Below are 288,358 nucleotides of genomic sequence, written 5' to 3'. Positions count from 1 at the left end.
GAAGAAGGAAAAGTGCAAAATAGGTCTTCATGAAATCAAATACTTGCGACATGCGCTAACAAGTGAGGGGCTGAAGCCGGATCAGAGTAAAATCGAAACAGTCGTGAACATGCCACCCCCAGTATGTTAGAAAGGCTTGGAGAAGTTTTTGGGAATTGTGACCTATCTTGGGAAATTCACTCTGAACATGTCAGACCTGACAGCATCTCTCAGAGAACTTCTACAAAATGATGTGGAATGGCACTGGGAACAAAGTCACCAGGAAGCTTTGAAGTATTACGATGTCAGTCAGCTGGTCAAGATCTCAGTGGCCTGGGAGCTGTCCTCTTGCAAAATAAGGCACCAGTAGCATACGCTTCAAAGGCTTTGACTAAAATACAGCAGCGGTATGTCCAAATAGAGAAAGAAAAGCTAGCAATTGTGTGAATGTTTCCATCAGTTTGTCTATGGGCAAAGATATAGAGGTAGAGTCTGATCATAAGTCTTTGGAAGCTATACTTAAAAAGCCCCTGAACTGTGCACCACCAAGAATCCAAAGATTACTAATGCATCTGCAGAAGTACCAGGTCAGAGTTAAATACAAACCGGGCAAGGAAATATACATTGCAGACACTCTGTCACATGTATAACTACCCATCACAAAGAAGAGGATAATGAAACGGAAGCACAGGTTCACATGCTGACAAAGAACTTACTAGTGGCTATAACCAAACTGGATGAGATCAGGGAAGTGACCAAGAACGACACCACCCTGAGAAAACTGCAGCAGATTGTGCAAACTGACTGGCCCACACATCGGACCGGAGCCCCTTTTGCTGTACAAAAGCACTGGAACTTTCATAAGGCGAAAGTATGTAGCAGAAGGAATACTTTTCAAGGGAGAAAAGATCATAATTCCTGTAACACTGAGGAAAGAAATGCTGCTGCGCATACATGAAAGTCACCTCAGCATAGAAACATGCAGGAGAAGAGCTCAAGATGTAACACATTGGCCTGGAATGGGTACACAAAGCGGGGAAATGGTGAATGCCTGTGCAGTGTGCCAAAAGTACAGTAAATCACAACAAAAAGAACCACTTCAACCACGCAGTGTTCCAGAGGGGCCCTGGCAGAAAATTGGAGTTGACTTGTTCACATTTGACAACAGTGAGTACCTATTCGCAGTAGATTATTACTCAAAGTTTTTTGAGTTTGTACTGCTGAGAAATGACAGTAAGAGCATCATTGTAATAAATTATTTAAAATCAATTTTTGCTCACCACAGCATTCCCAAAGTGCTCATCTCAGATAATGGCCCACAATTCTCAGGCAGTGAGTTTTGCAAATTTGCACAGGACTGGGAGTTTTGCCACACTACATCAAATCCCAAATATCCACAATCCAACAGAATGGTGGAATGTACCGTGCAGACCTGAAAACACCTGTTGAAGAAGGCAAAGGCGGACGGAAGGGACCCCTACCTGGCTCTGCTGGATTTCAGGAGTACTCCATTAGATGGCATTGGATCATCTCCAGCACAGCTCCTGATGGGGAGAAGACTAAGAACTAAGCTTCCAACTGTACCCCAACTGTTATTCCCGCAGCCAGTGAGCTACAGCAGGATCTGCTCAAACTGAGACAGCAGAAGCAGAAACAGTATTTTGATCGAGGTGCCCGACCTCTGCCTGACCTGGACATGGGAGAGACAGTGAGGATTCAGCATGAAGGGATCTGGAATCCTGCTGTTGTCACAGGAATCACAGGAGAACCAAGGTCTTACATAGTGCAGACTCCAGACGGACAACAGTACAGGAGAAACCAGAAATGCTTATGGAAAACAAATGAAATGCAACCCTGCTCTGAACCAGAAAGAGTAGCTGAAGATCAAAAACCAGAATGCACCAGTGAAGCAACAGATAACCAGACAAAGCCTGAGAGCCCTGAAAACTATCTAAGGGGTGATCGTGACACAGAGCTGGAGAAGGCTCCTTGTCCTTCAAAATCACCTCTGTCACCATTCAGAACATCCAGTGGAAGAATTGTGAAAAACCACAGAGATACAGAGATGAGTAAAAAACAAAACAGATTGATCAAAACAGAGTGAGAAAGAATAGATAAGAGACTTTGTGTACTTGAGTTGTATAAAAAAAATTTTTTTAAAGGGAAATGTCATGATAATAGTTGATTGTGTTGGTGGACTCCAGTATTAGATACTATATGGCACCCTGTGGTAGATGGGGGTCACCTGACCTGGGGTTTGATGGTCAGATAGCACATGTTGGAGCCTGTCTAGATAGAATTCATTTACTGCAGATATATGTTCAGTTTAGTAAAATGTTAATAAAAGTTAGCTCAGCTACAATGTCGATGGCCTGTGTGCATCATTGAAACAAAAAACAAGACAAGGAAGACCACAGAAAAACTCCGTTCACTAACACACTGATTTCATCACCCTCCGTGGCCAGTGCCTGAGGCTGAAAGAGGGTGGAGCTTGATGCTCCCCTGGGAGGTGAGTTTGGAGGCGAAAGGGGCGTGTGATTGGTGGATGGGTGCAGGTTGGGGACCCTGTTGCCCCCTTGCCTCCACCAATTAAGTCCAAAGTGGGATGCCTCGAGGACAGCCTTCCTGCCCAGACACTAAGTGAAGCCCTTAAGTGGGAACTTAATACCCGCCTATGGGCCTCATCCCACCATGGCAGATATTCAACAAGGGGTAGGAAGGGGACACACCATGCAAGAGGACCGACAAGCAAACCGGGGCGAGGGGGGTCCCTCGTTCAAAGGCGCTGATCAAACTACTCAGCATCGGGAAGGGGGAGGCCCACTGAAAGCCGACCCCCTGCTCTTTTTTCCAATCCCCCTCCATCCAGAGTATTTACAACTTTGGCGTCCTATTTGACCCTGAGCTGAGTATTCCCTTTTTTTATTCATCCCCAAGATGGTTTACCAACATTAACTCAGTAATATTGCATGCCTCTGTTGTGATATGCCTTTAAGGGATATCAGTACGACATCACTAGAAAGGAAATGTGTCATGTGATCCTGTGTTAGTTTTACTTTTGCTTTGAGCAGAATACACACACACAGCTCTGATGGCTTCAACCTATGTCTAACTGTTCTCATGTGCTTAGTCTTATGAAATGAACCCACAACATGTTTACTCAGTCCCTCATGTGCGATTGGTGCCTTGTGTCTTCTATAGCAAATAAGCTCAAAGACATTATTATAAATGGTGAGACAGATGGCAGCAAGGTTAAGTACAGATATGACATGGTGAACAGCTTTAAATTGTGCTATATGGCATGAGATGATGCTCAAAGTTTTGGTCAGACCACAACAAGGTTGCAGCGTTGGAAAGTGTTGAGGCCGCAGTGTGGTGACTACAAAGAAAAGCCTTGAAGACACAGCGCCGAGCTAGTACTCAAGTTAAGAGCTGGTAAGCACATGGATTCCTCGTGGTGAGATTGCAGCACATCGCTTGTCAGTTCCGGGAGAGGCTCAGCGTGTCGAGAAGACCAGCACCGGGTTAGCCCGGTCAGGATAGACAAGTGATCAGGGTGTGGGTCGGATCAATAGCGAGCGAGGGAGAGTCAAACAAAAGCAAAAAGCCTATCATAACAATCAGGACAGAGAAGGTTGCGATTATAGCAGGCGGCTTTGGGAGTTGCTGAACAATAACGTGAATAAAAAGCAGTGACGCCATTACTCTGTGGTGCGTTCCTACGACAACTCGTCTTCATGGGCGGAGCTTCGGAAAAGCACATGAAAGTGGCTAGAGCGACACTCATCTCAGGTATTACAGAAGATGGAAGTTCAAAGGGATATTGTCAGAAGGTCTGCAAAATTCCCCAGTTTGAATTGGGATGCAGCTGACATACTATTTGAATTCAAAATGTTTAAACAGCATACAGAGCTATGATTTCGTGATTCAGGTGTGTCTGAACCAGACAAGCAAGCCATAAAAATTCACCTAACAATTGGAAATGAAGGTTTACACAGGCTGAACACGTCAGGATTCAAAGAAGAAGAGCTAAAGGATCCCCATAAGATATGGGGCAAATTTTACAGCCCTGTTATGGTGGGGGCAGGGCCATAAAATGTCATTGACTTCAGCAGGACTGTAAAATCCTGCCAGCGTTAAATTCTGTCCATGGGCTACATTGGAAGACTGGTTTCAAATGAGGTTAAACTTCCGTATTCATCTACTAGAGTTCATGCCATTTTAACAACATCCTACAGAATCCATAGACAACTTTGTCAGCAGATGCAGAGGAAAGGGTACGTAATGTGATTTTTCAAATGCAGAGCTAGCAGACAGAATTGTTGAGTTGGTGATCGCGTTCCACTCCCATGGAAATCCAGACAGATCTGCTGGACAAAAGTGCAATATCGAAGAGCTACTCCCGGCTGGATGTGAGTATGAAGCGATTTTCTCTGGTCGACAATGCTTACAGGTCCTAAGTACCACCCGAGTTGTTGAGGAACTCACTAGAACACCCAAACCTAGTATGACATGTGGAAAGTGTGGCCTTCTGCATGCACCTAGGAAATGCCCAGGTTTCCATCAATTCTGCAAGGTGTGTGGCTGAAAGTGCAATTGGCAGCGGTAGTGCACTAGAGCAAAGGCTGAAGCAGTTACAAAGAGCCATGCGCTGATCCAAACAGGCTGCACACAATGGATAACTTCAAACAATAACAATGACCATCTGGTATCTTGTCAAAAACATATACATGAGGTGATTGACAAACCAGTAAGTGATGATGATGTGCACAATGAGACAAAGAGTGGTGAACACATGCTTCACATTGTCAGTCTTATGGAAAATATAGATGCCATCACACCATCTGAAGTGTTTGCCAAGGTTCAAATTATCTGCCCTAAGAAAGTTGGTAACTATTCGTAATTGGTAAAGATTGACACAGGGACAAGTGCCAACATACTACCTCTGCAAATTCTAAAAGACATGTATCCACAGGCATGGAAGGCCATGGCAAAACAGCCTAATATCACAACCTAATATCATAATATCCAGAATATTTTGATAAAATTTGCCATTTCAAGGGAGCTGCAACATTACACTTGTAGGAAAATGCAAGTCCATCAATTGATCCACCATGTAAGTGCAGCATACACATACATGACAAATTGAAGGTCGAACTAGACAAAGGCATTGGAAGAGTACAAAAGCACACCAATTATGACAGCTCAGTCACGTGCCATAAAGAAAGATGCATCATTGAGAGTATGCCCCAGTCCACAACATTTAAATGCAGCTTTGAAACGTTGTCCTTACAAAATACCCATATTAGAGGAGTTAAATCTGAGATTTGCAGGTGCAGAATTCTTCTTGAAGCTTAATGCCAAGATTGGCTACCGGTTTGTGCATCCCATGGAGAAGTCCCAAGAGCTTACTCCATTTCATACCCCATTCAGATGATATTGTTTTCAAAGTCTTCCTTTCAGGGTATATTTTAGCTAGGATCTCCTTAAATGTCACATGGACTGCGTACATGCACTGTGCCATTTGTATTGCTCTTGATATATCTGTTGTGGGAAGAACAAAACAAGTACATGATCAAAATCTTCATTTATTGGTGCCACATAATGAAGGATTGGTATTCAACAGTCTGAAATGCGACATCAACATGCAGCAGATCAACTTCTTCAGTTCTATTTATTACAGTGCTGGCGTATGTCCTGATCCAAGTAAAATAGAGGATATTAAGGCCATGCTAACTCCTCAAGATAAGGACAATCTTCAAAGTTGTCTAGGTCTCTTTAATTTCTTGTCCCCATCCATTCCCCATTTCGCTCAAAAATCTTCATCGCTAAGGGAAATGCTTGGAAAGGTTTTGCCTTTCCTGTGGTATGAAGATCCCCGATACCTCCTCGAAGCATTGAAACAGGCATTACCAGAAGCATCGACATTGCAATTTTACAGTCCAATGGGGAACCTGGAGATAGATGCCTCACAGAAAGGCTTGGGAGCGTGCATACTAAAAAAGGCAAGCCATTTGCATTTGCTTCAAAATCTCTATCGGTAACACGATCCAACTACTCCAACATTGAGTGGGAAACATTAGCTTTAGAGTTTGGAATCATGTGTTTTCATACCTATCTATTTGGCAAAAGATTTATGGCAGAGACCGACCACAAGCCACTGGGGGTGATTTGGTGAAAGACATTAGCCACCAAAATTTCAACATCTCTTGATAAAGGTTCAAGGTTACGACTGTGGGACTAGCTACAAGCCAGATAACTTGATGATTGCGTCGGATACACTTAGCAGATTGCCTAACTCTGTGAAAACATAAGATATATCCATAGATCTACAAGTTGACTTAATTGCCATCGAACTTGAAGATGTTCTTCAAATTGATCTGGTACATTTTCTGCAATGCAAATGCCAGCAACTACAAGAAGAAATGGCAAAAAGATTCTACAGTACAAAAACTGTGAAAAACCATCATTGAAGGATGGCCTGATGCAATTCAGCATGTCCACGAACACATGAGATCATTTTGGCCTTACTGGGACAAGCTAGGCATCTCCCGGGGAGTCATTTCTAAAATCAGGCAGGTCATCATACGGGAATCTATGCGACCTGATATTCCTCAATGATTTCATCACTTACACTTGGGCATAGATCGGACAAGAAGACTCACAAGAGAGACAGTCTATTGCCGGATATGAAAAATGACATTGAAATTGTTGTCAAGGAGTACAAGGCATGTCAAGAGCATATGCTAAGTCAGCACAAAGAACCACTGATTCCATGTAAAATTCCTACCCATCCTTGATCCAAAATCGCATCCAGTCTCTTTCATGTCCATGGCACTGACTTCATTGTCATCATCGACCACTTTACCAAGTACCCCTTTATTCAATAATTGCAGACTACATCAAACACAAATGTTGCACACACTCTAAGTGCTATTTTCAGTTTATTTGGTGTGCCTAGAAAGATCATAACAGATAACGGTCCACAATTTATTGGTAAGCCATTTCAGGATATGTGCGAGAAGTGGAATATCGATCACACTACCTTTTCTCCTCATTACTCTAGATCTAACAGCCTAGCTGAATGAATGATTCACACGGCGAAATCCCTAATTCTCAAACGTAGACAGACCAAGCAAGATCTACACATTGCAATGTGACATCTGAAGGCGACACTTTTAAATGCAACTATTCCATCACCAGCAGAGCTCATGTTCAGCAGACCAGTGCATACATATTTACCTACTCTTACCTATTCTACTCTCTCAGAAACCAGAGAGCAACTTTTAAAACTGCAAGAGAAGATGACCAACATGCACGGTAAAAATGAAGGTACAGAATTTTCACGTTTACAGTTGCAACTAGTCAAGGTGACAAGGATTTGTTCAGAACCAAGGTTCTATAAAGTCATTACACACAAAGGCACAATGATGAGGAGCAACCAAGGGCAAATCAGATCCACTCCAGTTCCCCAACCTCCGTACAGTGGAGATTACCTTTATGCTTTACAGACTCATAGATTCATCAGTTCAATGCAGTTATGTAATGGTAACTAAACATGAACATGTATTGTAAATAGTTATACTTCTTTGGAAGGGGGAAATTATCTTTAAAAAGAAAGGGGGGATGTTAAAATATCCTTTTAAGGGTTATCAGCATGACATCACTAGAAAGGAATGTAGGAGGGTTGATCAGTAAGTTCGTGGATGACACAAAAATTGGTGGGGTGGTAAATAGTGAGGAGGATAGCCTTAGATTACAGGAGGACATAGATGGGCTGGTCAGGTGGGCTGATGAGTGGCAAATGGAATTTAATCCGGATAATTGTGAGGTGATGCATTTGGGCAGGACAAACAAGGCACAGGAATACAAGATGAATGGTAGGACCCTGGGAAGTACCGAGGATCAGAGGGACCTTGGTGTGCATGTCCACCTGTCCCTTAAGGTAGCGGGACAAGTAGATAAGGACAGGTTAAGAAGGCATATAGGATACTCACCTTTATTAGCTGAGGCATAGAGTATAAGAGCAGGGAGGTTATGCTGGAACTGTATAAAATGCTGGTTAGGCCATAGCTAGAGTTCTGGAATCCACATTATAGGAAGGGTGTGATTGCACTAGAGAGAGTGCAGAGGAGATTTACCAGGATGTTGCCTGGGCTGGAGAGTTTTAGTTATGAGGAGAGATTGGATAGACTGGGGTTATTTTCCCTGGAGCAAAGGAGATTGAAGGAGGACATAATTGAGGTGTTTAAAATTATGAGGGAAAATGATGGGGTAGACAGGAAGGAACTTTTACCCTTGGTGGAGGGGTCAATAACCAGAGGGCATAGATTTAAGGTAAGGGGCAGGAGGTTTAGAGGGGATGTGAGGAAGAATTTTTTCACCCAGAGGGTGGTGGGAATCGGGAACTCACTGCCTGAAAGGGTGGTAGAGGCAGAAACCCTCATAACCTTTAAGAAGTATTTGGATGTGCACTTGTGATGCCATGGCATACAAGGCTATGGGCCTAGCGCTGGAAAATGGGATTAGAACAGTTAGGTACTTGTTTGACTGATGCAGACTTGATGGGCCAAAGGACCTTTTCCTGTGCTGTAGACCTCTATGACTCTAGGGAAATGTGTCATGTGGTCCAGTTTTAGTTTCGCTTTTACCTTGAACAGAGCACATACACACAGCTCACAATGCATATAATAAACCTACAATGTATTTACACAGTCTTTTATGAGTGACTGGTGCCTTATGTCTTATACAGCAAATGAGCTCAAGGATTTATATCATTATAATAACACAAAAGTCCCCACCATGTCCTCAGCCTATTTGCTGCTTTTGTTACATCCGGATTCGATTATTCCAATACTCCCTGGCTGGCCTCCAATTCTCCGCCCTCTATAAACTTTAGCACATCCAAAACTCTGCTGTCTGTATCCTGGTTCACACCAAGTCCCACTTAACCGTCACCTCTGTGCTCATAGACCTACATTGGCTCCTGGTCCAGCAACGCCTCAAATTTAAAATTCTCGTCATCGTGTTCAATTTGCTCCATGGCCTCCTCCTTCCCTATCTCTATAACCTCTTCCAGCTCTTCAACCCAGTGGGGACCCTGCATTACACAAATTTTTCCCTCTTGTATCTTCCTAATTTCCTTTGCCTCTTATTGGCAATTATGGCTTCAGTTGTCCCTGCCCTAAACTCCTTAATTCCCTATCTTAAGCTCTCCACCTCCCGACTCTGTGTCCTCCTTTAAGATAATCTTCTAACTCTTTTCAGGCACCCTTTTCTATTCAAAGGAGAACATTCCCAGTTTCTCTAGTGTCAGCACATATCTGAAGATCTTCATCCCAGGAACCATTCGCCTCTCTAAGGCCATGACATCCCTCTGGGGCCTAACCAGCATTTTGTAATGGTTTAGCATACCTTCCTTGCTTTTTTACTCTATGCCTCTATTTATAAAACCAAGAATCTCACATCTTTTATCAGCCTTCTCAAATCGTCCTACCACCTTCAAAGATTTGTGTGTGTACATCTCTAGTTGTCTGTTACTGCACTAACTTTAAAATTGTACCATTTAATTTATATTGTCTGTCTTCATTCTTCCTACCAAAATTAAATCACTTTACAGCTCTCTGCATTAAATTTCATCTGCAATGAATCTGTCCATTTCACCAGTGTGTTCATATCCTCCTGAAGTCTGTTACTATCCTCCTCACTGTTCATTACATTTCTGAGTTTTGCGTCATGTGCAAACTTTGAAATTTTGACCTGTATACTCAGGTCTAGACAATCAATATATATCAAAAAAGCAATGGTCCCTACACCAAGCCCTGGGAAGGATTAAGGATTTGATTATCAAATCAGGGCCAAGAGTCCAACACGCAGATAATGTTCAGGTCCTGACCCCACCCGGCATCTTCAACTGTTAACGCACTAATTGGGCCAGAAAGGAGCTCAGCACCCAATTAGTGTTGCTGAGTTCTGCAAGGAGCGGGGAGATGCCTGTTGGAACAGGGGTGTCAAAGGCAGACAGCAGCCATGATGAAGCCTGTCACTGCTTTGCACAAGAGAGAAAGCAGGAATACAGAGGGCCAGAACCCTTAGTGCTCAGAGGACTGGCCACATGGTGCTGTGCCCAATTTTGCAGTGAAGTCCCTGGTGGTAAAAAGTTTTCCAGTTTCTAAAAAAAACTTTGCAGTTCCCCAAACTACCCTTGACATTAAGGCAGCGTCTGACCAAATGTGGCATCAAGGAGCCCTAGCAAAACTGAAGTCACTGGGAATCTGGGGGAAAACTCTACACTGGTTGTCATACATAGCACAAAGGAAGATGATTGTGGTTGCTGGAGGTCAGTCATCTCAGCCCCAGGTCTTTGCTGCAGGAGTTCCTCAGGGTAGTGTCCTAGGCCCAGCTCTTCAGTTACTTCATCAATGCCCTTCCCTCCGTCATAAGGTCAGACATTCAATGGCATTACCATCACTGAATCCCCCACCATTAACATCCTAGGGTTTACCATTGACCAAAAACTTAACTGGGTCAGCCACTTAATACAGTGGCTAAAAGATTATATCAGAGGCTGGAAATTCTGCGGTGAGTAACTCACCTTCTGACTCCCCAAAGCCTGCTCGCAAGGCACAAGTCAGGAGAATGATGGAATACTCTGCACTTTCCTGGATGAGTACAACACCAACAACATTCAGCAAGCTCAACTCCATCCAGGACAAAGCAGCCTGCTTGTTTGGCAGCCCATCCACCACCTTAAACATTCACTGCCTCCACACCGGTGCACAGTAGCAGCAGTGTGTACCATCTACAAAATGCACCGTAGCAACTCACCAAATCTCCTTTGACAGCACCTAAACCCATGACCTGCAACACCTAAAAGGACAAGATTTTTAATTTTAATTCCTACCTAATTAGCCAACTTTTCTTCCTCTGTCACCTCTCTCTCCTGGAATCTTCCCATTGAAACAGTCAAAGGCTGTTACTCCTTAGTAGAAGAAGGAGTATTAGAATTACTATAAAGCCCAGCATATTCGCTATTTTGTGATTTTTTTGCAGCGCCATTAGTGGCGAGTCTGAGTTGCGTGGGCCTGCTCAAAAATATTCCAACAACAGGGGAACACATGTGAACACAATCATCTGCAAGTTCCCCTCTGAAACACACACCATTCTGACTTGGAACCACATAGCCATTCCTTCAATGTTCCTCGGTCAAAAACCTGGGGCAGAATTTTTCATCCCATGGGAACTCTTGTGGAAAACTCTTGCGATATTTCGCATGGCGGGTACGCACAAGAGGTGGCAGCGCACCCGCTAACAATTAAGAGGGCAATTAAGCCCATTAGTCAATTAATTAAATTGAATTTTTCGCTGCCCATCCAACATTACGGTTGGCAGGCGGACGAATAGGCCAGGCGGCCTTTGCATTTTTTGCGAAACCTCATCTATGGGCGAGATGAGGTTTCCAACAGCGACTGAAAAGAAAAATGTTTAAATTTTAAACTCATTTTTCATATGTCCCTGTTTATGTGACAGAGTCACATGTGGCGACATGTTTTCCTTAATTTTTGAATCTTTATTTTTCATTTTAAAAATCTTCAGCTCCTGAGGCAGCTCTGTGCCTTCAGGGAGCTTTCACTGAGCACACCCCCACGCATGCGCAGACCTCAGTGCTCACGCACCTCCCGCCCCCACCCCAGCAGTGTTGAGGTTCTCAGTGTACGCTTCATGCTGGCTGGCTGTTAATTGGCCGGCCAGCGTGAAATCGCAGTTGGGGCCCGTTTGTGGGTAGCAGGCAGTTTCGCAGCCACTCCCAGGCCCGCCCACCACGCCCACCCGCCTAGGGGAAAATCGTGACTCTGGAATTCTTTTCCTGACATGGACTGCAGTGGTTTAAGAAGGTGGCTCACTACCACTTTCTCAAGAGCAATTAAGGATGCCAACAAATGCTGGCCTTGCCAGCAACACTCACATCTCATAAATGAATTTAAGAAAACTGCAGAATGCCAGACCTCAGTGCTTTAATAATGTTTTGTATATCAACAAGTAGGGATTTTGGGCATATTTGCCTATTAGCAAAGCTGAGGTACAAATGCTAAATATGCTTGTCCTACATTTCTCTGCCTTATTTTAGATAAATGTTAACACACAGAGAAATGCATTTCAAGCAAGTTAAACTTTTACTTGAACTTCAGCAAATAGAAAATTTGTCCCTATACGAACCAAAACACACTGGCACATTTGTTTTCTGATTGTCAATTTCTGTTCAGTGGAGTTGGCAAACTTTGGATAATGCTTGATTATAATGCTGAACTTTGTTTGACTTTAGATAACAGTATGAGGGAATCATGCCCTCAACCTTTTTTGTTTTTGATAATCTGGTCAGCAGTGCAGCACGTTAGTTTGTGCAGCTTTTTAAAAAATGAGATATTCCAGCCATTTGTTCAGATGGATTTGTTCATCGCTGTAAGCATGGCTGTAAGGCAGTGCACACTGTCTCATGCTGCCTATCTGTTGGCTGGTGGAAGTGAATAGTGCTTTGCCAATTTTAAAGTTCTTAAATAATGTACTCTATGTGCTGCAGGAAAGACAGTCCCCAGATGCCATTCACACTCACATGCTACATTCAAACTCTGGCAATGCATGAACGCCTGTACACAATGGATAACATAAAAAAACATTCCATTATATCATGCAGACAGATGCTGGGTCACAGTCTCATGTGAGGATCCTCTGGCTTCCTTTTAATCAAATTACAGTCAGACAAGATCCTCCCTGAATTAAACTAATTGCATAAATTGTTCTACCAGATTTTTTTAACTACTTCATTACTTTATATTTTTTAGACTAGCTGCCCAAATTAAAAGTTTTGGATGTGCTTTAACGGCATATTTGATAACTAATCCATGTTTTATGCGCCTAAATCGTGAGTGTTAGCAAATTAGATAGCAAAAGTTAATACAGTGTAACCTCTCCGGTCTGGAAATCTGAAATCCAGAAACACCTGTTTCTATTTCCATTGTTGTTGGTCTTAGATGAGGTTGCCCTTGATCGAGATTCATGGAGACTGCTGGAGGCAAGGCTGTTGGTAAACTTTACCCTTTAATGAACATTCTACTATGTACAGTACAAAGCTTAGAATGAGGCTTCACATAGAACTATCGCTTAGCATACTCTGCTGTCATGTGATCTTACATCACTGATGATGTGGACTATCTATTTAAGTATTTAACATTAACCTTTTGTACAACATCTCCCCCCAAGTCTCCGACCCAATTAAATACATTATTTAAATTATCCTTTTTTCCCCCCGAAGTCTCTGCCTTCATCCCTGGTTCACAGAGAAAAGCGTTGTGTGGCTTCACCAATCTCCCTGAACTTGTTTTCAGTTCTCTCAGGGGATGTATAGGATTCAAGTTCTCCATGTTTTCCCTTGAACTCGGTAGAGTAGTATGTGAATCCACTGAGACTACTGGCTCTCTGTTCAGGTTGTCTTTCTGATCGCCTGGGTAGTTGGTCCATTCCATTGGTTGTCTTCTTCTTGTCGATACAATTGCGCTTCTATTGCTTCTCACTATTCGATTTTCAGTCCCTACAAGATAAGATCGTGGATGTAGCGTTGTATACAAAACTTGGCCTTCGCAATTGTGGTCACAAATCCATGCTGATTCATTTGTCTGGAGTTCTGATAAATCATGCACTCTATGGCATTGATTGGAATTTCTGGTTTGATACTCATCCTCCTTCTCCTTTACTCTCTCTATATCTGCTGCTTTGAGACATGGTATACGCATGTGTGAAAGAACAGGAAGTTGAGTCTGTAATCATCTTCCCATTAGAAGTTCAGACAGAGTCAACCTTTCTGGAGTAGTGTGGAATTGTAGCTCAACAGTGCCAAGTTGATATTGTAATTTTTCTACAATAAAGCCTTTACTGTCCTTACTCCTATTTCAGCTTCTCAATTAGCTTGTGGGCATTTTAGCAAACTAGTCATGTGGACAAATCCATAGTCTTGTGTGAACTACTTAAAACATTCTTTTGCAAACTGTGGGTCGTTGTCTGAAATGACTCAATCTGGAATGCCATGTGTGACAAAAATTTCTTTCAGTAATTTAATGACTGCTTCCGAGATGGGGCCATGAGGATGTTTAACCTCAATCCACCTGGAGTAATAGTCGATAACTATGAGGAATGTCTTCCCCTTGAGCTCAAAAAGATCCTTTCTGAGACGTTCCCACGATCTGGATGGGAATGAGGGTACCATCAGTAGTTTCCTTTGTACTTGGCGATGGATTGCACAAAATCATTTCCTCTAATGATTTTGAGACCCCTGGCCACTAAACAGAATTTCTCCCTCTATAATGCCCAGTTATCCCTGATGTATTCTCTGAAGGATCTTGAGTCTGAGGACTCCAGGTATGACCAATCCATAAATCAGCAAATCATCCATGACACTTGGATATCTTCATTGCTCGACGTATTGCTTCAGGATGAGATTATTTGGAACATATTCTGTCCATCCATTTATGCAGTATTCCTGAACTTTAGTACATTCTTCATCTACTTTTTGTGCCTTTTAATTTCATCTAGCCTCTGTGTTGTTGCTGGTAGAAAATTTGTGGCCAAAGAAGTATAAGACTCCACATCTTCGACAAAATTTATGTCCTCTAGTTCGGGCCTTTCACCCGGAATGTGTGACTATGCATCTGCTGTTGTTTGTTGTTTATCTTCTTCAAGTTTGTCCATCCGGTTCTTGCTTGATGTAAACTGCCCTTCCTGGTCATGAACTTATGGTTTGTTCACCTGCTGTTTGTGGGAAATCTTCTGCCTGGTTTTCACATGGTTTTGTTAGGCTCTGTTGTTCTCACTTCATAGCCCTTGTTTCAGTCTTCTCAAGACCTCTAACTAAGTTTGGAAATCCTGCCCTGATTTCTTTCGGTTTATCTTGGCTTCCCAACTTGTCTACTTCGCAGGTGAGTTGTAGATCTGTGCAAGCTTTTCAGCTTAACAGTGAACACACATGGTTTTGAATCATTTACAAAGTTTTTGTGATTTCTCTTCCTTTGTACTGAAGTTTAGCAGTCAACCGCCCCTTGACCTTCAGTTGAATGCCTCCGGGCTATGGAGTCGTATGATCAATGTCTGAAAGAAGTCTTTCTTTAGCCACTGTTCTGCAATTGAAAGAACTGAAACTCCTTCTCCAGTGTCTAATTTGAAGTTTGTTTTATGTCCATTGATCATAATGTCTGCGCTCCAATTGTTCCCATTAGATCCTGTAATTTCTCCCAAGAATGGCACTTCGTTGTCTTTTTCATCTTCAATTTGTTGAGTGCTACATACTTTAATTGGTTTCTCCTTAAATTTCTCTGTTAGAAGCTTTTTCCTGTGGTACACAAATTTAAAATGTCCTCTCCTCTTATAGGAATGGTATTCCGCATTTTTTGGCAGGGCATTCTTCATGCTGGTGCAGCCTTTTCTGCCACAATGAGAACACTAAGCCCTCTTTGCTCTTTCCCTGTGTTTGAGTAGGTGCACTGCTACCTCTGTGTCTACTGCGTCAGTCATTTCTCTCCACAAATTCTCCCAGTCACCTTGAATAAATACACAATTTTGCTTCCTCACTCCTGCCTGCCTTTTAACTGCAAAGCCTTTGATAATGTTAAATCCTCCCTCGACTGTAGAAATTCTGATAAACTCTCCTCTAAGACTCCTAAGTCAATGTGATCCTGAATTAATTTGTCTTTCCGAGCTCTATAATCTTAATTCTCAGCTAATCAATATAAATAGTTAATGAACTACCTATGCTCTCTCCTGGTCTTGGGCTATGTCTATTAAACTTTGCACTTTCTATGATTGTGTTTCTTCTAAGGCTGAAATATGTATCAAAGGCTTTTATAACCTCTTCATATGTCGCTGTCACTTCGTTTATGCCCTGTCTGACCATTACATCATCTGCACTACTGCATATGGTGTAGAGAAAGGCACTGACCTGTTCCTTGCTAGGCTTCTCTGCTAGTCCTGAAGCAGTTCTGTACCTGGTAAACCTATGATGCCAATTCTGCCACTTATCAGCTTGATCTGGGCCTTCCATGTGATTGGAGCACTCTGGTAAAGGTAAGATTTTTCCATGGTTTTTCTTCACTCTAACTTTCTTTGAATTCTGTTGGCGTTTTTCCTGTGCTGTCCTTTCCCTGCAGTCATTTCTCTTGCTGCTTTTTCCAGGTGCTGGGCTCTTTATTTGGTGCTTTTTCTGTCATCTTTTCCACTGTCACCATCTGTTATCATTGTTATGGGTCTTAGATGGGGTTATCCTTTGTAAGGATTGATAGAGACTGCTGGAGGCAAGGCTTTACCTTTTGTTGAACATTCTAACTATATAGAGTACAAAGCGTAGCACAAGACTTCATATAGAACTGTCTCTCAGAATATTCTGTTGTCGTGTTCACTAGTAATGTAGACTATTTGCATATTTAACATTAACCCTTTACACTACACTGTTGTTGGAATTTTTTTGAGCAGGAGCACACAACTCACAGCCTCACCACGCACAGCACGGCAAAACATTGCAAAATAGTGAATGTGACAGCCTTCATAGTTATCCTAATGGTCCTGTTTCTACTGAAGATGTTGGCTGTTTCAGTGGAAAGATTCCAGGAGAGAGATGAGACAAGATGGATGATAGAGGAAGAAAAGTTGGCTAATTGAATAGGAATTAGAATTAAAAATCAAAGCTGTACACGCTGGTAGCACTTTGCCAATCTTTATGAGAAAGGAAATTGTTCTCAGTTTTTTAATTTGAATGTTTAATAAGTAATCATTACCCCAATTTGCCCATCCTGGGCCTGTTAGTAGTGTTAATTGTGGGTCACTTGGAATCACTTGGTCCCTTGACGTCAATGCCATTATTTTATTACAATGCAGTACTTTGAAAAGAAGATACGGTATTTAGATAAATAAAACAATTATGCTTTGCCACCTAATGTCTCATACATTTTTATATCTAGTTCACACACTTGTGGTTAAGGCAGTTCTAACATTATTCTGTAATCCAGAAAATTCCAAAATCCAAAAATGCCTTAGCCCCAAGCATCCTGGACTGGAAAGATTACAGTGTATCAGGTCTTCAATACTGGATGCGGACAGATGAGGATAGATTTTGCTCGGAGCATAGAATAATGTTGGAGCAATGGGTGTTCATTAATGTAGAATGTCTTTTGTGACATCAGGAAAAGTCATTTAATTTGATAAAGTTGCATAAGACTGATTTAAAGATACCACCATTCTATAAACATCAGATTCGTATATCAAAAAAGAAGTATTATCAAAATTTTCCCCATATTATGATGAATTATTAGAGAGATAAGATTTGATAGCTTCTGCTCAATTCTGAATCGGTAAAGCTCTATTGGCATAAATTAATGCTTTTTGTAGTTTACTCTCGACTGTATCCTAGCCAACATCCTTACACCAGGAGGAAAGTGAATTCTGAAGTGCCCTGGATAGAAGTGTCATTGGGAACTTCATTGTCTTTATAACAGGTGTATACGCCATTGGAAGACAACTTTGAGATACAAAGAAAATTTCTTTCTCTGTGTTTACCTTTGTGTCATCGTACCTGACCTAGGTTGTGGTGAATGGGTCCGTCACATTTGTTACCATCTCTCCAGACCAGAGTCAACTTAAACTTAGAGAAGTATTTGATCTCTGCACTACTGCAAGAAATGGCGCAGTGTGAGATGTTTCAGTAACAGGACATTTCTGGGATGTCGCACGCACTGTCTGTGTCCGAGAGATTTTTAACAGGGAATTGTCCGGTACTATTGGAATTCCAATCTTGGGGTAAGCAAGATCCATCAAGGTGATAGTCATCTAGAAATTGAAATTACTTGTCTTACGGTAATTAATGAGCATTTAATCAATCCCAACCATCCCATCATAATCCCAAGTTCTTAAGGGAGGCAGATTAAAATTTTGAGGAACAAAATATCGTTGAATTGTAAGGAAATCCTCTATCAGCAGAGTAAAAGCACAGGTCTGTCAGGTGCCAAAGGCGGAATCATGGAGCTGAATTAGAAAAGACATAATGCTGAACAGGAGAAGTAGATCCAAGCACACCTGATTCTTTGGGTGGTTCACAATGATTCCACATCATGTCCTTATAGGAATATGTCTGTGTTCGTGAAGATGTTGTAATTGTGGGAGAAACAGTGGTCCACGAAGTAGTTGGGGATGGTTCCCAATCCCGTTGGTAGGAAGACAATTTTTCTGTGTGCCCCAATCAATGAAGTAACGATGTCCCACTTGCTCAAGCCATTGTTCATGTTTTGTTTTATCACCAGGTTCACCAACTGACATCTGAAGGGCTGGGCTTTTGTTTTGAAGGTTTCTCATGCTGGAATTGAGACTTCTCACTATCTTATTTTCTTTTTGAACAGATGTAATTTAAAACTAATATTGTGGTGTCCAGCTTGTCTTGTGAGGGCTGATAAATAGAGCCGTGTGATAACACATGTGGCTGTGGTTGAGGTATTGAAATAATGCCAAAAGGAAGTGGAGCCTTGGTAAGGGTAAATGTGTCATTATAAGCTGTCGTAGAAACAATTATAGAATTAGTGGTAGAGTTAGCACTGCCATCATAGGAGGGTGGTTGTGAAACAAGTTCTCTGTCTCGAGAGTTTGGATGTATGCGCCATATTTAGCTACAGTCCACAGGGTAGTAATTAATGCTATGAATAGAAGGATAATTATAGATGACGTAAGGCAGCAACAGCTCAGCCTTTCTCTCAGTTGAGAATTAGTCTTGTTATAAGGAGACTTTGGTTTTCTTTTTTTTTTCAAGCCCTGCTCAAGACTTGGGTGATTTGTTCTTTTCCTGGAGATTTTTCCTCTTTTATTGCATGGCCAGTTATTTTTTGCCTGATTCATTCACGGGTTCCTTGTGAAAACCAATTTCTGAGGAAATGCCGAGGGCCATGTTGATTTCCAGGCTGGGTCCTGGAAGACACTGCATCGTAATAAAAGCAAAACACTGTGGATGCTAGAGATCTAAGATAAAAACAGAAAGTGCTGGAAAAAATTCAGTGGGTCTGGCAGTATCCATGGAGAGGGAAACAGAGCTAATGTTTCGAGTCCAGTACGACTCTTCAGAACTGAAGAAGCGCTGGATTTTCTCCAGCACTTACTATTTTTATTATGACTCCACCTTGTACCATTTCTCCATTCGTGTATCCCTCAAGACACCTTTTCAGATTGTTTAAAGAGACAGTTTGAAGAGATTGCTTGCCATTTGGCTGATTATTGAGCATTTATACAATTCTTTCATTAATAACTGAATGTATTTGAACAGTTTATTTCCACTTAGGTTTTAAAGCAAGTCTTTGTTCAAACTTAATTTCCTGAACCCACTTTCCTACAAAGAGTTATGCTTTGTTGGTGAATTGTTTTTTCTTATTTGGTTCCCTCATCCTCTGACCAATCTTATGTATCTCATCTGTTATTTATTGTTTAAGCCTTGTTGGGTCAAATAGTCAGAATGTGTAGAGGCAATGAAAGAACCATGGGTGACATCTCAACCTCATACATGAAATAATCTAGAGGTTTAGGAAATACTTTTCCTGATTCTGATGAGGGCACTTCTGGTATGATGGCAGTCCACTTATTCCCCCTGATTCTCAAAAGTTTGGCCCACAGCTTTTTTGCTTCTTGGTTTTTATGTCCCGCCAGTTCCATCGATTGCTGTGGCATGTTGTGCTTCAACCCAACCCCCGCTTTGTTCACAATAGTCTTTGAAGACCTTGGAGGCAAAGGCTGTGCCCTGATCAGAGTGTATGATCTTGGGTGCACCCGCAATAGTAGTAATGCCAATAATAGCATTGGCAAGTGCTTTTCTGAAACAGTTTTTGTGGGGATAAGCCAGCAGAAGGAAGTGCATCCATCAACGCAAACAAGAACGTGTTTAAATCTCAATGATGGGGGAAGTGATCCAATGAGATCAATAAATAATTTTTGTATTGGTTCATTTGGCTTTACAGGAGCAAATGGTATGGCTCAATAAGTGATGACTTGTTAGTTAAATTGCATGGATAACAATTGGCCAAGTATGTTTTACATGCTTTAAGCATGCCTGGCCACCAACACAAGGAAGTCAATTTGCAGAATGTTGTTATGACACCGCAATGTGCTTGCCCTATACCCTTGTGAGCAAATGAGAGCAAGCTGTTCTCATTTGTGATTGTGAGGGTGGGTACTTCTTGGTTTCTCTTGGGCGACTTAACTAGCACAATGCTAGTAGGGGTCTCTGAGTAAAAGTACTTTAGTCGTTTGGTAGTGCGGAACTTGAGTATTGCTGAAAAAAGAGACATTTTGTGTCGAAGCTTTTTGACATTGGGCAAGGTACAGACCGTACCCAACCAGCCCATGCTTGCAAAACTCAAAACACAGTGTCCAACATTAAATGTGATTCAGCGATTGGACAACATTTGCTAAATAATCCTCAGTGTGCTAAGAATTACGCTGACAACCAATTTAAGATTGTCAGTCAGGCTCACAGTGTGGTACATTTGTGTGTACTGGCAGCTACATATATTAATACACAGGGTCCTGCTCTTTTCAGACAGAAAGAACATGGTGCCGGTTTCAGCTAAACAAAATAAGTGACAACTATTCACTGGTTCATTCCCCAGGGCAATGTCTTGATCAATCAAGTCAAGCTGCCAGGGTTAAATTTCAAACAATGCTGGGCAGTTAACTGTCAGTCACTATTAACCAGTGCATTCTCCATGGCAATGCCTCTACCAGAGTCCACTTGCTAACCAATCAGCACTCTTTTCTCAAAAAGTATAAATATGTTGTTTCCCTGACATTGGTATTTTCTTGCGAATTGTCCTGATGAGTGCAAAACAAAAAGCTTTGACAGAAACGTCTTTTTTCGGCAATATAAAAGTACTTCAATGGATATCCTGGTAGATTATCTTTTGTTAGGTCTAATAGCTGAATCAGTTCTTCATCCAGATTAGCTGCCCTTTCTGCCCTAGTGATAATGCTAATTTTTGCAAGCCCCTCTTGATGGAGTGTCAGGTAAAATGAACATTTTGCCTGTTTGTCTGTAAGACTGTTGACCTTCAAGTGTACTGTACTGACGGTATAGCCGTTTACAGGAATGACCTGACAGTTTTGTTTTGACGTCCTCAAATGGAGAGTCCTCCCACAATGACTTATGTTTTATGGTTTTGCCCTTCTGATTTGTAAACCCTGTTTGTTCCCAGAACACTAGGTCCTGGTTGTATTCTCATTTACAACTATAGCTAATTATACTGATTAATGTGGGCTTAATGTGGTCTTTTACTGATTAATGTGGCCTTAATGTGCCTTTTCTAAAGCATTAGCAGTGCTGTCTTATGGCCGAGGGGTATGGACAGCAATTCTTCTCGATAAAAAGAATAGGAGTCTCGGAAAAGTCCCTAGTACCATCCCCATCCAAGCTGAGGATTGTTGGGATGTCCCATTTTTAGTTGTCATTGACAACCCACCACAGTAAATGACCTGATGATACTCTGCAAGTGGCCTGAGAGACATTTGTTTAATTCCCTACTCTGTATCATCATCCTCCATGATGGGCAGATGTTCTAACTTAAAAATAAGTGTCAGGTCCTTCAAGAATTATGCCAATTTATCATACTGGATCTCAGAGGCTCTTTTTGCATTAGAGACCATCCACAGCACTGATCTTAAGTCAGGTATCTCAGTATAGATTGTAATAGGGTTCTCTCCTTGAAGGGTTCCTGCCCTAATGAGACATTGATTTTTCTTTCTTTATTTTTTCATGGGATGTGGACATCGCTGGCAAGGCCAGCCTTGCTAGGTCATTTCAAAGGGCACTTAAGAATCAACCACATTAATGTGGTCCTGGAGTCACATGTAGGCCAGACCAGGTAAGGACAGCAGATTTCCTTCCCTAAAGGACATTAGTGAACCAGATGGGTTTTTATGACAATCGATGATAGTTTCATGGCTACCATTACTGAGACTAGCTTTATATTCCAGATTTATTAATTGAATTCAATGGCTCTCTGCTGGGCCATGAGGTTACATATTGTGGTTGAGTACAATTCTGCTGCTGCTGATGGCCCATAGTGCCTCATGGTTACCCAGTTTTGCGTTGCTAGATCTATTCAAAATCTATCACCGCTGCTGCTGATTGGGCCACACAACGCGATGGAGGGTACCCTCAACGTCAAGGTGGGACTTCGTCCCCACAACGACTGTGCGGTGGTCACTCCTACCGATACTGTCATGGACAGATGCATCTGTGGCAGGCAGGTTGATGAGGATGAGGTCAAGTCTGTTTTTCCCTCTTAATGGTTCCCTCACCACATGCCACAACCCAGTTTAGCAGCTATGTCCTTTAGGACTTGGCCAGCTTGGTCTGTACTGGTGCTACCGAGCCACATCTGGTGATGGACATTGAAGCCCCCCATCCAGAGTACATTCAGCACCCTTGCTCCCTCAGTGCTTCCTCCAGTGGTGTTCAACATGGAGAAGTACTGATTCTACAGTTCAGGGATGGGGCAGGGGGGAATGGTACGTGGTAATAAGCAGGAGGCTTCCTTGATTTTGAGAACTCTCACGACAATTCCCTCATGACTGTATACTACTGTGCCGCCACCTCTGCTGGGTCTGTCCTGACGGTGGGACAGGATGTACCCAGGGTTGGTGATGGTGGTGTCGGGGACATTTTTTGTAAGGTATGATTCCGTAAGAATGACTATGTCAGGCTGTTTCTTGATTACTCTGTGAGACACCTCTCCCAATTTTGGCACTAGCCCCCAGACGTTAGTAAGGAGGACTTTGCAGGTTTAACAGGGCTAGGTTTGCCGTTGTCGTTTCCGGTTCCTAGGTTGATGCCAGGTGATCCATTCTGTTTCATTCCTTTTTGTAGGCCTTATAGTGGTTTTGATACAACTGAGTGGCTTGCTGAGGGCATTTAAGAGTCAACCACATTGCTGTGAGCCTAGAGTCACATGTAGGCCAGACCAGGTAAGGACGCCAGATTTACTTCCCTAAAGGACTTAAGAGAAACAGGTGCGTTTTTACAACGATGGACAATGGTTTCATGGTCATCATCAGACTTTTAATTCCAGATTTTTATTGAATTCAAATGTCACCATCAAATGAAACTTGGAGAGGTGGTGAATGCTGGAACTCTAAAAACCCTAAAAATGAGTTCAGGACTCCTGAAATCTGCTGGATCTTTTACGCCAAGCTTGGCAGATCTCTCAGCACCCCTATTTTTTAAGGTAGGTGCAGCAGATGATTATTTAAAACTGCAACAATTATGCTGAGAGGTATGGAAAGTCATAGACCTGGAACAAGGAACTCAGATATTTCCCTTAGTATTCTCACCAGGACATCACTTAAAGTGGCAGTTGCTGTTTCTACAAAGAAAAAAGCATTGTGCATGTTCAGTTTCATTCTCACAACTTCTTTAAAGTTGAAAAGAGATGTACAAAAAAAGAAAGGGTCATCACTATGGTAGAGGGAGACGGTGGCGCAGTGGTAATGTCACTGGATTAGTAATCCAGAGGCCTGGGCTAATGTTTCAGCACCATTCGTGACTCCTCAGATACTGAAGCAGTCAGTGTCCATATGCAGCAAGACCTGGACAATATTCAGGCTTGGACTGATAAGTGATAATTAACATTCACACCACACAATTACCAGGCAATGGCCATGTACAACGAGAGAGAATCAAACCATCTTCCCTTGATATTCAATGGTAGCACCATCACCGAATCCCCCACTACCGGCATCCTGTGGGTTACCATTGACCAGAAACTGAACTGGACTAGCCATATAAATAGCAAAACTACAGGAGCAGGCCAGAGCTTGGAAATTCTGTGGTGAATAACTCACCTCCTGATTCCCCAAAGCCTGTCCACCATCTACAAGGCACAATTCAGGCGTATGATGGAATACTCTCCACTTACCTGGATAAGTGCGTCTCTAACAACACTCAAGAAGCTTGACACCATCAGGACAAAGCAGCCCATTTAATCAGCGCCCCATCCACCAAATTAAACAGTCACTCCCTTCACCACTGGTACAGCAATGTGTACTATTTATAAGATGCACTGCAGCAACTCACCAAGGCTCCTTTGACAGCAGCTTCCAAACCCGTGACTCCTACCATGTAGAAGGACAAGGGCAGCAGATGCATGGGAACACCATTATCTGCAAGTTTCCTCCAAGCCACACACCAATCTGGCTTGGAACTATATCACCGTTCTTTTACTGTCGCTGGGGCAAAATCCTGCAACTCCAATGGAATAGCCAATTTCAGCAAAATCTGGGTAATTCCTTGCTTAATCATCCAGAAAATAAAGAAAAATTCCAGTAGATCAAGCTTAGCCTATGACATATTATAGGAAATAATTAATTAAATCATATCAATGTCATCCCCCTCCACCGTCAATAAATCCAATTTCCTTAGTATACAGAACTGGCGAAGATCAGTTCCATCCATTGGGTATCAATCTGTATGGTTTCCTGCAGAGCGCTCCCATTTACTTTGTACTTCTAGGTTTTCTTCCACTTGCCTATAAATTCTAATCTTGCATGGGAATCCCAGTCTTCATACACATAAGGACACCTGTCATTCTTGGGCCAACTCAGATGTTCCACTGTTTCATTAAATATATTTAGATATCTTTCACATTGCAGCAAACATAAAACAACCTCATTTTCTATTTTGACCAGGCTAATTGGTCTCTTCAACTCTTTTTTCTCAATGCTCAGTATCTTTAAATTTTATCCTTAATGCAAAAATTGGTTCTAATTTCCCTAGCAGTACCCCCTTGTTCCAAAGTTGGTTTCCTATCTCCTCTTTGCTATTTTTCCTGATGCAAAATTTTTGTTGCACAGTTCCCTACTTGTGTGTCTTAATATATTTAATTTACTCCCTATACTTACGCTATAGAGTTTTTAATGCCAATTCATTCTTAATGAATTAATGACTCCTCCACTGTTGTTAAATTATCAGACTGCTTATCCAACATCCAGAACGGGATGCACAGAAACTTCCCCCAGTTAAATATTGGGAAAACTCAAGCCATTGTTTTCACTCCCCATTCCAAACACCGTTCCCTAGCTACCATCTCCATCCCTCTCCCTGGCAACAGTCAGTCTGTTTGCAAGCTTGGTGTCACATCTGACCCTGAGATGAGATTCTGACCTCATATTCGCTCTCAGACCGTCTATTCCCACCACCATCACATTGCTTGACTTCACCTCATCTGCTGCTAAAACCCTCATCCAAACCTTCATTTCCTTTACACTCGACAATTCCAATGCACTCCTGGCTCCTCCCTATTATGCTTCTCCCATTTTGACTGCTGTCCTCTCAGGGGCCCATTACCTGGCCACAACTGGAAAAACCTATTGGTTTTGGAAAGCCTCCTTCGAATGCACTTCTTTATTTGCAAGAGATATCCCAATTCATATTTGATATCTTTGGACAGTGAGAGCTCATTGCATGAACTTGGGGAGCAGCATAACCTGTTGGAATGTGAAGTATTGCTGGCAGACAAGATTTACCAATGCAAGCATTTGTATGTGGCACCTGGACAATCACATTGTTAAAGAAAACTCCTGGGCAGCATTTGTCAGAACTGGTGGTCTCCCACATTCTAACCTCTGTAAACTTGAGACAAAACTCTGCTGCCCATGTCTCAATTCGCAACAAGTCCAGTTCACCTACTACCCATGTGCTCACTGACCTACATTGGCTCCAGGTCAAGCAATTCCTTTTAAAATTCCCATCCTTGTTTTCAAATCCCCCCTCCTGATCTCTGTAATCTCCTTCAACCCCACAACCCTCTGAGTTGTTTGCACTCCTCTAATTCTGACCTCTTATGCATTCCCAATTATAATTGTTCCACCATTGGTGGCTGTGCCTTCAGTTGCCTGGGCCCCATGCTCTAGAATTCCCCCACTACACCTCTCCACCTCGCTTTCCTCCTTTAGACATTTCTTCTGACCTACTATCTCCTTATGTGATTCGGTGCCATACATTTGTTTTATAATGCTCCTGTCAAGCACCTTGGGACATTTTATTATGTAAAAGGTGCAAAATAAATATAAATTTTTGCTAATTCCTTCCTCAAATTTTGCATTCCAAAGTTAAAAGTTTTAATGTGTATTCTTTTTCATATTGCAAATTTTATTTTGAACACCCCCCCAAAAAAATCATTCTAGCTAACTTCTCTTTTACTGACTGTATCCTCAATCCAATAACTATTGCATAATGGCAAGTCTATACTACTTCTCCCTCCTTGTAGCTACATCTGCAGTTCACAAATATGTCCAAAAGTAATGGGTTGAACCTTGACTATTAAAACCGGGTGGATTGCGGTTGTCTGAGAAGTTAAATTGTAAAACTCTGAAACAGGAGCCCCTGCCTCAAACCTGTCCATTTCCACCATTAAAGAAGGCAGGACAAGGGATGGGCAACTAATCCACTTGTAGGACGTAGGTTGGTCATTTTCATATTATAACGAAGTCATCTGCCTTCACTTGAACTCATTTTATTTTCAGTTCATTTAGGCTGGGTTCCCAGACCTTGGAAAACCTGACAGGTGCAAGTGAGAAGAGCTGAATCCATACAGTGATGCCTTTGCAGCACTGCTTTTGGGTCATGAGGAGCAATAGTGCTTCCTGGAGGTCCATAAATTGACCCCAGTAAATTTGTGTCCCTGCAGTCCATCTACTGCACCCCACCTACCAACCAACACACTGACCATCATCAGACCACCCCAACCCCTGACCACTATCTGCTCCCCCTGCCACCACCATCTGACCTTTGACAACCATTAAACCCTCCATCAGCCATCGCCTGCTCGACCACCCATCTCCCATCCACCCACTGCCCCACCACCCCCCATGATTCAGATGCACCCCACAATCTCTCTCTCCACTGCTCCCATCTGCTCCAGTACACTGCAGCCTAGTGAAGCAGGCTTTCCATCCAAGAGGCCTCCAGCCTGTCAATCAGCCTGCTTGCAGTAAAAGCTTGACAGTAAAGGATTAAAGGAGCCCTTACCATTAAAAACTGCAGGACATTCATGGAACCTGATTTTCCAAGAATCCTGACCTCTCAACAGCCCCCTGCATGGAACTCACCTCCAGGCTAAAAGCTAGGTCAACAATTCAATTTTTTTATCTCCACTATAACTTTGGCAATTAATCATATTCATGTCCAATGGAAAAAAAAATTGTGCACGGAGCACAATGGGTGGTGGTGCCTTAATGCTTGTTTTGTGCCCTATGTTAGGAAATAGAGACATTTTAAGTAAGTTATATTTGTATTTGTGGGTGCTAGGAATGGGTTTAAGCTTTAAAGGTTGAGTTTGATTGGTATTTCTGTATTTGTGTGTTAAAAAAGGTCAAACTGAGTTGAAGTTTCACATTTAAAAGGTGCCTGCATTTCAAACAAGGTCTGTTATAGCTAAGTTAAACAAACACGAGTAGAAGAATTGGGCTGTTGCCTAACAACAGAGGTCCAGAGAGGCAGGTCCCTCCCACAGACACTCACAGAAAAACTAAAGAAACCGTAGTTTTAAGTTCAATTTGAAGCCAAGACCCCAGAGAGACTGGACACAGAGAGGGAGCTGCAGCTTTCCCAAAAGAACAAAAAGGTCCCAAGGCCAAAGGAGTGAGACAGAAACAGGGGAAAGTCCGAAGTAGACCCTCTAATCAAAGGAAGGACAGGAAGCTGGAAAAGGCCCTGTTATTGAAGTTAAGAGTAAGGGACAGAGAGAAAGGTTCCAAGCTTCAGATTTAAAAAGACAAAAGTTACATAAAGCAGATTTAAAGCGAGAACAATTTGCAAGGGGCAAGAAGGTCCAAAGAGATAGCTGAAGGTCTATAACTCTTTGCTATGGGCATTTGAAGCAGTGGTACTGTTGACAGCTGAGTCAGAGAGTGAGTGTGTGGGGAAGACATCTTGAATGCATGTGGTGACCCAGGGAAGAGGAGCATTGGAAAGAGAGTTCAAAACCCTGGAGGTGGACCCTTGCAGAAGGCATCTGAGAAAAAATGTTGGTTTGGGAGAAGATTCCAAGGCGAGGTCTTGGAGAGTAGAGACTGGAAACCCTCATGTGAAAGACGGAGTGCAGTGAGACCCTCATATGAAAGACGGAGTGCAGTGAGACCAGTTGGCTCACATGTGACAAGTGTCTGGGGGGAGATGAGGAGAGATCCACAGCATCTGGTTGAGGTGGCATCTGTCACTTGGTTTCAGAGTGTGGTGTGTCTGACCACAGGGTGCCTATTGGTACATGGACTGTGTACTTACTGTGGACATTAGAGTATAAGATAGCTTTTGTAACTTGTGTTATCCTTACAAATCTGTATATATCTGAAAAGGTATAGTTGTGGGTGAAGGAGTATTGTAATATAGTTAATCTTTTCTTGTTTAATAAATGTTTTATTCTTTTGTTAAAAGTTCATCAGCTGACTCCGGTGGCTCTGTTCAATAGCCACTCTCCGTGTATTTAAATAAACAAATAAAAGTTAGGATCTGTCAAGCTGGGTTCCACTCTGGGATTAGGCTTGTCCAGGGGTAATCTCTGCCGCGATCATAACACCTGTGAAAGTTGAATTTTGACCCCACTGTATTCTGCATTTCAAGTGTCATTCTTAAGCTACTATAGCCACCATTTTTTGTTCATACAAAGCTTAGATTAATTATATATTCTGGTTTGGTTGGGTCATATGGTAGCTAGCTAGTGACAACAGTCTTCAATATTTAAAAATGATTAATAGCCCATACATTCAGTGCCCCAGAACAATATACTGTCAACATAATTGTAGGTAGCAGCTGCTATCAGGCATTACTCCAGCCACATTATCATATTATCCAACAAATCACAAGCTAATTATGAAATGTAGCATGCCCTGTGCGAATTCTACTCTGGGATTCAGATCAACTGTTAATTAACCATAAGTCTTAACATAAGATGACAACGTACATAATGACTACTGATTGCTCAGTAAAGATGTTTTTTATACCACATTAAACAAACTGAAATGGGATACATTAGTCATTCAGAATAAAATTGCCCAAAGATTGTGAAGTTACTTGGTTTACAACAAAATGCAACCTAGCAAATCACTGATAAATCCATGCTTCACTTGTCTGGAGTGCTGCTTTGGGCTGCATTAGAGTGTTTCAATTAGAGTTTGGTGAGAGAAGGACTTTTAAGGGTTAATTTCGATCTAAAGTCTAATCTTTCTTTAATTTAGCAACTAACTAAAAGTTGCTCTTTGGGTTGGGAGAAGGTGAGTTTTTGTCCAGCTCTGCTTGTAGCGGCAGATAGTAAATTGGTTAACTGGCTTAAGTAGGTTTTCAGAAGCTAGATTCAGGCAGCATAAAAGCAAGCCATCTACAGTGCTGCTTTTGTCTGCACTGGAATGCTGCTTTGGTTTGTATTAGAGTGCTTCATTTGGAGATTGGTGAGAGAGGGAGTTCGCTGAAGAGGGAAGGGAGGTGATGCTTTCATTTTCTACCTTTCCTCAGTAAGAAGAGCAATGGTCTTGGTAAGTGGGACCTGGTAAGTATTTCTTCTGTCCTTAATATTCTCTAAACTAGAAGAAGTAAAAGTAAAGGGAGTAATCTAAGGGTAAGTCATGGCAGGGCAACTCGGCCAAGTGGAATGCTCTTCCTGTGCGATGTGGGAAGTTGGGGACACTTCCAGTGTTTAGGGAAACCATGTGTGTAGGAAGCGTCTCCAGCTGCAGCTACTTGAGATCCATGTTTCATAGCTGGAATTGCACCTGGAGTCACGGTGGAGCATCTGCAAGGATGAGATCTTTGTGGATAGCACGTACAGTGAGGTGGCCACACTGCAGGTAAAGAGTGCACAGGCAGAAATGGAATGGGTGACTGCTAGACAGAGTAAAAGCGCTAGGCAGGTAGTGCCGGAGTCCCCTGGGTCCATCTCCCTCACCAAAAGGTTTTTCATTTTGGATACTGTTGGGGGAGATAGTTTCTCAGGGGAATGCAGCAAGAGCCAAGTCCATGGCACCACAAGTGGCTCAGTTGAATAGAGTTGGTGGGGGAGGGGGTTGGGGGGGGAAGAGTGGGACAGCAATAGTGATAGGGGATTCTATCGTAAGAGGAACAGATAGACATTTCTGTGGCTGCAGACATGACACCAGGATGGTATGTTTCCTCCCTGGTGCCAGGGTCAAGGATGTCACTGAGTGCCTGCAGGACATCCTGAAGGGGGACGGTGAACAGCCAGAGGTTGTGGTCCACATCAGTGCCAACAACATAGATAAAAAGAGGGATGAGGTCCTGAAGGCAGAATATAGGGAGCTAGGAAATAAATTAAAAAGCAGGACCTCAAAGGTAGCAATCTTAGGATTACTCTGAGTGCCATGTGCTAGTGAGATCCGGAATTTGAGAATAGACCAGATGGATGCGTATGGGACCTGCACAAGCTGAACAGGTAGCACCCCAGCAGGACTGGTACCAATACTCTCCCAGGGCTATTCGCTAGTAGTGTAGAGATGTAGAGATATTAATGGCTATGTTATTGGAAATTATTTTTAAATTGGAATCGTAGTAAGGTCTGTGTCTGTGTGTGTGTCTGTATGTTGCTTATTGGATTAAAGCCAGCTAGTCTGGGTGCTTAGATGTATAGTAGTTTGAGATGTTAATTAGATAAATGTAAGGAGGAGAAGGTAAAGGACAATTTGCATTTTTAAATAAACTATCCAAAAGAATGGGTGAAATCTTGTACCTAGCTGGGAGATGCCAAGCAATGTGTTTATATTACTAATAAAACGAGTGGGACAAAAATGTTATTGTTAGAAGGTGCAACGTTAAAAGCCGAGGATACAATGGAAAATTTACATTCAAAGGAAAAGCTCAGTATAAACAGAAAGGAGTTTGTGTGTGTGTAAGGCAGAGGCATGTAAGATCTAACCAGCCTGTAAGCCTACAACTGTGTCTGCAAAGGAACAAAACTGAATGGGACCTCATTTTGAATTCATAAGGTCAAATGTGTTTTGCCTGGTGCTGTTTAAAGTCTATGGGTTACTGTTGCCTTGGTGAAGATGTACCTGGGAGTGATTAATTTTGGAATTTGTTTAAAAATTATCATGGTAGTAATTTGTAGACATGTGTATGTGTTTAATTTGTTGTTAAATTAATAAATGTTCAATTTAGTTTTATATAAAAAAAACCTTTTGAGGCTCGGTAGTCTTATTCCTGAATTCAGAGCTGCATCTCAGACATACCAATTGAAAATATAGGTTATGACAGTTGTTCAAGTTTCACTCTGGGATTTAAACAACTCAGCCTTTACCAACTGCTATGTCATAGCAGGGAGAGTTTAAACTAGATTGACAGTGGGATGGGAACCTGAGCAGGGAGATACAAGAGAGGGAAACAAAGATAGGAATGAAAGACAGAAAAGTAGAAAACAAAAGTGGAAGCTAGAAGAAACAAGGGCCAGCAGCAAATAGGGCCATAGTACAAAAATAGATGGGTAAAAATGTTAAAAAGACAAGCCTAAGGGCACTGTAATAGATGTAAATGGGTACAATATGATTGTGATTATGGAGGCATGGCTGTAGGGTGACCAAAGCTGGGAACTGAATATTCATGGATACTTGATATTTAGGATGGACAGGCAAAAAGGAAAAGGAGGTGGTGTGGCGTTGTTAGTTAAGGATGAAATCAGTGCGATATCGAGGGAGGATATTGGCTCAGAAAATCTAGATGTAGAATCTGTCTGGGTGGAGCTAAGAAGCAACAAAGGGTGGAAAACATTAGAGGGAGCTGCCTATAGGCCTCGAAACAGTAATGGTAAGGTAGAGGTGGCATGTAAGAAGGGTGCTAGAGTAATCATGGATAACTTTATTCTACATATAGACTGGGCAAACCAAATTAGCAATAATACTGTGGCGAATGAATTCCTGGAGTGTGTATGAGAGCGTTTTTTAGACCAGTATGTCAAGAAACTGACTAAGGAACAGGCTATCCTAGATTTAGTATTGTGCAATGAGAAGGGGTTAATTAATAATCTTGTTGGGCAGGGTCCTTTAGGGAACATTGATCATAATATGATAGAATTCTTCATTAGGATGGAAAGTGAAGTAGCCCGATCTGAAACTAGGGTCCTAAATTTTAACAAGGTAACTATAAAGGTACGAGGTGTGAGTTGGCTAAGATAGATTGGGGAACTTCATCAAAAGGCATGACAATGGAGGATAGACAATGGCCAATATTTAAGGAACTAATGTATGCATTGCAACAGTTATACATTCCTTTCTGGTGCAAAAACACAACAGGAAAAGTGGCCCAATCATGGCTAACAAAAGAAATTAAGGATAGCATTAGATCCAAAGAGGAGTCAGATAAACTTGCTAGAAAAAGTAGGAAGCCTGAGGATTGGTAACAGTTTAGAATTCAGTAAAGGAGGACAAAGTGATTGATTAAGAGGGGGAAAATGGAGTATGAGAGCAAACTTGCAAGGAACATAAAAGCAGATTGTAAAAGCTTCTACAAGTGTGTGCAAAGAACAAGATTAGTGAAGGCAAATATAGGTCTCTTACAGTCTAAAATGGGAGAATTTATAATAGAAAACAAGAAAATGACAAAGCAATTAAACAACTACTTTGGTTCTGTCTTCACGGACGAAGACACAAATAGCTTCCCAGAAATAATAGGGAACCAAGGATATAATGAGAAGGAGGAATTGAAGGAAATTAGTATTACTAAAACAACAGTGCTGGAGAAATTAATGGGACTGAAAGCCAATAAATCCCCAGGGCCCGATTATCTACATCCCAGGGTACTAAAGGCGGTGACCATGGAAATAGTGGATGCGTTGGTTGTCATCTTCCAAAATTCTGTAGATTCTGGAACAGTCCCTGCAGATTGAAGGGTGGCAAATGTAACCCCACTATTTAAAAAAGGTGGGAGGGAGAAAACAGCGAATTACAGACCAGTTAGCCTAACCTCAGTAGTAGGGAAAATGCTAAAGTCTATTATAAAGGATGTGATAACAGGACACTTAGAAAATATCAATGGGATTAGACAAAGTCAACATGGATTTGTGAAAAGGGAGTCATATTGGACAAATCTACTGGAGTTCTTTGAGAATGTAACTAAAAGAATGGATAAGGGATAACTAGTGGATGTGGTGTATTTGGATTTTCAGAAAGCTTTTGTTAAAGTCCCACATAAGAGGTTAGTATGTAAAATTAAAGCACATGGGATTGGGGGTAATATATTGGCATGGACTGAAAATTGGTTAGCAGACAGGAAACAGACAGCAAGAATAAATGGGTCTTTTTCGGAGTGGCAGGTGGTGACTGGTGGGGTACTGCATGGATCAGTGCTTGGGCCCCAGCTATTCACAATATATATAGCAATGATTTGGATGAGGGAATCAAATGTAATATTTTCAAGTTTGCTGGTGACACAAAACTTGGTGGGAATGTGAGCAATAAGGAGGGTGTTAAGAGCCTTCAAGGCGATTTAGACAAGTTGAGCCAGTGGGCAAATACATGGCAGTTGCAGTATAACATGGATAAGTGTGAAGTTATTCACAATGGTAGAAAAAACAGAATGGCAGAGTATTATTTAAATGATGATAGATTAGGAAATGTTGATGTATAAAGGGACCTGGGTCTCCTTGTACACCAATCACTGAAAGCAAGCATACAGGTGCAGCAAGAAGGCAAATGATATGTTGGCCTTCATTGTGAGAGGGCTTGAGTATAGGAGGAAGGATGTCTTACTACAGCTGTATAGGGCTTTGGTGAGACCACACCTGGAGTAGTGTGTGCAGTTTTGGTCTCCTTAATTAAGAAAGAATACACTTGCCATAGAGGGAGTACAGCGAAGGTTCACCAGACTGATTCCTGGAATGGCAGGATTGTTGTATGAGGAGAAATTGGGCGAACTAGGCTTGTATTCACTGGAGTTTAGAAGAATGAGGGCAGATCTCATTGAAACATATAACATTCTGACAGGGATGGACAGGCTAGATGCACAGAGGATATTTCCCCTGGCTGGGGGCGTCTAGAACAAGGAGTTACATTCTCAGGATACGGGGTAGACCATTTAGGACTGAGATGAGGAGAAACATCTTCACTCAAGAGGGTGGTGAACCTATGGAATTCTCTGGCACAGAAATCTGTGAAGGCCAAATCACTGATTATATTTAAGAGGGAAATAGATCTCTGCAATCTAAAGGTGTCAAGGGGTATGGGGAGTGTGCAGGAGTATGGCGTTGAGATAGAGGATTAGCCATGATCATATTGAATGGCGGAGCAGGCTCAAAGGGCTGAATGACCTACTCCTTCTCCTATTTTCTATGTTTCTATGCTTCTTTTGCTGCCCTCCAAAACAAACAGGGAACCATGTAAGTGGCTTCTTTGTTCAATATATCGACTATTCAAAACAACGGAGAAAATTCCTTAAATTTTGAGGTAAAAAAGGAATTAAATTGTGGCTTGTTACAAATGTGAGGTTTCTTACACTTTAAATCAGTAGAAAAATATAAATATTAAAGCATAGTTGATGCCGGTTAATGGAAACATGCTTTAAAGTGTCATTAGGTAAAATTGTATTTGTGATATTAACCTCACTTTATTATTTCCACTAACATTCAGGAGGGCTTTTATTCCATTCTCAGTGAGTACTTACCTTCTGATAGTACAACTAACCAAGTACCTAGTTTTCTTGAAGATTTTCATCAAATGTCAATACTCAAGTGAAAATGTTCTTCATCTGCCATACTAATCAGTGGCAGCATTATAATATGAATTACAGGATACACAGGGAGAAATGACTGGATCAGTAGCTAAAATTCAAGACAATTTGCCTTTCTATTGCATAGAGCAAAAATCAGTAATGTTCAACTGCATATTCAAGATATAATAAAATCATGTATGTATATAGCACCCTTCACATTATCAGGATGTTCCCAAGAACTTTACAATCAATGGATCACTTAGAGGTATCACTGTTATTTAAGAAAGGATATACTGGCATTGGAGGCAGGTCAAAAGAGATTCACTAGGCTGATTCCTGGGGCGAAAGGGTTGACTTATCAAGAACAGCTAAACAGGTTAGGTCTTAGAGTTTAGAAGAATGAGGGGTGATCTTATTGAAACATACAATATTTTGAGGGGGCTTGACAGGGTAGATGTTGAGAAGATGTTTCCGCTAGTGGGGGAATCTTGAACTAGGGGACAAAGTTACAGAATAAGGAGACACTTATTTAAAACTGAGATGCGAAGGAATTTCTTCTCTCAAAGGGTAGTGAATGTCTGGAATTCTCTACCCCAGAGAGTTGTGGAGGCTAGATTACTGAAAGTATTTAAAGAGGAGGTAGATAGATTTTTGAAATATCAGGAAGTTGAGGACTATGAGGAGCTGGCATGAAAGAGGAGTTGAGGCCTTGGGCAAATCAGCCATGATCTTATTGAATGGCGGGACAGGCTTGAGGGGCCGAATGGCCTACTACTACTTCTTATGTTCTTATGTTATGTAGGTAAATTTAGAATGTAAGAATTTTACAAAAGCAAAATACTGCAGATCCTGGAAATATGAAATAAAAACAGAAAATACTAGAAATACTCAGTAGATCTGGCACCATATGAGGAGAAAGAAATGGAGCTAATATTTCAGATGTGACCTTTCATCAGAATTGGGGAAAATTAGAAATGTACTAGGTTTTGAACAAGAGAAAGGGGGGAGGATGGGAAGAACAACAAAAGGGAAAGATACAGTGGAGGGCAGGAGAGATCAAATGAGAAAAGTTTCATGGTGCAAAGCCAAAGGGAATGGTAATGGGACAAGAAAAGAAATAAAATATATGTTGAGAGGAGGTACAAATGGCAGGATCTTGAATAGTTTTAGTCCAAAAGCAAAGTAAAGGAAAAGAGAGAGAAACAAAAGAAAAACTGTAGAAATTCTACAACTTCTTTTGGAACAGATGGACTTCAAGCTCAGAATATATTTAGGACGATAAGCATCTTCACTTGATAGGCATAAGATTAGTCTTTAAATAGTGTTAAACACAATTGGCAGAATTTTACAGTTCCACGTCAGCAGATTTGAAGGCAGGAGGACTCATAAAATGGAGCACGTGGCCTGCCCACTGTGACCTGTCTCCCATTTTACAGAGGCGGTGGAGGCATTGGGCCCGCTTGCTTGCCTGCCTTGGGCCTGTTGAGTTCCTTAAGTGGCTAGTTAATGGCCATTAATGCCTCATCCCATGCCTGCTGCTACTTTACCCAAGACAAGGGGAGGCACATGCCAAGAGGGTAGTCCGGCAGCTTTTACTGAGCAAGCTGGTGTCAGGAAAGAGAGGGGGGAAATTTAGTTTGTGCCCAAGATAACACTCCCTCCAAGGTCATACCCACCGTTTAACCCAACTCCCCACCTCTGGCCTTTTAAACCCAGCCCCCTACCCTCATTGGAGCCTGCCAGCTAGGCCCCACTGATAACCCATACTTGCCTGAAATCCGGCCTCCATTAGCCCCTCTTCTTCAGGGACCATCTGTAGTTCTAGCAGTGGCCACCACTCAAATCTGACGCTGCTGGGCCTACAAAGCTTCTGGCCAATTGGATTGGCCGGGAGCCGTCTATGGCTGGCTGTTATGGGACAGCCTTTTGGTGAAGCTGAGTTATTTAAAAATCCCAGAGGGAAACTTTAAACAACTGTCATAACCTATATTTTTAAGTGGTATGTTTGAGATGCAACTCTAAATTCAGGAATCAGACCACCAGGTCTTGAGAGGTTTTATATTAAACCAAATGAAACATTATATTGATTTACACAAGTTAAATATATACACATGGCTGCAAATTACTACTATCATAACTTTTAATAAATTCTCAAACTAATCTCCATTAAGGCAACAGCAAGCCATAGAATTAACCAGACACCAGGCAAAGCATTTTCACTTTACGAATTCAAAATTAGGTTCCTTTCACTTTGGTTCCTGTGGAGACAGTTGTAGGCTTACAGCTACCTTGATCTTATATTGCTTCTGCCCCGCACACACAAAACTGCTATCCTTATACCTAGCACAGCTCATTGAATCTAAATTCTCATTGCATCTCCAGCCTCTTCTAACAATAAAACCCCTTTCATAGTACCAATTTTATTAGTAATATAAACATATTGCTTGGTCTCTGTTAGCTAGGTGCCAGATTTCACTCGCCTTCTTGAATGCTTTATTCAAAAAATGCAAATGCATTCTACCTCTCTTACATCTCAAAACTAGTACACATTAAAGCACCCAGACTAGCTGGTTTTAATCAAATTAAGACACACCCACAAACTAAACCTCTATTTTAAAAGAAAAATATTTCCCAATAATATTATATACATTAATAGCTTCATTCCCCCCCTATCAAAAAATGAACCGTCATAATTCTAAAAGACGGCTTCAATTTAATAACCCATCTCACACTATCTCCTACATTTATTACACTATTTTCCTTTGAGCTTCAAACTCTTGATAATGCATCTGTGAACAGATTTTCTCTTCCAGCAATATGTATAGTCCGTGGATTAAATGGTTGTAATAATAGACTCCATCTGAAAAGCCTTGCACTTTTGTCTTGAAATTTGTCCAAAATCTTCAAAGCGTTATGGTCTGTAGAAACAATTGTTTCTGATGAATTGTTTGCAAAATAAATTCCAAAATGCTACAATGCTAACGCCAAACTCAAAGTCTCTTTTCAATCATTGAATATCTTCTCTGTTGTACATTCAACTTCCACAAAAAATACCCTTTCGGTTTTTCAGTTCCAGTGTCATCTTCTTATAACAGTACAGCCCCAATGCCTATATCGCTTGCATCAATGGCCAACTTGAATTGCTTGGCACGATTGGGTACTGCCAATACTGGTGTCATAGTTAATACTGTTTTCAAACTATCGAATGACTTCTGACACTCCAGTGTCCATTGAAACTTCCTGTTCCTTTTTAATAGTTCAGTCAGTAGAGCAACCACACTGCTAAAATTTGGTACAAATTTCCGGTAAAACCCACTGATGCCCAGAAATCTCAAAACTTCTCGTTTTGCTGTAGGCACTTGGAAATCCACAATAGCCTTGACTTTCGCATCTCTCAAAGCCACACCACCATGTCCAATGTTATGGCCTAGATATGTAACTTGCACTTTTGCAAATTCACTTTTAGCTAAGCTCATCACCAAATTAGCTTCTTGTAGTCGAGTAAATAATTCTTCCAGATGATGTAAATGCTCCTCCAACGTCTGACTGAAAAAGCTTAGATCATCAATATAAACTGCACAATTGCTTAGACCTGTAATTACTTTGTTTGTCAGTCTCTGAAATGTCACAGGTGCATTCTTCATACCAAATGGTATGGCTTAAAACTGATATAGTCCACTTGGCAACACAAAAGCTGATATCTCCATTGCTCTCTCCGACAACGGTACCTGCCAATATCCTTTTAGCAAGTCAAACTTTATGATAAATTTTGATTGTCCCACTTTCTCAATGCAATCTTCCAACTGTGGTATGGGATATGAATCTGCTTTAGTCACCACATTCACCTTTCGATAGTCCACACAGTCTTGGTGTTCCATTCGGTTTTGGTACCAATACAATAGGCAAACTCCAGTTACTGCAATGAGACTCAATGATATAATTTTGAAGCATGAAATCAATTTCTTTTTGTACTTGTGATAACTTTGCCAGATTTAATCTATAAGGTTGTTGCCTTTTTGATGATGATATTTCTATACATACATCATGTATAGCTAAATTTGTCCTTCCCAACTTATTTCAACAAATAGGTTTGTATGATTGCAATAGCTTTTCCAAATCACTTTGACACTTGCTTGGAAGGTAACTCAATATTTCATTTAAATTTTCAAGCACCCCCTCATTATCCAATTTGATTAGAGGAAAATCAATTTCAGAATCCTGCACGCCTACTTCTTTCTCATCATCCATCATCATTAATACCTCTTTTTGTTCCTCTTCTCTGTCAAAGTACTTTTCAAGCATATTTACATGACACGCCCGCTGCTTCTTTCTTCTATCAGGAGTATTTATTAAATAATTTACTTTACTCAATTTATTTTCAATCCTGTAAGGCCCACTAAATCTTGCATTTAATGAATCATCTAGTGCTGGTAACAAAACTAGTACTTTCTCCCCAAAATCAAAACTGTGAATTTTAGTTTTCTTAGCTGCTTTCACTTTCACTTGCTGTGATGCCTTTAAATGTTCCCTAGCCAACTCACATGCTGTGTTCAATCTTTTCTTGAAATTTGATATGCAATCCAGGAGAATAGCTTCTATATTTTGACCCACCAATTTCTCTTGAATCAATTTCAGTGGCCCCCTTACCTCATGACCATAAACTAGCACAAAGTGCTAAAACCAGTCAATGCATTAGGAGCGTCTCTCATAGCAAATAACAAAAATGAAATTCCTGTATCCCAGTCCTGTGCACAATCCTGACAGTATGTTCTTATTATAGTTTTTAAAGTTCGATGCCATCTTTCCAAAGCTCCTTATGACTCCGGATGATAAACTGTTGACTTAAACTGTTATATGCCCAAACTGCTCATTACTTCCTTAAGCAGCTGTGACATGAAATTTGACCCCTGATCTGATTATATTTCGTTAGGTGAACCAGTCTTGTAAAAAATTTGATTAACCCTTCCACAATCTCCTTAGTTGTAATATTTCTTAAAGGTATCGCTTCAGGAAACCTGATAGACACATCCATTATTGTCAATAAATACTGATTTCCACTTTTAGTCTTAGGAAGGGGTCCTACACAATCAATCATGACCCTGGTAAAAGGTTCTTCAAATGCTGTATTAGGATTAAAGGCACGGCTTAATCAGTGCTTGTGGTTTTCCTGTTTTTTGACATGTATAACAGGTTATACAGAATTTGACTACATCCCTGTGCAGTCTTGGCCAAAAAAAAGACCTCTGTATCTTTTCCTGCATTTTCCTGATTCCTAAATGTTCCCCCATTGGAATTTCATGAGCAATCCTCAGAATCTCATTTCTATACCCTAACGAGATAACAATCTGATGCACCTCCCTCCAGCTTTCATTTGCTGAGACATGATCCGACTGCCACTTTCTCATTAAAATGTCTTCCCGAAGATAAAATACTGGAATACATTTTTCTTGTTTCTGAATAAGCTTTCTGATATAACTGTTTTAATTGCAAATCATTTTTCTGTAACTCCACTAACCTCTTTGAGTTAAACACTTCAGCTGAATTTTCCTGTATTCCTTCCTCTTGAACAATGTTATCAATTACTGTGCCAACTAATTGGATTTCGACACCTTCTTCTTGCCTTTGAACTGCCTGCTTATCTTGTATGCCTTGTTCTTCCCTATGAGCCTTTGACCTCGTCATAACACAATCTGGAAACAATCCAAGATGTTCCTTCTGTAACACCTCTGTTGAAAACACTTCTACAGGCTGCTCAACTACCATAGCTTCATGACAGGGCCCTACTCTCCAGATGGGGATAGAAGTCTCACTCTTAGCCAATTAACACCCCGCTCCCTGAACATTAAATGGCTGCAGGGCAGCTGGTTTCAGTGGGGATGCATTTCCCACCAACTCTTCAGGTGGCGGGAAAAGATCCATTCCCATATACTGCTAACCATATACTGCTAAATTGCTACCTTCCACTATTAAATGAAAACAATACTTTTCAAATCAATTCAAGGACACTATATTAGTCATCATAAATCTGAGTGACTAGACAACACTTTCCTTTTCTTCTTCAACACTAACAAACATACAAGACAAGGCCCAAATCTTTCAATTAGCATTGGAACCACTTTATCCGATGCTGATCAGGTAGAAAATTACCCATTTACTTGGATATGATTTTTCTGGCCAAACTTCCAATCCATGATGCAGAAGAACTCCCCCAGTGCAGGAATGCATGGAGAGAGCAGCGAAGAGAATTAGTGCAGAAGCCACACACCCTTTTTACAGCACTAGCTGCTGTATTCTGGTAAGTGCTTAAAGGTCCCAAAGCTTTTCAATGCATTAGTGAGTGAGCGTGTGAGTCAATGGGTGTATGCACATGTGGGTAAGTGGGTGAGGTAAGTGGGCAGGGTGGCAGATGTGTGAGGTGGTGGAGTGGCAGGTGGGTAGGGTGGTGTGGTGACAGGTAGGTAGAGTGACAGGGTGGCAGTGGGTGGGGTGACAGTTGGGTAAAGTGGTAGGGTGGCAGATGGGTAGGTGGGTGAGGAGGTAGGTGAGTTGGGGGGTAGTAGTCAGGTGTTTTGGGCTAGTCAGGTTGAGTCGGGAGTTGAGAGGTATTTGGGGGAGAGGGGGTAAATGTGAGAGATTGGGGGCTCAGCTGTAACCTAGGATTTAGTCCAGGATATTTCTGTCTAACATTCAATGGGTAACTATCCAGGTAAATACCGTGGAATGGTCTGAAATCACCAACTCTAACTCAGGGCTGACCCGACCCAATCTCCGGCAGGCAGGGAGCCGATCCCCGCCGGAGAAGCAGGCCCCGCCGCCATTTTAAGTGGGTGGGCCAATTAAGGCCCGCCAGGCATGATGTCCACAGGGAAGCGCTATGTGTGGGCGGGGGGGATTCCCCAAAAGCGAGAATGCGCTCTCTTGCGCATGCGCACAAAAGAGCGCACATCTCCTTGAGGCTAAGTGCTGCCTCAGGGAGATCGCTGAAAGGTTTTCAAACTCTAAAAATAGAAAAATAAAAAAATCATTAACATGTTCCCCATGTGTGACAATGTCATACGAGATGGGGCATGTTAATAAATTTCACAAAAACTTTAATAGACTTTTTAAAAACATACATGAAACCTCATCCCGCCGGTGGATGAGGTTTCATGTTTTTTCAGAAGGCCGCTGGAGCTCCTGGTCTGCCTGCCAGCCTTAAGGTTGGATGGGCAGGGCCTTTAATTGTTTTAATTATCCTGTCAATGGCCTCAATTGGCCATTGACGGGGGTACAGTGCGATCAGCTGTCCACTTGCCGACCTGTCAATGGCCAATTGAGGCCATTGACAGGTCGGCAAGTGGACAGCTGATCGCACTGTGCCCCCGTCTTCCTGAAGATTTAAATGGGGTGGGATGACGTCGGGGGTTCGGTCATCCCGCGTCGGCAAGCAGGCCTCACCCCCTGCTTGCTGACGGAAAAATTCAGCCCTCAGAGTCAGAGACTTTAGTGGAGGGTACTGGGAGCAGGGGAATTGCCTATCTGAAGTTCACACTTCACTGGCAATTCCCTCAGAGTCAGTGCATTGGGATTTCTGCGGGGTCCCGACGCAAATGTTGGGTCATACATCTGGTCTCCAATAATCCAGAGACAGAAGTTCTGGGCCAAAATATTGTGGATGCTGGAAATCTGAAATAAAGACAGAAAGTGTTGGAAATACTCAGCAGGCCTGGCAGCATCTGTGAAGAGAGAAAAAGAAGTCAACTCTGTCGTCTCTTAAGTCTTTCATCTATTCACTACTGAAACTGCGCAATTTTTTAATACAAAAGCATGACTTTACATCTTATTTTGATGTATTTCTCATAACTTTTCTCATATAATAGTTGACCTATCACTTTAACCCCACCAGTAAAGGTGGCAGCTATGGAAATCTTTGCTGCTTCCAATGCCATTTTGTAACAAACCAGTAGAATTCATCTAGGAAAAGAGTAGAAAATTCAATATTCTAACAAAGTTACAAGAAAGGCAGCCTAAGAAACTGAGTATGGAAACAAACTTTAAGATCATAAGGCATAGGAGCAGAAGTAGGCTATTTGGGCCATCGAATCTGCTCTGCCATTCAATTAGATCATGGCTAATCTGATAATCCTCAACTCCACTTTCCTGCCTTTTCCCCATAACCCCTGATTCCCTTACTGATTAAAAATCTATCTCAGCCTTGAATATATTTAACGACCCAGCCTCTACGGTAAAGTACTCCACAGATTGACTACCCTCTGAGAGAAGAAATTCCTTCTCATCTCGGTTTTAAATGGGCGCCCCCTTACCCTGAGATTATGCCCTCTGGTCCTAGACTCTCCCATAAGGGGAAACAACTTCTCAGCATCTACCCTGTCAAGCCCCCTAAGAATCTTTTATGTTTAAATAAGGTTGCCTCTCATTCTTCTAAACTCCAATGAGTACAGGACCAACCTACTCAACCTCTTCTCATAAGAAAATCCCTCCATTCTCGGGATCAACCTAGTGAACCTTCTCTGGACTGCCTCCGACACTAGTGTATCTTTCCTTAGATAAGGGGACCAAAACTGTTCACAGTATTCAAGGCGTGGACTAACTAGTGCCTTGTATAGTTTTAGCAAGACAAGTGAAAAATACAGCCTTCAGGAAGAAGTATATTTTATAAGTAGAAACACCAAGCTTAAAGAAATGAGCAGATTCCGCAGTTGCCTAAATCAATTCACTTTGAAACTTGTCAATGTAAGATGACATATTAGAACCATAACACAATAAAGGGCTTCAACTGATAATCTTCTGTTTGCTCCTCTTTACATGGGAATCTTATAAAGGGATGTGAAGAATTTTTTAACTTCCATCATTGTCTCAAATGCTGTTTCTAGGGACTTGGTAATGACAACCTATTTTTGGTCCTTCTAGTATCCACCATGTACAGAACAAATAAACCATGTAACACTGGAAAGTCTTTGAAATGCTCCTGAAACCGACAAAATAAGCACACAGGCTTTAAAAATTTCCTTCAAGAAAAACTGCTCTCCTCACAACCTCATGAAAGTATCAAACACAGCCATTCATAGTATCAATGACAAAAGGTTTAGTCCTTTTAACAGTTCATAAACGTGTCCAAATTAACAAATAGGTATCAAAAAACCTCTTCAAACAGAAACTTATTACAATTGCATAAAAGTAACAAACTGAGCACTCCTAATCAAGCTGTGTAAACATTGACTATGCATTCAGACCTGTAGGCAGTCTTGGGAGCTCAGCCAAGCTTCCATAAGAACATAGGAAATAGAAGCAAGGGTAGGCCATTTGGCCCCTTGAGTCTGCACTGCCAGTCAATAAGATGGTCTTAGCTCCACTTTCCTGCCTGCCCCCATTAACCCATGATTCCCTTGTCAATCAAACATCAGCCTTGAATACATTCAATAACTCAGTCTCCATTGCTTGCTTGGGGAGTGAATTCCCAACATTAATGACCCTCAGAAGAAATTTCTCCTCATCTCCATCTTAATGAGGCCATCTAGCTACTTTACCAACAGAAGTGGGGTGAACAGATGGTCTCATTTTGAATGCTTGGCTGAGCTCCAAGACTGACTAATGGACTCAGCCCTGTAGGTAATGTAGGTTTACACAGCTTTGAAGGTGGTGTGTTAGGTTTGTTCAATTAACACATTTATGAGGTTATAATGAGGAGAATTTTCTCCCCATTGGGGGGGGGGGGGGGGGAGTTGGGCAGGAGCGGGTGCACGCGCAACCAATCGCCGCCGCAATTGGCTGCGTGCTGCCATTTTACGTAGGCCGGCCAATTAAGGCTCACCCAGCGTGACATGCACCTGGAAGCGTTGAGCGCTCCCTGTGCGAGTTTTTTGGCTGGGGGGGGTAGGGGCAGGGACTAGGCTGAGTCGGGGCCTGCGCTCTTTCGCACATGTGCGCGAAAAAGTGCAGAAATCTCCGAGGCCCAGAGCTGCCTCAGGGACATCAGCTTGAGTTTCAAAAATTAAAAAAAAATTAGGACATGTCCCCTCATGTGAATGAGCTGGGATATGTCTATGAATTTTAATGAAAATCTTTACTTCACTTATAAATCATTCATGAAACCTCATCCAGCCCGTGGATGAGGTTTCATGGAAAATGCCTGGGCTCTTCGTCTGCCCGCCAACCTTAAGGTTGGACGGGCAGCTATGTTAAGTGCTTTAATTAGTTCATAAATGGCTTTAATAGGTATTTGTTAGTTCAGTGGGCGTGCAGCTGACTGCGTGCCCACCAAACTGAAAATTGGAATGATGTGCAGTGACATTGAGACACATGCCCAACATCACTGCACATCATTTTACTCGTCGGTGAGCGGATCCCGCTCGCCGAGCCAAAGATTCTGGCCAATGTTTTGTCTTTGATCTGGATTTTCAATATCTGTTCATTTATTTGGACATGATTAAGAGATGTTAAGAGGACTAAATGTATTTTCATTGATAATATGAATGGCTGTGTGTGATTGACACTTTGATGAGGTTGTAAGATGAGAAGTTTTTTCCAAAGCCGATTTGATTATTTTGAGTTTCAGGCCCATTTCAAAGACTTCAGTGTTACCATATGGTTCATTTGTTCTGTTCATAGTGGATACCGGAAGAGTGGTTATGGAGGATGCAAGGCAGGGTGGGGAAGGAAGGGGCATGGTGGTGGAGAGGGCATGGGGGATATGAGGAGGCATGAGGGTATAAGGTGGCATGGAGGGTGCATCGGCCAGGTCTTTTATGCGGTACCTAACTCCACAGCAGGCTCACAAATTGACTTACCTGACGGGGTTCCCACAGACTTCAGGAACCCACCTGCCTGGGAAAAAAATGAGAAAGGAAATCTGAATTTCCAGCAGGGATTTAAATTGCGAACCCAATGTCACTTTAACTGCATGTTGGGTCACAACCCACTATGTTTCCCAACCCAGGGAAAATGGGCAGCGAAAATGGCCTGGCAACTTTGAAATTTTGGCCCCACACGCATCACAATTTGGCCTCTCAACACAGGTTTGCTCTGTGTGCAGGGGAAGAGTCCAGCTCTAGAACTCCTTAAGTGGCTTGAAGGAGCATTCCTGCTCCCTTTTGTCCTACACAGTTCAAAAAGAAGCAATGTCCTTGCTTGCCTTGTCCTCTTATGACTAGTCCACTCTTCCTGCCTTGGTTTTGTTGTTGAACTGTACATGGTGTGGGACTCTCTCTGGCTTTAACTTAATATTACATTGTGGCACTGATGGCATCGTTGGGCTATCAGACTTGAATGTCAGGTATTAGCAGGAGCCTGGTTAATAGGCTGATTCATTATTATAAAAATTACAGCCAGCTGGGATATTGTACTTTTCAAATTCCTCTTTAAACTCTTCTAATTCAAACTCCTCTTATGTACCATTCTCACTGTGAGAGTGGAGAGGGGGTGAAAATCCTTTAGGTTTGAGACAATTTTTTTTTCTCACAATTCTGCTACATCTATTCATCCATTTACTATTCCAGGAGACTTTTCATGTAAAGGAGTTTTGTGAAAAATGGGATAACATTATTTCAGCAGTTTAAAAGAGAATGATGTGGTTCTGCTAATAGTTTACTGAGTAATGGAACCATGAGGTGTGTTACTTAGTCATATTAACTAGAAGATCTGATGTTGCGTTAACTAATCTTATTTATTGAAATTGATATGAATATTTTAATCCTAGAAATAAGGAAGATTAGCCTGGGTCCTGCTATCCAGAGGCTTTAAACAAATAAATGTGTCTGGATACTAGATAATAGAGGATTACGCTCAGCTGTGATAGTCCCCTTAGGTGGATAGCATTTCGGCTCACATACAAATGGATCACCACATGGAAAAATGTGCTATAGGACTACAACACAAAAAAGAAATTCTGGGAAAATTATATAATTTGAAATGTAATATCCCAATGATCATCATAGCTCCACAGTAACTTCCCATACTCTAGAACTGTAAAGGAGTCAACATAAAGCACCGTTATTGCATAAATTGTACAGAAAAAATGATCAGATACAAACTATTCTCAAGAGGCAACTGTTGAATCCGAGTTACTATAGAAACAGTGTCCATTCTGCCTCGGAGTATAATTTTACAACTCTAAACCACTGAGCATTTTCTAACACTGTGAACCCCTCGGGCATTAAGGAATACTCATTTTAGGAAACTATATTGATTTGTTCAGGATAGAAATTGGGACTGTGGAAATTGAGGACAGTATATAACTTGTGGTTTGCACAACCTTAATCATATATTCTACGATTTGCATAATATAATTTGCATACAGATACTGATTATGGGTAAGTAAATAATAGCACATGCACTGGTAATATCAAAATGAAAAATCTCACAATTTCCAGATTGAAAGCTCTTAGCATGGAGTAGTGCTCCCCGGGAGCATTAGTTAGGGAAGTGAGATTGCAGCCCTGGTTTGTTAAATGGAGTGTAAAATCAATGTCTTGATAAGTGCACCCTGTCACCAACACCCCTCTCCAGTAGTGTTCAATCATAGAATCTGCTGTTATGTAACTTTCCTGAGAGCAAGGAAAACCCAGTGGACCACCAACTTCCACAGACCACCAAACACTTGCACAGCATATCCACCTTTCTTTTGCAACTGGCTTGAGCACAGGAATTGTTATATAGGCAAACATGGCTGCAACTTAAATACATATAGTAAATAATAATGAGATAAATGATTTGTTGATCTATGTTATACCAGAACTCCCTACTCTTCAAAATAAGATGTGACATTTTTAACATGTACCTGAGCCACACGAAGAGGCAAATGGGGCCTCAGTTTAACGTCTCATCTGAAGGATGACATCTCTTGGAACAAGGTACTCCTTCAGTGATATAATCATTACAAAGCTGATGTGTGTTCAAGACCGAGGGTGGAGTGTGAACAGCAGCAATTGGTTAAGATCTGGAATGCACTGCCTGAGTGTGGGGTGGAGGCAGGTTCAATTAAGGCATTCAAAAGGGAATTAAGACTATTACCTGAAAAGTAGTCATATTAACTAGAAGATCTGAAAAGGAAGAATGTGCAGGGTTATGGGGAGATGGCAGAGGAATGGCACTAGATGATTTGCTCATTCAGAGAGCCAGTGCAGACACAATGAACCATATGGCCTCCTTCTGCACTGTAACAATTCTGCGACTCTGCTTAAAAAATAAACCTGTGAATTTGTAACTGTACATGCTACCTTGACAAAGCAACAAAACACCAATAATGAACTTAACAACTTTTTAGCTGACTATTCAGCGATCTCAGCCCTACTTGTGTCACTAGAAAATGACACTGAACAGGTCAGCAATACCGCAATGAGTTAAAATCATTTATTGCCCTCTGTATTTGAGTTTGGGTTCATATCCGATATTAAACTCCGATGATGGAATAGTCTGTTGTGTCCTTTTATATGTCAAGAGGAATTTTATTGAAAAAGAATTTGCAGTGAATTTCCATTCTCATCAAAATCAGCATCATCAACTTTGGGAGCGAAATTATTTTGCACGTTTCATACCCATTATGAATATCAAACATTTCTAATTATTTGTAATACAAGATATACTCAGTTCAAAAAATACACATGAAAAATTGATACCAGAAAAGTAAGGATGCTTTTTGAGTTGAGGTTTGGGCCCAGCTGTGATGTGTTAGTGTGGTAAGAATTTACTTTATATCTGACCCACGTAGAATAGGAACAGAAAAAAATGATTGATGCAGGAACTAGGAACATCCAAATGTCATTTTCCAATACTGGCATCCTATACCTTAACTACCAGTGTATGTCCCAGTATTTATGACCAAAAGACAGCCCCCTACCAGGAATAATGATAGAAAGACAGCCTGACAATTTCTCTGATATCACAGCACAAAGAAATCATGAACTTGAATTTAAATAGTGGCTTTTGTATCCTCAGTGTGCTCAATGTATTTCTCAGGCAAAGATATTTTTAAAAAGTGCTCATTGCAGTTGTAGGCAAATGGAACAGCTACAGTTATACGTACTATGTCTCCCAGTGTAAGCTTGATACACAGCAGCCACCTGAAGCATTTCACTTGGTACCAAATAGTAAATTGAATGGCATCAACTGGATTCATCTCAATAAAATTCCATTCCACTCAGTGAGAGGTGCCTGATTGTTGCTACAATTGAGGCAAGGGACTGGTTCTCATGGAAAATGATAGCCTACATTAAAACACCATCAGTGCTACTAGAGATGACTTTCCTACAACCCTGGGTGCACCACCACTGAAGGGAAGATCACAAAAAAGATGTTCCCAAATCAAAATAAAAACTTAAAGGCTATGAGCCTAGATTTTCAGCTGGTGTTATGCTGAAGAACCAGTGCAACTCAGGTGGAGTACAGAGGAAGATGATCCTCTTACTTCCTGTCATTTCAGAGATTCATTCTTGGAGGTGGTGGAGTTTAGGGTGTGAAGAATTATGTTTATCCATATGAGGAGATATATCATTGACATATTTCCCATCATTTGTGCCACAGCAACAATGAACACATGATTACTTGTTCATCCCTGATTTTCAGCATTGCTTGAAAATTCAAACAGCCAAAAGCTAATGCATTGTGCATAGATACAACTGTCACTATTCAAGATTTCATTTTTCTCAAAAGCTTTATCCAGCATAAGCTAATAGCCAGCAGAATTCTTAATCTGATCATCGGCAATTCTTCGTGTCTAAGATTATTCTTCCTTGTGGATGGCTGTGTTTAGCAAGATGTTAGTGTTACTTGTGGGTTCATGGTCCAACTCTGTCCCTTCTCTAGCCATCTCCCAGTGGAGGCCAAGAAGCCTGTCTGAAAAATTGAAACCAAGAAAGAAAAGGCCACTCACACAGGCACATTGTAAGGGCATAAAGTCCCATTTTTCTGCATTTTCGTTGGCATTGTAGTCAAGATTCAGAAATAACATCCATTATGACTTTCATCATTGAAGACTTGAGCTTGCATCTCAAGTTGGTGGAAGGTACTGGAATGAAAATCAATAATCTCCATTTATATAGTATAAATGTCTTATATTATTTCTAGTCTGGATATGGTAAATTAGCTCAATCAGAAATCCCATGTATAATGTAATGTTTACTGGAATTTTGATTTTGGCCACCTATGAAATATGGTAACAGTCTTATCCAAGAATGTCTACAATTGAGGCAAATATTTACATTCTACACTTAAGAGTGGATGATAATATCTTGGATTATAATCAGTAATCTGACCATACACACACATTTTATTTTATGTTGACTGCATTTCCTTTTGCAGACATTTTTTAAACTCAGTGCCAACATCTTAGTATTCAAGTAATTTAAAAGTTTTCTATTTTGTATGTACACAGTGGTAATAAATTTGCCTTCACAGTCTGAAGGTTATTTTTATGCACCGAAACAAAGTAAGCAAGTTCCAAAGAACAATCCCTTTAAATCTGCAAAATGGAGAAGAGTTGACTTCCAAGAATCTCAGAACATTTTTGGAACAAGATGAACATTTTCACTGAACAAAATTTAAGGTTTTGCTATACAAAAGGAGAATATTCACTGAGATCAACCAGCGCTGAAAGATTTCAACACAGAAGTGCAAAATATTTGATCATGAGAGTCAATTTTACAGCATTAACAATGAATGGAAGAATTTTAGTTGGACATAGAACACAATTCACCTTTGGTTCAAGTCCATTGGCTTAAGGAGCATATTGCTATGGACCAAATTTTATTTTTAAGGATGTTACTATGCACAATTCAAAGCAGAGGTTTTGAAGACAGTAATTTTAACTCTTGGTAATGGCGTAAAATTAATGGCATCAGATCAGTCATCCAATAATCTTTTCCACTGAAGTCAATGAAAGGAAAATACAAAAATCCAACACACAAACTAAAATATATTTAATGCATAACTATTTCTGGAAAAGCCTTTATTAGCATGTAATAAGACATCACAAGAAATCAGTTTGCATCTTAGGCACCAACAAAATTCTTTCCAAACCAAACTTAAGTAAAGCTACTAAATTTTGAACTAGAGAAATCTGAATGCGCGCACACAGGCAATATCCTGAAAATTTAATCAGAAAGCCTTTCATTCTGTATGTATAGAAATTAACACTAGTGTGACAACTGATGAAAATAATCAAAAAGGCCATCTTTTCACTGACGTTAATTGCAATTTTTAAATTAGCAGAGGTTACAATAAATGGAGTTAGCTGCAAGTCATGTGACAAGGTTGACATTTATGCATAATATTGATGAAAAATTAACTAGGGCATTTCCCCCCATTTTGTAAGAAGCTTAATTATTGTGCGGTACTTCATTTGCTGTTGTTTTGCCAGCAAGATTTGTCATGGTACTGTTGAGTGCTCAACACTTCATTATAATACTTCATTAGTAATAGTGGAGTTAATCTTTCTATATGCATATTGGAAATAAATATAGGTCAAGCCTTTTATTATCTTGTGTATTTCCTTTTAACAAAGGTAACAGCTAAATTATATACAGTGTTATAAAACATAACGGAGAGTAAATATATTAATCTTAATTGAATTCAAGAAAATATTTTCACTTAAAGTGAAAGGTACCAGTCGTAATAGAAGATTAAAATACATGAATATAAAGGGTAAAATCTTGTCACTTGACTTTTAATCCACATAAAATCAAGAAAATGCAATAAAAATAAGGATAATGCCATGATACGAAGCACATGGTTTAACAGTTAAGCCTTAAAATTATTCTGTACACAATAAGCAAATAAAACAGTACAATCATAGGTAACAAGCCAGGTATGCAAATCTGTATATAGACCTCAATAAAATAGCTGCAAGCATCATACGATCAAAACAGTTTTATAAGTTAAAATAGGTGTACATCCTGTTTTGAGACTCAGCTGCTTTTTAAAAAGTTATTTTTCAGGCAACAGTTTTGCAATGACAATACGTTTTTAGGGATTCCCCAAAAGCTATGTCAAAGTAAATGGTGAGAGATCGAGTAATGCAGATATTTTGAATCCTGAATCAATAATCTTAGCTGTTTACTATGATTATTTTCATTCAAATTTAAAGGAGACATAATTAAAAGCAAGTTGCATCTGAACTTCCATACATACTAACCCACACACCCTCAAAAAAAAATTACAAAATAACCCAGGAAAACTATTAGGAAACATTTCAAAAAATGAGTGATCTAAAGATGTTACATTTGCATTGTAAATAGATCAGCTGCTAAACTATTTTAAATTATAGATGGTCTTTTAAACTTATCAAATATTCCAGTCCACCACCATTTGCCAGAAGGTGTGCCCACAGCTCTGTTACTGCTGATATTCATACTGCTTGTTTATACAATGGTGTTCAATAAAAGCTGCATCTGAACTGTTACAGGGATTTATGTAAATATTTGTACTACGTTATATTTTAATGGACTTGAAACAGAAGATGGGCAATTTAGATAATACACTATGCAGCAGAACTGAGCAGTACACAAACTTAGAACTAACAGACTGGAATCCTGCAGCAAATATTGGTACTTTAAGTAGAATTTGACAGCATGCTGAAGATGCAACTCAAATGGAAAAAATAATTGTTATACAACACTAAAACCAATATTCTTAATTCAGTTTCAGTTAAATTGTAACATTTTTTCTTTGTATGAGGGTAGAGCATCACAGCTCATTTCATTATTCAAAAATTAGAATAATTTCAAAATACAATATTGCATTGAATTTCAGAAACACCTTTGCAAAGGATCTGTAAAGCTTTTAAAGAATACTTCAGTATTTTGAAAAACATCCGCCTTCCCACTGATCTCTGGTGCAGAATTTGGCTAATCATTTATCTGCACACCTGAGAAATGAAACCAAATTACAGTGAATGAGCAGATCATCGCCATACACTCTTACTAAAAGAGAGCAAGTCTAAATAGTAGTAATGCTAAGGTTACGCAATAGCCATAAAACGATTTACAGCTTTATCTGGACAGGCCATTCAAGTGTATACACAATATATTAAAATCATATAAATTATAAAACTATACAAAGGGCACACTGTAGCAAAATAGGTTAGAACAATAGGATAACTTTTTTTTAGTTGTAGCTTTTACGAATGGCTCCTCCAAATGCTGAACCCGTAAAACATTAATCATTATCATCCACACACAAGTAACTGTGTCCCACACCAACCTGCTCACCCTCCCAATTCTTCCAAAAATGATGTCAATCATTCAGCAACAGTGGGCATCCAGCTACAGTGGCAGATTATTTTCACAGTATTTCCCAAAAAAGTTTTTTTCTTTTTTGCCCTCCTTCAAGTCTTCATCAGTCAATTGGTCCCTGGAAAATTAGTTTAATGATGCCTTGCTCTCCATTAACTTGTATAGCACAGAAAGGACACGCCGCATGGAATGCATGAGTACCATGTGGTAATGGAATTTGTGACCAGTATTTTGCTGTTTTCTCAGAGCACACATGTCCACATGGGCTAAATGTATGTGTAGAAGGACCTGCATCCACATAAAATCCTGCCTCACAACCTAGCCAAAGAGGCACATATGGGCCAACAGTTCTGCACATAGGACATTCTCGCTCATTGGCTTCTGTGTCACTACGATGTCCCCAATTGTGGTAACCATGGACATGACCACAGCTGAGGTAAGCCCACGGCTGTTTCTCTTCCACAATGTCCTTGCGATTGATGCTGGGAAATGCTAAGGTGTTAAGCCCAACTGGACACTGAGGTCTAGCAGCATTTATCTCCTGTCGAAGCGCCTCAATGTGTTTTTGCGTTGGAGTATGGAACAAGCCATCTGCCGTTCTCCACAGAAGTGTTGCTCCACAAAGATCAACAAGTGAGCCATCCTGAAGAACATTGGTTTCACTGTCCACCTAAGGAAATGATTAAAAATACAACATACGTGTAAAAAAAAAGTTCCTCCCGTAAATATTTCTTACCTTGTAGCACAGCAATGAAATAAATAATACAAATATAAGCCCATGGTCTTGTTTTAATCCCTCCCAATGATAAATGTAATACCAACTGTAGAACTAAACTGCATAGACTAGGAAGGGTCCATGGTTTAATGGCCAATTTGTGCTGAGTTGCACCCTCATGGTAGGTATGGTAACAGGAATATTATAATTGGCTTCAGCATTCTAGTAAAGGGGAGGGAAAATAGACAGTGATGTCACTCCTTGTCACTTCGAGGTGGCATCCTGCCAGAAAATGGACATCAGAAGAGGTCAGAATTTGAGCAAGTCTGAGATGCTCCTATAACAGAAGAGCATGTCAACACTAACTGGGCTCACACTGTTTGTGTTACTTTTTTCTCCACTGTTGTGGCTATAACTACCTGAGCCATGAGCAAACTAGCATTGTGTAAATCAGATTAGAGAGTTAAAAGCATGGTTTAAGGAATGGGGTGGGAGAAATGAGTTTCAACTCGTGGGGCACTGGCACCAGTACTGGGCAAAATGGGAGTTGTCTCTTTGGGACTGTCTTCACCTGAACCATGCTAGAACCAGTATTCTGGTGAGCAGTACAACCAGGGCAGTAGAGAGCACTTTAAACTAAATGGGTGCAATGTGATAAATTAAATAAAGACAAGACAAGGCAACAAAGCAAGGCTGGAATAAGAGAAATGATGATCGGAGCATGGCAGGAAGGGAGAGTGTGCAAACCTAAGAAAGTACCAACAGATAAGCGTACAGGTCACAAAAAATTGTATTAAGACAGAGTTAAAGACTTGTATCTGAATGCATGCAGCATTCGTAACAAAACAGATGAATTGACAGTACAAACAGAAATAAATATGTATGATTTGATAGCTGCAGAGACATGGCTGCAAGATGACAAAGATTGCGACCCGAATATTCAAGGTTACGTAACATTTAGGAAGGACAGGAAGCTAGGAAAAGGTGGAGGGGTAGCTCTGTTAATTAAGGATGACACTGGCGCAATAGAGATGGTCTTAGTTCTGGACAGCAAGATGTAGAATCCATCTGAGTAGAGGTGAGAAATAGTGAAGGTAAGAAGTCACTTGTGGGAGTGGTCTATAAGCCCCCTAACAATAACCACACGTAGTACAGGGTATACAGGAAGAAATAATGTGACAAAGGTACAGCAATAATCATGGGTGATTTTAATCTACATATAGATTGGACGAATCAGATTGGCAAAGGTATCCTGGTTTATGAGTTCATAGTGTGTTTTTGGGACAGTTTCTTAGGACAACACATTCTAGCGCCAACCAGGCAACAGGCTATATTAGATCTGGTAATGTGCAACGAGACAGGGTTAATTGATGACCTCATTGTGAAGGTGCCCCTAGATAGCAATAATCATAATATGATTGAATTTCACATTCAGTTTGAGGGGAGAGAGCAATGGATCTAAAACTAGTGCTTAAACTTAAATAGGGCAATTATGAAGGCATGAAGTGGCTCAAGTGAACTGGGAAATTAGGTTAAGAATAGGTCAGTAGAGATGCAGTGGCAGACATTTAAGAAGATATTTCAGAATACTCAGAAAAGATACATTCCAGTGAGAAAGACTAAGGGAAGGATGTGCCATCTGTGGCTAACTAAGGAAGTTAAAGATCTTATCAAATTGAAAGAAAAAGTGTACAAATCCACAAAGATGGCAGGTCAGAAGATTGGACAGAATATAAAGAGCAAAGAATGACTGAGATTAATAGGGAGGAAGAAATTATTAGAGTATGAGAGAAAGCTACTTAGAAAAAAACAGACAGTAAGACTTTCTACAGGTATTTAAAAAGGAAAATAGTAGGTAAAGTGAGCTTGGGTCCTCTAGAGAGAGGCTGGGGAATTAATAATGAAAAATAAGGAAATGGCAGATGAATTGAACAGATATTTTGCAGAGGTGAAAGAGAGGGAGGAACTTAAAACAACTACAATCACCAAGGAAAGGGTACGAAGGAAATTATTAGAATTAAAAGCTGAAAAGTCCCCAGGTCCTGATGGATTTTATCCTAGAATCTTCGCTGCTGAGACAGTAGATCCATTAGTTTTAATTTTCCAAAATTCCCTAAATTCTGGAAAGGTCCCATCACATTGGAAAATAACAAATATGGTTCCTCTATTCAAGAAAGGAGGGAGACAGAAAGCAGGAAAATACAGACCACTTAGCTTAAAATCTGCCTTAGGGAAATTACTGGAACCTATTATTAAGGAGGTTATAGCAGGCACTTAGAAAGTTCCAATGCAATCAGGCAGAGTCAACATGGATTTATGAAAGGGAAATATGTTTGCCTAATTTATTGGAGTTCTTTGAGGAAGCAACAAGCAACATGGATGAAGGGGAACCTGTGGATGTGCTGTACTTAGATTTGCAGAAGGCATTTGACAAGGTGCCACATCAAAAGGTTACTATGCAAAATAAGAGCTCATGGAGTTGGGGGTAGCAGATTAGCATGGATTGGTTAGCGAAAATGAAGGTATAAATGGGTCATTTTCAGGTTGGCAAGCTGTAACCAGCAGAATGACACAGGGATCAGTGCTGGGGCCTCAACAATTTACAATTTAGACCAATGACTTGAATGAAGAGACCAAATGTACGGTTGCTAAATTTGCTGATAAACACAAATGTAGGTGGGAATGCAAGTTATGGAAAGGATACAAGGGGTGGAATTTTCCATAAATGAGACTAAGTGCAGTGGCGGGCAATTTCGGCAGCGTCCACCCCGTCGACCGGACTGGTGGGCACTCGCACCCAATTTTGCACTTGGGGCTTCATTAATTATGCAAAGGAGCATATCAGTCCGAATCACCTGCAGGTCGAGAGTTAATTCGTGCGGCCACCATCAGCTGGTGGGTTCGCAGGTCTGGGTGCCATTTTCAAAGGCCAGTCCAACACACACACACTCTCCCTCTCTCTAGCCCACCAGAGATGTCTGGCAGCCAGAACAGGAAGGCCAAGAGCCTGAAGAACAAGACAACATCCCGCTTCACGCACCAGGCCCCCGCCACCAGCCTTGATCAGACAGGTGCAGGCACACGGGCAAGTGCTCTATCCCAGGGATGGCTGCAGGAAGCACAGCAGCCTCACCTCACTGGCCTGAGATGCAGTCGCAGAGCAGGTCAGCGCAGCTGGCACCCACGCCCGAAGTGCCACCCAGTGCAGGAAGCGGATGAATGATCTCATCTGCTCTGCCAGAGTAAGTCATCCTTCAACACCCTCCAATATCAAACTCTCATCATGACATCATACACTCAAACGGCTACTCTCTTCATGGGTCACAAGCAACCATTAGCAGGGGACACATATCAACACTCGTTCTATGAACGAGAGTTTCACATCACCACCATCCCATCTGTCATATGCTCACATTCCATCCTCTGACCCTTCCGGGGAGGGCTCACCACACACAGGGAACATGCATCTCAGCCAACCTCTGCTCCATCCCTTCTCATCACATGCCTTTCTTTCTTCTTCATACAGGCCAAGCTGGCGCATAACAGGCACGAGAAAGCGCAGACCAGGGGAGGGATGGCAGACATCATCGTCCTCATTGAGTTTGAGGAGGCTGCAGCCAAGCTGGCTAGGGAGGGCAGGGATCACTCCTGTGAGGAACAGCCTCTCCCACCAACTCAGTACAAATCACAGCTCCAACACTTCATCAAATTCAGATATTCACAGTGAGTCATGTGCAGTCTTATCTAGCTCATACTCATTAGCCGAAACTCTATTTTCTAGGCACCAGCAGATCGAGCCCCAAGTCAGTGCAGCACCACCAGCGCGAGCCCCCAGACTTAATCAGAGGAGGAAGCTCCGGAAGAGCCCTCACGGCACCCACACGTGCCCTCCACCAGTTCAGAGACATACATGTCAGTGAGGCACAGATGTAGATTAGGTTTGGGCTTATGCTCTGGGGAACACTGCACTGACATATCCCCGCAGCAGTTGGAGGCAGGGACAGCCCAGGTCTCTCGGAGGGATGCTGGAGACGAGGGCGCTTCTACCCAAGATGACCCTCATCAGGCCAGGGCCCTCCAGGCCATGGGAAGACATCCGCCAAGGTCGACACAGACATCAGGATGTAAGAGTCAGCAGGCTGCCTCCAGCTCCACGTGTGGCGCTAGAATTAGGAAAGTTAAGAAAAATTGATGTCACTTTTGGGTCATGGGTGCACTAGAGGCATGTAAATAAAATGCACTTTTGTGAATACATTTGATGGTTATGTGAATGTTCCTGTCAACTGAAGGCATTGTGATTTTGTGCTTTGGAATCCTCTTATTTCAAGCTTTGGCCTTCCTCCCACTCAGTGATAGCGTCCCACTGAGAGATTCACGTTCCGATGATGTCAACCTCAGCTGAACTAGTGTCCGCACCCCTTGTGTGATGTCAGGGAGATGTGTTTAAATCTTTATTGGAAGTATGTGATGTAAGCATCTCTAACTCTTCTCTTCCTTAAAGAACGCCATCGAGTGAGGGAAACTCATCAGTATTGATAATCTAGCAGCATTTGTGTCGCCTCAGCGGTAGAAGAAGAAAAGACATGCACGGGAGGAGATCCCTAGGCAGTCCACATCTCAATCGCAACAGTGTTTTGCATCATTAGAAGGTGGCAAGAGGGCTGCCCTCGGCGGCCTGAGAAGCTGGAGGTCACAGACAGAGGGGGCTGTGAGCGGCTGAGAGGAGGCCCCTGGGGTGTCCAACTGATGCTCATCCTCCCTGTGGGTGCCCAAGGGCCCCACCCTGACTCCTACAGGAGATGGTGCACCTGGAGGGAGGTCAAGGTGCCTCATCCCCATGCCACCTGCATCCTGATGGTGTCCACCAGGGTGTGTAGCAATGGAGTGCAGGGCTGAGCACAAATTCAGCAAGACCTGCTGGGACCAAGATCTCTATGGTAGTTGCCAGCCTTCCCATGGTGACCTCGAGGCACTCGCATGTCAAAGCCACAACATCAGGCAGAATGCAGGCAGACTCCATTATTTGTTCTAGTTTGCTGAGTGACTGCTGAATCTCTGCCTGATGCTCTGCAGCCTGTCGTTGCATCTCCAACTGCTGCTTCCAGAGGTTCATCATCTGACTCAGACCGAGCGGGTGACTGGTCTCCAGCAGCCCTCCGAGTGCTGCAGTGCAGGTGCACGGGCAAGTGCTCTTTCTCTTGCATTGCTCCTGTTTCTAAGTGGACTCTCAGTTCCCAGAGTGAGCTCACTCCCAGGGACCCCACAGACCTAAGCAAAGATCATGGCCTGGTGATTCATGACGCAAATGTGAATGTGGGACTCGTTCTCACTGTAAGTGGGTGGACATCCCGAGTTGACAGAACATGGCATTGAGGGCTAGGAGAGACGTGTCCATATTCCCTCACTTGACATTACTCTTCCTGGAACCTGTCGGTGATTAATGCATCATGGGCACGTCTCCCACGCCTTCTTTCCTCCATGGCGTGATCGCGCTCATACTGACCCTCAGCAGCCTCCTGATGTTCTTGGGCCTCCAGATCATCCTCTGGCAAGGGTTCACCTCTTTGCACAGCTAGATAGTGAAGGGCACAACACACTTCGATGATGCGCCAGGAACGTTTGGAGTGAGCCAGCTGTGCGGTCCAAGCATCTGAAACGCATTTTCAGATGCCCTACTGTCTGCCCTATAAAGGAGCGTGTGGACCTGTGAGCAGCATTGTATCTGTCCTTGGAACGACTCTGAGGTTGATGTGCCTGTGACATCAGTCAGCATTTCAGTGGGTACACGGTATCCCCAAGAAGTCTTCCTTGCAGACGTAATGGTCCCTCGAAATTCTCAGGCGCCTGGAAGTGACTCAGGATGTAGGAGTCATGACAATTCCCAGAGTACCAAGCACAAACGTGCAGAATGTGCTTCCGGTGATCACACAACAGTTGTACATTGATGGAATGATAGCTCTTGTGGTTTATAAACATTAGGGCCTGCTGCCATGGAGCCCATGGGTGCAGTCTATTGCACCCTGCACTCTTGGGAAGCCTGAGATGGCGGCAAAGCCAGTGAATCTCGTAGCCTGGCTATCTTCGTCCAGAGCTAAACTGACATAATGATGGGCCTTCCTGTAAAGGGCATCTGTGACCTCCTTTGTGCATCAATGTGTTGCGGACTGAAAGATGCCACACAGGTGCCTGTTGGATCCTTGAAAAGAACCAGAGGCCAAGAAATTGAGTGCAGCAGTCACCTTCAAAGCCACTGGTAGGGGATACCCTCCAACTCCACGTGGCGTCAGGTCTTCACGAAGAATGTGGCATATGTGACGTACCAGATCTCGGGACAAGCGCAGACGTGCACGGCATTGCCTCTCACTCATTTATAAATAGGAGACTCTTGGATGATAAACCCAAGTCACCCCTGTTGTCTGGGTCTCTCCTCCTGATCCTCTTTGTTCATGCTCTGGCCCTGCTTGACCATGTCTCTCCTGCCGGAGCTGCATGTGGAGTTGCCTCTCCTTGTTTTGCCTCCTCCATTGCATTAGAACCCTGAAATAACATAAGTTACCCAAACTGGCTCTCTGCTCCAAGCTCTGATATGGCATATTAATGACCAATCAGTTGCTCACGGTCAATGAGTGGATGCCCTTTGGCCCATTAGGAGTGTCACATCTGATTAACATGACAGGTCTTCATTGATGAAATGCCATAAATGATACAGCTGTGCCTCCTTCACTATTGCCTGCATTCCCAAATTCTACATTCCTATGTCTTACTCTTGTGATATGTAGCTACTGAGTTCTGAGTAGCCCTTTACAGTGCTAATAAAGTCAATGGCTTTAAGTAGTTTTCATCACAAGTAGGTATTCCTCCTTTCTTTCTAAGCAGACTCCTGCTCACTCTTGCAGCAACAAGAGGTTAGAGGGTGACCCCAGAAAGACCCCCATAGTGTTCGCCCTTCCCTCTCACTGCCATTCTACTGCCTTCCTTCTACATTGCCCCCATCGTGTTCGACTTGTGCACGCCACCCTTTTTCAAACAGGCATTCATGATGCGCTAATGAATGCAAATGGTGTTTGCGTCACTATTCGACAGGATAACCAACCCGTCATGAACACCGTCAGGAGAATCGCAGCTTGTTTTTATGACAGCAATTTGCAACTTTTTGCCTGCTGCTGGATTCTCCACTCCCGCCCGCCATGAAACCCACTGCAGGCAGTATGGGAGAATTCCAGCCAAGGAGTCTGCAAAGGGACATAGATAGGTTAAGTGAATGGGAAAATAAATTGGCAGATGGACTATAATGTGGGAAAATGTGAACTTGTCCACTTTGGCAGGAAGGACAGAAATGTAGCATATTATTTAAATTGACAGAGATTGCAGAACTCTGAAGTACTGAAAGATCTGGTACATGAATCACAAAAAGTTAGAATGCAGGTCCAGCCAGTGATTAGGAAGGCAAATGGAAGGTTGTTGTTTATTGCAAGAGGAAAAAAATATAAAAATAGGGATGTTTTGCCACAGTTGAATAGGATGCTGGTGAGACCACATCTGGAATACAGTGTACAGTTTTGGTCTCCTTATTTAAGGAAGGATATAAATGCATTAGTAGTTCAGAGAAGGTTCACTCAATTGATTGCTGGGACGGAGGGGGTGTCTTCTAAGGAAAGGTTGGACAGACTGGGCCTGTATCCATTGGAGTCTTGAAACATATAAGATCCTTAAGGCACTTGACAGGGTGGATGCTGAAAGGATGTTTTCCCTCATGGGAGAGACTAGAACTAGGGGACACACATAAAAATAAGGGGTCTCCCATTTAAGACAGAAATGAGGTGGCTTTTGGAACTCTCTTTTCTGGAGGTGGGGTCGTTGAATATTTTTAAGGCAGAGATGGATAGATTCTTGACTACCAAGGCAGTCAGAGACTATCAGGGGCAGGTGGGGTGAAATGTAGAGTTGAGGCCACAATCAGATCAGCCATGGTATTATTGAATGGTGGAGTAGGCTTAAGGGGCTGAATGGCCTACTCCTGCTCCTAATTCATATGTTCATACGTTTGTATGTACTACATTGTTTGTGGGATCTTGCTGTGCACAAATTTCTTGCATTAAAAAATTGGATATACTTCAAAAGTACTTCATTGGCTGTAAAGCACTTTGTGACATCATAAGAATGTATAAAGTGCTATATAAATGCAAGCTTTTCTTTTTACGTCCCAAGGACTCTTGGGTCAATTAATGTTCAGGCATCACTGGAGGCTACCTAAATAGGGATGAGAGATCCACATTAGAGATGGCCCTTTTTGAGGATCCTTCTCCTGGATAAGTTATTGTGGAAGATTTTTCCATATTTTCAGCAGCCTAACCAACCACCTCTAATGCCACTAACAAATGGTTTGCTTTATCTGTACACACCTTTACGTAAGGCTACAGAATCTGAAGTGCTCGTTCTGCCTTCACAACACTACCATAAACTGCTGCTAGCCAGCAGTAGCCTCCTGTCATTCGCTTGCCTCCCCACAATTAAGGACTTGCCCAAAGGGCGGTCAAAGTAGTTGATGAGGCCCAAGGCCCAACTTTGCACGAGTCACAGACTTCCAGCTTCTGGCACATGTATCCAGCATGCCAACAATCTCAGGTTCAAAATAAGCTTAAATGAATTTTTAGGAGAGCAGCATTGAAAAGATATGCTAGAGCATGGCAGTCTATAGGACTTTACAAAGCAGGGCAACAGCGGAGATATTTACTGAAGGAGGTGTGTTAGAGAAAATTACTTGAGCAGGGAGAAACAGCAATTAGAGCAGAGAGATGTATGGTAATTTTATGTTTTGTCACTTCATTGCTTAAAAACTTAAAAGTTTGTCACCAAAGATTTAGAAATTATACAGTTACTTAGAAGGTAAACACAGAATATTGCAATGCTTTCTAACATCCTTAGTGCGTCCATGAAGAAAATGAAATTTACCAAGGCACGAATAGTAATATGTAATCATTCTGCACTAAACCTGAGCATTTTGTGAATTATTTCCAATCTTGATGAGGTACGTCCTAAAAAACAATATTCCATTATCAAATTAGATGATGCAATTATCCTCAATGTAATTATAATCAACTTATATCATAACTCATGAGACAGAATCAGTTCTTTGGTAAGAATTAGGAGAGGTGCTGTCTTAATTGTCCCTGAAGGCAATGCTGACATCACAAATTGCATTCAATATTGAATGCTAGCTGTAACTTCAGGTTTAATAGAAACTACAAAGGCCATGTTCCAAATCTACTGTGCCTTTGGCACTATCTGGTGCTTTCTTTAACAAGACCCAACAAGACCCCATTCTACTGGATCGAAAAATTGCAATAGCTATAGTGAAATATAAAATGTTCAAAGTGGAGCACCTTTCTGACATTCCTAGGCAAAATATATTAAATGTTTCTGGTTCAAAAGGTTTACCTGCATATTTGATGAAGATTAGAATAATGCTTTCATCCTATGTGTTTTATTCATTGCTTCATTGAACCAAATGTATAATTATACTATGCAAATTGGAAAGGGAACATTTTAAGAATGAAAAAAAACTAAGTAGTTGAGCAGGTGGTGCTCACACGAAGTCAGAGGAGATAACAATGACTTACAGGACTGAATTTTAACTTTCAGACCCGCTAACAGCAGGGGAGCTTGGCAAAAGGAGGAGAAACTGCAAGCTTGCAGGGCAGGATTCCCCGTAGCTCTTTAACTGAGCCACAACATTAGCATTCCCCTTCCGGCTTTCTAGACCAATTAGAGCAGATGAATGTGATCAATGTGTTGTACTGAGTTTAAATTGCCAAAATACGCCATTGGCTGCTGGCCTGTGCTCTAATCTGTGCCCTTCAGACTGTTCCATCAGGCTCTCCCCCTTTGAACTGTGCCCCTCAGATTGTTCCAATTCAAACTCTTCCCCCTCCTGTGCAAAGCAACTGTGAAATGGCTCACAGCCTGTGATCGCCACTCACTTAAGTCACCTAAGGTATGTTTAACCTCGTTCATCAGCAGGAAAATTATCCGTAACAGCTTTCTTAACCATCTCGATTGGCTTCCCTCTGTGTTGAGACAGGTTCGCTGCCTTGCTGCTTTTGGTTTAATGCAGCCGTCATTTCTGCCATTGGAAATCCTTCCAGCCTGCCCCCACCTGATTCTAAGGCTCTACCCATGGTGAAACCCGCTTTGGCGGGTTACATGAAATTCCACCTGTGGGTCAGACAGATATGTGGATCCAGGATACAGTAATGGAAGAGCCTTGGCCCTTGCCTCTGTCCAACAGGTAGGAGGTATTTGCTACCTGTGTGGATGGGCAAACTAACCATAGCAATCATGATGCAGGAGTCCATTCAAGTGGAGGAAGTTAAAATGATCAGACAGTATAGGTTAAGGAATAAATTCAAGGCAATCTGGCAGAGTCAACATGGTTTTGTGAAAGGGAAATCATGTTTAACCAATTTATTGGAGTTCTTTGAAGGTGTCACATGTGCTGTGGGTAAAGAAGAACTGGTGGATTTACTGTACTTGGATTTCCAGAAGGCATTTGATAAAGTGCCACATCAAAGTTTATTGCAGAAAATAAAAGCTCTGGTATAGGGGTAACATATTGGCATGGGTAGAAGATTGGTTAGCTAACAGAAAGCAGAGAATTGACATAAATGGGTCTTTTTCTGGTTGGCAGGATGTGATGAGTGGTGTGCCATAGTGATCAGTACTGGGGCCTCAACTTTTTACAATTTATATAAATGACTTGGATGAAGGGACCGAAGGGATAGTTGCTAAATTTGCTGATAACACAAAGATAGGTAGAGAAGTAAATTGTGAAGAGGACATCAGGAGGCTACAAAGGGACATGGAAAGGTTAAGTCAGTGGGCATGGATCTGACAAATGGGGTATGTCGGCAAATGTGAAGTTACCCATTTTGGCAGGAAGAATAAAAAAGCTCATTATCTAAATGATGAGAGATTGCAGAGCTCTGAGATTCAGAGGGATCTGGGTGTCATAGTCATAGAATCATAGAGGTCTACAGCATAAAAAAAGGCCCATCGACTCTGTGCCGGTCAAACAAGTACCTAACTATTCTAATCCCATTTTCCAGCACTAAGCCCATAGCCTTGTATGCCTTGGCATCACAAGTGCAAATCCAAATATTTCTTAAACGTTATGAGGGTTTCCGCCTCTACCACCCTTTCAGGCAGTGAGTTCCAGATTCTCACCACCCTCTGGGTAAAAAAATTCTTCCTCACATCCCCTCTAAACATCCTGCCCCTTACCTTAAATCTAAGCCCCCTGGTTATTGATCCCTCCACCAAGGGGAAAAGTTCCTTCCTGCCTACCATATCGATGCCCCTCATAATTTAATACACCTCAATCATGTACCCCCTCAATCTCCTCTGCTCCAGGGAAAATAACCCCAGTCTATCCTCAACAAAATCTCTCCAGCCCAGGCAACATCCTGGTAAATCTCCTCTGCACTCTCTCTAGTTTAATCACATCCTTCCTATAATACAGATTACAGAACTGCATGCAATACTCTAGCTGTGGCCTAACCAGCGTTTTATACAGTTCCAGCATATTCTCCATGCTCTAATATTATATGCTTTGGCTAATAAAGGCAAGTATCCCATATGCCTTCTTAACCACCTTATCTATCTGTCCCGCTACCTTAAGGGACCGGTGGACATGCACACCAAGGTCCCTCTGATCCTCAGTACTTCCCAGGGTCCTACCATTCATCATGCATTCCCGTGCCTTGTTTTTTCTGCCCAAGTGCATCACCTCACACTTATCCGGATTAAATTCCATTTCCCACTGATTAGCCTGTCTATATCCTCCTGTAATCTAAGGCTATCCTCCTCACTATTTACCATCCCACCAATTTTCGTATCATCTGCGAACTTACTGATCAACCCTCCTACATTCAAGTCTAAATCGTTTATATGTACACCACAAACAGCAAGGGACCCAACACCGATCCATGTGGAACCCCACTGGACATAGGCATCCAGTCACAAAAACACCCCTTGACCATCACCCTCTGCTCCCGGCCACTCAGCCAATTCTGGATCCAATTTGCCAAATTGCCTTGGATCCCATGGGCTCTTAGCTTCGTTATCAGTCTCCCAAGTGGGACCTTATCAAAGGCCTTGCTGAAGTCCAAGTAGACTACGTCAAATGCATTGCCCTCATCTACACACCTGGTCACCTCTTCGATAAATTCAATTAAATTGGTCAGACATGACCTCCCCTTAACAGAACCATACTGACTGTCCTTGATTAGTCCCTGTCTCTCCAAGTGGAGATTAATTCTGTCCCTCAGAATTGCTTCCAATAGTTCCCCCTTCACGGAGGTTAGACTGACTGGCCTGTAGTTCCCTGGTTTATCCTTCCTCCCTTCTTGAATAATGGTACCACATTGGCTGTCCTCCAGTCCTCTGGCACCTCTCCTGTGGCCAGAGAGGTATTGAAAATTATTGCTAGCGCCCCTATCTCCTCCTTTGCCTCACTCAACAGCCTGGAATACATTTCATTTGGGGCCTGGAGATTTATCTACTTTTAAGCCTGCCAGACCACTTAGAACCCCCTCCCTTTCTATGCTAATTTCTTTAATTATATCACAATCCTTCTGCCTGATTTCCATACCCACACCGTCCCTCACTTGTGAGCATCGACACTAAGTATTCATTTAGAACCCTATCTACGTCTTCTGGCTCCACACACAAATTACCTCTACTGTCCTTAATGGGCCCTACTCTTTCCCTAGTTATCCTCTTACCTTAATGTACTTGTAAAATAACTTTGGATTTTCCTTTATTTTACCTGCCAATATTTTTTCATGCCCCCTTTTTGCTCTCCTAATTTGCTTTTTAAGATTCCCCCCTACACATTCTATACTCCTCTAGGGCTTCCGCTGTTTTGAGCCCTCGGTATCTGCCATAAGCCTCTCTTTTTCTCTTTATCCGATCCTGTATATCCCTCGACATCCAGGGTTCCCTGGATTTCTTGGTCCCACCCTTTGTCTTTACTGGAATATGCTGGCCCTGTACTCTCCCTATTTCCTTCTTGAATGAGTCCCACTGCTCTGACGCAGATTTACCTAAAAGTAGCTGCTCCCAGTCCACTCTGGCCAAATCCTATCTGATCTTATTAAAATTGGCCTTTCCCCAATTTAGAACTCTGATTTCTGGCCCATCCTTGTCCTTTTCCATAACAAACTTGAATCTAACAGAGTTATGATCACTATCTGCAAAATGCTCCCCCACTGATACCTCTACCACTTGCCCAGCTCCCATTCCCTAAAATTAAGCCCAGGACCATCCCCTCTCTTGTAGGACCTTCTACGTACCGGCTTAAAAAGCTCTCCTGGATGCATTTTAAGAATTCCGCTCCCTCTAAACCTATCACACTATGACTAGCCCAGTTAATGATGGGGAAGTTGAAATCCCCCACTATTACTACCTTATTATTTTTACACTTCTCTGAAATTTGCCTACATATTTGCTCTTCTATTTCTCTCTGACTGTTTGGGGGCCTATAGTACACTCCCAGCAATGTGATTGTTCCTTTATTGTTTTTAAGTTCTACCCATTTGGTGTCTTAGTGCATGAATCATAAAAAGCTATTATGCGGTCCAGCAAGTAATTAGGAAAGCTAATAGAGTGTCATCATTTATTGCAAGGGGAATTGATTACAAAAGTAGGGAGATCATTCTTCAGTTGTACAGGGGACTGGTGAGACCACATCCGGAGTATTGTGTATAGTAGTTCAGAGAAGGTTTACTAGACTAATACCAGGAATGGGTAAGTTATCTTATGAGGAAAGCTTGGACAGGTTAGGCTTGTATCCACTGGAGTTTAGAAGAGTAAGAGGCGACTTGATTGAAACTTTTAAGATCCTAAGGGGTCTTGACAGAGTGGATGTGGAGAGGATGCTTCCTCTTCTGGGAGGACATTTAAAAATAAGGGGTTACACATTTAAGACAGAGATGAGGAGAATTTCTCTCTCTGAGGGTCGTGAGTCTTTGGAATTCTCTTCCTCAAAAGGCTGTGGAAGCAGAATTTTGTATATTTTTAAGGCAGAGCTAGATAGGTTCTTAATTAACAAGGGGGTGAAAGGTTATCAGGGGTAAGCAGAAATGTGGGTTCGAGGTTACAATCAGATCAGCCATGACCTTATTTAATGGCAGAGCAGGATCATGGGGTCGAGTGGCCTACTGCTGCTCCTAATTTATATGTTTGAATAAATACTGTTCACTGCTACTGAGACTGGGAGTTCCAAAGGTTCTGCTGTTTACCTGATGCCTAAGTTTGGGTCATCTCCATGCGGCTGGTGAAGAACTTGGAGTGGGAGGCGGAGGATCCAGACATTGTGATCCAAGTAGGAACCAATGACAGAGACAGAAATAAGAATCACATTCTGAGAAGGGAATTTGAAGAGCTGGGTTCTAAATTAATAAGCAGAACCTGAAAGGTACTTAATCTCTGGATTACTATCTCAGCCACAGGCAAAATGACATAGGGTCAAACAGATTAAAGAATTAAAAGTGTGGCTCAAAAAGTGTTGTGGGAATAAGGGATTTTGATTCATGGAGCTTTGGCACCAGTACTGGGGAAAGAGGGAGCTGTTTTGTTGTTGAGATTGCTCAATTTAAACCGGGCTGGGATCAGTGTCTTGGTGAATCGTATAACTAGGCTGTGGATAGAGCTGTAAGCAGGTGAAGGGAAATTTAGAAATCTGAAGAGAAATTTGGGTAAAGGCAAGCAGAGTGAGACAAGAAGTGGCAGAGTGTTTAACGGTAATAACGAATCAGTGAATAAGGCTCATGCAAAAAATAGTGGTAAAAAAATTAAATTAAAGGGTTTTTACTTGGGTGCACCAAGTATTCTTAATTGATAGATGAACAAGCAGCACAAACACCTAGCACAAAGCAGGGTGTTTGCGGCTGATGGAGATCAATCCTCTCAGTTCCAGCACATCATTGCCGGAGTTCCTCAGGATAGTTTCCTAGGCCCAACTATCTTCAGCTGCTTCATTAATGACCTTCCTACCATCCTGAGGTCAGAAGTGGGGATGTTTGCTGAGGATTGAGCAATGTTCAGCACCATTCGCGACTCCTCAGATACTGTAGTAGTTCATGTCCAAACGCAGCAAGGCCTGGACAATATCCATTCGTGGGTTGACAATTGGCAAGTGACATTCGTGCAACACAAGTGCCAGGCAATGACCATCTCCATCAAGAAAGAATCTAATCTTCGCCCCTTGACATTCAATGGCATTACCATCGCTGAATCCCCCATTATCAACAACCTTGGGGTTACCATTGTCCAGAAACTGAACTGGACTAGCCACTTAAATATTACAGCTACAACAGCAAGTCAGAAGCTAGGGATCCTGCGGCGAGGAACTCACCTCCTGACTCCTCAAAGCCTGTCCATCATCTACAAGGCACAAGTCAGGAGTGTGATGGAATACTGTCCACTTGCCTGGATGAATGCAGCTCCAACAACACTCAATAAGCTTGACACCATCCAGGACAAAGCAGCCTGCTTGATTGGCAGCCCATCCACAAACATTCACTTCCTCCACCACCGATGTACAATGGTAGCAGTATGCCCCATCCACAAGATGCACTGCAAGAATTCACCTAGGCTCCTAAGGCAGCACCTTCCAAACCCACGGCTGCTACCATCTAGAAGGACAAGGGCAGCAGACACATGGGAACCACCTATAAGTTCCCCACCAAGCCACTCACCATCCTGACTTGGAAATATATCGTCATTCCTTCACTGTCGCTGGGTCAAATCTGGAACACCCTCCCTAACAGCATTGTGAGTGTACCTACACCACATGGACTACAGCGGTTCAAGAAGGCAGCTCACCACCACCTTTTCAAGGGCAATTAGAGATGGGCGATAAATGTTGGCCTAGCCAGCGACACGCACATCCCATGAAAGAACTAAAAAAATAGAAGATAAATGGTTTAGATCTAATCATCATTGCGGAAACATGGTTACAATTTGAGAAATAAATATTCCAGGGTACACAACATTTCAAAAAAGACAGGAAGAATGTAAAAGGAGTAGCAGTCCTGACAATAAAGGATGACATAATGGCAGTAGTAAGGAGGAATCTTGGCTCAGATGATCAGGAAGTAGAATCAACTTGGGTAGAGATTATGAATAACTAAGGTCAGAAAATGTTGGTGCAAGTAGTTTACAGGATCCTAACATATCAGCTATATCGTTGAACAGAACATCAAGAAATAATTGGAGCTAGTAACAAAGGCAATATAATTACTGTGGCGGCCTTTAATCTTCACAGACTGGACAAATGAAATTGACAAAGGTAGTGTCAAAACAAAAGAAGATGTGTTTGTAGAATGCTCCCCTGGAACAATATGTTGTGGAACCAATTAGGGATCAAGCTGTTTTGGATCAAGTAGTGTGTAATGAAGCAGGATTAGTTAGTGCCCTCATAGTAAAAGATCCTTCAGGGAAAAAGATGTTAAAATAATTGAATTCCATATTAAGTTTGAGAACGACATGTTCAAGTCCAAAAACAAAAATCTTAAAAAACAAAGTCAATTACATAAGTTAGGAGGGGAGTGCTGGCTAAGGTTAATTGGTTAAACAAACTGAAAGGTATGTTAGTAAACAAATGGTGGGAAATATTTAAAGAAATGAATCTGAAAATTCAACAAAAATACTTTCCAATTAAAAACAAAAACTCAGCGAGAGGGTTCCATCAGCAGCTACAGGGAAGTTTAGGAGAGTATTAGATTAAAAGAGGCTTGCAATGTTGTAAAAAATAGTAGTAAGCCTGGGGATTGGGAATGTTTTGAAGACCAACAAAGGGTAACCAAAGGGTTGATAAATAGGGGGAAAAAACAGAAGAAGGTTAAACTAGCCAGCAATATAAAAACAGATTGTAAGAGCTTTTACAAGCATTTAAAAAGGTAAGTAGCTTAAGCAAACATTAGTCCTTAGAGGCATAGGGGAAAGAAATCATGAAAAATGAGGAAATGACAAAGACATTGAACAAATATTTTGCCTCCGTCTTCAGCAGAAGATGCAAATTACATACCAAAGAGGGTGCCAAGAGACTAATAAGAATGAGGGACTTAACGTAATTAATATCAGTAGAGAAACTTAAGGAATTAAAAGCTGACAAATCTCCAGGTCCTGATAGCCTACATCCTAGGGTTCTAAAAGAGGAAGCTACTGAGATAGTGGATGCACTGGTTATGATTTTCCAAAATTCCCTGGGTTCCAGAATGGTCCTAGTGGATTGGAAGTTAGCAAATATAATGCTACAATTCAGGGGGGAGAAAGAAAACAAGGAATGACATGCCAGTTAGCCTGACATCAATTGTTGGGAAAATGCTGGAATCTATTATTAAGGAAGTCTTAATAATGGATGTAGAAAATTATACTATGAATTGACACAGTCATCATGGTTTTATGAAACAGAAATGGTGTTTGACAGATTTTTTAGAGTTTTTTTGAGGATGTAACTATTAACATAGATAAAAGGGAGCCAATAGATGTAGTATACATGGGTTTCCAAAAGACATTCAATAAAATGCCACACAAAAAGGTTAATATGCAAGTTAAGAGCTCATGGAGTTACAGGCAATATACTAGCATGGATAAAGAATTGATTAACAGGCAGGAAGCGGACAGCAGGGGTAAACGGGCCATTTTGAAGTTGGCAGGCCACAAGGATTAGTGCTAGTGCGTCAGCTATTTACAATCTATATTAATAACTTAGACAAAGAGCCTGAAAGTAATGTATCAAAAGTTGCTGATAGCACAAAGTTAGGTTGGAATGCAATGGGTGAAGAGGACACAAAGAAACTGAAACAAGATACAGACAGGTTAGATGAGTGGGCAACAAGGGACAGATGGAGTATAATGTGAAGTGTAAAGTTATTTACTTTGATAATCAGAACAGAAAAAACAATTAAAAAAAAAAGACGTGAAACTTCTAAATGATGGTGCTCAGCGTGACTTCAGTGTACTCGTACAAGGAACACAAAAAGTTAGCATACAGGTAAAGCAAGCAATTAGGAAGGTAAATGTCATGTTGACCTTTATGAAAAGGTGATTGGAGTACAGGAATAAGGAAGTCTTCCTACAATTGTATAGGGCTTTGGTGAGACCATACCTGGAGTACTGGGTGCAGTTTTAGTTCTCTATATTTAAGGAAGGATGTATTTGCATTGGAGGTGTTACAGCAAAGTTTCAGTACATTGGTGTGAGAAGGTTGTCCTACGGTGAGGGGCCAAGCAAATTGGACATATAATCTCTGGAGTTTAGAAGAATGAGAGGCAATCTCATTGAAACATACCAAGATCCTGAAGTGGCTTGACAAGGTAAACAGAGGGATTGTTCCCATCGGTTGGGTATCTAGAATGCAGGCACAGTCTCAGGATAAAGGGGTCCATCATTTAGGACTTAGAAAATTTCTTCACTTAGAGGGTGTGAATCTTTGGACTTCTCTACCCCAGAGGGTTGTGGATTCTCCAGCATTGAATATATTTAAGGCTGAGACTGAAATTTTTTGTCTCTCATTGAATCAAGGGATATAGGGAGCAGGTGAGAAAGAGAAGTTAAGGCAGAAGATTGGCCATGATCATACTGAACGATGGAGCAGGCTCGAAGGGACATATAGTCTACTCCTGCTCCTATTTCTTATGTTCTTATCCACTGCACTTATCCTTCTCGCTTAATTTTTCAAAGATTTTGGTAAGGTTAGTCAAGCACAGCCTAGCTTTTAGAAATCTGATCTAACCCATGTTGATTAATTCATATTTCGCCAAGCACTTGGTGATTATAGAAGCCAGGGACTCAATCGTCCTCAGGAATGGTTTCATTCCTGTAAGTCAGTCAGGCAGGTCTTCCAACCGTCAGGTTGAACCCAGCCTCTTTCCTGCAGCTGGCTTCATTAAACAGGCAGACTAGGTTCCTGGCAGTATGTCTGCTTTAAAGCAATAGTCTCTCACTTCTAGTAGTGTGATCCGCCTAAGGGAAGGTTCTCTGCTCACTTCTCCACGCATTGTGGTCTTGTGCTTTCCTCTTTAGTTGCTTCCCAATTTCAAGTTGTCTAACATCATCACTCTCTTTCCCCATCTTGGTCTATATCCCTCTAATCCTCCTTCAATCGCCTCTTTCAGCAAGTTCTCTTGCCTTAGAATATGGTCAATCCAATCTTGTTGTCTCTTCTTGATGATATTCTCTAGCGATATTTCCTCCTCCACCATCCTGAGATTGTTCTTGTGTTCATTGTTCTCGTGTTCTCCAACTGACCCACTCCATCCTTCTCAAGAATCTCATTTCACAATTTTCTAATCTTTGGATGTCCGCTTTTCTAGAGGTCCTTGCAACAAATCCATTATTTCTTAAGATCACTACTCATTCCTTTGCTGAGCAATTCTTTACGTTTAGAGAATGCATTCTTTACCGTTGAAATTCTAGCTCTGATTTATTTATGGCAATAACCATCTTCATACAAGATGCTTCCCAGGTACTTAAATTGTGTAACCTGTTTCAGCTGTTCACCATTTATCTTGACCTCTGCTTTCCCAACATTATTTCTTCCAATCGTCATAACTTTCATCTTTTTTTACATGAATTTTCATTCCGCCCTATCCATTAGAATTTGTATTTCTTCTGCTATGTTAGGTTCTTGTGCCTGGTTGTCTGTGAATCTCAATACCTTCACCAATTGACCTCCTACTTTGACATTTTTCTGTACTTCATCCCGTGCTTCTTTTACCATGGCTTCCACGTAGACTTTAAAGAACAATAGATAGCCTTGTCTCACCCCATCCCCATTAAAACATATAGCTCAGTTTCATCAAATACCAGTTGCGGTAGTCTGTCCCATGTACAAAACCAAAATCATTCTTTTATCTCTCCAGTCAACTGTGATAGCCCCCAGCATTTTGAACAGCTTTTGACAGTTCACCCAGTCGAAAGCTTTTTCATAATCCACAAATCTACAAACATCTGTCACCGCTGCACAAAAAATTGCAACAGTGCCACAATGGAAATCAAATGCAGCACCAGAACAGGGAGCTGAGATACTTAGTGAGTTTCCGCCTGCTGAATACTGTACAAAAACGTGAAGTTGCTTTGAATGTGTCCTCTGCTAGGATTTCAGCACGAGATGGAAAGAGGGCTAGCGAGAGGGAGGGAGGGAGGCAGGGAGTAAGGGGGCAGCGAGAGGTGGGGGGGTTGGTGGTGGGGGGTTAGTGAGAAATAATGAACATTACCAACAGGGAAATGAATATTGCTGGGGTTGCTGTGGTGCTGGAGTGCTTTGAGACTCCAGCTGATTTACTTCAAGCTGTGCTCCTGAGCAGACTTTACACGGGTTAGGAAAAGCCCTAAGTAAATCTGTGAGAAAAAAAAACAGCGCAAGTATAGCTCAAACAGTTCAAGTCTGCATGGTTATGGCCAACTGATCCCACTGTCGGAGGGAATCATGCAGCAATCCAGGCAGGGTAAAATGGCATTTGGAAGCTTAAGTTCCCACTTAAGTGCTGCACGGATGCAGAATCCTCAGAGTCCCGAGGCGCATCAGCAACTTAAGTGAAGCCATTCATCCCTCCCCATATTGGGAGATTCCAGCCATTACCTTCTGGATAAAACAACTCCAAGGCTCCATCTGAGTGTTCAGTATACATAAAAGATTCCAATGCACTTTTTAGAAAAAGGGTATTAATCCCTAAACCAACAAATTAACTGGTCTTCCACCTCACTGCTGCTTGTGGTACCTTGCTGTGGGCAATTTGGCTGCTGAACTTTCCTATAAAACAACACCGATGACACTTCAAAAAAAATTAATGAGCTATAAAGTACTTTGGGATGTCCAGAGGATAATTACTGTATAAATGTGAGTTCCTCCTTATATAATCTGGGCAGAAAGGTGTACTGCTTTAGCAAGTTATCTTAAACGCTCTTGGTAACAGCCCAGAAGGACATGGAATTTCTGTAAAAGATTAAATTTGGGACTTTTGTGCAATGTGGAGAAATTGCACAATTTTGCCCTCGCCCAAGGACATTGGGCGAATTTTAACTTTTAGACCATTCACAGTGGGGTAAACTGGCAACCGATTTGTCAGCTGTCTTTTAACTCAGCCACTGTATTTGTATCAGACTCATCGGTTTTCCAATCAATTAGATTGGCAGATGGGATAGCCACCTGGGTCAATCTATTTTAGCTCCAATATTTAAAGGAACCCTGCGAAAATCCGAATTGAAGCATTGCAAAAGCATCATGAAAGTGCCAGGCTCGACCTAGAAAGGCAGCACCATGTTGTGGGCTGCAAGGGCCCTCAGGGTGATTGGGCTCCCCACAAATGGGAGGAAGGGGGCAGACTCAGAAGCCAAACAGACATAGTTGGAAATGGCCAAGGAGGATAGCAGCAGGAGTATGGTGCCTCCCTCCTGGATAGAGTGCCAGTAGAGGTTCAAAGACCCGATCAGGACAGGAAAGATGAGTAGCAAGGCACATTCAAATACAAACTCCTTAATTCTGCCTGCCCCAGCCTTCTCCCACACATTATTCCTCATCCAACAAACCTTTCAGAGGGATGCACCCATCCTCTCTTACAAGGCACCTTTTTACATCCCTATCTGACCAACCACCACTCATCCTCATATTACTGCAATGCCACAGACATCCTTGTGATCCTCAGATAATGTTGGCCTTACACCTTCTCAAAATATTCCACAGCTCACATTCAATGAGTCTCATCTTTCTTTTCTTGCAGAGTATAGAACATTAGGGTAAGGCAGAGAGTCAGAAGTGGCTCTCCAGTCATCTCCACCTTGACAGCTGTGGAAAAGGTGCCACCAGATATTAGCTGGATTTCAGCATGCCTAGTGATTGACAATGGAGAGATGGGGGTCTCCCAGCTAAATGGTGACAGAATTAAATATCTCACAGCCACATGGAATACAGCACTCATTCATGTGGGCTTGATGTCAGCAGTCACTGGAATAGGATGATCTGCACAGTGATGACTTAGAAGCCTCTCACCTTGTCAGTTCTAATTCATGTCTTTCATCTTCCTCCCACAAGCCCTACAAGTGTCCCTTAGAGTTTGATGTTGAAACAGGAGAAGATTCCTCAGAAGAGGTGCCATTACGAAACTTATTCCAGTTTCGTGTGCAGGTACACGCTCTCCAGTGGAGTCACCAAGGCAGGTAGCTGGATTACCACTTCATGAAGCACACATCATAAGTAAACAACAGCGGATGTTGACATGGAGACAGCAGTGGAGAGTCCCTACCAAAGGATGCTCCAAGCTCTTCTCAGCTGGACGCAGATGCTGAGTGTCGGGAGTTGTTAACGAAGAGCACTATTCTGGAGCAGCATCAGTACTCTAATGGTTGTCTGTGCTCTCAGCCAAGCATACATAATAAGGCTTAGCTGGTAGCAAAGACAATCATTAGGCTTTGAATCATTGAAACAGCTGCGTCCCAGTGAAATCATTGCTTGACTGACAGCTCAGGCTCTGATCTCTGCTGTCAATTTCACAATTTTTGTTTATACAACCTTAAGTGGTCACAAGTGTTGTAGTTTTTGTTATCGATACTTTAAAGCATCAGGATGATTGACACTTATTATCTTGTAGTGAAATGACAAGGACAGTCAGCATGGTTTTAAGGGGAGCTCATGTCTGACCAATTTGATTGAATTTTTCGAAGAGCTAACCAGGTGTGTAGACAAGGGCAATGCATTTGACGTAGTCTGCTTGGACTGCAGCAAGGCTTTTGATAAGGTCCCGCATGGGAGACTGATAATGAAGGTAAGAGCCCATGGCAAATTGGGTCCAGAATTGGTTGAGTGGCAGGAAGCAAAGGGTGATGGTCGAGGGGTGTTTTTGTGACTGGATACCTGTGTCCAGTGGGGTTCCACAGGGATCAGTGTTGGGTCCCTTGCTGTTTGTGGTATATATGAATGATTTAGACTTGAATGTAGGAGGGTTGATCAGTAAGTTTGCGGGTGACACGGAAATTGGCGGGGTGGTAAATAGTGAGGAGGATAGCCTTAGATTACAGGAGAATATAGACGGGCTGATCAGTGGCAAATGGAATTTAATCCGGATAAGTGTGAGGTGATGCACTGGGGCAGGATAAACAAGGCACGGGAATACATGATGAATGATAGGACCCTGGGAAGTACCGAGGATCAGAGGGACCTTGGTGTGCACGTCCACCGGTCCTTTAAGATACAGGTAGATAAGGCATATGGGATACTTGCCTTTATTAGCCGAGGCATAGAATATAAGAGCAGGGAGGTTATGCTGGAACTGTATAAAATGCTGGTTAGGACACAGCTAGAGTACTGCATGCAGTTTTGGAATTCACATTATAGGAAGGATGTGATTGCGCTAAAGAGAGTGCAGAGGAGATTTACCAGGATGTTGCCTGGGCTGGAGAGTTTTAGTTATGAGGAGAGATTGGATAGACTGGTGTTTCTTTCCCTGGAGCAGAGGAGATTGAGGGGGGACATGATTGAGGTGAATAAAATTATGAGGGGCAATGATGGGGTAGACAGAAAGGAACTTTTCCCCTTGGTGGAGGGATCAATAACCAGGGGGCATAGATTTAGAGTGAGGGGCACGATGTTTAGAGGGGACTTGTGGAAGAATTTTTTTTCACCCAGAGGGAGGTGGGAATCTGGAACTCACTGCCTGAAAGGGTGGTAGAGGCAGAAACCCTTATAACATTTAAGTAGTATTTGGATGTGTACTTGCGATGCCATGGCATACAAGGCTATGAGCCTGGTGCTGGAAAATGGGATTAGAATAGTTAGGTACTTGTTTGACTGGCGCAGACTCAATGGGCCGAAGAGCCTTTTTCCGTGCTGTAGACCTCAATGACTATCTTTTCAACATAGGAGAAAGTTATGAATGAATTACTTTTTTTTTTAAAAAGGCTTTCCTTTTTACACATCCTACATTGGTTCTAGACAGTACATAGTGAATAAATGGGCATGGAAGTGCCATAGCTTGGAGTTGTGGGGTGGGGGGGCTACAGCAGTTAAGGGGGAAGAGCTTGCCATAGGAGCACAAGGGGCCATAGGGGCTGAGTGGAAGGGCAGAGCTTGGCAGAGCGGTAAGAGGGGTGAAAGAGAGTGATTTGCACAAAGCTTTTGCATATGGGGCATGCGGGATCATAGCGGGTGTGAGAAGGACCTTTCGAACTTAACTTTTAAAAGGTCGCCTCGTGCAGACCAGGGTTCATGACTCCTGAGGGGCTGTGAACCACAGCTCTTTAAAAAACTGGCCCGACACCATGAAAATTGCAGAGGAGTAGACCATGCTTATCTTCACAATGGAGCCAGCCAGGTCAGGAGTGTTGGATGTGGGCTTTTGACAGGAACCAGCCCACACCCTTTAAAGGCACTCCCAAAAAGCAAACAGCCTAGGAATGGAGTCCAGAATCCCAGAACTGGGACCCACTGCAATTTTTTAAAGGGGTCCTGAGTCATTCCGGTTTGGCGAAAATCCAGGCCAAATGGGTCGTTAGTCTGTGGACTTTCCTTCCACAGAAAGTACAGGAGGTTGAGTCATTGAATGTATTCAAGGCTGAGTTGGATATATTTTTGATCAACAAGGGAGTCAAGGGTTAGTGGGGGCAGACAGGAAAGTGAAGTTGAGGCCACACATGCAGATCAGCCATAGTATCAAATGGCAGAGCAGGTCTGAGGGACCAAATGGCCTATTCCTACTCCTAATTCCTGCGTTCATCTGTTCTTGATCTATTATGTATGCTGCCATTTTATCTTTCTACATTTCTGCCTGCTTCCGTCATCTTGGTTTTAATAACCAAAGAAACATAGCTCAATTGCTCGTTCTTCAAACTTTACAATTTTTACAAAGGTAATATAGAATAGCTTATTTCTAACGGATTTGGTATAGATTGACAGCTGAATACAAAACCAGTAAACCAACATGTTTGTTACAATTAGGCAAGTATGTATACCTACCAGTTTTCCTCTTTGCTGTGCTGATCTTGTTTCCCTTAGAGTGTACACATCTCCACAAACAGAAATTTCCCGCCATACCCCAGGCTTAGATTCTTCTGTAAAGCCTCCCCTGGGATGCATTACTAACACTCCATTAGTTGTTAACCCATCCATGTGGCCATCAGGATTTTTCCACTTAGCAGCTTTCTCCTATTAAGGTACAAAGAATATAGATTTACAATACGCATTTTAAAAAAAAGCTTTAGTTTAGCAAATAAGGTAAATATACCTGTTATAATGAAAAAAATTAATTTTAAAAGACAAGATCATTTTTGCTCAACTAAAATTATATAGAACAAAAAAATAAGGAAGGTGATTGCGGTTGTTGGAGGCCAATCATCTCAGCCAAAGACATTGCTGCAGGAGTCCCTTAGGGCAGTGTCTTAGGCACAACTTCAGCTTCTTCATCAATGACCTTCTCTTCTTCTGTAATGTCAGACTTGAGGATGTCTGCTGATGATCGCAAAGTGTTTAGTACTATTCCCAACTCCTCAGGTATGGAAGCAGTCAATGCCCGCACGCATCAAAACCCGGACAATGTTCAGGCTTGAGCTTATAAATTGCAATAAACATTTGCAACACACAAGTGTCAGGCAATGATAATCTCCAACATGACAGAATAGGAGCCATAACCTCCATGACCATACTGGAGGATGACAACCTGGAGATCAGCAGGGTGGCAAAACCTTAGGTATCAGTAATGGAAAAAATGGGGGTGACCCAGAAACCTGCTGTCAGCATTTGATGATGCACTGCCACTTGGTACTTAAAGTCAGCATAAATGACTAATTTCACCAGTAACTAAAATGCAACGATATGCACTGTTTGCTGAGTTTGGTCAGTTTCTTAACGTCAGTGCTAACTCACATTAGTCATGACATACAAGATGTGATCTCCCACAGGTCCTTCAAGAACAACTGAGGAGCTAAAGGACCAGGCCAAGGAATCTTCAGAGGAGGGCAGGAATTCTGAAGATGCACAATCACATGACTTTGCACCTCCTCTACCAATGCAGATACACCTACGCCTTGGTGGGTACTCCAGTAGAGATGTCTAGGTTGTCACATGGTGAGAAGCACATCACATGAGAGCAGGAACTGGTGCTGGAGACAGGGACAGCAGTGGAGAGCCCCCATTGAAGGTGCAGGATACTCCAAGCTCTGCTCAGCTGGAAATAGATGCTGAACCTCAGAGGTCATCCACAAAAAGTAACGCTGAGCAGCAACAGGAAACATGTGTACTTCCGATAGCATTTCCAGAAGCAGTACTCATCCCTGGAGAGGGACTGGAGGAGCCCATCTCTAGCATGAGTGTAATGTCATCTCAGCTATTTGCACTGATGTTCACCTCCATGGAGAATCAGAGATGGCAGGCCGCCAACTGCAGCTTTTCCAGAAGAATGCCCTGCACACTCATGCTGCCACTCTACACAGGACAGAGCAAAGCCTTGCCTTGGTGGCTCAGTGCCTTACTGACAAGCAGCCAAGATCTCTCCAAGTCTTGCATAGCAGGAAAATATCGGTGAGCCATGAAAAAAATGGAATAAGGGCATATGGCAATTGGAATTCTTCTCAAGATGCTCTCACTTCACATTGCTTGCCCTGTACAAGTGCAGGTGAGGCAGTCTTTGGCGAGAACCTCACAGGCTCCAAATTCAGAGGATTCCCACACAAAGCACCTCACCTGTCAAAGAAGGAGAATGAGCTGCCTGTCTTTAGCACAGCTAAAGACACAGGGGTTGCAACATGTAGAACTAAAGGGAAGCAGGTAAGAAAGCTTTAATAGAAGAACCAGGGTCAAAGATGTTATGGAATGGCTGCAGGACACTCTAAAGAGGGAGGGTGAACAGCCAGAGGTCGTGGTCCATGCTGGGACCAATGACATAGGAAGAAAGAGAAATGAGGTCCTGCAAGCAGACATTAGGTAGGAAAATGAAAAGCAGGACTTCAAAGGTAGCAATCTCCGGATTACTCCCAGTGCCATACAGTAGTGCGTATAGGAACAGAAGGATAGAGCAGATGAATGTGTGGCTGGAGAGATGGGGCAGGAGGGAGGGCTTTAGATTCCTGGGGCATTGGGACCGTTTCTGGGGGAAGTGGGACCTGTACAAGTTGGACAGGTTACATCTGAACAGGAACGGACCAACATCCTCGCAGGGAGGTTTGCCTTGCTGTTGGGGCGGATTTAAACTAAATTGGCAGAGGGATGGGATCCTGGAAAGTAGTTCAGAGGAGAGAGAAGCTGAGATGGAATTAGAAGTTAAAACGCTAGTAAGTGAGTGAGTCTGGAAGGCAGAGGAAACATTGGCTAGATAAGAAAGAAGTAAGTGGGTTTAGCAAGGCTAAATGGAATATATTTTAATGCAAGGAGCCTGGGGAATAAGACAGACGAGCTGAAGGCACAGATAGGCACATGGGAGTATGATATCATAGCTATAGCCGAGACTTGGCTAAAAGGAGGGCAGGATTGGTAGCTCAACATTCTTGGTTATAGGGTATTCAGACGAGATAGCGAAGGGGATAGAAGAGGAGGGGGGGTTGCAATATTGATCAAGGAATCAATTATAGCAGTGAGGTGGGATGATACCTTGGAAAGACCATCAAATGAAGCCATATGGGTAGAAATAAAAAACACAAAAGTGGCAAGCATGCTGTTGGGTGTGTACTATAGGCCCCAAACAACCAGGGAGAGATAGAGGATCAAATATGTAATCAAATTTCACAGAAGTGTAAGAATAATAGGGCAGTAGTAGTAGGGAATTTTGACTACCCAAATATTAACTGGGATAGTTTTAGTGTGCAAGGTAGGGAGGGAGAAAAATTCTTAAGTTGCATTCAGGAGAACTTTTTTAGCCAGTATGTAGAAAGTCCAGCAAGGGACGGGGCAGCTCTGGACCTAATATTCGGAAATGAGCCCGTGCAGGTGGAAGGCATATCAGTAGGCGAGCATTTTGAGATAGTGACCATAACTCACTTAGATTTAGGATAGTTATGGAAAAGGATAAGCTTGGGCCTTAAAAAGATAAAAGTTCTAAACTCGGGAAAGGCTAATTTTACTAAGATGAGATGCGATTTAGCCCAAGTGGACTGAGAGCAGCTACTTGCAAATTAAACTGTGTCAGAGCAGTGGGAGGCAACCAAGGAGGAAATAGTGAGACTACAGGGCGAATATGTTCCTGTAAAGACAAAGCGGTTGGGGGGGAAACCAAGTCCAGAGAACCCGGGATGTCAAGGGACATAAAGGTTAGGATTAAGAAAAAAGAGAAGCTTATGGCAGATACCAAGGGCTCAATACAGCAGAGTCCTTGGAGGAGTATAAAAAGTGCAGAGGGGAACTTAAAAAGGAAATTAGGAAAGCTAAGAATGCATGAGAAAGCATTGGTGGGTAGAATAAAGGAAAATCCAAAGGGGTTTTTTAAATATATAAAGAGCAAGAGAATAACTAGGGAAAGAGTAGGGCCATAGAGGTCATTTGTGTGTGGACCCAGATGACGTGGGTGCAGCACTCAATGAATACTTTGCGTCAGTCTTCACAATGGAAAAGGACGACACCGAAATAGACATCAGGGTGGGGGACTGTGAAATATTAGAGGAAATTAACACAGGAGGTAGTAGCAGGTTTAGTGGCCTTAAAAGTGGACAAATCTGCAGGCCCAGATGAGATATTGAGGGAGGCAAAGGAAGAGATATCAGGGGCCTTGGCAGTAGCTTTCAAATCCGCCCTGGCCACAGGTGAGATGCCAGAGGACTGGAGGACTGCTAATGTTGTCCCATTATTAAAAAGGGAGGGAGGGGCAGACCAGGAAATTACAGGACAGTCAGTCTAACCTCAGTGGTGGGGAAGTTACTAGAAAGAATTCTGAGGAACAGAATATATCCATACTTAGAGAGACACGGATTAATCAGGGGTAGTCAGCATGTTAAGGGAAGGTTGTGTTTGACAAATTTGATCAAATTTTTTGAGGAGATAACCAGGAGTGTTGATGAGGGTAATGCATTGGTATGGTCTATGTGGACTTTAGCAAGGCTTTTGATAAGCTCCTTCGTGGCAGACTGGTCAAGAAACTAAGAGCCCATGGGATCCAAGGCAAAGTGGCACGTTGGATCCAAAATTGGCTGAGAGTTAGGAAGTAGAGGGTGATGGTAGAGAGGTGCTTCTGTGACTGGAAGTCTGTTTCCAGTGGGGTTCCGCAGGGCTCAGTGCTGGGGACCTTGCTGTTTGTGGTGTATATAAATGATTTAGACTTAAATGTAGGGGGTATGATCAAGAAGTTTGTAAATGACATGAAAATTGGTAGGGTGGTATCTAGTGAGGATAGCCGTAAACTGCGGGAGGATATCAATGGACTCGACAGGTGGGCAGAGCAGTGGCAAATGGAATTCAACCCGGAAAAGTGAGAGGTCATGCACTTGGGGAGGGCTAACAAGGCAAGGGATTACACTATGAATGGTAGGACCCTGGAAAGTACTGAAGATCAGAGGGACCTTGGTGTGCATATCCATAGATCCCTGAAGGTAGCAGGGCAGGTGGTTAAGATTGCATATAGGATACTTGCCTACATTAACCGAGGCATAGAATACAAGATCGGGGAGGTTATGCTGGAACTGTATAAAATGCTGGTTAGGACACAACTGGAATATTGCGTGCAGTTCTGGTCACCACATTATAGGAAGGATGTGATTGCAATGGAGGGAGTGCAGAGGAGATTTACCAGGATGGTGCCTGGGCTGGAGGTTCTGAGCTATGAGGAAAGATTTTACAGGCTGGGGTTGTTTTCCTTGGAGCAATGAAGGTTGAGAGGGGATCTGATAGAGGTGTATAAGATTATGAGGAGCATAGATAGGGTGGATAGGGAGGCACTTTTTCCATTAGTAGAGGGATCAATAACTGGGGGCATAGATTTAAGTTAAGAGCTAGAAGGCTAAGAGGGGAGTTGAGGAGAAATTTTTTCACTCAAGGGGTGGTGAGAGTCTAGAATTCACTGACTGAAAGGGTGGTTGAGTCAGAAACACTCGTAACATTGAAATAGTATTTAGATATTCACTTGTGTCGCCATAGTCTTCAGGGCTATGGACCAAGCTCTGGAAAATGGGATTAGTGTAGTCAGATCTTTGTTGACTGGCATGGACACGATGGGCCGAATAGCCTCCTTCTGTGCTGTAGACGTCTATGAGTCTGTAACTTGGGTGTGTATTGTAATGTTAATAGCACTATGCTGATGTTTATTTCAATTTTCTCAGCCTCTATTTTGCACCCCCCATTTACCCTGGACAATAGCCTTCAGGCGAATTGTATGATCAACATATGAGGAGGAAAGGGAGTGAACTTGATGGTTGGCTGATTGACTGATGAAATGGATGGCGTCTGTGGGGGGACACAAGGCACGGGGGTTTCTGATGGCACTAGCAGGTGACCTCACAAAAAGAGAGATTAAGTAAAGTGTGCCTGGATGAGTCCATCACCAATTTCTCTGGCAGCCATATTTGTGGCTACAGGTACCATGGCCACATCTGGTTCCTCCTCCTCAGAGGAGGGTACCAGTCATTCTGCATCTTTTCTTGCTGCGGCCATTCTTCTCTGCAACATGATATTGTGATAGGCACAGCAGACCATAACAGGCGCATGGCTCCTGTTGAGTCTCTCCTCTGGCTCACTGATGGCGTTCTTGCAGGAGTCATCAACCAGGTATTCAGAGGGTAGCTGTCCTCTCCAAATAGCCAGCTGCTGAGGCTATGTTGAGGAGTGAAAACCTGCAGGAAATGACTGGTACAGAATGAACGAATCATAGCAGCTCCCTGGATACCTGTCACAGATATACATGAGCCACTTTTCAACGGTCACAAAGTAACTGGACATCAAGAGAGTGGAATCCCGTGCGATTAAAGACGACTTCTGGTTCCACCTGCTTAAATCAATGGCTCCCTCCACCTAAGTTGACATGCAGCCAACCACTGCAGCAGAGCCAACAGCCCTCTGTGTTCGATTAGCTTCGCTGGTAAAATGTGGAAGTCTTGGAAAACATGGCAGCAGTAACCTGGATAGTGCATTATTGGGGAGCAGATTGAGAGATCCTCAAGATGTCACCAAGGAGCCAGAGGCAAAAGAATTCATGTTTGGGCTGACCTTGATGGCCACTAGCAAAGCGTGCCCATCTGTCCCCTTTCAGACAGCTACAGGCATTAGCAGTGACTTACCACAAAAACATGAGCCTTCTGCAGCACAGCTACTTTCTCATGTTGAGGAAAGCACTCATATCTGTAAACCTGGTGCTGGGGATATTGCTTCCTTCGAACTGCAGTTCTCTGTTGATCCCTTTTGTCACGTGGAGCAGCATGTGGCTACAGAGTAGACAGTCTTTGTGTTGCTGCTGTTGTAGTCATTGGTGTGCTGTCTGGTGTTACTGCTCCTTATGAGAGTCCCAGGTGACTGCTGCGTAAGTTGCTCCCAAACTGCAATGAAGGCTGACAACAAGGAAGTTGAAGTGAAGGGAAGCGATCACTCCCTGCTGTGCTCTAGTCCAGTTGACCCTGCTGAGTTTCAGGCAGCTAGTCTGGGGATCTGGAGCTCACTGCCTAAAAATAAGGTAGCAGCAGAAACCTCCATAGCAGTTAAAAAGTACTTGGATACTTAAAGTACCATAACCTAGAAGGCTCATGGACCAAGAGCTGGAAAGTGGGATTAGATATTGCTAAGATAAAAACAAAAAACTGAGGATGCTGGAAATCCAAAACAAAAACAGAATTACCTGGAAAAACTCAGCAGGTCTGGCAGCATCAGCGGAGAAGAAAAGAGTTGACGTTTCGAGTCCTCATGACCTTTCAACAGAACCTGTTGAAGGGTCATGAGGACTCGAAACGTCAACTCTTTTCTTCTCCGCCGATGCTGCCAGACCTGCTGAGTTTTTCCAGGTAATTCTGTTTTTGTTTTAGATATTGCTAATATCTGCAGATGTCTGGAAAGGGACAGATGAGCATGCTTTGCCAGTGGCCATCAAGGTCACATAAAAGCTGAGGAACACCTTGTTAGAGTAGGTTTGTGGGCCTTAATAAACATTTTTTTTTATGTATGCAAAATAAAACAGAAAAAGTTCAGATACATGATATTCTCAAATATTGGCTTCACTATGAATATTTTTTCCATTAATTTACAGGATAGCATAACATTCTGATCAGTGCTTACAACCTATATTGCAAATGCTCCAAAAGGCGTGCTTTAAGATTAACCAAACCCTGCACCATACTTACCCCAAGAAATATGTTTTTTGATGAATCAAATCCTGCAGCATAAATCCGTGCTGTGTATGGTACATTTCTGTCACAAACTATCCTACATGCAAATCTGGAGATGGTACTTTGAGTGATTTGCATCTCATCATTACTCTGGCTGCCAGAAACTGTGTCCGTCACCACAAAATCAATGGGATTCTCTGTAGACCTTCCAATCTGTGAAAGAAGGAAAAACAAATAATCTACATATGGCACTACAGAATACTGCAAAGAAGAATATTTCCTAGTCTCTCTCAAATATATTAGCAAGAAATTTAAACTACATTTTTCATTGAATTTTATCAGTAGACATTTTCTACCTTCTCATTACAATGCAATATTCTTTTTAAGTTATTATTACCAATTAACAACATAAAACATTAGAATTCAGTTAGCCGTGTAAAGTCTCATGTAGGTGACAGTTTGGATTCATATGGTTCTACTCAATTTTATTCTATTAAGTGGTCACAAAACTGTTAAGATAAATAAACTTACAGGCCCCTTGATAGCTCTGTCAAGAACCCCTGCTGAGTTGAATCCATTAGTAGGCTTTGAAGCTCAGCCAAGCATTCATAACAAGATTCCATTGAACAGCTGTGGTAAAATCTTTGAAGTCAAAGAAAGACCTCAACCATCTGCTCCAGCTTAAAAGCTGGGGAACAGATGTCTAAACTTTCAATAGAGGTCCGCCAGCTGTTCAAACTTAAAAAACAAGGGAACAGAAATACGAGCTGTCATTCAATTAAGAGATTAAATCACAGGAGACAAATGACAGTCAAATCGGAATATCAATGCTATTCAATGCAGAAGAGCACTTTATCTATTGGACAATGTAATCTAATGCATTGGAACACATTCCCACTTTAACAATGCTGGTCAATGTAATGGTCACTTGCCTTTTAAGAACAAAGTCCTCTCATGAATTACTGTATTAAAAAAATATTTAGATTATACAGCATGAAATGTGAAGTTATCAACACATTTTGAACTTGCCTGTCAAAAGGTTTCCAACTCCATTTTAGGGGCCCCCATGGTTCATGACACCTCTGAGCAGCCATGAACCACAGTTTACAAAAATGGGCACGACATCATGAAAATAGCTGGGGAGGCGGTAGGGGATTGGGTGTCTAAAATGCCCAAATGCCCACCCCACGCAATGAAGCCAGCAAGGGCAGGAGTGCTGCATTGCTGCATGTGGGTTTGTGACATGCCCCATTTCTCAAACTGATCAAAATAGCCGACAACATGAATGGGGGTGGGAACCACAAGCCTCTATTTTCACATGCCCAACACGGATTTGCTCCGTGTAGGGGTGGGAAATCAGGCCGCACAAGTTTTAGTTATTCATTTTAATTTTAAGAAATAATACGTTGAGTAAAACAGTACATGACCACTTACACAATACATGACCACTGCACAGTCCTTGTGGAGACGAAGTCCCGCCCCCACAGTGAGGATAGCCTCCATCGTGTTGTGTGGCACTAACTGTGCTAAATGGGATAGATTTTGAACAGATCTAGCAACTCACAACTGGGCAATCATGAGGCACTGTGAGCCATCAGCAGAATTGTACTCAACCACGATCTGTAACCCCAGGGCCCAGCATATCCCCCACTCCACCAAGCCAGGGGACTCAACTTTGGTCCAATGAAGAGTGTAAGAGGGCATGCCTGGAGCAGGATCAGGCATATCTAAAAATGAGGTGTCAACTTTGTGAAGCTATAACACAGGACTACTTGCGTGCCAAACAGCATAAGCAGCAAGTGACAGACAGAGCTAAGCAATTCCACAACCAACGGATCAGACCCAAGCTCTGCAGTCCTGGCACATCCAGTCGAGTGGTGGTGGACGATTAAACAATTCACTGGAGGAGAAGGCTCCACAAATAGCCCCATCCTCAATGATGGGGGAGCCTAGCACTTCAGTGTAAAAGATAAGGCTGAAACTTTTGCAAAAACCTTCAGCCAGAAGTGCCATGTCGATGACCCATTTCAGCCTCCTCCAGAGGTCCCCAGCATCACAGATGCCTGTCTTCAGCCAAATCGATTCACTCTACGTGATATTAAGAAATGGCTGAAGTGACTGGGTATTGCAAAGGTCCTGATAATATTTTGCAATAGCACTGAAGACTTGTGATCCAGAATGTGCCGCGCCCCTAGCCAAGCTGTTCCATTACAGCTACAATACTGGCAACTACCGAGCAATATGGAAAAGTGCCTAGGTATGTCCTATCCATAAAAAGCAGGACAAATCCAGGCTAACCAATTGCCACCAGTCTACTCTCCATCATCAGTAAAGTGATAGAAGTGCCATCAATCAGCACTTGCTTAGCAATAACCACAGTTTGGGTTCCACCAGGGTCATTCGGCTCCTGATCTTATTTCAAACATGGACAAAAGAACTGAACTCCAGAAGTGAGGTGAGAGTAACTGCCATAAGACCATAAGATATAGGAACAGAAATTAGGCCATTCGGCTCATCGAGTCTGCTCCGCCATTCAATCATGGCTGATAAGTTTCTCAACCCCATTCTCCCGCCTTCTCCCCGTAACCTTTGATCCCCATACCACTCAAGAACCTAGCTATCTCGGTCTTAAATACACTCAATGACCTGGCCTCCACAGCCTTCTATGGCAATGAATTCCATAGATTCACCACTCTCTGGCTAAAGAAGTTTCTCCTCATCTCCGTTCTAAAAGGTCTTCCCTTTACTCTGAGACTGTGCCCTCGGGTCCTAGTCTCTCCTACTAATGGAAACATCTTCCCCACGTCCACTCTATCCAAGCCTTTCAGTATTCTGTAAGTTTCAATCAGATCCCCCCTCATCCTTCTAAACTCCATCGAGTATAGACCCAGAGTCCTCAAACGTTCCTCATATGTTAAGCCTTTCATTCCTGGGATCATTCTTGTGAACCTCTTCTGGACCCCCTCCAGGGCCAGCACATCCTTCCTGAGATACAGGGCCCAAAATTGCTCACAATATTCTAAATATGGTCTGACCAGAGCCTTATAAAGCCTCAGCAGCACATCCCTGCTTTTATATTCTAGTCCTCTCGAAATAAATGCCAACATTGCATTTGCCTTATTGATTTGATTTATATAAATTTATTTATAAATTTATTTGACATCAAGGCAGTATTTGTCCCGGCCTAGCAACACTGGGGTCAATGGGGATCAGAGGGAAAATACAATGCTGGCTGGAGTCATACCTAACACAAAGGAAGATGGTTGTGGTTGCTGGAGGTCAATCATCTCAGTCCAGGACATCATTGCAGGAGTTCCACAGGGTAGTGTCCTAGCCTCAATCATCTTCAGCAGCTTCCTTAATGGCTTTTAATGAAGTGGGGATGTTTGCTGATGATTGCATAATGTTCAGCACCATTCACGACTTCTCAGATACTGAAGCTGTCCATGTCCAAATGCAGCAAGACCTGGACAATATCTAGGCTTGGGCTGACAGGTGGCAAGTAACATTCATGCCATACAAGTGCTAGGCAATGACCATCTCCAAGAAGAGAGAATCTAACCTTCGCTCCTTGACATTCAATGGCATTACCATCGCCGAATCCTCCACTAACCCCCACTGGGGGTTACCATTGACCAGAATCTGAACTGGACTAGCCATATAAATACTACAGCTACAAGAGCAGGTCAAAGGCTAGGAATCCTGTGGTGAGTAACTCACCTCCTGACTCTCCAAAGCCTGTCCATCATCTACAGGGCACAAGTCAGGAGTGTTATGGAATACTCTCCACTTGCCTGGATGAGTGCAGCTCCAACAACACTCAAGAAGCTTGACAGCATCCAGGACAAAGCAGTCTGCTTGATTGGCACCCCATACACAAACATTCACGCCCTCCATGCCCATGCACAGTGGCAGCAGTGTGTACCATCTATAAGCTGCACTGCAGGAACTCACTAAGCCTCCTTAGACAGCACCTTCTAAACCCACAACCACTACTATCTAGAAGGACAAGGACAGCAGGCGCATGGGAACACTACCACCTGGAAGTTCACCTCCAAGTCCCTCACCATCCTGACTTGGAACTATATCTCCAATCCTTCAGTCACTGGATCAAAATCCTGTAACACCCTTCCTAAAAGCACTGTGGGTGCACCTACACCACATGGACTGCAGCGGTTCAAGGAGACAGCTCACCACCACCTTCTCAAGGGCAATTAGGGGTGGGCAATAAATGCTGGCCTAGCCAATAACGCTCACATCCCATGGACAAATTTTTAAAAGTCTGAATTTTGAGGCCTCCCACCTAGTGAAAATGGGATATTTATCCCCTGAAAACGGTGTGGGTGAAGTTACTGGCCTCTTCCAACCATCACTGTGAGCATCTTTATCTTTCAGGGTCCTGAATAGGCAGCCTAGGAGGCCACCCAAAGAGGACAAATTTGATATTTAAATCAGGGTTCCAATGCTAATTTAAGACTGAATTGGGCAGATGTTGTACTCCCATGGATTCCACAAAAGCAGCATGGCCAAATTCACTCCTCCATTCTCCACCACACCAGCACCGCCCCCTCCCCCCCCCCACCCCCACCACCCCCTCACTCCCATTAATTTGTCAACTTGGGGCTGAAACCAGTGGAATGCCCCAGGTTGCTTGATTTCGCAGCCCACCAGCTCGATGCTAGTGAGGTCTAGCCTTCAAAATGGAGCAGGCCTCCCAACAGGACTAGTGAGTATCTGGTCAATGCCTTCCACAGGCTGCGTTCACTGAAATTTGCCTGAGGGAGAGGAAGTCTATCCCAATGTGTCAACTTGTTTTGTTGGCAATACTAATGAGTCAGAATGCAGTTGGTTACACTCCCAGTCCAGAACTTGAGTTCATAATCAATGCTGACACTTTAGTGCAGTACCAAGGAATGCACAGATGCAGCCTGACATGACTTGACCTCCACCTTCCTGTTGAAGTGATGGTAAATAAGCCACACCTTTAACTGAAGAATTGTAGAATGAGTTTCCTAGTCTTGGCCAACATGCTGACCTCATTCAATGCTGTTAAAAACAGACTGACTGGTCACTCATATCACTTAAGTTGACTGTGCTTCAAAGTAATTAATCACAAGTACATCTAATCACTAGTTTGAACCTAATTAGAATTACCAGAGTGATTATATGAAAACAAAAACAAAAATAAACTCAGCGGATCGGGTAGCATATATGGAGAAACAGAAGTCAGTGGGCCAGAATTTCCCCTGTGAGGTGGGAATCATAAGTCATGAAATTTTCGACATTATGATCCCCCCACTTGCCTGACAGTACCCACAACACGCTTATCATGACTGGATGGCTGAGGCGGGTTTGAGACAGCGCTGCTGGCTACCAAAGCAAGCCTTAGGCAGGAATGGAGGCTGGCAGATGCCAAGGCGAACAGGTTAGAAGGTTCGCCTTTATTCATCGAGGCATTGGTCCAGTTCTGTACATTAATTCTAGGCACCCTAGCCCTTACCCCTCCTCACCATCCCTATTACTCATAACCCCCGGAATCCTGTCACCTCCCACCCATCCTTCTGTCTCCTCCATATACCCCCTGCCATTGCCCATATGCACGTATCTACTATGGACAGACCTCATGAGCCCTATAACAACATTGGGAAGTCTTTGAGCTGCTCATGAAACTGTCAAAATAAATAAACAGCCATTCAAACTCCATTTAAAAAAAACCTTAACCTTCTTAGAAGCCCATAAGACTGAAACACAGTTGTTCAAACTCCACTTGAAGAAAACATAATCCCATTAAGTGGCATTAAGATTGTCAAAATAAACAGCTATTCAGAAACCACCTCAAAAAACAATCCTCTTAGCAACTCATTAAACAGTCACTCAAAACAAAGCTCTGTCCCCTTGACAGGTGTATCAACAACCCATGTTTATCTGAATTCATTGGTGGGATTGGAGCTCAGCATTCATAGCGAGATTCCATTGCACAACTGTGTCCACAAAGCCTCCAGAGCTGAATATAAAGCAGATGGTCATCTGCTCCACTGCTTCAAAGGCTGAACAGATGGCTAAGCTGTCAATAAATAAAAAGATCAAAGCGCAGGGTGCAACTGACACAGTAAAATCTGAATCTCAATATTGTTCAATGTAGAAGGGCACTTTATCCACTGGATAAATTAATCTAATGCATCTGAAGACTTCTACTTACATTGTGCTGGTCAATTTAATGGTCACTTACCTTTTCTAAAAACAAATCCCTATTATCAATCACTGCATTAAAAGCATAATTAACTTAGCATACAGTGTTACATTACGAAACATTAAGTTAGCAACAACGTATAAACTTACCTGTCAAAAGTTTCCAAACTCCAGAACAGGCTTTTCCCATGGTTCATGGTAGCTCTGAGCTGGCGAGAGCCACATCTCCTTCAGACGTTGGCAGGATTCCATGAAAATTGTGGGGGGGGGTCTGAAATCACCGCCCCAGCAATGGAGCAATCAGCGTCTTGATTGCTGCATGCAGTTTCACAACCCGCACCCTTAAAAATGATGCACATGGGAATGGGGGAGGGAATCCCAGTATCAGGTCCCATCCAGCTCTTTTCCCCCACCTGACATCGGTTTGCCCCATGTCAGGATGACAAAATCCAGCCTGAAGTCCTTCTTCCCCACCCAGTTAATGGAGTCCTGCTAATGTGGATACTTGGCTATCAATTAGTTCACTGTAAATGCACTTTCAGGAATATCATACGAATATGCTAATCGTTTGGTTTTTAATATCATTGACAATGATTTCTAGCATTACAGCGATTATAACTGACCTTAGTTATTGAATTTGATGTAATTAACAATTAAAGTCCAAGCATTGATCATCTTTAACTTCTGCAAGTTTCCCAGCTGTTTTGGTTTTAAACAGTCTTTTTGGCTTTCCAAATATCAAACAACGTAAAAGAATATATCTTTGAGAACTTATCAAGGGGAGAGAAGGACACAGTGGGAATGAAGGACACAGTGGGAAATACAGAAAATTAGGGGTCTGGCGGGGGAGAGAAGGAAGATAAATTACCTAATTGAGGAGGTAACTTTTTTGGACTGCGTTAGGAGACAGGTAGAGGGGGATTGAGGTAAAGGGATTTTGGAAGGAAGTTTCAGAAAAAAGGCATATAAACATTGACGGATCTGCCTCATACAGGAGCCATTATCCTAACTGGACAAATAGGCTAAAAACTAAAAGGTGATAGTTAAGTTAGTATATATTTTTATAGTTAAGTTAGTATAGTTACTTTTTTCCCTCTGCTCATCTGCGCCATGAAGCTAGTGGTGTGTGCTAGCCACTATGATACAGTTACGAGCAACTCTCCAGTAGTTCTTAACTCAGCCTAGACAGTAACAATGACAGGCTGCTCAACTGTGAAAGACTTCACTACACATAGACATGCACTTCCCAGTATGGATCATCATAGGGCAATCTGGAGGAGCATAAATTTTAAATACTTTTTCCCCTCAAGCCCAGGAACATTGATCCCAACTGTAGCATTCCTCCCCCCGATGCTCCATGAGAAATTCAATAAATCAACACAGACTGTTAATTGAATTTTGAACCTTTCTGATTTTTAACACATTTTATTTCAACCGAGAAGGTATTATATATAACATATTTCTAATGTGCTTCTGAAATGGAATCCTTTAACTGCATCTCAGAATTTACACAATTCAACCCAAGTCTAAGTAAAACTCACTAAACAGGACTGAGAGTTTCCCCCCTACAGGGTTACAGAAAACAGTTTGCCATAATATAGTATATTTTAGGAATCGAGGAAATTTGTAGACTATTTAAATACCACAAGTAAATAGGACTCACCTGAAACATGTCTGTGTCCTTGTCATAAGTATACTCTACCACCACAGTCTGGTTTCTGGATAGTGTATATGAGATGCTATGTTGCCCTTTACAATTGACTGCCTATAAAGTAGAAAATAAAAGGGGGTACATAAATATTTTTCTTCGGATGTAATAACTGGCTTTCAGCGGTATGGGCATTGCAACAATAGTAAGCTGCAACCAATGAAATTTTGTAATTCAACTGCACAAGAAAATAAAATTGTATGATGCAAGTTGCAATTTATAAAAATGGAAAGTATCTATACCAAGAGTCAGTTTTTGTCTATCCAGATGGTTCTGATTAGTCATTTTCAGGAGTGTACCTGCTGGCAGGATTATTTGGTAGGCAGAGCTTGGCGCGCACAGGGTGTACTGGTGACAGTGGAGGTGATGGCGGAGAACAAAAACAGTGGAAGGCAAGGGGAACCCAGCAAAGTCACCCTAGCTGAGGAGATAGTTTCCACGAGGGATGGGATGGAACTGATAGCAATGGCAAGAGCAGGATGGGGATGGCATGGAAGATGAATGAGAAAATGGAATTGGTTAAGTGCGGCAAAATGGCAGACACACTTGTTTGATACAACTTATTATTCAAAAGCTATTCTTTGTGATGAAAATGAAGATTCTAAAAAGCTGTCAAGTGAATTAAAAAATACATCAGCATTGAGTCTATAGGTGAAGATGGTGACAACAGCCTATACCCTCCACAGTTTCTACACAGTCTAACTCCAATGGGCATGTCACCTCTGAAATTTAGATTCAAGGAAGGAGCAGTTATAATGTTACTAAAAAACTTGAATCTTAATCAAGGACTTTGCCATGGAGCGTAGTTGGTAGTTAGGAAGCTGTTTTCTTCAATGATAGGCAGATTTCAAGGAAATAGTGTTTATTCCTCGAATAATTTTGAGCCCGTTGGATGTAAATCTGCCTTTTCAACTCAAGAGAAAACAATTCCCAATCAGACTTTCATATTCTATGTTGATAAACAAGTCACAAGGCCAGACTCTTAACAAAATTTGTATTTATCTTCCTCGGCCTGTTTTTAAACATGAACAGCTTTGTAACATTTTCCAAAGTGAGAAAATTTGATTCTGTTAAAGTCTTTGTTGGAAGAATAACTAGAAATCTTGTATTTAAAATACTGTTGCAATGAAGATACTAATTTGACCACAAATGTTTTGCTGCTCTCTGTTATTATTAATCATATGTTCTGAAAATTGGACTAATGTATGAAAATCCCTGTAAATAATTAACGGGGTGAAACTGTTCGGTCAGTAGTGCAAAATGGGCTCTTTATCAAATTGGCAGCAGATTTTTTGCCACAAATTTTTCTTTCCATGTTGCGAATATTTTTAATTTCATATTATTTCCTAGTCTGTTGCTTTTACATAAGTCTCTAAAAACATTCTGAACCATCATTAGGGTGCAGTGAAAAATTGGCTGCCGATTCACCATGAGCCCATTTTGCAATGTTGGCATAGACCAATCTTGCCTCCTAAGCCTCAAAGTCATTTACAAGGTTGGAGTACAATATCCCAAGCAAGATTAAAATCTTTTCATCAAGATCAACATCTTACAGCATTCAGCATAAGTGACTTGCAGGTTAAATAATGAATACTGTATTCACTAGCATTGTATTTGATCAAAAATGTTTTTGCACTTGAATTTTGCAAAGTATGTTTACGAAGGTACAAAATCTCTAGCAATTTCAGAATACAATTAAAAATGCCTGTGAATGCAGAATGTTTAAAAGGTTATTACAAAAACAATGTACAAATTTTGTAAAAAAAATACAAATTGCAAACTGTTTAAAAGATCCTTAGTACACAGCTATAAATCCTGGAATTAGTGACGATCACATTTATCCCTCCACATTGAAGTAACTACATCAATAACATGGTTTCTTCATGCCGATTTTCTTCTGCTCCAAAAACATCTCATTAAGTGAGGGGTTATTCACGTATTAACCTAGACATAAATTAGCAGCAGGCTGGTCAATCAATGAGAAAAATAAAGGAAGCCAAGAATGACTATATTCTCATCCAATGTCCACATTTACACTTCTAGCAGCAGTTTCTGGTTGGTAGAAGTGAGAAGCTTGGCTGATTCAATTTCCCACCTTCCCACCCCCGGTCCACATATGGTTGGAAAAGGGAGACCAAAAGTTAAACTCCTATTACTGCAATGGCTAAAATCAGCTAACTTAGTTGAACTCAAAAAGAAATGTCAATCCTTCCTGTTTTGTGTGCCTCAGCTACACATTAACTAAACCCCACAAAATGACATATGGCCATTAAAATCTCCAACTCTAATATTTGCTAATCTTTCATTCTGTGGTTTGCATACACATTTTGCCTTTGTTTTGTTTAGAATTCTATTTTCTGTTTCTCCCTATTCTATATATTATTTTAGACAGCAAGATATTGGGCTGGACTTTCAGAATTGGGGAGACTCCATGGACCTTTGAAAATGGCAGCCAGGATCCAACTCCAGGATTCCCAACCCCATCCCCAAAGTTTACTATTTTCACCAGGGCTTTTTAAGGGTGCGGGCTAGTTCGGATTGCAAGTCAACACCCTGTAATTCTTGATCTGGCTGGCTCTATTGCGGGGATAAGCATTTCCTAGTCCTCCACAATTTTCATGGAGCAAGCTAGTTTTTTTTTCCCCAAAGAGTTGTGGTTCATGACACCTCAGAGCAAACCTTTTGAAAGGTAAGTTCTAAAGGTCCTCCTCATGCCACCCCTGCCAAGGTATGCCCCCAACCAACCCCAATGACCATGTCAAGTTATGGCACCTCAATGCCCATTCACCCACTATACACTGTTAGAACCAATGAACTCTATAATGACCATAGGATGCACCAAAAAAGCTTTTAGAAAGCACTGATACCTTTTCATTTTCTTTAAAAATCACTTTCACCACAAGCCAACAAATGTGTCAGTCATTCAGACCCTTTAAAGCGTCAATAGCAGAAACTACAAGCACTTGAAACCTCTTTGTATTATGCAAATAAACATTGTGCAATTGACAACACGGATCAGAGAGCCAGAGCTGTCAATCAGGCAATGTTTTCCCTGTGGCTCAGGTGTTTGAACAGGCTACTGGATTTCTGGGCTTTCAGCCAAACTTCTATGTATTCTTGGCTGAAAGCCCAGACAGCCATTAGAGTACATTGCAAATTCAGAATTACTCAGCCTCTTTTCCAATATCACAGCTCCATATAATAAAACGTGGAGATCCAGATAATTGAAATTCCTGCCTCTACTAATTGTTGTTAAAAGGCTAGCATTAATTTTAAGTTCTTTTTATTTAAATTAGCAGATAGGAATTTCACTCCCAGTTATTTTACTTAATATGAATAAATTTAAGGTCACATAATACAAAACTGTTAGACTTCAGTTTTCACAATTTCTGGTAAATTAGTTTATAGGATTAAGGAGATTTTCAGTGTGAAACAACAGCCTTAGCCTGTTGTGCATCACTGCTGAAATCCTCAGGTTACTAGCTTACTAATGCTGCCAGTGTTGGTTTTTTTTAAAACTGAGCATATTGACAAATGAAGTTAAGCAAATATCACCGCCACCAAGGAGGCCTACTTGGCATTAGGCAAAACATTGAACAGTTCTACTGGTTGAAACATGATTTGTGGTTCAAGTGACTTACTGGCCTAAAGTAATTTTTGCTTTATTACTCCTTAGCCTTTTGGAAAATGGTGGAGTAAAAACGTTTTATCACCTTTTATCACAAAAAATGTCTACTCCGATCACGTGTGAACAGTTCACTATCAGGTTGTACCAGTGTTGCTTGAAGACAGTCATGGGGGTGAGTTAGAAAAAGATCACATTCCATTTTCACTACTGGCATCTTTTACACAAATACTTTGTCTTCACTCAGCAACTTTCCAAACAGCTCAGCTCAAATGGCATGAGGTCATTGCAATCAGGCAGCTTATTGTATGACTATCACAAGATCTCTTTCTGTGCAATATTCAGAGGTGCACAAGGAATCATTTTGGTGTATTATGACACAACCAATGGTAAATGCTAAATTGTTCAAATCCCAGAGGGAAACTTGAAACAACTGTCATAACCAATTTTTGCAATTTGTATGTTTTGAGATGCAGGCTTTGAATTCAGTTATAACAAGACCACTGAGTCTCAAGAAGTCTTTATAAAACTAAATTAAACATTCATTAACTAAAACATCGTAAGCACATAGATATGTCTACAAATTACAACTATAATAACTTCTAAAAATCCCCTTAATCTGACTCTCAGTTACACCTCCGTTGAGGCAACAGTAACAGCGGCTTGAGGCTTACAGGTTGGAGGCTTTAGATCTTAGAACCCTCTCCTTTTACCAACAGCCTCTCTTCCTTTATACATATTTTCCTCCGAACGCAAATTTTCATTGTATCACTATGTCTTTTGAACTTTACCTCTTCTAAAAAGACCCTTTCATAATACCCACTTTAGTAATCCTTAGAAAAAGTAAACACATTGTTTGGCTTCTTCTGGCTAAGTGTGATATTTCACCCATTGTTTTGAATGGTTTATTTAAAAATGCAACTTGCCCCTTTTACACTTTATCTTGTAACTTCCCTATGTTTAGCTAATTAACATTTCAAACATACTACTCTTCTATACATCAAACCTTTGGGCCAGCTGGCTTTAATCCAATTAAGACACACTCAAGAGTTCTAGTGGTGCTTGTGTCCAGTTTAAAATAATTTCCAATAACATTATAGACATTATTCTATCTTCTTGACAGGTGTCATTTTCTTAAACAAATTCACAACTTAGCAACTAAGTATTTCCAAATAATCCAAGTACACGAAAGATAGATATTTTTACTGACATTGCACCTAAGCCTGGAGAAAGCAAAAATAAATCTGTAAAACAAAAATAAAAATATCTGGAAAAACTCAGCAGGTCTGGCAGCATCTGCGGAGAGGAACACAGTTAACGTTTCGAGTCCGTATGACTCTTCAACAGAACAAGCAGGCTACAAAAACCATGCAGGGTTGAACTATATGTAGAGTGTTCCATTAACTAACTCAATTAGCGATTTATTTGCAAATGTTGTATTCCTCACTTTTGGAACAAGCACTGCACCGAATCTCAGTTCAAGAATTATTGTATGCAATTGCTTTTTGGTGTAGACCACTATACTCTAAATTGCTGTTAACTATATTAATTGGTCAGATTGCCAAAATAATTCAGAAAATAGATTAATCCCTGGAATTTTAATTTAGAAAACAAGGATGCTTTAAATGAGATATTTGGGTAAAAATTGGTTCAGAGTGTACTCATTTACTAGCAGGAAAGCCAGCGCAGAAAAGACCAATTTCAGGGTGCAACGTCTGCACCTAATCTGCTCCTGGGTTACATATGCCGCCATATTGTTAAGCACGGCTGTTTAGGCCGCATAAACAGATGTTAGGTAACAGAGATATAATTTTATTTCTTTATTCTTTCATGGAATGTGGGTGTCACTGATAATGCCAATATCTGTTGCCCATTCCTAATTGCTCTTAAACAGAGTGGATTGCTAGGCCATTTCAGAGGGCAGTTAAGAGTCAACCACAACTCTCTGGGTCTGGAGTCACATGCAGGCCAGACCAGGTAAGGACAGCAGGTTTCCTTCCCCAAAGGACATTAGTAAATCAGATAGGTTTTTACACCAATCGAAGGCAGTTGTCATGGTCCCCATTACCAAGACTAGCTTTCAATTCCGGATTCATTAATTAAATTTAAATTCCACTATCTGCCATGGTGGGATTTGAACCCACGTACCCAATTACTAGACCCAATGTCTAGTAATCTCAAGGCTGTTAGTCTGGGCTTCTGAATTACTAGCCCACTGACATTACCACTACGCCATCACTTCTTGGAAATGCTTTAGGTTCCCTGTCACCACCCCCTCAAAACTGTTTGGTAATCAGCAGAGCAAATGTCAGGCCTGCTCTGCTTAGGATTTGTGATTGGCCCCTCCAGCTTCGATCAGAATACGAGTAATTTAAAAAAAAATTAATCTATCAGTCAATTTTACTGTGGAACCAAAAGGAGCAGTACAATCAATGCCACAGCATTCAATTGAACCACCTCAAACTGCTGCAATTCCTCACCCCAACACTCTCCATCTCCCTGCAAGACTAACCTTACAACCCCAATAACCACCTACTCACATACGTCACAGTTACCTACCTGTTGCGAAGACCTAGTTCATAATTCATATATTTTAGAATATAATTTTTAGTTTTAGGAATTAAAGTTTTAACTGTAAATAAATAGGGGAATCTGATCAGCAACCCGGAAGTAAATACAATTCAAACAAGCTTGGATTTAATTATAGTTAAAAGCTAACCCATCTTCTCTCTTCAAGGTCAGAGTTAGAAGTGTAAACACTGAACAACAGATGACCCAATGCAAGACCTCTTTGTAGACCGAGTGTGTCTAGCGTTATCTCCATAGAAGAAGCTAAAAGCTAGCAATTCCGGGAAAGAGTTACTAACGGTAAAATACATTGTTTATATCGCCTTTTGAATTATCCCAAAATATGTCATGTTACTAGAACGATAGTGATTCAGGCTGGAGTCTTGGTTAGAAAGTCCTTCCTATTTAATGTGCGTATATGCATGCGAGCGCACATTTTCTGATAGAAGCAAGCAGTTCAGCCTGGGAACAGAGAGGCAGCCTAAGCAGAGAAAATACTAACTTTATCATTCACCGTGTGGAATGCAGCAGGGGGCTCGAGTTTGATTTGGAATTCGAGAAGGGATAAGAAGCTGGGATATTTGCCTATTTTGAAGCTAGGAGAAATCTACAGTGGCCCTCACAGAGCCTGTGGCAGAAAGCAGCAAGTCAGCACGAAGCAGGTAATGAGAAAGCACCTGCCAGGGTCATGGAATCAGCTGTGGGACCAGCAGCTGTACAGAAACTGTGGGAGCATTAAGGGATATTATGAACCAGGGAATGTTCCTGATGGTTAAATCCCTAAGCAAAACAGTGAAGCCAACACTTGAACTGAAGAGTCCATAATCACAAGGTCTTTAAAGAAAATTAGAAGATTGTTTAGCCAAAAGCTGATGGAAGAAGCCCCATGAAACTTGCACCTCAACGAATAGCTGGAATACTAAGGAGAATTAAAGTAAATTCCAGAGGGCCATGGCGTACCTTTGGATTGGTCCCAGGAAAAGTGAACCTTCAAGACTTTGTAAGATAAGGGAACTCTTGGTGGGAAATAATTCTAAAACTGAGTTCATAATATACATTGCTGTAAACTATAGTGTTAATAGTGCTTACTTTGTTTAATTCTTTGACATACAATAAAGTTTGTTTTTATTTTAAAACATGAAATCTTGTGGCATATTCCGTCAGTTGCTGGGTGTTCGGGTTTCTTCTTTAAATGTTAACAATCCCAAACAAGGATCGTAACATAGCATTGCTTATTTATTAGTTTCATAACCCTGGGAGTTGGCTGTACTGACTATTTGAACACTGCTCTCTCTCCCCAACTCCACTTTATAAAATACTCGCCTTCAATGCCACATAATGCCTCTCTGGCTGCTGGATGGCCACAGGCTGCACCCTATGTTCCCCCAACCACAGTGCAAAATGTTTCCAATTTTTGCTCAAGTTCAGCAAATTTTCACTTTGAGCAAGTCCACCTGGAAATACACCTTACAGCCACGGCTGTTCTGCGTAGTCAGTCAGTTCCCAGAAACCCCCACACGATGCAAGTACTGCAGTGAACTGGTTTCAGCCTTTCTGCATTATAAATAGTGTTAAAAGACCCAAACACTGAATCCAAGCCAACTACATTTATGTTCAGGTCAACTTCTCTTGTATAACAATTCATGAGATAGTCACACATTTGGTTTTCCACTTTCCACCCATCCAGGCTGTTCGCTGGGCAGCTGAGAAAGGGAACGGATTTTCTGAGAAGACATCTGTCTATGGTGATGTTAGCAAGGTACTTTTGTGCCTGCTTTTGTGTTAAGATATTAGAAGATATCTGGACCAGATATAATTACTGCAACTTTTCAGTACATCTCTAGTTCACTCAGCCAAACTGTATTTACAACGTCATGAGGTGAAGCTATCTATGTTTTACAATAAGTATAATTGGTAGTTTCATCTGAATTAAAATGATCTATTAGCAAAGTACTTTTCTGCCTGTTAAGTGATGAGATGTGTGGTTGGCATGCCATTCATCTTTCCAGCTAAAGACAAGGGGAGCTCATGTCTGAAAAACTTGATTGAATTTTTTGAGGTAGTAACAAGGAGGATTGGTGAGGGTAATGCAGTTGTTGTGGTCTACGTGGATTTTAGCAAAGCTTTTGACAAGGTCCCACATGGCAGAATGGGGTAAGAAAATAAAAGCCCATGGGATCCAGGAGAATGTAGCAAGCTGGATATAAAATCGGCTTAGTGGCAGGAAGCAAAGGGTAATTGATGACAGATGTTTTTGCGACTGGAAGGCTGTTTCCAATGAAGTTCCGCAGGGCTCAGTAATAGGTCCCCTGCTTTTTGTGGCATAGATTAATTATTTGGATGTAAACATAGGGGGGCATGAATTTTGCAGATGACACAAAAATTGGCTGCATGGTTGATAGTGAGGAGGATAGCTGTAGACTACAGGGAGATATCAATGGGCTGGTCAGGTGGGCAGAAAAGTAGCAAATGGAATTCAACCGGAGAAGTGTGAAGTGATGCATTTAGGGAGGTCAAACAAGGCAAAGAAATGCACAATTAATGGGAGAATACTGAGAGATGTAGAGGAAGTGAGGGACCTTGGAATGAATATCCACAGATCCCTGAAGATAGGACAGGTCAATAAGGTGGTTATGGCGGCACATGGAATCCTTTCTTTATTAGCCGAGGTATAGAGTGTAGGAGCAGGGAGGTCATGCTAGAACTGTATAAATCATTAATTAGGCCACAACTTGAGTAGTGTGTGCAGTTCTGGTCACCTCATTACAGAAAGGACATAATTACACTAGAGAGCATACAGAGGTGGTACAGTGGTGTACGAGGATATTGCTAGAACTGGAAAATGCAGCTATGAGGAAAGATTGGATAGGCTAAGTTTGTTCTCCTTGGAACAGAGGAAGCTGAGGGGAGATTTGATAGATGTACAAAATTGTGAGGAGTCTGGATAGAGTGGATGAGAAAGGTCTATTTGCTTTAGCAGACAGGTCAGTGACTAGGGGGCATAGGTTTAAAGTGATTGGTTGAAAGATTAGAGGGGAGGTGAAGAAAAGTTTTTCATCCAGAGGGTGGTAGGGGTCTGGACTCACTGCCTGAAAAAGAGTAGTAGAGGCAGAAACCCTCAACTCATTTTAAAGGGGTCTAGAAATGCACCTCAAGTGCCATAACCTGCAGGGCTATGGACCAAATGATGGAAAGTAGGATTAGGCTGAATGGCTTGTTTTTCAGCCAGTGCAGACACGATAGGCCAAGTGGCTTCTTTCTATGCCGTAAACCTTCTATGATTCTATAAGTTGTGGATTTTGAAATTAGATAACTGGGAGTGAGGAGCCAGTGAAGGTCAGCAAGGACATATGTGATTGGCGAGTCAGAATTAGTGAAGCATAGGACCTGGGCAATAAACATCTTGATGTATTGGGAGGATGGTGGGCAGTGACCAATAAAGAACGGCATGAATGAGTGTTTGAACAGCACTGTGGTTTAAGTAGCAATAGGAGCTGCGGCATTGATATATTGTGGGTGAAAATACATTGTTTCGGTGAGGAGCTAGAGGGTGGTTGATATTCAGCTCAGGATCAAGCCGGACCCCAAGACTTCATACCAATAAGTTCAATCAGAGTAAGCAGCTACAAAATGCGATGGAATTTCTGCCTACCTTTGAACAAGGTTCTATAAATTTCAAATGCAATTATTTCCGTTAATCTAAAATTTCTCCAGGTGTCATGTTGAAAAGCGGAACATCTATCAGCTTCAATTACAGGTTTGCATACAGACATGCAAATACACATGGTATTATTGCATAAACATATTCAGTGACCATGCTCCTAGTAAGAAGATAAAAGATACTTATCGCGAGTTGTAGGGAAGGGAAAATAGACATCTGTTGAGATGCCTTCCCATTTCAAAAGTTACGATAGCTGCATGTGTAATACAGTAGTAAAATCATTTTACTAAATCAGCAACAGGCTCCAGTCATGTTGCTTGCCAGTGGGAAATTCACATGATTATTCTAATGAGAAGAAAATTCACAACAGTCTAAAGTCTTTGGAAAATACTAATTTAATCGCAGATCAATTTTATACTGAAATAGTTACTGTATTCACCATATATTCTAAAATAATCAGCCGTCCAGGAAGCTATACCCACGTACCGTAGGCTGGTAGAGTCTCTTTGACCAATGACACATTCAAATATTCAACACATTCAAACCTTAAAACTGTTGGTTTGGTTCTCATCCAGGTATCTTATTCTCAAGTACGCTGGACTAAAATGGCAATTGAGTTGGGAGTTGAGAATAAAACTTGGGAAAGTAAAACGAACAACAATTTTGGCAAACAATACTGTAGAATAACAATGGAAAACATTTAAAACAGTGTTCAAAGTGCAGGAAAAATATATTCTGCTGAAAGGAAAGAACAAACTAAACACTAGTGAGAGTCCATGGATGAATAAAGATAAGGGAACAACTGAGGGTTAGAAAAGAGGCATACATTAAGTACACTGACAGCAGAGGAGCTCACGATAAGAGAGAATACTAAGAGATTAGGAGATAAAAAAAAACAATTAGGAAGGCAAAGAGGAACTATGAAATTAAATTCTCAAAGAGCTTAAAACAAAATAGTAAAATAATTTACAGACACATCAATAAAAAGGAAGGCTGTGATGGGAATAGGATCATTAAGAGGACAGGCAGGATAATACCACAGGTAATGATAGACAGCTGGCAGAAATATTAAACAATTAATTTGCTTCTTTTTACCTGGGAGACATGACATGGAATGATGAGATGAGCAATAAGTTTATTTAAAATATAAAAGGGATGTACTGAATAAACTAATCAAACTCAAAGAGGATAAAGCTCCTGGTCTAATGGATTACATCCACGTATTTTAAAAGTTTGATTCTGAACAAAACTGAGGTCTGTTGTGGAACACAATATCTGCTGGGAACCCATAAGCAGCAAACAAGCTATGCAAAATGGCTAAAGTTTTGCTAGTTGTTGTTTGATTAACCAGAACCCCGCCAACCCCCAACTCACTTTGAATGGCTATCTATCACAATGAATAGCTGTTGTCCTTCAAATTCTGCAAAATCTATGTGCAGCCTCTGCCATACTCTCGCTGGCCATTTCGATGATTGCAAAGGTACCGATGGCAGCTTCCTTTCGAACCTCGGCATGCTCTACATTGTTTCAGTCCTTACCCAACCCGGGCCACCAAAGATTGCTCCACACTAGACTCTTTGTCAAACTCATCCTTAAGTACTGATCATGAAGATCACAAAGCAACTGCGATCTGTATCTTTCAGGAATTACAACTCCAGCCCTCCAAAAAACACAACCCTCATCAATGACAGCTCATTCTTATGCACAAAAAATGGCCTGATTTCTAAATCCAGTATCTATGTCAGCCATTCAATTGCAACATAGTTGTATACCCTTACCAATAGAGGGCCCCAATGAGTTATTCTACCAATGTCATTTGCTGTGACTGGCAACTCTACTATGTGCAAAAAGAAAAATACATCTTCCCTGTTGGGCTTTACTCTGAGCAGGGGGCAGAGGGGAAAGGAGTAACCTGGACATCACATCGGCATTACAACGATCTTCTGCTCATCTGTTCTAAACGTCATACTGATAAGCAGACTAAATTCAAAGCCCATCTCTGCATCCAGGTTGCAGCTAAAATGTTAATGAGGGCATGACGCATTCCTTATTACTTGAACCTTACTGTTTGTAGGATGTAACCCATCTTTATAAAAACAAAAAACTACTGCGGATGCTGGAAATCCAAAACAAGTACAGAATTACCTGGAAAAACTCAGCAGGTCTGGCAGCATCGGCGGAGAAGAAAAGAGTTGACGTTTCGAGTCATCATGACCCTTCAGCAGAACTGAGTAAAGTTAGGAGAGGGGTGAAATATAAGCTGGTTTAAGGTAAGGGGGGGGGGGGGGGGGAAGAGAAGTTGGGGGGGTTGTTGTAGGGACAAGCAAGCAGTGATAGGTGCAGATAATCAAAAGATGTCACAGACAAAGGAACAAAGACGTGTAAAAGGTGGTGATATTATCTAAGAGAATGTGCTAATTAAGAATGGATGGCAGGACACTCAAGGTACTCTAGTGGGGGTGGGGTGGAAAGACTGACAGGGCATTACAGTTATAGATTTAAAAATAACGGAAATAGGTGGGAAAAGAAAAATCTATATAAATTATTGGAAAAAACAAAAGGGAGGGGGAAGAAACAGAAAGGGGGTGGGGATGGGGGAGAGAGTTCAAGATCTAAAGTTGTTGAATTCAATATTCAGTCCGGAAGGCTGTAAAGTGCCTAGTCGGAAGATGAGGTGCTGTTCCTCCAGTTTGCGTTGGGCTTCACTGGAACAATGCAGCAAGCCAAGGACAGACATGTGGACAAGAGAGCAGGGTGGAGTGTTAAAATGGCAAGCGACAGGGAGGTTCGGGTCTTTCTTGCGGACAGACCGCAGGTGTTCTGCAAAGCGGTCGCCCAGTTTACGGTTGGTTTCTCCAATGTAGAGGAGACCGCATTGGGAGCAACGAATGCAGTAAACTAAGTTAGGGGAAATGCAAGTGAAATGCTGCTTCACTTGAAAGGAGTGTTTGGGCCCTTGGACGGTGAGGAGAGAGGAAGTGAAGGGGCAGGTGTTGCATCTTCTGCGTGGGCATGGGGAGATGCCATAGGTGGGGGTTGAGGAGTAGGGAGTGATGGAGGAGTGGACCAGGGTGTCCCGGAGGGAACGATCCTTACGGAATGACGCCGGGGGGGTGAAGGGAAGATGTGTTTAGTGGTGGCATCATGCTGAAGTTGGCGGAAATGGCGGAGGATGATCCTTTGAATGCGGAGGCTGGTGGGGTGATAAGTGAGGACAAAGGGGACCCTATCATGTTTCTGGGAGGGAGGAGAAGGCGTGAGGGCGGAGAAGGCGTGAGGGCGGATGCGCGGAAGATGGGCCGGACACGGTTGAGGGCCCTGTCAACGACCGTGGGTGGAAAACCTCGGTTAAGGAAGAAGGAGGACATGTCAGAGGAACTGTTTTTGAAGGTAGCATCATCAGAACAGATGCGACGGAGGCGAAGGAACTGAGAGAATGGGATGGAGTCCTAACAGGAAGCGGGGTGTGAGGAGCTGACAAAAATAATTGGCCTCCTGACAACATTGTGAGATCTTCCACATTTGGCAAAGTATTGAGTGGTGCTATGATGCAGCCAGTGGTAAAGGCGGAGTTGTTCAAATCCCAGTGGGAAACTTGAAACAACTGTCATAATCCATTTATGCAATTTGCATGTTTCGAGATGCAGCTTTGAATTCAGTAATAATAAGACTGAGTCTCAAGAGGTTTTGTATAAAACTAGATTAAACATTTATTAATACAAGAAATATTGTAAACACATACATACGTGTACAAAATTACTACTATAATCACTACAAACATCCCCACATTAATGTGACTCTCAGTTACACTCCCGTTATGTCAACAGGAAAACTCAGATCTCAACGGTCACCTGGCGAAGCACACCCTGGACAGTCGCGTGCCACGCACACACATCTCCTTGAATATAAATTTTCCATTGTATCACTAGGCTTTTAACTTTACCTCTTCTAACAAATAACATCCTCTCATCCCACCAGTTTTATTAGTAAGCACAAAAAATAAACACACTGCTTGGCATCTTCTATCTAGGTGTAAGATTTCACCAGCAGTCTTGAATGGTTTCTTTTAACAAATGCAAATTTACACTTTACCTTCTACTCTTTTTACATTTACCTAATTAACATCTCAAAACTACTATACATCAAAGCACCCAGACTGGCTGGCTTTAATCCAATTAAGACACAGACACACCCCCCACTAGAACTCTTTAAAAAATAATTTCCAATAACATTATAGACAATAATATCGCTTCATGACAGGTGGACTATATTCCAATAACTGAATTAGTTATTTTATAATCCCCACATAGTCTTACATGACCATCTGATTTTGGTACTAGTGCTATGGGAGCAGCCCAATTACTCTGTTCTACTTTAGAGATAATGTTGTCACACTAAAGCGCTCTCAGTTCTTGCTCTGCTTTCTCTTTTAGAGCATAGGGTACTGGATGAAGCCTGCAATAAACTGGCCTTGCATTCCTCTGGACCTGCATATCCTTGGCCTTATATCATTGAATCGGTTTGCTGTTAGTGTTCACTAAACACCCGAGGGCACTTTGCAATCAAGTAACTTGCATTGTGAATTTTACTTCTATGCGAAAAAATTCCAACTTAAGTTAAGTGTTGTTAACCAGTTTCTTCCTAACAAGGCTGGTTTTTCATCCTTCACTACAATGATGGGCCATTTTGCACATTGTTCCTACTATGGGCAGAATTTTTTGCCTGGCATGCGACACACTCGAGCATAATAGTGTGCAATGGTGTCAGATGAGCATCCCGACGTCATCACGCACTCTCACAATATTTCAGTTGGCTGGCACGGATGTCGGCATCTGCCAACTAAGAGGGCTATTAAGCCCATTAATGGCACAATTAAATTGGACTTTTCGTTGCCCATCCAACGTTACGGTTGGCAGGCAGGAGAATCGGCCAGGTGGCCTTTGGGTTTTTCAGGAAACCTCATCCAAGGGCGGGATAAGTTTTCTGAGATTAATTTAGAAAAAGATAAAAACGTTTGGACACAAATTTCAGCATCCATGTGTTTAGGTGACTCATTCTGATGCGTGGGCATTTTTTCCAGATTTTAAAAAGTCGGCTTTTATTGAATTTAAATTCTTCAGCTCCCTGTCTTCAGAGAGCTTTCATTCTGTGCTTGCCCTGCGTCCACGCTGACTTCAGCACCTGCCCTCCTCCTGCCCCTACACTGGCAGCACTGAGCCTTTCAGCGCACCTTTCACACTGGTTGACCGGTAATTGGCCAGCCAGCATGAAGTCACAGTCGGAGGCCGATCGCAGGTGGTGGCCGATCGCAGGTGGGCGGTCCATGCCCTGGCCCACCGATCGCGGCCGATCGCTGACCCGAAAATCCTGCCCTGTGTCGGAAACCGACACTTCCCATTATGGGAATTTTCTCTCCTCCATAACTTCGTAATTGTATGTGTGATATCTCCAGTTGATGCTGACGGTGTAGCAATTCAGGAATCACACTGACTGATGCACCTGTGTCGACCTCCATGTTTACTGGAGCGCCATCCATTGCAACTTGGACTACAATTCCCTGCAAATTTCCACTGGACTTCCTTGTGCTTTAGATCGTATGGGTCTCAAACAATCCCTCATTGACCTGGTGCTGTTTGACAACCTCATGCAGAGAGTGCTGTTTTCCCCATTTCCCCGTTTTCTGCATTTACATATTTTTGACATGCACAAGATGGCAACTACAGCATTCTGTCCTCACAAGTGGACAATTCTATGCACTAGTAACAAGGCTTAAGTATCACTGCTACAACTAACAGCTGTCATAAGGGCCTTCTGCTTATTCAGCTGCAGTTTATTTACTTCAAAAGACTACTGGCAGTTGTTAACTCTGACTTCTCTAGAGTCACGGCCCGCCCTGTCCATGGGCAAGGCTGTTATGCAAGCTTTGTTGAAAGTTAACTTTGGCAATGTCAACAATTTACTACGAATGCATTCACTTTTTAAATCACACACAAATCTATCCCGCAACACTCCCTCTTGACATTCTTCAAAATTACGATGGATGGAAAGCTTTTCAAAACCATGCTAAAGTCTCCAATGTCCTCACTGGGCAACTAATTCCTGATTCCAAAACAATAGCTTTCAGAAATCTCCAATGGTTTGGGACTGTAATGCTGCTCAAGCTTACACAAAATGTCTGATGGTGTGTGTCTTTTGGCTTAGCAGGGGCAAGCAAATTCTAATTGTTTCATACATTTCTGGGTCTGCTTCAGTCATAAATATCACCCTTTTCCTTTCTCCCATTGCCTGATTAACAGCTGGGATATCAGGGACTTCAGTCATATTATTAGCAGTGAAATACATCTCTAGCCTCTCTATACATGCACCAAAAGACTCTCGGCCACGACTATACTCTCCCAGTCACCCAAACTTACCTATTGATTGCAGCCACCTTTGCACGTCAGTCCGCCAATGTATAGAAACAGCCTTTCTCAGACTGGATTTTAAAACTATTTCTCAGCAAAAAACAAACTATTCCTCTACTGTTTTGCTGAAAATTTCTCCAACCCAAATTTGTTTGGCTAAAGACATCCACAATCCCACCTCAATACCAGAATGTGATATCTTTACAGCACAGAAAAGAGACAAAACAAAAACAGAATTACCTGGAAAAACTCAGCAGGTCTGGCAGCATCGGTGGAGAAGAAATCAGTTAACGTTTCGAGTCTTCATGACCCTTCGGCAGAACTGTATAGTTAGGAGAAAGATGAAATATAAGCTGGTCTAAGGTGGGGGGGTGGGGGGAGAGAGAAGTTGAGGGTGTGGTGATTGTGGAGCTAAGCAAGCAGTGATAGGAGCAGATAATCAAAAGATGTCACAGACAAAAGGATCAAAGAGGTGTTGAAGGTGGTGATATTGTCTAAGAAAAGTGCTAATTAAGAATGGAAGACAGGATACTCAAGGTACAGCTCTAGTGGGGGTGGGGTGGAAAGACTAACAAAGTTTTAGTTTTAGATTTAAAAATAATGGAAATAGGTGGGAAAAGAAGAATCTATATAAATTATTGAAAAAAAAGGGAGGGGGGAGAAACGGGGTGGGGATGGGGGGAGGGGGAGTTTAAGATCTAAAGTTGTTGAATTCAATATTCAGCCCGGAAGGCTGTAAAGTGCCTAGTCGGAAGAGAGAAGAGAAAACAGAAAAGAGACAGTGCGCAGCACACAGAGTTCGAAGTACCCAACTGAAAAAGCTAGTTTATTCTGGTTTGACTATATATACATACATATACAAATGTCCACAATTGTATGCTATTACACGCATGCCCTGATGTTGGTGTGACACTCAAGTATCCTTGAAGTCATTAGGGGGAGGTCAACCATGTACACTATTAAAGAGTGTTGGGTCTATCAGGCTCATTTGAAGCATAACTAACTCTTACCTTCACGGCACTAAATTTTCTTATGGGCTCCAAAATGCTAAGTTTTTTGGTGTAAGTACACATACAAAAAAAGTCACTTTGAGATAGTAAGTAAGGACACTTCAATCCTATGTAAAATAATGCATTCAATTTATCAGCAGTAAACTTGAAGACTATCTGCACAGCAACCATGTACTAAATATAATCCGAACAAATTTACATGGAGAAGATACTGTCTGACCAACTTCCTTGATTTCTTTTTGAGGAAGTGACAACTGGAAACCCTACAACATTATATGCTTAGACCTCATGAAGGCATTTGATGGAGTTCTGTGCAAAATAATTCAAATTAAGATCAAAGCTGGAAGGATTCAGGGCAAAAACTGGATGGATGAGAATGGGCAATGGATAGAATACCAACAGGTACTATTTGGAGGGATAATACCAGGATAGGGAAAAATAATGAGCATGGGTGCCAGGAGACTCATTGTTGGAACCAGTCCTATTTATAATATACATTTGTGACTTGGATTCCAAAACTCAGTGCAAATTGATAAAATTTGCAGGTAATACTACTAAACTAGGAAAGATTGTAGCATTGAAGGATGCAGCCTAGAAACTGCACAATGAGCTAATCAAAATGTGTGCAAGCTCAAACAATGGTAGATGATTTTTTTTTGCAGACAAATGTAAATATAGAACTAATATCAGAAAGTGGTTCTTCATGCAGAAGTGTGCTCAACAACAGAGGAAAAAATCCTGGAGTCATTTAAGAGGCAAACAGATGCAGCAATAGGGGGTAACTGTAGGGTTGTTCTGGATGAGTGAATTACAATTGGTTTAAAGGACTTCCTTATGTGGTAGTATCCTGTGAGAATGCACCCTAGTTGCCATGAAATGCACTCAGAGTGGGGAAGTGGTGGCGTGGTGGTAATATTATTGGACTAGCAATCCAGAGGCCAAGGCTAATGCGCTGGGCACATTGGTTCAAATCCCACCACAGCAACTGGGGGAATATAAATTCCATACTTATTAATTGAAGTTAAGAGCTAATCTCTATAATGGTGACTTGTTGATAATTGTCCTAAAAGCCCATCTAGTTCACTAGTGTCCTTTAGGGAAGGCAACCTGCCATCTTTACCTGGTCTGACCTAGTCCATGTCAGCAACGTGGCTGACTCTTAAATGCCCTCTGAAAGGTCTAGCAAGCCACTCAGTTGTATCATAAAAGCAACGAAAACGGACAGACCACCCAGCTTCGATCTAGGTACCAGAAACAACATCAGCAAACCCAGCCCTGTTGACCCTGCAAAGTCCTCCCCACTAACATCTAGGGGCTTGTGTCAAAATTGGGAGAGCTGTCCCACAGACTAGTCAAACAGCCTGACAGTCATAATCACAGAATCATACCTTACAGACAACGTTCCAGACACCACCATTACCATCCCTGGGTATGTCCTGTCCCCCCATCACGGGTGGTGGCACAGTGATATACAGGAAGGTGTTGCACAGGGAGTCAAAATTGACTCCGGACCTCAAGAAGTCTCATGGCATCAAGTTAAACATGGGCAAATAAAACCTCCTGCTCATTACTACCTACTGCCCCACCACCCCAACCAGTACTCAGCTGATGAATCAGTACTCTATGTTAAACACCACTTGGAAGAAGCACTGCAAGGTTCAAGGGCACAGAATGAACTCTGGGTGGGGACCAAGAGTGGTTTGGTAACTGACCGGATCCTAAAGGAAATAGCCGTTAGGCTGTGTCTGCGGCAGGCGGTGAGGGAAACAGAGGGAAAAGCCTACTTGACCTCATCCTCACCAAGCTACCTGTCCATGATAGCATTAGGAGACAACCACTAGAGACAAGTCCCACCTTCACATTGAGGATACCCTCAATCATGTGTGGGGTACTAGCACTGTACTAACTTGGATAGATTTTGAATCAATCTAGCAACGCAAAATTGGGAAACCATGAGGCATTGCGGGCTGTCAGAAGCAGAAGAATTTTATTCAACCATAATCTGTAACTTCATGACCCAGCATATCCCCCACTCTACCATTACCATCAAGCTGGGGCATCAACCCTGGTTTCAGTACAGATACAACACTGTCATCTACCCAGCAATGTGGAAAATTGCCCAGGTATGTCCTGTCCACAAAACAGGACAAATCCAACCCAGCCAATTACCGCCCATCATTCTACTCTTGATCAGCAAAGCTTGGGTTGATAAGTGGCAAGTAACATTCGTGCCACACAAGTGCCATGCAATGACCATCTCCTACAAGAGAGAATCTAATCATCGCCTCTTGACATTCAATGGCATTACCATTGTTGAATACCCCGCTATCAACATCCTGGGGAGGTTCTCATTGACCAGAAACTGAACTGGGATCAGCCAAATAAATACTATGGCTATAACAGGTCAGAAGTTGGGGGTTCTGCAATGAGTAACTCACCTCCCATCCACCATCTTCAAGGTACAAGTCAGGAGTGTGATGGAATACTCTCCACTTGCCTGGATGAGTGCAGCTTCAACAACAATCAAGAAGCTTGACACTATTTAGGACAAAGCAGCCCACTTGATTGGCACCACATCCACCACCTTAAACGTTCAGTTCCTTCACCACTGACACACAGTAGTAGCAGTGTGTGCCATCTACAAGATGCACTGCAGCAACATGCCAAGGCTCCTTTGACAGCACCTTCAAACCTGCCTAAAAGGACAAGGGCAGAACATTAATGGGATCATCACCACCTGCAAATTCCCCTTCAAGCCACTCACCATCCTGACTTGGAAATATATCATCATTCCTTGCATTAAAATCCTGGAACTCCTTCCCTAACGGCACTGTGGGTATACCTACACTGCAGGTCAAGACAGCTCACCACCACTCTCTCAAGGGCAATTAGGGATGGGAAATAAATGCCAACCTTAAAAGTGATACTCACATTCCATGAACTTATTTTAAGCACAATTGGAGTACTGTGCATAGTTCTGGTCTCCATATTATAAAAAGGATATAGAGGCACTGAAGGAGGTGCAAAAAAGATTTAAGTGGATAAAAGCAGAACTGAGAGGTTGCGTCTATCAGGAAAGATTAAACAGGCTGTTACTTGTTTCTCTCAAAACTGAGGGTGACCTAATAGAGGTTTTTGAAAATTTTGGAAGAGGTTGATAGGGTTAACATTGGGACAATGTTTCTACTTGTGGGAGAGATCTAAACTAGCGTTCACCACCGCCTTCTCAAGGGCAATTAGGAATGGGCAATAAATGCTGGCCTAGCCAGCAACACCCACATCCAGTGAACAAAAAAAAATTACAATGCATGAACTAAGTAATAACGTGCCATATGAGAAGTGCAGTGTACCGAATGCAAGTTTAAGAGGAAACATTTGTCGGTCACTTTGGTTCCCCTCCATTTCTGGAAGTAGCTCATTCAGCTTCCATCTAAATGACTATCCATCACTAACCCCTCCAAAGTTCCCAGCAATATTGATGTTTTTGTTTGGCAGTTCACCCGTTTAAGAAATAATATACCACAACACAATAGTAGCTTAAAAGGGGAGTATTTGTTTTGGAAAGAATACAAAAATTAGGAGTCTATAAATTTATTTGTAATAACCTGATGGAACGCTTCGTGGTACTACAGTCCAACTTTGAGCAGGTGGCTGCTCCAAGTCAATTTGCAGCAGACGCTTCCATGAATGTAGCCTTTGGCTTCTAAACTGGACACAGAGGCTGCTCCCACAGATAAGCAGCTACAGGCAACATCCCTCTCCTACATTACCTGACCTGCTCTCCCTCTGTTGTTCCTCCTCCAACAAAAAAGGAACAGGACCCCAACAACTGATGGTAAAGCAGTTATGAATAACGACGTCAAAATCAGCTGAGTAATAATCTTATGAATCCTTTCATAACAGCTCAGGTCTCTTTAAATCTTGTACATTGCAACATTGGATACATGCTTCATATAGCCATGACATACGTTCTTTGTCAATCACAGAAAATTAAAAGCATGATGTCATCATATCATTACTAACTCATTTAAGCATGCCTGCTTAACTAGAAATAATAGCATAAAGTTGGACAGATGAAGAAAGGGTGCAGTTCCTGAATAAAAGATCCTTAGTCCATTTCCCACCTCTACTCAATTATTATTTGAAAATCAGACAATAAAAAGAAAATCCAGGATAATGTGTAGGCACAAGGTTCTTTCATTTTTGGGATTAAGGCTTGAATCATTCTGGACTAATTGATGTTACAATCTGCCAACTGTAAGAATTCCATATGAAATGAGTTTGGAGAGGCTCAAACCAGTTCTGAACCTCAATCTCCAAGTTAAAACGTGTGTTTGCTTTTTTAGTTATTGCATGGCCACTGCCAAAATTAGCCCTCACCTAGCCCACTTAAATGATTGCTGCTGAGCGACACGTTTTGTGCTTGGCAATAGCCCACAAAGAGAAGCAATGAATAACTAATCAGCTAATGTGTTTTTAATTTTAGTTGCAGGAAGAATGATGCCACAGATACACACACAGCCCTGTTCTTCTTCAAATAGTGCCATAGACCACAATTTTACAATACCCTGGGTGGGGGCAGCAGGCAGGCAGAGGGCATAAAATTGGGCATCATGGTAGCAGCACCATGCCCATCACCACAGCCTCCTGGAAAATCAACTATAAGAAGCCTCACAGCTTACTGAAAAACATCTGCTTACAAGACCTTCACTTCAACTAAAGCTGTCAACTCATCCAAGAAGCTACAGGCCTGCCACGAAAGGGAGACTGAGACAATTATACCTTGTAATCGTATTGCTTTTAGTCTTCATTTATTTCTTATCTTTGTGTGAATGATAGCAAGCGAGAATGGATCGAGTGAGATGTCAAAGAAGTAATGTAACAAGGGTGTCAGCCTTGGGCAATGTTGCCAAAAATAATGTAGCCTTTTAAAGAATTACTATAAAAATGTGAATGAAGCTTATATCAGATATGCATTTTTTTTTTACAGTATTACACATGGCTAGCAGTTGGAGGTTCAGAAGTGTAGTATATAGCATTAAAAAGGCAAACTATGGACATTTTCACTTGAAAGGCAGAGAAAGTTCTGTCTGAGCTTCGCTAGAAAACTCCTTAATCCCACCCTCAGTGCCACTAGCTCTTGTCACAACCACACAAAGTAAATGTGCAATGGAATTAAGGAGAAAAGACAACATTCCACAAATAAGATGTAGAATGAATAGACCACAAGGCAGCCCAATCCCCTACTTTGAGCATTTAAATGAACTCACCTGACAACATGTGATGTATGGACTTTAATACAATAATAGACATTTCATTTTTATTCCATAAATTAAGGAGACTTGCATTTTGCAACGTATTGTCAATTATTTGTATGCTGAAATATTCATAACTGCAATATTTTTATTTTATCTATAACTATGCTATGAATTATGATTACTTGTTTTATCTGTAATGTCATCACAATTCGGCACATGCTGCCATGATGATTTTTCAGTAATCCAATTTCAAACCAATTATCTAAAAGTCCAAATGTAATTGTTTCTTAACATTGAAAGTCAATGTCAACGCTCATCAATTTCAGGTCTCTTTCCAACTTCCTCTAAAATAAATTACATTGATTTTACTGTTCTAACATGTCAATCGCAATCTATTTACAGTACAAAGTAGACTTCCCCCAAGTGTCATTTATCCATCTGCTTTGGAAATGTGTGAACAGGCCCAGAGTTATTTCCAGAGTCATGAGTTAATTCACATTGTAGGATGTGCTCCACATAGGATTCCTATTTAGGTGAAGTAGGTGGTCAGGTTAAAAGGGGCAATGGAGGCCCGAAGATGTCAACCACATGTTTAACCAAAGGCCCAGCACAGACCAACCCATCTGGCAAGTAGGAAATTGGACAAAACTGGAGGGAAGGGAGCCCTATACTTAGCCCTCTCACTCGATTTACAAATTTGGGGCCATTACCACCACTATCATGGGTCTGGAAGTACCTTTCACCAGTTTGTTCCAAGAAATGGTGGAGTGGGGGGTAGAAATGGGATGGAAAGTTAGGCACTTCATCTCCTCATTTCATGCATTATTGCAGAGAAAAATCCTGCCCTCTCAGTTTTGGAAAGTGACATGAAAGGACAAGTGGTTAGGAAATGCAAGATAAGCACAACAATAACTTGAAACTAACAACTTTAAAAGGTTGCAAAACATCCCAAGGCACTTCACGAGTGGACATAAGTATATGACTCAAGTACATAAAAGGGGAAAAAATGTTAGCTTTCCTTAATGAACCTATAGAATCATTTATGAAAAAAGTTCAATATTTATTTACAAACTGAAGTATGACAACCAACATAACATTGGTATCCTTTTCTGTTAAGTAAAGCTTTTATTTTCCTTTCCAAATCCTATAAATTTATGGGTGAAAGCCCAAATGAAGAGCCCTCTTCATTGAGCATATTTACAAGCAAGAGATATTTTAAGTTCTACACTTCGAAAAATTGAGACGAAAGTCCACCAATAGAGCTAAAATCCACGGAAATCCATGATTAACTGTTAGGCTGGAAATAAATTGGATAAAACTGAGGAAAGAGGGTGTGTCAGAGTGGCAGGGCCAAAATTCAGTGAAATTACACAAGGGTGAATGCTTTGGTCTTTTCTGCTTCTTAAAAGTATAAATGGCCAGGGTGCAGAAACCAATTGTAAGTTTGCCAACAATTCTCAAACAGAGTTGTAGTCAGCTTGGAGAATGCAGTTAAGGTTTCACAGAAAATTCAAGATCTGCTAAGTGTTTGGGCAAACAAAGAGCAAATTTTCTTTGAAATTGTTGGCATCCTTCCATCTATATTGGACGATGGACATGCAGCAAACAATCCATTTAGACGGGGTGTCTTTATTTGGTGCACCTTTGCTGGTGGCAGTGAAGGCCAATCCTTGAGAGGAAAGTTCTGCTGCAAGTGTCGCACCTTACCTGCCAAGTGATGTTGTTTACGGCGTTGATTTTACTGTTCTAACACGGCAATTGCAATCTATTTACAGTACAAACCAGGGAGGGAGGGGGGGCACAGGAGAGGGAGAGGGGGGGGGCGAGGGAGAAGGTGGAAATTATTGAGCCTCTTTTCCTGGTAGGTATAAGTCATCCATGTTTCACAGCCAAGTTAAGAGCCAGAAACTGAACATAAAATGGGATTTCCCTTCAAGAAGAGATAAGTAACAGAAAACAATCTTCAACGGCAATATTTCTGTGGTATGTCAAAGGGCTCACCAGAGATTTCTGAAGTTACCATTTGTAAGTCACTTAAATTGTCTCATTGTGTTTGCACCCCCGCCCCTCCTCAAAGATGGGCTTACCTTTGAATTACATAGTATTTAATGGCCAGAAGCAGATCATTTGGGTCTTGCTGGTATTTATACTCCACGCTAGCCTGCTCCATCCCTCTTCATTTAACTCCATCAATATATCCCTCTATTCCTTTCTCCCTCGTGTGTTTAACTAGCTTTCTCTTCTATGCTTCAACAACTATTTGTGGTAGCAGGTTCCAAATTCTAACCATTCTCTGGGTGAAGAAAATTTTCCCAAATTTCCTATTGGATTTTTAAAGGTCATTTTATATTTATGGCCCCTACTTCTGGGGCCAGATTGTTAAATTTGTATGTTGTCCGGATTGGATGTGGGCAGGCGCACAATTTCAGCTTGCCACCACAATCCCACCTCAAGGCCTTACGGGGTCAGATCAGCTGCCTGCCACTTGCTGGCGAACCCTCCCCACGCCCTAACCCAAAATGGCTGCTGGGCCACAACTGCAGCCATTGGTTGCTCCCAAGGGAGGCTGCCCCTCCAGGATTATGACAAGATAGTAAGATACTTACTTGCCTTCGTCTCGCAGTCTCCATCTGTAGATCAGCAGCTTCCAACTTAGCCAGTGGGGCTGCCAGTCACTGAGTGTTGCAGGGCCTCCCACTGGCCCGCCCACCATCCCCAATTAGACGGCAGGCCCGCTCACTGACCTTTAATTGACTGCAGCTTTCAAAATCCCAGAACTAGCCCATATTTCAGTTCCCGATCAGATTGAAAACCCAGTCCTTGGTCTCCCCGCAAATGGAAACATCTTCTTTAGATCTACCCTATTGAGCCCTTTTATAAACTTAAAAGGCCTCTGTTTAGGTCCCCCTCAATCTTCTCTTTTCTAGAGAGAAGATCCCCAGCCTGCTCAATCTTTCTTGCTAGGTCTAACTTGTGTGTGCTAGTAAATCTTCTTTGCATTTTTTCTAGTACCTCTATAACATTTCAATAATATGGAGAGCATAAAGGCATGCTTACCATACCTGGGAGTACTATATAAAAGTTTAACATAACATATCAGAGTTTCAATCCTCTCTCTTGTTATAGACAGGAGAGAGGAGGGCAACTGTGCTTATTTCCTCTCCAGCTGTCCATAAACAGAAGCCGTTTTGAATTATTTTTGAAGTATGCGGTAGCATGTTTGCCCAACCCCTCCTGGTTTGAGAGATCCAATTTGCTAATAAGCCGCAGCAAACTCGTGTTAGGATTAACTCAGGTTAGTTAATTTCACATTCAAAACATGGGACAGGAGTGTTCGCAACTTTCCACTCCATGCAAATGCACATACATAGAAAAAGGACTTTTATAGCTATAGATAGTAACAATACAAGAACCACAGAAATGAATATTAGCTCATGTGGTTTCCAGAGTTCAGAGTTAAGAGTACAATGTGGAATTCTTTCATGTAGGAGTTTGAGTTCAGCTGGCTAAAGGCTGGACTTGTAAAATTTACTTTACAGTTGGTATAAATAACACAAAATAAAGTAGGTACACAGAGACTGGGTCACTTCTGCAGGCAATGGTAGAGACAGGCTTGAGGAGCAGGCTGTTATTGTACCTGGAGAGCTGTTTCTTGGTGGTTCACCAGTTAGATGTTAAACAGCAGACTGCGAGGCTAAAAATGTAATGTTAAAAATGTTCAAAAAGGCCAGAGGCTTTGGTCATGTGACATGATCTATTAATAGTTAATTGAAGCTTAATCAGTTTGCACTTCTGGCCAGAATTCCATTGGTCCTCCTTAGGAGGGAGACAATGGTGATTAGCATCTCTTCCAGTACAATGAGTTTTGATCTTTCTCTTTTGTGGTAGAGTTCAGGATAGGAGGCCAGTTCATCTGCGCTTACTCTGCTTTCGTTGATTACAAGGAGTCTGTACAATGAGGTGAGAGACTCCACAGGCTAAGCAAGGAATTATTTTGTGCTTATAACCCCTGGTGGTAGCTCCCAGAACAAAGGCTATTCCTGTGGCCATGTAACTTATAGCAGCCATCAATGTTGGTTCAGCAGCAAATCCATTAAAAAAAAAGCAATAAGAATAAAGTTTTGAACATAGTGTTCGATTTCTTTTCATGTCATAGAAACCCAACACCCTGCAGAAGTGAGCCCCGTTTTTATTTTAAATGGTCTTATTAACCTGCATTGCTACTTTTAATGATGTGCATCTGTATCCACAGATCCTTTCTACACTTTTACCCTATTTTGACACGACCGGATTTCCATGTTAGAGGCAGGTAGCTCCAGTTGGGAAATTTCCTGGTTTGGCATACCCATCTTGGTAAAAGTGTCCCAAATGGTGTGATTTTTGTTCCAGGGCGGGCAGGTGCAGGATAAAGTCAGGCCCGTCATCCAGAGGATGCAGATCAGAGACAGCCATAGAGGCTGCAGTGTGCCAAGGTGGGCTGGTTAAAAGGACCACCTTGGTTCTCTGGGACTTCATTCCAGCTGTTTTGTTAGATATTAGACCCTCTACCCCTCATCCCTCCTCACACTGCACCCACTCCACATGTATGCCAACCAATGCTCCTCCACGCAGCCCCAATTGCACCTCTCATCTCCATGCCACACACCCCCAATGGCCCCTCTTACCCTACATGTTAAACCATGCACCCCCACACAACCCCAATGGCTCCTCATACCATCTTAGCACACGTCAACTCATAGCAGCAGTTCTATGCCTAATCATCATGTATACACGCTGTACGAAATCAGTGAACCCTTTAGTCAAAATGGCATGTGTGCAAATGCTTAGAAAAACCAGCCATTATAACTTTTCTTTAAAAAAAACTGCTGTTACTACAACCCCACAAAAGTGCCAAACAACCAGACCTTTAAAGCATCATACCAGAAACTATTGGCACTTGGCACCACTTTAACTTATGTAAATAAATATTAAGTCAGTGACAAAATAGGCCACAGAGAAAAATGGTTGTAAGCCTATCAATCAAGTATTGTTCTTCCTTGTGTGCACCTGTTTCAACAAACTAATGGAAGTCTGGGATCTCAAGCAGGCATGCATATTGAGGCTTAGCTGAGACACCAGATATCCATTGGAGGTGGGGGACAGGCAGGTGCATGGTTAAGACCTTTTGAAGTTATCTTTCAAAATGTTCCCGCATCCAGGTTATGGTTCACAATTAGACCATAAGACATAGGAGCAGAAATTAGGCCATTCGGCTCATCGAGTCTGCTCCGCCATTCAATCATGGCTGATAAGTTTCTCAACCCCATTCTCCTGCCTTCTCCCCGTAACCTTTGATCCCCATACCACTCAAGAACCTAGCTATCTCGGTCTTAAATACACTCAATGACCTGGCCTCCACAGCCTTCTGTGACAATGAATTCCATAGATTCACCACTCTCTGGCTAAAGAAGTTTCTCCTCATCTCCGTTCTAAAAGGTCTTCCCTTTACTCTGAGACTGTGCCCTCGGGTCCTAGTCTCTCCTACTAATGGAAACATCTTTCCCACGTCCACTCTATCCAGGCCTTTCAGTATTCTGTAAGTTTCAATCAGATCCCCCCATATCCTTCTAAACTCCATAGAGTATAGACCCAGAGTCCTCAAATGTTCCTCATACGTTAAGCCTTTCATTCCTGGGATTGTTCTCTCATGAACCTCCTCTGGACCCTCTCCAGGGCCAGCACATCCTTCCTGAGATACGGGGCCCAAAATTGCTCACAATATTCTAAATGTGGTCTAACCAGAGCCTGATAAAGCCTCAGCAGCACATCCCTGCTTTTATATTCTAGTCCTCTCAAAATAAATGCCAACATTGCATTTGCCTTCCTAACTACTGACTCAACATGCAAGTTAACCTTAAGAGAATCCTGGACTAGGACTCCCAAGTCCCTTTGCACTCCAGATTTCTGAATTCTCTCCCCATTTAGAAAAAAGTCTATGCCTCTATTCTTCCTACCAAAGTGCATGACCTCACACTTCCCCACATTGTATTCCATCTGCCACTTCTTTGCCCATTCTCCTAACCTGTCCAAATCCTTCTACAGCCTCCCCGCCTCCTCAATACTACCTGTCCCTCCACCTATCTTTGTATCATCTGCAAACTTAGCCAGGATGCCCTCAGTTCCTTCATCTAGATCATTAATATATAAAGTGAAAAGTTGTGATCCCAACACTGACCCTTGCGGAACTCCAATTCCGAGGGGCCACGAACCACGAGAAGCTGGCCCAACTCGATGAAAATTACGGCAGGGAGCTAGGAGATACCTACCTCAGCAATGGAGCTGGCTAAGTCAGAATGCAAGCTGTGGGCTCAGTGCCTGCACATTTCTCCCACACGAGTGAAAATTGGGGGTGCTGGGAATGTGGGAAGGAATCCTGGAACTGGGACCAGTCTGCCATTTTTAAAGGTCTGCAGTCTCCCCAACTTCATGAAAATCTGGCCCTTTATTTCCAAGGGAGTATATGGTCTCATTGTTTCTCCCAGAATACCTCACCCTTACCTATATTGAAGTTCATTTGTCCATTACATGCTGATTTTGCAAGTTTATCAATGTCTCCCTGTATTTTGTTGCAGTCTCCCTCTGTATTAGCCATACCCCAATTTAGCACTGTCTGCAAATTTTGAAATTGTATTTGATTCCCAAATCCAAATATAATTTTATATAAATAATCAATAACATCATTGCGCCAGTGGCACACCACTTCCCACCATTTGCCAGTCTGAGTAACTATCTTTAATCCCAAAGTGGTTGACATTCAGTTCTCGGAGAATGCATATTTATATGACAAAGTACTTTTCAGAAAACAGAAAATATTGAGTCTTGAGAGAAAATATATTTAATGAAAATTAAATCAAAACTAATTTCTGACAAAATGCCATTCTTGTTTCACATGCTTAGTTATAAACTTGGAGAAGACACAGGGCTTTGTTTAGGCTGGGGGACAATAATTCCCTGCTGCATTCACCATGGCAATGCCACAATCAGAGGCGACTTGTCAATTAATCAGCATCCTTTTCTCATGCAGTATAAATTGTTGTTCTCATTGGAGTTTGGCATTTTTGCGTCTATCCTGATGAGTGAAAGATGAAAAGCTTTGTCAGCATACAACAGCATACTCAGGTTAATAGACTTTAATCCAGTATTGCTGGCAAGCAAGCAAATTTCAGGAAACATTAGGCAAACAACTTGTGCCTTTTCAGTCAATAAAATGAATGGGCAGATAGACTAGGAACTGGGGTAATGGCCTACTCTTTTTTGAAGTGCTCCAGAATCTTAAATAGACAACTGTAGAAGTAAATGCAGCATCCGTTGTATCTTGGTTGTGACTGGCTAAGAAGGAATGATTGTGGAGACATAGATGTCTGACAATAACTGGTTTATTGTAGGAATATAACTATTTAGAGATATGCAAGGCTACAGGTATTACTCAGTCTAAGCCAGGAGTTTTTTTCTCCTATTAGATTCCTGGTCATGTGACTCTTACATCATGTGAGCAGTACTGATTCTCCAGTCCAGTTCTTGGTAGAAGGATTGGACTGTTGCCTAGCAACAGGGGACCAGAGGCAGGTCCCTCCCACAGACACACACAAAAAGCTAGAAACAGCAGTTTGTTTTGGCCGTTGGAGCTCAGCAGGTTCTGAAGAAAGCTGCCAGGCAGAAGCAGCCTAGAAGGGACAGATAGCCAGTTCTAAGCTAAAGTTGGTTGAAAATAGCTTCCAGAGAAAGACTGGAGCAAAGGGACAGATAGGCAGTCCCAAGCTAAAGAAGAGACCCCAAAATCCAGGGGAGTGGAACAAGAGAAAGTCCCAAGCAGACCTTCTAGTCAAAGGAAGGACAGGAACCTAAAAAAGATCCTATTAATGAAGTTAAAAGTAAGGGGCAGAGAGAAAGGCTCCAAGCTTCAGATTTAAACAAGAGACAAAAGCTGCAGAAAGTGGATTTAAAGTGAGAACAGCTTACAAGAGGCAAGAAGGAAAGAGATGGCTGAAGGTCTGTATTTCTTTGCTATGGGCATGTAGGGCAGTGGTACTGTTGACGCTGAGTCGGTGAGAGTGTGCGGAAGACAGCTGAATGCATGTGGTGACCCAGGAAAGAGGATCCTCAGAAGGAGAGTTGAAAACCCTGGAGGTGGACCCTTGCAGAAGGTGTCTGAGGGAAAGTGTCAGTTTGAGAGAAGATTCCAAGGTGAGGTCTTGGAGAGTGGAAACCCTCGTGTGAAAGAGTGCAGTGAGACTGGTTGGTTCACAGTATGACAAGCGTCTGGGGGGAGTTGAAGAGAGGTCCATAGCATCTGGTTGAGGTGATATCTGTCACTTGGTTTCAGAGTGTGGTGTGTCTGTCCACAGGTTGCCTATTGGATTACATGCAGTGTATTTACTGTGAACATTAAAGTATAAGATAGTTTTTGTAACTTGTGTTATCCTTACAAATCTGTATATATCTGCAAAAGTGTAGTTGTGGGTGAAGGAGTATCGTAATACAATTAATCTTTGTTTAATAAATGTTTTATTCTTTCCTTAAAAATTCATCAGCTGACTTCTGTGACTCTGTTCAGTAGTTACTCTCCATGTATTTAAACAAACAAATAAAAGTTAAAATCTATCAAGCTGGGTTCCACCCTGGGATCAGGCTTGTCCAGGGGTAACCTCAGCTGGGGATCGTAACACTTGGATCTAATATCTTGTTACTCCGTAGGTTAAATAGTTTTCAAAAGCTTTTAAGACCTCTTCAAATTTGTATGATGTTTCATTAATGCCTTGATTTGCTATCACATCATCAGTAATTGCTCCATGGAGTACAATAACGTGTTGACTTGTTCAGCATCTGACTTATTGTTTAATCGGGATGCAATTCTAAATCTTAAAAATCTCTTCCTCCATAGTGCTCAATTCTGCATCTGACCTGGCCTTTCCATGTGCCCAAATCGGTCTGGCAAGGTAAATTTGGAATCCATTGCTGTTTTAAGCTCTTGGGAGGTTTGCCTGGATTTTTTAAACTTATGTTACAATAACGGGGTTTTCTTGTGATCAGGCTCTCTCTGATACCCACTATTGTCACAGACCCTCTTTGGTAGCCGTTCCTAAACTTCAGAACTTTGATACTAATCACTGGAAGTAACTATTAAGCCCAGTTCACTGCTTTCCTCCTGTTGGGGAATAGCTTTGAGCAGCCAATCCCCCCACCCCACCGCCAATTACTGCCACATGTAATGGCACTAACCTCAGACCTGGGCTGCGGGTGTATCGGAACCCATGCTCACAAAAAGTGGAATTTTCCAATGCTGCCTGCTTACTGCCCCGTTAATTTGAAGATAAAAGGTTTTTTCAAGATTTTTCCACCCTTCAATTGTTGGCAGATTCTTTGACTCTGCTGCTGGATCGTGATTTTTCATGGATCTTCATGTGCTAATGTGTAGCCATTTGCAAGCTGAACAGTTGATTTCTTCCCTGCCTCTCATCCTCCATACCTTCTATGGAGCTACTGTTTCTCCAGTCCGACACATTAACCCTTTACCTTTCAGCCCTGAACACCCTAATACTACAGCTTCAGCTTAATGTCTTGGCTTATTGACCAGCGTCCCCTCCCTGTACTGCAGTTATCATGCAGTATTCTGACTCTCTGCAGATGCTGCCAATTCATATTCTATCGTAGCTTCCCTGAAGCATATTAATCCATTACTCTTAATAATCACAGATGGTTTTACAAACCGTTAAGACACAATCAGAAATGCATTTATTTAAAATCTCAAGTTAAATGCCATTTATTTAGTCAGCTCTTCTAATGCAACTGGCAAATAATTAGAGCCAATCAAAAGTACCTTACAACAGATTCACCACTTAAGCAGAACCACAAGCCCACCGTAAGAAAAGATACTTCACCCAATCACAGTATGAAGTGTAAAGCTAAATCAAACGCCAAAAAAACGAAGTGTTGCAGAAAAAGGACAACTCAAGATGATCACATCAGTCAGCTAATAATAGAAAACTAAGCATGTGAAGGACTACCTTAGAATTTAACCTTCAGTTGTCAAGTTGAGAACTATATAAATAAAACCATTCTTATCCAAGCAGAACAAAAAGCCTGGCAAAAAAATACAACTTCATAGCTACTAATTCAAATCGACTTTTTCTGAACATGAAAAGACTTTATTAACATTTCTGTGCAAACATAAGTGTACAAGAAATTCACTGCCGAACAAATTTTTTTGGGCACCAGTGCTACCATTTGTGCAAAGTTTGAAGTTCCCTTTTGAGCATGATACTAATAATTAATGCAACAGCTGATGCTTTGCACCCAAGCTCATCTGTGCTTATTCTATAAAAGTTGAAAGTAAATAACTTGGATATGACACATAACTCAACATAACCAAATGTGAAAAAGATATCTGCGTGTCTTGTTTTGACAATAACGTGTCCTATACTGGAGAATATTGTGCCCTATATTCTATAATACAAAGTCACAAAATACACATTAATACGAAGTTCAATTCTGTTCACCTTTTTTGTAGATTAACTCATTTTATACTCGAGCATATCTCCCACTTTACTGATATAATTATGTTTAAAAGAAAAATCACACCATGAAGATAAAATAAGGTACTGATTTTCTCAATTAATGATTCTATTGAGGCAAAAAATTCTACATATAAAAAAATGCTGATTACATTTGTATTGCAATGCAAAATGGCGACCCTCAGTAAAAAAGATCAAATTTTTAAAAAAACATTCAGCAGCAAACATTATTGTATGTCAAGGCCTACAGGACACAATTGATCAAATCTTATAGCATATGCATACCATAAATGTCATAGCAATTGTATTTCAAATTTGTTCCAAGACTAACATTTTCACATACAAAAATAATACATGCATATATCAGACTCATGAGGAAAAGGAACTATGGATGCCCCAAACACAGGTGGGTCTGTCTTGCCAGGGCCAGGTTGGCAGGCCCCAGCGAGAGGTGGGGGCAAGCTAGACAAGGCTGGAGGTTGAGGTTGGATATGGGGAGGGCCTCCGATTGGAACAGGGGGCCTTGGAAGGGGGCACCATGCCTTTAACTGACCAGCCTGCAGGATTAAACCTGCTGGGCTACACATTAAGAGCAGGCCTCTCCCATTGCCCATTAAATCGGAATGGCAGTGGGATGAGACCCTTAATTAATGCTATTAATTAAAGGCATTAATTGCCCACTTAAAGGCCTCAATTGGAAGGCAGGCAGGCAGCCAACCCAATGCCACCCTACTGCCTGTAAAAACATGGCAGGGGTCTGCTGATGGCATGGCGCCCTAATTTATGGGTCCACCTGCCTATATTCCCACCCAAGGGTGGGATGTTAAATTCAGCCCAGCATGTTGGGGAGCTTGGAGGTTATGTTCCCAGAGTATTTCTGTTCTTGTCTTTTGAATGTTAGGTAACCTTGCAAAAGTAGCTGCAGGTCATGTGTGCATTCCAGCCACGGTGCATCAGTCATAGAAGGAGCAGCACAAAGACACCCATTCTCTCCTGGAGAGTTGAGCTCCTTGATTGTGCTGTGGCTACACCAATCCTAGTATTTTCTGGTCTTGTTTCACTTTTCAGGGCAGAGTTGAGCCTGCCACTTCCCAGATATACATTAGAGCAGCCATAGGTGCTGTTTAAAAAGGCCCACCTCAGCTCTCTGCCCCAATTGTTTCTAAATATTTTAGTCTCTCTAGCCTTCATCCCTCATACCCACTCACCCGCACCCCCCCCGCCCAATCCCATTCTGCATCCATGCCAACTCATGCCCCCCCACCCCAATAGCCCCTCATACCCTCTGTCAACTCATGTCCCCATCCACACCCATGGTCTCTTAAAGCCCCAATGCCAACTCATGCCAACCCACCCTCCACCCTTTGCCCTTTCACCCTCAATACTAACTTACCCAGAATCCACCATGGGCAGACCTCAGGAGCCATTTAAGATGAAATAAAGTTCTAAATATCTATTACATCCTTAATTTATTAAGAACACGTTCCAATTCATGAAAGCCCATTCAAAACTTGTAAATCCCCTTAAGTAGTTAATTCCTCAAAAACAGACTTGTACTCATAACCCCAAATGAAAGACAGCTAATTCTTCAACAACCGCTTTGAACTGTCAATCTGTGCATATATGACCCCCTGCTGGGATAATTTTAAGTTGTGGAAAGCAGCCAAGCACTAATAATTACATAATGATGGCCTTTAGGGTAATGTCAACATATAACAATTGTAACTGCTAGATTAATTTTGTTTTACCTCGCACTGACATAGCCTATTGTTTTCAAATTTAAAGTGCAGCTGATCTAAATTACTTCACAACTTTACAGTTCTACAGGCTTTCTCTGCCTTTCACAAGCATTTATGTCTATTCTAAAAGATAACCCCCACACTGCTTGTTAATGCGCTTGCCACAGCAAAAATGGAGTCTGTTTGAACTCAGCATGGAGTTCAAATGGCCCGACTGAGTTCAGGTTTCCCTCAGGCGAGTCACATCCCACTCCTTTCTCTTACTGCCTAAAACGGGATCTGTCCAAAATTGAAGCAAGACTACCGGATTTAGGTCACGCGCATCATTTTGCAAGGTTCACAGAGTCTCCACCACTCATTGAAAATACAGGCCCAAGTTTCCTGGCTACTAAAAGATTATGTTGCCAGCAGTTAATCGATTTTGATTTATTTGGGCCTTGGAGGCATGGGCCAAAGCCATGCTTTGTTGGTGCACACTGCCAATGAGGTAACAGTTGTGGCACTGGACGCAATGTGGGATTGCTGTAATTTCAGGAATGATTCAGTAATGTTATTTCTGATGTTTTTCACACATGGTTAAATCATTGAAGAAAATTTTACTTAAAAGAAAAAAAAAATTGGTGGAAATGGATGTAACAACACTGTTAACAACTGGGTGGAAAACTACAACACAATCGTCTCATTGTTCCCATCCAACTGCCACCAGAAATTTTATTGCAAAGTAAAAATGAGATAAATCAAACCCCTTAAAAAAATGTATTATTGCAAATGAAATGTTTTCTTTTTAAATCATTTAAAACTAATTGTAAATAATCCTGTGTACCATTCTAAAGCCAGCAGTCCTGGTAATTTATCGTGCAGTTTGTTGCTGAGTTTACAATTTAGCATGAAAATAATCTCCAAGCTACCTAAAACATTCAAAGAAAGTGTCTTATGTGCATATAACACATCAACTTTGTTTCAGTGCCCGCCTCAAAACAAAGCCTGATTATTCTTCAAGGAGGCAGCAATTGCTAGCACTAATACACTAGACCTGGTTGAATAACAGGTCACTCGCTCATGCCCAAGGGAGTCATGTTGGCTTCTGCACAGCTGCTAAATACAAGAAAACAAAACAAGATAATACTAATCCAGATGGCTCTCTTTGGATAAAGACCTTATGACTATCTGGCAAGATTAAATTCTGCTTGCAAAATTGCATTTATGCACTCAAACATAGGATGTCTAATTTCCTTCTAAAGTAACAGACAGATAAAAACACTTCTACATTTCTGAAAAGTAAATTTCTTTATAGCTTTTTTAGCATTATACTTGATAAAAATATTTCAACCAAAACAAAAAAGTAGGTTGCTACTCAATATCGTCAGACTAATTTATAAATTTCATTAAATCCCAAATTTCAATTATGACTCATGTTTTTACCCAAACATGGAACCTACAGGTTTTCCAACAATAATCTTCTGGGAAACCAAATGCAGTTGACAAAAGAACTTGAAAAATGTTATCCCTTACATGGCCAAACCAAATAAACACAAAAAAATGTACTTGCAAAAAATCTATCCAAGAGAACCAGCAGAAAGCTCCAGGCTGAGATCTTTGAACCTATTAATTAAGGAGTCTTATTTGTGTCTTAACATGCCATTGTTGGCAGTGAAATCATTATAATGCTATTCTATCTGTAAGAGTTTGCTTTAAAAAACATTTAAGTGGGGGAAATGCAGCACTCACCAAACCTGCTATTCTCAACTTAAGAATCCCCTGTTGACTCCGTCACCAAGTTAGCTGAGGGGGAGCCTAACAAATTTTAAAATGGATTCTTGAATAAAATCAATGGGCCCTTGATAGCTCAGTAAATGTATTGAATGACAACACCAAGTCACTAGGGTCAGGAAATCCCAGGTTTGATCCCTGAAGCACTGTAACCGCTCTTCACATCACTATATTTGGGAAGGGATGGTGGGGGCAGGAGCTGAGGAATGTCTGGGGAAGGGAAATAAAAAACTAAGCCAAGGCTCCAGGTCCTGATCACTTTGCAATGAGCTCTATTAGAAAACAGATATTGAATCAGGACTCGTGTGTGGCTTGGCTCTGATGTTCTCTGCAGTTAATAATTGTAGTGACACACAATATTCAGTTTCAAATGTGAAGATAGCTATTTGGACAAGATACCAGAAAGTTGCTAGAACCATAATTAAATATTTGGCCTGCCTCGAGGAGAGAAAGGAAGACAGCAGCAAAAAGAAGGGAAAATAATTGGTTGGGGTGGGGGGGAGGGGCAATGTAGACAAAGCATGTTCTAATGTGTGAATGTTATCCTTTATGTAAATACACAAGTTGCTGAGGCACATACAATTTTCAACTATTTGAACTCAGTTTCACAAAAAAAAATCTAGATGGAAATAAACATATTGCAGGCTAAAACCTAACTATATATCTTAAAACTATTTTTAAACTGTTGTGGCTTAAAAAGTACTGTGGGGTAGGGATTTTGGAGAGCAGAGTACTTGAGAGGGAAGAAATGAAAGGAGACATGACTATAGGATCTGGGTGCGGTAAAGAGAAATTTCAAACAAAATACAAAATACATACCTACACATATCTATTTATGTGGGCCAATGGGCCAAGTGGCCTCTTCAGTGCCATAAATGACTCTATGGGCTGGATTTGTGCAGAGTCAGGACTACTCCAGAGTCATTTAAAAACAGGTGAGACCCAATTCCAGCATTCCCATCCCAGCACAGGCCATTTTCACCACCACAGGATAAGTGTGCAGGTAGCAAGTTCACACCCTGCACTCCTGAACTGGTCCAACTCCATTGCGGAGTCTCCTAGCCCCTGCAGTTTTCATGAAGTCGGACCAGTTTCTCCAGAACTTGTGGTTCAAGGCTCCTCAGAGACATAAGCCACAGTCTGGATTTGGAAACCTTTTGAAAGGTCGTACCCAAGCCACACCTCACCCCCCCCTCACCACCACCACCACCAACTACCCCCCCCCCACCCACTCTCTCTCTCTCTCTCTCTCTCCCCCACCATGGTTCCAGTTAGTCTCCATGCCAACTCATGCCCCTCCCATGCCCATTCACCTCGTATGCACTATGTAGATAATCAATGAGCCATTTAATAACAATGGCAAGTATGGAGATGCTGAGGGGAAAAGAAACATCCATTCAGAAATGTTCTTTGAAATTTGAGAGTATGGTCTTATTATAGACAGGCTGGCCACTTGCTTATTGTTTATCGTCTTCAAGAAAACATGAAAGTCCGTCTCATTATGATTTTATCTCCCTTTCACATCACAACTCTTGTATGAAAACACTTAATTTTAAAATACAACCCTTAAATGCAACTTCTTCCACCACTGCTACCAAAATTCTTCCTGGAAAAAAAATTCTCAAAACAAAGCGTTTTGACAAATCAGCATTAACTAATTTATTTTAAGTCTGTGAACATCAGCATTAAAGTAATTGCAATTGAAAAATATAGGCTTGAATATTTTACATTTAGCCAGTAACATTTACCTACATATCAACAATGGATGCATTTCAGAAGTAAATCATTGCTTGAAGTATCTTAGGGCATTCTGAGGACAGAATAAAGCATTAAAAACAGTTGCTTACATCACTTTTCTAGTGTTTCTGTGGTAGTTACAGCAGGAGATCTCCTGTTACAAGCACAGGTGTTTCCAGTCAATTTAGTATTTTCTTAACTAAGCTAATAGAAATGATTTCCACTTAAATGTAAATGATGCATGTGGTTATCTGCTGTATGCAAAACATCACACTGGTAAATATTAGTTTTACAACACTGAACATGAACCGACATATACACAAAGTATCACATGTAAGATTTTTTGTAAAAACACAAGATTCAACATCAAGTACAAAGCATCTATAACCACATGCGGTACAAAGGTTGGTGAATTACATACATTTACTTGTAAATTATAGGTACTAATTTTTTTTTCACATTCGTAAATACCCAAGACAGAATATTTCAGTAATAATGCATTGCAATTTAAATATATCGAATGTATATCCTTGCATCTGCCATTTCTTATGGCACATTATGGATTTTATTATATTGATATGCTTTATTCCAAATAGCCACTAGTTTTACATTTTTCATTAGGTTTAAAAAAAGGTAGGAAAAAAAGGGCTGTACTTGATGGCATTGACAATTGACACATACTTTGAAGGGTTGCCACATACAGCATTAGGTATCAAATTCATTAAGTTCTAGATAGTTCAACCCACTTTGCATGATGCTGAATAAAAACAGAATTACCTGGAAAAACTCAGCAGGTCTGGCAGCATCGATGGAGAAGAAATCAGTTGACGTTTCGAGTCCTCACGACCCTTCGGCAGAACTGGAGTATAGTTAGGAGAGAGGTGAAATATAAGCTGGTCTTTGGTGGGGGGCAGGGGGAGAGAGAAGTTGAGGGTGGGGTGGTTGTGGGGATAAGCAAGCAGTGATAGGAGAAGTTAATCAAAAGATGTCACAGACAAAAGGATCAAAGAGGTGTTGAAGGTGGTGATATTATCTAAGAAAAGTGCTAATTAAGAATGGAAGGCAGGATACTCAAGGTACAGCTCTAGTGGGGGTGGGGTGGAAAGACTAACAAAGTTTTAGTTTTAGATTTAAAAATAATGGAAATAGGTGGGAAAAGAAGAATCTATATAAATTATTGGAAAAAGGGGGAGGGGGAGTTTAAGATCTAAAGTTGTTGAATTCAATATTCAGTCCGGAAGGCTGTAAAGTGCCTAGTGCATGATGCTGAGTCTGACTGCTAACAAGTTAATGGCTCAGATTTTGCCATTCGCAGCGACCATATGGGGTGCTTGGTGTCCGCTATGCTTACCCACAAACATCCTGTGGGACTTTGTGGCTTGCTATAATTAGATAAATAAAACAGCACAGTGCTCTCTATTGGGGGTCTGGCACCTATGTGAAAAGGACACACAATGTCATCTTAACCAATCAAATTGAAGAATCCTTAGAGACTGAGGCGAAATCAGGAAGTCTAAGTTAGAATTTTTAGTTCAATGCACAATGTACAGTGAAAACAGAGGAAAAGAAAGATGGAATTGAAAGACAGCAAAAAATTAAAAAGTTGGAAATGCTTTTAAAAATCTCCAATAATTAAAATCTGAAGGAATGAGAATGCATTTAAAGGGAAATTTTCAGTCCTAGAGGGATTGTTTGAAAGTAATTAAACTTACCACATGGTTAAAAATTCACTTACGCTCGAATAGGCAAGTCCTAACTTTTTCTGTTTAATGAGTACCTATCGTGTTAAGTACACCAAATTTAGCATTCACATACATACAAAGGAATAAGTCTCTCAGCAAGACACCAGCATCTCGAAGCTTCTGGAGGAGCTCGGCAACTCAAATAAAAACTCCCCGATTTGCACATTTAATTGTGCCTGTCCAGATCGCAGAGGTTGTTGTTTGATTTACTTCTGGAAATCAATGACTGCATCATTCCAGGTGGGAGAGGATGACATATCCAACATTTCCCAATATGCTACCCATTGCTGCAAAGAAATAATTAAGTCTGTACATGTGAGAAGGAGCACTAGCATGTTCTCTCTAAGCAGGATGAGGGGGCTTTGCCTGGATAGCAGGATTCCCAATGGTTCAGGGATGGTAGCAGCCACAATGTCTCCATTCTGAGCAGACTGCCATTCCCACCATCCACAGGCCTCCATTCTGAGCAGACCACCATTACCACCATCTGCAAGCCTCCAAGAAGAGCTTAAGGGTGGCTAATCAGAAGCAACGGATATCCCTTTTACACCTGGCTGATGATCCCTCCACCACGTCCCACCCCCACAACCACCAAAAGACCACACAAGGACAATGGGTGTATAATGAAAGTAATGGAGTTACCAGGAATATCACGGAACACACGTGTAAAGCAAAGCTCTCAACTGTATTGACCACTCAGAAGAGCCTCCATTTTTTCACCCTGAAGTTCGTTGTGGTCTGCTGTGTCCTCCACAACACTGCCCATCATGAAGGCACAGCCATTGCCACCAGTCATCCAGAAGCTACAGGGAGGAGGAGGAGGAGGAGGAAGGGAGGAACAAAAAGGGTCAGGGAGAATTAATCTAGGAAGCCTTTCCGTTGGACATGCTGTCCAAAAGCAGCTTCTAGGACTCAATTTTCCATAGGAGAACTTAACTTTAGAACATTGGCTCCAACATTCCCCACCTTACCATTCATATAGGATGACCTATCATAGCTTCCTCTTGGTCAAGATCCTGCAATGAAAGACACCATTGGTAATCTTACCATAAGGTCTTTATTCAAAATTACATCCACTTATGCAAACAGAAATTAACAATATACCCTAAGGTATTTGCTCAGTGTCCAACATATGGGTGCTTGTGACTGTCCTAGCTCTCCTATGCAGTGCTACCCCAGTGGCTGCAGTTGACTAATGGAAGGCTGCTGACTTTCACTGGGGTTGACTGCAGATGTCCTTGCAGGACATCCCAATCAGCTCTGGGCCTTGAGGGCCCAGCTTTGGACTGCACCCCCTGGCAAGGCAGTAGCAGTTGGGGTTGGCTGGCTGACTGAGAGGCAACAGCAAGGCACTCACTGGTGGTGACAGTGGTGGGAGCATGAATACTTTCATCTTGAGAGGGGGCAGTGGGTTCAAGCTCTATGGTTCTATTACAACTCCCAAGAGGCAGCACCTCACCAATCCTAGAAATCTTGAGGACGACAAGTTGCTTGACTGCCAAGACCCTACAAATCCCTTTGGCAGCAATCTGAGCCGATATCATAGCAAGAATGGATCTCATGACCTCTGTCTGAGCTCCCAGTGCTGCAAAGAGATGTCGCAAGGTTTTTGCCTGTGCTACGGTGGAAGCTGAGATAGTGACCAACGAACGCTGCATCACGGCTGCATATACAAGTGCTATCAAGCTGGCCACCACTCCCACACTGGAAAGGGCGGGCTTCAAACTCTGCGATGTCCTCCATCACGTTGCAGCCAAGCTCCTTCATGTTCCTTTATAGTGACAGAAGGCTGTCTGGCAAGCCTCCCAATGCACCAAGCACCTCAGTACAAATGTTCAAAGCTCTCCTGTATGCTGCCACAATGAAGTCCTCATCACAAACCGTTAGCAGAACTTGCCTGTGACCTCACCCTCTGGTAAGCTGGTACACAAGCTATCCTTCCTCCTTGGCCTGGCAACAGCCCAGTGACTCACCACACACTGATCCCAACTCTATACTAGCCTTTAAAGTTTACATGGTAAGCTGGCGACTCAAGTGTAAGAGCAAATTATGGTGCTTCTTCACCAGTGATGTGCTGCTGGTTTCACTCTTCCTTCTGAAGTTGCTGTGCCTGAGCAAGCAGCATTTCTTGGGTATCTGAAAGCAGAAAATCAGAAGGAAAGGGCCAAGGTGAGGGCAGGGTGGGCAGAAAGCAAGAGGTTACACCAGCTGCAGCTTGCACTTCATGCCAGATACCAGGGTGAAGGGGAGGTGGAAGTTGAGGCAAAAACACAGCATCACCCTCAATGTTCTTGGCAATGCCGGGAGCAATGAGCGATGTTGGAGCGGTGCCCATGATGCAGAACATCACCTCCTCCGCAGGTTTCAGGGAATGCAGGCATGCTTGTCCCCTGTTCGCTTCTATTTTGTGTAACCTTTCCGACAAGGGAGGGAATAATGTCACTAATTGTGTCGCACTGTGTTTGGATGGTGTGATTGCCATGGCTGAATAACTGCAGGTATGAAGAGGTGGTGAGAGGTAAGTGAGAGGCTGGCATAATTGAAAGGTGTGAGAGGGTAAGGTGTAGTGTCTGAATATAAGGCCCAAGTCCTGACTGCTAGAGACTGATGGGTGAGTGATGGAGCACTGAGTAGCGAGCGAGATTGTTCGAGCGGAATGGAGATGTCCTTTGAAAATGCATTCACTGATTGGCACAAGATCTGGCAATAGTGCCAGACTCTTAAAGGCCATTCTTAATGGCCTCCTAGCCTCCACGAACACATGATCTCTCTCCTCCTGAGTACTTCCATGACGAAGGCCTCCAGTGCTGCCTCTGTGAACCTGGGTATCCTCTTTTTGTCCTTGTAATCCATTTTCTTTGTTTCTAATTTTAGGCAACTGGTACTAACATTCAGCAGCAGCTTCCTTTCCGTCAGTACAGCTCCCTTTAAGGAGGGAGCTGAACACATCCTAGCTTCGCAGGTTGTGCGCAACGGCACAATACAAGTTGGGTAAAGTTTCTGTGTTGCCTCCCTCAATGGAATGAGTGGATCACAACTCGCAAGACCCATGCGCAAAGCATGTGCAGGCCAATTTTTAACTCAAGTCGTTGATAGTGTTATTTATTGTTCATTCCCAAAGTAGAAGCCTCTCTCCAGTAGTCACCTGGGTTATGATGCTGCCCAAGAACAGAACTACCAAGATTGGTAAATAACTTATACGACAAATTAGTTGCCCATCCTAGAGAATAAACACATACACTTACATTTATATAGTGCCTTTTTTGGCCTTCAGGAGACTAACACAATCCACAGGAAGTACTTTGAGTGGGATTCACCATTATGCAAGAAAAGTATGGCAAAAATCACGACCGTAAAGAAAAAGTGGTGGTACCGTGAAGAAAAATTCTTCGCAGTGAAGGAAAATAAAATAAAATTTAAGGCCTTTTATTAGAGCTGGAATGTGTCAGATATTCAATTCTAAACACCCAACAGACGATAAAGCAAATGAAATCAATGTATACAATGCATCCACTGAGACACTCAATTTCACGTTCTTTTAAGCTTTCAGATCAAATGCTACAATAGCAAATCATAAGTTAGGGTCAGGTTCTGAGGAAAAGGTAAGGGGTTCAACTATTTGTTACCAATAGACTCATGCAAGCATTATAGATCAGAATCAGAATCAGAATCCTAGGCTTGCCCCAAGTATATGCCAAATTTATTTGCAGTGCCAAACCCATTAATGACAAATGATAAATGTCCCTTGTGTTTATATACCTCTACAAGTTGTAGCACTCAACTTTATAAATATTTGCTCCATGGAAGCCTTGCAGCTATTCTAATTTCTTTGCAACTACTGGAAAAATAAACTGCCTTTTAAAAAATTTTGGAAAATAATGCGCACAAACCTACAGCATCAAAACAGTAGCATATCCTATTTAACATGGTGACCAGCATGGAACTTAAAGTGCAGCTCAGCAGGCAAAATTATGCCAATATCTGGGCAGAAAAGATTTAAAATCCAAACTTTTAATTTAGAAATTATAGCGAAATAAATTATTTTATTTGCTCTTATTTAACTTGGGACCCTAAATTATGCAATTTTCAAGTTTACTTAAATCCTTTACAGTGGTTGTTACCGTTAGTAAAATTTACTAACTTACTGCATCTACCACAGAAATCAATGTTTCAGTACAAAAGCAAAACACTCCAAATGCTGGAATTTTGAATAAGAACTGAAAAAGCTGAAAATACTCAACAAATCTGGAAGCATCTGTGGAGAGGGTAACAAAGTTAACACTTCAGGTCTGTGACCTTTCATCAGAACTGGAGCAAGATGAAGATGCCCTCTCTCCAAATTTTTAAGCTTTAAAATAAAAAAAAGACTCAGCAGCCGGGCCACTATTGTTGAGGGGGAAAACCCAGGCGGGGAGAGCCTCAAAATCCTGCCCAGAGTGCTGGCCGCCCCACTCTACCACTGGGCAGCTACTTCCAGGCAGCTGGGCTAGTCCCCAATGCCTCAGGGACCTGGAGGCAAACTGGAAATAAAGCCTCATTAGGTCTTTTACGGGCCTTAATTAGCAACTGCCACTTGTGTGGGTAGCCCTACTGCCCACATCCCACCTCTGGAAAAATGGCCCAGGCACAAGATAGTGCCAGCAACTTGGCATGCCAGCTGATAGCATAAAATTCCACATCTGCCCACCTCTTTGCTCACCATCAGGACCTAAAAGTCCAGCCCTTGGTCTCTGAAGTTTCCTCATGACTGACTGCCAAACAGTTACCCTGCAAATATATTTTAGTAAACTGAGCCTTTAAGTGAGTTTCCTAACTGCAGCAGAGATCTCCTCATACAAGGGAATGCTACTTGGGGCCTGTGGTGTCCTGGAATAATTTTCAACTGCCTAAGGTAGCCAGAGAACACTTTTCCAGATTTATTTCTCCTAATTGACTGTTTCTTTTATATACAAGTTTTTATTTGATTTTTTTGCCACTTCCAGGGCATTACATGGCTTCCAGGCACAAGGCACCACAACTGTTTGAGAAGGCTAGATGATCAGTAGGTTATTTCCTGTGCAACATTTCTCATAGGTGTATATGGACCTATTATAGTAAGTGCTAAAAGTGAGTCTCAGCAGCAGTATGATTAAAAAGAAACCGTAAATATTAATGACATTACAAAATGCAGGTAGGAGAATCTCAGAAAGCTGAACATGCACAGTTGAAAAAATTAACCAGTGTGTCATTTTCTTGGCAGTGTCTTGGTCAAAATCAGTTTTCCAAGCTTTATTCTTTTGAATGGGTAAGAGAGAAGAGAGGAGAAAGAAAAGCAGAGATTTTAAAGAGTATTTTGCCACCAGTAAACCCCTGGTGCAGGTTAGTACAGCCATTAGGAGGTAGGAGGAGGAAAAAGAGTGACAGCAATTTAATAAAATATTAGTCTCTTGTGTCAATGATTAGCTGATCCATACAGACAAGAATGATCCTAAATGTGATTACAGATGCTGGTTGAGCAGATCTCAGGTGGATAGGGTGGCGTTAAAAAAAAAATCAATGCCCATGAGATAGGGCAAGGAAATGGATCAGGGTTCCAGCTCCCTGAATCTCATCCATAGGCCCTTCCTGCTGCTCTGACAAATATACTAGACCTGGTTATGATAATCCCTGCAACTGAATTGTTGACATTCACTGTCAAAGTCATTTGATTAAAGTGCCAGAGGGCAAGCAGCTAATTCCATCAAAACAAAAAGGTGGGAGAGGAAAGAATATTGTGGAATAAAAAGCACACAGAAAAAAATTTCAGCCTTTCCTGCAAAAGCTGTTACATCCACATTTTCCTCAAGGTTAAACTGGTGACTAAATCAGTTTGCAATTGCAAATGGACCCAAAAATCCATTTTCAGTATTACTCTATAGATTCCTCCCAGCCTGTGTTGAAAGAATAAAGGCATCAAATGCAAGGATCAACTTGATAAGTCCTTGTTAATGGCTATGGCAGCTATATTAAACAGAAATTGGAAAAGCAGTGTTGAAATCTGCAGAGGCCAAGAGAAGAGGTGCTCTTTTCAGATGTCTTGTGAGACCAGATGTCACAGTGGAAAAAGGATGTGCAAACTGTGGAAAAATTAGAACATTAATTTTGAATAGTGTCAACTGGGGGAAGACGGTGGGATCATGGTAATGTCACTGGACTTGTAATACAGAGGCCCAGGCTAATGCTCTGGGAACACAGGTTCCAATCCCAGCACAGCAGATGGCAGAATTTAAATTCTATTAATAAATCTGGAATTGAAAACTTGTCTCCATAACGGTCACCATGAAAGTACCATTGATTGTTGTAAAAACCTATCTGGGTCACTAATGTCTTTTGGGAAAGGAAATCTGCCATTCTTACCCAGTCTGGCCTACATGTGACTCCAAATCCATAGCAATGTGGTCGACTCTTAACTGCTCTCTAAAATAGCCTACCAATCGACAATTAGGATGGGCAACAATTGCAGAAGAAAAAAAATGGACTGAGGGGGTTATCCAAATTCACAAGTCCAACGACAACCTCAAGTCAACCTCTGCTACCAGAGATTAGCCAATCGTTTGAGACTGCCATCAAATTCAAAAAATACAAAAGGAACAAAAAAAAGTACATAAAATGTACTTGACATATTTGGATTTGGTACGAAGGCCTGGAGAAGCAAGAGTACCAAGATGGAAGAGGGACGCAAGGGAACACTAGGTGAGCGTTTTCTGGAGGAAGGGAGGAGTTATTGAGGCAAGGGATAGGACTGAGGCAATGGAAAGCTGATGTGAAACAGCAGGTTGGGGGGGTGAGGTGAATCTTTTCTATTGTCGTTGCACAGGGCAGGCAAAGGGTACACTACAGAAGGCATCTGATAAGAGATAGTGACAACTTTTTTAACAATTCATTCAGGGAATGTGGACATGGCTTGCAATGTCATTTAATTCCCACCCTTAATTGCCCCGAAGAAGGCAGTGGTGAGACAGCCTCTTGAGCCACTGCAGTCCTTGTGCTGTAGCTACATCCACAGTGCTGTTAGGGAGGAAGTTCCAGGGTTTTGACCCAGTGAAATTAAGTGACAGAAGGCCGGTGGATTCGTGAAGCTTATAGGTAAAAGTAAAACTCCAGAAATAAGACTAACTAAAATTAAAAAGTACTAAGAGTAAAACAATGTTACAGTTATAACAATGGAAATAGGAACTCATAACACAATAAAGATGCCATTACTGTAATCCTTATTACTTCTAAAACAATACAAATACACACAAAACATCCACACTGAAATGAATGCTAATGCAGATAACATCAGCTGTAAATTAGTTCATTTTATGTCAAATAACTATTTCATTCTTTTCTGAGACATTTTGCAAAATCTAAAATGTAACAGATACAAAAAAGTAATCAAAACGGCTACAAGAATATTACCTTTCATACCTAAAAAGGGTGGAATATAAAGAGGAAGAAGTTTCACTAGAGCTATACAAAGCCATGGTTAAACCACATTTGGAGTACTGTGTATGGTGCTGGCCATCACATCTTAGAAAGGAAGATGGCCTTGAAAGGAATGAAGCACAGATTCGCCAGAATGTTACCAGGGCTCCAAGGGTTAAATTATGAAGAATAATCACATAAGCCAGGCTAGTATTCTGGGGAATATAGAAGGTTATGCTGTGATTTAGTGGAGATTTTAGATTGAGAAGAATGAATACAGAAGACAAGAGAAAACCTTTCCATGCTGGTGGGGGTTTCTGGGACAAGGGGACATAATCTTAAAATCAGGACCAAGGCATCCAGGGTGGCAGTTAGGGAACACTTCACACAAAATATGGAACCCCTTCCTACAAAAAAGCAGTGGATATTAGCTCAATAAGTAATTGTTAAACTTGAGTCGAAGTGATTTGAAGCCAAGGCAAGTGGATGGAGTTAAGATATAGATCAGCCATGATGGGCTGGATTTTCATCGAGTTGGGAAGACTCTGGGGGGTGGGGGGGGGGCGAAATGGCAGCCGAGGCCCAATTCCAGTATTCCCAGCGCCATTCCTGGTGTTTCAGATTTTCAGCAGTGCTCTTTAAGGGTGCAGGCTGGTTTGGGTTGTGAGCCTGCAGACTGCACTCCCGACCTGGCTGACACCATTGCGGGGATAGGCATGCCCCAGTCTTCCGCAATTTTCATGGAGTCAGGCCAAGACCCATGGTTCACAACTTCTCAGAGGTATCGTGAACCATAGTCTGGATGGGGGAGCATTTTGAAAGGCTAATTCAAAATGCATGCCCATCCCAAGCCATACTCCCCCAAGGTCTCTCATACTCTCCATGCCAAGCTATCCCATTTCCATGCCCATTCACCTACTATACACTCGTGTAGAACCTAATGAACCCTAGTCACAATAGCATGTGTTGTATGAGGTGAGAGAGCCAGAGGGCTTTACCTGTTTTTATTTTAACTGCGGAGTCTCAAAACACTAAGGCCTTTTAAATAGCCTGCCTCTGCACCCAGCAGCCCATGGCTGTCTCCAAACTCTGTGGGGGAGGCAGGCCCGACGCCAGCACACGCCCACCCCTTGGAACGAAAATTCCGCCTTCGCGGACACTTTCTCCTGAGGTGAGAGCGTCGAACTGGGAAATTTCCAAACTCCCACTACTTGATTGAAACCTCTAAGATCCTGAGGGGTCTTGACAGGGTGGCTGTGGAGAGGGTGTTTTTTCGTGGGAGAATCTGTAATTTGGGGTTACTGTTTAAAAATAATTTAGGACAGAGATGAGGAGAAACGTTCTCTCTCAGAGGGTCGGTAAGTCTTTGGAACTCTCTTCCTCAAAAGGCAAGTGAAAGCAAAGCCTTTGAATATTTTTAAGGCAGAGCTAGATAGATTCTTGATTAACAAGGGATTGAAAGGTTATTGGGATAGGCAGGAACGTGGGGTTGAGGTTACAATCAGATCAGCCATGAAATTATTGAATGGCAGAGCAGGCTTGAGGGGCCAAGTGGCCTACTCCTGCTCCTAATTCGAACGCTTATATGTACCCACTGTGAAGATGAAAATCTAGCCCGATCTCACCAAATGACAGAACAGGCTCAAGGGGCTGAATTGCTTATTCCTGTTCCTACGTTCCTAAGTGCAATCAATATGCAAGTGAAAATCAGTTCTTTTTTGAAACAGTAAACTTACAGGAAAGGGAGTTTGGAATTAAAAGTGCTTTAGGCTACCCACTAATCAAGAAATTAAACAATAACTAACTTAATCTGCAATATAGATAAACTAAATCCTTTTTTTATTTCAAGATGAACACAACCTTAGTCACATTTTATGCAGATATATTTTTAAAAATACAACCAGTGTCATTTCACCACCATCAGACACTAATGGCCAGAATATGCTAGGTAAATGATGAGTTTAATGCACACACCATTATTATTGTGTAAATAATCCAATTTGTGAGGAGAAAGGGATGCATCGAGTGTTGAGGTACATCACAAACTGTTAGCCTTATGAAAAAGGGAGCTCAATGTTAACATCCCCATAAATTTCAAGAAATTGCTACATTTGTGCTGTTAAAGCAAATTAAAGTTCTTGCAGAAATTTAAGGTTGGTACTTAATAACGCAAGGACTCTAACTGATGAGAATACACTCGAGGCCTAGCATCATCGCTGGATGGCAGCCCACAGATGCTGAGGGGTGTGGGGGGACCGGGGCTCGCAGGGGAAACAGCAAGAGAGGGGTGGGGATGGCTCTCAGCAGCACTACTGCCCACACCTCATGCCTCTCCCTCACCTTCTTGATATCAATTCCCTCAACCAGGAGGTGCTTTTGAATGAGGAACCCACCTCAGAAGCCTGTAAGCAATGTTGCACGGGCTTGCTTGTTATGCTACCTGCATGGCAAGCACAGCCCCCCTCCCCCACTAGGTTAAAACCAGTGGCAACAGGAATTAATTGCCCATGTAATGGCCTCAATTGGTGACGGGGCAGGAAGGCCATCCACTGGCTTAAACTGGGGTACCCACCCACAACTCTTCCACCTGATGAAATGCCCTCTGCCCCTCCTGCCAAACTCACCACAGGGGAGGACATTTCACCCAATGGAGTTTGCGTCTGACCTCAACTATAGTTGCAAGTTTTGCTGACCACAGATTAAAATTAGGAAAAGCATTGATAAGTACTATCAATGGACTTAGTCAGTCAACAGGTCCATGACAATATCGGTAGGTGCGACCACTGCAGAGTGTTGTGGAGACGAAGTCCTGGATTCACATTGAGAATGCCTTCCATCGTGTTGTGTGGCACTACCACCATGCTAAATGGTGAACAGAACTAGCAACTCAAGACTGGGCATCCATGAGATGCTATGGGCCATCAGCAGCATTGGACTCGAACACAATTTGTAACCATATGGCCTGGCATATCCCCCACTCTACCATTACCATCAAGTCAGGGGATCAACCCTGGTTCAATGAAGTGTGCAGGAGGGCATACCAGGAACAGCACCAGGCATACCTAAACATGAGGCGTCAACCTGGTGAAGCTATAACAGGACTACTTGCATGCCAATAGCATAAGCAGCAAGTGACAGCCAGGGATAAGTGATCCCACAACCAACAGATCAGATCTAAGCTCTGTAGTCCTGCCACATCCAGGCATGAATGGTGGTGGACAATTAAACAACTCACTGGGGGAGGCGGGTCAACAAATATCCCCATCCTCAGTGGTGGAGGAGCCCAGCAAATCAGTGCAAAAGATATGGCTGAAGCATTTGCTACAATCTTCAGCCAGAAGTGCCAAGTGGATGATCCATCTCGACCTCCTCTGGAGGTCCCCAGCATCACAGATGCCAGTTTTCAGCCAATTTGATTCACTCCACTTGATATCAAGAAACGGCTGAAGGTACTGGATGCTGCAAAGGCTATGGGCCCTGACAATATTCCCGCAATAATACTGAAGACTTGTGCTCCAGAAATTGCCATGCCCCTATTCTGTTCCAGTACAGCTACAAAGCTGGCATCTACCTGGCTATGTGGAAAATTGCCCAGGTGTGTCCTGTACACAAAAAGCAGGAAAAATCCAACCCAACCAATTACCACCCCATCAGTCTACTCTCAAATCATCAGTAAAGTAATGGAAGGGGTCATCAACAGTGCTGTCAAGAGGCACTTGCTTAGCAATAACCTGCTCACTGACGCCCAGTTTGAGTTCCACCAGGGGCATTCAGCTCCTGACCTCATTACAGCCTTGGTTCAAACATGGACAAAAGAGCTGAACATCCGAGGTGAAGTGGGAGTGACTGCCCTTGACATCAAGGCAGCATTTGACAGAGTGTGGCATCAAGGGGCCCTAGCAAAACTGGAGTCAATGGGAATCAGAGGGAAAACTCTCCACTGATTGGAGACAGGGAGATGGTTGTGGTTGTTGGAGGTCAGTCATCTCAGCTCCAGGACATCACTGCAGGAGTTCCTCAGGGTAGTGTTCTCGGCCCAACCATCTTCAGCTGCTTCATCAATAACCTTCCTTCCAACATAAGGTCAGAAGTGGGGATGTTCGCACAATGTTCAGCACCATTCACAGCTCCTCAGATACTGAAGCAGTCTGTGTCCAAATGCAGCAAGGCCTGGACAATATTCAGACTTGGACTGACAAGTGACAAGTAACATTTGTACCACACAAATGTCAGGCAATGACCATCTCCAACAAGAGAGAATCCAACCATTGGCCCTTGTTGTTCAATGGCATTACTATCACTGAATCCCCCACTATCAACATTCTGGGGGTTACCATTGATCAGAAACTGAACTAGGCTAGCCATATAAATACTGTGGCTACAAGAGCAGGTTAGGAATAGTGCAACAAGTAACTCACCTCCTGACTGCCCAAAGCCTGTCCACAATCTACAAGATGCACTGCAAGAATTCACCAAGGCTCCTTTGATAGCACCCTCCAAACCCACAGCCACTACCATCTAGAAACACAAGGGCAGCAGATAGACAGGAACACCACCACCTAGAAGTTCCTCTCCAAGTCACTCACCATCCTGGCTTGGAAATATATCGCCATTCCTTCACTGTCGCTGGGTCAAAATCCTGGAACTCCCTTCCTAACAGCATTGTGGGTGTTCCCACGCCACATGGATTGCAGCGGTTCAAGAAGGCAGCTCACCACCACCTTCTCAAGGGCAACTAGGGATGGGCAATAAATGCTGGCTCAGCCAGTGAAGCCCACATTCCATGAATGAATAAAATAACACACTGGTTCAAGTGCCTAGATTTGTTACAATCTATTTCATTATTGTGTAATATGAAACTTGGTTGATACTTTTAATTGATTAACCAAAATTGCTCCCTCAATTACCATCAAGTCTAACAGATCCATAACCACCAGAACTTCATGATTTTGGGGCTTGAAGTGCTGAAATCCTAGCGACATGAAATATGATTGAATCACGATCAAACATAACATTATTCCCGGGGGGGTGTGGTTTGGGGGGCATGTGAAGAACTTTTTAATGCAGCGAGTGGCAGTGACAAGAACTTGATGCCTACAAGGGTGGTGGAAGCAGAGATAGAATAAGTGTTGGATGGAACAAATGTTCATACCTTGAAAGAAAGTTTAAGACTGTTAAGATTCCCAAGTAAAATAAATGAGTAGTTTCCATCTAATCTCTAATGAATGAAAACACATGGCAGAAAATATAAGACGTGGAGGAGGGTGGAATAATCCTGTAAAATAGATATTAACCAAATGGGGGAAGGAAAGGGGTGTGGGAAGAAAGGATGAGGTAAAGTGACCTTGGTCACTACACAACTATGAATCTCTTGCACCACTTCTATCAATGTCTCAAGCTGTCCAATATTTCTCGGAAACGGTGCTCGGAAACCCATAAGAACATGGTTCCCTCAGGTCCTTTAATTTAATAGCAGGACCTGATTTAACTTTTTTGTCTCCGTTTCCCAGTTCTGGCCAACCACATCAGGTGGTGAGTAAGCAGGCATCAGGCCACAAACCAGGAGTGGCAAGGAAGAAAGGGATCAGAAAAGACCAGGGAATGGGAAGTGATGAATGAGAAAGAGATTTGTCACAATTGAGGCAGGGAAGAAACAAGGGGTTGGGTGCAAGGCAGGATGGGTTCAAGTATTTTAACACTGACATGATGATCATTGGGACTCTCATTACTCAGAATAGAAGAAACTTTACCATGTGTCTATTGGGTGGTCAACTTGACCATGGGTGTTGGATGCAGTCCCAAGCACAAGGCAATATCATTTAAAAATATTCCAGAAATACTTATGTCTAGGCTGACCAGGTGCCCCAGTTCTGCCAGGTCAGTCCTGGTTTTTCACTAAATGCCCCGTTATACAGACATCCATACACACTATCACTGGACACTAATATGAAGCAATGCTAACATTGTAAAGCTGCTGGCTGCAACAAAAACTGTAGTAAAGTTGAAACTAATTCTTAAGTATTCGTGAGGCATAGTGTAGCACCAACTTGTTGGACTCAGGCAAACCTGAGCTCAGTCAATGCAAGTTACCCTATACCAGCGTAGAATGCCAAAGAAAGTGTTGATATTAAGAAACAACCCAATGTCCTTCTAGAGTTTTTAAGCATCAAAAATATCAACGCAGGCCGTAGGATATTATTTAACCATTTTCAATAAGTTAAAAAGATGGCTTAACATTGGCACAGTTATATGCAGCTAGTGTGAAGATCAAATAGTTAAGAAATTATTTGCCAAAACTCAAATCACGACAGACTGACTTGAAATTACAGTAACATTAACCTTAGTGACGCAGAAGTTACATTACATCAAGTAAAAGCTGATGTAGAGGTGACACATTAATTTGCAACCTTAACCATAGATGTAACAAGGCACTGAGCAAAAGCTGGGCACCTTCACAAATAAATGAATAGAAAGTACTTCTAGGCTTCACTTTTATGCACCCTTTGGCCTGATTCAGTTGCAGGATAGGCAAAGGTCTGCAACTAGCAGTCCACCCACACTCACTTTCAGCTGTGGGCGATGCACGAGAACATAAGTGAGATTATTCATCTTCTCTAAAAACAACATAACAATAGAATTTTATGTTCAAAATTCAATTTGCAATGCCAGTAAACCAAATTGAAGCACTAATTTTTGCTGAGTCTAGCAAACTCACGAAACCAACATATCAATACAGTAAGTCATTAAATTTTATTTGTCTTATTGCCTTGTGCTTGGGACTGCATATCATTTAAAAATATCCCTGAAATACTTATGTCTAGAGTGACCAGATGTCCTGGTTTTGCCAGGACAGTCCTGGGTTTTCATTAAACGTCCTAGTATCCTGACAGTTTTCTCCAGATTGCACAAATATCCAGGTTTTCAGCCTCCCCTAGTGCCCTCCCTTCAAACCCAGCTCATGTTCAATTTCCTGTCGGCAGGCACAAAAAAAAACCTTCTCACACTAGGCTGTTCTGCACCTTGGGAATTGAAATGCTGCCCCCTCCCCAACCACTAAGCTGCTGCGCCAACACACTGGATACTCCCGCATTCGCAGAAAAATAAATCCTTCTCCTCAGCATTGGACAGCTTTTTGCTACCCTGGTTTTTGTGCCCTGATTGGCCATTCCATCAGAACACTCCAATTGGTCAATCAAGCTGTCCTTGGAGGCGGCCATCAGGGAAGAATTGCAGAGCAGGAAAGAGTCGGAGGCCAGCAGGACAAAGATGGAGGCCAGAAAGGGAGGCACTGATTTATAGGAAGCACTAGTTAACTTATAGGAGTTACTGGGGATAACTCATAGGAAGTCATGGAGTAATAACCTCCTGTAATTAACCCCTGGAACCACTTAGGAACCAGAAGGGATTCAGCCTCTGCGTGACGACAGAAGATTGACAGCAGTATCCGCCATCTGCAAGCCGCAGTTGAGGTGGTAGCCAGATGGCATCCATTGGTAAACCATCAATCAGCACTGAGGAAGGTGGCAGGCAAGCTCAGTTGAGCCATGGCACATTCGAACAATCTTTTCATTGGAAGATTTCATGCTTTCCTACTTGTAGCTCTGGGTGCAAACAAAATCTTCCACACTTGAGGTATGTTTGCTAATTTAAAATCCAGCTTCTAGCTGAAAGCGTCTATTATTAGAACCCAGTGAGCAAATGAAAATAAACAAGGCTTTTTAAAATTGAGATTTGTCTTACTATTGTGCATTGCACAGTAAAATTAGAGTGGAATAGAGGATTCTGTCTGGGATCTTGTGATAAACAAAGCTTTAGTTCAATTTTTTTTTTAAAAAATGAGTTAGACATGTCATTGAGACAAGTCTGTAGCTCCTAACTGCCGTTTTCAAAAACTGGGTGTCTTAATAGGGTTGCCAACTCTGGCTGGACATAGTCCAGGGGATGGCATCACATGACCTTCAGATGCCCCTCCCCCAGACTCATGTCATTGGTCACCCAGCTTGTCAGTCATCACAGAGCATTGCTGTCCCAAGGCCTTTCAATGTGTCCCAGTTTTGCCTTTTGAAAATCTGTTCACCCTACTTATGTCAGTCAAAAGAAAAAATAATTGAGGGAGAAGAAATTAGGCCAACAAGGAAGCTCAAGTGGTACAAACTCTACTGTGATTATAAATAATGGTTATCCCAACCAATAAACTTAACCACATACCTTGGAAGCCTGCGGAGTGGAAATAACATGCACTGTACTGGGCTTGACTCCATTAGGTTTGGGTCGTTTGTAAAGGGCAAATCTGCTTTTCCTGCGTCCTCTGTCACCATTTGGAAGGGAACCGTTGTATCTGTGAGTAAAAAGGAAGCTGCAATAAAATTTCTGTCATCAAAATATGCAACAATTTGCCCATATTCTACAATTATAAATGTTTCTGATCAATAAACTTGTTTCAAAGATGCAGGAGCAAATTATGCACTGAAACGCAGTAAGACATCGCAAAAGAATAACCTCTTCACATCGGCACCATACCATTGTTACAAATATTTAATTTTATAATTCATGCGTTTTAGAAGCATAATTTTTAGTTTGAGGGATTGAATTTTTAAATGAAAGATAAATAGAAAATGTTGGGTTTGATAAATTGGTAAATGCCAAGATAATTACAATCCAGTGTGGTCGACGTTTACTTGAAGGGGTTAAAGTTGGATATGTTAAAACAATAAACAACAGGTTGTCCTCTGTTAACTTTGTTATGGAGCCAGTGATTCTGGTAAGATTGCAGATGTCCCAATTAGAGATATAAATTATTCATGCATTTCCCTAGATCAAAGAAGGGTTTGAAAGCAATTGGTAAACAAAAGAATGCCTTAAAGTATCCCTATACTTTTTGGATCAAGAGGCAAGTTTAAAGTTGGCAATAATTAATTTAAGTTTCGATCTGGAACATCCCAGGTGTGCAACATTGTTACAGAAGTAGGTTATGCAGGTACCATTTTGTTTTGGGTTTTTATCTGTGAGATTTCTCACAGAAGGCAGTTAAGTCAGCCTGTAAGCAGCTTTGAAACTGCAAGGAGCTGTAGGCCAGTATCAGAGGGCTATCAGAAAACAAGGGTGCTTTCTGATGTGGAGTCACTAAACAAGAGTGCAGTGAGGCTCATGCTCATATGGGGAGTCCACAATCACGAGGTGCTTAAGGGGAGATGGAAGATCGCCTAGCTGAATGCTAGTGGAAGGACCCTAAGAAATCTTACATCTTGGAGAATAATGGGAACACTGAGGAGAATCAAAGCGAATTCCTGAAAGTAGTGGCATACACGTTGGCTTAGGTCCCAGGAGAAGTAAAGTAAAGGAACCCTCAAGATCCTGTAAAGTATAGAGGAATTCTTGGATGAAAAAAAAAGTAGAACGGGGAGTGTCTTTCTTTGGACTATTCACTCTTCCCTGAAATCAACCTGGTGAATCTAAGCTGCACACAAATTATGGCCTAAATGCCCTTTCCATAAAAAGGATGCTCAAACCATATACAGTACTCATAACTGTGGTCTAAGCAATATTTGTACAAATTCATTCTTCCTTTACTCATGTACACGATACCACTATTTATAAAGCTAAAAAATCTATTGATTTTTTAATTACTTTACTACCTACATTCACTCATTCAGGAATTGATAAATCATTACCCCTAGAAATTGTTATTAATCTAGACACTTAAGGACCCTTCCATTAAGCATACTCCCATTCATTTTTTCTCCCAAAACCTAGAGGAGATGGTGACGTTGTGGTAATGTCACTGGACCAATAATCCAGAGGCCCAGGCTAATGTATTGGGTTCAAGTCCAATTCTGGCAGAATTTAAATTCAGTTAATTAATAAATTCAATTAATCAATAGTCTCAATAAGGGTGACCATGAAACTATTGATTGTCATAAAAACCCATCAGGTTCACTAATGTCCTTTAGGGAAGGAAATCTGCTGTCCTTACCTGGTCTGGCCTACGTGTGACTCCAGGCCTACAGCAATGTGGTTGTCTCAAATGCCCACTGAGCAGCCTAGAAAGTCACTCAGTTGTACCAAACTGTTGCAGGAAAGTTGAAAAGGAATAAAACCGGACAGACCTGGCACCGATCAAGCCCTGAAAAATGCCCCTTAATATCAAATGGGGGGCTTGTACCAAAATTGGTGATAGCTGTCCCATATAGTTAAACAACTTAACTCACTAACTCGTACCTAACAGCAGGGTTCAAAATACATTGGAGTGGCAGGCGAATTAACTTTCAAAAGCCCACCAAAAATCAATGGTAGGGCGAAAGGGGAGAAAAGCTGGTGAGACACAGACAGAATCTTTGACTAGAGCTGCTGCTGCTCCAAAGAATCTGACTCGCCCATTCCCACTGCAGTCCATGTGGTATAGATACACTCACAATGCTATTAAGGTACAAGTGCCAGGATTTTGACCCAATGACGGTGAAGGAACTGCGAAGTAGATCCAAGTCAGAATACTAAGTGACTTGGAGGGAACATGCAAGTGGTGGTGTGCCCATGCATCTGCTGTTGTCTTTCTAGGTGGTAAAAGTTAAGGGTTTGGAATATACTGTTGAAGCAGCCTTGGCGAGTTGCTGAATGTATGTTGTTGATGGTACACACTGCTGCTACTGGGTGCTGGTGGCAGAGGGAGAAAATGTTTAAAGTGGATGGGGTGCTTATCAAGCAGGCTGCTTTGTCCTGGATGATGTTGAGTTTGAGTGTTGCTGGAACTGCACTCATCCAGGTAAATGGAGAGTATTCCATCACACTCCTGACTTGCGCCTTCTGGACATTGGGCAGACTTTGGGAAGCCAGAAGGCAAGTTGCTCGCTGTAGAATTCCTAGCCTCTGACCCACTCTTGTAGCCACAGGATTTATACAGTTGGTCCAGTTTCTGGTCCATGGTAACTCCCAGGATGTTAATGGAGGGGGTTTCAGCAATAGTGATGCAGTTGAAAGTAATGGGGAGATAGTTAGGTTTTCTCTTGGAGATAATGTTACAAATATGAGGGTTTATAAGATTGTTGTATTTTAGGGCTGTGTCTTTAATTTGAGGTAGAATGAGGGATTGGGTGCGATGGGTTGGGGTGGGGGTATGTTGTGACCTGTTCGGCAGTCTGCCTGACAGCAAGCCTGAGTGAGATTAAAGGGATGCCTGGGTCATTTTTGATAGAAGCGTAAGGTGCCTCTGACCCAGGAGGCAATGGCAGCAGCAGTGTTTACTGTGGTTAGACTGCTAATCTCCAAAGGAACACAGTTAACATTTTGAGTCTGCATGACTCTTCAACAGAGTCATACGGACTCGAAACGTTAACTGTGTCCCTCTCCGCAGATGCTGTCAGACCTGCTGAGTTTTTCCAGGTATTTTTATTTTTGTTTTGGATTTCCAGCATGCACAGTTTTTTGCTTTTAATCTCCAAAGGTGTTGAGAATGTGAGGTTGTAAAAGTTAGGCTTTAAACTGCCCATTTACTTCCAAGGTAAAAGAGTTGGGTTCTCTCCTAAGATCCAGGAGAGGGGGAGAAGTTGGAGGCTGAGTCTATCTGGTTCACCATGCAGGAATGAGGCTGGGAGCTCACACTCTGATTGAAAAGGCCAAACTCATGAGGATTTGAAATGAGGCTGGAAGATTTGCCTGGCTTGTGTTAGAAGGAGAAGTTGCATGAAAAATCATCACCATAATGTACAGTTCTGGGGTTAAAGGTTGCCAAGCGGGGAAAGGAAAGGAACAGAAGTAAACTCTTGGGAGATAAGAGTCACTTCGGAGTGGATCTGGGAAAATCAAATTACTACTTAGGGGACTGTGTAAAATGTTCCTGTAAAGTGGATTTTTCCAGCTGTATTAAAAGTAAACAGGAAAGTTGTGTTCTGTAGTTGAAGGTATAAATTGCCCACAAAAGTATTTAGTCAATAGTGCTTTCAGTCTGGCAGTTACAGTAAAAGTCTTAAAATATAAAACCTTGTTGTGTCATCCTTTCAGCTAGCAACTGGAAGTTCGCTTTTTTTTTTAAAAAAACTACTGGTCTTTACGGGGATCATTGTACTCAGTCAGATCATAAGTCACTCAGCCCAAGCCCGAATGTTGTCCAGGTCTTACTGAATGCAAGCACAGACTGCTTCAGTATCTGAGGAGTTGTGAATGGTACTGAACACTGCACAACCACTGAGCATCCCCACTTCTGCCCTTATTTTGGAACAAAGTTCATTATGAAGCAGCTTAAGATGGTTAGGCCTAGGACACTACCCTGAGGAACTGCTGCAGCGATGTCCTGAGGTAGAGATGACTGGCCTCCAACAGCAACAACCATCTTCCTTTGTACTAAATATGACTAACAAATGGAGAGTTCCTCCCCTTCCCACTGACTTCAGTTTTGCTAGGGCTCTTTGATGCCAGACTCAGTCAAATGCTGCCTTGATGTGAAGGGCAGTCACTCACCTCACCTCAAGTTCAGCTCTTTTGTCCTTGTTTGGGCCAAGTCTGTAATGAGGTCACGAGCCAAGTGAGCATGGTGGAATCCAAACAGTGCAAGTGTTACTTGAGTGCACATTCGGTGACAAGTTCCATCACTTTGCAGAGACCAAGGATAGACTGATAATTGGCCGCATTGGATTTGTCCTTTTTTTGTAAGCAGAACATACCTACGCAATTTTCCACATTGTCAGGTAGATGCCAGTGTTGTAGCTGTACTGAAACAGCTTGGCCCGGGCTGGGGGGGGAGGGGGAGGGGGGGAAAGACAGAGAGAGAGAGAGAGCGAGAGAGAGAGAGAGAGAGAGAGAGGGAGAGAGGGAGAACAGCTAGTTCTGGAGCACAAGTCTTCATTACTACTGCCCGGATGTTGTCAAAGCCCAGAGCCTTTGCATATATCCAATGCCTTCAGCCATTTCTTGATATCACATGGAGGGAATCAAGTTGACCGAAGACTGGCATCAGCAATGCTGGGGACCTCAGGAGGAGGCAGAGATGGGTCATCCACTCAGCACTTTTGGCTGAAGATTGTTGTAGATACATCAGCCTTGTCTTTTTCCCATGTTTGCCTTCCTTATCAAAGGATGAGGATATCTGTGGAGCATCCAATTTAACATTCGTGGAGCCGACAATTTAACAATTGTTTAATTGTCCACCATGATACTCAATTGGATGTGACAGAGCTGCAGAGCTTTGATCTGCTCACATCACTGCAGTGACTACACATCAGCATACTTCAAATGCAGAAGCTGAAAATCTGAATTAGAAACAGAAAATGCTGGGGGGGAAAAAAAACAGCATGTCAGACAGCATCTAAGACGACAGAAACAGTGTTATGTATGAAAAATCATTGGTCTGAAGTGTTGTTGAGCATGATTTTATTCCACAAAAATGGTTCAATTTTGTTCAGGTTGGGAGGTTAAAAAGTTACAAAAACTGAAACGAGAACCACAGCCCACCTCGAATCAGACTGCATCTGGTTTTATGAAGCTGGATGAGGGGAGAGTGAGCAGTCCGCTCGCAGGAAGCAGGTCAGTCACTGAAATCTTAAGGAGGCTACGTGCCTTAATTTTAACTGGAAGTAGGTAATAGTGATCTGCATAAGGGCAGGCCCTCTGCTCATCTCTCCACACCTAATGGTATTGCAGTTTCCTCTGCAGTTGCTCCTCAGAGCCTCCCATTTTCAATCTCAATGAGCTTTGGACTAGGAAAAAGAACACAAGAGGTGGTTTCTCATTGCCTTCCTCACGTGCTTAAAGGAAACACGAGTCATTTTCCCAAATGATTCTCTGCCTGTAAGCAGCCATTGTCCCTCAAGGTTCTAGCTCTTCTGCTGTCACCACGAAAAATTGATGGTTCCACCGCTGGCCTTGACTTGTAACCCTGAGCATGGGACCGGGATGACTCGTAAAAAGTCAGGGATAACCACCCCATGAAGTCTCAGATGACCCTAGTAAAAGGCAAGAAGGGTAAAATTCATAAGCCAAGTATGTATACTGTGCTGCTTGTGAGCCAGGAGGAAGACTTTTCCTTCAGGCCCAACAGCTAATCCTGTAAACTCACCCCACTACCAATGATTTCTTCTTTCACACACCTTCACCACCATCTACTAGCCCCCTGCAATCATATTCCCTTCCACCCACCACAACCTCCACACCCCCACCCCCCCACCGAACAACCTCAACACCACCACCTCATAGACCCAGTTCAGCTGCAGTGTTATACCACAGGGTTATACTGTCAGACTTGCTGTCAGGCAAGAAACCTACAGAACAAAACTTAAGAAACATTCAAGAAACCCATACTTCCACAACTCCATCCTACCCCATCACGCCAAACACGCCTCGAAGTTTGGGGCTATCACTCCTCAGTGGTGCTGCCTGGCCTTCTGTGTTTTCCCAACAATTCCTATACAAACTTCAAATTATTTTAATGCTAGCATGCACCCCAAGCTGTATTAGTCCATTTGATCCTTGGATAGGAAGCTAAGAGAGATAAATGAAGGTGGCAGATCCTGCCATTTAGAAGGTTGCAAAAGGAAGACAGTGCAGGCATACCTAGAGGCTAGAATTAATTTGCAAAACAGGTGTAACAGTGGTATGAAGGAATAAGGAACTTTTTTTCTTTCTATTCATAAAGTGTGGGCCACACTGGTAAGGTCAGCATTTATTGTCCCTAAATGTACTTGAGAAAGTGATAACCTCCCTTCTTGAATCATTTGCAGACCACATGATGTTGCTACACTCACACTGCCATTAGGGAGACAGTTTCAGGATTTTGATACAGTGACAATGAGTCACTGGTATACTTCCATGTGGGATAGTCTAAGACTTGGAGAGGAACATGCAAGTGGTAGTGTTCCCTTGCTCCAGCTGCCTTTGTTCTTCTTGGCACTGGTGACTGCAGGTGTCAGGAGGTGCTGTGGAGGGAGCCTTGGTGAGTTGCAGCATTGCATGCTGAAGCTATTTTGACATGTATTTAATAAGTTTTCAATTGTTGTGGAAAAATCAGTGCATCCTGTAAGTGAGGCACTCCTGAAGAATCACAACAAATTTTTGTAGAATAAGTTATACTTGGAGAAATACCTGACAAATAATGGTGTCATATTTTCTGAAAAAACTAGTATTTGATAGTTTCTTCAGCATCAGTGCACCCTGGCTATTCTAAATGAAGCAAGTATTTTTGGTAAAACTGAGCAGCCCTTGAAATATCTACACAGGTTTATTGTGAACGGTCTCTTTTCATGATACTCGCTATGCAAATAAAAATATCTCAGCTGAATGAATGTTATATTATTCCTTTGTTTTAAAGTGCCTGTTCACAAAATTCTTACCTTTAAAAAGGTATCTGCAATGTTCTATTATTAATTGTCGCTAAACACGTTTCTCTCCATGAACCATCGTAAAAGTCCAAAACTAAGTAGGCTTCATTGGGAGAAATGAGTGGTTTCCTTGATAGATAGTTACAGTACTAATTTCTCTACCCACAGTGCCAGAAGTCAATTTCAAACGGTAGTTGGACCACAGTTAGCACTTCTCTTCATAATTAGGAAAATTGACTGCTTATGGTTTTAAAAAGAGACTTATATTTATATAGCACCTCATCATCTCTTTCAAAAAGATATCAAAGAATGAACTTAAGTACAGTAACAGTTATGAAAAGTAAATGGGTAGCAGCTATTCTGTACACTAAAAAAATCTCATGAGCAGCAAAAAAAGTTAATCTGGCATGCGTAGAATGGCAGGAGAACTTACGCTGTTCTTAAAAAGCCCCACAGCATGATTTGAAGATACATTTAACGTACTGATATACAGGTTTGGTTAAATAACTGAACAAAACAACACTTCATACACTATGGATGGATTTAGCTCAACATGTGAGAAACCACCAGATCAGGTGGAACACTGATTTTTACATCCTGCTCAATATTACCCATTGACTTCAATGGGAATAAAATCAGACTGAGTGTAAAACCAATATTTCACCTAATCCCGTCAACTTCCTGACAGGTGGGATAGATCAATATTGGCACCATTGAGTGGGGTGTAAAAATCAGCATTCCACTTGATCCGATGGGTTTCCTACCCAGTGAGTTGGGTTGAAATTGACCTATCACACACTCCGATGCTGCACTGGAATACTGTTAGGTTTTGAGTGCTCATTCCTGGCACAATACTCAAACCCAAAATTTTCTAACTCACCAGTGAGAATACTGTAAATCAATCTGAAAGACGTTCTTACATTATTGGACATATGTGTCACCTCTCATTATAAACTACCAACAGAACTCAACTTATAAAGTGTTCTGTATTTAGCACTTCAGTTCCAAACCCACCAAGGTCCCAATGCTTACAAAAAGAACAATTCTGCGCACTAGCATTGTTACAACAGCAACCTGCATTTATAAAGCAACTTTAATGTAGCAAATGTCCCATGGTGCTTTTTGACTTATCCTGGCAGGGCTTTTCCCAATGTCAGAGAATAGGTCCAAATAGACCAGCAATGGTGAAAACACAGTAGCAGTCAGATCTAACACAAACGCTATCAATAGGAATCATTTAACTTTGTCACCGGCAGTACTTCACTTACTCACAATGAAGTTTTCACTCAAACAGTGCCCTTCCAATAACAAACAGTCCTGCAGTGGTCATTTCTTGGAAATGGTTAGAATATATATATTTTCAAAAATTTAAAAATCTAAAAAGGTGCAAGTCAATTTTTAATAATTCATTCCATTCTGTAATGAATTGATTTTTATCCTAACATTCTTCTCATCAGCTCATTTGCTGCCTCTCCCACCTCCACTTAGAATCAATGGCCCAGATTTTGCTGTCAGCAGCAAAGCAATGGTGCTCACTGCTGACCTCAAAGAAAGCTGCCCACAAACATCTAGCACTTTATATGACACAGATTTCACCATTCCCAGTATTAATTTGAATCTGGCAGCAAGTCCAAGGGCAGCTCCAGTAACACTGATATCATCAAGCCACATTGCAGCCAATCATATTCAAGAATTCTTTGACAGCAAACCAGAAGGTAAAATGCCCCGATCATTATTCGCTTTTAATTAGATTTTATTAAGCAAAATAAATGATTGATACTTAAAGTTTTTGTGATCTTTCAACTTAAAAAAAAATAAAAACTATGGAATTTATTGGAATGGAAAAATCCAATATCACACAAATACAACAGCAGGTTATCATATCAAGTTGTTGTGCAGTTACAACTTAATATCCTATTCAAAACCCATTTACCTCATTAAACAAGATTTTTTTTTATAAAACAGGAGTTTATCAGTGTGAAGCAAAGTTCGTCAAGTTCAGTGATTTCCAATGGATTGTCATCTGTGGGAACTTCAACAGCACATCCTATGGTGAAGTGCAAGATCATTGACAGAAACTTCTAGTTTCCAGGCTTAACTGCATGTCTGCAGACTCCAGGAGTTGCCATCAATTTCAAAGGAGTAATGACTGCAAACAGTTTCATTGTCAATACTACCACAAAATCTAGGCCATAGTGTCTTACAGCACAGGAGGCCGCCACTTGGCCAAGTCATGCCTGAGCCAGCTCTTTTACCATAACCCTGCAAGTATATATGTCCAATAACCTTTTGAAATTTCCTTTAAATTCTGTTTCCACCACTGTCTACAATCAAATTAAGATCTGGAACACAACTGTTCCAGAGTTTTCACTGCCACCACACCAGGTCATATAATTTCAATATTTACACTCCCTATCTTCAGGGACAATTGGTCTACTCAGAATAGACTCGTGGTGTTGCTTGAACTGGAGCACATACCTAAAGCAGACCCAAAATTTGCAACAAGGTTTGAGAGTTTTAAATGATCATACTACAGTAAATGGCCTTATACAGGGAGGGTGGACCAAAAGCCACATTCCTTGTTTTATTTTACATTAATGGTAATATTTTTTAAAATGTTTATGGGATTGGATCCCTTGTCAAATATTAGAGAAGCCCTAATGCTATATTGATGAGACTTTGAAAAGTGATTGTGACTTTAATGTGGGTTACACTTATTGTCAAGCATAAAATAATTAATCAATAGTAGAAACAATGAATAACATGCATGTTAAGAGGGGATGTCCATAAGTTACAAAAGGAAAATAATTTTAATTTAATTATTAATTGTTGCCTGTGAGAGAAACTGTTAAAAATAAAACTAAATATTAGGATGCATCACAAGGGCATTTAACTACAATTTAAAACATGATCCTGTGCACTGGTGAGGTTGCATTCTGCAATAGCGCACACAATTCTGAGTTCCCTACCTTCAGAACTACATTGATTAGTTGAAGACGACTCAAAGCCAAAAAGAAAGGTTCCGAAATTCAGATCGCTAAGTTACAGGAAAAGATGTGGAATTTTGAGCTTGTTTTAGTTTGATTAACAGTGCAGGGTGGAGATATGAGCCAAATGTTGAAAAGACGTAGATCATACAGATGAAAGAATGCTATGTCCATTGTACTGTAAGTGCAAACATGAGAGCACTATTTTATAATGAACCTGTCTCATGCAAGATTAAAGATCTGAAGGAATTCCCTTTTCCACTTTCCCTCTCCAGCATAAGTAGTGACTACATGGATGAGACTCCTAATGAGAAGTGTCTGTGGGGGAAAAAAGATTAAAATATATGAGGTATATGACCCTTCATCAGAATCTACAAAGGGTTAATATCTGATACATTAAATATTTTTCTTTCTCCACAGGTGCTCTTTTTTTGTTTTCATTTCAGATTTCCAGTATTTTAATTTTTGTCCCAATGAAAGCAATTAATGTTGACTTGTACAACAAAAACACTTAGAAAAACTCAGCAGGTCTGACAGCATCTGCGGAGAGGGATACAGTTAACGTTGAGTCCTTATGACTCGAAACGTTAACTGTATCCCTCTCCGCAGATGCTGTCAGACCTGCTGAGTTTTTCCAGGTATTTTTGTTTTTGTTCTAGATTTCCAGCATCCGCAGTATTTTGCTTTTATCTTAATGTTGACTTGTAAATGTTTCTGGAAAAATAGTCCCATTCCCAATCAGCTGAGGGCAATTCATAGGTATGTGTGAACATTTCAGTCTATACTTTCAGATAAGACACTCAGAGTGGTGCAGGAAGAGGTGTGTGGGGGCTTGCAGGGCAATAAATAATGGAGTTGTAAATGAATATTCTGGAAACCTGCTTCAGAATCTTCTGAGAATCAGGGTATATTCATGCAACATGTTCCTTTAGGATTGGACTGTTGAAACATCTTGCCTTTTCTGGGTTGCTTAGGTGTACATTCATTATTACCTTGAGGACCACACAAGCTGCATTTACCTAATCACTCTTATGAAAGGGCACTTCACAGAAGCAAAAATTAACACTAAGTCAAAGGAAAGGCATCAGGACAGATGAGCAAAAGTTTGGTTCGAGGTAGTTTTGAGAAACACTTCGGAGGAGGTGGTAGAGTGGAAGAGAGATTTAGGGAATGAATTCCTGAGACTAGAGCATAGAGAGCACAGCTGAGAATGGCAAATGAAGGAAGCAAGACATGAATAAGAGGCTAGAGTTGGAGAAAAGCAGAGTTCTTAGAGGGTTGTAGAGCTGGAGGAGGTCACAAAGATAGGAAGGAGCAAGGCCATGGAGGGGCTTAAATACCAGGATGAGAAGTTAAAAATTGAGGCAATCTGGAGCCAATGTAGGTCAGTGAGCAAAGAGATGATGTGTGAACAGGGCTTAATTTGAGTAAAACTACAAGCAGCAGAGTTTTCGACTGAGTTTAAAGAGAGAGGAAGATGGGAGGTTGGTGAGGAAAGCATTGAAATGGTTCCATTAATTCACATTATCTCAGGCTTAAGATACAAATAAATTTTGGTGTTTTGACCGAGAACCTAGCCACCAATGAAGGAACAGTATTAAAAAACCTTTTTAAACCTCTGAACTGCTTAGCCAGGGCATCTGCCTTCCCATTAATTGCAGGAACTGCCCTTGGTGCAAAATCGGCTTAGCAGCTGGTATATCCCTCAGTAACAAACCTCCGGACCTACAAAATTTAAGCAGAGTGAAATCAGCAATTGATACAGCATGAACAGTTTATTGTCTAGTCTAATGAGGAAGGTTAGCAAGCCTCATGGAGCACACAGACTGTGCTTTGCACATTCATACTGCAACATGTATTTAGATAGGCACCTTTAATGTAATAAAATGCTTCACAGGAGCATTATTAAACAAAAGATGACACCAATCCACATACTGGTCAGAATCTAGGGTGCATGCTCAGAGTCGGCGGCAGGGGTGCAGGTGCCGTAGGATCAAGCCTTGGCAAGGCCTGGGGGGGGGCCTCATCTTGCCACTGCTGGTAGGATGCCACATGGAGAGGCCACCCAGTAAAGTTTGGCGGCCTCCTTGCGGGCTCAGGCCCTACTGATGGGGAATTCTGTGGCCAACTGAGGGGCCCCTTGCAGCAAAGGTATGCCCTCACAAAGCCCCATCTTCCTTCAACAAAGGACCCCCTCACCCCACCCCTCACTGGGGCCTGCATAACTGGCCCCAGAAAGACCTACATTCCAGGGCCTCCTTCAACTCTGCCATTTGGGACTGGCTACAGTCCCAGCAGCAGCCACCATGCCCAGTAGTGCTGCTGGAATTGAAGAGCTGTTGGCCCACCAATAAGCCACAGCTCTTGGTTGAGGGATCTCTGCCCTCAACGACCGAAATCCCGATGCTGGGCAGTTTACTGCCCAATGTCCGTGCACTTACATCAGGGCCTCTGAAAATGGCCACAGAGGGGTTGCCCCCGGTTTTCCTGACAGTGGACAGGTAACAGCTGTAGTCATTAAATTCAGTCCATTAGGCCAGATGACCAAAAGCTGTGTCAAAGAGGTAGATTTTAAAGAGTGTCTTAAAGAAGAAAAGTGAGGTCGAGAGAGGGAATTCCAGAGCTCAGTCTTGACAACTAAGGCACAGCTACCAACAGCTGAACAATTAAAATCTGGGTTGCTCAAGAGCCCAGAATTAGATAAGCACAGACATCTGAGGGTTGTGGGGCTGGAGAATACACAGATAGGGAGGGGCCAGGCCATGGAGGAACTTGAAAACATGAATGAGAATTTTTAAATCAAGATGTTGCTTGACCAATAGTCAATGTAGGTCAGCGAGCACAGGGGTAATAGGTGAACTGGACATGGTGCAAGTTACGACGCAGGCAACAGAGTTTGAATGATCTCAAGTTTATGGAGGGTAAAATGTGGGAGTCCAGCCAGAAGTGCATTGAAATAGTAAAGTCTAGAGGTAACAAGAAATGAATGAATTTCAGTAGATGAATAGAGATAGGGTTAAAGTCGAGTGATGCTACAGAGGTGAAATAGGCAGTCTTAGTGATTGTTTGAAAATGTGGTCAAAGTTCAGAGTCAAATATGACACCAAGGTTGCAAAGAGACTGCTTTAGCCTCAGACTGTTTGGCAGGTAAAGACCATCTGGTCTACCAAGCCTATACTGGCATAATGCAAATAATGCAAACACCATCACCCCATGTCTTTGCCCTACCATACAACAGCAGCGTGTACCATCTACAAGATGCACTGCAGGAATTCACCAAGGCTCCTTAGACAACACCTTCCAAACCCCACAACCAATACCATCTAGATGGGCAGCAGGCACATGGGAACACCACCACCTGGAAGTTCCCCTCCAAGTCACTCACCACCCTGGCTTGGAAATATATTGTCATTCCTTCACTGTCACTGGGTCAAAATCCTGGAGCTCCTTCCCTAACAGCACCATGGGTGTACCTACACCACATGGACTTCAGCAGTTCAAGAAGGCAGCTCACTACCATCTTCTCAAGGGCAACTAGGGGTGGGCAATAAATGCTGGCCCAGCCAGCAAAGCCCACATCTCATGAATAAATTTTTAAAAAACACAAAATCGACTTGGCGAAGCAACACAAAAAAAAGTAGGTTGTTTTACAAAAGAAAAAACACTGGGAAATTCATTGTTTCTTGCTCTGCCACCTAAAACAGACAAATAAGTTAGTTGAGATTGCTGAAGGCCAATCATCTCAGGCCCAGGACATGCTACAGAAGTGCTTCAGGGGAGTGATCTAGGCCCAACCATCTTCAGCTGCTTTATCTTCCCTCCATCATAAGGTCAGAAGTGGCTGATGATTTCAGCGTTCAGTGCCATTCACAGTGCCTCAGATACTAAAATAGTTTGTGCCTACAGGCAGCAAGAACTGGGCAACATTTAGACTTGGGCTGACTAGTGGCAAGTAATATTCATGCCACACAAGAGCCAGGCAATGACCATCTACAATTAGAGAATTTAAATATCTTTCCTTGACATTCAATGGCATTAATATTGCTAAATCCCCCACCATCAACATCCTTGGGGGCTACCATTAACCAGAAACTGCACTGGACCAGCATATAAATGCTGTGGCTATAAAAACAGATCAGAGACTGGGAATCCTGCAATGAGTAACTCACTTCCCGACTCCCCAGAGCCTGCCCACAATCTACTAGGCACAAGTCAGAAGTGTGTTGGAATACCCTCCACTCACCTGGATGACTGTAGCTCCAACAACGATCAGCACCATCCAGGACAAAGCAAAGCAACCCACCTGATTGGCACCCTATCCACTACCTTAAAACATTCACTCACTTCAACAATGATGTACAGTGACAGCAATGTGCTCAATCTACAAAATGCACTGCAGCAACTCGCTAAGGCTCATTCGATAGCACCTCCCAAACCCAAGGCATAGCACTTAGAAGGACAAGAGCAGCAGATGTACAGGAACGTCACCACCACCTGCAAGTCCCCCTCTGGGTCACAGGCCATCCTGACTTGGAACTAAATCTTCATTCCTTCAGTCAAAATCCTGGAACTCCCACAGTAAGAGCACTGTGGGTGTACCTACACTACATGGACTGCAATGAATCAAGAAGATAGTTCCCAACCACCTCTTCAAGAGCAATTAGGGATGGGCAATAAATGCTGGCCTTGACAAACCTAGAAAAAAAATGAAAAAGCTCCTAAAGATAGCAGTAACAGGAACATCGCTTTCATATCCTACCTACCTTTTATGTTGGCAAAATTCAGGAAATTGTCTAGCTCCCTTCTGAATCCCTACAGCAATTCTCCATTCATTGAACGTGCCAGCAACTTGCTCCAAAGACGCTGAAAATTATCTCCTCGCATCTAACCTACGAACAGACAAATTAGGAGGAGTAGGCCACTCGGCCCCTCGAGCCTCCTCTGCCATTCAATATCATGGCTAATCTGAATGTAACCTCAGCCCTACATTCCTGCCTACCCCTGATAATCTTTCATCGCCTTGGTAATCAAGAATCTATTAGCTGTCTTAAAAATATTCAAAGACTCTGCTTCCACTGCCTTTTGAGGAAGAGTTCCAAAGACTCTCAATCCTCAGAAAAAAACTTCTCATTTGTATTAAATGAGCCATCTCTCACTTTTAAACAGTGACCTCTAGTTCTAGATTCTCCAACAAGAGGAAACATCCTCTCCACATCCATCCTGTCAAGACCCCTCAGGATCTTATACGTTTCAATCAAGTTGCCTCTTACTCTTCTAGCCTAAGTTATCCAGCCTTTCCTCATAAGACAACCCACCCATTCCTGGTATTAGTTAGTAAACCTGCTCTGAACTGCTAACGCATTTACATCTTTCTTTAAATAAGACCACCAGTACTGGACAGAGTACTCCAGGTGTAGTTTCACCTGTGCCCTGTATAACTGAAGCATAACCTCCCTACTTTTGTAATCAATTCCCCTCACAATAAATGAAAATATTCCATTAGCCTTCATAATTACCTGCTGAACCTGCATACTAACCTTGTGATTCATGCACTAAGACACCCAGATCCCTCTGAATCTCAGAGCTCTGCAATCTCTCACTGTTTGGATAAGCTTCCTTTTTATTCTTCCTGCCAAAATGAACTATTTCACATTTTCCCACATTATACCCCATTTGCCAGATCTTTGCCCACTCACTTAACCTATGTCACTTTGCAGCCTCCTTACATCCTCTTCACAATTTACTTTCCTACCTGTGTGTCGTCAGCAAATTTAGCAACCATTCCTTTGGTCCCTTCATCCAAGTCATTTATATAAATTGTAAAATGTTGAGGCCCCAGCACTGACCCCTGTGGCACACCACTCATCACATCCTGCCAACCAGAAAAAGACCCATTAGCTAACCAATCTTCTATCCATGCCAATTTGTTACCCTCCACACCATGAGCTTTTATTTTCTGCAATAACTTTTGATGTGGCACTTTATCAAATGCCTTCTGGAAATCTAAGTATAGTAAATCCACCAGTCCCCCTTTATCCACATGTGACTCCTTCAAAGAACTCCAATAAATTCATTAAACATGATTTCTCTTTTACAAAACTATGTTGACTCTGTCTGAGTGCCCTGAATTTTACTTAATACCCTGCTATAACATCTTTAATAATAGCTTCTAATATTTTTCCTATGACAGATGTTAGGCTAACTGGCTGTAGTTTCCTGCTTTCTGTCGTCCTCCCTTTTTGAATAAAGGAGTTACATTTGCTATTTTCCAATCTAATGGGACCTTCCCCAAATCTAGAAAATTTTGGAAAATTAAAACCAATGCATCAACTATCTCATTAGCCACTTCTTTCAAGACCTGAGGGTGAAGTCCATCTGGACCTGGGGATTCGTCAACCTGCAGCCAAACAATTTTCTCAATACCATTTCCCTGATGAGTAATTTTCCCCGAGTTCCTCCCTCCCATCCATTTCCTGATTTACAGCTATTTCCAGAATGTTACTTCTGTCCTCTATAGTGAAGACTGAAGCAAAATAACCATTTGTCTGCCATCTCCCTACTTTCCACTATCAAATCCCCAGGCATACACACTATAGGACCAACTCTCAGTTTGTTAACTCTTTTCTCATTTAAATATCTATAGAAATTCTTGCTATCCATCCCTATATCACTAGTTAGCTTTCTCTCATTCTCTATTTTCCCTCCTTATTCGTCTTTTTTGTCATTCCTCGCTGTTCTTCATATTCTTTCCAATCTTCTGATTTGCCACCCATCTTTGCGTAACTATATACTTTTTCTTTAAGGTTAATACTGTCTTTAACTTTTTTACTTAGCCACGGATAGTGGGGCAGCACCCCCCCTTTGGATTTTTCTTTCTTATTGGAATGTATATATTATGCATACTCTGAAACATCGCTTTAAATGTCTGCATCTGAACCTCTATTGGCATATCCCTTAACCTCATTTGCCCATTCACTTTAACTAGTTCTGCCTTCATGCCCTCATAATTACCCTTATTTAAGTTTAAAATACTAGTCTTGGATGCACTCATTTCTCCCTCAAAATGAATGTACAATTCAATCATATTATGATCGCTGCTATCTAGGGGTGCCTTCTGTCGGAGGTTATCCATTAATCCTCTCTCATTGCTCAATACCAGGTCTAGTATAGCCTGCTCTCTGGTTGGCTCTAGAACATGCTGTTCTAAGAAACTATCAACTCCACATCCACACTACCTTTGCCCATTTGCTTTTTCCAAACTATGAGGATTAAAATCCCCCATGATTATTGCTGTACCTTTCTGGCAAGCATTATCTCTTCTTTTATACTCTGTAGTTACAATTAGGAGGCCTGTACACCACTCCCAAAAGTAACTTCTTGCCGTTACCATTTCTCAAACCGCTTCTACATCCTGGTTTCCTGAACTTAGGTCATCCCTCTCTAATGTGCTAATACCATCATTAATTAACAGAGCCACCCCACCACCTTTCCTAACTTCCTGAATGTCACATACCCTTCAATATACAGGTCCCAATCTACGTCATCCTGTGGCCATGTTTCTGTAATGGCTATCAAATCGTATTTAGCACAAGTAGAAATAACTATCAGTTCATCCCTTTTGTTTCAAATGCTACGTGCGTTCAGATACCATAAGACCATCAGATGTAGGAGTAGAAGTAGGCCATTCGGCCCATCGAGTCTGCTCCGCCAAAGAGATCATGGCTGATCTGATAATCCTCAATTCCACTTTCCTGCCTTTTCCCCATAACCCTTGATTCACTCACTGATTAAAAATCCCTGTGCTGCAGCTTTCTGCAGTCTTTCTCCATTTAACTAATATTCAGCTCTGCTATTCTTCCTGCCAAAGTGTATAACCTCACATTTTCCCACATTATATTCTATCTGTCAAGTTTTTGCTCACTCGCTTTACCTGTCTATATGCCTCTGTAGAATCTGTCACCTTCAGTTTGCCTTCCCACCTATATTTGTGTCATCCACAAACTTGACGATAGTACATTCATTTCCCTCATTCAAGTCAGTGCAAATCTGGGGCGATTCCATCCTAAGTTTAGTAATGGGCATGGAAGTGAGAATTGTTTCTGCTGGAGGTGTGGCATGGCTGACCACATGCAAACTTGTGTTCTTCAGCTCATTACATATGCATCCACAAGGAGCTTACAGGCTCTCGCGGTGGGGGCAGGCCATTACCTCATGGGGTTGAAGGTCTGGGAGCCATATTTAAAGGCCAGCCAGACATCCTGAACTATTCCTTTCACCTTTGCCCAGCCACTACTCCACCCTTCCCTGTTAACCCTTCCTTGGTTCATCCTCCACACAACTCACACTGCCACCACCCAGTCTCAAGCATAGGTAAGCATTTACAGGTGCTCCCCAAAGAGGACAATGCAGCAGCAACTCACCATTAATCATGGGAGAAATCAACCTCACCAGGTGCATGCCACTTATGCACACAGTCTTAAGAGTGAAAGTTTTAATTTCTCGCTGGCAGGGAACTTAATTTGGAGGGGGGTCTTAATTCCAACAAGGTGGCCTTTTAATGAGCTTGTATGATATGCTAATGCACGCATAGGGCCTTTAGTTTTGTCTTCTTATTATTTTTGTAGTGTCTAGACTTATCTGTTGATTTACTCGTAGAATTGTACTCTGTCCCTTCCTGTCAATCAGTTTATCATTTCCCATATTAGTACTTGTCTCTCCTGCCTTGTCTCTACTCTTTGGTTTACCACATCTTCCCAAGTTTGATCCCTTGCTCCTACTATTCAGTTTAAAACCGCCTCTACTTCCTCTGTTCGCCTCTACTTCCTCTGTTCGCCTCTACTTCCTCTGTTCGCCTCTACTTCCTCTGTTCGCCTCTACTTCCTCTGTTCGCCTCTACTTCCTCTGTTCGCCTCTACTTCCTCTGTTCGCCTCTACTTCCTCTGTTCGCCTCTACTTCCTCTGTTCGCCTCTACTTCCTCTGTTCGCCTCTACTTCCTCTGTTCGCCTCTACTTCCTCTGTTCGCCTCTACTTCCTCTGTTCGCCTCTACTTCCTCTGTTCGCCTCTACTTCCTCTGTTCGCCTCTACTTCCTCTGTTCGCCTCTACTTCCTCTGTTCGCCTCTACTTCCTCTGTTCGCCTCTACTTCCTCTGTTCGCCTCTACTTCCTCTGTTCGCCTCTACTTCCTCTGTTCGCCTCTACTTCCTCTGTTCGCCTCTACTTCCTCTGTTCGCCTCTACTTCCTCTGTTCGCCTCTACTTCCTCTGTTCGCCTCTACTTCCTCTGTTCGCCTCTACTTCCTCTGTTCGCCTCTACTTCCTCTGTTCGCCTCTACTTCCTCTGTTCGCCTCTACTTCCTCTGTTCGCCTCTACTTCCTCTGTTCGCCTCTACTTCCTCTGTTCGCCTCTACTTCCTCTGTTCGCCTCTACTTCCTCTGTTCGCCTCTACTTCCTCTGTTCGCCTCTACTTCCTCTGTTCGCCTCTACTTCCTCTGTTCGCCTCTACTTCCTCTGTTCGCCTCTACTTCCTCTGTTCGCCTCTACTTCCTCTGTTCGTCAGCTCATGAGGACATCAGCCCCAGACTGTCCCAACGGTACAGATCCCACTTTTCCCCAATATTGGTGGCAATGCCCCACAAACTGGAACCCATTTCTCCCACACCAGTCTTTGAGCCATGCATTCATTTCTCTAATCTTATTTGTCCTATGCCAATTTGAATATGGCTCAGGTAATAATCCAGAAATTACCACCTTTGAGGTTCTGCTTCTTAATTTGGTGCCTAGTTCATCATACTGACTATGCAGAGCCGCCTTCCTCATCCTGCTTATGTCATGGGTACCTACATGGACCACAATCACTGGATCCTCCCCCTCCCACTGCAAGTTCCTCTCCAGCCCTAAGCAGATATCCCGAACCCTGGCACCAAGCAGGCAAAGCCATCTGGACTCTCGCTCTTTGCTACAGAGAACAGTGTCAAACCCCCTTACTATACTGTCCCCTATTGCTACTACGTTCATTTTTGCTCCCCCCATATGGATGGATTCCTGTACCATGGTCACTTTGCTCATCCACCCTGCAACCCCCACTCTCATCCAAATAAGCTGAGGGAACCTCAAACCTGTCGGACAATTGCAGAGGCATACACTCATGCATCCCTGCCCTCTGGGTCCCCCTACCTGCCTCACTTGCAGTCACACACTCCTGTCCACTGACCAAATCAGCAGACCCTATCCTAAGTGTTGTGACTGCCTCCTGGTACAAAGCATCCAGGACACATCACCTGTCCTGCCATCCTTAATGTGTTTTAAATAATTACTTAATTATATTAATCACTTAAGTGTTGCTTTCTTATATATTTTATTATCTTTACCACCAAATTATGTACTACTTTAGACATTAGGGATAGAACTTACCAACTTACCAGATACTCACCAAACAGCTAGCTCCTTTCCCTGCAGTAGTGCAAGAACCAATTTCTATGAGGTGAGAAAGAGGAAACAAACTCTTCTCCCCCTTCACCAAACTTCCCCTCACCAAACTCCAAGTCTTCACTCAGTTAGTCAGTGCACTGCATTTGCCAAGGCTGCAGTAAAGAACCCCGAATTTATAGTAAATTGAACTGGGGCTACAGAAACCAGATTCAACCAGTTAGCTAATTAACTACTCAGCTCCTACAGCTGAGAGTTAGTTTACCCTGTCTAAACTGCAAGAAAGAACAAACTTAGCCTAATTACATAGTACTTTCCAGTTACTACTAATTACAAACTAGGTTAGATCTTAAGGACAAAATTAACACTTAAAACTCCCCTCTCACCAAACTCCAAGTCTTCACTCAGTTAGTAGGCTGCACTCCTCCACCAGCTGTAGCTAGTTCTACGTTTGCTGATGGTCATGTCTCTTGTTCTCCCTAGCCGACCCAATCCTTTCATTTGATTGAGATCTTCAAGACAATCTTTTCAATCTATGTTTTTCCACAGTCAAAAAAAACACTCCAGCAGTCTGCAAACCTGCTTTGATAACTGAGGACTCAAACTAGGTATGACTGGAGTGGTCCTCCTCTAATCTTTGCCCAAATTCTAGATCATCAACCATGTGAGGAGACCAAAACTGGACATTTATATTGTATTTTATATGAGGTTTGACAAAGGCCTTGATCAGAGTTTTCCTTGCTTTATAGTCAATTGTCCTGAGACTAGATCCCAATGCCTTTATCACTTTGGCAATAGCCTCAAGGTATAATGGACTGTTGATAATTAATTCATTGTAACAACAGCTGACTGTATAATATGAATGTGCTTCCTTCTGCTGCTAATTGTATGGCATAAACGTACTGGTCGAGGGTGGGGGGGGGTCAAATGTTATCAAAATCAAGATACTACAACAATTTGTATTTATACAGTGTCTTTAAGATAGAAAAAGTCCCACCATGCTTTAAGTTGGCAGGGCAAGGGGGAGAGCGGTTGCAGGTGGTGCAGAGTTCAAGAAAAGAAAATGAATAAAAAAGGTAAATGGTATGGAACTGAGTGGTGAAAATTTCTTTGATGACCTTGGAGAGGAAAAGGAGGAGATGTAATGGAAGTGAATATATATCCTCTCCAACTATTAAAACAGAGCTCCCCATTTACCTGCAATACATTATTACAGAGTATACAGATTGATCGAAACTGGCCTGTCAGCCAAACATGCAAAAAGCACAGCAGCCTCTTTCTATTGGGCAGCTGGGACCTGTGTTGAAAAAAAAATACATGTAACAAGTAGTTCCTTGGTTTACTAGATTGAAGAGTCATTAATAAGCAGCAGTGTCTGAATCAGAATTGTCAAATTAGGTACAGAAAGTGAAAAAAAGAAAACTTAGATTGACAGATAAATAAAAGCAATAAAAGCAAAAGCAAAGAAAATAAGTTAAAGGAATTATTTCCTGTAAACAACAATAATTAAATCTGAAGGGCTGAGTCTTAATTTTCCGAGCTGGAGAGGTTGTACAGCAGCTTCTGGATTCCCAACTTTAACTGCACACATGCAATCATCAGAGTTGCTGTCTGATTTGCATATAACAGCTAACACTGTTCACCATTAATTTTTTTTTAAAACAGAAAAATTTAGCCTATTATCAATTCTGCGCCAATTATTTATAGTAACTGCTGTTTTTCTATATTTAATGAAATCATCATCTTGCATCAGGAAACAAATGTCTTTGTTCCTCAACACAGTATAATTGAAAATGTTAATGAAGAAACCCTTGGGCATGCAATATAATCAAATAGAGGGCTGCACTAATGTGATAATTCACCACTATTGTCAACGACACAAAGGTTAAAACAAGTTCAAATGTAAGCTGTGCAACCAACAGCACTTTTCAAAACTGATGAATAATCTCTGCAATTCATGGAGCCCTTATTAGAGTTTTAAATATTAAAACATTAAAGTATATAAAAGGTGCCCTTTAAAAGTTTTGTTTCACAGAATATGTAATGTCACAATATAGCTGTTGATAACATTTTTCCCCCAAAGATTGTGTAGAAATTGAACATTTTCTTCTTATAAAACAAAAATCATATTCAGAGGATCTGATTAATTATATTACCTTTCAACTGTGGCCTTGCTCAAAATAATTAAAGGCCAGCAAAGCCAATTACTGCTTGATCTATTTAAAACTAACTTCTTCCATTAAACTGTCAGCAGTTAATCCTCTGTTGTGCATAAACGGACACTGCAGAACTATGATGGTCTGTTAGTTGGAAAGGGCTAAAGAGGGAGGTGGTGGCATAATGGTATTGTCACTGGACTAGTATTGCAGATACCCAGGGTAATGCTCTGGGGACCCGGCTTCAAATCCCACCACGGCAGATGGTGAAATCTGAATTCAATAAAAATCTGGAATTAGAAGACTAATGATGGCCATGAAACCATTATCGATAGTCATAAAAACCTATCTGGTTCACTACCATTCTTTAGGGAAGGAAATCTGCCATTCTTGCCTGGTCTGGCCTATAAGTGACATATAGCAATGTGGTTGACTGACTCTTAGACTCCCTCTGAATAAGGGCAATAAATCTGGCCTCGCCAGTGATGCCCACATCCCAGGAACGAATAAAAAAAAATTCCCATAAATTAAGAGCTAAACAACTGAGTTTATTCTGACGGAGAACAAAGAAATCCCAAGGTTCTGCAAATGAATAGCATTCCAGGAATTCTTACAAACTCATTCCTTCAATTCAATGATTACAACTCCAGCTGATAGCCCTGTAGATTTTTGGTTGGTAAGTTATCAATTTACAATTTAAATAAATATCATAAATGCTAAATTAAAGCAATTTGGCAATTGTTCTACAGAATGCAACATAAGCAAAAAACACAATTAAGGCCTAAATCAATTAAATTTTAAAAAATGATATATGCAATTGCAAGCTCCTGTTGCATGATAAATAATATTTAATAAATCAACCTGGAATATGTGGAATGCCAAGCACATACATTGCAAGCCCAAAATCTGGACCTGTCAGTTTTTGTTGTTTCACCACCATTACAACGGTGAAACTGACCCATACAGTCGCAGTCAAACATGGAAATCCAGAAGTTACTGTCAGTGATTCCATATTCCTCCACAGGTGAAGACCCCAGAGATGGAAATCTTCTGAAATCACTCGAATTGTCCTGAACTTCCAATTAATCATGTTGTAAAAACCCTTCAAAAAGTTACACCTTGTTGAACGATGTGTAACTAGGTTTTAAACAGCAGCTTAAGATCATGATTATTATTGAATAACCTCTCCAGCCTTAAAAATAATATATATTTATGGGACATCAAATTGCACCATGTTAAAAAAGTCCCCCATATTTTTAAAATAAAAATATTTTTAAATATTTATTTCACTTGTCAGTAAAATGAACAAAAAGTTAAAGATAATCAGTGCTTTTTCCTTCCTGATTTGCTGCACTGAGATTGATTGCTTAGCGTGCTTGATGACATCACTGTTGCTGGACATTAGAATCAAAGTGATGTCAGGAAAGAGAAAATTCATGCCAGAGACATTGCTCAACTTTGGTGGGCAGCTTTCTTCAAGGTCAGCAGTAAATGCTATTGTCTCGCCACTAAGTGGGAAATCTAGGCCATGTAATATTGCCAATTGCCCACCCTCCTAGAAATTTGAAGACTGCACTGATAAATATTATGATTAATCATATCACTATCATAAGTGCATTATGCTAAGCAATCATAAGGCCATCATTTAAAGTCAGTGCAATTTCCACATCTCCTGAAAGTCACTCAAAATTTGTTTCAATAGAATGAGAAGCCACAAATTTATCAACTAAAATAACTTGTATTTTTAAAAAGGGACTTTCATTTTCTTTACTATTAAAGATTAAATTTATTTTGTAATAGTCTGGACAACATTTTCAAGTTCCTTTTCTTCAAAAATGCTATTTCCAAATAGACCAGGATAAAGGCAGATATTGGATCTATAGACACTCATGGGCATAGAGACATGGAAAAAGCTAGTAATCAGAGAGAGATACAGATTTACTGTACAAAATGTTTCTGTTGGAATCCTGAGTGCAAAGCCCTTTCAACAATACCAACAAACTGGAGATCCAGCAGCAGCCACAGCACTACTTCATCTTTGGACAACCATAGACAAAAAAGCTGCTGGATTGCATGGAATCCATGGCTTTACACACAAGCTGTTGGGCTTGAAACCTTGTAAGGAAATTTGGAGTATCAAACCCAGCAGAGGCCGCTAACCCACAAGCGAGCACAAATGCTGTTACTGCCAAACTACTGGCCAACTCAAAAGGATCCTTCAATAAACAAACAGGAGGACAAAGAAAAAAACTCAAAGAAACAGCAAGTTGTCCAGAGTCTTTCCCTGTCAGGCGACTTTACCGTCATGGACGATGGTCTAGCAACCACAAAAAAGGGCAAAGCTGCTGGGAAAGATGATATGTCACCAGACTTCCTGCACAATCTTGGTCCACTGGCAAAACGTGGCTAATGGCACTTCTCAACTGTGGTGTAGTATGGCCACATTCCCCAAATCTGGTGCGACGCAACAGTAATAGCCCTGCCAAAACAAGGAAAGCCAGCAGATGACCCTCAGAGCTACAAGCCCATTTCACTGCTTTGTACAGCCGATAAGCCCTATTACCAACTCATCCCTCCTCCAAGAGCAGGCTGGCTTTGTTCACAGCAACAGCGTTGGGACCTAAATCCTTGCTATCACCACAAACATCGAAGCTGGTTCATCACAACCTCAAGACTGGAACCATTTTCATAAATCTTTCTTCAGCCTTCAATAGTGTGTGAAAACATGGACTAATGTGCAAACTGTCCCCGCTGCCATGTGTCAAACTGCTCCAGTTCTTGTGGGTATTTGAATAACAGAAGGATGAAGGTCTACCTACGAGACAAGATCAACACTCCAAGTACGCTCAACAGCTCACTCTGGTCAATGTCCTGGCACCGACACTTAATACCTACATGAGTAACACACCCACCACATCATGAAAATTTATTTACACCGACGATATTGTCTTGACAACTCAGACAAAATCTTTCCATAATATGGAAGCCATGCTAAACTCTGACCTGTCAAAAATGCCATAGGTGGGAGGAGAAAATTTGGAGAGCACCCAAAAGTCCATTGACCTTGGGCGGGAATTTCTGGTCCCGCCAAAAATCTCACCCGATATTTCTACAAATCAAACTCAACCAGTCCATCGTCTCTGCATTCCACCTTAAATCGTAAGGCACACACCACCCCAAATGTCACTTCCTGTGGAGAAAAAGGGTGGCACGACCCGACTCCCACCTATCTTGGAGTGACCCTTGACCACTCCCTAATTTACCATCACCACCTCCAGAGACTGCCCAAAAGATTGAGACATGATTGAACATAATCAGCAAGCTCGCCAGCACAAGCTGGGGTGCAAAAACCACCACACTTCATACTTCTGCTGTAGCTCTGGTCTTCTCAACAGCGGAGTATTATGAACCCGTCTGGGCCTCAATTTGTCACACCAAACTCAACGACACACAACTTCACTCAGTAATGAGGATAATCTCGAACTCCGAGATCAACTCCAGTTCAGTGGTCACCAGTCCTCTCAAATATTATCCCTCCCCTCCATTCGACAGTACACAGAAATATGCAGTGAAATAACTTTGACCTCCCCATCCATAGAGGCCTAAAAAAGGAGAAAGATCTATCGAGGGCATAAAAACAAGACAGGAAAGTCAGTGCAAAAGGTGGGGGGGAGAACCAACATTCCCTCTGAGAGGGTGCACTGCAATCCAGAGCGTACCATGCAAGGGACAAACAGGCCATGCTCAGCAAAGGGGCGTTAAGGGAAACACGGGGGGGGGGGGGGGGGGGAGAGAGAGAGAGACAGTGGGGGGCAAAGAGAGGAATGTTGAAGGGGAAGATGGAGGGGATAGATAGGCATGGGATCAGGTAGAGAGAAACTGATAGACACACAGCATCACAAAAACAGCCCACCTACAGACAAAAAAGAATGGGGGTACTTGCATTGACAGAAAGAGAGGGATCAGAGACAGGCAATTTACACAAAGATAAAAGGGCCCGTGCAGAGTTTTGGGGGTGAGAGATGTGGACACACAAATTCGCAAGGAACGTGCGGAGAGAAAAAAAAAACAAAAATTGACCGAGAAATCGCAAACAGAAATAGAAAATTAAGAGCTAAAGAGGGCGCTTGAAAACGAGGGCGCACACAGTGAGGAAAAGCACTGACAGAGGCAGACAGAAAGGGGACACAGTGGGCTAAGCACAACCGAGAGCGAATACTTTTCATGGAGTGAGGGAAGAACACACGCAGCTAAAATTGGGGGTGAGGAGGGTGGACGCAGAGTGAGAGGTGTCCTGCAGTCAAGGAGGAACAAGAATATCCAACACTCAGGGGTAGAGGGGCGCGGAAGGACAGGGACGGAAACACTGATTTTAGCTGAAGCTATACTACTGATCCTCTTACTCACCCCAGGACGATGAGTTCTCCGTACTTCACGGGATCCTTGGTGGGCGCACTGTGATCTTCTTGACTTGGTGAAAACATGAGTGGCGCTCGGTTTTCGTCTTGCCGACGTTCACCGCTCAGTACTAATTGACTGTATCCACAAGCACACCATGAGTTTCACTGTCTTAATTTATTTGCATCTCCTTGCTGGTGGAGGGGTGTTTGTAGGTTGTCCTCCTCCGTCTTCTCCAGGTTCCGATCCACAGAACCCGTTCCTCGCTGCCAGCCGCTCGAATGTTTTCTGCATCGAGAAAGAGCCAGGGGAGAGAAAAAAAACCGTCAACAATCAGATTAGTCAGCTGGCCAGGGGGAGGAGTCTACCAACAACTGCACAGCCTGGAGGTAACCCCGCGGCCACTAGTACAACAACAAAGACCTCTCACATCACCATTCAGCTCAATTACATGAACGTAATGTCCAATCACATAGTCTATTGAGAATTTACTTCAGAAATACACGGGTTCGAAATGTAAATTTTTGGAAGAAAGGTCATCCAATGTATCAGCCGTCCCCCCCCGCCGCCCGAACTATTGTTTTTGCTGGGTTCCCAGTCTGAGGGTGTTATGTAAACAGAACAGACGGAGCCGCCGCGTGAAGCGCGAGCGTCTGGAAGGGCCGGCATCAGAGCGCGAGCTGCGGAGCGAGACAATTAAAATAACGAGCAGCAGCGCGAGCCGCGCGTGTTGTTAATGTGGTCGGTCAGAAACCCTGGCCCCAGGCTCCCCCAGCTCATTAGCGGGAACCTTCCAAGGGGTGCGGCTGCAGCTGTCAACTCCATCCGTTCCGAGCTGCAGAGAAAGGCAGCTCCTGTTAAACTCGTTTGTGCCCGATTGGCGTGGCAGATGTCGGCGTTCTGCCCCTACCCTGCCAATGACTGTCGCCTGCTGCTTGTTCATCAATGGACTCATAGATTTAATGTGTTAACGGAAAAGCTTGAGCTCTCTCCCCTATTGAACCTCGGTCCCCGGGCCATGCTGGTACTGCCAGATCCAGCGATAACAATGAATTCGCTGTTTCAAAGTGTCTCTCCCTCCCCCAAAAACGCCTGTCAGTAAAGTCACAGAAAGCACAATGTAACAGCTGTGATACGTGAAACTCTGTTCATCCTTATTTAACTTTTATATTAGGGTGATTTGGTACTTGTTAAACACATCCTCCATACACAACACTGATTAATAGGTTTCTTATGATTATAAGTGACATGGGAACAGTCCACATTAAAAAGCGTTATGGAATTATCTTTACAAAAGGAATTGCAAAAACATTTTAAATCATGCATTCAAAATTGGGAGCAATTAAAGAGACGGTATTAAAATCATATAATGTGCATATGTTGTATTCGAAGTGAAAGTTGGAAGTTCAACTGTTGCCAAACCACAAGAAATACGCTCAATTCGTCAGTCACATGAGCCTGACACCAACTGTGAACCCTCAACTAAAGTATATTAATTGATCTTTTTTAACGTAAAGCATTTTGTGAGCGAATTTCAGAGAAATTTATCAAACTGCAGCGATGTAATTTAAAATGTCAAACATATTAGATCATATGTTCTACCAAATCTCGATTTCCTTTTTAAAATTTGAGAAACTAATATTGAAAACAGTAAAAAAGACAAGAAAAACAGGAAACAGTGATTAAGTGACATCTAGCTTTGGGATTTTAAAGGCTGTAGGAGGAAGGACATACTGAGGGAAGTAAGGAGTTCCAAAGTTTCTAGCCTAAAAATTTCTTTCGTAGCATGATTATTACCAAATGGTTATTGCTGAGTTTTAGACTCAAATGGAGTAGACTGCTTACGCTCTAATTCCTGGATTAGCTCAGGGCAGGAAACCAAGAGAAAACAGACAAAAAGGAAAGGGAATCCAAGTTGCAGATACAAACCTACATGCAAATGATGAAGCAACCCACTCTTTCATGGTTGCTGAAGTGGAGGTGGTGTTGCTGCATGAGGTGGGTGTAAGGAGGCTGGACCTCTGTGTCATTCCACAGTACCATCCCCATGGGGTTCAACACCAGAGGTGCAAGGAGGCACAGCTGATAGTTGTCAATACATGTGACATTCCTATGCTGCATGCTAACTGTAGTTATATTTGCAGCAGATGACATACTTCTCAATTTGCTTCTTTGCTGATCATGTTTCCCGTGGTCATTGGCAGATAGGCACGTCAGGGTCTGAGAAATGGTGACATCTTGGCTGATGCCATCAATCAGGAAACACTGGCTCTTGATCATCTTGCCTTCTTTCATATCAATGCCATTGAAAGATTAACATGTAATTGGGGTTTTTCCAAAGAATTTCTTTCTATGATAAAGTCAAACATTGAAACGTCACTGTGCTAGAGCAAGAGGTGGTCTTATAAACTTCTGGTGAAGATATGATGTTTGGGTATGCAGAAACAATCCATTGGTGGACCTGACTTGGGACTACTGAATACTCTACCTAGCTACAAAGAGAATTGGATAAACCTGCTGAATTCATATTCATTTTTGCAGGAAACTTAAGAAAAACTACATAAAAAGTGGGACTGCAAAAAAAAGCAATTATCTTGGTGTCACAATTATTCTGAAATTTCACTGTTGAGCAACACAAATGGCAGTAATTATATTATCCTTACCATACTAAGACAAAACTTTGTTTTTGTACATCTTGTTCAGGGCAGGAGTTATTAATATAGTATTCTTTACAGATATCAGCAGTTTAGTCTTTTCCAACTTGTCCTCTTATTGTAAAGACCATTTGTGTTCCTTTCCAATCATGTGATAATTTTACAAAATAAAATAAAATTACACTTGGAATATATCTGAGGGAGAAAATATAGAATTACCCTAGTGCATAAATGTCAATGAAAAAGGTGGTGACCCCACTGCTCTTACAATAGAACTTTCTAAAGTTATGAGCTTCAACATTGCATGTGGGATAATAGTGTTTGAAAGCTTAATATGTGTCTGAAATATCTCATTATGTTAGTGGATAAGTTTACTGGTTTAAAATAAGTGGCTTAATGTCTCTGCTGAAATGTGGTTATTTCCACTCTTAGTCAATTGATATTCTTGGCCTCTTTTACATCAAGGTGAAGTTTCATATCACCTTTCACACCACTTATTCTCCCATAAACAACTTTTAGCTCACTTAAATCTCAAACTCATTTAAGACTTGACTACTGCTCCCAAATTTGTGAAGTCTGTTTTTGCACTTCTCTTGGACTAAATGGCATGATACAAGGACTAAGCTTATCCTATGATGGATGGTCTCTTCCTCACATATAACTTTCAATCTCTGTCTCCGATGCAACCTTTCTTTTTTTCCTCTATTTTATCAATATAATTATGATCACTACCCCTTTGCTCTAAAGCTCTAAATGCTCCATTCCATGTGCTCTGCCCTACAGTATTGAAATGATTTCTTTCATGCAATGTCATGGCAGCTGGATGAGGAAAATTGGTGAACTCTCACCCCAAAGGAAAAGTACCAAGTTTTCTTCCCAACCACCAAATTAACATTGTCCAATCTAATATGAAGCGGGGATCATTTCGGTTTTGCAACCATTTCCTGTTGTTCTAGTTTGTACAGATATTAGTTACTCTCATTTTGAAATAGCTATCCAATGCGATGGGATGTATTCTGGCAGTCATGGAAAGCTCACAATAATATGAAGTTATTTATTTCTTATTTCTTCACCAATTTTGCTCTTTAATGTTGCCACTTAGGCGCTCAAAAGCGTTTAGACAATTCATAGAAATTGCTTATCCCAATTAACTAATAAGGAGGCAGAAATTAGAATACGAGAGAGAGAAAGCTAGCTAGAAATATAAAAACAGGCAGTAAAAGTATCCACAGCTATTTAAAAAGGAAAAGAGCAACTAAAGTGAGCATTGGTACTCTAGAGAAAGTGTCTGGGGAGTTAATAATAGGAAATAAGGAAATGGTGGATGCATTGAACAGGTATTTTGTGTCTGTCTTCACTGTAAAAGACACAAATTACATCCTAGAAATGCTTGTAAATCAAGAGGTGAAAGGGAGGAAAAATTACAATCCCTGAGGAATGGGCACTAAGAAAACTATTCAAACTAAAGACTGACAAGTCCCCAGGTCCTGATGGAGTTCATCCTAGGATCTTAAAAGAAGTGGCTGCTGAGATAATTGATGCATTGGTTTTAATTTTCCAAAATTCCCTATGTTCTGGAAAGATCCCATCAGTTTGGAAAGTATTCAAGGAAGGAGGGAGATAGAAAACAGGTAACTACAGGCCAGTTAGCCTAACATCTATCATAGGGAAGATGCTCGAATCTATTATTAAGGAGGTTATAGCAGGACACTTAGAAAATCTTAGTGAAATCAAACAGAGTCAACAGGATTTTGTGAAAGGTAAATTGTGTTTGTCTAATTTATTAGACTTCTTTGAGGAAGTAACAAGCAACATGAATAACGGGGAACCTGATGTGGTATACTTGGATTTCCACAAGACATTTGACAAGGTGCCACATCATAGGTTACTACATAAAATAAGAGCTCAAGGTGTAGGGGGTAACATTTGGCAGAGATGCTGGATTGGTTAACTAACAGGAAACAGAGAGTAGGGATAAATGGGTCATTTTTGGGTTGACAACATGTAACCAGTGGGGTACCACAAGGATCAGTGTTGGGGCCTCAATTATTTACAATCTATATCTATATTTAGATGAAAGGACCGAATGCATGTTTGCTAAATTTGCTGACAACACAAAGATATATAGAACAGTAAGTTGTGAAGGTGACATAAGGAGTCTGCAAAGGGATATAAAGTGATTGGCAAAAATTTAGCAGATGGACTATAATGTGGGAAAATGTGAACTTGTTCATTTTGGCAGGAAGAATAGAAAGCAGATTATTTAAATGGAGGGAGACTGCAGAACTGTGCAGCATAGAGGGACCTGGGTGTCCTGGTACATGAATCGCAAAAAGTTAGTATACAGGTACAGCAAGTGATTAAGAAGACAAATAAAGTGTTGTTGTTTATTGCAAGGGGAATGGAACATAAAAGTAGGGAAGTTTTGCTACAGTTGTACAGCACGTTGGTGAGAGCACATTTGCAGTACTGTATACAATTTTGGTCTCCTTATTTAAGAAAGGATATAGTTGCATGAGAAGCAGTTCAGAGAAGGTTCAATTGACTGATTTCTGGGATGAAGAGGTTACCTTATGAGGAAAAATTGGACAGATTGGGCCTGTATCCATTGGAGTTTGGAAGAATGAGAGGTGATCTTATTAAAACGTATAAGATCCTGAGGGGACTTGACAGGACGGATGTTGAAAGGATGTTTCTCCTTGTGGGAGGGACTAGAACTAGGGGGGCAGGGTTTAAGATTAAAGGGTCTCCCATTTAAGACGGAGATGGGGAGAATTTTTTTTTCTCAGAGGGTCATTAGTCTGTGGAATTCTCTTCCCAGAGAATAGTGGAGGCAGGGTTATTGAATATTTTTAAGGCTGAGTTAGATTCTTGACTGACAAGGGCGTCAAAGGGTACAAGGGAAACTAACAAGAAAGTCGAGGCCACAATCAGATCAGCCATGATCTTATCAAATGATGGAGCAGGCTTGAGGAATCAAATGGCCTACTCCTGCTTCTAATTCATATGTTCGTATATATAGATGATGGACAAAAGTCTTAAAACTTACAACTAAACAAACATTTCAATAAGTCTTAATAACATAACATCACCATATCTATTAGGCAAATGCAAGCAGCACAGCAAAACATTTCTCATCACAGCACCTCACCTTACCAGAAATTTACTTACCACATTTCTTAACCAAAAAAAATCATATAATTACGATCAGCTGCACTGACAAAACTGAACCTTGCTAAGTTACATTCAAATGCGTTAAAGATAACACTTAGAAATTAATCACCTCTCTTCCAAAGAAAAACACAAAATGCTCCTTAACTGCTGGTTCAGCATTTCAGAAAGGTGATAGTTTTTCAACACACTCCATTAGCTTTAATATGCTTTGCTACTAGGCAAACATTAGGAAGAGCAATGTTTGCAAGATTTTGTTAGAAAGACATTTTATTTTGGAGTTCTTTGGCAGGTTTTAAAGGTCACAATCCAATGGAAATCTGACAATCAGTCTCGTCCTTGGAAGGTGGAAATGTACTGGACAGAATGAATGCCATTTTTAAAAATTCATTCATGGGATGCGGGCGTCACTGGCTAGAGCAGCATTTATTGCCCATCCCTAATTGCCCTTGAGAAGGTGGTGGTGAGTAAATTTATTATACAATATATATATTGTTTTTAATATTTCTGCCATGATAAAAATATGGAATCTACTATAGAGAACATAGTCTGAAAGATCAGAATATGTAACAGACGTTCGGATAGATTATAAAGGACCTACTAATATAAAAACTACAGAAATCACCGGTTTGGAATGTAGAGAATGCAAACACCAATAGGCAAGGTCATGCGTCTAAGGTGGCTGATGACAAACCACATCTCACCGATAATTTAATCACTAATAATTGAACTGGATGAAAAGTTTAACTAACACCCTTCAAATTAGCAAAAAATACTGAAGTAACATACATCCCAAATGACTGGTCAATATAGCTACGATGCAGAATTACTGTATTGTCTTGCTAAGAGCACTCTTCCACTACAGGTACCTGCTTAGAGCAACCTGGGACAGCAGACTGAAGCTGTACTGTACACTTTGATAATTTTCCAGCCAGGGAAAATCAAGATCTACTCATCATTTCTGTGCAAGCACTGAAAGATTTGAAAGTGACATTTTAAAACCTCATGGCCCAGAAACTCAATGGTGCTGTGCCAGGCTCCATCGTGTCCAACATTCCGTGCCAGAAATGCGCCACCTGCCATATTGATATAGTTATCAAAAGAATCGTCACGGTGTGTAACAGTCTTTACATATGCAAATAAGGTGTTCAGCAGCTGTTTGAGGACTCCTTTGTAAAATTTAGCTGCTCTGATTATTGAAAGGACTCGGTCAGGAAAATTAGGTCTACATGCAGCTTAACCAGCAGTCCCCAAAGGGACTGTTGAAGACTGCCACCAAAAATGTAAGTTTCAGAAAAATACTTGATTCAATATAGAGACAGGAGCTGCAGGAGTGCTCTGAACAGCTTCGCTACTTGTGTGTATATGCCTGCATTGCGCTGCTATATTTGGTGATTCACTTCCCCTGCATACAATCGAGGGGACAATTTCTCTATGCATGTCCCAAGTTTCCACGTGGGTTGATTCCTGTTGAGAGCATTGAAGGTTGGTACCTTGACTGGCTCTCCCATACTCAGCTCTGGCAATGGTTTGGCAGCCTTATCAAACTGAAATTTGGCTTTCTGTCATTTCACCTTGATTTTTTTCACTCACACCTGTTATTACTCTCAGTAGTTTCAGTAGCCTTTTTGCCATTGGAAGAGTAGTTTTCATGCGGCATGACATTAGTCTTTGGACTGGACTACTTTCCATGTCTTCAGTTGGTGTGTTTCTCCACTTGACGATTGCCTTGTATATATCTGTGCTAGACTTGCTCGATTTCTTGATGATTTCTCTGATGATTTTCACTGCTGCCTCAGTCTTTCCCTTTGACTGGAGATAGTGTGGAGATGATATGTAGTTTTGAATTTCCCCATCCTTTGTGAATCGGCTGAATTGTTCACTCGTGAACTGAGGGCCATTGTCACTCATCATAATGTCTGGAATGCCATAACAACTGAAGTATGCTTTCAGGCACTCTGATATTTCTCCTGTCATCGTTGAAGTCAGCTGGTCTAACTTCCAGTAGTCAGAACAGTAGTTGACAGTGATAAGATAATTAGTCCCTGCTATAGTGAAGAGGTCTACTCCTAGTTGCATCCATGGTCTATCTGGGATGCCATGTTTCTCAACGTCTCTCTAGCTTGTTTACCTTGGTACATGTTACAAACACTGCACTGGCCTATGTGGTCTTTAATTTCATTGCTCATGTTTGACCTGTAGAGCCCTTCTCTTGATTTCTCAGACTCGATTCAATTCCTTGATGGCTTGGTTGGATGCGCTTCAGCATCTCTCCTCTCATCTCCTTAGGGATGATGATTCTGGGCAGAATTTTGAGCTTGGCGGGCAGGCTCTCGACACGGCCGAGCTTAAAATGGCACGCAATGACGTCGGGCGAGTGTCTTGACGTCATCAGGTAGTCCCGCAATAATTAGGTCAGTAGGCGTGCACCAGAGCTGGCAGTGTGCCCGTCGACAATTAAAAGGCCTATAAAGGCCATTAAGTTAACAATTGTCCTGAATTTTTCACTGCCCGTTCAACCTAACCAAAAGCCAAGCGGCCTTTGCGTTTTTTAGGAAACCTCACCCACAGGCGAAATGAGGTTTCCTAAAGCAAATAAAAGTAAAATAAAAATTTCACACTTGAATTACAAACACGTCCCTGCTCATGTGACAGGGTCACATGAGAGGATATGTTTTATGACATTTTTATTTTGTGCATTAGTTTATTAAAACAGCGCTTCATCTCCCTGAGGCAGCTCCGTGCAAAGTTCACGCTCAGCCCACTCGCCCTCCTCCCCCTGCCTGCACAGGCAGCGCTGAGCGCTGCTGCTCGTGTTCCACGCTGGGCAGGCCTTAATTGGCTTGGTCGTGTAAAATCGCGGTGCGGTGTCAATCGCAGGTGGCGGTCGGCTTCCCAACTGCCCCCCACCCTGGGCAAAATTCTGCCCTCTATTTTTTTGTACAAGATGCCACCTTGGGCTGTCAATTCATCTCAGTAGGCCCAATATGCTCTTGTGACCACAGGTGCAATCTTTATACTCGCAGGCAATCCTTTCATCACTAATTCTTGTAGCACTTGGAGAGTTGCATCTTGTTGGATGTTCTCTTGATTTGAGCAAGGCACTTGGCCTGTCAGGTTCAATGTCTCTGCAAGGTTGATGATTCTCAGAGCATGCTGAGCGCTGCTTCACGTTGAATCTCTTCAGCACCTTTAGGGTTACCAGCCCACGCTTTAGATTTGCTTCAGCTGAGATGAGTGGTCATTGCATCTCATCTGTGATCTGGAACTCCAGATTTTCCGTCTTACCATTGCATTGGGCTCTCAGACTAATTTGTCCTCTTGGTATGAATATCATGCCATCATTTAGCCTCAACCTCACTTTCGAGTGCTTTAGTTTTGGATTGCCATGTTGAGCCACTTCACCCTGGCCTGTGAAGGTCATGATGTCGCACCAGTATCTCTCTGACACCTCTTGTTTATTTGAGATGCTCCTTCTGCGGTCATCATTGTAACAGTCACAAACCATTTCTCACCTATAGACTTGACAGAACCAACCAGTTGTATCGTGTATATTTCTTCATCAGATTTTTCTGCTGATATCTCTCCAGTGGCCATCTGCATAGGCTTGTTTTGCTTTTTTCTCACCAAACAATAGCATGCGAAATGATTATGCTTCTTGCAGTTAAAACACATCTTTCCCCATGCTGGGCAATCCTTCTTTTCCTTTGTGTGATGTCCTTCGCAGTATTTGCATCCTGCCCTTTGTCTCTGATTGCTCTGCTTTTTTGGCCTGGAATGTCTTACAGCATGATGTATCTCCTGGTCTGCTCTGTCATATATACACTCTAAATGACATTTTACAAGCTCTGCATTTCCATACATGTCTGTCGCTTTCTTGGCGTTAGTTTCCCCTCTTTCAGTAGACTTTCTCTCACTGAGCGGTCTTGTATGCCTAAGAGTATTCGACCTTTAATCAGATCATCTATTAATGTCCAAATTCACTTGATGCTGCCAGCTGTGTTACTCCACTCACATACTGTTCAATGGGTTCTTTTTCCCCTTGAGCTCTAGTGTTGGATACATTGCGTTCATAAGTTACATTTACCCAGGGTTCAAAACATTCGCTCATGACTTTCAAAATCTCTGCCAACTGTTTTCTTTGTCCGTTGGTTAGATTTAGGGTGGTATACAATTTGTAGCAGTCCCTCAGCAGCAGGGTTGGAAGTGTGGCTAGTCTTACCGGTTCCAGTTTGCTAATGAAATATGTTACAAGCTCGTAGTTTTGTCATTGCATGTGGAAAAACTGCCAGTTCTACCACATATTGCCTTTCATTTCTATTGGAGTTGGGAGTGAAAGTTTAGTGCCATTTTAACTCACCCCACATTTTACTTGCAGTCTTCAGTATGTGTTTGCTTTTCCTTGTTATTTTCAGCAGCTTTTTGCAGATTTGAACATTTTTGTGTGCCTTTCTAAGCTGTGCAACTTTCCAGGATTTCAGAACTCTATTTGCTCTCCACTTCCTGACACCATGGCGAAAACTTTTAGGCATGCCCCCGCCATCTGAAGAGTTGGCGAGAGCTACACTGCCATTTTACGCTCTAGTGAGCGTTGATTGACAGTAGGCAGGACTTCTGCCCCTAACTCAGGAGGAAGTCCTGCCTTGGAGAGCTGCAGCTCTCCAATCCCTCCAGGAACAGCATTGTGGTGGCTGGAAGAGGCACTGCAAGAAGCTTCCTGAGTCTAAGTCCAGGGAAACCAAAGAAAAATGGTAAGTGTCAGGGGTCCGGGTAGGGAGGGCTTGGTGGGTGTTGCAAGGGAGAGGGATCTCGGGGGACAGGCCAGGGGGTAGGGAGATCCGCAGGTCACCAGGCCTTAAGGGGAGGGTACCCCAGTCAGAAGGGGGCTTCTGATAGAGGTGCCCCCGACTTGCCGCCCGAGATCTAACTCCCTTCCATTTCTGGTCTTCCCCCCAAGCTGTCATCTGCCCACCAGCCTGAAAATTGAGGCTGGGCAGGAAACAACCCTTAAGTTTCCTGTCTGAGGCCCTGCCCGCCCCAGCGTGAAATCACTGCGAGGTTGGAGCGGGCAGGATCCCGGAGGGAATCCTGTCCGTGCAATTTCACCCTCCCCCAACCTTAGAACCCTCCTGGGAGGGAGCATAAAATTCTAGCCTCTTTGCATGTTTTTTTGTAACCATGATGTAGTCCAGCTGTGTTTCCCTGTCACCACTGTTGTAGGTTTTTAGTACTCGTTGTTTGGTATTACCAGTTAGCATAACATTGACAAACTCCAGGATCTTGGTTCCTTCTTCATTTGCTTCTCCAAAGTCATGTCCACCATGGATCACTGACTCTGTCGCTCTTTCTCTCTCCACATGTCCATTTAGGTCACTTGCAATCACTAGCCTGTCACTGCTCGGTATTGTTTGAATTGCATTGTCCATCTGTTCTCAGAATTCTTCTTTCTCCTCTGGTTTACACCCACTCTGTGGTGCATAATAGCTCACTATGTTCCACATTTCACCCCCAATCTCTAGCTTTAATTTGATGATTCTGTCACTGATTGTGTCCACTGCCAGCACCTTGTCCTTCATTTCCTCGCTTAGTACTATTCCAACACCATTTCTTCTCCCATTTTGTCCATGGTAGTAAAGGTTACATCCACTACCAATTTCTCTTACTTTGCTGCCCTTTCACTTTGTTTCCTGGAGACCCATGATTTGAATTCTTTTTCTCACCATCAGGTCAGTTACTTCACTGCTTTTCCCTATCTGGCTACTGACATTTAGACTTGCTATTTTGAGCTTGGTCATCTTTTCACCTCTCCTTTGATCTTTCTTCTTAAGCCATCCTTGTCCATTAGATGGTAAACATTGCCCGTTCCTCACAGGGTTCGGGCAGGGACCCTGTGTGTTGCTTGTTGGGTATGCACTAACATGGGTGCCATTTCCATTCATAACTGATGACTTCTCGGTCCCAAATTCTACCCTTTGGCTCCCAGTGACAATGGGTACCACAAAGATTGGCCTAAACAGCAATATGGGAGCATATTACAGGTGCCTCTGTTAGATTGGTTCTCAAAAGGACCACTGGGATCTTAAAGGCACACTTTTGTTGCTTGGACAGGTCAGGAGAGACTCTTTGATATGCTCCAGGTCACGTATCATAAATAGCTGTAGCCTGTCATGCCCTCCATAACTTTGCCATTCAAAAAGGGCTAGCCTTTAATATGCCATGCAAGATGGATTTTTCTTTTCTTTCCATGAGCTGACCATGCTCAAGTTTTAAAATTGATGCAAGACACATGTCAGGAATTTCATATTTTGATTTGGGCTGCCACATTTCCTACATTACAACATTGACACTTCAGTAGTATTTAAATGCCTTTGGAATGTCCTGAGGTCATGAAAGGTGTTATATAAATGCAATTCTTTCTTGAATAAATTTAAATACATTCTTAGATTATAAAAATAAAATTCATCAGTGCAACACTGTCTTCACCTGACTGGAACCCTTTTGCTTGATATTACTTTTCCTATCATCACTTTTTCAACTGCTCTTTGCAATTCCAGATCACGAATTTGATCTGAAACCTATAGTTTCATTCATTCTTTATTATTGTAATATTGTACTTTTATTCATTCTACACTTCAAAATAAGGCCAATGGATTATTTTGTTAGAATTTAGGTGATGTAATGTAGTCAATTAGCAGAGTGTCATGTAATAGTCAGTACTGACTAGCTGAATTTCAATCCAGCGATTCTACATGTGTTACATTTACCATGGGTGAGGTAATGAGCAGGGCTGAAAGACTTCTTCAGAGAGAGAAAAGAAAGAATATAATTAGAGACTGTCAACCTGCCCTGTTCTGGCATTCATCCTAGTAGACAGTCCCAGAGCAGCAATGATCGAGTTCTAAGCGACTGTAGTGGCCCCATCCACTGTAAAGGAAACCTAAAAAGTATGACAGTTTTAGGAAATATTTTTATAAAAATTGGAAAATATGCTGACAAGTAAGGTGGATATTGACAATCTGATCTGTAAATAAGAACTGACTTCTATCTCCCCTAGGTGACCAGATGTTCACTTCCACACCCTTCTTTCTAGCTGGCTTCATGCCTGACAACCGTTATTACTTTGCTCCTCCTTTTCCATCACTGCTTAACTGTAGAGTGTGCCAACTTTATCTTGGCTTTCTCTTCATTATCATTCAAATCACCAGAGAAATGTCTGTTTTTCCACTGCACTGGTACAACCCCAAAATGAGCCTCCATGTTAGCTTCCAAAATTGAATATAGGGAGAACAAGAGAAAATTCAAAGTTGGGGAAGGAAAGTTGTTCAATTATTGCTTTGTGTATTAAAATGTAGACAAAACTAATAAAAATGACATTAAACCAAGACCCATCATGTTGTATCTCCTTTCTCTGGGTTGTTCTGATGTTAGTGACAGGAGCTGGCCTAGATGGGTTCCACTCATTGGAATGGGGGAGCGGGCTGGGGTGGCAGGGTAGGGGTCATAACTTTGATGAGCCTGAGAGATGACTCCGAACCACCTTAACCTTTCTGGGTAAGGATATCAAGGGATATGGAACAAAGGAGGGGAAATGGAGATGAACAAGTGATCAGCCTTGACCTAACTGAATGGCAGAACAGACTTGAGTGGCCTCAATGGCCTACTCCTGTTCCTATGTTCCTAAAAAAAAGCATTACCAGCAACATATTTAAAAATAATTGTGCAGCTTTTGAGCAACAACGGGCTCGCCAGTGTCTGCTGCCGTAAAATAATTTTACTTCCCAATCTACTGAGTTCCATTCCTCAGCCAGTCTTCACGAGAAATGTCAAGAACTATTTCAGCATTTCTTCTGAAAGAAGGGAAATCAAAGGGACGCCTGCCTCTCATTCACTTGGTTCCTGGCAGGTAACCGTCAGCAGGTTAGCTATCCCGTCCCCTTGGCTGCCAAAGGCCTGTGGTACAGGGGGCATAGAGTGGAATGGGGGTGAGGAGATTAGAGGGTACGTGCTGTCTCAGGAAGATACATTAAAGAAAGAAAAACTGCAGTTTAACAGAATCAGCAGCAAAGGTGTAGACGGTTAAAGAAAACTGGTAAATAATTATGGTTAAGCAGGTTAGTTATCGAGTTTATTTTTTTTTTAAATGTATTCTTAGTTATAAAACTGAATGTACAGTGTGCATGGTTTAGCATACATAATATAAATTTATTATGGGAAAGCCTTACAAAGGAGCTTATAGATGGCCTGAGGAGTGGTGATAGCAAGAGGCATATTCAACGATAGTTTTTTTTAAACTTTCACAACAGTCGTTTGCAGCAATATAAATGTCCATTTGATCTCTCTGGTGCTCTTAGATGCTCCACGGGCAGGTGGATTTATGCATGTTCCTCTCCTTAACAGAATTTCTTCTGCTTCAGCCTCAGCCACCAACAGGCTACTCTCATTGTGCTTTAATCTGCATTGAGCAGTTAAGCAGCTATGCAATTATTAATGCTAACTCTTGCAAAGAATTCTCCCCTCCCCCATGTTACTTATTACATCAGCAGCAGCATTCAGATGCTACTGTACAAAGGTCTTTTTGTAAAATCATGTGACAATAAAAGTAATACAAAGACATTTTTGTACACCCTATAAGTACAAACATAGATTTTTCCCTAAAAACAAAAGTGAATACATGAAAATTCACAATCTTTGCTTAAGAGTTACTGCAATGAATCTTATAAAGGTGGCAATTTACTGGCATAAATGGAGGAGGGCGGATTCATTTGAGTAGGAATAGTTTGGAAACGGAGCTAAGAAATTGGAGTTGGAGTGGATCATACGGCCCCTCAAGTTGCCATTCAATACGATCGTGGCAGACCTTTTGCTCAATTCCACGTTCCAGCCCATTCCCTATGTCCCTTAAATCCCTGTAAGATCGAAATTCTCTCTATCTTGGCCTTAAATATATTCAATGATGGAGCATTCACAATCTTCTGGGATAGAGAATACCAAAGAATTACAACCCCTTGAGTGAAGAAATTTCTCCTCATCTCAGTCCTAAATGATTAGCCCCTTATCCTGAGACGGTGAAAGAAAGAATGGCTTGCATTTATATAGCGGTTTTCACAACCACCGGCCATCTCAAAAGTGCTTTACAACCAATTAAATACTTTTTAAACTGTAGTCACTGTTGTAATGTAGGAAAGGTGGCAGGCAGTATGCACACAGGAAACTCCCATAAACAGCAATGTGATGATGACCAGATAACCTGTTTCTGTGATCTTAATTGAGAAATAGATATTGGACACGGGGATAACTCCTGCTCTTCTTCAGAATAGTGCCATGGGATCTTTTACATCCACCCGAGCAGGCAGATGGGGTCTCAGTTCTGCACCCAAAAAAACAGCACCTCCAACAGTGCAGAGCTCCCTCAGCTTTGATTTTTGAACCAAAGCCCTGGAGTGAGACCTGAACTAGGAACTTTGTGATTCAGAGGCGAAAGTGTTATCAACCAAGCCACGATTGTCACTAGGTGCCCCAGTGCTCTAGATTCCCCAGATAGGAGAGACAACCTCTCAGTGTGTACCCTGTCAAACCCTTTCAGAATCTTCTTTGTTTCAATGAATCACCCCTCATTCATCTAAACTGCATAAAGTATAGGCCCAATTTACTCAGCCTCTCATCATAGGAACTTATCTCAGGAACCTGTCTCGTGAACATTCACTGTACCCCCTCCAAGGCAAGTATTTCATTCTTTAGATATGGAGACCAAAGCTGTGCACAGTATTCCAGGTGTGGTCTCATCATAGCAGGATTCCTTATTCTTGTCCTCCAATTCCCTTGCAATAAAGGCCAACATACCAATTGCCTCCCTAATTGTTTGCAGATCCTGCATGCTAACTTCCTGTGTTCCTTGCGTGAGTATACCCAAGCCTGTTTGAAAATTCAACATTTACAAGTTTCACATCATTTTAAAAAATATTCTGCTTTGCTAGGCTGGAACAAAATATGAATGGACATAGGAGAGAACTAAGCAAGAAATGACAACTTTAATTTAAGTAAATAAAGATTTATATCACAAAGCCTTATCATATTTCTCAGAAATGTTCCAAAATGCTTCAAGGACAGTGCTATATAGATAGCCATCTTGTTCACATTAAATCCTAGCAACAGCAATGAGGTTAAGCGCCTGTTAATATGTTTTTGTTAACTGAAGAGGGAATGATGATCAGGACCTGCCAAAATCCCTGTTCTTCAATTACTTTAATGTTGATCTTAAAGGGCTGCTTTAGCCATTGGTCCCAAAACACTAATCCAATACACCTGTCAACCAAACCAAAGTTTACCAGATTTGCTAAGACCAACGATCAGGAAGATGGTATTTTTTAAAATCAATTCTTCCCAATGCCCAGCCAACAAATGGGTAGCCAATTAGGGTGTACCTCTCAAAGGGTCTTGATTTAATAAGTGCCTTGGCATTTTTTTGATGGTAATTCTGAGAAAAATTTCCCAATTCGTCACTAATTCACTCTCAAATTCCCAACTCTGTCTTCAGAACACAGTACCTCTGCTGTTGTCAAACTATTTAAAACGCTCCCTCACTTGCACTTTTGATACATTTACTCTCACCAGATTACTCCCCATCTCCCAACCTTGCTGCTACCCCATAAAATCCACAACTCCACTCCTTTAAGTCTAAGGGCTCTTAACCTAACATGTGGAATACAACTGGTCTAGTCATTCATCTCCACCTCCTTAGCTAACCCCTTCTTCTATTCTAAGATGATACTGCAGGGAGAGAACAACCAAGGGTTTCTTTTCTCTATGACAGTATCTACCAAATTCCTTTACTTCACCACCCTAACCTTCAAAACAAAGTCCAAACAGTTTTTGGATTTATTTGTCTCTAAGATGCAGAGCATCCACATAGCTGACTCTGCCACTATCTTCTCTTGCTCTCAACCTACCATTGAGTTCCCCTAGCTGCCTTACATCTGATTCCCTGTTTCTATAGTTTCTCTCCCCTCCCCAACCCCACAGTCTCAAAGTATATCTCTCACCTCCTGTTCGCTTGATAATCCCTCTCCAATCAATTCTCCACTAATCAACTCAACCCCGATATATGCCAGCATTGCTCAGATATTGTTTGTGAGGTACTTTGGAGAATAATATAAATACAACACTACAATTAAGTGTCTATACCCAAATGCCAGAAGCAATCAAAACAAGATGAGTTATCAGCATATGTGACAGGAAATTAAGGGAGATTACAGGAATGTGGTTCACTCAAGGTGGAAGAAAGTTAAATGTGGAGGGGTTAACTGAGGAAAAATAGAGAAAATGGAAAGGAAGGAGGGTATCGGGATCATTTGTAAATTCAGAAAGATGAATGGATATGCAAGGAATACACAAATGAAATTGTGAGATTTAATTTAATAAGCAGATGGTAGGCAGGGTTAACAACAAGTACTATACATTTTCAATCTTAAAATAAATATGGATGACAAAGGTCAACCTGAGTTCATCAAGAAAGGCAATCATTGTGGCATCCAATTATTCAATTGCTTCTCAATTAATTCCAGGATCTTCACTTCCATTACTCATTCCATGTGTCCCACTCTTTGATGATGAACACCAGCCCTAAATTTGCCTTGTTAATTAGTTTGAACTTGCATCCCCTAATCCTACGCTCAGATTTATGTTTTCCATAACAGTTACCATACTATAAGAAGTCTTGTGGCTCAGTGGGTAATACCCCTACTTCTGAGCCAGAAGCTCCAGGTTCAAGTCTTACCCTAGAACATGTTGGTTATGGAAGTAGTGTTCATGGTGTGGTTCAACAGGCTAATAACTCACCTGCTAATCCTTGTCACTGTTCCCCCCAGGGGAAAAGTGGTTTTGAAGATGTGCAGCAAATCATACTCTATCTGCACCGGTCATAAGTCACATGTTTCTTTAAGTGCAGTATTTATGCTTGTCTGTCCACCATGATCGATGTATACCAATGCTTACTGAGTACATACCCAGGTTCTGGAGTGAGCCAGATTTCTGTAATGCATATATCATCTGCTACAGATCCCCTAAGTAATATAAGGGTAATGACAATGTATTAGGGTTCCTCCTGCACTCCTAGCTAGGATCACAGAGTCAAGAATGGTCTAATATAGTAACGTGTTAGTTCAATCAACTAGTTTAAATTGCAAAAGCAACAAAACTAAAACTGCCTTCAATGGAAATAAAAATTGTGAGGGATGTAAACCAGGCAATTGATAGTGCAAAATGGGACAAAGTCAAATCAACTCCAACTAAGATTCTTATGTAACCTCAACAGCATCTATAATATTTTTGAGGACATCAAAGATAAATTAGATACATAATTATTTGTTATACAATTTATTTGGGCTTTCAGAAAGCATTTGACCAAGCTCCATAATAAAAGAATTCAAATTAAATTAAAAGTTGCAGGAGGGGCAGTGGTTAATGCTGCTGCCTCACAGCTCCAGGGACCCAGGTTCAATCCTGACCTCGGGCGTCTGTCTGTGTGGAGTTTGCACGTTCTCCCTGTGTCTGGATAGGTTTCTGCTGGGTGCTCCAGTTTCCTCCCACTGTCCAAAGGTGTGCTGATTAGGTGGGTTGGTTATGGTAAATTGTCCCTCAGTCTGAGTGTGTGCTATGCGATGGACTGGCATCCTGTCCTGGATGTACCCCACCTAGTGCCCATTGCCAGTCGGGATAGGCTCTGACTCCCTGCAACCCTGAATTGGATAAAGTGGTTCTGGAAAAGTGAGTGAGCTGCAGGAATCAAGAGTATAATATGGGGCTGGATGTGAGCCAGAACACAGGCAAAGCATACATGTGAGTTTTGGAAGATATTACAACAGGCTGAAAGTGTACGTGTCTCAGGGGTGAAATTCTAACTCATCCACTTACACAGGGTTAAAATGTATGTGTGAGTCTGAGGATGGAATTTTACAGCCCTGTCACACAGGGGTATGCGGCGAGACGTTCAAAACACATTGATTTGGGCGGGAACAGAAGATCCCACCGGCGGGAAGATGGCCACCCATCACCAGAAGCTGCCTGCCAATTGGAGGACCGGCAGCTCAGCTGTCTCAGTGGTAGCACTGGAAGTGGTGGCCACTGTTAGAACTGGGACTGAAAGTAGAGGATGCCATGTAAGGACAGCACCCACCAAACCTGGCAAGTAGGGCCTTGAGGCACGGAGCCCAGGCAAGCCCAGTCAAGATAGGGGTGTTGATGAATTGGCCACTTTAGTGGCCACTTAAGTGGCTCAATTGGCCTCCGGGCAAGAGGGTCATCCTCCTCCACCACATCCGCTGCTGGCATGGCAGTGAAACAATGATGGGCACTCCACCCTCCACCTCTCCTCAGTACTTAACAGGCCCCCCTTCACTCCCACCTCACAGAGGGCTGACAAAATCCAGCTGTGTGCACGCACGTGCATTTGTGTGTGCGTATGTGTGTGAGAGAGAGAATTTCCACAAGGGTTCTCCCTCTCTTCTGTTGTAACTTAAGGGAAAAAGCTGTGGAAACCCCAGGAAAATGACATAAACACTGCCTACATCATTTTTCCGGAATTTCCATGGTTTTTATATCAAAGTTCTGGCAGCCAACCGAGAGAACTCACTTGGAAATTCACCCTCATTGTTGGAGCAACAGCTGTTAGAGTGAAGTTGGCATAATGTAAATCTGTGGTCAATCCGCTGTTTCCAGGATTCTGGTTGGCAGTTATCCAGGAATACTAATCTGCAATCAGTGATGTACAGTAAATGTGCACTAAATATATGTGAATATCAGTAAAAATTCAGTGCAAACTCAAAGTATATTAAAAGAATAAAATTAATTGGTCTTTCCACTTTTATTCCTTTGTTGCTGAAGCATGAATTCAATAGTTAACACAGTAAACCTGATTAACACTTCATGGTTTAACCCTTACCTCTCAGTTCTGAAGCACCAGGAAATCAAGATGGTTAGAAAGATGCACAGTGATTGATTCCACTTTAGAGTTCTTCATTTTTCTTTTGTTTCGCTTTCTTGTACAGCATTAAATGATTGTGTCAGTAATAGGTGGGACCCTGGTCTGCTGTGGGGACTCATTGTCAAGGTCATCTACAAAACCCAGCACTGGATATGACTCACACATAACAGAAACCTGAACCCAGCAGTCATTTGAACAAAGTGCCAAGTTCAAACAGACTCCATTTTCATTGGAGTGAGGTCCATATCCCACAATGTGTGACTTTTTAAAGAGTAGACATGTATGCTCGTAAAAGGCGGATAAGGTCTGTGGAGCTGTCAAGTTATTTAAATCCCCTGCCCTTAAAATTTTGTAAAGAACCAGTCTGCTGTGTCTCTGAGTTGAAAAAATATCAGTGCTTTCAGTTTCACTAGCTATTTATTGACATAACCATAAGGGCTATCATTATTGTATTATTACAGCTTGACTGCTTCCAAAACCTATCATTAGCAAAGTGAGGGCTGTACGTTCAGTTTTATTGACAGCCCCAAGAGGTTATTAAGGGATTAGTTGTCTTCGATGTGCAGCTATGAATGCAAATGTTTGTTTTCATTAGAGATTAAGTACTTGAGGGGATTTAAATGTATTGAATGGACTTTCATTAATTCTTCTATATCGTGAAGTCTATAATAGATACTTAGAACATTATTTTATTTAATCTCAGCGTGGCTCTTGAGGTTTGCCCATGGTGGATATTGGGTGAGTGGTGATGGAGGATGCAAAGGCTGGTAGGTGGGGGGTATGGGTTGGCACTAAGTTGGTATAGTGGCTACAATAAGCCATAGGGATGAGTGAGTCTCATGTGTGGGCATGAATTAGCACTATGTTGATATAGGGGCTACAAGGGACCATGGGGTGAGTGAAGGGCAGGGGTTGGCATGGAGATTAAGAGAGGCCATGGGGGTGGGTAGAGGGGCATGGGTTGGCATGAATAAGCATGGGTAGGGCATGAGGATTGAGTGGATGTATGAGGGGAAAGGGCTAGAGGATCTAATGTTCAACCACACAACTGGGACGAAGTCCCAAAGAACTGAGGACTGCCTCAGCAATCAGCAGCCATGAGCCCCTGTGACTGCCTCCGAATGGTTCCTGGGTGCGGGGGGGCCTGACTCCAGCATGCACCTCCTCCACCCCTCTCCCCATCCCCAAAACAAAAATCAAGTTTTTAGGGGGTCTGTTTCCTGAGGCTGCTGTGGCGAGCTGGGAAATTTCCCAATTCTGCGCACCCACCTCAGAAGTGAAAATCCAGGCCCCGGTCTCCTCCTTTACCAACTGACTGCCAAAGGTTTAACAGTCCGCTGCTGGTGAGAATACTTCAATGTGATTGGCTACTAACTCTGTTCGATGATTTTACTGTTGCTAAGTGCCTGGAGATTCCCTTGACTTAGCACCAGATTCAAATTGACATCAGGAAAGGGGAAATCCAACCACAGAAATCAGCAGATCTTTTTGGGCAGCTCTATTCAAGGTCATTCTTATTTATCTAATCGTAGCCAGAGTATCACTTGAGATCAATTCTCTTCCTGCTCCCACACCATTACCTCTAGTGTCCCCCAGAGATCTATCCACACCCTTTCCTACTTCTCACCTACATGTCGGCTCCTGATGATATCTTCTGAAAGCACAGCATTAGTTTTCACGTGTATGCTGACTACACCTAGTTCTACCTCACCACCACCACTTTTGACTCCTCCACTATTGCTAAATTTTAGACTGTTACTGGAAGGGCAGAAAATTCTTCCATTTAAATATTGGGAACAGAAGCCATTGTTATTGGCCCTTGCTCCAAACGCTTTTCCTTAGCTACCCATGCCACCTGGACTGTTTGCAAGCTTGGGGTCAAATTTGATCCTGAGAAGAGCTTCTGACCACATACTTGTACCATTATTAAGACCGCATATATCCACCTCTACAACATCGCCTGACTTCGCCCAGCCTCAGCCCATCTGCTGCTGAAACTCTCGTTCATGCCTTTGTTACCTCTAGACTTGTCCATTCCAACCCGCTCTTGGTTGGTATCCCACATTCTACCCTCCATAAATTTGAGGTCATCCAAAACTCTGCTACCCATGTCCTAGCTCACAGCAAATGCCATTCACCTACCAACCCTGTGCTCACTGACCTATATTGGCTCCCAATCAATCAAATTCCTCCATGGCCTCACTCCTTCCTACCTCTATACTCTCCTCCAGCCACACACTCCTTCAACATATCTATGCTCCCCTAATTCTGGCCTCTTGTGCATCCTGGATTTTAATCACTCCACCATTGGTGGCCACACCTTAGGATGCCTAGGCACTAAGCTTTGGAATTCCCTCGATTAATCTCTCTGCCTCTCTACCTCACTTTCCTCCTTTTAAGATATTTCTTGAAATCAACCTTTTTGATCAAGCTTTTGGTCATTGGTTATTTTTCACACAGGCCGTGGCTCTACCACTCCAGCTGAAAAATTGGGGATGAGCCCACTTCTGCCAGGCTACGAAACTATAACCAGATTTTGAGGCCGTGCCATCCACCCTATCTGGGGAGATGGCCTGCCTTCACGAATTGCCGGCCAATCAGATGGCCAGCAGCTCCTAGGCCCAGCAGCATCGCTGTAAGCTATGGCCTTCGCTGGAACTACAGCAGTCCCCCACAAGAAGCCATGGAGGAGGCCAGATTGAAAGGTAAGTCAGTGTGGCTTCACTGAGGCCAGTCAAGCAGGTCCCAGTGTGGAGAGTGAAGAGCCGTGATCAGGAAGCCAGGAAGTGGGGAGGGGCATGAAACCAAGACTTTATTTGGCAGTCTTACCACATGGTGCGGGCCCCACCCAGTGCTGATAAGATACCAATGGCAGCTGGAGAAGACCCTTAAGTGGCCATTAATTAGAAGGCTTCAATTGAGGAAAGGGTAAGTGAGAAGACCACCCGACAGCTACCCTGCTGCTGGTAAAATTCCAGTGGAGAAAACTGGCACTGTGCCCTCTCCCGCCATGACACTCGATTTTATACCTCCCCCTACTTGCCAGGCGGGGGCAGGGGGGGTAATTCAGACCAATATTTCCATATGTGACTCAGTGTCATATATGGCTTTATAATGTTCCTGTGATGCCTTGGGGTTTTTTATTACATTACAGGTGTTACATAAATACCAGTTGTTGTTGTTGAACCTGCTCTTCCGATCAGGAAGCCAGCAGGGTCCTTCTTTAAATATGCTGATTGATGTCCAATGTCATTAAACCCCAATCGCAATTTCAACAAAGAAGCTGTTTAAACAGTTTAGATTTTCCATCCAGTGAAAAGAAATATCCAGCTGTACAATTAGATATCTTGATTCTAATGGGAAGAGGAGATTTCTCCACTCACAGGGTTGATCTACTGCTATCTGACAGGCCCATTACCTCTCATAGCACAATGTTACATATTGAAAGCCTTTCACTTAAATAGTGCTTTTCACCGATCCTGTGCAAGTTGAACAGAGTGGGTTTCTGTCATTTCCATTTTCACAATGCAATCTTTTGATTCCAAATCAAGCATATTATAGTTTCTCAAAAGTCACCATTAAGGGCATACATTACAGTTCTGGATCTTCTGTGTTACTCTGTTCAATGTTGTACCATTTATTCCAGGCAGGACAATTATTATCAATTACAATGAGTACAGCTGGTGTCAAGCACAGCTAGCCAACAGGCCTGAGGACTATGCAAAAGCCCTCTGGTTCACTCTTAGACATACTTGATTATACAAATCATGTTTCTGATCCTGCCACGTAAATAGGGTAATAAAACTTTGTCACATACAATCTAAATACTATTTCATAGAATGTAAGCTGGTGCTGGTCTGAAGCCAGCCTGTATGACACATCACTCACTCCACCTTCTACAACTTGGTAATTATCTCAGATTATAATTTTTTTTTAAATATCGCAATCTTCTTACTTTCATAATCAATAAAATTTGGACTATTTGACTTAGAAGTTAGAACACAAAACAGCTTTTGTTTTGTAATTGTGCTTCTCTTGTGTTTAAAGAAACAGGAAACAGAACTGTGGGGCAGAATTTTGCCCTTGATGGGCGGGCAGGACCCACCGGCTCGGCAGCAGGTGGGCAGCCGATCGCCACCGCCAAAACGGGCCCCGCCGCCATTTTGAGTGGGCGGGCCAATTAAGGCCCGCCCAATGGGCCGCCCAACAGGAAGCGCTATGCACTTCCTGTGCAGGGGTGGGGAGGGGGGGGGAGGGATTCCCCAACTGTCAAAGTGTGCTCTTTCGCGCGAGCGCACTGCTCCCTGAGACTAAGTGCTGTCTCAGGGACATCGGTGAAAGTTTCATAAACCTCAAAAATAGAATAATGAAAAAATTATTAACATGTCCCCCTCATGCAACAATGTCACACGAGATGGGACATGTTAATAAATATGACAAAAACTTTATTAAAGATTTTTTAAACAGACATGAAACCTCATCCCGCCAGTGGATGAGGTTTCATGTTTTTTCAGAAGCCCGCGGGGGCTCCTGGCCTGCCCACCAACCTTAAGGTTGGACGGGCAGGGCCTTTAAGTGGCTTAATTATCCTGTCAATGGCCGCAATTGGCCATTGACAGGTCGGCAGGCGAACAGCTAATCGCGCTGTCTGCCCGCCTTCCTGAATATTTAAATGGGGCGGGATGACGTCGGGGGTTCCTACCAACATCATCTCGCGTTATTTTCGCGTCGGTGAGCGGGCCCCGCCCCCAACTCGCCAACGGAAAAATTCTGGCCGTGTTTATTCGGTGACACTCTAAATAGGCTGAGTATTTTTATAAGCAGCATTAACTCTGTGATCATCAATCCCTAAATTGCAATCTCATCATTAGCAGTAATATAGGCCGGAATCTTCTGTCGTGGACACTAAGGGTGGAATCATCTGGTCCCACTGGCATCATCACGGGCTGCAATGTGGCGAGAAGGCCAAAAATCAGATTTACGCCGTTGTGAAACGAGTTTGTGATCGTCCGCTTCACCTGTTAATGGCGGGCCACGTTTCCCGCCAATGCATGTCGGGAACCTAATTTCAATACTTTAGCATCTCATTATAAGCCCTGCTCACCGGAATCATTCCCCCACACTGGATCATGAGCTCATGCCAACCTGTTTCACAACTGTACATAAGCGACGTGCACCTGACGACCTGCACTTCACTCAGGACGTCGAGGTCTGTTTGCCTACCTTGCTTCCAGCAGCACTCGCAGTCATCAGTGCCCAGCTTCACAGGCAGCACCACATCACTTTAGGGGAGCTCATGGGCAGGTCTATACCTACTAGACCAGCCATATGGCTACTTTTTCAGCAGTTACAGGGTTAGGGCCTGCTTGAGGAAGGGGGAGAAGTGGCCTCAGGCAAGGGAAGAGGCTGCAGGGTGAGGGCTGTAATGGGGAAGGGGGGTATCCCAGGGTTTGTGTGGGGGCACATGTTGATCTGTGCAAGTGGCCTCAAGATGGTGAGGGCTGAGGAGGCAGTCTCCAGAGGAGATGAGGCCAGATGGAGATGTGAGGGTTTGTGTGAGAGAGTGAGTGGGTAATGTCCCTTGAGCTGGCAGTGAGTGAGATGCTAGTGAATGTGTGATGGCCTTGTGAGTGTATGAGGTTAGAGTGATGAGATGGTTGCCTTAGTCTGGCAGTACGGATGAGATCATTCATCTATTTTCTGCACTGGATGGCTGACCTCTTGTGTGCAGCGTTGGCACTGACCACCTCTGCCACCACCTCCCAAGCCTAAGTGGTGAGACTGATGGGCCTCCTGCGGCCAGAGCGGAGGTAGCGGACATTGCGACAGGCCTCCATGGCATCCAGAAGGCGTTCCAGGAACCCGTCACTGAATTGGGGGGGGGCTGCACTATTCTTAGCTTTTGGGGCTATGCCTTCACTGGAGCAGTCCTGGGCTGCAAACATTGAAACCGGTGTGCGCGGCTGCACAGTGCGGCATGAGGAAGCAGCGAGGTAACGACATGGCGGGCAAATCACAGGCCGCCTGCCAACGAGACAGTATGTTTCCTGTGGCTGCATAATTAATTAAGCAGGAAGGGGACAATACGGCGCGAAAACCCACCATTGCGGCCGGCAATTAAAAAGTCTTTTTTTACACCCCCTTCCGCACTTAGACCATAAGACGTATGAGTAGAGTAGGCCATTCGGCCCATCATGTCTGCTCCGCCATTCGATGAGGTCATGGCTGATCTGATAATCCTCAATTCCACTTTCCTGCCATTTCCCCTTAACCCTTGATTCACTTACTGCTTAAAAATCTGTCTATCTCAATCTTGAATATACCTAAAGACCCAGCCTCTACAGCCCTCTGCGGTAAAGAATTCCACAGATTCACTACCCTCTGAGAGAAGAAAATCCTCCTCATCTCTGTCTTAAATGGGTGACAATTTACTCTGAGATTATGCCCTCTGGTCCTAGACTCTCCCAAAAGGGGAAACAACCTCTCAGTATCTACCCTGTCAAGCCTCCTAAGAATCTTATATGTTTCAATGAAGTAGCCTCTCATTCTTCGAACCTTCAACCTCTCCTCATAAGAAAGCCATTCCATACCTGGGATCAACCTAAGGAAACTTCTCTGGAGTGCCTCCAATGCCAGTATATCTTTCCTTAGATAAGGGCAACAAAACTGTTCATAGTATTCTAGTTGTGGTCTAACTAGTGCCTTGTATAGTTTTAGCAAGATTTCCCTATTTTTATACTCCATTCCCTTTGAAATAAAGGCCAACATCCCATTTGCCTTCCCTATTACAAGCTGAACTTGTATGTTAGCTTTTTGTGATTCATGCACAAGGACCCCAGAATCCCTCTGTGCTGCAGCTTTCTGCAGTCTTTCTCCATTTAAATAATATTCAGCTCCGCTATTTTTCCTACCAAAGTGTATAACCTCACATTTTCCCACATCATATTCTATCTGTCAAGTTTTTTGCCCACTCACTTAACCTGTCTATATCCCTCTGTAGAATCTGTGTCATCTTCAGTTTGCCTTCCCACCTATATTTGTGTCATCCACAGACTTGGCGATAGTACATTCACTTCCCTCATCCAAGTCAGTGCAAATCTGGGACGATTCCATCCTAAGTTTAGTAATGGGCATGGAAGTGAGAGTTGTTTCTGCTGGAGGTGTGGGATGGCTGACCACATGCAATCTTGTGTTCTTCAGCTCATTACATATGCATCCACAAGGAGCTTACAGGCTTTCGCGGTGGGGGCAGGCAGGAAGTTGCCATCCCCACCATTGCCTCATGGGGTCGAAGGTCTGGGAGCCATATTTAAAGGCCAGCCGGACATCCTGAACTATTCCTTTCACCTTTGCCCAGCCACTACTCCACCCTTCCCTGTTAACCCTTCCTTGGTTCATCCTCCACACAACTCACACTGCCACCACCCAGTCTCAAGCATAGGTAAGCATTTACAGGTGCTCCCCAAAGAGGACAATGCAGCAGCAACTCACCATTAATCATGGGAGAAATCAACCTCACCGGGTCCATGCCACTTATGCACACAGTCTTAAGAGAGAACGTTTTAATTTCTCGCTGACGGGGAGCTTAATTTGGACGGGGGGGCTTAATTCCAACAAGGTGGCCTTTTAATGAGCTTGTATGATATTCTAATGCACGCAAAAGGGCTTCCCAACATAGTTCGTCAGGAAGCTTGACCCACCTTTAAACCCGAGAACTTATTGTTAAAGCTCATCCCGCCTTCAGGAAACTGATTTTTGGCCTCATGTCAATTTATGATCCCCCAAGCTTCCCATTGCTAGTGGGACCAGAAGATTCTGCCCATAGGGTCTCCATGCTACAAATTAACAGAAACTAAGAAATTCCCTTTAATATGGCACAACTGAGGTAGCTAGCAGCATATTCATTTTGGGGTAAAGGATGAACAGCAGCCCAAAATTGCAAACATGCAAACTCCCGCGATGGAGTGCAGGCCTGCACACATCACCACACTCTGCTAGACCAGTGTCTCCATGGTGTCTGCCATCCTTCCCATGGAGACTTCAATGCACGCACATGTGGACACCACTTCATCAGAGAGCAGGCAGACACACTGCTCCAACTTGCATGCCACTCTGTTAAGGGCTTCCAACAGCTCTGCGTGATGTTCCCCTGACTTCTGCTGACTCTCCAGGGTGAGTTGGAAGGCCAAATCAGAGGATCTTCATCTGACTCTTCCCCAGCAGACCTTTGCTTTCAGGACCATCTGTCGCCTGGAGTAGTCCTGGTCTGTAGACATTAAGTATGCTGCGCTCTGGTGCGCTTTAAATATGGCGCCTGGAGCGAGGAACTGCTGACGTCAGGGCGCCAGCAATCCGGCGTGTTTCCCGTAAATGCATTATTAATGAGGTGGGACGCGCCGAGAATGGGACGATATAGCGCAAAAACCTGCCATTGCAGCCGTCGGGTGAAACATCCTTTTTCCTGCCTGCTGCTGCATTTTGTGCAAATCTGGGATGATTCCGCCCTTAGTGTGAAGATAATCCATCAGGGCCCCCCACCCTAATTGTAATCCTGATTAACTGAGGTCAGGTGGTGCTGAACAGCTTGCATGGAAGGGCATGCAATGGAAATATACTAAAATTAATAGGCAATTATGTTCTTGGAAGTAAACAGTAATGAAATTAGCATTTTAATTAATTATTGAAGATTCCCACTCCCCAATGACTAACTAATTCAAGTAGCAAGTGACTAATGCCAGTTTGATCCTGGGAGCGGGGCTGGAATCCACAATGATCCTGTCCAGAGATGCTGTTCAGTAATTCCTGCTGTATGCCCTCTGGATGAGGATACAATAGGATGGATCTTGACTTTATTCAATGGTTTAAAACATGTGTTAGGAAGTTGGCAGCACATTTTACATACTCCTGATCTTTTATTTCCATGGAAATTCACTATCACCCATTTTTACACTATCACACAAAGTCAAGGTCTAACGCCAATCAGCCTTGGCTGTGCTCGTTCTCCATAGCTGAATATCCTGCAGGCAGTGACTGTATGTGAACGCAAATGCAAAACAAACAAAGCATGGTCACTTAGCTGAGGTACCAGAAATCACCATAATATACCCCAGAATGGATCAATGTCTTCAAGAAATGAGAAATATCAGAAAAGGGCAGCTTCATTTTTGAGAAAACACCCAGGCACATACATATATGTAAGCTGGATATACAAACAGATTGCTACAACTTTGTGTGCCCTTCACAGATTTTCTTTTAAGTAGAAAAAAATTGTTTGTTATTTCTATTGGTGCAGGTGCTATCAGTACTGAACTTTGGGGCAGGAAGCGGCTCACACTTCACAGCCACGACCTTATAGCAGAAACATTTTGTAAACCATTTTTAAGCCACTTTATCTGAAGTTGAAAATGTTAGCACCAGAGATGTAATCAGTAATAAAATGAAGGCAGCACACAGTTGTGCTTTCCCCAGTTTAGGAACCCAATGACACTTTTACTGGACTCTTTTACCAGATGGGCAGTGCTCCTTTAATTTCGACAACCAACACCGATTCCATTAAATGCCAAGCTTTGTATGCAGTTTGTATATTGATTTATCAGAAAGTTCAGCAAAATTAAGCCAAACAACGTTTAGAGAAGTTTAATAAAAATGAAAGGAACTGTGTAGCAAACCACAAGAGCAATAACATGGAACTGATGAGAACAATTTTCTCTCCTTCCAACAGAGAAATAAATTTAATGCCTAAATTAATAATAACTGAATGTGAAAGTTTACTTTTTCTTTAGAAGATTTTTTTTTAAACCAGAGTATCAAAAAGAAATGAGGGACAAAAGTAAGGATTTCCTCACTGGTGTACAGCTTTTTCCTTCCTTATGCTTTTTTCAAAAAGGAAGGACAGTGTTGGCAGACTGTTTGACTACTGAATCTATAACATTTCAGGTGGAATATGACCTCACCCCACATTCACACACATATATATCCAGTAGCAGCCACTGGAAAGCAGTCAAGTGAAGGAATCCTGGCCAATCTTCTCCTCCCCAGCCCAGGGGCACTGCGACCAAGTTTTAGGATGTTTTAGCTTTGTTTGAAGGATACGGAGTTACAAAGGGTGACGTCATGAAGGGGTTGAAATGTTAAAGCTAAGCCCTTCAGGGTCAGCCAGCATAGGAGTGATGGGTGACTGGGACTTGGTACAAGTTAGGATATGCGCAGCACAGTTTTGAATGAGCTGAAGTTTTTGGAGGTGGGAATCAAGAGGCCATTGGAATAAGCCAAATTTAGAGGTGATAAAAGGCATGAGGGACGGTTTCAACATCAGATAGACTAAGGCAGGTGTAGTGGCAGGCAAATATTACAGGGGTGGAAGTAGGTAGTCTTTATGGTGGCGAGAGTATGAGTCAACCAAGTTCAGGCTTAAATAGAACACTGAGGTTATGAAGTCTTGTTTAACCTGTTCCAGTAGCTGTGGAGAAGAATAGAATCCGGTAATCAGGTAAAACCTGTAATGGTTGTTCTTCTCTTTAATTTCTGATTCACAGTTTATTTCCTGGGTTATGGGGCCTATCATTGTTATTTGTCCAGCTGGGGAGATCAAGCAAGTACAAAATATTTTGCACCGCTTCCAGTGAATTTAGTAGCATAAGAGGTTCATTGTTCACCCCACAAATGCTACATTATCAGATATTTAGCACAGGATGTCAGCCTTGACTTAGTGGAAGAACTCTTGCTTCAGAGGTTGAGTTCAAGCTCCACTCCAAAGATTTGAGTACATCATTAAAGCTTATGCTTCAGTATTGAAATATTACTGCAATATTTTCTGGTCGGTTTTTTTATTGGACCAGGAGCCCGATGGCCAGTCTTCAGTCATCCAAGTCAGATCATCGCCCACACAGTGAACTCCTGCCCTGTGGGACCCATTCCTGGTGGCAACATCTTAGTCGGCTGTAGTCGTTGAATGGATTGCTAACCTCGACACCGAACTATAACTGCTTCCCCAGCCATACAAATAAAAGAAACTGTAATATTGCAGTGTCACCTTTGACACATCTGCCCTCATGGGTAGACTGGCACTTTTCAACAAAGAGCACGGGCATTCTCCTGGAGTGCTGGCCAACATTTATGCTTCAACCAATAGCACGAAAGCAGATTGCAGCGGCCATTTATTGCATTGCAGTTTCTGGGACATTGCTTTGTGCAAATTGGCAGCTGCGTTTTCCCCATATTACATCAGCAAACGCACATGGTGGTGAAACATTTTGGGATGTTCTGACATTCTGAAAGGTGCTACATAAATGTAATTTGCTTCATTAAAAAGTCGTGCTTCAGTTCAGTTTGAGCAGCTTGCCTGCAGTAGTGACCTCTTGCACCAGACAAGAAGAAAAAGTATCGAGAATATCCGAACGGTAACGAGAATTTACTTTCACAGCTGTAAGATATGGTTTCTTTAGCTTGTCTTCGAGCTATTCAGCATTAAATATTTACAGAAAATTATTTGTGAACAAGAAATATGTCATGTGGAAAATCTGGTAAAGTCTAATCCAATCAACTCAAGCACAATAATACAGATGATAATGGACAGCAAATCATGTTTTATTAGATTTTACTCACACTTAAGCCCCGATTTCAACTCAGAGCAGGAATTGAGAGGTGGGGAGTAGAAATGGCAATCTGGCCATGCCCCATCACGTACCACAACCAGAATGTGATGCCATCTGGCCATGCCCCATCACATACCACAACCAGAATGTGATGCCTAGGAAATTTTGATTCCAGGACCTAATTAACATGCTGTCTCCCATTTGACGCTGGGCAGCATGGAAACAGCACCCAACAAGTCAGAAATGAGGGACAAAAAGCACTCCTGCTTTTCCTAGCTCACAGAAAACCTTTCAAAAGTATTTTTTTTAAAGTTCTTCCCTGAGCTGTCTGTGACTAAAGGAGGCATGCCTGCCTCCTTTTGCTGGTGAATTGGAATCTGTGCGGGAATTGGTTGGCCCTGCAGTTTATCACAAAACTATCATATTTTTCATAATATTAGTATAGGCTTATGGGGTGTGAGTGTGGGTGGTTCTGCCTGCATGACTGATTTAATTAGACTAGAGACACTTAGACTACAAGATTGAAATGATCAAAAGAGTTAGGTGTAAAACAGACTTTTGAAATAGAGATGGGTAAGCTAGGATGAGGGTTCCACAGATAGGGTGTGAATGAAATTTACATTTTTAGATAAGTGAAGGGGTTGTTTGATTTTCAAAGGGATGGTGTGATGTTTACAACTAACAAGGTAAGTGAAGCAAAGCAATACATTTATTTTTCCCAGAAGTGCAGACCATAATGATGACATGGAAGATTTTTAATAAGAAAAGTAAATTTCCAAAGACATGTAGAACAATGGGATTTTACACATTAAAGAGAGACAAACATACATAAAGAAGGATGAAAGGCTATGTGGGGGTGGCCATGTAAAATCTTGAAAGGTACACTGGATGAAACAGCCTCGAACAAAAACCTCCAGCCACTCTGAAGAAGAAGTGTTGCTCCAGTAACTAAGTTGTGTTAAAAAGCCTTTGGAATATCCCTGCTGGGTTACCTATTTAAATTTAAACCTATTTTGGACTGCTGCCTTAAAGAGGCTGTGCAGTTGTAAGTCAGGTTAATTAGGAACTCAGGGATTTGTTATAATGTCAAGTAACTGTAATCTTATGTATGTGTTTGAATTCTTTTCTTTTGTTAATAAAAGTTTTAATTTAATTTTTTAAATCTCTGAAGTTGTTAGTGGACTCATTACTTCCAAATTCAGTGCACAAATCTTCCCGTAATAAAAACAAATTGCACAACCGGTGTGATAGCGTGGCCAAATTTCCCTTGTGGATTTGGTCTGCCTGGCACACATCACCTGCCTCATCACAACAACCAAAATGCTGCGCATGTCCTGATCAACGTACAGCCCAACATAAAACAAGTGGAGACACAGAGAGGTTTAAGGAAGGAATTTGAGCCTGTGGTTAATGAAATCATTTTTCCAGTCACTTTGTTTAGAGAATGCCTCTTTTTGGAATAGCTGCAGAGGTTCTTGTACATCAAACTTTGATGCCTGACAGATGGAACCATGTAAAAGCTGTTGAAATCAGATACCTTAGTACTTCACAAACATGATCAGACTTCACAAGAGGAAAAAAATCCACATCTTGTAAGCGTTAACAAATCTATACTGGGGAAAAGCAGCAGGGATCACAATTCGAGAAGTATTTGTTTGCTTTACTGATGTAACTTGTAATGGTGCTGCAGAAATCGCTCAGGAACAAAAACAGAGATTTCCTAATCTTTATCTAATCCGCTGCTCCATTTTACTGAAGAATAGGGATTGCCAAAAGAGTTTTCAATGAATTGCATTTGGTCTGAAAATCGGATTTCTCACCTTGGTTTTTATTTTTTACCTCCTCCATATGCTACACAACGATCCATGGAGAATTCCACTTTTAGAAATGTTCAAGTATCTCAGGGTGATTTGCACTCACATTCCCCTCCACCACCCCACCCCCACAATACTTCACGCATATAAGAACTGCCAAACATCAACCCAGCACCCACTGGGCAGTAGCTCCTCCTGAAAAATCATCTCGACGATTTGAGTCAGTATTTCTTTTTGGCAGTTTCCTTCTAACTCAGCATATAACATACCCAAAAGAAGAAATGCTAGTTCTATTATTGGCACTAAAATATAACATACCCCTGTAATCAAAACAGCTTAACAAAAGCTAAAAGTTTAATATGGTTACAGATTAATCCCACAGAAACGATTTGATAAAAACCAAAGACGAAGCACATAATAGGCTGTTTCCTTATCTGTTGTGCTATATACAAAATGACCTCAAGCAACAATACTGATCTATGGTTTCTGTATATTAACATATCTGACATTGAAATTATTCTATGTCAACATTGTGTTCTGGAATGATGAATGGAATCGCAATCGCGTTAATCCAGAGAATTCTATTTCATTTCTCAATCAATTTGATTGTGTCACAAGTTCAGTACTTCATTAGGAATGTAGAACATAAAACAGAAGTACTCAATTCAGCCCTTCAAGCTTGCCCGCCATTCAATGAGATCATGGCAGATATGTATCCTAATTTAATTTACCTGTATCCTTTAATACATTTGGCTAGCAAAAATCTTATCGAACTCAGATATCATTTTTTTAATTGAGCTAACATGTACTCATGCCAAATGGTCACAAAGAGTGAAACATTTTTTATACAATTTGATTAATTAGTATATTTAAGTTAATTTTTTTTTAAATGCCAGCTTCGGTGCAATGATGGCCAGCAGTCCAGGCATCTGGGGAGAATGAGAGACAACAGAGGGTCACAGTATTTCTATGAGGGCAGTAGTAATCTTCCAGGCCCACAAAACTAAAAGGTAATAAAAAGGTTTCCTGCAACCTCTAGTTGTCAGGTTAGGCTGTTCATTTGTACCTCAAAAATGCAATCAGGGTCCTATGCACGTCATTGGATGCCACTTTACATATCAAAAATGATCTCCTGTCTGAAACAGGCTATTATTAAGGTGGCAGTGGCTGAACAGGCAACACTGAGAGCCGAAGCTATTTACATGCTGCTCTGTCCCATTTATGGTACAATTGAATTTCATCAAGAGGTCATCAAACTGAAATATTAACTCTTTTTCTCTCTTCACAGATGCTGCCTGAGATTTTCCAGCACTTTCTGTTTTTGTTTCAGATTTCCAGCAGCCCCAGTATTTTGCTTTGGTAGGAGGTCTGGAGTTGGGAGCTAGGGCTTGGAGTGAGGACCAAAAACATTGGCTTCAGACGTCACAATTTTCTTTTTTGTTTGCTTTTGGCAATTTAGACTTTTCAAATGACTAGTTGCCTCACCAGAAAGCACACTAAAATTAGATTGGAAAATATCCTCCAATTTGAAAACGGTGAGGATTTAAAAAGAGAGCTACAATTAGATCTAATAATGTTACTGTTGAATGAGGTTGGACTTACACTACACATTTTGAGTTAAGAGGCTTTGATGACCTCAGTTTTAAAACATGCCATTCTCTGGAATTACACTCCAACTTTTGCACCTTAGCACCCAAAATTCACATCAATACCAAAGTGACAGTAGAATCGCACTCCTAAAAGCATTGTAATGGAGTGGGAGATTTCCTCTGTACTATTATACATTAGTTCAAAGAAATCTTTGAGATCCCTAAGTTTTTCAAATCAGAAACCCATTCTTGTTTATGATTTAATTACAACCAGCACAGAGAAGATTTGTTTTTTGGTTTATGATGTGTTCATGTTAGACTGTAAAATGCCTGGTTATGAGGCGAACATGGAATAAATCAGTTTTTACAGCCAAGAATCTGAAAACCTTTGGGATCTCTTATAGGAAAATCCCATTTCTCCAAATCCAAATCTAATCCATTTACCAAACTGAAACCAAAGGGTGAACAAAAGTTCAGATGACTTAGTAAATAAAGCTCTTTAAAGGGGAAGACAACTCCAGGGGAAAGGACTACAGGAGTCAGTATGATTGATCTATTTTCAGACTGATCACAGCCAATTGTTTCTTCAGTCACCATTAAGTACTGACAATGTAAGAAATAATCACCAGAGACTGCAAAAGGAAGCCTTTGATCATAATGCTAACCATGTGTTAAGAAGCAAGTGCACTCTAAGGGCATTTTCCCTGATTTAAATTACTCAAATTTGTCTACTCCAATGAGCATCATGCAAGGCAACAAAAAGGTTACACTCTTATTAAATATTAATAAACAAATGGGTAGAAATAAAGAAATTTCTTCGAAGTAGCTGGTAGTTAGCACTGGTAATATTTACCATTCACACAACTGATCCACCAACACAGCAAAACTTGCCAAAAATACAAAATGAGAAACTTGATGCAATAAAGGTACTGATTTCAATCATTTCCTTTAAATTCCATTTACAATAAGCTGTGTATTCTATGAGCCCAAACAAGATACACTGGACTAGATTTTGACTTTCTTCAAAGTAAGTCAGTAGCCCATGTGACATCTATTCAGAGCTTTTCTCCAGTAGATTTTGCTGCAATTTATTTATTTTTAATCTTATCACAATATTTGTATGAGGCCATGGGGGGGGGGGTTGTTCGGGGGCAGACGCGGACCCGAACGGCACCCCCGATCGGGCCCGTGCCTCCATTTTACATGGGTGGGCCAATTAAGGCCCGCACAGTGTGTTGTGCGCCCAGAAGCACTGTGCCTCAACAAAGGGGCTTCAGGGAGATTAGTTTAATTTTTAAAAATTTAAATGAAGAAAAGAAAAAATTTTAAGACATGTCCCCTCATGTGACAGTGTCACATGAGCTGGAACATGTCAATGAACATTAATAAAAATATTCATTTAATTTATAAACACTTCATGAAACCTCATCCCGTCCGTGGATGAGGTTCCATGAAAAATGTGAAGGCCGCCTGGGCTCTTTACCTGCCCACCAACCTTAAGGTTGGACGGGCGGCTCAGTTTATTACTTCAATTGATATATAAATGGCCTTAATAGGCCTTTGATAGTTCGGCGGGCGCGCAGCCGACTCGGCTGCGCACCCGCTGAACTGAAAATCTAATTGACGCACGGTGACATCGGGACGCCCGCCCCACGTCACCGCGTGTCATTTTATGCCTTGGCAAGGGGGCCCCGCCCCTGCTTGCCGAGCCAAAAATTCAGGCCCATGCATTGAATCACACAAGTTTGAGAGGAAACGATACACAATTGCATGCATTGGAGTTGAAATGTTTTCCTTTAGTTGGCTGCCCACGCTTTAAACCACAGTGCTACTCTTTTGAATCCTTGGTTGGAATCTTCTGGGCCCACCAGCAGTGGGAAACTTGGCGGACTTGGCGAAATTTATTTTGGCATGAGATCAAAAATCAGTTTCCCAATAGCGGGATGAACTTTTGTAATTGTTGTGTCAATAAGACATGGGGCAGGATTTTCCCCCCGTTGGGGGCGAAGTAGAAGGGTGGGTGGCTTCCGATCGGCGGTGCAACGCCATTTTGCATGGGCGGGCCAATTAAGGCCCACCCAGCATGACGTCCACACGGAAGCGCTATGCACTTCCTGAGCAGGCGGGGGGAATCCCAAAATCGAGTGCGCGCTCTTTCACGCATGCGCACGAAAGAGCACATTCATCTCCCTGAGGCTAAGTGCAGCCTCAGGAAGATCGGCTCTAAATATAAAAAAGCTAAAAATAGAAAAATAAAATTTCCCTAACATGTCCCCTCATGTGACACTGCCACATGAGTTGGGACATGTCCATAGTTTTTACAAAAACTTTATTAAAATGATTTAAAACTTACATGAAACCTCATCCCACCCGTGGATGAGGTTTCATGCTTTTTCTAATTCCCGTTGGGGCTCCTGGCCTGCCCACCAACCTTAAGGTTAGACGGGCAGGTCCACTAATTAGTTTAATTACTCTGTCAATGGCCTCAATTGACCATTGACAGGTCAGCGGGCGCGCAGCTGATTTTGCTGCGCCCCCACCTACCGGAAAATTTAAATGGGGCGCGGTGACATTGGGTGTTCTGCCCGATGTCACTGCGCGTCATTTTACGTGTCGGTGAGCGGACCCCGCCCCCCAGCTCGCCAATGGGAAAATCCTGCCCATGAAAAAGATCCAAACTGGTATGTAGCAAAACATTATTTTTTGCTATTTTAAAATGGACTTCTACTGAACCACAAAATGGCTGCTACAGGTCATATGACTCACAAGATTGGCCATCTGTTCTGGAAGGTTCCAACACAGACTTCAAGAACAAAAGAGTTCCACTCTCATCCTTGTGGAATCTCACACCTCATTGTAAGGCCACATTATAATCACAAAACAAGATGACTAACAGACAATAAAGGCAAAATACTGTGGAAGCTGGAAATCTAAAACAAACAAAAAATTCTGGAAAAACTCAGCAGATCTGACAGCATTTGTGGAAAGACAGTTAACGTTTCGAGTCCGTATGACTCTTCTCCAGAGTTAAAGGGAAGTAGAATTGTGGTGAAATATATACTGTTTAAGGGGGATTGAACAGGTGAAGCTGGATAGAAGGCCAGTGATAGGTGGAGGCAAAGGAGAGAATGCGAAAGATGTCATAAACAAAAGGTCAAAGGGTTGTTCATAGTGGTGGTACTGGCTAAAGGAGACACTAATGGTGACATTAAGAGTAGAAAGCAGAATGTGATAATGGCAGGACCAGGGTAAGCACTCTGGAAAGTGACAGGTGGGCCTAGTGGGGATGGGGGGAGGGGATGGTGGTGGGAAAAAAGATCAAAAAGACTAAAAGCTAGGGATAAAACAATGAATAAAAATGGAAATAAATTTTAAAAATAATAATAATGAAAGTAAGTGGAAAAAAAAAATAACAATTTAAAAATAAAAAATATAGAAAAAAGGGGGGATCAAAAAGGGATAGGGATAGAGGAGAGAGTTTATGGTATGAAGTTGCTGAACTCAATGTTAAGTCTGGAATGCTGCAAAGTGCCTAGTCGGAAGATGAGGTGCTGTTCCTCCAGTTTGTGTTGAGCTTCACTGGAACATTGCAGCAGGCCAAGGACGGACATGTGGGCATGAGAGCAGGATGGGGTGTTGAAATGGCAAGCGACAGGAAGGTCTGGGTCATGCTTGCGGACAGACTGAAGGTGTTCTGCAAAGCGGTCACCCAGTCTGCATTTGGTCTCTCCAATGTGGAGGAGACCGCATTGGGAGCAGCGAATGCAGTAGACTAAATTGAGGGAAGTGCAAGTGAAATGCTGCTTCATTTGAAAGGAGTGTTTTGGCCCTTGGATGGTGAGAAGGGGCGAAGTAAAGGGGCAGGTGTTGCACCTTCTGCGATTGCATGCTACACTCTATCTCTCTTGCAATCAAGAGCAACTTAACAGTTGCCTCCCCATTTGGCAGCTGCACCTGGACGCTAGCTCAGAGTTACTTTTGAACAAGGACAGCCAGGTCAGTTTGGCCATCCGCACTTCTCATTATCTCACCAACTAGGAAAGACTCTCGTTTGCTATTCCTCAGACCACAGTGGACAGCCTCACACTTTTGACCCTCGTACTCCATCTACCATGTTCCTGGCCACTCATTTAGCCTGTCTAACTCCCCTTGAGGCCTCCTTGCGTCCTCCTCATATCTCACAGCAGGACATGCAATGACTTGGCTGCAAACGCTGCACAAACAGCATTTTAAGAGGGCTCAAAACCGGGTGAGCAATAGCTGCTGGGTTGCCTGATGCAGGCCTTGGTCGCACGTTCATGAGCGATCGCCAAGACTGAAACATACTCACATCAGATTGATGACACTACTGATGTGAGACAATAAATGTTGTCTCTTTAGAACCACATCATCAGAATCTGATTGGGAATAAATTGCAATGCCCTTAATTTGCCACGACCATGGCAGCAACTAGCAGCATCATGAGAATACAACCAACGGGAACACAGTGCAATTAAACATATATTTACAAATGCCAAAAGTATGTGGAGTTGTATGCTCGTGCCACCTCTGTGCCTTCAAAACTTCCTCATCTTTCTTTTCCTGTTACTATGTCTAGGTGCTGCCCTGACACCTACACCTGAGGTGGAGGCATGCTGACTGCTATGTCCTGTTGACTGTGATGACTTTGGTTGACATCCTCTGGTGGCCTGAGGTCTAGAGAGCCCCAGCCTGCCTAAGGTTTCCTGCTCAAGTGCAGGTACACCCTCCTCGGCCTGACCTGCTGGAGGAGATGGGGTCACTGGCAGAGGGGATGTTGAGCAGCGGGGCACCCTTAGAGTGTCCTGGGATGAAGCTGCCAGGATGCCTGGCTGGCGCTCTCCCTCCTTGTGGGTGCCTGATGGCACCTTCCTGACTCCTTGACAAAAAGGGACACGAGGGGGGAGGTTGAGGTGACTCACCCCCTCTCGCCCAGTGGCTAGGACGATGGAGTGCAGGTCTGAGCACAAATCCAGCAGCCACTGCACGTTCTGTAGACCTGGGTCTCCAAGGTGGTCGCCACCCTTTCCATGAAGGCAGCCAAATGTTTGCATGCCGGAGCCACAATGGCAGACAGAAAGTGGCCGGAGTCCTCCAGTCTTTGATCCTGTCTGTGCATGCCCTCAGGCATCTCTGCCTGATGTTCCCCTGCCTGTCTCTGCATCTCCAACATGTCTCTTGAGGGCTGAGTCCAGAAGTTCGTCATCTGCAAGGGGCTGAACAGGAGCCTGGTCTCCCGCAGTCCTCTGAGTGTCAGAGACTTTGGCTGTCACTGCCTCTGCCTGTTGTGGACCCGTGCCCGTGATGTGTTCACCAGATTGTGACCCTGAGCCTAGAATGTCTCTGTGCTGGTGGAGGGTGCAAGTGAATGCTGTGACAATACACCCTCTGAGCTTCTGAGGCATCATCCTCAGAAATGGGGTTGGGGCTGGTTTGGTGGCTGGTCTCCCTTGTGGGACTCCCTCTTTTCTTGCAGGTACCTGGAATGGAGAAAAGAAAGATTTAGTAGATACCTAGGCCTGAATTTTCCCGTCGGCGATTTGGGGGCGGGGCCCGCTCGCCGACAGGAAAATGACGCAGGATGACCTCGGGAGGAACCCCCAACGTCATCCCGGTCCATTTAAATATTGAGGAAGGCGGGTGAACAGCAAAATCAGCTGTCCGCCCGCTGACCTGTCAATGGCCAATTAAGGCCATTGACAGGATAATTAAGCTAGTTAAATGCCCTGTCCGGCCAACCTTAAGGCTGGCGGGCAGGCCAGGAGCTCCAGCGGGCTTCTGATAAAACATGAAACCTCATCCACTGGCGGGATGAGGTTTCATGTCCATTTTTAAAAACTTTAATAAAGTTTATGTGCTTCTTATTAACATGTCCCATCTCGTGTGACATTGTCAGATGAGGGGGATATGTTAATAATTTTTATATTTTTCTATTTTTAAAGTTTTTTAGAATGTCAGTAATCTCCCTGAGACAGCACTTAGTCTCAGGGAGCGGTGCGCTCTTTCACGCGAATGCGCGAAAGAGCGCACTTTGACAGTTGGGGATTCCCTCCCCCCCGCACAGGAAGCGCATAACGCTCCCCATCGGGCAGGCCGCTGGGTGGGCCTTAATTGACTCACCCACTCAAAATGGCAGCGGGCCCCGTTTCGGCAGCAGAGTTCGGCTGCCCGCCCGCGGCTGAGCCAGTGGAGCCCGTCTGCCAACCAAGGGCAAAATTCTGCCCCTAAGCAGGCTCCCTTATAAAAGCAATGTCTCACTCTGTGGGCACATCTGACAACTGCAGACTGGAGGCATCCTCACTGGCTTCCTGGGGGAGTCCTATCCCACCTTCTGTACAGGCACAGTCCTGCCCTTCCCCAGCTAGCTTGGCAGCCTCCTCCTCAAAAGGGGTGAGGATTCTGACTGCCTCCGGTCTTGGCCTGCTGCCTTCTGCTGTGTGTGTTCTTGTCCTGCAGAAAGACAGAAGGATTGATTGTCATCCCAATGGGTGTATGAGCAGTTTAGGAACATGGCCTAAGCCAGCCCCAGAGCCCTCCCCAACAAGTAGGATGTCCTGCAACTGGTAGAACATGGAGAGCATGAAGTGGCTGCAACACATTCAGTGCACATGTCCCATCTGCTGCTGAGTACCTCAACCCAAACTCCTGCCTGACATCCCTGTGCACTCGCACATTTACATTGCCTGATGCCCTTATGAGTGTCACTGCAGTGAGTAGACTGTGCCACTTACCCTGGCGGAGTGCAGCAGCTCATTCATCCTTTTCTTGCACCTGCTAGGCTGTTCCCCTGTGGGCTCCACAGGTACTAACCTCTGCTGCAACCTCTGCCTAGGCTGCCATAGTCAGACAGGAGAACCTCCTGCTGGCATCCCTGGGAAACAGCACCTCTTACCTTTCCTGGACAGCCTGGAGGAGAATCTGCAAGGGGGTTTCACTAAACCATGGGCCACACCTTGTCTTGCAGTGAGTGAATGGTGGTCTGGATGCCCTTAAAATATGGCGCCAGGACCTTCGACTCCATGAGGTAACGACGATTTCCTGCTGACCCCTGCCGTGAGATTCACCGTGCCCCTCACAGGGGCATATGTAATCAGCTGAACAGTGCAAAATCACATGTGGCCAGCCGTCCCACACCATCCCCCACCCCCCCCACCAGTTGAAATGACTCTCAATTCCACTCCTGCCACCAAACTTAGACTCCAGAACGGAAGATTCCAGCCCTCGTTTCCAATTCTCCACACAGCAACCAAAAAATCAAATTTAACACCAACGTGTGTTGAGTTTGGAATGTCAGCATTGGGTTACATAGTACAATCCACCTACAATGTTTTAATCTGCATTTGAAAATCATGTAGTCTTTGCCAATTGTCTGCATGAAAGCAAGATACAGTTCAATAAAATGGAGGTCTGCCATTTGTGCAACTTTCACCATGCCAGACTTTTTGTTTGACAGATCCAAAGCTCAAGCAGGGAGAAGAAACAAAAGCCATTTCTGATCTAATCAAAGGGTCTTTTTTATTAGGATTCCTGTCAAATTCTCTGCATTCTCAAACCCACCCCTCAACTCCCACAGTGAAATTGTTGCAACTTGAAACCTCTGCCCTGGAAGTTTAAAGCTGGAAACCCTTTTTAATCACCTATCAAAGTTTACATATGTAACAAATACATGAATAAAACTAATTAAAATCACTAGAAAATGTGAACATGTGCTTAAGATCATTAAAAAAATAATTGAGCTTATGTTTTATTTAGACTTATAAACCTTTCCAATAAAGGAACCATTTAATTATATAGGTCTTAACATGTACTACAATGTGTCAGCAGTTACAGCTGCACTAATGCAGCTGAACTAATTTAAAATAACTTGGAAGCTTGCATGTAATGTCTGCTTAGAATAATCCTGACCCAACAACTTCATACTAACTACATTAAAATAACCGTTAAACTGCAGTTTTAGGACTGAACTGAAATCATTATAAATTAGGGATATTCCTCTACTTTTACAAGGAGTATCAGATTGCCAGTGTGAACATCTTAGTCAAATGTGTTCCAGATATAGAAACAACTATTCTGACATTTCTGGGAACTGGGCCAATTTTAGCAACTTCTTTAGAAAAGTTCTACTAATCAAATATAAAATGTAAAGACAAGCACATTATGCATACTATCTGTACTTTAAAAATTACTTTCAACACCTACTGATCCATATCACAGTTACTTAATTTTTTAAAATATTTAACGTAACTATTTCAATGTTCAAGTGTTTGAAATTATTAGTGGACCAAGCCTTGTATGTTTAATGACGGCTGGTGACTGTGGGTCCATGGCCCCCAGTGTTCTGATTATGATTATATTTATTACATAGCCATCAGTTCTCCAACAACCTTTGTACAAAGAGGTAATTATATATTGACTTTCTCATGCATGCTGGAGCAGATTGTTTTATTGCAAATGCATTTTTTTTTTTGTCTTCACTTTTGTAACCTGTTTTATTTCCTTCCCCTCTCCCCAACATATGTGCTATTCTTTGGCTCCCATGTTCTTGCCAATGCTGTTCTTTAAGTGATTACTACTAAATGCAAGAGCAATTCATGGCAATTTACCCTCTAATTTTGTTTCCCTTTCTGCTTGGAAGCAAGTCCACATCCAGTGAATGAATAAAAAAAGTTTCCAGCTTCTGTTCGCTGATTCTCTTAACGTTGCGGCTCATGTATAGAATTCAACAGAAGACGTAAATCAATGTCCAATCCTGTGTGTGGCTCCAATCCATTGTGTCAAGCAATGTCCCAACCAGTTACTTCAATTACATCTGACCAGCTGATCCTACTTCCTCAATTTCAATTCTATTTTTTATTCACTAGTTATGTTCTGTGGAAATAGAAGGTTGACTGATTGAGTAGAACCTGCCTTGTACCAATCAACTGGCTGTAAGGTGTGCTCAGTTTCAGTTGTGTCCATTTCAGAAGGGAAGAGGAAAGAGATCATAGATAGTCAATGTGTTCTGCTCTTATTAACTTCCTGGTTGCTGGAGGAAGAACATGATTTTCATCAAAGAAAAGGTGTGGGGACATGTAATTGTAGTCACTGTCATAATTTTACATCAGATAATAGCCTTGCAGTATAGATTAAGAAGCTGTGCAATAAACTACAGCCTAAGACATCGATTGAAGGAATTGCAGAAGCGCACATTTTGCAGCAAGTTTATCAAACATTTGATAGAACTGCCGAACTTAACTGGAGCACTGAATGTAGGCTGTCCTCTCAATTTTAAAAGTCATTCAGGTTGGAAATTTTTTTTAAAATTAAGAACTATAAAATGGCACTAAACCCGCAAAGCAGTGAGATGTAGATTTTATCTTGCACTATACTGAATGTATGTCGTGCTTTGCTACAAAGAAGAAGAGATAAATTGAAAGAAGTCATCAATGGGCTTTTCATGTTGACATCCTATTTACAATTCAGAGGACCAGCTGAGGCCTGAGAGCTGGTCGCCAATCTGCCCTCTTGGTTAAAGAGAGGGGCAGGTAGAACCTTTATAGGGGGGAAAAGAACAGATTTGTCACTGTTTCTTCTGCCCTGAAAATGACCCTGAAAATGAAGTGGATAGTAAGATAGAAATATACCAAGAGAAAGTTATTTTGTGATAAATTGAGCAAGTATTTACATACATTTATAAGATTCATATCTTCTTGCCTGTAGAATATAGTGCGAATTGTGACAGTAACACTTTGACATGCGAAGGATTAAACTGATGTACGTTTTATAAGAGCAAAAATTCTTCAGCAATCTGATACTAATTTAGTTAGACTACACTTCAAGCACTGTAAGTATTTCATAAAGATGTAGAAACACTGGAGAAAGTACTTTACAAGGATGATATCAGAACTATCAGAAAACACTAAACATCCTGGAGCTCTTTGCTTGAGAAAAAAGTGACCTGACAGAGGTCTTTAAAATTTGAAAGGAATCAATAATGTAGTCATAGAGATGTTTTTACTTGTGGGGAGTCTGAAAACAGGGGCCATAAATATAAGATAGCAATTAATAAATTAAATAAGGAATCTAAGAGAAATTTCTTTACCAAGTGAGAGTGTGGAACACACAAGCATATGGAGTGGTTCAAACGATTAGCATAAATGTTGATAAGGTAAGATGAAATAAGGTGGCAGGAGACCCATGTAGCACGTAAACACCAGCTTAGATCTGTTAAGGCCTGTTTCTGAGCCATAAATACAGTGCAATTCTATGCAATATACTCTAAATAGATGAAGACACGAGTTGTTCAGGCAGAGTATCTATACTGATTTTAATTATGGCTTATTAGCTCCTTTAATCTATGTTTTTCTTATACAGTGCAAAAGGAATCTGCAGTGCTCAGGTAATTAAGGAATGACTTGTTCTTTCACTGAGCCTGACTGAATAATAGAGCTTCAGACCCCACAATAAATGCAATGAATCACATACATCCTAACATGCAGAAAGAAAAGCAATTCCGTGACAGTCTCAACATGTTGGAATACAATGCACATGTTATTTACCATTAGGCAAACTGACTGCGCTTGATGCTTTCATCCTTTGACTATGTAGATCCTCCTCAGACCATATGGCTACTTAAATGGTGTTATTACAGAGCTAGCCAAAAGACACTAAAGCTTTTCACCAATTTACTACCATTGCAGCACCATCTGATAAATTGTTCACACTCCTACACAGAAAAAATCCAAGATCCTACAAATGGAAGGTGGAGATCCAAAAACATACTTTGAAGTCTTAGAGACACAGGTACAGCATTGATGCAAAAGGTATTTGTGAAATCCATTTTCTGTGTGTTCAGAAAACTAGGAAGCAATGACGCAAGTCACACCAAACTCAGAAAAACATCACCAATTCTTTTGGTCAGGCACTATCATGGTAACATATAGGTGTTATTTGTTTCTCCTTCCATACATGAATAGTGCCTCTTCAATAAGCCCAGTGCCTCTTCAATAAGCCCGAGGACTAGAATAGAGGGGGTGTGTGTACATGAGAGAGAGAGAGAGAGAGAGACAGTGCGCAAGAGAAAGAGAAAGATAGAATTAGCCATGGAAGGATTGCTTCTTTGTCTTTTGGCTGTGCCTCTTTAATCGGGCTAGTTTGTATTTAGAGATATTCCCCTTTGCCTTGTAAACTACGGAATCAATCACAGACTAAAGTGAGAACAGAGGGTAATCTCGGCTTTCTCCATTTACAGATCACTACCACTTAAGTGGTTCTTTCAACTACCCAGTGGTCCCCAGCTGCCAGACAGAAAGGTCAGTAAAGTGTAACATGATATCAATTGATTGACCTGTCAACACAAAGTACCTGACCAAAAATCACATCTGTGCGGAATAACATTTATTATGCTGTTATCTTATGTAGCATGTCATTATCCAAGAATTGATGTTTAACGCATTTCGATATCTAATTTTAATTCTAGCCTTATTGGGCACACCCATGGTGATCCCAGCTTCCATCTCTACTACTATATTAGTAGGTTCAAGACTCCCAGCAGAAACCTGTGTTATGATCTCAAGGGAGACCATTAACATTTAAAAAGAAATTCAAACTCCCAGTTAACAAATGAAAATAATCACACCACAATGTTTCATGTTTAAAAAAAATGTTTACTGCACAAGAGCAAAGCAAGTACTACCAACTTAATACTATGTATTTCATAAACACTTAGATTATAAATCTGAGAATTTCAACACAGCTCTTCCTGTTCTGTTTTTAATTCCATCCAAGAGTTTCCTTATAAGTTACAGGATGTTGAGGGTTCCTCACTTCCCCTGGGACCAAACCAAGATGTGCTATAGCTCTCAGGAATTCACTTTAATTTGCTTCAGTGTTCCTGCTATTCTCTGAGGTTTGAGATTTCTTCGGGTCCTTCCACTAGCATTGGGCCAGGTAACCCTTCAACTCTCTTTAAGCACCTCACAATTGTGGAACCCCAGCTTAAGCATGGGCCTCACTGCTTTCTTGCTCAGTGACTCCAAAATCAGAAAATACCCTTGTTTCTGATAGCCCTTTGCTACTGGTCTCAGCTACTTCCAAGCACCAACTGCTGGCAGCTTTCTCTCGCTCCCTGTGTCTGTGAAAAAACACACAGGTAAACCAAATACAAAAGGTTACCTGCGCTGCAACCTATCTCCACTGCAACATGGCTCCCCTGGGATGTCCCACATAGAGATTTAAACCAATCATCCATAATTTCCAAACCTATCCTTTGATCTGAAAAGTATGTGGAATTTAAGGGCTTTCCTTGTTTACCAATTGCTTTTTAATCTTCCTTTGATCTGGGGAATTATATGAATAATTCACATCTCTAAAGAAGGCAGGGTAATTCATCTCGGATTTACTGTCTTCAGTTCCCTAGCTAAATGTGCCCGTCTTCCATTTTATGGCTCTGATCTTCAGCGGTCTGGCAACTTCTGGATTCCAGAGTTTCAATTACTTTACATTTACAAATTTAATTTCCCCAAAACTAGAAGTTATGTTCCTAAAATACATGAATCATGAAATTAATTATTCATAATACCTGACATTCCACTATAATGATTTTACTGTGAACATTTATTTTCTATTAATTAATATTCTCTCAGGATAGGAGTGGCTCAGGCTTAGTGGTTCAACCTTTTCACCTCTCAGACCTGTTTTGAACCTAACTCAGACTGATGTGCTCAGAGTCTCGTTTCCCCTTTGGCTATAAAGGCCCTGCACGAACTCTATACTGATTTCCAGAGAGCACATGCCGGCAAGTCAAAACCACCTGCAATCTACCACAAATCAGTTCTCATTTGGTCGGGTTATGAGGCTAGCTGGAGCAGGAAATGAAATCTCAGACTGAGCCAGGAGGGTCTGTTCTGAAACTCTTTCGAGTTACCAACAGTCACAGATTGGGCTCAAGGAAACAGTTAACTCACAAGGAGCTCAATTGGTAATTATCAGTTAACTAGCTAAATACCCATTTGAATGTATAAAAGAGAAAACCATGAATTATACTTTAATTTGATGTTGTAAGTTTCCTTTGAGATTTGTTTTTCCTTTTGCAGTACCCCCTTAATGGGCTGCTTCTTACTTTGTCCCCTGTTTTCTTTAATTTTGTTTTTTTGGTTACTCAAAAGGGTAAAAGAGAATACCGGTGAGACAAGTTCACGGTAGAGTTTTATGCACCAAAAATAAAACTCTGTTGGGAGAAGCTAGTCTTGGTCTTTAACTTTACTTCAAGTAGCTATTCTCAAGGGATGTTGCTGCTCTGGACTAAAGGACGCCTTTCTCTTTATCCAACATCGGGTGTTTGACAGTTACACTGTATGTTCAAAATGGGAAAAGAGTCCTATATCTTTCAGCATAATATCAAACAATAATCAACAAACCAAAAATTATTTGCACTGACACACAGCAGCCTTTAATGCAGGAAAAGATAAATTAATTTCATTCTTGCCCATCATATAGGCAGTCATAAGCCAAATTAGATTTTTGGGTTGCAAGATATCTAACAGCTAGGATTTGAGTTGGTGAGCTGGGGTATTTCCCAACTCTTTCCCCACTGATGCTGTACAAAAGTCAAAATGCTGAATTCAGCAGATTAGAGACTAGATAGTGCAGTATGCTTAACAGAAGCTCTGCTATTCACACACAGAAAGAGAAGCACATCAGATAAAGGAAATGAAAGAAGATAAACATCTCTGCTTGCTGATGACTAGTCAGCACATTGTTGGCAATATGCCTGCTTATAAAGATTTGAACAAAACTTCTGTATTGAGTCACCGGGAATGGAGGAGGTATGAGCTGGTGCTGGGGGCAGGGAATCTCTCCTGGTACATGGCTAATAGGATGGTCTGTACCTGAGGGTTCGACCCCCATTCTCTGCTACATTTACCGGCCATCGGAGCCTTCTCGTTGCCAGATTTTTCATGCTTCTCTCCCACTCAGTTATTCTGCTATAACCATTTATACCTCCTCTCCATCCTTTTTGCTTTGCATGTCCTATTATCACCCCCTTTTGTGTTGCACCATCATTCTTTTGGCTCTTTAATCAGGCCAGTGCTAACCCAACACATCCTTTTATTCTTACCCGCCTCCTTTTCCCTGGGAGCATGTCAGAAATTCTCGTGCAAGCTGCTGAAGTTTTTCAACCTATTTGAAGTAATGGTTGGGAAATTGCTGCCCGAATTCCTAATACGTGCTCTAGGGTGACCAAAGTACTTCATCGAGAGTGCAGAGTCAGAGAATGATCCTATGGAAATTACAATGCAAATCACCACACTGCCACCACTGCAGTATCAGGTATAGCCGAAGCTGGAAGAATGCGACTTGAGCCAGGAGCTGAAAGGCAAAGCCCACCTATGTCAAACATTTCAGAAGAACTGTTTCCAGAGAATTGAGCTTTGTGGAAGTGGCCTTGACTGTAATATTTTCGATGCATGAAGAAATGTTGCTATGGCCATATACAATAAAATATTCCTTATGAAATAGAAGGAAATCGACATATGAAAAGTCTAAAATAAAAGATAATGGTAACCTCCTCTTAATTAACCTTGAGATTAATTCCCAAATGTTTATTTAACAGCAATTTGTTTTTGTGACTTTGAGGTACTAACTGCTACAAATTAGTAGTAATGTAAAATATATTGGGGGCCAAATTCAGTAGCCCCGCAAAACTGGATGCGTGGACTGCAAACTCATAATCCCAAGTTTGTGGGGAGACTAGAACCATTTAAGCCCAGCCTGCATCTCCTAAAGGGGAGACGTCTTCTGGCAGAAACAGCTGGTGGAACGAGAAAAAGTTTAGGAAGCACTGACACGGAGGCAGGATAGGGAGACTCTGGGAATAAATGGCCTTCAGCAAGGGCATGGAACAAGATGGAACAAGGATATCACAAGTGCTAACTTGCCAGAGAATGAAGGTGCACATAAGCTCTGCTGCAGCAAACTCAGACGAACACGTTAATGGGGCGGGCGATAGATGAAGGCTGATCGATATGCACAATAAAATTCTTGGTGAATCTCTCGGGGTGACAGCATTCGTGCTCCCACCACTGCTGCTCCAACTGTGCTCTTACTGTTGGCTGTCAGTCAGCCAGCCTAGACCGGTGCCAGCATGGTGCCGTTCAAAACCTGGCCAGAGCTGCTCAAGAGGATCCTGCAAGGCCATCTGCAGTCTTCTTCACTAAAAGTCAGCAGCCTTCCAGCAGACATGCCATAGCCAGAGGTAGCACTAAAATATTAGAGCACAAGGAAAGGAAAAGATACATGGAAGACAGACACTAATGAAATGGACAAGAATGATTAGATGTCGGTTTGCAATATGGCCTGATTCCATTTATAAATTTAGTTTAAAATGTGTATTTTGTGTTGGCTTTTATTTTTATATTGTGGCCAAGTGACTGTTATGATGGTCAGTAACCGAGGAAATGTAAGGTGTAGGACTGCTGGTGAATGGGGAATAGGGGTTTTACGTTTACTGGTATCATCTGAACAGCCCAGTCAGAAAGGGACCGTGCTGGTTTATTAGTTGCATTCTTCTTTCCTCTTCCGCTCACGATTCCTCCTCAGCTGTTCACTGTATATCTGATGGCAAGAGCTGTCTGCTCACGATGGTGAGGTTATGCAGCATGCAGCAGACCACCAGTCTTGATATCCACTCTGCTGAGTACGGCAGGGCTCCACCAGGGCATTCCAGGCAATGGAAGCATTGTATCAAAACCTCAATGGTCTGCTCTATCACATATTTCTTGTGACAGCAAAACTTTTGTTATATGCATTCTGCCCCAATGTGTTTGGGTTGTGAGCAACGTTGTCAAAGGATAGCTCTTATCACCTGTGATCATCTGGTTTGCTTTGGTGACTTAAATACAGATTGTACGGCAGACTACGCAGAATTAAAGCACTTGACTACAATCGACTTGCACACTAGCTGCAAATTAAGTAAGTGGATTCTCTTTTGGTTGTGGTGCTCAGAATTGACATACAGTGCTCACAAAATGACAACAGCACCCGACAGATTGGAAGTTTGCAATCCTTGTGAAGCTGTGAGCTCTATCCGCCTGCTTCTCACCAACAAGAGAATGAAATGTATTCAGCTCTCTTAAAAGACAGAGTGTCAGTGGCCTTCCTTTTGCAAATTAGGAAATATTGCAAATATTGCCTGCTCCAGCCTGGAAGGAGCCCCAAATATTATGTTCATGGCCGTGGTCATCTTCATAGCCACTGGCCATGCCGTTCTCATCCTGCTCTGAGGCTGCAGCTCTCGCTGCAGTTGCTGACAGATTTCAGTGCGGACATCCTCACTGAAGTACAGACATCTGACATACTGTTCCTCACTGAGGTTGAGGTAGGAGAATTGCTCCCTGAATATTCTGGTGAGAGCCATTCTCCCCCTCTTCCCTTTTGCAGCAGCTCGTTGTACTCTGTGTCACCTCTGCACATCCTCCCTGTTATGCTACAGCCCAAGATGCATCCCAACCTCCTGCTGAACAATTGTTCACTTGTACATATTTAGCTAGAGCATTGAGCTCCAAAATGGTAGCACTGGCATCAAATCAATCTCATGCACTGATTGATGTCACAATCATCCTGCTCCACATACATTAGATGGATGTTTCCAGTGCACACTAACACTCTCGCCAAAACATGTTCTGAGATGGGTCCTTCTACCTTGGACCTTAGGCATAGGACAGATTGTAGACTTACTCTGGTATCTGCGTACCACTTGTGTGATGTTTGTTGTTTAACGTTTATGCTTTTTTGTACAAGGACATTTTAGTTAAAAATAAGTGTCATAGAAAAAACCTGACAGTAGGGTGTGCTAAGTCCCAGATGTTGCCCTCTGGTGTAGAATAAGGAATAAAGGAACCTTCTGTTTTCTGCACAGGATACTGGGGTTCAAATGCATTTAGGTGTGTGTTTGTTTGTGTGTGTGTGTGAGAGAGAAAACACTTCAAATGGAGATGAGAATGGGATCATCATTATTAGGGGCTTTAGAGCCTTTTGATCCAGCTACTATGGATCTTGTAGTTTATGTTGAGCAAATGGAACAGCTTTCATTGCAAAAGAGATTGACGAGGAAAAGTAGGCCTCAGTGTTTCTTACCATCATCGTAATGAAAAATTTCACTTTACTGAGAAATCTCATTGCTCCTGACAAGCCAGCAGATAAAAACTTTAAAGAGCTTGTGGACGTTTTGAAAAAGCACTTCAACCCCAGACCAGCAATTATTGCCGAGAGATTCAAGTTTCACCAAAGAGAGCAACATAAGAGTGAGTCAGTTTCCCAGTTCCTGGCTGAGCTGAGAAAATTAGAAGAACATTGTGATTTTAAAGGTTACCTGGAAGAAGCATTGCATGATCGCTTGGTTTGCAGACTAAAATGAAAGAATTCAGCGTAGATTGTTAGCAGAACAAGAGTTGACATTAAAGAAAGCATTCGAGATTGTGCAAAGCATTGAAATAGCAGAGAAACAAGCTGGAGATTAGAAAGCCCATTCTAACAATGCTGAAGTTAAAATAGTAAAGTCAGGGTATACTCGCTTTCAAACATGTTACAGCTGTAATGGAATAGGGCATAATGCAGAAACCTGTAAGTGGAAAACCGCTGAATGTCACTACTGTGAAAAAAAAAGGACACATACAGCGTGCATGTAGATCAAAGGCTGATCACAGTAAAGCAGTACAGCCAAGAAAAGGGCATCACGAGGAGCACACAGACAAGTCGCGCTTGAAAATAAACAGGCAGTTTATTACTTGGAAACAAAATACAAAAAGTAATGTAAGTCTGGACAAGACAGAAAGTGAAACTAACAGCCACAATGCAGAAGAGCAATTGTATTGCATTCAGTCTGATCTGAAACTAGATGAAGGACTAAAAGTTGGCATTGCCTTAAATGGTCAAATGTTTGAAATGGAGGTTGACACTGGAGCATCTGTTTCTATTGCTTCAGAGAAAACATGGGAGAAAATTTTCAAGAAATGTCCATTGGAGAAAACCCTCCTCCAGCTCAGTACCTACACTGGAGAGCCTGTGAATATACTTGGAAAAATGTCCATTCAAGCTAAATATGGAGATCAAATAGCAAGGTTTCCAATTATCATTGTGAAAGGGGATCGCCCATCGCTTACGGGCAGGAACTGGCTAGAAGAAATTCAGCTGGACTGGAATAAAATAAATAAAGTGCATTGCAACCCCATGTTGCAATCCTTGTTTGACAAGCATACTCATGTCTTCAAAGGAGGTTTTGGAGTTATTAAAAACATTGAAGCCAAACTTGCTGTAAAGGCTGAAGCTCCTCCAAGGTTCGTCAAACCACCTTCAGCTCCCTACCCAATGCGACAGAAAATTGAGCAGGAGCTAGAATGGCTTGAAAACTTTCAGATAATTGAGAAAGTTGATTGTGTAGAGCAGGCAACTCCAATAGTCCCAGTAGTGAAGGATGATGGGTCTCTCAGAACATGGGGTGACTATAAAATCACCTTTAATCCTTTCCTGGAAGTGCATCAGTACCCGCTAACGAAAATTGAGGACCTGTTCACTGCTCTGAGTGGAGGTGAATTATTCACAAAGCTTGACCTATCACAGGCATTTTTGCAAATGCAGCTGAGTAAAGATTCCAGGAAGAATACAACATCAGCATACATGGAGATCTATGCCAATACAAATGACTACCATTCGGAATCACATCATCACCAGCCTTATTCCAGCAGGCCATGGACAAAATACTGCAGGGCCTCCCTGGTGTAATCTGCTTCCAAGATGACATGCTCATCACCGGGGAAAACCTCCCAACTCGTGTAGAGAACCTAGGCAGGGTCCTGCGTAGACTGGAAAAATACGGCATCCATTGTAAGAAATCCAAATGCTCGTTCCTGAAGCCCTCAGTGGAGTACCTGGGACATGTGATCAATGAAACTGGCCTCTCAACCTCACCCAGAAAGTTGGAGGCAGTGGTGAATGCACCACAGCCCAAAAATGTTAAGGAGATCCATTCGTTTTTGGTACTTGTGAATTACTACGACAAGTTCATTTCCAGTTTGGCTACCAAAGCAGCACCACGGAATAATCTGCTGAAGAAGAATGCAAAACGGGATTGGTCACAAGCCTGTCACGAAAGTTTCACGGAACTCAGGCTCATTTCTGCTAAAGTGCTGGCACATTTCAATGAAAAGTTACCTGTCAGCCTGGCTTGTGATGCATCTGGATCTGGTGTTGGAGCTGTCATCTCCCACACATTTCCTGATGGCAGTGAAAGGCCCATTGCATACACCTCAATCACATTGTCCAAAGCAGAACAAAATTATGCATAAGTTGAGGAGGAAGCTCTTGGACTAATCTATGAAGTCAAGAAGTCCCACCAATATTTGTATTGGCGTAAATTCACATTAATTACAGACCACAAGCCTTTGACCTGGTTGCTTAGTCCGAAATCACAAAGCCCGACACTTGCCGCTGCACGCCTACAAAGGTGGGCACTGATCTTATCTGCTTACCAGTACAAAATTATATTTCGCTTAACTGAAAATCATGGAAATGCGGACACACTTTACACGTTACACCACAGCTCCACAACCCAAAGTGAGGTCACTGCTTTCAATGTGAACCAGATAGACATGTTACCTATTAAAGCAGATCAAATTCGACTTGAAACGCAGAGGGATGCTGTGCTCTCCAAAGTTTACCTGTACACACAGAAGTGTTGGTGTGTAGCTCAGGAAGTGACTACTGATCTTAAACCTTACTGCATGCATAGACTTGAGCTGACTCTGCAAGATGATTGTTTGTTATGGGGAATCAGAGTTGTTATTCCTCCAAAATTCCAAACACGAGTGTTAGAAGAACTTCACTTCAGTCACATGGGAATCATCAAACTGAAAGCATTAGCCCATCTACATGTATGGTGGCTACACCTGGATAAAGACATTGAAGGCATGGTCAGTGATTGCCTTCCATGCCAAGAAATGATGTCCTCTCCTGCACCTGCCCCATTACATCCGTGGGCTTGGCCTGACCACCCATGGCAGAGACTTCATGTGGACATACGTTCCTTATTGTGGTGGATACCCACACAAAGTGGCCTCGTTTAATTCCCATGAAGTCGACTACTTCAGCAAAGACCATTGATGCTCTCTGGAATGTGTTCACTACTTTTAGATTGCCAAAGCAGATTGTGTCTGACACACAGTTCATATCATGTGAATTTCAAACATTCCTGAAAAACAATGGGATCAAGCAGATTCTCATCTCGCCTTATCACTCATCCTCAAATGGTGAAGTTGAACGCTTTGTCCAGACATTCAAAATGGCCATATTGAAGGGGAGGATGCAAACAGATTGGAAGTTGAAGCTGAAGAACTTTTTGATGATGTATCGTAACTCTCCACATTCAACAACAAGCGTATCTCCTGCCGAACTGATGTTTGGAAAGACGACTGCGGACCAGAATGGATTTGCTGTGTCCGGATTTGAAAGGAAAGATTGTGATCAGAAAAGGTCACATGACACAAGTAAACCAGCTTGTGAGTTTAAAATGGATCAGTCTGGTTGGGTCCGAAATTACTGTGGGACACCAAAGTGGCTCCTGGGAAGAATCAAGCGTCGAGGACCACTGACCTATGATGTTGAATCTTCCTGTGGAATCTGGAAGAGACACACTGACCAGATTAGAGAAGCCAAATCCAAGGAACCAAATTTCCAGGGATCTCCAGTCACAGTGGAAGATTTCTGGGAAACATCTGCTCCAGTTGGTGAAACGCAACTTGATTCAACTGACAAACCTGTAGCACCTGTAGCTGCAACTGTTGAACCTGAATAGAAACAAGTGGAAATGAAGAACCTTCCAGTTCTAAGCAAATAAACTGAGGTACCTAAGCCAACACTCCTCTCTAGACCAAAGTGAATCTGCAAACCACCTGACCGATTTGTTCCTGGCTAAAGGGGAAGGAGATGTGATGTTTGTGTTTAACATTTATGCTTTTTTGTAAAAGGATATTTTAGTTAAAAAGAAGTGTTAAATAAAAAACCTGCCAGTAGGGTGTGCTAAGTCCCGGTTGTATTACCCTCTGGTGTAGAATAAGGAATAAAGGAACCTTCTGTTTTTCACACAGGAAGCTGGGGTCGGAAACAGATAGCTGTGTGTGTGTTCTTAAATGTTAAGAAGTGACAAAACACCTCAGCTTGTTTATTAGCACTACATCTAAACAGGTTACAGAGTAGACCTGTTACTCCCAGGCATGATTCCAACCACTCTCGAAACAGAGAGTCTAACACAGAACATAACAGTAGTATATCATCATCTACATCATACATTAGCATATCCCATCTGTTAACTCTTTCCGCTACCGCTCACACCAGAAGCATACATAGGAACAAGAGAAGGCCATTCAGCCTAATGAGCCTGTTCCACCATTCAATACAATCATGGCTGATCAAACACTTCTTTTACCCACACTATCCCCATAACCCTTTATGTTATTGTCAGTCAGAGATCTATCAATCCCTACCTTAAGCATACTCAATGACTAAGCTTCCACAGCCCTCTGGGGTAGAGATTCCAAAGATTCACAACCCTCTGAGTAAAGAAATGTCTCATCTCAGTCCTAACTGGCTCCCTCTTTACTTTGAAATTGTGTCCCCTGATTCTGGACTCCCCAACCAGGTGAAACGTCTTACCTGCCTATTCCTTTAAATATTTTGTAGGTTTCAATGAGATCACCTCTCAATCTTCAAAATTCTAGAGAATACAGGCCCAGTTTGCTCAATCTTTCTTCATAAGACAGTCCTGCCATCCCCGGAACAAGTCTGGTGAACTTTCGTTGCACATATCTCCATGGCAATAATAACCTTTCTGAAATAAGGGGACCAAAACTGCACACAGTACTCCAGGTGCGGTCGAACCAAGCTTCTATACAATTGACGCAAGGCTTCACTACTCCTGTACTCACATCCTCTTGCGATAAAGGCTAACATTCCATGGGCCTTCCTAATAGCTTGCTGCACCTGTATATTAGCCTTCAGTGACTTATTGACAAGGACAACCAGGTCCCTTTGTACATCTACACTTTCTAATCTCTTCTTATTTCGGAAATACTCTGCACATCTGTTCCTTCTATCAAAGTGATAACCTCACATTTTTCCGCATTATATTCTACCTGCCATGTTCTTGCACACTCACTAAGTCTGTCCAAATCCTCCTGTAGCTGCTTTACATCTTCCTCACAACACACATTCCCGCCTAGCTTTGTATCATCCACGAACTTGGAAAATTACATTTGGTCCCCACATCCAAATCATTGATATATGTTGTAGCAGCTGGGGCCCCAAGTACTGATCCTTGCGGTACCCTACTAGTCACAGCCTGCCAATGCGAGAATGAACCGTTTATTCCTACTCTCTGTTTTCTGCCTGTTAGCCAATCCTCAATCCATGTTAGTATATTGCCTCCTATCCCATGTGCTTTCACTTTGCTAATCAACCTCTTGTGGGGGGTTTTATCAAAAGCCTTCTGAAAATCCAAGTATACCATGTCCTTTATCAATTTTGTTAGTAACATCCTCAAAAAACTCCAACAAGTTCGTCAAACATGATTTTCCATTCACAAATCCATGCTGACTATGCCCAATCAGATCATGATTATCCAAGTATCCATTATCACATCCTTTTTTAATAGATTCTAGCATTTTCCCTACTACTGATGTAAGGTTAACAGGTCTGTAGTTCCCTGTTTTCTATCTCCCTTCCTTCTTAAATAGTGGGGTGACATTTTCTACCTTCCAATCTTCAGGAACCATTCCAGAATCTACAGAATTTTGGAAAATGATCACCAATGCATCCACTATCTCTATAGCAACCTCTTTCAACACTCTGGGATGTAAAATATCAGGTCCCGGGGATTTATCAACTTTCAGTCCTATTAATTTCTACAATACAACCTTCTTACTTATACTAATTTCCTTCAATTCCTCATTCTCCCTAGTCCCCTGGATCTCTAAATCCAGGTGATTTCCTGTATCTTCCTCAGTGAAAACAGACACAAAGTTATCATTTAGCTTCTCTGCCATTTCTCTATTCCTGAATATGAATTCTCCTGACTCTGCCTGCAATGGACCCACATTTGTCTTAGCCAAATGCTTCCTTTTTATATACCTATAGAAGCTTTTGCAGTCCATTTTTATGTTTTTTGCTAGATTGCATTGATATTCTATTCTCCCTTTCTTTACCAGTTTCTTGGTCTTCCTTTGCTGTATTCTAAAAACCTCCCAACCCTCAGGTTTACTACTACTTCTGGCAACTTTATAAGCCTTTTCTTTTAATCTTATACAATCCTTGACTTCCTTTGTCAGCCACGGTTGACTGACATTTTTGGGGTTTTTGCACCTTGAAGGAATGTATAGGTGCTGTAAGCTATGTCATAGTTCTTTGAAGACTATCCATTGCCTATGTACAGCCATACCTTTTAATGTGCTTTCCCAATCCACCTCAGCCAATTTGACCCTCACGCCTTCATAATTTCCTTTATCCAACTTTAACACCCTTGCTTCAGAGTGAACTACCTCACTTTCAAACATAATGTAAAATTCTATCATATTTTGGTCACTCATCCCTAAAGGTTCTTTTACAACAAGATTATTAATTCGCCCTTTTTCATTAAATAATACTAGATCTAAAATAGACCGTCCTCTAGTCGGCCCCTCAACATACTGCTCTAGAAAACCATCCCTAACACACTCCAGAGACTTGTCTTCCACAGCATTAGTGCTCAACTGGTTTACCCAGTCTAATGCAAATTGAAGTCGCCCATGGTTACTGTACTGCACATGCTACATGCTTCTCTCATCTCCTGATTATTACCATGCCCCATATTACCATTACCATTTGGTGGCCTATAAACAACTCCAACCAATGTCTGCGGCCCTTTGCTGTTTCTTAGCTCCACCCAAACAGATTCCACACATTGTTCTTCCAATCTAGGACGCTCCCTTACTAATGCACTGATCCCATCCCTTATTATCAGCTCAACTGCACCTCCTTTCCCTTCTTGTCTGCCCTTCCTAAACGTCAAATATCCTTGAATATTCAGTTCCCAGTCTTGGTCACCATGCAGCCATGTTTCCGTAATGGCAATTATATCTTACCCATTCACCTCTATTTGTACCTTTAGATCATCTACCTTATTGCGAATGCTGCGCACATTCAGGTAGAGTGTCCTTAACTTTGTCTTTTTGACATCATTCTGCATTCGAAGCATACTCAATGCTCTGCATTGTTTCTCCTGCCTTCTAGTCTCAGTACTACTTCCAGTTACCAACTTTACTTCCTTCCAATTTGGGCCACCCCTCAGGTTCCCACCCCCCTGACAAGCTAGTTTAAACCCACCCCAACAGCACGTGCAAATCTCCCTGCCCCATATTAGCCCCAGGCCCGTTAAGATGTAACCCGTCCAGCTTGTACAGGTCCCACCTTCCCCAGAACCGGTCCCAATGCCTCAGAAATCTGATGCCCTTCCTCCTACGCCAATTTTCTAGCCACGTTTTTAATTGATCAATCTTCCTATTCGTATGCTCACTAGCAGGTGGCACTAGGAGTAATCCTGAGATTACTGCTCTTGAGGTCCTGCCTTTTAATTTCCTTCCTAACTTCCTGAAATCTGCCTTCAGGACCTCATCCCTCTTCGTACCTATGTCATTGGTACCAATGTGGAGCACAACTTCTGGCTGATCACCCTGCTCCCGAAGGATGTCCTGCAGCCGCTCCATGACATTGCTGACCCTGGCACCAGGGAGGCAACACACCATCCTGGAGTCATGTTTACTGCCGCAGAAACACCTGTCTGATCCCCTGACTATGGAATCCCCTATCACTATTGCCTTTCCATTCTTCTTCCTCCCCCCTTTACAGCTGAGCTGCCCGTGGTGCCACAGGCTTGGCTCCGGCTGCATTCCCCTGAGGAACCATCGCCCTCATCAGCATCCAAAATGGAAAACCGATTAGCAAGTGGATTAGACTCAGAGGACCCCTGTACTACCTACCTGGTTCTCTTAGACCGCCTGGCGGTCACACATTCCCTCTCTGGCTGTACACTTCTGACCTGCAGTGTGACCACGTCCCTAAATGTGTTATCCATGTAGCCCTTTGCCTTGCAAATGCACAACAATGACTCCAGCCACCGCTCAAGTTCCGAAACCCAGAGCTCAAGCTTGTGCAGCTTGTGACACTTCCTACACATGGTGTGTCCACGACTTCACACATACCGCAGGAAGTACATTCCCCTTGGCCGAGTTGACCTGCCATCCCATAACTCTAAAAACTATTTATTACACTTAGAGTAAGCAGAATGAGTAGAATAAATTACTAGTAATTTGGCTTTACTACTCTTACGCTAACTTTATTTTACTTTGGTTTACTTAATTACCTTATTTCACTTTGACTTGATTTAACTTTACTTCCCTTTTGCTAGTGTTCCTTACTGAAATCCAAGTAGCTACTTCTTTATAATGATATGTTTTTCTAGTTTTAAGCTATTTAAACACACTCCCTATCAGCCGCTTCTCACCAACCAATGAACTTTCAGTTTTCCTGTGATGTCACTCCTAGATTTTTTTCAAAAACAGCCCGCTGCCCGTGTAGAGGTGTCCCTTGCAGACTCAGCTGACTCTGCTCCCAGTAGGTGAGTGAAGGCCCTGATGTATGTCATAGACCGCATTTTGGAGCCAAAATGACATTCATTGCACCAAAAGACTCAGGAACCAAATTTTGCAGCCTTTATATTTTATAGGACATATCCTATCCTTATAGGAACACATATCCTCTGACTTACGTGCAAAGAAGATTTGCTAATAATTGCTTAAATCTTAAGAAGCAAATAATTTACCTCAAACATGCAGCATGAAAACAGGTCATCCAGCCCAACTGGTCCATGCAAGTGTTGATGGTCCACACAAGCCTCTTCATCCATCCCAATCAGTACATGTGAATATTCTATTCCTTTCATCCTCATGTATTTGTCTGCTTCCCCTTAATGCATCTAAGCTATTTGCTTCAGCTATTCCTTGCTGTAGTGACTTCTACATTCTAATCACTCTTTGGGTAAAAGAGTTTCTCCTGAATTCCCTATTGGATTTTTTGGTGACTGTTTTATTTTTATGGCCCCTAGTTTAGGTGTCCCCCACAAGTGGGAACATCATCTATACGTTAACCCTAACAAACCCTTTCATAATTTTTTAAAAACCCCTATCAGGTCACCCTCAGTCTTAAGAGAAACGAGCATCAACCTGTTTAATCTTTCCTGATAGACATAACTCACAGTTCTGCCTTTATTCAGGTAAATCTTTTTTGCACCTACTCCAGTAACTCAAAATCCTTGTGATAATAAGGAGATCAGAACTATGCAGCACTCGAATTGTGCTGAAACTAACTTATTTTTTATTAGTTCATGGAATGTGAGTATCACTGGCAAATGGCATTTATTTCCCATCCCTAATACACTTGAGAACGTGGTGGTGAGCCGTCTTTTTGAACCCTTGCAGTCCATGTGGTGTAGGTACACCCACAGTGCTGTTAGAGAAAAAGTTCCAGGACTTTGACCCAGCGACAGTGAAGGAATGGCGATATAGTTCCAAGTCAGGATAGTGTGTGACTTGAAGCTGGACTTGCAGCTGGTGGTGCTCCCATCTATCTGCTGCCCTTCACCTTCTAGGTAAATATTGTGGGTTTGGAGGGTGCTGTCAAAGGATCGTTGGTGAGTTGCTGCAATACATTTCATAGATGGTAGGCACTGCTGCTGCAGTGTACCAGTGGGAGAGGGAGCGAATGTTTCAGGTGGTTCTATAATAGCTTAGCATAGCTTTTCTGTTTTTCAGTTCTATCCCTCGAGAAATGAACCCCAGTGTTTTGTTTGTCTTTTTAATATCTCGTGGTGCTACCTTAAGTGATTTCTGTATCTTTATCTCTAGATTCCTCTGCTCATCTACCCCAGTCAGGCTCTTATTTTCCAAAGTGTATGTGGCCTCATTATTTTTTCTACCAAAAGTGCACCATCTCTCAGTTATCTATATTGAAATTAATTTGCCATTGTCTATATCCCCCAATTTGGTGCCATCTACAAATTTTGAAGCTGTACTTTCAATTCTCAAATCCACTCAAAAATCATTCTTAAAATAACGTTTGTATGTTCTCTATTTGCTAAAAGCAACTGACTTAGGGGCAGATCTTCAGAGCAAAATTGCTACTGATCTGACCTGCAGGGTCAGGTCAGGTCAGGTCAGATCATGGGGGGCTCGCAGTTCAGTATTTCTCCACATGATATGGAGCTTTAATGTGTCAGTGACTTTGCTTACCAGTTCCCCAGAGGTCAGGGAGTCAGTCAACGGCACAGAAGCAGTTAAGTCCGTGCTGGGAACAGGTTGACTGGAAGTACGTTGCAGAGGGAGGTTTGGGGGGCTTAGGAGGGAAAATTGGAGGCCTGGTAGCTGTTGGAGAAAGGTCAGAGGCCTCATGCTGGAAGGTCGTTAAGGATTGTTAGGGATTGGGCCCAATTGTGGAAACTTCTCAGGCATGCACCAGGATCCAGGAAGTAGGTGTGAAGGACACCTTCCTCTTAAATTCACCATACTTGCCTCAATGAAACTGCCAGATTCCCCATAGTTCAAAAAACGTGGTTGACAGCAGTTAAAGTTGAAAAGCCATTAGGGTCAGAGAATCATAACAACACAGAAGTCCATGCTGGCTCTCTGTACAGCATCCAATCAGTCCCATTTCCCTGCTCTATCCCCCATACCCCTGCATCTCTTGCCCAAAACCTTAACTCTTTGAGCCGTGGGCCTCGAACCTTAAGTTAATGAAAACAGCTTCTGTCTACCTTATCTAAACCTGTCATAATCTTGTACGCCTCTATAAAATTACCCTTCAATGTCCTTTGCTCCAAGGAGAACAACCCCAGCTTCTCCAACCTAACCTTGTAGCTAAAATTCCTGGAACCATTCTGATAAATCTCCTCTGTACCCTTTCAAGGACCTTCACATCCTTCCTAATGTGTGTGGCCACCAGAACTAGATGTAATGCTCTGGCCGTGGCCTAATCAGAGCTTTTATAAAGGTTCAGCATAACTTCCCTGCTTTTCTACTGAATACCTCTCTTTATAAAGCCCAAAAACCCAAATGCTTTGTTATGTATCTTCCTCACCTTCAAGGATGACAATGAGTCTTGAAGTCTCCTTATCTTATTTAAATTTCCAAACCGCCTCCTTGGATCAGGTTGGTTGCCCGCCCAGTTAAAGCTGAAAATAAGAACATGCAAAATTGAAGCCAAAGTAGGCCATTCAGCCCCTTGAGCCTGCTCCGCCATTCACTAAGATCATGAAGCACCACTTTTAAGACCCTAGGATGAAGTCCATCAGGACCTGGAGACTTGTCAGCCCGTAGCTCCATCAGTTTACTCAGTATCACTTCTCTAGTGATTGTAATTTCATCAAGTTCCTCTCTCTCGTCAACCTCCATATTTAGAGCTATTACTGGTGTGTTTTTTGTATCCTCTATAGTGAAGGCAGAAGCAAAATATTTGTTCATTTCATCTGCCATTTCCTTATTATCTACTATTAACTCCCCATTGTCACCCTCTAGAGGGCCAAGATTCACTTTACTTCCTTTTTTCCGGTTTAAGTACCCATAGAAACTCTTGCTACCAATTTTTACATTTCTAGCTAGCTTCCTCTCATACTCTAATTTCTTCCCCTGATTAACCTTTTAGTCATTCTCTGCCATTCTTTATGTTCTGACCAATCATCTGACCTGCCACTCAGCTTTGCGCAGTTGTATGCTTTTCCTTAAGGCTGATGCTTTCCTTAACTTCTTTAGTTAACCACAGATGGTGGGTCCTCCCCTTAGAACTTTTCTTTATAGTAGGAATATACTTATTCTGAGTATTCTGAAATATCTCCCTAAATGTTTATCACTGCTTCTCTATTGATCTATCCCCTAGCCTAGTATCCCAGTTCACTTCCGCTAGCTCAGCTTTCATGCCCACATAGTTGCCCTTATTTATGTTTAAAATACTAGTCTTAGACCCACTCTTTCAACCCTTTCAACTTGGATGTAAAATTCAATTATATTGTGGTTGCTGGTACCTAGGGGTGCCTAATCCTACCACATTACACAATACCAGGTCTAATATAACCTGTTCTCTGGTTGGTTCCAGAACATGTTGCTCTAAATTTTTGGGTTCGAGGTGGGTTTGTATTGAGAGAAAGTTTTTGAGACTTCAATTCTGTACTCTACATGCCCTTTTTGTCTTCCATTTAAATTCAGCCCTCAGAGCTCATGCTGTCATCAGGGAGCCTTGCCCACCAGCAGCCTACACCAGGAAATCATGGGCACGCTGCCAATTATCATCCATTCATTGACAAATAATTGGAGGCACTATGCCCATCATTTCCTGATATGCTCTGCCTTCTATCAAACTCAAAAAATTGCCCAATTCAGGGAGTGTTCTTCGTAAAAGAAGTAAAATGTCTTGCAGGAAATGAATCCACAATTCAGTTCACAGAAAGCGTAAAATGTTGTGGTATCCTGGCATATCATGCTAAAACCCAGTGTTAAGAAGCTAGTGTGATGACCTTTGACCTGGAAGCTGTACAGTGAGGAAAATTTGCAATTTCTTTAAAATATCTGTGGAATTTGTAATTGTTTTTAAAAATATTTAAAAAGAATAAGAGTTTACATCAATTGTAAAGGGATAAATTTCAATTTTCTTGGATAATAAGAAATACTGGAGCATGTGACCTGGCAACCCTTGACCTAGAAGCAATACCAACAGGAAGTTAAGATATGGATACTGTGCCACCAGATAGAAAGGAGAGCTACAAGCAGGGGAGCTGGAGGGTGAAGGCACAGATGCAGGCGCAAAGGAAAGCAGACAGAGACCAAGTGTGGAATCTTGTGCCCTCCCCTAAGGCGGGAGGATGGACCCCACCACCTTCCTGCTTCTACCCCAATTAAGTCCATAAATTATGTCCTGTAATTGGGCAAGCAATGCCACTTAAGGATCTCATCCTGCCGCTGCTGGTATTAACCCTGCAGTGGGCATGGGTTCGTCATTCAGGGAACACAACACGCAAATACAGTGCCTGATCGAGGATGCTGGCATCGGGAAGGGGGCTCACTGAAAGCCAGCTGTCCTTGCTGCCGACCCACCTCTCCCACTTATCCACTACCCCCACCCCATGAACCCCTTCCTGCTATCACTCATCTGGGCCTGGGTCCCTCCTCCACCCAAGGCCTCAGGTGGATGCAGTAGCAGCAGTAGCCATGCCTCTCCATGCTGTTGAAGAGCTGTTGGCTTCTGATTGGCTGGTAGCTTTCGGCTGGTGAGACTTCTGGCACCAGGGTCCTTGATCCCGGAGGAAGACCCACTGCTGGCCTGTCAAGTGCCTGAGTGACACAAGATGTGGTTGGCCTTCCCGAGAAGAGGAAACACAGGAGTCTTGCTGGCTCTCTCACCAGTGGCCAAGACCACTGTCGCCTCCACATGATTCCGCGCAGAAAGAGGAACACAGAGAATTCTTGTGAGAAGAAGCAAATGTCTCTCAGGAAGAAGTCAGTTTTTCTGTTTGGTAGAACAGGAGACACGCTCTTGGAGGTACTGTGCAAACTGGCTAAAAAGGTCTAAAACCTGGAAAGCTGCATGCTTGAAGATGCTGCTGGGTGTTTTCCAAACCACAAACTGGGGTTTTATTGATCGGTCAGCTGAAAAGGAACTCTGGAAAGCTACACCATCAGGACTGTTGTGACCCGAGGGAGAGAAGGTTCGTAGAAGTATGCCTTGCTAACGATAATCGTACCCATGAAAGTCGAAGGTGAAAGCTGTTATCAAATAGGACTCCTGACCTACCCTAAAGAACAACGTATAGTGGAACTGTGTAGCTACATAGTGCCACATTTTCCCAGAGTGATGCGATGCTTGTGGTTGCATAAGACTTATCTTTATTGTATTGACTATTTAAAGTGAAATTTACCTTTTTATTTGAAATATTATTTGCCTGTTAATTCAAGCTTAGTTTAATGTTGATTCATGTTGAAGTAAAAGTTGCAACAAGTGAAATCTTGTTGGTAATTTCTTCTTTGAAGATCACTTGGAAAATTTGGTTAATTTGGTTTACGGTTTCTCCACGGGTATCGTAACACTAGTGTTTCATATTTAAATCATGCACACTTTGAGCTGTCAAAGGACCGAAAGAGTGTGTATATGAGTGCCGTCACTCAGATATTCTACTCAGGAAATTATTGCCATGCAAAATTTCCCCAATGCCAGTTTTATGAGACCAGGAGAACTACTCACAGTATGCTATCTATACATGTGCAATGTCACAATGTAACATGCATACATTTTCAGTAAATGATATTCCTCGTTTGTTAAATAATGACAACGTTGTATTATTCGCTACACAGTATACACATTTTAGTATATGATATGCACTTGCCATTAAAAAATACACATGTTTTGTTATTCAATGCAGGCATCTGCAAACATCAGTTTATAAAAGCCCAAATAATTCAGCCTGTATTTCTTTCTCATTAGTATGATGCGTGAGCAGGGGTCAAATTTAGCTATTGGAAGAAAAGTAGTTCAAGCTGTAACCCAAATCCAGATTAGGATTTCTCAATTAGTTCATTTTCCAAACTACAAAGTTTGAACAATGAGAAATCTAAAATAACCAAGGCCAGTCATACAAATTCTAAATTCTTACATCGAGCAAGTTATTTTCTTGCAATTCCAATATGTATGACCTTTTTCTAAAACTAGCACTTGGTTTGGGAAAACATTGTAAACAGCTGGGTTTGCACAAGAATGTTTTCTTCTGCAAGTTATTTTTCCACAAGTCTTGAAAATATCCAGTCGTTTTATATAAAAATAGATCTCAGCACACATCCTCTGTCATGGAAATATGTAGAAATTAAAGCCTTTTGGCCCAAACAGTTGATGTCAGCATTTACCCTCCACATAGCAAATATTTGTAATCACATTTACCAGTCCTGTTCTGCATCTGTTTATTCCCCTTTTCCTTCATCTACTTATCCAACCTAATCTTGAATGTTGACATAGTTTATGCCTCAACTACTAATCCTGGAAATAAATTCCACAGCATCACACCTCTCTGTGTAAGCAAGTTTCTCTTGCTCTCTGTTCCAGTTTCTTATATTTCACTTTGAATCTATGGCCTTTCCTTCTAGACCCACAACTGCTAAAAAGATTGTTTTTAGCTACACCGACCCATACTTCCATAACATTAAATATTTGTATCATGTTGTACCATCTGTTACTCTAATGAGAAAGCACCAATCTTTCCAAGTCTTTCTCCATAGCTTTGTTTCCTCTTATCAAGCAGTGTTCTAGTGAATCTGTATTGTGCCCTTCCTTAAAGCCTCAATATTCTTCCTTCAGCTACTATACGTACTTTCAAGGGCAAAAGAGAGATTCTGTGGAGGCAAAAGATAAATTCCAGTAATTTATGAATAACTACCTGACAGGATTTTCAGGTAATTCTTCTGAACTTGTTAGTAAAAGCTGACCTGAAACTCAACTTTGGGAACGGACACTCTTGAAGGCCTGTGGAGTTGAGGCTGGTCAATCAAAGAGGCCTAAGATATGAGAGCTGAAACGATAAAGCAATAATGTAGAGGAGATCCATAACACAACAGTACCAACAGGATGGTCTCGAGGTTCAGCAGCACAAGAGGAAGGGGACCTGAGGTATGAAAGAACTGCGATCAGAGTTCTGACGATTTGCAGCACTTTGGGTCTCGGGTTTAGATGTTTTTGGTGCATTTGGGGGTTGCCAGGGTCTGTCTTCAGTGGGGGTGAGTCCTGTATTACGGCAACATTGTAACAGCTGTCACAGGATCAAGGAACATGAGGCGAGAGTCTTTGTTATAGCTGAACTGAGAAACTGTCACTATCATAGCAGAGGAAAAGCTTCCCAGGGTCTGGGAGAACTGCAGAGAGGCTGGTGTCTGGGAGCAGTCGGAGTGGCAGGGGAAAAGAAGGCCCAGTAAAAGCTGGTGCAAGCCCTCTCCTGGTCTATAGTCTGACTCCAAAGCAGTCAAACACAGCCTGAATTATCTGGGTTTGGATTTTACACCCCCCACCGCCCCCCCCCCCCCCAACCATCCACTGCTGGGTGTGTTTTTCGCACAGTGGGCATGTAAAATATGATGAATGGCTAGCCCACCACCTTTCAACCCATTCCCAACTCAGCCCCCGTAAAACGGTAAGCAGGCGGGCGTCAAAATCCGTGGGCAATTAACCCAAATATTACACTGCCCACGCCATAATATGGTTGGTGAGTGGTGGGTGGGAGTGGGAAGGCTGATTTTTTTTTAACCCAACTGGTTAAAAGGAAGGAAGGGGAGAGTATGTCCTAGGGGAGGTGCCCTGTGTGCATCAGGACATCCCTCACCCACAAGACAATACCCCCCTTTGTGCCTCCCTGCCTGGCCTCCAAAGTCCGGCCCCTCAACCATCTCCTGCCCCCTCTCTAGAGCGCCTAATCCCTTCTTGCCCTAAAAGCCTGGGACTTACCTTAGTTTGGGATCCATTGCTCTTCTTCCCAGGGTCTGCTTGCAGTCCCATCAGCACACACTACTGAATTCTGATGCTGCTGGGACTGCTAGATCTTGCTGGCCTACCTTCTCGAGGGTGGGATTTTCTCAGACTAAGAGGCAGAAGTCCCACCCCCAGCGTGTTAGAGCTGCTGGGCAGCCTTTTTTAAGTTGGTCGGTTTGAAACCAACTTTCGTAATGGGCAGGGGTGGGGTGAGCAATATGCCCCTCCCACCGCTCCCTACCCCCGGGTCTGTCAGGCCCATTTTATTCGTGGGTCAAGATTTTGCAGTAGTGATAACGGTGAAACTGTCAGCATGTGCCGTCATCACTTCTCTGAAACTGTCTGCAACTTCTGGAGTCCGCAAATGCGCAGCTAAATGCAAAAATCCAGGAGTTGCTGTCAGTGATTCTAGACTTCTCCAAAGCATGTCCTGTTGAGGTCCCCGCAGAATGCAATCAATTAGAAATTACTGAACCGATGAGAACTTCTACTCTTAGGATGAAATCGTCCCAGATTTGCACTGTGTGGTGCCGGGCAAGAAAAAGAACGCTTTACCTGCTGACCACAATGGCGGCTTTTCATGCCCTATTGGCCGCTTCCCACCTCATTAATTATGCAGCTACAGGAAACACGCCATCTCGCTGACGGGCGGCCTCCGAGTTGCCCGCCACGCTGTTACCACATCATTTCCTCACTCTGGGCCATGTCTAAATTGCAGCCATGCACACTGTTCTCAATGTTTATAGCCCAGGACTGCTCCAGTGAAGACATGGCCCCAAAAGCCAAAAAGAGTTCAGTAACCCGTCACTGGGATGTCTTTTGGAGGCCCACCGTGATGTCCTCCACCCCCGCTCTGACCACAAGAGGTCCAGAAATCTCATCACTCCAGCTTGGGAGGCAGTGGCAGAGGTGGTCAGTGCCAATGCTGCACAGAAGTTGGCCACCCAGTGCAGAAAGAGGATGAATGATCTCATCCATGCCGCCAGAGTACTAAACTCTCACACTCACAAGGCCATCACACATTCACTGGCATCTCACTCACTGCCAGCTTAAGGGACATCACCACTCACTATCTCACACACACCTTCACATCTCCATCTGGCCTCATCTCCTCTGGAGACTGCCTCCTTAGCCCTCACCATCTTGAGGCCACTTGCACAGAACAACATGTGCCCCCACACACACCTTGGGATACCCCCCTTCACCAGTACAGCCCTCGCACTGCAGACCCTTCCCTTGCCTGAGGCCACTTCTCCCCCTTAACCAAGCGAGGCCTAGCCGTACAGCCATTGAAAAGCCACCCCCGCCTTATGGCAGGTCTGGTAGACAGAGATCTTCCCAAGAGCCTCACTAAAATTGATGTGGTGCTCCCTGCAAAGCCTGGTGCTGATGGCCTGAAGCAAAGTAGGCAAACAAACCTCGAAGTCCTGAACGATATGCAGCCTGCCCGGTGCACGTCACTTATGTACCGCTGTGAAACATGTTGGCATGAAATCACGCTGATGTGCCCGGATGATCCAGCATGGGATGATTCTGGCGAGCAGGTCTTATAATGAGTTGCTACGGTATTGAAATTAGGTTTCTGACGTGCAGTGACGGGAAACACTGACAGGTGGAGCGAGCAATCGCAAACTGGTCCACGGATTTTTGGCCTTCTCACCATATTGTCCGCTCACACCTGCCATGATGCCCGCTGCCAATGGGACCAGACGTCTCCACCCATAGTCTTGCTGTTGAAAACCCTTGAAGAAGTCACACCTTGTTGAATGAGGTTAATTGGGTTTTTAACTGCGTACTACATTTACAATTACTGCTAAAAATCCTTACTGGCCCTGAAAGAGTAATTTTACATTTATTGAATGTCAAATGTTCTCCAAGATAATTTTAAAAATTTGAAATGTGGAATACGTTAAGTGTTTGTTTATGTTTTTTAGCTTCTACCTTAATTCCATGTGGATATCTCAACCATTTATTTTGCTGACTATAAAATTAAAAGTGAATGGATTTAGTGGTTTTTACTTCCTCGTTTTCTTTCTGTGAGAATACTTACAAACATAAAAATTGAAGCAGGAGAAGGTCATTCGGCCCTTCAAGCCTGCTCCGCCATTCAATACGATCATGGCTGATCCTCTATCTCAACGCCGTACTCCCGTGCTCATCCCATACCCCTGAATGCCTTTAGAGTCAGAAATCTATTTCCTTCTTAAATATATTCAGTAACTTGGCCTCCACAGCCTCCTGTGGTGGAGAATCCCATAGGTTCACCGCCCTCTGAGTGAAGATGTTACTCCTCATCTCGGTCCTAAATGGCCTACCCGGTATCCTGAGAGTGTGATCCCTTGTTCTAGGCCCCACAGCCAGAGGAAATATCATCCCTGCATCCGGTCTGTCCAGCCCTGTCAGAATTTTATATGTTTCGAGATCCCCTCTCATTCTTCTAAATGCCAGTGAATACAGGCCTAGATGGCCCAATTTCTCCTCATACGACAATCCTGCCATCCCAGGAATCAGTCTGGTGAACCTTCGCTGCACTCCCTCTATGGCAAGTATATCCTTTCTTCAGTAAGGAGACCAAAACTGCACACAATGCTCCAGGTGTAGTCTCACCAAGGCCCTGTATAGCTGCAGTAAGACATCTTTGCTCCTGTACTCAAGTCCTCTCACAATGAAGGCCAACATATCATTTGCCTTCCTAACTGCTTGCTGCACCTGTATGCTTGCTTTCAGTGATTGGTGTACAAGGAGACCCATGTCCCTTTATACATCAACATTCCCCAATCTATCATCATTTAAATAATACTCTGCCATTCTGTATTTCCTACCAAAGTGGATAACTTCACACCTATCCACGTTATACTGCATCGCCATTCAATACGATCATGGCTGATCCTCTATCTCAACGCCCACTCACTCAACTTGTCTAAATTGCCTTGAAGCCTCTTAACATCCTCCTCACCACTCACATTCCCACCTAGTTTTGTGTCGTCAGCAAATTTGGAAATATTACATTCCTCACCCAAATCATTGATGTATATTGTGAATATCTGGGGCCTTCCTTCAATTCCTCTTTCTCTCTAGACCTTTGGTTCCTTAGTATTTCTGGGAAGTTATTTGTGTCTCCCTCCGTGAAGACAGAACTAAAGTAGTTGTTTATTTGCTCTGCCATATCCTTATTCTCTATTATAAATTCTCCCGTTTCGGATTGTACTTCTATGTAATTGGCTACATAAACTTTTGCTGAATGCCTGGAGATTCTCTTGACTTGGTGCCAGATTTAAACTGACATCACAGAGATCACTAGATCTTAGTGGGTAGCTTTCTCCAAGGTAAGAAACCAGCCAGCATTGTTGTTTTGCTGCTGGCAGCTAAATTCAGCCCAAATTATTGTAAGAGTCAAGTTACTGGTTGGAATGGGGGTTGGGGAGCTGATATGACCAGGAAAGAAAGAGTACATCAGGGATAGGCTGGGACATGAAAGCAGTCCAGGAGGCAGGAAGGACTCAGCCACACAAGATGTACAGATGTTGACCTCTGACACAGATCAGGCCATGGGAGACCAAACAAAAATGTGTTCCTGACAGAAGTTTCAATGGGCAATTTCATAGGCAAGTTGATTTTTTAATGCTATTTTACAAATTGTATTTTTAGCTATTTGCTGGCAGGAGGAAAACATTTTCAAAAGTCAGTACGTACAATTTGATTAGTTCATCTTTTTCCATTCATTGATTGATTCCTCTGACGGTTTTCAAAGTCCTTAAAATGTTATCACTTGACACTTAGCTTTTCTTATGTTTGACTGGTGTGGACCCATTCAATTCTGATTTGCTACTGATTTATAGATGCAAACTTTGAGTCAATCAGTTACAAATTAGCAATTATTGCAATGTATTTTGAGTTGCTCATGACCCTTCTTGCTGTACGTTTTCATTAATTAATTTATTAATTCATAGAATGTCACACAGATCAGGCGCCTCTAAAGGGATGGGGCCAGCTGCCCCACATCTTTCCAACCAGGATCTGGGTGTCCTGGTCGCAGAAGTCCAAAGGCAAAGGGGCATCATTTACCCAGCTGCCTGTTGAAAACCGCCTGCCATGAGCAAGAACCGTGAGCACCACCAGCAACCACAGTCGTGGATTCGGTGCTGCAAAAGGTTCAGTGACATTTTGCGTCTGGCAAGGGGTGCAGCTTGGCTCATAGACACAGAAGTCGAAGGGAAGGGTCATATCTGCATGCTGCAGATAAGGTGCAAAATATGGCAAATACAACCCTCAATGCTGAAGCAGAGGATAGTATAAGCAGCTCATTTATGCATGCAAAGCAGATGTGAATACACAGTATGGTGCACAGACACATTGAAGAGCAATATCTCTGCATGCGCTATATATTAAGGTGACAAACTCATGTTGTGTTTGCAGAGCAAAATGGTGGAGAATGCGAGAGAGATGGCCCAGACTGGGAGTGGGAGAGCCTACCTGAGGCCCACGTGCGGGAGCTGCTGGCCGTTGATGATGGTGAATCCCCAGTAGCAGGTGATAAAGGAGGTGTTGAGATTGTTGTGCCACATGGTGGTAATAGTGGAGGTCATGCTGTCACTTTGATGAGTACAATGGGATGTTGGTATGAGAGGGAGTGCAACGACAGGTTTAGTCATACAGGCAGCGGGAGCATGGTTAAGGCAGTGGGGTGCGTCAGAGAGTGCTTTCACAATGAGAAAGGCTATACTTAAATATCTCATTTTGTGTCTCACACAGGTCCCAGCTCTGCTGGCTCTCCCCCTGGGTCCATATCATCGCTAGGGCATCAAGAGGAGGAAGAGATGTCCGAGGATGCAGTGTCACATCTGACTAGCCCACACTCCACTAACTCAGATACAAGCACTTTGGACGGTTGTAGCACGTGTAGAGTCAGTGACACAGGGTGAAAGCCACCCTACCAGAGTGCAGGAGGAGGTGTCTGAGTCAGAGACATCTGTGCACAGTGCCCCTCAGAGGAGGGAGGGGAGTCACAATGATGCTCCAGTGGGCAGGAACATGGAGCCTTTTGGGGCACAGTAATTGTCCAATCAAGGAGCAGTCGTGTAGGCATCTGGCAGAGTTCCCTGAGGCAGTGGAAGCTCTAGGACTGCGATTGGAGAAGTCCATCATTGTCATGAGCTTCACATTGTCCCTGAGGCTCAACCACATGAGCTCTGACCATGAGAGATTGGCCAATCTCATGGAGAGACACATGCAGCAGTGTCTCAGCCAGGAAAGGGTGCAAGCCTCTTTCAGTAGCATGAATCAGTCTATTCAGAGTATGAGCGCTGACACCCACGGGATACATGAGGAGCTGTGTACCCTTAACAGGACGGTCGCACTGCTGGCACAGTGGTTGCTGGAATGGACGACTGCTGCGCACCAGGAGCCAGCCCCATCAACCCCACCTGAAGGCCAACCCTGGGCTGTGGAGGTCACTAAGGAGGGTGAAGGTGCAGAGGGCTCCTCAGCACCCTCATCCTTCACCCCTCCACCAGAGCCATTGTCTGCTCCACATGTGCCAGTGACCACAGCTGCCCATGCAGAGATGCAGAGGCTGCAGCCTGGGTCGGGTCCCCAGTGGGTACCTGCATGATGAGGCAGGCCCCAACCCCCTCCTCATTGCCCTTTAGACAGAGAAGTGAGCAGCCTGTCTCTACCTCCTCCGAGGCAACACTTCGTAGGAATGTGCACGAGCACATGGCGCCGTCTCGCCTAGAGCACTAATGGGATCACTGTGGTTACTGTATTCACATTGTATATGGCACATTTGAACACTTGTTCAATATATTTCTTTTGAATTCCACATGACTCAGTGTGTGTACAATAGAGAGCTCAAAAGGAATGATAAAAATGTGAGATCACTTCTTGGCTTCACCAGGAGCAATGATGTGGCCTGATTGTGAGGCATCTGAGAGCTTCTTCCTTCTCTGTTGCATCACATAAAAGTCAAGAGGTCAAAGGCTCAAGCGCTAAGATGCCCCTTGTATCTTTCAGTTCCATCAAAGTGTGACTTTAAAGGAGGCGTAATGATCTACAACACGGCCTGATGCTGGTCAGCAAGTGCATCTGAAGCACGGATACTAGGTGCTCGACATTCATGCTCACTGCAGTGTTGCACTTCGGCCTTGGTGTGGGCAGTGCAGCTCAGTAGGCCGTGTATTATCCAGTTAATATAGGTTGTCTGCTGTCACCACCACAGTGGCTGCATTGTCATTTCCAATGTCACAGGATGTGGTTTGTGCAGTTTGCAGAGATATATTTAAACTAGGACTGAGGCATGTGTTGCCCAGTTTTTAACCAGGGTCATTGGCCGGAATGGATGTAGCAGGAGTTATTTCAATGTGCTGTCATGGCATGATTGTCTAATCATCAGGTGTGAGATGCCATATCTGCATGTATGATGCAACATAAACCTCATACATGCTGACATACGCGTTAACAGCTTCATTTGTGTCATTATCAGCAATATGGGCATGGCTTGATGATCATCCATTTGGCGGCATGGGTGTCTCATTCACGGTCAATGGCAGTCATGTGTGAAGACTGGGATTAAAGGGAATTTGAAAGATGCTTACATGTCTATGATGGAGAGGGTAGCTGCAGTTTAAACGCGACTGAATCTAACTCATTGAATTTGCTTCACTCCTTGTGAGGAATGGGCAGCCCCTTGAGAGACTAAGGCATCAAGGTACAAGGACCTGTCTGTGGAGGTCAGGGAATGTCTGATGGCATTAATTATTTTGGAAAAGCTTACCAAAATCTGTTCTAGTCAAAGACCCGTCTGGCAAGGACCTCCTCTTGAACAGAATCAATCCTGGATGCATATACTTGCCTCCCTACTGCTCTGCCATTGGCGGGCTCATCATCCTTATCTGTTTCAGAAAGACCTGAATGTACATGGGTTTCCTCTTCCTCCTCATCTTCTTTCTCCTCAGAGATTGGGGCTCTCCCCAAGGCCTCATCATCATCTAGTTCTAGGCCCTGTTGCGCAATGTTGTGCAGCATGCAAGACACAGCAACGATTCTTGAAACCCTTGCTAGGGCATATTGGAGAGCTCCACCTGAGTGATCGAGGCATCAGAATCTCATTTTTAAAATACCAATCGCCTGCTCAATGGTGACAACATGGCTGCCATTGTCGTTTTGCTCTGCCTCTGATTGTAAAGGGGGTCATTAGCCATGTTCTTAGGGGTAGCCCTTGTCCACTAGTAGCCAACCCCGGATCTACATGGGTGGATGAAATAGACGGGGGATTTGCAAATTCCTGAGTATGAAGGAGTTGTGGCAGCTGTACAGGAATCTTACACACACTTGAAGAAACACCTTGTTGTGATCACTAACAACCTACACATTGATGAAGTGAAATGACTTGTGTTTCATGAAGATGCCTGCATGCTAACTTGGGGCTTTTATTGCAACATGAGCGCAGTCAATGATGCCCTGTACCTGAGGGAAGCCTGCAATTTGGGCAAAGGCCCTGGTTCTCTGAGTCTGAGATTCAAGATCCACGGGGAAACTAATGTGCACCCCCACATAAGCAAACAGAGCATTAGTCACTTCCTTAGTGCATCTGTGTGCTGCTGGCTGGGATATACCAGCCAGGTTTCCTGCAGAGGCCTGGAAAGAGCCTGAGGCATAGAAGTTCAGTGTGACGGTTACCTTCACAGCCACTGGCAGGGCATAGAGGTCGATGAATTGTGGCTCCAGTTGCTGTTGCACGGTGCGACAAATGTCTGTCACAACATCATGGATCAAACCAAGTCTTCTCTGGCACTGGTTTTCCATCATGTTGAGGTATGATGTCCTCAGTCTGTACACCCGCCCCATTGGGTAGAACCTGCTTGTCCTCCCTCGTCTCCACCTTCTTCCTGGTGCTTGTGCCGCTGCCTCTTCCTCCTGACCTTCGGCCCTCCCTCTGGGCTCCAGTTGCTCACTTTGACCGGCATCTACTGCTTCTATGTGAGAGGATGCCATGCCCATTTTCTATGCTTCCTTGGACAAAGCACTATGCGCACATCTGAAACAATAATTTCTTCCTTGCACCTGAGTGCAAGACTCAGTGGGGGCAATGGGAAATTGCCCTGGCAGACCAGCAGCCCCACCCTCCCACCCCCTCAGGTTCTGAAAGGACAGTGGCAGTTAAGGACCTGGCATTTCTGGGGCACTAAATGGAAACTTCAATATAACTTCACAGGGGTATCTCACCTCTCGAAGGGGTACCCTGACTATCCAAACCAAATGCACAGAAACCAGACCTCCTCTGACCTGGTCTGTTCAGCACACTTCAGGATTCAGGCTGTTGGGGGTGCAAAAATCAGAAGTCAGTGGAGGCAGCTAGTGATTTAACTAGCCAGCTTCCTCCACGAATCGTGCATGTATGAACCCCAGCCCCACTCCAGTCCCACCCCGCAAAGATGGGAAATGCCAGATTCAGGGATGGGACTTAGAAATTTCATCCATTTCTGGGATTTCCGCACCCTACCATTACCATCAAGCCAAGGTATCAATGATGGGGGAGCCCAGCGCGTAAATGCAAAAGACAAAGCTGAAGCATTTGCAACCATCTTTAGCCAGAGGTGTCAAGTGGATCATCCATCCTGGCCTCCTCCAAAGGTCCCCAGCATCACAGATGCCAGTCTTCAGTCAATTCGATTCACTCCACGTGATATCAAAAAATGGCTGAAGGTACTGGATACTGCAAAGGCTAGAGGCCCTGACAACATTCAGCAATAGTCTGAAGACTTGTGCTCCAGAACTTGCTGCACCCCTGGCCAAGCTGATCCAGTACAGCTACAACACAGGCAACTACCTGGCAATGTGGAAAATTGCCCAGGTATGTCCTAGACACAAAAAGCAGGACAAAAATCAACACAGGCAATTACCACCCTATAAGCCTACTCTTGATTATCTGGAAAGTGCCATTGACAGTGCTATCAAGTGACACCTACACAGCAATAACCTGCTCACTGATGCTCAGTTTGTGTTCCACCAGGGCCTGACCTCATTACAGCCTGGTTCCAAGCATGAACAAAAGAGCTGAACTCAAGAGGTGAGATGAGAGTGACTGTCCTTGACATCAAGGCAGCATTTATCTACTGTGGCATCGAGGAGCCCTAGCAAAACTGCAGGCAATGAGAATCGGGGGAAAACTCTTCACTGGTTGGAGTCAACCTAGCACAAAGGAAGATGGTTGTGGTTGTTGGACATCAATCATCTCAGTCCCAGGACATCATCACAAGATTTCCTCAGGGTAGTGTCCCAGGCCCAACCATCTTAAACTGCTTCATCAATGACCTTCCCTCCATCCTAAGGTCAGAAATGAGGATGTTCATGGATGATTGCAAAATGTTGAGCGCCATTCGCAACTCCACAGATACTGAAGCAGTCCATGTCTAGATGCAGCAAAACCAGGATAATATTCATGTTTGGGCTAATAAGTGGCAAGTAACAGTCATGCCACGCAAGTGCCAGGCAATGACCATCTCCAACAAGAGAGAATCAAACTATCTTCCCTTGACGTTCAATGGCTTTACCATCATTGAATCCCCCACTATCAACATGCTGGGGGTTACCATTGAACAGAAACTGAATGGGACCAGCCATGTAAATACTGTGGCTACAAGAGCAGGGCAGAGGCTAGGAATCCTGCGGCAAGTAACTCACCTGCTGGCTCCCCAAAGCCTGTCCACCATCTACAAGGCACAAGTCAGGAGTGTGATAAAATACTCTCCACTTGCTTGGATGAGTGCAGCTCCAACAACATTCAAGAAGCTCGACACAGTCCAGGACGAAGCAGCCCACATGATTGACACCCCATCCACCACTTTAAATATTCACTTCCTCTACCACCAACACACAGTGGCAGCAGTGCGTACCATCCACAAGATGCATTGCAGCAATTCACCAAGGCTCCTTCAACAGCACCTCCCAAACCCATGACCTCTATCACCTAGAAGGGCAAGGGCAGCGGATGCATGGGAACACCACCATCTGTAGGTTCCCCTCCAAGTCACTCACCATCCTGACTTGGAAGTATATCACCGTTCCTTCACTGTCACTGGATCGAACTCCTGGAACTCCCACCCTAACAGCACTGTGGGTGTACCTACACCACATGGACTGCTGCGGCTCACCATTACCTCCTCAAGGGAAATTAGGGATGGGCAATAAATGCTGGCCTAGCCAGCAATGCCTACATTCCATGAAAGATTAAATAGAAAATGCACTGTGATTGGAGCAGGTGCTGACAGTCACGCAGGAAGTCAATCTGTCCTGAGAAACTTGAATAATGGCACAACATGAGGGAGAGTAGACTCTAAGATTCTTGAATGCTTTGGTATAAGAGATGGAAAATATCCTGTGTCCACAAGTGGTCAGGAGGCCCTCCAGACACATGCACAGAAGGTCATGGGAGCAGATAGTTGTGGAGGTCAATGCCAAGATTCTAGCCCCAAGGACCTGAATGCAGTGCTATAAGTAGTTCAATAACCTCACATGACTGGCCATGGTCAGTGAATGCAACTTCAAATGCAATATCCTATCAACCGCACCAGTAGCCTGAGACACTGCTCAATCCAACACACCTCCACCACTCACCGATCAACAATCCTATCAATCAGGGCTCATATCTAACATTCACATGCTATACCTCACTCTCACACACAGCACAGCAGCAAACCTCACATCCATATATTACAGCTTGCACACACTGCCAACTATTCATCCATGACAGCCACACTACCCAAAATAGATTGCACAATACTCACTGACCCAATTCCCTTTCTGTTGCAGAACAAGGTGGTGCACAACCAAAGAAGCTAACTGGAGGAGGATAGGTGTGCCTGTGCATCCTGAACCCCATACAGGAGATAATGTTGACCATTATTGGCACTCGCATTGCTGAGGCCATAGCCAACTCAGATGGTGGCATCTTCATTTCTAATCCTGCTTCACACATCCCATGAGAAATCGAAGCAGGGGTAGACCATATGGCCTCTTGACTATGTTCTGCCAGTCAATAAGATCATGGCTGATCTTTGAACTCAACTCCACTTCCCTGTCCTATCCCCATATACCTCAATTCCCTTAGCGTTCTCAAAAATCTCTCAATCTCAGCCTTGAATATAACCCAACAAATCAGCATCTGCAGCCCTGAGGTAGTGAGTTCCAAAGGTTTACAACATTCTAAGTGAAGAATTTTCTTATCTCAGTCCTAAATGGCTGCACCTACCACCACACACTTCCCAACTATTCCTCAACACCGCCTTTATCCTGAGAATATGACTTCTAGAATCTCCAGCCAGGGGAAGCAGCCTCTCAGCACTTCACTGTCAATGCCTCTAAAAACCTTCCATATTTCAATCAGACCAATTCTCATTCTTCTAAACTCCAGAGAGCATGGGTCCATTCTACTCAATCTGTCCTCAAAAGACAACCCTCTCATCCCAGTGATCAATGCAGTGAACTTCAAAAGGCAAATATATACTTCCCTGGATATAGAGACCTAAACTATGCACAGTACTCCAAGCGTGGTCTCAACAAAGCTCTGTAAAATTGCAGCTCTTGAACTACAGCCCCTTTGCAATAAAGGCCAACATGTTATTTGCCTTCTTAATTGCTGGCATGCTAATTTTCTGTTTCATGCACAAGGATTTTCAAATCCTTCTGAACACCACCATTTAATAGTTTTTTTACCATTTAAAAAAAATTGATTTTTTTTTTATTCTTCCTACCAAAAGAACCTCACACTTCCCCACATTTTACTCCATTTGCCGCCTTCTAGCCTATTCACTCAGTCAATCTCTATCCCTTTGCAATGGCCAGAATCTTCCAGGCATAGAAAATAATCGAGGGTAGGGACCATACCCTGTTCCTAATCCATTTGAATGAAAGGTGTGCCAACAGGAGGAATCTTCCAGGAGGCAAAGAAGCCGCCTCCATGTTTAAGTTTCAATGGCAAGGACTTGATATAGGCAGACAGCAGCCTTGCCATTTGCTGCTGTGAACTCTTCAACAGCATGGATGTTACGAGGCTCTTACTGTAAAGCCACCTCCTCTCACTTCCTGGGGAGCGGGCATGCCAGGGGCCCATGCCCCGTTTGTAAAATCGCCTTGCAATGGATAAATATGTGCTAATTACCCTTGTAATCACCCTAATTAGCAACCTGCTGTTGCTGGGCATGAAGCCGCTACTGCTAGGAGCACACCTCCAGCAAAAGTGCATGAGGCAAGAACGCATTGGGGAGCAGACTCAATGTGCAACAATCTAAATTTCCCTGCAAACCCACCGCCACCACCTCCATGAGGCCAGGAAAGTTCCGGCCTTTTTGTTCTCCTCACAAATTACATCCCCACCTAGCTTCGTATCAATAGCAAACTTGGATACATCACACTCAGTCCCTTTATCAAAGTCATTAATTATATATTGTAAATAGCTGAGGGCCAATCACTGATCTGTGTGACACCCCACAAATAACAGCCCACCACCTGAAAAATGGCCCATTTATTCCTACTCTCTATTTTCTGTCCTTCAACCAATCCTCAATCCCATGTTACTATATTTGCCCCATGCATGAACCCTTATCTTGTGCTACATTCTTTTGTATGCACCTTATCAAATGCCTTTTGAAAATCCAAATATATTACATCCACTGATTCCTCATGATCTACCCTGCTGGTTATATCCTCCAAAAACATACATAGGCCACGATCGCTGTTTTGAACCCCAAATTGCACACATTGCACCTAAACAACAGATGCTACCAATCCCAGCTATGCACCGTGTTTCCATTTGTGGGGAAGAACAAACTTAGAAGCCATCAATGTAAGATGGTCACCAAGAAATCAGAGGGAATTCAACTTCTTTGCCCAGAGGTAGATGAGAATGTGGAACTCGCAAATAATACAGATGCATTTAAGAGGAAGCTAGATAAGTGTATGAGTGAGAAAGGAAGGGAATAGATGGTTAAGCTGATAGAGTTAGCTGAAAAAGATTGAAGTAGGCCCGAGTCTAGCATAATCGCTAGCATTGATTGTTTGGACCAAAAGGCCCGTTTCTGTCCTGTGTATTGTATGTAATATGTAAAGTCACAGCCCTGCCCTTTCCACAAAGCCATGCATTTTCCTCTCCTTTGAATGACTATCTATTCTTCCCCTAAAAGATACAACTGGCTCCATCTCAACTCCCCGTGTCAAAGGATTCCAGCACTGTCATGTGAGGACATTTCTGCCAAATTCGCTCCTTACTCTCAGTGGCAGTTCTAACTGGATGACCCCTTTCTTCGTGGTGTCAAAAGTCTATAAATGTTGTTCTTTACTGCTTTTTGTATTTTTACAGATTCCAACAACATGCATGTAACCAAATAAAAATACAGTATTTTCAGAGCCAGATGAAGTCATCTTTGTTAACAGCCTTGCAAAACTAAACCAGAAAGATTGATAATATTTCTATTATTTATCCATGTATTTCTAAAACACAAACTGTAATCAAATGAACAAATTATAATTAAAGCTGAAGGAAAGCCTTCTCGTGGCAGAGAGGCAGGAGGTGGGAGGCGGCACTTTCTGATCAAAATCTCTCAAACCAAATGTCTGCATTACAATATGCTTAACAGGGTGTTGTTTTCACATTCAGCTCCTAGAGAGCAGCGCTGGGACTCTGCTCCCCCCCACCCCTCCCTCCCCCTGCCCTCCCCCGCACCACCCCACTCCCACTCCCCACTCCCACCCAGAGTCTCTTCTGTAAAGATGTTCACAGGAGCTGTACATACACAACTTGGAGTAGCTCTACTGGCTTTAGGGGCATCTGGCTTCTCCGAAATGAAAATGTAAATACCAAGCCAAGCAAAGTGCACATACAGGTTAATATTTTGCCATATTCAGCATTGGAGGGGTTTATGTTCAACCATTGGATGGGTTACTGGGGCAGGGTGGCCTCAGACCAGCTGTTGCGCCCGTCCGAACGCCAGCTTCTATTCAATGGAGCCACTTTGAAGCACAGATAGGCAGTCATTGTAAACTACATCACTGCAGCAACTTTAGAGAAATGGACACATGAAAGGTTGATTTCAAGCAGGGTAGGAATGTCATGTAGATATATAGTACAAACTATCAATTGTTCTATTTATATTTTATTTCTCAGAGATGGAGTACTTTCAACAGAATATAGTGCCATGAGGCTTTCCTTTCATGAAGTGAGATTTATCACTCTGAGTAGTCATCAGCGTGGTAAAGCATTGAGATCAACTTTTTAAGCTTAAGGCCAAAAGATTCCTCCATATAACATGGCACCAATGACAGCCTCTACTGGAATTTTTCCTCAATTAGAGGTGTAGAATTGAAAACATTAAAGATCATTGCTCAGTAGAGAAATGAGTTCCAGTAGCGGTTGTGTTTGGTTAAGAAGCTGATCATCCTGTTAACCTGTCTCAAATGTGGTACAAGAAATGTTCCTACAAAAACATGCATGTAATTGTTCACGGAATCAAGACTTTCAACATGGAGACGTTGTATTTGGAGAACAGTTTATTGGTGAACTAAAGATCTATGTCAGTTGCACCATACAGATTCACTCTCACAATGGTCCAATACCACCTGTTCTACAGGAGACAAGAATTAAATAAGGTTTTAAAACAAAAAAATGCGAAAGAACCAACCCATCATGCACCCTTGCACAATTCTTGAAAACAAGTTACAAATTGGCATTGGCAAGGGCGGACTACCTTTTCTTCAATGGTGAGTGACACAGGAAAGGAGGAACGAAAACTAAAAATGTGCATGATAAACTTCCATAAGATAGATAAATTACATATTGTCAACAGTTGCATTTTTCACAGTGATAGAGATCATGTTCCTGTGCAGCTGGAATTTATGTTACATCAGCAGTGATGTCATTGCTTAATGTTCTAATGATCACGAAAATAATCCTTATTTGGAACATTGCAAGAGTGGAGAAAATCCACACCAGCTTGAAACCACAATTATGCAGAAATTCTATATTTAAACTAAATCAGAGAAAGCTGTACATTTAAAACACTGGACATAAAGAGTCTACAGAGAGATTTAGATCAGTTAAGTGAGTGGGCAGAAAATTGGCAATTGGAATATAATGTGGGAAAATGTGAACTTGTCCTCTTTGACAGGAAGAGGAGAAAAGCAGTATATTGTTTAAATGGAATTCTATGATACAGAGGGTATCCTGGTACATGAATCACAAAAAGTCAGTATGCAGTTACGGAATGTGATTAGGAAGAAAAATGGGATGTTGGTGTTTATTGCAAGTAGAATTGAGTATAAAAGTTGGGAAGTGTTGCTACAGTTGTATACAGCGTTAGTTAGATCACATCTGGAATACTGTGTACAGTTTTGTTCTCCTTACTTAATAAAGGATATTATTGCAATCATAGAAGGTTCGCTTGACTGATTCCTGGGATGAAGAGATTATTTTATGAGGAAAAGTTGGACAGGTTGGGTCTATACCCATTGGAGTTTAGAAGAATGAGAGGGATTTTGTTGAAACATATAAGATCCTAAGGGGACCTGACAGGGTGGATGCTGAGAGGATGTTTCCCCTTTTGGGGGAGTTTAGAACTAGGAGACAGTTGAAAAATTAGGGGTCTCCCATTTAAGACTGAGATGAGGAGAATTTTTTTCTCTCAGAGGGTTGTTAGTCTATGGTGGGCAGGTCATTGAATATTTCCCAGGCTGAATTAAATACATTTTTGATCAACAAGAGAGTCAAGGGTTATGGGGGACAGACAGGAAAGTGGAGCTGAGGCCCAATCAGATCAGCCATGATCTTATCAAATGGCAGAGCCCAGGCTTGAATTGTCAAATGGTCTACTCCTCCTCCTCATTCTTGTGTTCTTGTGTGTTCTTATGAAAAACCAACAAGGTAAAAATTGTGACTCGGCAGTTCAAACTACTCAGGTGCGATTCCAATAATGATTTTCATTCAATTTATTTAAAATTCATGTATCACTGCATTAATTTGAGATAATGGGATGGAATCTTCATACATATCCAGTGTTTGCAAACTTGGAAAAAGGATCTGAAGAGACATTTTGTCTGTTGCCAGTCTTAATAGATGACTTTGTCATCTGATACATTGTCTACCAGGAATAATTTTTCATTAAGGCAACTTGTATTCATTGACAACTTGGACAACAGGATAGAAAACCACATATCCAAATTTGCAGTTGAAACAAAGATATTCTAAGCAGCACAGATGGAAGCAAAAAATTACAAAGAGATATTGACAGATTAAGTGAATAGACAAAACTGTGGCAAATGGATTTCAATGTTGGCAAATGCAAGGTCATCAACTTTGGACTTAAAAAGATGGAACAGGGTGCTTGCTAAATGATGTAAAGTTAGAATCAGTGAGGTCTTAAGAGACTGGGGGTCTTGATACAGAGATCATTAAAATGCCATGAACTGGTACAGAAAACAATCAACAAGACGAATGGAATTATGGTCTTTACATCTTGAGAAATAGAATGCAAAGGGATAGAAGTCATGTTTCAGTTATGCAAAGCCCTGGTTAGACCACACCTGGAGTACTGTGAGCAGTTCTGGGCATCACACTTTAGGAAAGATATACTGGCTTTAGAGGGAGTGCAGTTGTAGGTTTGTTAGAATGATTCCTAAACTCTAAGGGTTAAGCCACCAGGAGAGATTTTTTTTTTAAATATGCTTGTAATCCCTGCAATTCAGACGGTTAGGAGCGATTTGATCAAAATTTTCAAGATATAAAGGGTCATAGGGTTGATTGTGAGAAACTATTTCTGCTAGTTAGGAAGTCTAGAGCTAGGGAGCACAGTTTAAATATTAGACCATTCAGATGTGAAATTAGGATACATTCTTCATGCAAACAGTGGTGGAAATTTGGAATTCTGTCTACAAATGGCAATTGATACTAAATCAATTGTTAATTTTAAAACTGAGATTTGATAAGATTTTTATCTGTCAATGGTATTAAGGGATATGGGACAAAGCTAGGTTTATGTATTTAGGTCTCAGATCAGCCATGATTTTATTGATTGCAGGAGCGGACTCGAATGGCCTACTCCAGCTCCTAGTTCTTGTACGTGCTGACCAAAGCAACAGCTAGAGAGCTAAAATTGACCTCAGCACCCCGTATCTATGGAACAGAAAAAAGTCAGCAGTCCCAGTACCGATTGCTATCCATTGACCCTGCTGTAAAGTATATGTGTGTGTGCATATTGAGCGAGAACTGCATGGAACTCTTCCGTGATGCACTCCACAGTGGAGCAGCCCAAGAACACTTCCCATCTAGGCTCACATAAAACGCCGCCTAAGGACACGAAGCAGGAGGTTCAGGAAAGGCAGAAAGGAAATGCGTGCTCAAAAGGAAAATACAGGTCATAGCCGAGGAAACGAACAGCTTCCTCTCAATAGTGGAGGCAATTGTAACTTGTCGGGAAATGTTACAATATCCTACCCCACTGCCCGAACTGGGATTTTCCACATGTTTCACTGTCTGCACACTACTCAGATTGTTAAATCTATTGTGCAATGCTGAAATCTAACGTTTTATAAGGAATGCCATGTCAACCCGTTTAAGAATCTTTTTTTATTTAAACATGTACTTAATTCTCTTCCTTGCATTAGTTATCGACACGATTTATCTTATAAACTGGAAAGCGTGGTATAAACAATAAATTGACGAATGTCGACATTTACTGGAGTGTTGTATCCTATAACCAGCCCGGGCTGCGGTTGGATTCGTTGCAAACGTACAGCAAAACAAAACCTCGAAATTATTCCCCACTGTACTTGTGGCAAATGCCCAGAATAATCAAAATGCTTTTGTAACTCTTCGGTGAGGTTACATAAAAACAAGAGAACTATAAAGCGAAACGATTGCTTGTCCTCTTGAACTAAGCTGTAATGGGAAGGGAATGAGCTGACACCGAACAAACAACGGAAGTAAAACAAGATCGAGCCGATTGTTATGCAAATGCTTTTTTTTTGCTAAACATCTGATCGAGCTCTGCCCTTAATTTTGTTGATAGAAACTGTACTTACTGAAGGCCTGTCGGGCTGGGGGGCAAAGTTCTGCTGCACTGAGTTCAGCTGCGAAAGGACGTGGGCAACTTTTCGGCTGGAGGAACCCGCTGGTGTCGGCGTGGTGAAAGTTTACAGCTTCTGGCGAACGACGGTCAGAGAACGGGCGCAGCTCAGGCGAGTCGCCTTGAAACCAACATGTCACTAACAAAGCAGGAAATCCTGCCGGGCAAAGAGCCTCCTCAACTCAACACAAGCGAGTCAAGCTGCATGTGCAGCCCTGATTGGTCAGCCCGTGTTTGAATAGGTCGGACCTGGCACTGAGACTGAAACTCAAAAGAGCTTCATTTTCTGATCACGATCTGAAGTATTTTGCACTGTGGTCGTCCACTTCACGAACACACACTGCTGCTGGTGAGCTATTGACACGGGTCAACCGCAGCTGGAAATAGACAGCGGCTAAATCCGGCTTGCCGAGGGTTGTCGTGACTCTTTTACGAGTTTTCAGCTTTTTCTGGAATGTGAGGCTACATTCAGTCCACATGCAGCGTCCTTTCAAAGTGGTTGGAGGGCAAGTATTATTTGATCAAAAGAGGCACTGTTGGAGAGCTTTTAACTGAGGCAACAAGGGCTTCTCTGCCCCCTTTCCTCTCCCACATAGAAAGGTCCTTTGGCAGTGGTGACTCCTGTTCGTATTAGTGCGTTTCCCTTGTTTTCCAAAGGCCGGTTTCAAATTGATGAAACTGTTGGTGTGAACCAGACCTTTGCCTTAGCATCAGCTCCCTGTTGCACTACTTACACCCTGACAGGCAAGCTCCACCAAAGGTCAAATAAGATTAAATTATTTTCAATAGCAACAATTGTCCATTCAAAGTGAAAATTTCAAACCCACTTAAAGACCTTTCATGTATCTCTGATTCACCATGGGGCGATTTATTATTTGATGTAACATTTAGCAGTTTACAGCACAGAAAGAGGCCATTCTCACCACAGGCAGAAGGGCCACAAAATGCAGTGAGTCCTTTGACTTTGGTGGGACTTTAAAATCCGGCTGGCGTGAAATTCTGCCCTGGCAGGTTTCGTGGTGGGAGGGAGCAGAGAATCCAGCAGCAGGCAAAAAGTTGAGAATCCACCGACATAAAAACTGCTTGCAGTTCGCCCGATGGCAGGTCGGTTACCCCGCCAACTAGTGGTGCGAAGGCCATTTGCATTCATTAACATCTCATGAATACTCATTAAAACAGCTGCTCGCTGGAATCTTGTCAGGCCTTCCAATCTTGCCTCACGCCAGCGGGAAATTACATCGGCCTCAAACCCGTTTGAAAAGGGGAGGCGTGCACAAGTCGGACCTCAGTTTACTGGTAACTTTGAGGTGCGTGTAACATACATAGCCTACCTGCCATAGCGCAGCCCCGGTCTTGTTGCGATGAACGCCACTCTGCTGGGGCTGTAGGGTTGGTCTGCTCCTGTTCTTTGCCTACATTGTCCCGAAGAACACCACCACTGTGTGTGGTAATCATGTAGGCCTCCACTTTCAGTAACTAGCACTTCAACCGGGGGTGGGCTGTGAGGTGAAGGTGGGGTTGATAAACCGAGGGAGGCAACAGGGGAGGGAAGGCTGTGGAATGGCAGAGAGGGGGAAGGGCGAACATGAGGGGGCCGCCCTCTAAATTGATGTTGCTGCAGGAGTCTACTTAGAAAGACCTCCTTGCAATGAAAGCCAATGGCTTCATTAGCACTGTTAAAGGGCTACTCAGAACTCAGTGGCTTCACATCACAGTCGCTGCACCTCAATAGGGATGTAGAATATGGGATTGCAGGCAATAGTGAGGGTGACACAGCTGTATCATTTATGGCATTTCATCAATGAAGGCCTGCCACGTGTTCACCAGATGTGCTACTCCTAATGGGCCAAAGGGCATCCACTCACTGACCATGAGCAACTGATTGGTCATTAATATGCCACATCAGAGATTGGAGCACAGAGCTAGGGTGGGTCACTCGTCTCAATTAAACCTTAGAATCTCACGCAGGGCTCAAGATGTTACATATCTGCGATGCCATCTTGGTCACCTCGATGTGTGTGCCAGTGTCTCAGAGACAAGGTGGCATCAGCCACATGTAAATAGAGCAGGAAAAGCTATGGACCCTGACAGTCTACAAATGTGCCATCCTCTGAGCTTCACTTTCTTGCCCCTTGAATCATTAATGTCTTCAATGTTTCCTTTCAGAGAGAAGACAAAAGAACATATGGATCCAGGGCTCAATGCTGTCTTTGTCAGGGTCTGAATGCAATGGAGGAGGCGAAGGAAGGAGTGGCGAATCTGTGTGCAGCTCCAGTAGGAGGGACATGGTCAAACAGAGCCAGAGCATGAACAGGAGGGTCAGGAGGAGAGACCCAGACAATGGGGGCAACTCACCAGATCTAAGGATTTTTGTAGAAGACTCTCCTATTAGAAATGAGTGAGAGGCAATGCCGTGCACGTCTGTGCTTGTCCCGAGATCTGGTATATCACATATGTCACATTCTTCGTGAAGACTTGATGCCACGTGGAGTTGGAGGGTATCCCCTGCCAGTGGCTTTGAAGGTGACCGCAGCTCTCAATTTCTTGGCCTCTGGTTCTTTACAAGGATCAACAGGCAACCTGTGCGGCATCTCTCAGTCTGCAACACATCGATGCATAAAGGAGGTCAAGATGCCCTTTACAGGAAGGCCCCTCATTATGTCAGGTTTGCTCTGGCCGAACATAGCCAGGCTGCGAGATTCATCAGCTTCACTGCCATCTAATGATGCAAACGGTGCTGCGACTGAGATGTGGACATGCTTAGGGATCTCCTCCTCCCGTGTGTGTCTTTTCTTCTGCCACTACCACTGAGGAGACACAGATGCCGCTGGAATATCAATGCTGATGAGCTGCCCTCACTCAATGGTTTTCCTTGAGGAAGGAGGGTTAGAAACGTTTACATCACACACTTCCAATAAAGATGTAAACACATCTCCCTGACATCACACAAGGTGTGGCGACTAGTTCAACTGAGGTTGATATCACAGGAATGTGAATCACACAGTGGGACACTGTTATTGAGTGGGAGAAAGGCTAAACCTCAAAATAAGAGGATTCCAAGTACAAAATCACAACGCCTTCAGTTGCCAAAAACATTCACATAACCATCGAATATATTCACAAATTTGTTTTTGTTCTGCAATTTGTTTACAGATACAGCACACCTGTAACCCAAAAGTGACATCAATATTTCTTAACTTTCCTAAATCTACCGTTACACCTGGGTGCAGCCCCAACATCAGTAGCAGAGGTAGAGGCAGCCTGCTGACTGCTATGTCCTGATATCTGTGGTCTTGGCGAACATCCTCTGGTGGCCCGAGGCCTGGAGGGCCCCAGCCTGATAAGGGCCACCTGCTCAGGGGTAGAAGCACCTTCAGTGGCCTGAGAAGCTGGAGTGGATGGGGTCACAGGCAGAGGCTGCATACCCTTGGAGTGTCCTGAGAGGACACCCATTCTCCCTGTGGGTGCCCATGGGCCCCGCTCTGACTCCTGCAGGAGATGGTGCACCTGGAGGGAGGTCAAGGTGCCTCTTCCCATTGTCACCTACATCTTGAGGGTGCCCACCAGGGTGTGTGGCCATGGAGCGCAGAGCCAAGCACAAATCCAGCAAGACCTGCTGGACCAAGGTCTCCATGGTGATCGCCAGCCTTCCCATGGTGACCTCAAGGCGCTTGCATGTCAGAGCCATGACATCAGACAGAACACGAACAGACTCCTCCATTGTTTGCTCTAGTCTGCTGAGTGACTGTTGGATCTCTGCCTGATGTTCCACTGCCTGTTGTTGTATCTCCAGCATTGAGTTGGCGGCTGCTTCCAGAGGCTCATCATCTGACTTGGACCGAGTGGGTGGCTGGTCCCCAGCAGCCCTTCAAGTGCCGGAGACCTGGTCTGTCCTTGCCTCTGGCTGCTGCGGGTCGTGTCAGTGAGGTGTTCCCCAGAAAGTGAGCCCAAACTTAATCTACAGCTGTGCCCCACCGACGTGTGTGTCTCTGAGCTGACGGTTCTTCCAGAGCTTCCTCTTCAGACTTGGCCTGGGGGCTTTCACTGGTGCTCGACTGGCTTGTGGGTTTCGATCTGCTGGTGCCAAGAAAATAGAGTTTCAGTTAATGAGCATGAGCCAGATAAGACTGTGTGTGACACACTGTGATTGTCAGGATTTGATGAGGTGATGCAGCTGTGATCCATACTGGGTTGCTGGGAGAGACCAATCTCCCCTTCCCCACAGGAGCGATCCCTGTCCTCCCCAGCCAGCTCAGCTGCAACCTCCGCAAACTCACTGAGGGCAATGATGTCGGACATCCCTCCCACAGTCTGCGCTCTCTCTGTGCCAGCTTGACCTGTATGAAGAAGAAAGAAAGGCATGTGATGAGAAGGGATGGAGCAGAGGTTGGGTGAGATGCATGTTCCCTGTGTGTGGTGAGCCCTCCCCAGACGAACCAGAGGATCGAGTGTGAGCAACATGATAAAAGGGATGGTGGTGATGTGAAAGTCTCAGTGAGAGAATGAGTGTTAAAATGTGTCCCCCACTAATGGTTGTGTGAGACCCCAGAAGAGAGTAGTTGTTTGACTGCATGGTGCCATGATGAGAGTTTGATATTGGAGGGTGTTGAAGGATGACTTACCCTGGCGGAGCAGATGAGATCATTCATCCTCTTCCTGCACTGGATAGCATTTTGGCCGAGGTTGCCAGTCACACTGACCTGCTCTGCGACGGCCTCCCATGCCAGTGAGGCGAGGCTGCTGTACTGCCTGCAGCCGTCCCTGGGATAGATCACTTGCCTGTGCACCTGCACCCCTCTAATTAAGGTCTGGAGGGCCTGGCGGGTGAAGCGGGTGCTGCCTTCTTCTTGAGACTCTCAGCCTTCTTCTTCTGGCTGCCAGACACCTCTGGTGGGCTGGACAGAGTGAGATTACGTGTTGGACTGGCCTTTAAATATGGTGCCTGGACCTTCGACCAGCTGACAGCGGGTGAACGAATTAGCTCCCGTCCCACCAGGTGATTCGGACCGTTACGTGCTTGTGAATAAAGATCCTCCAAGCACAGAATTGGGCGTGAGTTCCCGTCATTCCGGCCAGCGGGGTGGGCTCTGCCAAAACTGCCCGCTACTGTGCTTAGTCTCATAAATGGAAAATTCCGCCCCATATCTGGACTGATGGAGGAAACTCTTTCGAGTTATCAACAGTCACAGATTGCAACTCTTTTGAGTACAATCACAGTTCTTGGTTTCCGGGAGTGGGACATGAACCCACAACCCTCTGATTCAAAGGCGAGGGTGCTATGAACTGAGCCACAGCTGGAGGAAGGCGAAATCAGTGGAGGCAGAGTCATCATTGATTTGAAGAAATCCATGAGTTATAAGGTTGCCAAAGCTGTCTTCTCTTGTAGACAAGACAGAGTGACATGCTTTCATTAATGGACTAATAGGTCATCATTACTCTCTTCACTTGTAGACACCTCATGACCGTTTTCAATGTATAAGCTTACATAAGAAAGGGAGCTATAGGATTGTGTCTTTCACTCCAAAATTTCTTGGGCTTTCATTAACAGGAGATCGCTTTCATGAGCAAGGATGGAGAAATTATAGCTGAATATGCAGAACTATGTTAAAACCTGAAATTTGACAGGATCACAGTGCCCAATTAACCCACATCTGTTGCTTCTGATGCAAACAGTATGCAAATTTTGGGTTGCCTGCTGATTTAAGTGATTGTAACATGCAGTCAGCAATGAGTGCACTGTTGAATGGCTACATGTCTAAGGAGGGGGAGGTGCCAGAGGACTGGAGAATTGCAAACATTATGTCCTTGTTCAAAAAAGGTTGTAAGGTTAAGCTGAGCAATTACAGACCAGTCAGTTTAACTTCTGTGCTGGGGAAGCTTCTAGAAACTATCCAGGATAGAATTAGTAGTCACATGGAAAAATGTGGGTTGATTAGGAAGAGCCAGCATAGATTTCTAAAGGGGAAATTGTGTTCAACTAACTTGCTGGAGTTTTTTGAAGAGGTAATAGGGAGGGTCGATGGGAATAATGCTGTTGTGTTATGGCACAGTCGATGGTAAATACTGAGCTGCTCAAATCCCAAAGGGAAACTTGAAACAACTGCCACACTGTTTTGCAGTTTTGTATAAATTTTGAGATGTGTGCCTTGAATCCAACAGTAATAAGACCACCAAGTCTAATAGGTTTCTTACAAAACTAAATTAAACCTTTATTAATAGAAGAAATTATTTTAAGTATACATAGATCTACAAATTACTTCTATGATAACTTCTAAATCCCCTAGTTAATCTAACTCCCAGTTACACTTTTGTTAAGGCAACAGTAAGATATATAGATTTTAAAAGACCCAGGCAAAGAAACACGATACCCTGAACAATCCAATTCAAAGTGAGTTTTCTTAACTTCAGTTCGTTGTAGACAGCAGCTTGAGGCTTAGATGCTGAAGGCTTTTCACACTTGTTTAGATCTTAGAATGCCTTCCCTTACACATAGCCTTCTCTCCTTTATACATATTTTCCCCTTTGAATGCAATTTCCCATTGTTTCACTATGTCTTTGGACTTTCCCTCTCTGATAATAAAATTCTCTCACAGTAGTAATTTTACCAGTAATCTTTGGGAAAAATAAACACACTAGCCAGGACTTTCCATTCGTCGGGTGGGCTCAGTGGGAGCGGGCAGGGGTGGTCACGGAGCCGACTGCCAACCGCAATCGGCTGCGCACTACGATTTCACACGGGCGGGCCAATTAAGGCCCACCCTGTGCGGATCGTGAGCGGTAGTGCTGAGCGCTACCTGTGCAGATGGGTTGGGGAGGGCGAGCCGGGCCTAGCACGCAGTTTGCGCGTGCGCACGAAAGAGCACTTCAATCCCCCTGTCAAGGAGATTGAAGTGTTTTTTGAAAAATTTGTTAAATACAATAAAACTTCAATGAAACATGTCCCCTTATGTGAATGTGTCACATGAGATGGGACATGTTTTTAATTTCAAAGGAAAGTTTTTATTTAATTTGTATTAGCTTTAGGAAACTTCATCCGCCAACTGTAAGGTTGGACGGGCAGCGTAAAATTAAGGTTAATTACCTAGTTAATGGCCTTAATAGGTCTTTCAATTATCAGTGGCTGCACAGCCAACTCTGGCGTGCGCCGGCCGAATGAAATATCACACGACTTCACGATGATGTCGGGATGCATGCCCGACGTCGTCACGCGTCATTTTATGTTCCGGCGTGTCAGGCGCACGCCCGCACACCAAATGTAAAATTCTGCCCACTGTTTCTGAACTTCACCTGGCTTGGTGACACATTTCACCCCTCCATTGAAAACAATCTGGTCTGATTTATTTAAAAATGCAAATGTTCCCTTTATACCTATGTCTACCTACTTAACATTTCAAACCTAGCTTATTTTCTAATACATCAAAGCTGCCTTTAATTCAATTAAAATACACACACACAGACATAGACCCCATTATTGCTTTGCTTAACAATAAATTCCAATAACATTATGACAATTATTCTTTCTTCCTGACAGTTGATGTGGTGTACATGGATTTTGAAAAGGCATTCAATACAGTGCTACACAATAAACTTGTGAGAAAAGTCATAGTTCATGGAATAAAAGGGACAGTAGCAACATGGATACAAAATTTTCTGAAAAATAGGAGAGTAATGGTCAATGGATATTTTTCAGGCTGGAAGAAGGTTTGTAGAGGAGTTCCCCAGGGGTCGGTATTGGGACCTTTGCACTTCCTGATGTATATTAGTGATCTAGATCTTGGTGTGCAGGGGACAATTCAAAGTTTGCGGATGATATGGAAGGATTGTAAACTGTGAGGAGGACCGTGTAGAACTTCAAAAGAACATAGACTAGTTGGTGGAGTGGGCAGATGGGTGGCAGATGAAATACAATGTGGAGAAGTGTGAGGTGGTGCATTTTGTTAAAAAGAGCATGGAGAGACAATAAAAACTAATGGATACAATTCTTGAGTGAGTGCAGGAGCAGAGGGACTTGGGTGTATATGTGTATACATCATTGAAGGTGGCAGGACAGGTGGAGAGAAATGTTATTAAATCATACAGTATCCTGGGCTTTATTAATAGGGGCATAGAGTACAAGAGCAGGGAGGTTATGGTGAATTTATATAAGACACTAGTTAGACCTCAGCTGGAATATCGTGCACAGTTCTGGGCACTACACTATAGGAAGGATGTGAACACATTGGAGAGACTGCAGAAAAGGTTTACAAGAATAGTTCCAGGGATGAGAAACTTCAGTTATGAAGATAGATTGGAGAGGCTAGGACTGTTCTCCTTGGAGAGGAGAAGGCTAAGAGAAGATTTGATAGAGATGTTCAAAATCATGACAGGACTGGATAGAGCCGACAGGGAGAAACTGCTCCCACTCGTAAAAGGATCAAAAACAAGAGGACACAGATTTAAAGTGATTTTCAAAAGCAAATGCGATGTGAGATAAAACTTTTTCACACAGCGAGTCGTTTGAGTCTGGAATGCACTGCCTGGAAATGTGGTGGAGGCAGGTTCAATCAAAGCATTCAAAAGGGCATTAGAGGGTTATTTGAATAGAAAAAATGTGCAAGGGTACGGGGAAAGGCAGGAGAATGGCACTAAGTCATAATGCTCATTCAGAAAGCTGGTGCAGACATGATGGGCCAAATGGCCTCCTTCTGCACCATAACAATTCTGTGATTCTGAGTTAAAGCCAGTCTGTACCATTTAAAGGTATTACCACCGGTCCCTGGGCAAGGTCTCCCAATTTGTTAACTTCCCGAATGGGACCCCAATTTTGTTATGCTTCCAGGTGAGGAGGAATGAGCTGGCTCCCCTTCTTCATTCAACCCCGTCAGTTAGTCATAACCAGGTTAATTTAAAGGGATCTCTTCTCCCCATGGATACCTTTTCCCAGTCCAAATGTATTTTTTTTAGGAGTCAATTTAACCAGGCTTCCTTGCGTCAAAGAAAGAGTAAGCTTATTAGTCACTAAAACCTCGAGAAAAATAATAAAAATGCAACACACGTACACATAGATCAGAAATGAGAAGTAAAGAGTCCAAAAAAAGGTTTAAAAAGATATACAAATCAGTTTTTGACTTCTCTTCGAGGCATAGATGGTGGAACATTGCAGCCATGAAGCTAAGTTATTCCCGTCGAGCTGACTTTGACAGTTTTGCAGTTGGTTTAGAGATCTGCAGGATTGCTGAAGAAACAGTCTTATTTCCTTTTTGATTGTGGCTTCTGCTGAGCCTTGCCTCCAGCAACAGAGAGAGCGAGACTTCGCCTGCAGCTGCCGGGGTGAATAGTTGGTCTTCTTGCTGTCACACACAGCACACCAGCACACACTGCATTGCTCTGTAGCTAGCTTTTTAACTCATTTTTCCTGCGTATTCCTGTAAGGGGGCAAAAACTTGCGCCCGGAGCCTGCTTTCTTTCATCTCCGACCATTTTACGGATTCTGATATAAATTAACAGGAGGTGGATTTTAGATGATTGCTGAGACGTGGTAATCAGTCTTTGTCTCTGAAACCACAGGAGATTAAAGTTCAGTCTTTTGCAACTTTCCTATCTCCCATTCAAGTGTCTCTGCTTGGAGAAAGCCATGACGCCTTTGCAGATGCAACATTCCATGTTCTCTCAGGACAAGTCTGTCAGTATAATCCACATAGGAAATTTCCAGAAAGTAATCCACAAAGGAATTTTCCAGAAAGAGCTATCTTTTGCTCAGTGTCCTTGCTTATATTTATTTAAAAATGTACAACCTTGCTTAAAAAGCTCAATATGCCTGTAAGCAATTCATGGCTGTAATGGTCTTTTCATGACAAAGGGGAGATGCATTCTGACAACAGCAGATGCTGGAAGTCTTTCTATGACTGATTTTGGCTGAGAAAGGATAGAAGAATGGCACAGCATGGCAGAGCTCCAAGATATTCTGATGCTGCACTGGAACCCTTGGTGGAGAGGAGGAGGCCGTCCAGACAAGCTTTGTGAAAGCAGTGGGAGTAGATTGACCTGGCTGTAAAAGTCCCAATGACTTGGATGCAGTGCCAAGGGAAGTTCAATGACCTTGCACAAGTGGCCAAGGTCAGTGAATTCATCCTCAATTGCTAATTCCCACCAACTTCATACACTGTTCAATGCACCACGCCCCATCACACTCCTAACAACAATCTGTATCAATCATGTCTGATACCTCACACTTATAGCTTCACCTCACCCTCACACAGTTAGCACTGCTGCAAGCCTCACAACTACAAGGTGAGGTCATCCATACATTCTGCTACAGAATAAGGACTTAGAGGAGAACTGTGATGGGGAGGCCTACAAAAGCAGATTGAGGGGTATGCACAATTAAATGTTTGATGCATTGGGAGGCGTCCCATCAAGCCAATGTCTCAGCTTCCATTGCAGCAATATTTAAAGAATTGCCACTGTCATGTTTTAGCTCAAGGGAGATGCAACTACATCTGGGAGCAAGTGGTTTGTGCAGAATCTTGAAGTCAGAACTAAGTCCTACAGCATGTGCCACACTACTCCCTGTAGACTTTATACAATTCTGGAAACCACCAAGCACTTCTACAATCACTGCATAATCCAATAGAAATAAATCAACAAACGTAATTTTTAAATTTGCAGATGACACCAAACTGAGGGAGTCGGGGGCACGGGGCTGATACTCAATACTGAGGAGGACTGTGACAAATTCCAGAAGGACATTAATAAATCTGCAGAATGGGCAAATAATTGGCAAATGAAGTTCAATACAGATAAATGTGGGCTGAACATTTTGGTAGGAAAGTCATTTATTACTTGGAAGGTGCAAGTCTATCTGGGGCAGAGAAACTAAAGGATCTCGGAGTACAAATAAACCAATCACTGAAAGTTGTGCCACAGATTAGCAAGGTCATTAAAAAAGCAAAGTAAGCACGAGACTTTATGGGCAAAATTTTTAGGTCAGCATGCAGGCGCGCGCCCGACCCAATCGGACACGAAATCACGCAAGACGACGTCGGGCGAGCATCCCGATGTAATCCCATGCCCATGCGATATTTCAGACGGCAGGCACGCACAAAAGTCGGAAGCACGCCCGCCAATAATTTAAAGGCCAATTAGTGCAATCAAAGTTGTAATTGTCTCCGATTTTTTGTGGTGCGTCCAACCATACGGTTGGTGGATGGGCGAATTGGCCAAGTGGACTTTGCATTTTTCATGAAACCTCATCCAATGGCGGGATGAAGTTTCCATTATTAAATTTTTAAAAAATCTATGGACGGCATTTTTATCATGTTCAGGTGACTGATTGTGATGCATGGACACTTTTTTTCATGATTTTAAAAACTTTGTTTGTTGGTTTTAAAGTCTTCAGCTCCCTGAGGCAGCTCTCTGCCTTCAGGGAGCTTTATTCAGCGCTCACTCACGCCCATGCTTATGTCAGCGGCTGCCCTCCTCCCATCCCCACCCCGGTAGCGCTGAGTGTTTCAGCGCACGCTTCACATTGGCTGGCCGTGTGAAATCACAGTTGGGAGCCAATCGCGGTCAGCGGTCCGTTCCCCGGTTGCTCCAAGGCCCGCCGATCATGCCCACACGCCGATCGAAAAGTCCTGCCCTATGTCTAGAGGGATAGAATTGAAAGATAGCGAAGTTATGCTAAATCTGTGTCGAACTTTAGTTAGACCACATTTAGAGTAGCGTACACTGTTCTTATCACAACATTGTAAAATGATATAGAGGCACTTGAGAGGGTGAAGAGAAGGTATTTTCTTGTAATTTAAGTGAGTACAAGGTGATACCAGAAATGCAGGTGTATAGATGACAGGAAAGAATTGACAGACTGGGTCTCCTCTCTTGAAAACAGAAGGCTGAGGGGTGACCTAACAGAGGGCTTTAAAATTATGAAAGGTTTTGATAGAGTGGATACAAAGAGAATGTTTCCTCTTGTGGGGAAGAGCATAACTAAAGGACATCAATATAAGATAGTCACCAAGAAATCTAATAGGGAATTCAGAAGAAACTTCTTTACTGAAAGAATGGTAAGAATATGGAACTGGCTACCACCGAGAGTGGTTGGAGTGAATAGAATAGATGCATTTAAGGGGAAACTAGACAAGAATTTTAGGGAGAAAGAAAGATGGTTGTGACTGTAGATTTAGATGAGAAAAGATGGGAGGAGACTTGAGTGGAGTATAAATGCCAGCATGGACTGGTTCGATCAAATGGCCTGTTTCTATGCCATGTATCCTTGTATCCTATGGGCTGAAATTTTCACCTGGCGGGCGGGCGCACGCCTGACCTGCTCGAGCGTGAAATGACGCATGTTGACATCAGCCAAGCGTGCCGACGTCAACGCGCAGTCACGTGATAGTTCAGTTGGCGGGTGCGCATCAGAGCCGGCAGCGCACCGCCGACAATTAAAAGGCCTGTTAAGGCCAATAAGTAATCAATTAACTTACATTTTTCACTGCCTATCCAACCTAATGGTTGGCAGGCAGGCAAAAAGGCCAAGCATCCTTTGCATTTTTTTGGAAACCTCATCCAACGCAAATAAAAATAAAATAAAAGTTTTAAAATTGAATCAATAACATATTTTATTACATTTTTATTTTCTTTTTTTAACAATGCTTTATCCCCCTGAGGCAGCTCTGTGCTTCAGAGAGAGTATGAAGCGCTCACTCACGCGCATGCGCGAAGTTTGCGCTTAGCCCGCTCACTCTCCTCACCCCCCACAGGCAGTACTCAGCGCTGCTGCTCGCGTTTCAAGCTGGGTGGACCTTAATTGGCCCACCAGCGTGAAATCATGGTGTGGTCCCGATTGCAGGCAGCACTCAGCTTCCCGACCGCCCCCGCCGAGTTCGCCCGCCAAGGGCAAAATTCTGCCTTATGTGTTTCTGTGGATTCTGTAAGTAGTTGATGATCTCTTTAAATGACATTGGGGACGTAGCGGGGGCGAGGGGGGGGGGGGTCCTTCCTGCTGCTGAACACATGTTCAGTTGTGCAATGACAGGACATTAGCTGGAGTGTTGTGCTCCAAAATGGCTGCACTGGCATCAAGTCACCATTGCATGTCTATTGATGTCATGCTCTGCCTACTCAGCATACTTGTGGAGGATGCGGCATACAGCTGTGCTAATGCCCTCACCAAAATAGCACTCGGCACAGCTAGCGCCAGAAGTTGCCATGTGTACCATTTTGGAGAAAAACCAGACCCTATGGAGTCTGAATTTCAGTGTTAAAAATTCAAAAATCTATTCCTGAAAGTGAGAAAAACCTGCTAGCTGCTGAGATTAACCAAAGTTATACTAATACTTTCTAAAGAATGACACAACATGGAAAAGTAGCAGTAATGCTGCATGACAATGTCTATGTTTATAACTCGTTCCATATTCTCAAAATATGCAAATTGTTATGGTAATTATGGGTGGAACAATTTGTAAAGAGAATTTCCTGCCCCAGAGGATTTGTCAAAGGCATCTCTGCTTCCTATCTAACATTCTTCAAATAAGATTTCTTCAGATAATGCATTTTAAACAACTTTTAATTGTTCACTAGGGGCCATATCACAAGACTTTCCCTATCTTGAGTTAGGCTATTAATCAAATATTGCTATCTGTATATATCGGAGGTGCCTGTCTGTGCCACTATTGCTAGAAAATGTTCAAGAGTGACTCAAATTGTGTTCTGACTTTATATTACTCAATCAACATAGCTGCCTCACATCGAACAAATTTCTAATGTTAAAATGAACATTTAGAGAGTGACTCTACTGAGGGTGACATTTGTTTCAGTATCACTGAAAAAACACATTGTTTGGATGTGTGATTATCAAGTAAACTAAAAAAATCTTTATGGATTTTGATGTTTCTTTGCTTTTTACAAGCAAATTTTACACTTTTGTAAAAAATCCTTAAAATGAAGTGAATTGTCTTATATAAGGAAGCACCAAGACACACTCTGGAAGGTTCAAGCCATTGTACAATTCCAAAAGTACATTTCCAAAGGTGCCAATTTTAAAACTAGCCATCAGGAAAGGAATAAAATGGATACCAAACTCCAAGGAAGAAAAAGTCTTAGTGCACTGGAAATGATAAAAGGTTAGATTGTCTACTCTATCCCTAGACTAGGGAATCATGTGATCTGGGGAGATAACAGAAAATAAATCAAAAATGAGCTAAAAACACTTTTGAATTCAAGACAACTCATTTGTGCTAAATAATCAAAAGTAATTTAAAACTTGACTCAGAACAGAAAACCAAAGCTCAGTATTAACTCTGGACACAGTAGATATAACTGAGACAGGGAATTCACTGAGTAGAGATTGTGAGCATCTTTGTCATACCGCAGCCTGTCATGTTAGACAATCAGCCTATCTCATCGGTTAAAAGTAGTAAAATAAGGCTAAATCTGCTATGCTCAAGAGTTTAGGTTACAGCGTTCCAAGTACATATATTTTTAAAATGCTTGTTACTCCATCTTTTCAAAAACAACAAATTGATTTATTTTTAGGACCTAAATTTTGATTTTATCTTAAATAAAATGGTGTTATTAGAATACAAAGTATATTGGTTTTGACTGGCAGTTTTTCTAAGTGGGTGTCAAGTTTTCCAGACTAATTCAGATTAGAGACGGGTAAGTAAAACCCGGTATCAAAGCTCAGGTGAAAGGATGGAAAAATTATCTACTGTGTGTTCCTTATTCATTCAGTGCATGTTTTGGTGTGTTACCCAAAAAGAGATATTGATTTATTTCACATTTATCCAGAATATTAAACTTCAGTCCAGTTACAGGGATTATGAACATCAGCAGAAACAAACTCCAACTGTCAGAATGGTTCAGTCCTGGATGTGGTTAACAGCAGCAATAACAGCAGAATCCAATTCCTGCAGCCGCTTGTGAACTCGCTGGTGTGTCAATAGGTGAGATGACAGAGTGAATCTCCTCCCACACACATAGCAGGTGAACAGCCTCTCCCCAGTGTGAATGTGTTTGTGTCTCAGCACCCATTTTGCTTTTAAATCTCGGCTCATGGTCAGACCGTTGAAAAGCTTTCTGACCCGTGTAAACAAGTCGATGTGTAGTGCACAAGGACTGCACAGCTTACCTTGTAAAATCATCATTCTATCGCTGCTTCAAAAATTCTGGAACTCTCTACCTAACGGCATTGTGGGACTATGTTCACCACATGGGCATCAGCAGTTCAAGAAGGTGGGCCACCATCACCCACCTTCTCAAGGACAACAAAGATGGAAAATGCTGAACTTGCCAGTGATGCCACATCCAGAAGAAAGATGCGTTAAAAAATCAAAGAGAATAACATCAGTTTGAGGAAAGGCGAGAAAAATAAGAGGAAAAAAAGGTAAAAGGTTATTCCTCCTCATGAGAATATTGATTATATTAAGATCATAATCACAACATAAAACTAATTGGAGAACAAAGCTGTCTAAAGTCAAAAAATAGTTATTTTACAAAAATGAAGCCTCTACATTAGTGGAAGATAATTGAAATATAAAATATTTTTCATATGAGAGGAGCTGGGGCTATATTTCACTGTGGCACCTGCAACAAGCAAATCAATTTAGAATCAGTTGTTTGGTTACTGCTGCTAGGGAGCCGGCTGTCTCTCTGCAGACACATTGTCTGTATTCTCATATCCTTCCCCCCATTCTACAATTTCAAAGAAATGTAGAACCACACGTGCAACTTAAACAACAAAATCTGAATCAAAGATGCAGGAATGCAATTGTGGCACTGGCAACACTAATTCCTCACAGTAAAGAGTCTTTGAGAAATACAGCGATATGGTAAACTTAAATATGAAAATATTCCTCCACCTTCGCAAATATGTTGCTTTTCTTGCTATGTTCAATTTTTAAATTCTCCACAGAAGAAGAACACAGGCAGAGAAATAACTCGCTTTCCCTGTCATCTGACTTGGAAAAGTCAGTATTAGGAATGCCTAGATTCTAACCTACTGTGCTTCCAAATTAATTTCATGTCCTTGAAGAGAATCTGGCTTTGCTGAAGTTGCTGATGTATGTTCTTCACTGCAAGGTCTCTCCCCATTCTGCTGTGCTGTTTCTACTGTTTTCCTACCATGCGTTGTGATCTGCACAGAGGATGTCCTAGGCACAAATAAAGATATCAGTGTCTGAGCATTCTAGGATGCAATTCTACACAACATTTAGGATCTTTCCCCATCTGAGGTAAAAGTTAGTCTGTCACTATTAAAACCTTAAAAAATGTAACAGCAGCTTTCAAACATTTTAGGATCGTCCAAGAAATTCTTTAAATTATTTGCTGTAAATACAGAATAAATTATTTATTCATTCAAAAGATGGGTAAGGATGCAGTTCAAGTTCACTAAGCATAAGGAGTTAGATTTTGCAGTCAGTGGCAAAGCAATGGCACTTGCCCCTTACCTTAACGAAAGCTGCGATCTCTGTGGTGTGAATTTTGAAATCTGGCAACAATTCAGGGGGATTACCAGGCATCCAGCAGCAATGATGTCAGCAAGCAGGGTAAACAGCCAATCGCATCAAAGTATTCCCATAGATGGCAAACCAGCAAGTTAAAAGCACTTTATCCTTCAATTTTAATTTAAACTTTCAGATAGTGAAATTAATAAATATTATAGATTTACATAAAGTTAAGTTATCAATATAAACAAAATTTGACATTTTACAAATATAACTTTAGGTTCTCAGGATCAGTAAGAGTGTTGAGCAGTAATTTCTAAGTTAGTACACCATTAAAACCTCAGTTACACCTCATTCAACAGTTTTTGAAGTATTTTTAAAGCAAGACTAACAGTGTAAAAGTGGAAGTTCTCTTCAATTCACTGATTACTTTCTTTATAATGTCACTACACCAGACAGGGAAATCTGTTGTATTTTGAATTGCCCAAGGATCTAAACTTGGCTCTTTCCTCAGAAATACCTGGAAAAACTCAGCAGGTCTGGCAGCATCGGCGGAGAACAACAAAGTTGACGTTTCGAGTCCTCATGACCCTTCAACAGAACTAAGTAAAAATAGGAGAGGGGTGAAATATAAGCTGGTTTAAGGTGGGGGGGGTGGGGGGTCAGGGGAGAAGTGTGGGGTGGGGGGGGTGGTGGTTGTAGGGACAAGCAAGCAGTGATAGGAGCAGATAACCAAAAGATGTCACAGACAAAAGACCAAAGAGGTGTTGAAGGTGGTGATATTATCTAAAAGAATCTGCTAATTAAGAATGGATAGCAGGACACGCAAGGTACAGATAGCTCTAGTGGGGGTGGGGTGAAATAAGACTAAAAGGGCATAAAAGGTATAGATTTAAAAATAATGGAAATAGGTGGGAAAAGAAAAATCTATAAATTATTGGAAAAAACAAAAGGGAGGGGGAAGAAACGGAAAGGGGGTGGGGATGGCCATTTCCGCCAACTCCAGCATGATGCCACCACCAAACACATCTTCCCTTCAACCCCCTGGCGGCATTCCGTAGGGATCGTTCCCTCCATGACACCCTGGTCCACTCCTCCATCACCCCCTACTCCTCAACCCCCACCTATGGCACCTCCCCATGCATACGCAAAATATGCAACACCTGCCCCTTCACTTCCTCTCTCCTCACCATCCAAGGGCCCAAACACTCCTTTCAAGTGAAGCAGCATTTCACTTGCATTTCCCCCAACTTAGTCTACTGCATTCGTTGCTCCCAATGTGGTTTCCTCTACATTGGAGAGACCAAACGCAGACTGGGTGACCACTTTGCAGAACACCTTCGGTCTGTCCGCAAGAATGACCCAGACCTCCCTGTCGCTTGCCATTTTAACACTCCACCCTGCTCTCTTGCCCACATGTCTGTCCTTGGCTTGCTGCATTGTTCCAGTGAAGCTCAACGCAAACTGGAGGAACGGCACCTCATCTTCCGACTAGGCACTTTACAGCCTTCCGGACTGAATATTGAGTTCAACAACTTTAGATCTTGAACTCCCTCCTCCATCCCCACCCCCTTTCTGTTTCTTCCCCCTCCCTTTTGTTTTTTCCAATAATTTATATAGATTTTTCTTTTCCCACCTATTTCCATTATTTTTAAACCTATACCTTTTATGCACTTTTAGTCTTATTTCACCCCACCCTCACTAGAGCTATCTGTACCTTGCGTGTCCTGCTATCCATTCTTAATTAGCAGATTCTTTTAGATAATATCACCACCTTCAACACCTCTTTGTTCTTTTGCCTGTGACATTTTTTGGTTATCTGCTCCTATCACTGCTTGCTTGTCCCTACAACCACCACCCCCCCCCACTTCTGCCCCCACCCCGCCCCCCCCACCATAAACCAGTTTATATGTCACCCCTCTCCTATTTTTACTTAGTTCTGTTGAAGGGTCACGAGGACTCGAAACGTCAACTTTGTTCTTCTCCGCCGATGCTGCCAGACCTGCTGAGTTTTTCCAGGTATTTCTGTTTTTGTTTTGGACTTCCAGCATCCACAGTTTTTTGTTTTTATATTTTGGCTCTTTCCTCTACTTGCCCCTTGGCAACATCATCAGCAGACATGGGGCTGAACTTTACACTGGGCCAGTGTGGTTCTGCCCTCACATAAAAGTCAGAGGTGAGCTCGCCTCAGCTTGGCCAGCTCACACCACAATATTTAAACAACTAACCGCCTTTAGTTTGCTTTGGACAGGATGTCCATCCCTCACCAACAGGAAGTCCTGCCTCAGAGAGCTGCTGACTAATCAGAGAGCAAGCGGCCTTCATGCCCAGAAGCACCACCAGGAGCTGTGGGCACTGCTGGATCTGCAGCAAGGCCAAGAGGAAGCCATTCAGTGTTGGAGCTGGGATGTAAGGTGAGCCTGGGGTCTCACTGGGGCCAAGTTGGCATACGCTGGTGAGGAGGGCGCGGAGGCAAGGTTGGAAGGGGCAAATGGTGGGTCTGGATCTTGTGGGGGCCTCTGATGAACACGAGGTGCCCATCATGGAGGCACACCCCCATAGCCTGGCACCAAAGTTCATCAGGTTTTTCCTGACGGCCTGGTAAGCAGGTGTTGACCTCTTTGCCATGGGTAAAATCCCAGCAGCAGTGGGAGGGGGTCCTTAAATGACCATTAATTAGTCAATTAAGGAACTCAATTGGCCCATGGGCAAACAGGCTACCCAATGCCTCCTTCACTGCTGGTAAAATTGCAGCAGGAGCGGGCAGGTGTGGATAGGCAGCAAGAACGACATTGCTGACATGGCACCCAATTTCATGGTCTGTTGGTCTGTCCCAGGGGAGGGGCTGTAAAATTCTGGCCAGAGAATCAACTTCCAAATGAGTGCTGGTAACACCCAGCTCTCCTCTTCACCACCTCTCCTTTCTTCTTCTTAGGCAATCCTCAGGGTCGAGGATGACTTGCCTCCACACTAAAAATTGGTTCTCAGGTGGCTGAAGAGTCTAATGTGCGACCTACAGTCTCTGTCACAGGTGGGGAAGAGGGTGGTAGGGGGAACAGGTGGGTGGGGTGCCCGGGTTGCCACACGCTACTGTCGACACTTGGCTTCAGCTAACCCTTGGCAATGAGACTCGAGGTGTTCAGCCTCTTCCCGGATGCTGTCCTTCCACTTCGTGCAGTCTTGGGCCAGGGATTCCCAGATGTCAGTGGAGATGTTGCGCTTTTTTAAGAAGGCTTTGAGGGTGTCCTTGAAGTGTTTCCTCTGCCCTCCTGGGGGTCACTTGCCATGTTGAAGCTCCAAGTAGAGCGCTTGATTCGGGTGTCTCGTGTCAGACATGTGGATGATGCGGCCCGCCCAGAGGAGCTGATCGAGCATGGTCAATGCTTCGATGCTGGGGTGTTGACCTGAGTGAGAACACTGACGTTGATGCGCCTATCCTGCCAATGGATTTGCAGGATCTTGTGGAGGCAGCGCTGGTGGTACTTCCCCAGAGTTTTGAGGTGCCTGCTGTACATAGGCCATGTCTCTGAGCCATATAGGAGGGTGGGTATCACTGCTGCTCTGTAGACCATGAGCTTTGTGCCAGGTTTGGGTCCTGGTCTTCAAACACTCTTCGTCAGGTGACCGAAAGCTGCACTGGCACACTGAAGGCACTGTTGAACCTTGTTGTCTATGTCTGCCCTTGTTGACAGGAGGTTCCCAAGGTATGGAGAGTGGTCCATGTTGTCCAAGGCCTCATCATGGATTTTGATAACCAGGGGGCAATGCGGTGTGGAGGGGGCAGGGTGGTAGAGGACCTTTGTCTTACGGATGTTTAGTGTAAGGCCCATGCTCTCATATGCCTCAGTGAAGGTGTTGATGATGGCTTGGAGCTCAGCCTCCAAGTGTGCGCAGTCGCAATCATCGTCTACATACTGTAGCTCAATGACAGAGGATTGGACAACCATGAATCTGGCCTGCAGGCAGCGGAAGTTGAACAGGTCCCCGCTTGTTCTGAGGGTGAGATGGAGCATTGCAGCAAGGAAGATCAAGAATAGAGTCAGTGCGATGACACAGCCTTTCTTGACCACGTTCCAAATGTGGGTTGGGTCTGTGGTGAATCTGTTGGTCACAATCATGACTTGCATGTCATCGTGGAGCAGGCGGAGGATGGTGATAAACTTTTGGGTGTAGCCAAAACGGAGGAGGATGTTCCATAATCCTTTGTGGTTGACAGTGTCAAAGGCTTTTGTGAGGTCAAAGAAGGCCACGTACAAGGGTTGGTGCTGTTCCCTGCATTTCTCTTGCAGTTGCTGCACGATGAAGATCATGTCCGTTGTGCCTCTTAGTGGGCGGAATCCGCATTGCGGTTCTGGGAGGAGCTCTTCAGCCACAGGGAGAAGGCGATTGAGGGGGATTCTTGCAATGACCTTCCCTGTGGCCGACAGCAGGGAGATTCTTTTATAGTTACTGCAGTCGGACTTGTCACTTTCTTGAAGATGGTGACAATTACGGCGTCTCTGAGATCTCCTGACATGCTCTTCTCCTTCCAGATAAGGGAGATGAGGCCATGTATTCACGCCAATAGTGCTTCTCTGCCGTTCTTCAGCGCATCGGCAGGGATTCCATCTCCACCTGATGCCGTGTTGCTCTTTAGCTGTTGAATGGTCTTTTCTAACATGCCGGGTTGGGGTTGTGCTGAGATGGTGGTGGGTAACATGCTGCAGGATGGAGTCGAGGACACTCACGTTGAAGACAGAGTCTCTGTTAAGAAAATCTTCAAAGTGCTCCTTCCAGCAGGCACTGGCTGCCTCTCTGTCCTTGATGAGCATCTCTCTGTTCTTGCCCAGCAGAGGAGTGGGGCCTTGGGTGCTCGGGCCTTAGGTGGTCTTGACTGTGCTAAAGAAACCTCGCACGTCATGGATGTCGCTAACTGTTGGATCTCCTGCACTTTCTCCACCCACCATCTGTTCTTTAGGTCATGGTTTTTTTTTGCCAGACCTCAGCTGTCTGTAGAGCTGCTTTCTTACTCTCGAGTTGGGTTGCTGCTTCAGGTTCAGAAATGTCTTGTGCTTGCGGCTTATCAGCTCCTGGATCTCCTGGTCGTTCTCATTGAACCAGTCTTGGTGTTGCCTGGTCAAGTGACCAAGCGTCACTTCGTAGGTGCTGATGGAGGAGGCCCTGAGGGCAGACCAGGTGCTGTGGACACTCCGCATCTCTGCGTCACCAGGAGTCACCAGGTTGGCAGTGAGGCGCTGCTGAATAGAGCTCTCTTATCAGGGTCCTTGAGTGCCTCAGTGTTGAGTTTCTTGCGGCATTGTTTCTGTTGCCGTCGCTGCTTTGGGGCTACATTGATGCTGATGACAGAGTGATTTAGGCAGTGGTCCATCCAGCAGTCATCAGCTGCTGTCATGGTGCAGGTGATACACATGTCTGTGCGGTCCCTTGCTCAGAAAATGAGGTAGTCGAGCAGGTGCCAGTGCTTGGAGCGAGGGTGTTGTCATGAGGCCTTGTACTTGTCTCTCCAACGGAACAAGGTGTTGGTTATGACAAGGCCGTGTTCTTGGCCTCTTCTCAGGAGCAGGGTACCGTTGGTGTCCGGTTTCCCTACCCCCTCTCTGCCGATTACATCTCCCCAGAGTCTGTGTCCTTCCCAACTCTGGCGTTGAAGTCGCCAAGGAAGATCAGCTTATCGCCCGCTGGGTCTCGGGCCAGGGATTGTTTGAAACTGGAGTAAAATTCCTCTTTGGCCTCGTCTGTAGCATCCAGTGTTGGGGCGTACGCGCTGAGGACAGTAGCACGTTGGTTCTGGGCTAGGGTGAGCTGAAGGGTGATGAGGTGCTCGTTAATCCTGCAAGGGATGTCTTTGAGATGGCTAACTAGTTCATTTTTAATGGTGAAGCCAACCCGTGGAGGTGGCGATTTTCTACTGGTTTACCTTGCCAGAAGAAGGCGTAACCACCACCTTGTTCCTCCCTTGCCCACCGGGTCTCATTTAGGGCAGCAATGTCAATGTCGAAATGTCTGGACTCCCAGGCAATGATAGCAATACGCCGTTTTGGTCTGTTGCTGTTGGGGTTGTCCATGAGGGTCCTTACATTCCAGGTCCCGAACTTCATTTTAAGGGGGTGGAAGATGCCTGTGCATGAGTTCTTTTATCGTGGGTTGCCCGTTGCACACCAGCTACCACACGGGCTTGACAGAGCAAGGGGCAGCAGCAAGGGGGTTGGAGATGACTGGAGACCAGGCTCTGCTGTATGGGCCTAGGACGTACAGGCACACATACTCCTACTGTCCTCTTTTCTCTTTCCCACAGGACCTCTCTCTCTGGGATTCATAAAGTGCAGTGGCGGCTTTGCGATCTCGCTGTTGTCCTGTGCTGCTCTGGGCAGTAACCACCAAGTGGTGATTCCTGCCTCAGGGTCCTCAAGATGGCGGTTGAAACATTGCTGGCCTGAAGGATTCTCTCTCAGTTCACTGGGGACAATGGAAATTGGAAGTTTCTGGCTGTTTCAGATGAAATTGTGGCCGAGCTCTCAGTCTCCATCTCACTCCGGCGCAGTTGCCTGTCTCCTTGCATGCCTCAGCCACCACACTGACCATTAGTCCCCCATCCCAGCCGCTCAGCAGCGCAGCCTATGCAGGTGGTAATGTCTCAGGCACCGGCTTGGCTGTGCCTCCATTGCCTTTGTATTGTCAGCCTGCTTGTCCAATATCCAGTCCTGGATAAGTTACATATTGACCTAGTTAAACACTGGGAAGGCCGAACTCATCGCCTTCAGCCCCTATCACAAAACCCCATAGTCTTGCCTCCAAATCTATCCCTCTCTGAACCAGACTATTCATCACCTCAGTGCCCTATTTCAGCAAACCCAACCCAATATCATCTCCTTCATAAAGGTTGCTTAGCTCCACCTCCTAACATCACCTGTCTCTGCCCCTGCATCAGTCCATCTGATACCCTCATTATCACCACATTTGATCATTTCAAAACCCACTTTGCTCCCATTCACCATCCTCCATAACTGCAGCTCATCCAAAACTATGCTGCCTGTACCCCATCCAGTACTAAGCCCCACTCCGACATCACCACTCTCCTCGCTGGCCTATATTGGCTCTTATTCTCCCAACACGTCAAATTTAAAATTCCCATCCTTCTGTTTAAATTCTTTTGTGATTTTGCCCTCCCTATCTGTATAATCTGCTGCAACCCTAAATCCCCATGAACTCTTTCTTCCTTTGACTGTAGCCTTTTCCTTTGCCATGCCTTTGGTCACTTAGGCCTAGGCTCCCAAATTCCTTTCCTAAACTGTTTGGCTTTCCATCTTCCTCTCCTCCTGTAAGACCTTTCTTAAAACCGCCTCTTTAACCAAGATTTTGGTCACCCTTCCTAATATCTCCTTCTCCTAACAATTGTTTTTTTTCTGATTACATCTTCATGAAGAGTCTTGAAACACTTTACTACACTCATGGTAGCTATATAATGCAGGTTGTTATTGTATAAGATTTTTAACACCCGTGTATGAGATACAGTTGTCTAATTTAAATTTATTTTTATCTGCAGTCTTTAGTGTCACTGAGTTTGGTAGAATCAACATTTATGTGTGACTAGAAATTGTGATGTGGGGAAAGCTAGCTCCATAGGCGAAGTGGCTACAGATTATTGAAATAATAGCAGATGACCTTATGATGTCAGTACTTTTTAATTACAAAGCCATTAGCATCAATCTCACCAGAAGCCTCTATTAATAAATATCTGTGTAGTTCTTAATCTATCGAATCTGGCAGGTTGTCAGCTTGGCACAATGTTTGGCTGGAGATATGTTCTGGGAGAGCAGCCCTATATCCTTGACCTATGTGACTGACAACTATATTAAATTGTGTGAAACACATTTTTAATTTCCTTTGTCTCAGTGAATTCTTTGCAGTAAAAGTTGATGGAAGATTGGAGGCAGGTTGCTGAGGGGAGTGGGCCCTGACCATTTGAAGTCTACTCGACAGCTCAGGTAAACAGGAGCATCCAATTCTGAAGATCAAGGTCACAGCCTCCTTCCAATTCTTTCTTTCTTCTAGGCAGATTATGATAGCGACTTGCCTGGAAACTAGACGAGAATTGATTAATTCTCATATTTTAAGCTTGTAGTAGGGATGCTAGTCCAGGTTTCATATTAGGAGAGTTAGCGAGATAGAGGGCGGAATCATCCCAGATTTGCACTAAGTGCGATAGTGGGCAGGTAAAACGACATTTTACCCGCCAGCCACAATGGCGGCTTTCCATGCCGTATCATCCCAAACCTGCTGCATTAATTATGCATTCCCGGGAAACATGCCATTTCCATGGTGGGCGGGCTCTCAGTCGCCCGCCATGCCATCACCTCACTGCTTCAGCACGCCAGCTGTCACATTTAAAGTGCAACCACGCGCATACCTCTCAGTGCTTCCAGCCCAGGATGGCTGCACAGAAGACAGGGTGGCCGTGAAAGGCAAAAAGGCTGCAGCTCCTAGGTTTAGTTATGCATTCCTCGAGCACCTTTTGGAAGCCGTGGAGGACCACCATGATGACCTCTACCCCCGCTCTGGCCGCAGGAGAGGCAACAACATTACCACTCCGGCTTGATAGGCAATGGCAGTGGTGATCAATGCCAATGATGTATAGAGGAGGTTGGCCATCCTATACAGATAGGGGACAAATGATCTCATCCGTGCCGCCAGGGTAAGGCAACCATCTCAGCACACTAAACTCACACACTAAAGCCTATCACACATTCACTGGCATCTCACTCACTGCCTGTTCAAAGGACATCACCA

At 42.7% G+C, this 288,358-nt stretch overlaps 1 protein-coding gene across 2 annotated transcripts; it reads right to left on the bottom strand.

Moving 5' to 3' along the window:
* Positions 1-50,647: 50,647 nt before the first annotated feature.
* On the bottom strand, positions 50,648-263,662 carry LOC144693157 (E3 ubiquitin-protein ligase pellino homolog 2). 2 transcript variants are annotated; one of them, XM_078562682.1, is made up of 8 exons: positions 263,107-263,662; positions 194,444-194,500; positions 176,626-176,904; positions 149,555-149,684; positions 93,813-93,914; positions 85,976-86,173; positions 78,693-78,881; positions 50,648-53,635 (listed from the first exon to the last, which is right to left on the bottom strand). In XM_078562682.1, the coding sequence occupies exons 3-8, from the start codon at positions 176,700-176,702 to the stop codon at positions 53,069-53,071; spliced, it is 1,263 nt and encodes a 420-aa protein (XP_078418808.1). In that variant the 5' UTR covers positions 176,703-176,904; positions 194,444-194,500; positions 263,107-263,662; the 3' UTR covers positions 50,648-53,068. The 2 variants fall into 2 exon arrangements, with proteins under 2 accessions (XP_078418808.1, XP_078418807.1); XM_078562681.1 differs by lacking the exon at positions 194,444-194,500.
* Between the last annotated feature and the right edge of the window lie 24,696 nt (positions 263,663-288,358).

The sequence above is a fragment of the Cetorhinus maximus genome, chromosome 18 (genome assembly GCF_964194155.1).
Source record: "Cetorhinus maximus chromosome 18, sCetMax3.hap1.1, whole genome shotgun sequence".
In the NCBI taxonomy this organism is placed as follows: Eukaryota; Metazoa; Chordata; class Chondrichthyes; order Lamniformes; family Cetorhinidae; genus Cetorhinus; species Cetorhinus maximus.
Note: the sequence above shows the minus strand (reverse complement) of the source record. Positions and strands in the feature narration are given on the sequence as shown.

Excerpts from the sequence above, each read along its gene's own strand:
- LOC144693157 (XM_078562682.1), bottom strand. The coding sequence starts at position 176,702 with ATGTTTTCACCAAGTCAAGAAGATCACAGTGCGCCCACCAAGGATCCC. Across the intron at positions 149,685-176,625 it reads GGAGAACTCATCGTCCTGGG|ATACAACGGTTCCCTTCCAA; the intron begins GTGAGTAAGAGG and ends TTTTACTCACAG. Across the intron at positions 78,882-85,975 it reads CAAAAAACATATTTCTTGGG|GAGAAAGCTGCTAAGTGGAA; the intron begins GTAAGTATGGTG and ends GTACCTTAATAG.